This window comes from Canis lupus, chromosome 24 (assembly GCF_011100685.1).
Source record: "Canis lupus familiaris isolate Mischka breed German Shepherd chromosome 24, alternate assembly UU_Cfam_GSD_1.0, whole genome shotgun sequence".
Classification (NCBI taxonomy): Eukaryota; Metazoa; Chordata; class Mammalia; order Carnivora; family Canidae; genus Canis; species Canis lupus.
This window is the reverse complement of record NC_049245.1, coordinates 26236742-26525099: the sequence shown is the minus strand read 5'-3', so window position 1 is coordinate 26525099 and position 288358 is coordinate 26236742. Positions and strand designations below refer to the sequence as shown.

Here is a 288358-nt window from a genome sequence, read left to right as displayed (position 1 = left end):
TTTTGATATCACCCAGCCCGCTGTGCCGCCTAAGCCCTTTGTCAGCCTTGAGAGCTCTTCCCCCGCCTGTGGCAACTCTCCAGGGGCCTGAGGGCCAGGGGTCAGGGGAGGGAAGGGTGACTCACTCTCACCTCTCAGGCTATTCCAAAGCGTACTGGGACTTACTTGGTCAGAGCTGAGGGGGTGCTAGGCACCCGGTGCTCCCTGAGGACTGAGGGCCTAGGAGCCGAGGAGGGCCAGGCCTTGGATGCCAGGACAAGGCAAGTGTCTCCTGGCTGCTGGAGTAAGCACCCTCCAAGCTCAAAAACCAACTGGACACTCTCCCCACTGCATCAGTCCAGAGTGAGGAGACCCCAGCCATGAGCTGAGCCAGCCATCCCCCTGGAGCCTGCTCTGCGGCGCCCCTTCCGTAAGTGTGAAAGCCCAGGATTCCTCGGCTCCTTCAGTCCTGCAAGTGCCCAGGCCCCAGGCCCTGCCATGAGGGGAGGAGAGATCATTCAAGAGGCTGTTTATCATCTTGTTGTACACCCCCTGAGCTCTTGGAGCAAAACATTCCCAAGAAACAGGGTGATTCATTCACAGCACCATTTGCCAGTTCCAGAGAAAAGGCAGACCATAAATACATCCTGCAACTTTTGAGGAGACATAGAAATCTCCAGACGAAATTTCTCTAGTGGACACAGGCTGGGGGAGCATATATATTTTACATATTTATGTATTATAAATATTTCTATATTTCTGTTATATGTTTTTCCTCCCAGAGAGCCAAGCTCTGGGGGAAGGCAGCTGTCATGGTTTCAGCCAAATTCCCCCAAAACACCAGGTAGTGCGCTCTAAGAACACCAAAGACAGCATTGCTTTTAGAACAACTTGATGGGGGCAGCCCCGGTGGCTCAGCGGTTTGGTGCCACCTTCAGCCCAGGGCATGATCCTTGAGACCCGGGATCGAGTCCTATGTCGGGCTCCCTGCATGGAGCCTGCTTCTCCCTCTGCCTGTGTCTCTGCTTCTCTCTCTTTCTCTCTGTGTTTCTCATAAATAAATAAAATCTTAAAAAAAAAAAAAAAAGAAGAACAACAACAACAACTTGATGGGCTGAACTCAATAACAATCACCCTTAACACTGAGTGATTGGATGTGAGTTAAAACCAAATTAGACGGGCTGTTTTTATTCTTGATTCTAATCCCTCTAGAACTCCAGTTGTCAAAGACAGGGTGAGAAACTCATGTGCGCTCCTCTTAAGTAGAGAGAAGCTGGCTGAATGTGTTAGAGACTTTGGACATCTTGCAACCAGGAAGATATGGAGGGAGGTAACAGGTGAGTCTGATGCATGGGGCAGGGGTTGGGGGGGTGGCGCTGCTTGGGGATAGCATGACTGAATTGTGGGCAGAGTGAATGGTGAACCTCCACAACTCACAGAAAACCTCTGGAACTATTCTGGCAATAAAAGACAGATGGAAAATTCAGTCCCTGGTTTTGAAGTCTCATTATCTATGATCTAGGCTTGGGTCTCCTATCTATAATATGAATGTTATACTCAACTCTTTAAAAATTGTACTTTCAGCTCCCAAACTTGAGCTGGGTAGAAGTGAGAGCGAGTGCATTGACCTCTTTGCCCAAGTGAAGATGTGTGATACAGTAAGAAAGCTCCAGAACTCTGGATTCCAGTTCAATTCTGACTCCCAAAAAAGCATAGGTGGCATCGAGCATGTCTCCAGTGCTACTTGAGACACAATTTCCCCAACTGTAAAATCTTAGGGAAGAGAATGGGCTGAGGCAAAAGAGGGAACCTTTGAGGCATGGACTTTAGAATTATACTACCTGAGTTCTAATCTAATTTTTCTAGCTGTGCATCCTGAGACAAGTGGCTTAACCTTTCTGAGCCTTGTCTTTCTCATTTGTAAAGCAGAGACAGTAACATCTACCTCGTGGGATTTGCTGACAAGTTAAATGACATAATGTTTACAAAGCACATAGCTTAGTGCCTGGCCGGCAGGAAGATGTTTTATTAAGGTATAATTGATACATAATGAAATGCCTGATCTTAAGCATTCAATTTTGGCAACTGCATATAACACTTCCATCACCCCAGAAAATTTTTCTCGTGCCCCTTCCTAGTCAATCCTTCTCCTGGGAACCACCACTAATCTGATTTCTATCACTACGGTTTAGTCTATTTTAGAATTCCATATGAATAGAGCAGACAGTGTTTATTATATTTGTGTGTTTTGTGGGTATATTTGGGTTCTTTCATTCAACATAATAGTTTTGACGGTCTTCATATTATTGCATATATGGATCATTTATTTATAGTGTGTAGTAATTTCGCTGTATGATAAGCTACGATTTATCCATTCTACTGAAGATAAGCATCTGGGGTATTTCTGGTCTTTGCCTTTTGTGAATAATGTGGCTATGAAATATTCTAGCTAGAATTTACTGCAAGACTTTCATGGACAAATATTTTATTTTCTTTTGGGTAAAACACCTAGGAGTGGAGTGCTGGGTCATAGAGTAGACAGATGTTGAACTTTTTATTTTTTTAAAAGATTTTATTTATTTATTCATGAGAGACAGAGAGACAGAGAGAGAGAGGCAGAGACATAGGCAGAGGGAGAAGCAGACCCCTCGGAGGGAGCCCGATGAGAGACTTGATCCCCAGACTCCAGGATCACGCGCCATGGGCTGAAGGCGGTGCCAAACTGCAGAGCCACCCATGGATCCCCCTATGTTGAATTTTTTAAAGACACTCCCAATGGTCTTCTAAAGTGGTTGCACTGTTTGACTTGTCCATCAGTGAGGTATGAGAGTTCCAGTCCCTCCACATCCTACTCAACTTTTGATGTGGTCAGTCTTTTCTGTTTTAGTCATTCTGGCATCACTCTGTGGTCTTAATTTGCATTCCCCTGATGACTAATGAACTCCTCTTGTGGGCTTATTTAGAATTTCTTTAAAGATAGCTCTTCCCTAACCCCTTCACTGCCCAGTGTTTTTCAACCTCCATTATTTGAAAAACTGTTGAATAGATGTGCAAGGGAAACACTGATGGCAAAATCTACTAGAAATATAAAGAACTCTGAGTACAAAAGCAAGCACATGCTCAACCTCAGAACCTCTCCCTTAATTTTGGTTTCCCAGGACTGAGCAGCTAAGGACATGCTTGTCTTCAGAAGAAGCTAAGATCATGTCTGACTTGAGATCAGAATGTCTTGGAAAGGTGGTTTATGTTATTTATTTATTTATTTATTTATTTATTTATTTATTTATTTATTTATTTAAAGTAGGCTCCATGCCCAATGTGGGACTCAAACTCACAACCCTGAGATACAAGAGTCATGTGCTCTACAGACTAAGCCAGTCAGGCACTCCAAGGTCAGAATATTTTAATGATACATTTATCTGGTTGAATAATCGTTTTCACTGCTACCATGTATAAGTTACCCACTAGGCTCTAGGAACCTCATATGCACAAGGTGTGTCTAATTTTTTTTAAAATTTTTAACTAATCTCTACATCCAGTGTGGAGCTCAGTCTCACAACCCTGAGATCAAGAGTTGTCCGCTCCACTGACTGAAAGAGCCAGGTGCCCCCAGCATGTCTAATCTTTGTAATTGCCCTGCAAGGTTATTGTGTAATCTCCATTTGGTGGACTCTGAAAATCAGAGATGTAAATTCCTTTGATAACACCACACAGCTACACCTCCATGCGCATGCACACAATGGGATAGCATTCAGCCATAAAGAGGAATGAAGTGCTACATACACTACGCTACAACATAGATGAACCTCAGAAACTCATGTTAAGTGGAAGAAGCCAGACATACTGTGTGGCTCCATTTGTATGAGATATCCAGAATGGGTAACTCTGTATCTATAGACAGCAGACTGATGGTTGCCAGGGGCTGGGGTGAGAGGTGAATGGGGAGAAATTGTTAAACGAGTATGAGATTTTCTTTTGGGGTGACAAAAATGGTTTGGAACTAGATGGAGGGACACCTGCGTGGCTCAGCAGTTGAGCATCTGTCTTTAAAATAAATAGATAAATAAATCTTTTTTCTTTAAGATTTTATTTATTTATTCATGAGAGAAAGAGAGAGAGAGACAGAGACAGAGACACAGGCAGAGGGAGAAGCAGGCTCCATGCAGGGAACCTGATGTGGGACTCAATCCTGGATCTCCAGGATCACGCCCTGGGCTGAAGGCAGGCACCAAACTACTGAGCCACCCAGGGATCCCTAAATAAATCTTTTAAAAAACGAACTAGATGGAGGTGGTGGTTGCACCTCATAAATTTATTTTTTTAATTTAAATTTTTAAGAGATTTATTTATTTGAGAAAGAGTGAGCACAATCCAGGAAAGGAGCAGAAGGAGAAGGACAAGCAGACTCACAGGGGCACAATCTCACGACCCTGAAACCACGACCTGAGCCAAAACTGAGTCGGATGCTTAGTCGACTGAGCCATCCAGGTGCCCTCGTCGTAAATTTAATCAGTGCCACTAAGTTATATACTTTATTATTTATTTATTTTTTTATTTATTTATGATAGTCACAGAGAGAGAGAGAGGCAGAGACACAGGCAGAGGGAGAAGCAGGCTCCATGCACCGGGAGCCCGACGTGGGATTCGATCCCCGGTCTCCAGGATCGCGCCCTGGGCCAAAGGCAGGCGCTAAACCGCTGCGCCACCCAGGGATCCCAAGTTATATACTTTAAAGTGGCTAATTTTATGTTATACGAATGTTGCCTCGGTAAAATGAAAACAGCCACAACTCTACCTTAGAGCCTCTTCCTCACTGGTGAGCATAATTTTGCCATTAGTGATTTAGTCCTCTGGGTTGTGAAGCCTCCAGAACCTGGGCCCAATCTTTTCTCCCCCAGAAAATTTCCCATGAGAATTCCAGAGCAGAAAGGGAGAAAATAGCAACATGGCTTAGCAGGCCAGCACTGGAATCAGGCTGTATGAGTTCAATTCCAGGCACTTCCATACCCTCATCTGTAAAATGGGGATGATAATGTTACCAACCTCATGGGGTTGCTCTGAGAATAGAATGAAATCATTCAGGGAAAGCATATGAGCAGATGTCACATTTACTCATGAGCTGTATTGTTTTGTGGTTTTTTTAATTTATTTATTCATTCAGAGAGAGCGAAGAGAGAGGCAGAGACACAGGCAGAGGGAGAAGCAGGCTCCATGCAGGGAGCCCGATGTGGGACTCGATCCTGAGTCTCCAGGATCACACCCCGGGCTGCAGGCGGCGCTAAACCGCTGCGCCACCGGGGCTGCCCCTAGCTAGAATTTTTTTTTTTTTTTTTTTTTTTTTTTTTTTATGAGCTGTATTGTTAAGACAGGCCACCTTCCCCTACTATCAGTCATATCGTAAATATTTATTGAGCCCAGCACTCTTCTAGGCTCTGGGGATCCAAGTGGGAGCAAGAATAACAATAAAGTTCCTTTCTTCTTGGTGCTCACATTCCAATTGGTGGGTAAGACAATAGACAAAGGAAGTAAAATACCTAGTAGGTTAGCTGGTGGTATATGGTAAGGAGAGAAAAATAAGTGACGAGGGACAGGAAGTTTGGGGTAAAATTTTAAACTAGCTGGCTGGAGAAGGCTTCCCTCTGTGATAACCCCAGGAAAGTGAGGCATATCCATTTCCTACTGCAGTTCTAACAAACCTAATGGCTTACACAACGCAAATGTAATACATGACACAATGTAATACTTCACAGAAATGTAATACAAACACAAATGTAATACTTTATAGTTCTTGAGGTCAGGAGTCCAAAATGGGTCTTGCTGGGCTGAAATCAAGATGTTAGCAGAGCTATGCTTCTTCTGGAGGCTCCAGGGGAGAATCCATCCTCTTGCCTTTTCTGGCTTCTAGAGACCCCACCTTCCTTGGTTTGTGATCCTATATTATTCTATGTTTTCCTTCTGTCGTCATATGGCCTTCTCGGACTTTCCTGCCTCTCTCTTTTCCTTGTAAGGACGTTTGTGATGACACTAGGCCCACCTCAATAATCCAGAAAAATCTTCCCATCTCAAGATCCTTAATTTAACCACATCTACAAAGTCCCTTTGCCACATCAGGTAACATAGCCACAGGTTCCAAGGATTAGGACCTGGAACTCTTTGGGCATCCCATTATTCTGTCCACCATGTAAGACATAGTACCAAGAAGAAGTGGGAACAGCAAGTTCAAAGGCCCTGAGGCAGGGCTCCTCTGGCAAGTTGGAGACCAGTACAAATGCTATGGAGTGGGCTAGGACTGCATGACCTCTCACAAGGCAGAAAGGTGAAGGAGGTGAGTGGCTCTTGCAAGCCTTCATGGGTCCCGGTAGGGACTTTGACCTTTCCTTGAGTGAGATGGAAGAAGGTGAGGGACTGTGGTCCTACAGGTTTTAGCAGGACCCCTCGGGCTGTTGTGTGGACAAAGGACTACCCATGAGGAGGCTGCTGCAAAGGCTGGGGGCTGGGCTGAGGCAGCAGAGCAAAGTGGCAAGACAGGTCTCATTCAGGATTCAGGATTTTGAAAGTCAGATCACAAGGAACCACTTAAGAGTCAGAAGTAGAGAGACATGCTGCAAGAGGGGCATTAGGGATGAGTCCAGGGGTTTTTGGCCTGAGCAAATGGAAGAATTAAGGATGAGGATGACCACAAAAAGTGCAGATTTGGGACTGCCGTGAGAAATCAGGAATTTGCTCCAAGATGTGTGTTGGGAACCCAGATGGAGAGAGGAGCAGTTGGTCAGATGTGGAAGTCTGGAGGTCAGGGTAGGGGTCTGGAGGGATTTGTTTGGGAGATCTCAGCAGATATGTAGGTAGAATTTAACGTCAGAGCCAGGAGATCTCTGAGGAATGTGTGCAGAGATGAGAGGACAGCCTCCAAGGGAGACAACATAAGGGAGCTGGACCTACCAAAGCAGCCCTGTAGCTATGAGCCAGAAGCTGTCTCCCCTGCAGGAGGCTGGGCAAGGTCTGCTCCAGAGGTCTGCCCCCACCCCACCCCCACCTCCCTGCTCTCCCAGCATGATTTCCCTCTGGTCTCACCTCCAGCCAGACTTTAAGACTCAGTTCAGGCAGCCCAGGTGGCTCAGCGGTTTAGCACCGGCTTCAGCCCAGGGTGTGGTCCTGGAGACCCGGGATCGAGTCCCACATCGGGCTCCCTGCATGGAGCCTGCTTCTCCTCTGCCTGTGTCTCTGCCTCTCTCTGTGTGTCTCTCATGAATAAATAAAATCTTTAAAAAAAACAAAACAAAACAAAACAAAACAAAACAGGGATCCCTGGGTGGCGCAGCGGTTTGGCGCCTGCCTTTGGCCCAGGGCGCGATCCTGGAGACCGGGGATCGAATCCCACGTCGGGCTCCCGGTGCATGGAGCCTTCTTCTCCCTCTGCCTGTGTCTCTGCCTCTCTCTCTCTCTCTGTGACTATCATAAATAAATAAAAATTTAAAAAAATATGTTTAAAAGAAAAAAAAAAAGACTCCGTTCATTACCTCCCCTCTGCCAGGTGGCTGTGCTGACCACCCGGACTGAGCTGGATGTCCCTCTGCTCAGCTCCCACAGGATCTGCAGCTCCCACATTAGACAACTCCCCACCCCCAGCCTCTTTCCATGGCTGAGTCTCCCACTGGGCTAGGCAAGCTTCCTCCTTTCTGCATCCAGGGAGCCCAGCTGGTGCGAAGCATCGGAAGGGGCTCTCGTGAAACACCTGGCCACACCTGGTCCTGCTCCGCTGATGCTCCAGCCCCTAGGGTTCCCAGGCCTTAGTGGGGACCCTTAAACGCTGCACCTACTGACACTCATTGAGTATTTCCTAAATACCTAGGAAAGGGGCCATGGACTTGGGTCCAAGCCCGACTTCAGGCTCCCATCTCTAAAGTGGAAGTGATACAGGCCCCTCACTCATTGTGATATTTGGGAAAGTGTTCGGCAAACTGGAAAGCAGCCTGGCAAATCAGAGTTACCGGAGCTTGAGGCTTTTCCTTGGCAGCTGATTCGGGGCACGTGACTGGACCTGCGTGACCCGCCCCACGCCACGTGAGGCCGTCTAGTTGGTTTTTTTTCAAGCTGCTTGGAGAATGAGCAGAGTCCTCCTCTGGCAATGGGAAATGGGGAATGAGTGGGGCCCAGCCTTGGTGGAAACTCTCACACACGCATGGACATTCACGAGTGTTTCCAGTGACTAAGGGCCACATGAAGCAGTTGGCTGGACCCTTCCTGAAACCTGTCCCAGAATGGCTTGGCCTACAGCACTGCTCTGAACCTCCTCAGCCCCACTACCCCACTTCTATGGGGGTGAGCCCCTTCCCTGCACCCAGGGCAAGGGACCCAGGATACCTCTTTTGCTAAGCAGTAGGCAACACACAGGAGGTTCAGCATGTGAGGCAGTTTATTGACATTTACTTGCCCAGATGACTTTTCCTCACTGTTATGGTGTTAAAAGAATTGAGGGGAAAGGGGACGTGTACAGATGAAGCCAAAAGGCACACACTGAATACGCCATGATGGGCTGAAAAGAGGTTGTTCTGAGACTGACAAGCCCCCCATTTCAGAGGCTAAGAAAGTTTGAGCCCAAGAACATGCACTCGTGTAGCCAAATCCCTTCTGTCTGCCAGAGGAGAACCAGGCAAACCCTGGCCGGCCAGCCTGCCTGCTGGCTCTGCCACCAGGCATCCTCAGACCTGGCTGTCATGCTTGTGAGACCACTGATATCGCAGTAGCCATGGCGTCCTGACCTAAACAAACAGGGAAGGCCTGGCCTGACCCCATCTGTATGGCAGAGACAAAGGTGACTGATTAGCAGATCTGTGGTGCACAAGTGATGGGAGGGGCAGTGTGTGTCAGCATGAGATCACGACTCTAAAATGCAATGTAAATCCACAAGGTGTGGGTCTGAAGGTTGGACACAATGATTAAGTATGGAAATGTCACTCGGAGCTGACCCAACTTCTGGACAGACAGACTTCTTGCACAGCCTCTGCACACAGGGTTTAGTCCCTGTGGCTCTAAACTGTCTCGGAAGCAGAAGGAAGGGGAAGTGGTAGGCTGCCCAGCTGGGGCCTGGGGACTGTCATGATTGTCCAGATCTCTGTGGTCAGAGAGTGGCCCAGCCACCTCAGCCCTGATCCTGGGACGTCGGAGGGAACAGGACGTTGAGTCCCAGGAGGGCTCCCCGCCGAGGCCCCTGCCTCGCCCGCCTGGCTCTACAGGCCTCCTCTTCTACCGCTTCTTCTTTGCCTCCTTCTTGGGCCTCTTGCTGGCGGAAAGAGCAGCAGTCTTAGGCTTCCTCGTCACCTCCGCACTTCTGGGCTCAGAGGGCTCTGCCTCCTGCGTAGCAATAGAAAGGAGAGTCCTATTTAGACAAGTCAAGTCTGACACCAGCAAAACAAGGTCATGTCTGAAAGGAGCTTTACAAACTAAAGCACACTGGCCCAGAAACACTGGGGATGGGAACCATCATCGCTGCGACCCAGGAGCCTCAGACCTGAGGGGCTGCCCCAGCCCCCAACCCGGGGAGCAGGGTGGTTCTGCGTGAAGAACAAAAGAAGATGCTCCAGAGCAGGAAGAAGCCTTTGGAGCCTTGGGGGCCTGGGTAGAATTTAGGCTCCTCCACATGCCAGCCAAGTGAACTGTGGACAACTCACTTCCTCTTCTTGTGCCTTGGTTTACCCACCTGTGAAATGGAAATAGTGATGTATGCTATGGAGGGCTGATGCGAGGAGGCCGCCCAGGGGCTGGCTCCTGGCAATGCCTACATCCCCACGTACCAGGGGGTGAGGTGCCAGCTGCGGGGCAGACCCACTGCAGCTCGCTCTCCTTCTGGCCCTGTGGTCCTCTTCCTCCCACTCAACGCAGAGCATGCCAGGGCTCGGAGGGGTAGAGAGCGCTGGCCCGCAGGTGGGCAACCACTACACTGTTCCGTGGGGCCTGGCAGAGGCAGCCGTCGGGGAGGGCAGAGGGCAGCCTTGGGGCAGAACTCCAGACTCTCCCTACAACCCAGGCAGCCCCAGTTTTTATATGTGTCCCGTTCCCTATAAGATTTGGTTTATACAAAGGCTCTACCGCTTTAAAAAAAAAAAAAAAAAAGGTTGAAAACCATAGACCCAGCCCTGGCCTTCACTGCACGGGTGAAGACAGTGGACTCCGGGGAAGGGACTCCGTGTGCCACAGCCACAAAGGCTCATGTCAGAGATGAATCTGGAAGCGACTCAGTCTTGTAGTGCTCCCTCCTCCCTCGGGAGATAAGTCCCAGTGTGCCTTGGTCGGGCAGGATGTTACAGTGAGGTGTGTCTGGCCTGGAGAACACTGACCACAGTCCCCGGGCCTCCTCTGGCCACAGGTGGACTTCACTTGGCTTCCAGCATTTATCTTTAAGAATTTGAGCCAACTGGTAATTTCCCATTCAACCTGGACTCCTAGCTTTTCCGGAAAACATTAAAGGCCTGGCAATGCCAGCCCCTAATCTCCTGGTAGAAGAAATGGACTGGGCGGTGGCTGACCCTTTATTCAAGTGCCCACATTCCCCCACAGCCCCAGCATGACAGAAACACAAAACGTTTCTCAGTACCTGTGTCCTTTTATTAAAAATGGGAAAATATAAAGCAGACTAAGAATACTAAGAAGGAGCACATTTCTGGAAGAGAAAATTATTTCCTCGGTTTAACTGGCCAACTCCTAGCTTCCAGCTTGCTTTGCTCTCTATCCCTCCCTGGCCTGTGCCTCAAGCCTTGGGCTGACCAAGGAGGTGTGGCTGGGGCTGGGAAGGGCGGCCCACACCTTAGTGGGGCCTACTCTAGAGGTCTCAGCTCCCTCTTATCAGCCATCACTGCCTCCACTCCACCCTGCCAGCCGAGACACTAGGGGGAAAGGCCCAGCCCAGTCCCAGTACCCACAGATGATCCTCCCAAGATAACAAGGGGGCCAGCCCCTCCCCAGCCAGCTCCCTAATGGAAGCATTGGGCTCCCCCAGCCTGTCAACTTGCACGGATACTTTAAACTTGGCCAAAGAAGGGAAAGAAAAAAAAAAAAAAGGAAGAGAGAAAAAAAGAAGAAAGCCCATTAGAAAGACAAACAAACAAAACCAAACCTCAGAGGAGCCAGCGTGTCAAGTGCACAGGCTGAGGGCTGCAGAGTGGAGCAGCAAGGCTAGTGTTGAAGGCAAATCATAGGGCACGGTCTCTGGAGACCTTGGGAACTGGAAACTGTCCCCAGCGCACTACCTACGAGGCCGGGGAAACTAACTGGTCAGTCTCCCAGTGCCCTAGACAAACAGGCCCTGATTGGGTGAATGGTTTACGCACAGGGAACTTGCCAAGCCTGCCAGGATCTCCAGAGCTCCCAACCCTCTAAACTCAAAAGCTAGGTGCCCCCTCTGGTTTCAGTAGGCCCCGGTGCAGAATCCACAGGGATGGTGACAACCACCCGCCAGCCACAGTGCTTCCCTCATTCCACCAACCCTTTCTTAGGGGCCTCATTCATTCTGGTCCCTCCCAGACCTCTCTCCTGAGACCTTTTCCTGATCCAGCTGTCAGCTGCCAGGGACTGGCCTCTCCCAGGTACCTCCAACTCCACTATCCCAGACCAAGCATGGCGCCTTCTCTAGTAGGCCAGGTCCTTCTCCCCACTGTCCCAGGACCCCACTACTCTCTCCTCCCAACTGTCCAGTCACCACATCCCGATGATTCGACCCCTTCTACCTCTTGACATGGTCACTCTCTCTAGCACCCACGTCCCAACTTCAGTTCTTCCACTGCTAACCAACCTCCCTGCTCTATGCCATGTCTCGTGCAGATACCCTCACCTTAAACCTTCCAGGGGCTCTCCATCTCCCACAGCCTAATGCCCCACACATGGCATGGCATCTAAGGAGGCCACATTTCCAGCTTCTTCTGGGCTTTTCTCCAGACCACACTGGGTCAGGCGCCAGGGCTTCCACTGGTCACCCCTAACAAGAGAAATACCCTTCTTAACCACCCAGCAAACCCCTCCCTGTGGTTTGGCCCAGCCTAACACACTTCTGCTTGCCACCTAGCCTTCCTTCCCTGCTCCTCTATCTCCAACAGGGCACATCCCTTCCTCCACCCCTACCTCCAGTACTGAGGAACTGCACAGTGCCACATCACACATTACCACAGTTAAATGTTCTTGTGTTGGTCTCCCCTACTAGCTTGTGAGCTCCTTGGGACAGTTTCAATTGTGAATGACGGACGGAAGGAAGGAAGGAAGGAAGGAAAGAAGGAAGGGAGGGAGGGAGGGAGGGAGGGAGGGAGGGAGGGAGGAAATGGAAGACCAAGCAACATCTTGGGATTGAGGTTATGGGAAATTCACTCTTATTTATCGTCATGAAAATAGAATACTTAAGGGCACCTGGCTGGTTTAGTCAGTGAAGCATGTGACTCTTGATCCTGGGGTTGTGAGTTTGAGCCCCACACCGGGTGTGGAGATTACTTAAATAAATAAATATCTACAAATATAAATATATACACATACACATACATATATATGTATGTACATATAAAAAACACTTAGGACTAGGTCTCAGTTTTCCCATGGGCACAGAGGACACAAGAAGATTTCAAACCCAATACACATTCCCTAAAGTATGGCTAGTCATAGTCACCAGTAATAATAACAAGAGCCACAACAGCTGCTACTGTTATTTACAGTGTGCCAGGCCCTGGGCTATGTGGCATGGACACATCTTATTTTAGCCTCGCAAAGTGCCATGACAAGTCCCACTGTACAGATGAACGAAGAAACACTCAGAGAGGTTATGTGACTTGACTAAAGAGTCAGGGGGTGAGCAGCAGAGGCAGGATGAGTCTGTCCTGTGTGTCCTAGGGACCTCAGGGCTGGGGACCAAGAACGAGTTAACTGTGAAGTCCACCCTCTATTTAGCAGCTCCTAGACCCACAGGCTGCACAGTTGACAGGAGAACAACAAGAACAGCTTGTTCTAGATTCTGCTGATGGGTCACTCAGACCCCTAGTTTGTGACTGAATTTCTGACAGGAGTCAGGAGAGTGGGTCAGGGCTCCTCGTGCCGGCTTTGTTCTTTATGGCTGAAAGTAGCTCTCTGTGGGTGTGTGTACATATTACAGCCATCGAGTCATCTGAATGTATTATCGGTCTCCTCCTCACCCCAGAACTCCTCCTCCCTTTCCCACCTCAGTTTTTGGCATCATCATCACTCATCCAGTTACCCAAGCTAGAAACCTCCAAGTCACTTCTGGGTTCTCACCATTCCCTCGTGCCCCCATTTCCAGTGCACCCCCAGGCCCTGCACATTCTACTTTCCCAGGGGCTCTCGACTCGGCCCGGTCCTTCTGGACAGACAGTACTGCACCAGGCCAGACCCCATGGCCTCCCGCCTGCCCCCTCACCGTGTCAGCCCCCAACACGTTCTTCCCACCATCCACCGCGCAGATAGATGTTGGTCTAGTCTAAAACAACAGTCCTGGGATCCCTGGGTGGCGCAGCGGTTTAGCGCCTGCCTTTGGCCCAGGGTGTGGTCCTGGAGTCCCGGGATCGAGTCCCACATTGGGTTCCCTGTATGGAGCCTGCTTCTCCCTCTGCCTGTGTCTCTGCCTCTCTCTCTCTCTCTGTCTCTATGAATAAATAAATAAAATCTTTAAAAAAAAATAAAAAAATAAAAAAATAAAACAACAGTCCTGACCATGTCTGTCTTCTGCCTTAAATGTGTTCCTGGTCCTCCTCTTCGTAGGAGGCAAATTCCAAGAGCTTCCTGGTGGCCTCCAGGGTCACTCCACTCAGTGCTGGCCCTGCCTCCTGGCATGCCCGCTCGTGCAGCCCACTTTGTCACTCCAAGCTACCGGCCCGCCAGTACTGGCCACATGCTTTGTTCCTTTTCCTGCTCTGCCAAGGCTCCCAGAACTCCCCCTACTTACATGTACCCAGTGCGTACAGGTTCTGTGCCAGACACCGCGGGGTAATGAAGAGAACACACGCCTAGCGACGCGCACCAAACACCCACTCACTAAGCTTCCATCACCCTAATGAGCCAACCACTGTAAGTCCATTTTACAAAGCAAGGAAACTGAGGCTAAGTCTCAGTGACTGATCCAGTAGGGTGCAGCCAAGTTCCCCCCAAGCTACAGGGAAGCAAAAGCAGCTCTTAAACACATGATTCAGATGCTGGGTGGGGTCCTAGTCACGAAGAGCTATAGCTCCAAAATTTTAGCTAGCAGGAACGACTGAGTGATGGCTGCCTTTTAATTACTCTTCAAATGCATGTTGTTGGTACAAGCTAGGCAGACTCCTAGTACTAGAGCCCCACCTTTAAATCTGGGAACTCTGAGCCTCATCTGAAGCAAGTTTTAAGTTTCTTCAGCAATCACGCCGTCAGGAGTAAAAGAAAACCTCCCCCCCCCCCCCCCCCCAGGTGGTTCCTGGCTCTGTGGAGGCGCCAGTCCTCTGTGGACACAGGCCTCATTAATAATGAAGTAGTTCCACAGCTGCTTATGAGGCCAGAAAATTGCTGCTATTCATCAGATTCAAATAATCGAATCTGTGCCACAATGCATCAAATCCCTTCCGGCAGGGAAAGCACTCAGAATTTTATGATTTCCACTATACAGTTGAGTGTGGATTTAGTCTGATAAATCAGAACAAAGCACCATTCCATACAGACTGAAACCACTCTTTCCTCTCAAGTGGTCCAGGGAAAGAAAACCACAGTGCTACGTGCATAGATCCTCAGGAACTCTGGGTTGGGTATGCATGCCCTCCTTCTATAGCGCAGGACACAGGCTTAGGGACACGAAAGGTGGGCCACATTCAGACCAGGTGTGCCTTTATCCCAGGCCCTGGGCAGGGTGGGGTCTGAGACCTCGCAGAGGTGGAGCTAGCCCTGACCTTGAGAGGACAGGGCTAGCTGAAACAGGCAGTGGGGGAGGCCCTTCATGTGGGCTCAACAGGCGAATGAAGACACAGTGTCCGGGACGTGCCTGGCAGGCAAGAGAACGGTGATTACAGAGAACAGCCTCGGAGCTTATTCCAGACACAATTCAGCACGACTACAGGCCCTTCCCACTGGCTGGTCTGCGGCTCTTTGTGTGTCCGGCTGTCTCTCCCCTGAGATGGTATACGTCTCAAAACTGTGTTTATACCATCACCCTGCCCACCACACAGCAATCTCTCCAGGAGGGCTCGTTAAGTAAAAAACACCCTGCCACCCAATTCAACTGTGAACTACTCCCAAGGTTAAAAAAATACAGGGCAGAAACTGCAAAGTTAGTTCTACGAGCCTGTCTCCCAAGGTGTTGAGAGTAGGTATAATATACACTTGCCCGAGTTAATTATTTACTCTGGCAGCTTCAGACAGAGTTTTCCAAAAGGGTCCAGAACTTCTAGGCCACTGCTGGGAAGACTCCATCCTTTTCAGGGTTCCAAAAGTGCAGAGCTTTCTGGCTGACAGTGACATCTATGTTGGCATCACACTGAAAGCCACCACTCTTCTATCAATTCTGTGAGTTCTCACTGGATCTCACTGGGCATCAGCTGTCTCTGTCTGGCAGTTCTGCCCTTTCTCTGTCCCATGTAGTTCTAGGGGGGAGTCTCATTCACTGTGGCCACAGGTGTGGCCACTTAAACGTGGCCTGGCCAGAAATGGTACCCACTGCTCCTTCCCACCTGTGGGGCAAGGTGTAAGCATGTGGTCAAGCCAGAGGCCTTCCAGGAGACCTGGAAAGTGAGCATAGGCAGAGAGATGGCTTCTCTTGCTTGTGAATCATGAGCAATGAGGATGCAGCTGGGACTGCTGCAGCCACCTCCTAGACACGTGGCGAGGGCCTACAAAGGAGGCCAACGCTCACAGGAAACCCAGGAGACTGAGACAGAGCCCTGAAGACCTTTTGAGCCTCTGAACCCAGCTGTGCCTTGAAACTCCCAGTTTTAAGAACCAATAGTTTCTTTCTGGAGAAACTGCTGGAGGTGAGTTCAACTTTCAACAGAGAGTCCCCATGACTGCAAAAAAGAGACTGTGATGGTCCACATCGAGACAGCAGGGTGCAAGTGAAGGTACCGGCCTCAGTGCTGACAGCAGTTGGGGAGATGTGACACATACATGTGGAGAGATGGGAACAGTCAGCAATCAAATTCTGTGATTCACTGCCGGATGAACCATTACTATCTGCTTCATGAGTCGCTGAACTGAAAGTCACCCACTTGCTCAGGGTTAACTGGATCAACATTCTGTGTAGAAATGCATCCAAAAGAGACTGGGAGTAAGCTCCAACAGGCCTTTGGGGAAGGGGGAGAGAGGCTCACTACCTATATTTCCTCACCACCCACTCCTGAAACTCCTGGAATTTAGCTCCCACCTCATTAAAGTACCACACCTCACTCTCAGAACAGCTATAGCCTGTCTTCCCAGAAAATATGCCTGAGTGTAAAAACATCACATTTTTGTTCACAGTTTCAGGGAGCTTGCAGACTTCTGAAGCCTATCCAGGGACCCCCTAGGGATCTAGGAACTCTGTTAAAAATTTTGTTCTACTGCAGCCGAACTCTGGAGGGCTGCTTTTCCTTGTCACACCACCTCCGTGGGGACCGGGTTGTACATGTGCTCTCTCAGACGAAGGCAGTTTTCTGAGATACCGCAGTTCTCTCTGCCCACTGCCCTGCCCTGTCTTCTGAATGAGCCACCAGAACAGAGACCCCCAGCTTTGTCTGCACAGCACTACTGCTCCTTTGGGACATGGCCCGCCCTTCCACCCCAAAGAGATCACACCACAGGACCCTCCCCTCCTATCACACCGGCCCTCGCTGTCCCAAGGTGGGTCAGCTACAGTTCCTTCCCTGGACATTCTGGAACTGGGGCCAAGCAAGAAGGCAGCCTCCAGATGCCGCAGCTGAAAGACATAAACTCTAGAAGCTATTTTAGTAGCCATGTTTCATCTCACCGCAGAGACAGTGAGCAGAGGAAACAGGGCCCTGGTATAAGAAGTGAAAGACAGGAGATAGACAGGGAGGGGAGACCAAGGGGATGCAGATGGTGAGTGACAGGGTACCTGGTTCTCACCCCTTCCAGAGGCCCAGCTGCATCCCTGCTCTGGGACAGCATGTACATCTTTTCAGGATATCCACATTGCACAGAAACTTCTTCAAGCAGGTTGGGAATGCCCCAAGCTCAGGCCTTTCTTGAATCCTAATTTCCCTTGAAAAGCTCAGTAATTCACTTTTAAGGTTTCAAGGAGTTAGCCATGTGGATATAATAATCCCCAGGTCTCGGGATCCCTGGGTGGCGCAGTGGTTTGGCGCCTGCCTTTGGCCCAGGGCGTGATCCTGGAGACCCGGGATCGAATCCCACGTTGGGCTCCTGGTGCATGGAGCCTGCTTCTCCCTCTGCCTGTGTCTCTGCCTCTCTCTCTCTCTCTCTCTCTCTCTCTCTCTTTCTCTCTCTCTCTGTGACTATCATAAATAAATTAAAAAAAAAAAATTAAAAAAAAAAAAATAATCCCCAGGTCTCTATCCCCAACTTCTCACTCGTTCTTTCCTTCCCATTCGGATGTCTTGCTATTATTTCAAACTTAATGTAGAACTGAATATCACCTACCCTCCCAAAATTGGTCTGTGCTTCAGGGAAACAGTCTAAAGACTAGACCAGTGGCTGCATAATTGAATCACCTTGGCATTTCAAGAAAATACCAATGCAGGCTAGAGTGAACAACAGAATCAGAATCTCTTTGGGAGCAACCCAGGCCTTTGGAAATCCCCCAGGCAGGTGAAGACAGATGGAGAATCATGGACCAGCTCAAGGACTCCCCAGGCTCTTGCTCACAGCAGACATCAACGATCAATTACTTTGCCTGGAGCCTAGAAGCAGACCCAGAACCCATTCACTGTGGCCACCACACACTCCATCAGACTTGGCATGAGAGATGACATATATCTGCCATCCTAGGCTAGACAGAAATGGTGTAAGGATCTACTATCTCATATTTTAGGATCCAGCCGACAAGAAAATGCTTGGATTAAGTGTGGCTCAGGCCTCAATCAGGCTCACAAAAATGTTTGTTTTCTCAGGTCTTGGTTTAATGAGGTGTTGACAAGAACACGTTCTCCTTTGGCTTAGGACTGGAAGGACTTTAGTTTTGATTTAGGAAACTGGTTCTTGCTCCCACTATGAAAAGAAGGGGGTGGGGTGAGAAGCATTTGTATGTGTTCCTTTTTTCTTCCCTGATTACCCCCAAAAGAGCTTTCAAATAATCTGCTAAGTATTGAAGTACTGAAGTCATAAACTAGTTGCAAAAGAATCGGCTTACTGGAACAACAGGAAAGACATTCTTTTGCTTTTCAAAGGCTTTCCCATCATCTAGAGCCAAAAATATTATCTTCTGACCCAAAAAGCCACTAATAAACCTTGTTCCTATAGGCCAAGCAAAAGGGATGATTTTGCCCTAAGCAAACTGGCAAAGAGAGCAAGATTGTTCTCTGGGTCCTCCCACCCCCATTTCTACCCTCTCCTACCTCCTGGCACCCTCCATTTCCAGTGGCACCTTCCACTTCCCTCCTACCCTCAGGCTGCCCGAGGTTCCCACCAGCTATCCCCACAAGCACCCTTCCTCAAGACCTCCCTGGTCCCAAGTAAAATCCTCTTCTTTTCACCATTGCCATCCAAATTCCAAATCCCAGCTAGCTGCCAGGCTCAACCTCTGAAGTCTCAGCACTCACCCTCTCTCTTCATGAGACTGTGCACAGAATATTGTGTTCCCTTCGGTGAACTGGGAATGTGGGGAGTAAGAGAAGATTGCCTTATGGGGGCATACTGAGGAAAGCCGGCAGTAGAATCCCTGCATAATTGGGGGCCATTTGTTGGCCTGATGTGCCAATAAAAAGCTTAATTACCAGTACTGTAATTTTTGTTATTGATCCATTGAAAAGCGTTTAAAAAAAGTTAAAAACCATAAGCTTCAGTTATGAAGACAATTCACTTATGTGAGCCTTATTCTGCTAAACTGCAAGATAAATTAAAATGAGACGTTACATACTATATTCATATTTCAAAAGATGAGGCTGTTGTCCCAAATTAACCTCTAAATGGCAGAGTGGGAGAGTGGGGGGAACAGGAACAGGCACACAGCTGAGCCCTTTGTCAACTCCCTACCTTAAAATGCCTCAACTCACTGCACCACTAAAAGCCTCAAAGAGATGAGTAAAAGGCACCCCCTTTGCCTTGTTTGCTAAACTGACCCAGGCCTCTGTGCCCAGCCTAGAAGGGTTAAGAACACGACAGGAGGTGAGCAACAGCAATCCAAAAGGCCACACATCTCTGACTCTACATCTCTGCCTATAAAATAAAAACATTCATCACCTCCTTTCCTTGGGACTCTTAGTAGGCTTCATCAGTGGCCAATGACAGTAAAAATGTTTGTTATTTATAATACCCAATAGCATGCCATGACTGTGAGGACAGAGCCCCAGAGCAGAGGGATTACGTTTTTAGAGTGTGATACAATTGTGGGTGGAAAAACTCCAATCATGACCTCCTTCTCAAAGTACCAGAATAAGAAACGGAGATGGACAGAACCTTCAGAAGCCATGGGTTTGTCCATAGTCACCAAGGTTTCCTGGCCCTCACTGGCTGCGCCTCCCCGCCCACCCCATAAATGCTGCAGCTCATACATACATACATACATACATACATACATAAATAAATAAATAAATAAATACTGCAGCTCTTCGTGGCTGCAGCCCACGAAGAGCTGCAGCCCAGGTCTTCTGCTCATCTCATCCCAGATTCTTGCCCCAGAGACCTCAACCTCACTGCTCAGCTTCAATTACATCTCAACTCTCACAGTTGATCAGCATTTAGGCCAGACCCTCCTCCTGCTAGAGACCTGTGGATCCAACCACTTACGTGGCACAACCAACTGGTATCTTAAAGGCACCTATTTAAAACTGAACTCAGGACACCTGGGTGGCTCAGCAGCTGAGCGTCTGCCTTCAGCTCTGGGTGTGATCCTGGAATCCCAAGATCGAGTTCCACATCGGGCTTCCTACATGGAGCCTGCTTGTCCCTCTGCCTAGGTCTCTGCCTCTCTCTTGCTGTGTCTCTCATGAATAAATAAAATCTCTTTAAAAATTAATAAATAAAACAACTCATTAGCATGCTTCTTCCCCAGCTCCACCCCAAGCTGCTCCTTTGCCAAGGCTCCCCATTGCATCAGTAAATCGCTGTAATCCTCCCGGCTACATGAGCAGGATCTCTGGGACACAGTCACCTCCAAGAAAAATGGATCTCCAGAATATACTATATGTTAAGTGAAAAAAGAAACATGGAAAACTGTATTTTTTTTTAAGTTTTATTTATTTATTCACGAGAGACAGAGAGAGAGGCAGAGACACAGGCAGAGGGAGAAGCAGGCTCCATGCAGGGAGCCCAATGCAGGACTCGATCCTGGATCTCCAGGATCATGCCCTGGGCCAAAGGCAGCGCTAAACCACTCACTGAGCCACTTGGGCTGCCCTGGGAAACTGTATTTAATAGTATGCCATCTTTTATGCATCAAAAGGGAGAATGTTTATATATATACATATGTATGTATATCCACACCACACACACAGATATGCATTTGCTCATGTTTTAATAAAAAAATAGAAGAATAAATCAAAATAATAAAAATTATTACCTATGGAGTAAGGAAGGAACTAAGGTGGAGGATATTGAGATTAAAGGAGACTTCTGTTTCTTTTCTTTTTTTTTTTTAAAGATTTTATTTATTTATTCATGAGAGACACAGAGAGAGAGAGAGAGAGAGAGAGTCAGAGACACAGGCAGAAGGAGAAGCAGGCTCCATGCAGGAAGCCCGATGTGGGACTCAATCCTGGATCCCAGGATCACACCCTGAGCCAAAAGCAGACGCTCAACCCCTGAGCCACCCAGGCATCCCGAGACTTCTGTTTCTAAAGACACTTGTATCTTGTATCATTTTGACTTTGGGAAATATTATACATAAATTTCTACATAATTTTTAATTAAATCAAAACGGAAACAAATCCTTAAAAATTCAAAATAAGTTGAAGCAAGTTAGCCTAACTGTATATCACAATGGGAATATAACTATATGAAGAAAAGAATTACTAAACCCAGTATTCTGACCATACATTCCTACTGGGGCATATTTTTAGGCCAGAAAGAACCACAAAGAAACCTTATATTTCATTTTGAGTCTTACTGTCAGTAGTAAAAAACAATGTAGTTATTTTTAAATTATAATATATTTTAAGTGTATGGAGTAGAGTCAACATAAAAAAAAAAAAAAAACCTGCTATCTTTAGGAAAGTCTACTTGCAAGGTTGGCCCTTGGCTGGCACCTGGAAAACTGGATTCTGGGTGGTTCTCACAATTCCTAGAACTGATAAGAGTGACTCACTGCACCTAAACCAAACAATATGGTTTATGCCGAATACCGGCTTTCCTTCTGGAAGCCTGGAGTTCTGGTCCATAAGCAGAGGGTGCTTACCCATCCCTAAGAAAAGTCCTAGGCAATGAGCCTCAAATGAACTTCCCTGGTGACATTATTTCACACAACTTGATGAGGCTCCCATTGAGACCATTTGAGCACAAAAAAATCTAAAAACATATCAAATATATAAAAATATATATTCAAGGGGTACCTGGGTGGCTTAGTCAGTTAAGGGCCTGACACTTGGTTTTGGCTAAGGTCATGATCTCAGGGTGATGAGATCAAGCCCTGCATCTGACTCATGCCCAGCACAGAGTCTGCTAAGACTCTCTCTCCCTCTCCCCCTGCCTCACTCCCCTGTGCCCATGCACACATGCATACTCTTTCTCTCTTAAAAAAATCTTTAAAAAAAAAAAAACAGATATAAGTAAATATATATATATATATGTTCAAAATGATGTGAAAATCAAAGCTTCATTGGTCAAGATTGGAGACTGCTAGAATCCAAGCTCACTGTAAAGGGGGGAAAAACAAGCATTTATCCAGCCTTTACTATGAACAGCATTTCAGAATAACCATATAGGCAATGAGGAAAAAGTCTTCATTGAAGAATTCCAGCTAATAAATGCAGAAGGAAATAATGAAGCCCAGCAATGGACGCTGAAAACACAAGAAAGACTGGTGGGAAATTTTGAATAGAGGGATCATCAGCTCACACCACCTAAACCCACTGATCAATCCCAGCATCTCTAAATGTGTGATAAGCAGACACCACATGCACATTGGTGACACATAGCAGGAAGTCCACAGCGCCAGCTATGAGGTGTTCTCACCAAATAACCTGATCTGAGTTGACTCAAGCAACTAGATTGAATTTCCTATTGACAGGAAATATAGGGAACAGAGAAACATGTTAAATGACACCACACAGAGGCAATCAGCTAAATCCTGGATGTGGATACTATAGATGACAATGACCTGCTTTCCCCAACAAATCAATGTCATGAGAAAAGGGAGGGTAGTGGAAGGAGTATGCTACAGAATAAAAAGACCTACAGAATAAAGTCAAAACAACAAAAAGCCAATCTGATCATGTCAGTCTCTTACTTAAAATCCTATGGGCCCCACTCACTCTTCTAGCTGCAACTCTCATCATGTCCTTCTGTGCTCTGGCCACAGTCCCCTTCATTAAGTTACTTGAAGTAGAGTCCTTGCAAATGCAGTTCAGTTCCCCTGCCCCAAGGTAAGACCAGGTCCTCCCCGCCTTGATATGCACCCTCACAGTGCCCTGGGCTTCTCATGGAAACATGCATATTTGCTTCATATCTGCCCTTCTCTCAAGGACTTGAAGCTGCATGAGGATGGACACTACATCTTGCAATAGACTGACATGTAGTAAGCAGTAAATAAAAATTTGCTTAACGTGTGAACAAATAAAGTGTTGGTCACATAGTTCAATGCCAATAGGCAGGAATTTGGCATAGTCCCAACTGATCTTCTTTGCCATGGCATCTATTTTTAGTACCTAGAACCCAGTCTGAGGAGCAGAGGCTCACAGGGAAGGACTTACCACCTCATGGGACTTGGGAACAGGTACAATGATGGCCAGCACACAGATGAGCTGGAAGATGGCCCCCAGGAAGAGTCCGTACCGCAGCAGGTTCTCTAGGAAAGTGGGCTCAGGCACCTCGGGAGGTGAGAAGTCCAGGTCGGAGGCCATGGCCTCGGCCACCAGCTGCCTGTGGTCTCCTCTGATTCACCACTTTCCAGAGCCAACTTCTAAACACAAAGGTTAAGTGTCATGTTTCTACAACTGGCTTTTAAACTCTTCCACTTGCACAAACATACACATATTTGCAAGAATATATAAAGCAAACGCAGTAAGATATTAACAGTCCTTGAATCAAGTGGACATGGACAGTCATTGGACTATTCTTTCAACTTTTTTTCTATATTTGAAATTTTTCTAAATACAAAGTTAGGGGATCCCTGGGTGGTGCAGCGGTTTGGCGCCTGCCTTTGGCCCAGGGCGCGATCCTGGAGACCCGGGATCAAATCCCACATCGGGCTCCCGGTGCATGGAGCCTGCTTCTCCCTCTGCCTGTGTCTCTGCCTCTCTCTCTCTCTCTCTCTCTCTCTCTCTGTGTGACTATCATAAATAAATAAAAATTTAAAAATAAATAAATAATACATACATACATACATACATACAAAGTTAGGGAAAATAAGTAAAGGCAAACATTTCAACAAAAGTCTCTAATCAACACACATTTGAAGGCCTGCTATGTTTCAGGTTTTCGTTCATTTGTTCATTTATTCACCCAGTTATTCATTCAACAAATACCTGCTGAACAAGCACTGAAGACAGAGCAAAAAAGACAAATGCCTGCTCTCTTGGGGCCTACATCTCAGGGCAGAGGCCGACAACCTCTGCCAGATGTGCTGTGCCAGCTAGTGACAACTGTTTTGAACAAAACTTATGAAGGGCATAGTTTTATTTTGTATAGGGTATCAAGAGGGGCTCTCTGAAGAGATGGGAATTGAGTGGCAGAGGTACGAAGTGTGAGAGTGAGCCACTGGAATATCTGAAACAGGCATATCCAGGCAGAGAGAAAAGAAAGTGTAGAGGCCCTGGGGAATGAGTTCAAAATAGCCATAGAAGAGTGCTCAAGAAGGAGGAAAGATCAGGGAGGAATGTGGGCTGACCCACTAGGTCATTTCTGGATTAACTGAAGCCACTGAGGGGTTCTAAGGAGAGAGATGACATTATCTGACTTACATTTTAAAGGGTGAGGTGAGGGGGTGCAGAGTAGACACTTGGAGGCCGGTGAGGGGGCTACTGACAGTAATCCAAGTAAGAGATGCTGGGCACATGAATGACAGGGGCAGGAGTGGCCAGTGGTAGCAGGTCTAGCTTTAGCCAGCCTCTCCTTTCACCATGGCCCCCACTCCTAATACCCTGGTCGAGCTGAAAGAACTGCCTGTAGTTCTCCAAAAGTATGGGCTCTTTCAAAATCCTGGGCCTCTGCCCAGGCTGCACACTCTGCCAAGAATGCCCTTTTCCATTCTGACTGCTTGGTGAAGCCCCCACTCAACCTCCAAGGCTGAGCTCAAGTGTCACCTCCCCAGCATGCCTTCTTTATTGCTGTCCCCCTGCCCTGGTATGACCAAATTCTTCCCCTCTACCACAGTACCCACAAGTGGCCTCCTCTGCCCACCCCAACAAGAAAAGGGCAAACTGGGGCGCCTGAGTGGCTCAGTCAGTTAAGTGGCTGCCTTCTGCTCAGGGCATGATCCCAGGGTCCTGGGATTGAGCTCTGCATCAGGCTCCCCGCTCAGGAAGTCTGCTTTTCCCTATGCCCCACCCTGCCCCCCACTCATGCTCTCTTTCTCTCAAATAAATAAAATCTTTAAAAAAGGGGGGTGGGGTGGTGGCAAACTGACTTTGGAACCAGGCCCACCTGACTCCAAAGCCCTCTGTTTTTTCAGAGATGTGTGCCACAATTTCCTGCTAAATTTGAGCTGTCCAGGGACACCTGGGTGGCTCAGTGGTTGAACATCTGCCTTTTGGCTTAGGGCGTGATCCCAGAGTCCTGGGATTGAGTCCCACATTGGGCTCCCTGCATGGATTCTGCTTTTCCCTCTACCTATGTCTCTGCCTCTCTCTGTGTGTGTCTCTCATGAATAAATAAATCTTAAAAAAAATTTTTTTTGAGCTGTTCAATATGGTGGCCATGAGCCACATGTGGTTGAGAGTTGAAATACAGCTGGTCCAAACTAAGAAGGTTGTTAAATTAATTATGCACGCAAGTTAGGACATAGGAGGAACATAAAATGTACAATATCTCATTAATGATTTTTTATATTGATTACATGTTGAAATGATATACTGGATTAAGTTGTATTATTAATTTCACCTGATCTTTAAAAACAAAATCGGAAGATTTACTTTCTGATTTCCAAACTTACTAAGAAGCTACAGAAAGCAAAACGGTATTGTACTGAGATAAGGATATAGACTAATGAAATAGAGAACTGAGAAACAAATCCTCACACACACAGTCAACTGATTTTCAAATAAGGGTGCCAGCATCATTCAATGTGGAAGAACAGTCTTTTCAACACATAGTGCTGTGAAAACTGCACATCTACATGCAAAATAATGAGGCTGGAACCTTATACCATATACAAAGATGTACGCAAAAATGAATCAAAGAGCTAAACTTAAGGGACACTTGGGTGGCTCAGCGGTTGAGTGTCTGTCTTTGGCTCAGGTTGTGATCTGAGAGTCCTGGGATCAAGTCCCACATCAGGCTTCCTGCATGGAGACTGCTTCTCCTTCTGCCTATGTCTCTGCCTCTCTCTGTGTCTCTCATGAATAAATAAAATCTTAAAAAAAAAAAATTAAACTTAAGAGCTCAAACTATAAAACTCCCAGAAGAAAACACAGGGAAAAATCTTCATGAAACTGGATTTGGCAATGATTTCTTACATGGGACACCAAAAGTACAGGCAACAAAATAAAAAAGAACAAAAAAAAAGCAACAAAATAAAAAAGAATTGGACTTCATCAGGATGAATTTAAAAATTGGTATACCCAAAGACACTATACGCTATCAAGAGGGTGAAAATACAAACTAGAAAACAATTTGGTCGTTTCTCAAAAAGTTAAACACAGAATTACCATATGATAGGGCAACTGCACTCCTAGGTATATACCCCCAAAGAGCAGAGAGCAGGGGCTTGAACAGATACAAGGTGTACACCAGTGTTCAGAGGTGCATTCACAACAGCCAAAAGATGGAAACAACCAAGAGCCCATCAACAGATGAATGGATCAATAAAATGTGAGGCATATATACAAAGGAATACTATTTGGCTATTAAAAGGAGTGAAATTCTGACACCTGCTAAAACATGGATGAGCCCTGATGATGCTAAGTAAAATAAGCCAGACGCAAAAGGGCAAATGTTGTTTGATGCCACTTGTAAGAGGTACCTAAATAGGCAAAGAAACCAGAAACTAGAAAGAGCCAGAAACTAGGAGATAGGTTAGCAGACTGCTTCTTGGCCTTTTGACTAAGATCAAGTGTGGAGATAGGTTAGCAGAGGCTGGGGGGTGGGAAACAGGACTTAGTTTTTAATGGGGACAGTTTCAGTTTGGGATGCTGCAAGACTTCTGGAGATAGTAATGATGGTTAGACACCCCTGTGAATGCCACTGAATACACTTAAAAATGGTTAAAATGGAAGAAAATGGTTAAAACGGTAAATTTTGTTATATACATTTTACCACAATGAAAAAAAATTACTTTTTCTTTTTTTTTTTTTAAGATTTTATTTATTTATTCATGAGAGACAAAATGAGAGAGAGAAAAAAAAAAAAAAATGAGAGAGAGAGGCAGAGACACAGGCAGAGGGAGAAGCAGGCTCCGTGAAGGGAGCCCGTCCATGGGACTCAATCCCAGGACCCCAGGATCACGCCCTGAGCCGAAGGCAGACGCTCAACTGCTGAGCCACCCAGGCGCCCCTTTTTTCTACTTTTTACATGTGGCTACTAGAAAATGTAAAATTACACACGTGGCCTGCATTGTATTCCCTAGCATAACCCTGGGCTAAAGAGAAGTTTCTAGGATCTTTCACTGCTTTGCACCATTATCAGAATAGTGACTAAAGGATAGTAAAGTGACCTTCTCAGTAAGTAGAGTGGGACTTATGCAAATAAGTACTGTGTCCCTTTTGACCTGGACACTTAGGAAGGTTACATGCCTGTGCCAACAGGGTGGCTACTTTCACATCATTTCTGCTTTCTTTGGGAGCCACCTTCCAAGCCTGAGGGCCCTTTTAAAATCCTCAGAGCTGGCAGATCTTCATCTTCTCAGGAAGGATTTGACTTCTGGAAAGAACCCAACATCATCTGGTTCCAAGTGTGGTGAATCAGGTGGGGCCTCAAGCTCAGGAATACCATTTTTGGTCAAATACAAGGTATGACGCTCAGACACAGGCAGATTGTTTGGGGTGGCTCATGAACTGGCCCTGAAGTGAATTCCAGGGCAGCCACGAGAACAGCTTCTCTGGAGGAAATGTGCAGCCCTGCCAGGGCACCATCATGTGAACACCAAGGTATAAGAAGGCGCTCTCATTTTTTTCAGTTGCAGCTCACAAACTATACATTTTTTGAAAAATTTTTAAAATATTTTATTTATTTGAGACAAAGAGCATGAGCAGGGGAAAGAGCAGAGGGAGAGGGATAAACAGGCTCCTTGCTGAGTGTGGGTCATGCAGGGCTTGATCCCATGGCCCTGAGATCACAACCTGAGCAGAAATCAAGAGTTGGAGGTTTAACCGACTAAGCCACCCAGGAACCCCTAAAGTACGCATTTTCAAAAATGCCCTTGGTCCCAAGCTTCATGCTGTTAACAAGCCTACTGAACTTATCAATACTTAGATTAACTAGTGTTACTAACAACAACACTGTTATGAATATTTGAAATACAAAAAAACTGGGCCTGGGCATGGGGGCAAAAAGCCTGATTCTATCAGCAAGTAGCTACACTTTGGAGTCTTGATATTCTCATGAGCCAAACAATAATATCTATTCAAAGCAATAATGCATTTAAGCTTTTTAGTGGCAATAAGGCCATATATAACAAGAGCCATAAAAGTGATTATATCCTTTGACTGAATAACTCATTTCCTAGAATTTACAGTAAGGAAACAATTCAAAACAAGAAAAAAGGCTTCAGGTACAAAAAAATTCACAGTAGTGCTATTCATGATAGTGAAAAACAGGAAGCAACTGAAGTGTCCAACAATAAAGAGTCAGTTAACCCAATTACCGCACATCATGGCATATTCCCCCTTAAGATGGCAAGTATAAACGATGCATATCAGGTCAGTGGAAAGTCTTGGCGAAATAACATTTGCTGAAGAGACAACAATTACAGGAACACTGTGACTGCAACCATGTATGAACTGATTTTGTTGGCCAAAGATCAAAAAAGGCTAGGAAGATGTGAATCGTCGCTGTTCAAGCAAAGGCTTCTATATAGGATAGCATAGATGTAATGGGAGGGTGACTGTGAAAAAATCTGCTTGACACAGATTATGTATGCTTTAGAACGCTTACCTAGTTTTCTCTACACCCCTGTGCTTGACTTCCCAGCCTTCCTGCCAGTGTTTCTGGGTCTTCAATTCCTAAGTACAGAAGTCACATGAGTCCTACTCATCCTTCAGATCTCAAGTGGGAGGCGGTTGCCCTCAGACTCCCTGTGCCTGTGCCAGGCTGTCACCCCACCGCCCCCCCACCCCCCGCCATGGTTGCAGCAGCAACAAGCAATCGTTTGCCAGATGTGCACCACACCTCGCATCTGGTTCACGTTGCAACCACCTGGGGAGGTGGGTTTTACTAACGAAGACAAGGAAACTGACTGGGAGAGGTTATGTGCCCTGCCCAGGGACCAGGTGGCTGATGAATGGTAAAGTCAAGCTTCAAACTGATTGGCTCCTCCAGAGCTTGAGAGCTTCCCGATTAGGTCGGTGGTTTTCAAAATGCAGGCAGTGACCCATCAGTGAGCCGTGGAAACCACTTAGGGGGCTGCAAGAAGCATTTTTTCCTTAACTTCATTAGCCAACACTTGATTTAAATAAATGACAATAGAAAATATCACATTAGTGGGGCGCCTGGGTGGCTCAGTGGGTTAAGCGCCTGACTCTTCATTTCAGCTCAGGTCATGAGCTCAGGGAAGTGAAATGGAGCCCTGCATGAGGCTCTGCACTGTGAGTACAGAGCCTCCCTAAGGATTCTCTCTCTCCCTCTCTCTGTCCCTGCCCTCACCTCCTTCCACCCACTGGTGTAGGTAGGGGGTAGAGGGAGGAAGGGAGGAAGGAAGGGAGGAAGGGAAGAAGGGAGGGAGGGAGGGGTAGGGAGTTAGAGAGTGAGGTATGTAGGAGAGGATTTATTTTAAGAGATAGATCGGCAGAGAGAGAGAGAGAGCTCCCGACAAGCCAAAAAGCCTCAAGCACGACCGCCATCCAGTAAAGCCAAAGCTCCCTCCCCTAAAGAAAGAAAGAAAGAAAGAAAGATAGATAGATCACATTAGGAAGGAAGGAAAAAAAATCCAATTAGTAAGGATCAGTATTGTATCCTGAAGCTTTTTTTCAGTTACATCTATTTACATCCAAGTATGTGTGTTCTGAGCCAAAATTCAAACATATTTCTTATTATTTGAGAAATAAGGAGTCTGGAGTCTAATGTTTTTTACTTGCTCCACTCTAAGGCCCTGGACAGCAGGGGCCCTGGGCCCACCCCGAGTTTGTTCCAGGGCCTGACTCAGATATTTGGTGAATGATGAAGCCTCTGCCTGTATCCCACCTGGAAAGCAAGAACAGAAGCCTCAACCGCCTCATTTAACAATGAGGAGTAGGAGTGGAGAAGCATGGGGCTTGCCTAGGTTTTCCCAGTGAGTCGAGGCAGAGCTATCCTGCGGTGTCTCTAGCCTACAGCACACCAGACTTGCTTTAAGAGCAGAGGTTTTCTTTTTTTTTTTTTAAAGAGCCTTTATTTTTTTTAAGATTTTTTAAAAATTTATTCAGAGAGAAAGAGAGAGAGAGAGAGGCATAGACACAGGCAGAGGGAGAAGCAGGCTCCATGCAGGGAGCCTGACGTGGGACTTCATCCCAGGTCCCCAGGATTACACCCCGGGCTGCAGGCGGCGCTAAACCGCTGAGCCACCGGGGCTGCCCAAGCAGAGGTTTTCATACACTGGGGAAATCTCATACCCCTGCCAGAATTTAATACAAAATACTTCCTCATCTATTACCAAACATAACAAATAATTTCATAAGGTTATTAAAATCCTTGAGGCTCATCCCTGAATGCCAGACACTAGTGGTCTGAGACATTCATTCATTGGATACATATTTATTGAGCACCTACTGTGTGTCAAGGGTTATTCTAACTTCTGCCACGGAGTTCTCATCCAAATGGGGGTACTCACACACACATACACATGGATTATAATGTCAGAGTTGGGTATTACGGGAAAATATAAAGGAGTATGATTTGGTATGAGGTGGTGAGGGAAGGGCCTCTTTGAGAAGGTAACATTTCAGCAGAGCCAAAAAGAAAGCACAGGAAAAGTCATTTAAATACCCACTGGAGGAACAGTGGGAATAAGGTCCTGAAGCAGTAATGAGCTTTATGATCAAGAAGAACAAGAAAGTAAACAAGCTGTGTAGGGCCAGGAGGCCATACTATAGAGCCTTTTGGTTTCTCCCCTGAGTAAAAGGGAAGAAGACTCTTGAAGGTACTTAGCAAAGAAGATGGCAGGGTCTGACTCATTTTTAAATGGTCCCTCTGGCTACCCTGTTGAGAAAAGACTGCAGGGGTACAAGAGTGGGACCTGGGACAGCGGAGACCAGTCAGGCAGGAGGCTGCTGAAACAGTCAAAAAGACATGCCTGCACCCAGGTGGCAGCAGTGGGGGATGATAAGTTCTGGGGATATGGATATATTTTGCAGAGAGCTAATGGCACTGCTGAAGTAAAATCCGAAAGAAAGAAGTTAAACATAATCCCTGAAGGTCAAAGGGATTGAAGGTCAAAGGGATCATATTCTGTATGATACTGTAATGGTGAATAGAAGATATTAAGGATTTATCAAAACCCACAGAACTTTACAACACAAAGAGTAAAATTTAATGTATGCAAATGTTAAAAAAAAATCATTTCAGAGGTCAAAGTATCCCAGGATGGTACAAAGAATGTGACATTCTGAATCTAAATGTATTACAAATGTATTAAATAACTTCACAGGGCTGGGGTGGGGGCAGGATGTGTGTGGCCCAGCCTCTCAGTTAAGTCTTTGTCTTCAGCTTGGTCAAGATCCCAGGGTCCAGACCAGAGAATCTGCTTCTGCCCCTCCCCCGCTGCTCCCCCTGCTCATGTGCATGTGCTCCCTCCCTTCCTCCCTCTCTCAAATGAGTAAAATCTTTACAAAAATAGTAGTTGAAAGGAGGGGGGAAGGGGCTATCAGGTGCCAACCTAGTTAACTATGAAAATGAGTGGAGTTTGTAGGACTAAAGGTAAAAGGAAGTACACATGTACAATACACTCTACCTGATAGTTACTTCCCACAGGCGACAGAGGTTAACAATTTTGAAACCACTATATATGTATACTGAAATTGAACAACTGAGTAAATGGATGGTAGATGGTGGGAGTTAGATTAGTCACAGATGGAGTAGGAGGTTACAGATAAGCCAGAGGAGGCTAGAATGATCCATGTGGAATTGATGAGAGTTGCAGCTATCTCTAGGAACTCATATTTAGCTTAATATAGATACAGGTGGCAACACAGGGAAGTATTTATAGATATGTGTATATATACAGGTTAGTATACACACATCTGTTCTTGCACTGAGGACCTAGAGGCATGGGCATCCCAGTAGCAATGATCACACCTAACAACCAGGTCTTGGCATTTAATACATTCTCCAACAAAAGGAACCAAGGCGCTGAAGAAATGGTTCATTCTAGGACGGAGGCACGAAATATACAAGATGAGCCTGAGCAGAAAATGTTCAAAAAAAAAAAAAAAAACAAAAAACACCCACAAAACAAAAAACACATTTGCTGGGACATGTCAAAGGGATAGAGTGCCCAATGGCCAAAGCTGGAACAGTGTGAGCAATAAAATACAGTACTACTGGATTATAACCCAAAGTATGAAAATAAATATCTGAGCCCATACTGATCTAAATCATTGAACAGGTAAATAAATAAATGGGGGAGAGTTGACAAATTTCCCATGGAGAATTCCACATAATTTATGTAGATACTCCGCCTTTTAAGTGTGGAGCATGATTCCACATTCTTAAGTGCGGGCTGTATTGAAATGATTTTATTCCAAGAGTACAACATGGGAAAGGGGAGAAAAGGAAGAAATTTTACAGTGGAAAAACTCGACTACCCCAAGCTAGTGATCCAAGGTTAACATCAACAGTGACAATTTATACTAATAGCATATACCCTTGATGTAATGAGAATGGTACTTTACCTCTGTGGTTTTCTACCCCAAAACTCCCAACTCCCAACTAATCATGCGAAAATACATCAGACAAATCTCAACTGAGGATCATTTTACTCAAAACTGCCAAGTTGCTCTAACAAGCAAAGTCTGGGAAACCATCAGAGCCAAGAGGAACCTTAAAGAGATGCGACTAGGGGATCCCTGGGTGGCTCGGCGGTTAGCGCCGCCTGCAGCCCAGGGCGTGATCCTGGAGGCCCGGGATCCAGTCCCACGTCGGATTCCCTGCATGGAGCCTGCTTCTCCCTCCGTCTGTGTCTCTCATGAATAAATAAAATCTTAAAAACAGAGAGAGAGAGACACGCGACTAAATGTAATGTATCCTGGACAGGATCCTGGAGCAGATAAAGGACACTGGGGGAGGGTCCCGAGATGGGAGTTCTGCATGGGGTTCCCAGGGGGGAGCCTGCTTCTCCCTCCATGTTTCTGCCTCTTGAATAAATAAAATCTTTTTATTTTTTTTTAAAGCACACTGGGGACTGGGGGATCCCCGGGTGGCGCAGCGGTTTAGCGCCTGCCTGCAGCCCAGGGCGTGATCCTGGAGTCCCGGGATCGAGTCCCACGTCGGGCTCCCTGCACGGAGCCTGCTTCTCCCTCTGCCTGTGTCTCTGCCTCTCTCTCTGTCTCTCGTGAATAAATAAAGTCTTTAAAAAATAAAAATAAAAGGACATCGGGGGGCGCTGAGCAAAAGCGAATAAAGCACGGACGTTAGCTAAGATTAAGATCAACATTGGCTCATCGCAATAAACATGCACTGTGCACTTCAGCGCTTCGCCTTCACCATCTCATTTAATCCTCACCACAAGCCTATGCGCCCATTTTACAAGGGAGGAAACTGAGAACCGAGGAGACCACCAGGGAAGGCCCACGACGACACAGCACTTGGGAGCCCACTCTGGAGGCCAACTCCGGCCAGACTGACCCCGGGGCGGGGGCGGGGGCGGGGGCTGCCGCTCCGCAGGTGGGAGGGAGCGCCCGGCTCCGGCTCGGGCTCCGAGCGAACGCGCCGGGCTGCACCGGCGAGGCCCTCGCTCCCCACCCCCACCCCCCCCCGGGGCCACCAATTCCCTCGCGCAAGTAACTTCCTGCGAGCGCCCCGGGAAGTTATTCTCGCCGCGCGCACGGCGTCCCCGGGCCCGGCCGAGCCGCGCCGCCGGGGGCAGCCGGGCCGCGGCGCCCGAGCCCGAGCCCGAGCCCAAGCCGGCGTCCGCTCCCGCCGCCCCGCGACCCCGCCCCGCCCCGACGCCCGAGCCCCAGCCCGAGCCCAGCCCGGGCCCCGCCGCCGCCGCCGCCGCCGCCGCCGCGCTGCCGCACTCACCTCCCGCGCCGCCGGGCCGCTCCCCCGGAAGTGGTTCCCGCCGCAGATCCCGGAAGTGACGCAGTAGCAACCCGCGGGTCCAGCTCCTCCCGCGTTGCTAGGGCTCCGGCCTTTGTCCCAACTCGGGGGCTTTGAGCGGGAGGGGCCTGGGGCTGCGGGAACAGACCTCCCCGGAGTTTCAAAGCCCCTTTGTGTCAGAGCCCATTTCAGCAGACGGTTAGTAGACGTCTACAGGCGCTTTAATTCTATGGTAGACCCTGAGCTAGGAGCCTGCAAAGAGGGGACGCAAATAAGAATTCTCAGCGTTCAGACGGAAGCGCATGATTAGAATTCGTTCCAGGCCTTCACCCGGGGCGGGCCGGGGCGGCGGGGGGGGGGGGCTCGGGGTACAGCACGCGGCCCTTGATCTCCGAGTCGTGGGCACAGAACGTACTTGAGAAAAAAACCCAGAAAATTAACAGTGCCGTACTCTGTGCTCTGGGTTAGTTACTGGAGATACAGTGAAACTGTGAAATAATAAACGTTACTGCTTTAAGCCCCTATTTTCAGGGTCCTTTGTCATGCAACATAGAGAACTCTCACTCGGCAGCTCGCAGAGGAGGGGCTGGATGGCAGAGATCCAAAAAAGAATTGAAACCAAATCTTACCCCCAAGGAGCTCACTCTTAGGGGCACCTGGTGGCTCAGTGGTTGAGCATCTGCCTTTGGCTCAGGTCATGACCCTGGGGTCCTGGGATCTAGTCCTACATCGGGCTCCCCTCAGGAAGCCTGCTTCTCCCTCTGCCTATATCTATGCCTCTCTCTGTGTCTCTCATGAATAAAGTCTTTAAAAAAAAAAAAAGCTCCCTCTTAGAGGATTCTAAAATAATTATAATTCAGACAACGTCCACTAACTCCATGCTATGTGAGGTGGAATGGGAGATAGAAAATGTAGCATTCATTTATTCATTCAGATAGTTATGGAGTTTCTGCCCTGGATCATGTACTATGGAACTGGGAAGACCGTGGCTGGCAGGTGGGTCCCCACCCTCACTGTGCTTACAGAGTAGGAATTCATGTCTGACACCTCCATTAGTCAATCACACAGAGAAATGTATATGAATCAGGAGATGTGTTGGGAAGGAGGGGAAACCATGAGAAAATAAGGTAGGGGATACAATCAAGATAGGGTGATCAGGGAAGGCCTCTCTGTGAAGGTAACATTTAAACTAAGAAGAATGAATAGCATTTGCCAGGCAAGGAGAGGGAGGAAACCGCATGGTGGGAGGTGGAAAGGCTGTGGGAAAGGCTTGGGGCATAAGAAGGGAAGAGAAGCTCAAGCCTGAAGGGTACAGGAATGTAGAATAAGAGTTGGTACTTGCCCTTAAAGGGACTCACTGTGGGATGGGGATGAGGAGGGTCATGGGAGACAGACCCTCTCTGTCTTATGTGTTGAATTATATCTCCTCCCAAAAACAGCTATGTTGGAGGGGCCCCTGAGTGGCTTAGTCAGTTAAGCATCTGCCTTCAGCTCAGGTCACGATCTCAGGGTCCTAGGATGGAGCCCTGCATCGAGTTTCCTGCTCAGCGGGGAAACCTGCTTCTCCATCTCCCTCTGCTGCTACTACCCCCTGCTTATGCTCTCTCACTCTCTCTGTTAAATAAGTAAATAAAAATCTTAAAAATAAATAAATAAAATTGGATGGGAATAGAAAGCTACGTCTTCTGCCTTAAAAAAAAAAAAAAAAGGTTATGTTGGAGTCCCAATCCTTAGTAGCTCAAAATATAATCATACATGAAGGTATGATTTTTTTATAGAGGTAATCAAGTTAAAATTAGGTGATTGGGGCAGCCTGGGTGGCTCAGCGGTTTAGCACCGCCTTCTGCTCAGGGCATGATCCTGGAGACCTGGGATCGAGTCCCACGTCAGGCTCCCTGCATGGAGCCTGCTTCTCCCTCTGCTTGTGTCTCTGCCTCTCTCTCTGTCTCTCATGAATAAATAAATAAAATTTTAAAAATAAAAAATAAAATGAGGTGATTAATATGGGCACTAATCTGACTGGTGTCCTTATTTAAAGGGGAAATTTGGGCATAGATCTCCACCCAGGGAGCATGACATGTGAAGATAAAGGTGGAGATCAGCATGATGCTTCTACACACCAAGGAATAACAAAGATTGCCAGCAAACCACTGGAAGCTAGGCGAAAGCCATGAAGCTGATTCTTCCTCACAACCCTCAGCTTTGATTTCAGATTCCTAGTCTCCAGAGCTGTGAAAAAGTAAATATCTGTTGTTTAAGCCACTCAGTTTGTGGTACTTTTTTATGGAGGCCTAGCAAACTACTATAGATGCACAGGTGCTTTGAAACCTGTTACTCTGTGTCCAAATGTAAAAGATCCCCAGTGTGGCTGCTATAAGCATGGCTAACTTTCTCTATCTCTGGAAGCTCCTGGAAGGCTCCAGCTGAGTCTTGCTCATCTCTGTGCCCTACGTGGCTCTATTAGCACCACAGCAAGGCGAAGAGCTCTGTGCCACACTTGCTCCTACCCATGATATCTATGCAAGGCACACTGCTCACAGCATGAAAGAAAAAGTTGAAAATGATATGGTTTCTGCTCTGAAAAAAAATTCTAAACTAGATGAACACATGACAGCGTAAACTGGTTTGTAATTATTAATTATAGCTCCCATTTATTGCGTATTCACTAAGTGCCAAGCACTTTACATACATCAATATTCTCCTGCCAGCAAGCCTACAAGGCAGCTGTAATTATGCTCATTTACAAGTAAAGAAGCCTAGGGCTGGAGAAGTTAAGCAACTTCCCAAAGCCTCCCAGAGGCTACAGGCATAACCAGTGCACTACCCAGCCAACCTGTCCCAGCCAGATGGACGTTCCAGGCATGAGTCCCCCAGGAAGAGAGGAAGGATCCACAGGGACTGAGGTATCTGAGAAGGCTTCATGAGGGAAGCGGTTCAATGTGTGTTCCAGATAAATGGGCTGGATCAAATATGGGAAAAGAACACTTGAGGTGCAAGACTTGCTTTTCTACCTCTGAGCCTTTGCCTTTGTCGGTCTCTGCCTGGAATGCTCTCCCCTCCTGGTTTTTCACAAATCAGGCTCATTTTCATCCCTCAGGGCTCAGCCCAAATACCACCTTTTCAGAAAGGGCCCCCCCGACCCCCCTTTCTAGCTAGTTGTTTTTTCTACAGATGGCTCCAGCAGTATTGCCACCCCAGAAGCTCTTCTGCCCATGGCTGCTTTGACCAGCAGCATACTGTGGAAGGAACTGTGTCAGCCTCAGGCATGGCACTCGCCTGGCCTGGAAGTCAGCCACGTAAGAAGGGTGAGCAGCCTGAGATCAGTGAGCTGTGAGAAGTCCAAACCACACGGAGGAAGGGAATCCAAGGAACATCAGACACCAGATCAGGGAATGAAGAAGCCATCTGGGAGAGGTGGAGCGATGGACAGATCTGAGATAAAGCAATGATGGGAAAATGTTAAGTGTACCATCTAGGTGGTAAGTGTAGCGTTTGCTGTACAATCCTTTTAGCTTTTTTATAAATTTGAATTTTTCCACTACAAAATTTGGGGCAAAAGAGAAGCCATTTTGTTTCTTGTTTTTGTTGTTGTTGTTAAGATTTTATTTATTCATTCATTCATGAGAAACGCAGAGAGGAGAGAAAGAGAGAGAGGCCGAGACACAGGCAGAGGGAGAAGCAGGCTCCATGCAGGGAGCCCGACACGGGACCCGATCCCAGGTCTCCAGGATCCTGCCCTGGGCTAAGGCAGCGCTAAACCGCTCAGCCACCCGGGCTGCCCGAGAAGCCATTTTGGAGGTGGATTCTCCAGCCCCAGACACTTTAGCTGACACTACGTGGAGCAGAGATGAAGCTCCCAGCCCAGCCTTTTCCGGATTCCTGACCCACAAGATCATGAGCTAAATTAATGAGTACTTTAAGCTACTAATTTTGGAGGTATAGATAACAGAAACTCTCTAGGAGACCTCTCTTACTTTCTATCACAGCTCCCTGCCTGCTTCTTTTAGGGCATTACCACGGTCTGTAACTGTCTTATTTGCTTGCGTAATCATTATCTGTCTCTTCCCCAAGAGAGTGTAACTTCTGTTTCCTTTGCTCATGCCTTCTCCCAGCACCTAGTACACTGCCTGGTACCTGGAGGTACAAGTGAATGTTTTTTGAGTGACTAACTGAGCCCAGGAGATGGAGCCCTTCTGAAGGGTAACAGGAGAGAATATAGAGTTTGTGGAGTGGAGGGGGGGACTTGGCATTTGTCAGTTTGGCTGCCCAACTCTCATTTGGGGGAATCTCAAGAAACAGAAACAGGAAGAGGCAGTCTCCTCTCTCCCTATGGATGAAGGCAGATGGATGAAGTGAACACATTCTTACCTCAGTTCCTGCTAGAGCATGAATACTGGACATACCCACCCCAGATTTAATCTGGAAGTAGAAATTCCAGCTGTAAAGGTCAGTCAGAGACCATGGTGAGTCCAGATTTGGGGACCTTGTTCAGAACAGGAGGCTCTAGCGGCAGGATGTTAGCCACTTGGCTTTGGGTGGTTCCTGCCTGAGTCCGGTTCTGCAGTGTTTCATTACCTCCTTCTGCCTTAGGTTCAGCTCTGGTGTGAAACCAAGAATGCTGAGTGAGGCAGATCCGGATAAATCCAAGACGCAGGACCAAAACAAGGGTCCGCTTTCCTTAGGTGATCTGGACATCTTCCTCATGCCAGAAAGGCCAAGGACATGTTTCTCTCAGAGGCAGCAGAGCCCAAATAGCAGTGGAGATTCATCACATCCCAGACTCTTTCTCTGGGCCTCCAAGAGCCTTGTAGCAGGTAACCAACTTTGACAAGACCTGTTCTTCTCTTGCTTTCTACAAGGTATGAACTCAGGACTGGATTCTACTCTCAGAGGTCTAGAAACACAAGGTGCCTGAGTCCTATTCCTGTGCTCTAGGATTTTCCAGGAGCCAGTCTACTACAAGGAGGAGAGGTTCACATTCCAATGCTGGGCTCATTAGAGAGGTCAGCAAACAGAATATCCATCAGAAGAGAAATTACATGTGAACATCAACGTGCATATCCCAGAAAAAAACAGACACTCTCACTTGGTCTTGAGACCCAAGATCTCCCACAGTCCTGAAACCTGAAAAGTTTTATTCAGCAGACATTCATTGAGTACCAACTGCATGTCAGGTAAACACTGGGGACAAGATCTTGGGCTCTGGTAGGGGAGAGAGACATAGACACAAACTAATACAATAGGATATTTTGAGTCCTACAAAGGAGAGCTCATCAGAGAAGTTCTAAAAAGGAGAAGCATCAGACCTTTGACAATCACCAAAGGCATCCCAGAGTAAGTGGCATTCACTCTCCAGAAGGAGATTACAACAGAAGCAAAGACCTAGGCCAGGGCTTGCACTTCCAATTCCCCACAAGGAGTGAGTCCAGAACTTCATCTCTCTGAAATGCTTCATAGAAGCAGCACAAACTTCACATGCATCTAGCATCTGGATGATATTAATTACCTCCGTGTTTATTAAGTGCCCCATTAAACTTGACTCTAACCAACAGCACAGTTGGCTCCCCGGGTTAAATCCACACTAAATATTCAATTACACACAGCACAAGCAGAATCGTATTTGGCAGGGATTAGCTCACTTGTCCTGTGAAGGCACTTTTCCAGCTGAATAATAATGGTGTCTTTTAATTGTGTGGTATCTTCCTCTTGAGGGACTTTAAGCCAGAACATCTCCTCAGAGGGAGACAGAAACTGGGTGTCATCATATCCATTTTGTAGTTGGATGAACTCAGTAAAGAGATCTGGCACTCGCCACAGAAGCTGGAATCTTATTTCTCTTTCAGTGCTCAGCTCAAATGCCCTCCTCTTTGAAGATTTTTCAGTTCCCTCATCACAATTTCCTTGCAGTGCATGACGCTGAAAGAAGCTGAGAGAAACGGCAGAGCCCTCCCTTGTGTACAGGGCCCTGTGATGGATGCTTGGCCTGCATTCACTCACTCCATCCTCCTTCCCCGCAGCACACCCCCCCACCTCCACCCCCAAGGGAGAGTTTCCACTTCACAGCTGAGAAAACTGAGAGAGAAGTTGAGAGATGGGTCTTGGTTTGCACAATTAATAACTATAAGGGTCAGGATTCAAACCCAGGCCTCTGAGCCCAGTGTCTTAACCACGCACAATCCTGGCCCATTTGTTCTTTCATTCAACAAGGATTTATTGAGCACCTAATGTGTACCCGGGGCTTGCTAGGAGTATAGTACTTGCTAGGGGTCCAGGAGTGAGGAAAACATCGCCCTTGTCCTAACAGAGATTATCATCTAAGCAGGGAAGACAGATTTAAAATCCTTCAACAAACAGTTATTTAATTACACATCAATCATCTGGCAATGTTAGCAGAATGTAAGTCAACTGGAAAGACACTTAGCAGGGCAAGAAAACAGGTGCCTAGATGGGTTCTTCTTTTCTGTAATTCAGGAGTCAATCAACTCTTCCTTTTTTACTTTGATTCTGTAGCTGAGCAATGCCTACAGATGCCCACAATTGCTTTGGTAATATCTACAAATCACTTCCTTTTCTGAATCATGGCTTTCCCAGCTGTAAAATGGGAATGAAAATAACAAACCACTGGAAACAACCCAAATACCCATCAACAGGAGACTGTTTACATAAATGATAGTACATTTACACCATGGAATATACAGTTATTAAAAAGCATGAGACAACTGGAAATGCTAGGGAAGGATCACTAAGACATCACTGAGTGAACGAACAAGGTACAGGATGGTGGGTATGGAATGCTGCCAATTGTGTATATTAAAAAAGGAGATAAAAGTATATGCTTATGTGTGCATGGGCTATCCCAGCAAAGATGCACAAGAAACAGGAAATGGGACATGCCCCCCCTCACAGGGAGGGGACCTGGACCCCAGGAGTCTTGGGAGACTCCCTCTTAATGTGTACTATTTTGTACCTTTTTAATTTTGCACTCTGCATGTAACTCCTTGAAAGTTAAGTTAATCAATTTTTAAAAATTAATACAACATTTTGATGGGAACACAAATGCAGTCAAATAGCCCTGCTCACATCCGCCCACCTTGCAGTGTGATTGTTAGTTTCAAAGCCCAGGTCAGATTTGGCAGCCCTTGGAAAATCTAAAACAATTAGAACACATGTTGCTCCTAATGTGAAGAGGTAGGAATAAGGGCCAAGCAGAGAAGAAAAGAGGAGAACAAAGGAGGAAAAGAGGAGAGAAACAAAGAGGCCCTGAATAAAGAGAATGACCCCAGCAGAGAGAAAAATCACAATTACTTTAGTTCCACTGAGACCCCCCAAGGCAGTTGTGCTACCTGCTTCTTTCTAGCCAGCTGCCACGTTGCCATGGTAATGTAATAGCCTGTGAAAAGCTTATTTATGATTCTGAAAACATTAAAAAAAAAAAAAAAAAAAACAGCAAGCTGCGGAAAGGCAGCAAGGAGCAGAGAAGGTTCCTGTGTGAAAAGAGGCACCAGGGTGACCTTCCAGGAGCTTGAGCTCCCCCCTTGAAAACTGGCGAGGTTGGCCTAGAGCAGAGGGTTGCAAACCTGAGCATGCATCGAAATCACCAGGAGGGCTAGTTAAAATACAGATTGCTGTGCCTATCCCCAGAGGTGCTAATTCAACAGGTCTGGGTGGGCATTTCTAACAAGTTCCCAGGAGGTGCGAATACTGTGGTTTGGGGAACTGTACTTAGAGAATCTCTATCCTTTTTTGTAAAGATTTTATTTATTTATTCATGAGAGAGAGAGAGAGAGAGGCAAGGGCACAGGCAGAGGGAGAAGCAGGCTCCATGCAGGGAACCTAACGTGGGACTCAGTCCCAGGTCTCCAGGATCACACCCTGGGCTGAAGGCAGATGCTTAACCGCTGAGCCACCCAGGCTCCCCTAGAACCTCTGTCCTAAAAGATCTCTAAAGATCTCTCCAACTCAAGATTCCATGAGCTGTGGGCTCCAGCTCTCGCTCCCTCTGGAGCACATCCATTCCCTCCATCCCCTCCATCAGCTTCTCTGTTAACTAAGCAGCTATAACATCCCACAGGATGGCCCAACACAGGTTGCAAGGTAGCTCAAAGCACCTAGTGGGCCAAGAGCCTACAGTGGGCGGTTTCCAAGGCAGAGGCCGACACCTCATACAAGCAATTGCATGGAAAGATTGGCTGGCATTCCAGCTGTCTGTGCCAGAACTCTCTCATGGAGCTAATTAACTGGGTGCAATAGCCAACAGGTGCCACTCAAGACTGAGGCTGAGCAAGGGCCAAGGCTGGTTGGAGAGGATTTTAAAATGACAGAAGCCAAATCTTCAGGCACTATAATTTACCATGGTGGGATTCTTATTCTCCACAGAAATGGAGACGGGCAACAAATTCAAACACCCAACCCCAATCCAACACCCGGAGCTTGTTGAGTGAGAGAAAGCTTGTGGCTAGGGTAGAATGCAGCATTGACAAATCCTTCCCAATTTCTTATGCATTCAACAAATATTTGTAGAGCACCAACGATGCGCCAGACGGTATGATAGGGGGTGAGCTCGGGCAGTGAGCCAGAGTAGCCCCTGCCCTCATGGAGTCTACATTTGAGTGGAAAGAGACAGACAGGGGATCCCTGGGTGGCTCAGCAGTTTAGCACTGGCCTTCGGCCCAGGGCATAATCCTGGAGTCCGGGGATCAAGTCCCACATCGGGCTCCCTGCATGGAGCCTGCTTCTTCTCTGCCTGTGTCTCTGCCTCTCTCTCTCTCTCTCTCTCTCTCTGTCTCTCATGAATAAATAAATAAAATCTTAAAAAAAAAGAGACAGACATTACTCAAAGAATCAAAGGATTTAATTGTGCTGTGGTTATGTAAGTGAATAATTTTGTTCTTAGGAAATAATCCTTAAACATTTAGGGGTAAAGGGCAAGATGCCTGCAACTTTTTCTCAAGTAGTTAAAAAAATAATGATCATATATATATTAGCTATACATGTAGTTTGTATATATAACCTATATAATCTATCATACACAGAGAGAGAAAACAGAAAATAATAAAACAAATATGACAAAATGTTAACAGTTGTTGAAGATGGACCAGGGGTATTTGGGAGTTCTTTGTATTATTTCTGCAACTTTTCTGAAAGCTTGAAGTTATTTCAAGAAATTAAAAAAATCACATAACTACTTGGAAATTCTGGCAGTGTTGAGTGCTTTTTTTTTTTTTTAAAGTACATAATGATAGAAATGGTAGAAGGACCTAGAAATGGAGTGCTTTGTCTTAGGTAGGGAGGTCAAGGAGGGCTTCATGAAAGCACAGGTTTGAGCTAAGTTCTGAGCAGAAGCTGACCAGGAGAAGAGAGCTGCCATCCAGGCAGAGGACAGGACTCCAGCAGAAACCCTCTCATGGGAGGGAGAGAACACATTGGAGGAACTGAAGAAATGAAAGGCCACTGGTGGGGTAAGGAGCCAGGCTGGGGGCGGGGGGGTGGGTATGGGGGGGTGCGGGGACTGGGGACTGGGGACCGGGGGCAGGCTTTCTGGAAAGGGCTGCTCTTCTTGTCCAGGGAGGGGTCTGAATTGTTTCTCCCCATGTTTTGGTTCACGTGCTTAGGTGTCTTCCTCTGGCTCCACTCTAACCTGGGTTTTTAGGACTCTGCTCTAATGCAGCTCCCCCAGCCAAAGCCCAGAATGCCAGCAACATATGGCACCATGATCTGACAGCTTTTCAAGACCACTTGCTTGCCTTTAGCTCCATCTCAGCCCCAAATCCCTGGTTGCCATTCATCAGCTCCTTTACCTGCCATCGAAAGAACATGGGGCTGTCCTTTAAACTTATTTCTACCGTTTGCTTCCTGGGCCTCAGGCAGCCAGTTCCATCTGTAGATGGCTCTGGGCGATTTCCATCTGCTCCTTACCCACTGGTTTCTTGTGAGCGCATGAGGAGCCACCTCTTGGTGGCTTGGATTTCCTTCTGGGGTTCAAATACAACCTGGGTGTTTGGGAAGCAAGGACCTGCATAATAAACACGTGGGGTCTTCATGGTATTGCTCAACCAAGTCAGCCAAGCATTTTGCTGATACAGGGTAACATCAAACCAAAGCCCAAACCCTTGGGGATGGGCGACATTTCATTAGGTGTTCATTGGGTCAGAGAATTCAGAGCTTGAAGGGAATTTTGAGATCTTGTGGTCTCACACCCTCATGTTTGTTGCAGATTAGCTCAGGGATGTGAAATAACTTGTCCAAGGTCACAGAGCAACTTTGTAGAGGAGCTGGACCCAGAATCCAGGTTTCCAGATGCGAAGCAGAAGGGCAGAGTCCAGTTCGTAAACCAGTTAATAAACAATATATAGGACCTCCCAGGAGGCTAGCATTCTGAACAGCAACAGAGCAGTTCTTAGCTCACTATGAAGTGATCTGTCAGGAGAATCTTAGTGGGAAATGAGCCCCAGAAGTCTGTATTCTTGCATCTTAACAACTACTCATGTTATTTTTAATCTGTTTGGTTTCACTTTAGACCCGGTTCCTATTTCACATTTCTGACTAAAGGCCTTTGGATGAAGAAAAGGGAAGTCAGAAAGAAGATTCTTTTCTTTTGTACTCTGCAAATCTTCCCAGACTTTTTTTTTTCTCCCCTTTATAACATTTCCTTCCCAGGGCCCTGACAAGCTTCTCAAATCTGCATTTCCAATCCCCTGTTCGCCTTCTCTGTAATTATCTTGGGAAAATTTAAATTCCTTATCATGGCGTTGTGACAATACTGGCTCAAGATAAGCAAGCCCGGCTTCCATTCTGAGGTCTTGTCAAATTGCCCTCAGTAGGTTCACTTAATAGGAATTATTGTTAGGTTTTTTTAAAAGTGTGATAATGGTATTGTGACTATGTTAAAGAAAGAGCCCTTATCTTTTGGAGATTACATACTTAAATATTTATGGGTGCAATGATAAGAGGTCTAGTATTTGCTTCAAAATATGCTAGTGGGGAAAGGTAAAGAAAAATATGGCTCCCTTAATGGAAGATGGTTTCCTACCAGCTTCCCCTCGCCAGTTGTTTTTGCTGCATCTTTTCCAGCCTCCCACCCTGGATCTATGAATTCAATTATTTTGTCTCTGGGGATGGGTTTTGCTTCCTGGAGTCTCAGTAGAGAAGACAATATGGATGCTGAGCCAAAGAGGCTCAGGTTCAAAGTCCTGGATCCATCCCGATGAGCACATTGACCAAAGACATGACATTTATGTCTTAGTCCTGGTTTTCCCATCTGCAACACGGAAGTCATAAATTGATGACAAAACAGTGTCCTTTTCTAATTCTCTTCTTGACCACCGTTTCTGATTCTGCAGCTATCTGCCCTGCAATGTTCCTTCTCTCTGAGATCCCACCCATGTTCCACAGCTTTGGCTCCTTTCTCTGCACTGGCCTCTGGCCCAGATCTAAGCTCCAGACTGGCTTCAACTGCCTGTTACCTGCTCCCTTCTAGAGATCCCTTGAGTCCTAAAAACTTACCTCATGTAAATCAGAGCTCATTGCTCCCCCTCACAACCCCGCAGGCCCCCAGCTAGAAACATCAGCTCATTCTTCACATCTCCCCATCCTTCTGCCTCCTTTGTCCTTTCTACCCCAGGCCCAGTGGTCCCATCTTCCATAGCCCTCTCAAAGCCGGCCCCACATGCTCCCAACGACCTCCTTGCTGTTGGTAGGGGGTGTGGTCTTGGCTCAGGCCCTCAGAACCACAGACCTGGACAGCTGTAAAAGCTTCCTGGCCACGTTCCTTCCCTGTGGCCACTCTGTTTTTCAGTACCCCCTCCGGGCTGCTGGCTTGAAAGCCTCCCACGGGGGCCTCTCCACTGAGAAGAGAAAAGGCCCAAATTCCTAAGCATGGTATTTGACACCCCGCACAGCTGGGCCTTCACACATTGTTCAAGAATCATGTTCTGCAATTCCTGCCAATGAAGCCGGGTTGCTCAGACTGTGGTCTCTCACACCTGCATCAGAATCACCCGGGGCCTTGGTTAAAAATGCAGAACCCATGGGGTGCCTGGGTGGCTCAGTGAGTTAAGTGTCCTACTCTTGATCTCAGCTCAGGTCTTGATCTCATAGTCGTGAACTCGGCCTGAGTTGGCCCATGCCCAGCATGGAGCCTACTTAAAAAAACAAAACTGCAGAACCCTGTGCGCTATCCCCGACAACAGAATGTGGGTGTCCAGGTCCAAAGCACACAAAGGCCTGAGGACCCTCTAGCCACACCAAACAAATTGTCACATGCTGAGCATGCCTCCCAGCTTCTGCTCATGCTGTAGTAAGGTTTCTTCCCTTCTCTTCAGGGTCCAGCTTAAAAGTCATCTCCTTTGCAGCCTTTGCTACACCCTAACAGAGCAGATTCCCCACCCACTCTGCTCCTTTAGCATGTGGCACATACCTCTATTACAGACCGTAGGTATCACACCATATCTAATATATCTGTTTGCCTGCCTGCCTTCCTAGTTAGAAAAATCTCCACCAAGGTAAGTCCACAGAATCCCTGAACCCTCAACACACTGAACAGCAGCACATAGCAAGCACTAGAGAAATATCTATTGATTTGAATTGCGTCTTACCATTTCTTGGTTCCTGGCTACCAAACATAATGCTTAGCACCCAGCAGGCATAATTACATTGATGTTTGATGGGTGACCTGTCAAAAGATGGATGAAAGCCTGAATGAATGATGAAATATGCAAATAAATTAATGATGAATTTTCATCATTGATTAATATTCTGAAAAGCTCGTGCATGCCTGAGTCTATTTCTAACCTGAGGGATATGTGAATTGGGTCAAATGTGAGCCTAGGATTTTTGGTTCCAGGCTCACTGATGAAACCATCAAAGTTCTAATGTGAATAAGAAATGTCACTATCCCCACGACAAGTGCGTGTGAAATATATAGTGCCATCTTTGTCATCGGCCATGGGAAATTTTCACTCATTACACTTATCACTCCATCTCACAGGATCCACAGAGACCCTACTGATGCTGCTCAAAGGGAAATCTGATACCTGTTGTGAGGTGCTGGCAGAAATCAATCCTAAGATGCTGAAGCTGGGGCAGGGGTAGCACTGCTCCAGGGCACTAGGGCTTGTCTGGAGGTAGACAAGTGCCACTTTTAGCCCTGGCTTCCCCATGTACTATCTGAGTGAGAGCCGAGAGTTACCCGGTGGCTCCAACACTCAGCTTCTTCCATCGTGAAATGCAACCGCTTCGTACTCCTAACCCTTAAGGTTATTGGATGAGATCATGTATGTTACATGACTAGCACATAGTAAGCATCTAGAGATAACAGCTATACTGCTGTGATCCAGGACAACTGGATTCCTATAAGAAATTCGGTAAGGACGCATTGGGCTGACCCAGGGGCTGGAGTTAGGCAGGACACCAGGTGTCTGTCATGGATCGGGGGTGGGGGGGGGGGGGGGGGGGGGGGGGGGGGGGGGTGGATTCTGGGATTTAGAGTTCCAGCTCGAAGGGTGGGGCTGGCTGTGGAAGCTGATCCGCATTCCGCTCTGTGGCCTGGGTGTTCAGAAACCAGATGACACGTGATGGGGGAAGGTCAGGAGGATGTGGCCAGACTGGAAACTTCAACTCTGGAGAGAAACCAGTGGCTCTGCCTCTGGTCTTTGGCCCTGACTCTGGAGCTCAGGTTTGCTGCATCTATAGCTAATGGAGATCCATTGACTGCATTACAACCACCAAGGGGAAGTGAAGCCATAAACTGGTCCTAACACTGAGCAGATGGGAAACCAGAAACTGGAGTCCCAGGCAGGCTGTGGAGTTTTCCTGTAGATAGTCAAATAATGGGAACTTCCTCTGGCTGTGTCTGCAGGTCCTGTTGTCCCTAAGATCCTCCAACTCTGCAAATGAGAAGGGGCCTCCCACCGGATAGATGCCCCCTCCTCTGCCTGGCCATGTTGTTGCCTGATGAGCCAGGCTGAAAGAAGGCTCCGCATGGTAGATTTTTTCCTCCGGGCTTTCTCCTGGGGATCCTGGGACAGGGGCTAAGCTTGCAGAACACACAGCCTCCCCTAACTGGAAACATAGTTGAGAACCCAGGGCAGGAAGTGGGCAGAGAAAGATAGATGTCCCCAGGGGGGCTGCGGAGGAGGTGGCCCGACAGACATAGCTGACCTGGACCCCTCGTGCTCCTGGATTTCACAGCAAACAGAACTCGGGGGGCCTCTGGCGTTTGTAGGGAAGCCTGACATCCCCAAAGACTGGGGAACAGCGACACCTCCCGGCTGCCTGTGGTCACGGCCTTTCTCCCTGTTTAGAGAACCAACAGGCTTTCAGAGACTGTCTTAGGTACCTGACACCTTTAGAATCCTGGAACAAAGGGATTTAGGCTCTGATTCAGTCAGTCTGGGGTGGAGCCCGAGACTCTGCATTTCTAACAAGGTCCCAGGAGATACTGATACTGCTGGTCAAGGAACCACACCTTGATTAGAAAGTGTTAATAGATTTCAGTTACATCTCAATAAAGCTGGGAAAAGAAAGTTTTAGGAAGCTCAAAAATTCGTCATATCTGGTTGCAGACATCCCAAGTGTCTCAGGAAAGGAGACATTCCCACATATAAAGTCAGTGAATCACAAGGCCAGGCCAGGAGGGAGGAGCAGGGTGTGGGGACCCTTCTTGGAGAGGTGGGATCCAAGGAGATCTTTGAAGCCTGGACACATCTCCACCAAAGAGAGCTTGCCTCCGGGATCAGCTGGGGACAGCCTTCCTGTGTCAGCGTGCCTGACACCTGCACTGCATCGATCAACCCAGAAAACCAACCTGGTTAACATTCATAACTCCTGCCTTGGGGCAGGCTCAAAGATTCCAAGCAAAGTGAGTGTTTAAAATACTTATGGGAGTAACATTTCCAAGCAACCCAGAATTACTTAATTGATTTGCTAAATACAATCCACTTCACCTCTCTAAAAAAGCTCTCCAAATGACCTTCCCAAATACAGACTTTTTCCAGAAAGAGAAGAACTTCTGATGGTTATCGGATCACCAACCAATCACAGGCACTTCCACCTGGGTAGGGATACAAAATGGGAGAAAAGACCCCATTAGCCCCACTTTTATAGAAGAGGAAACTGAGGCTCAGTGACTTTGCCTGAGGCACCCCCAATAAGGCCAACCACTTGAACCCTGGTCCCTCACCCTGATAAAGCACTCATGAGCACTTCTGTGACATCTGCTGCTGCCAATTCCATAAAAACAGGCCTAGAAGGCATGCTGGGTGTGGAGTGTCAAGGGAATCTGGGAGTCTGGGGTCCAGGCTCCCCTTCCCTGTACACTGGCCTCAGGCTGGGAACGCTGCCACCATCCAGGGAGGGTGATGAAAGCAGCTTTTACAAAGCAGGGTCTGAGGCCCTCAGACAGGCCCCCTTTTGTTGACTTCCTCTGTTCCCTCCCCATGCCCCCCTCCAACCCCCAGGCCCACCGCCTTTAGCATCACCCTCCTTGAATGGCTGGCTCCAGCACACTGGAAATTTGCAACACAAATGCACGGCTTGTCTCTCTCTCCGTGGAGCCTCTCTGTCCCAGCCTTTTGGGGCCTTTTAGAGCCTGCCTTTCTCTGGGGCGCTTTCTTTCCACAGCTCAAGTCCCCAGCTCCTAGTGCAGGCACGATCGCTAATTAACTCTGGGTTAAAACCCGTCCTGGGAAGAAAGCCGGCGGTGAGCAAGGCGTTCCCACCGCCTCTCAGAAGATAAGGATGAGGCGACTGGCTGCCTGCAGGAATTGGTGGAGGGGGCTGGGCTCTTCCTCTCAAGGCTTGTTCTGGCTTCTTCCCTCATCCTCAACCTCAAGGGGTTGGAGAATATACTGCAAATGAAGCCCATCATCCCAGACAGCGCCCAGCTCTCCTCACCACCAGCCTGCCCAGCTTTAGGAGCTCTGATCATTAAAAACTACCCTAAACAGCTGCCTCTTGCCACATGCATCAGACATTTTACAAGCATATTTCTGATCCTCACAACAAGCTGCTGAGGTAAATATTATCATCCCCATTGTACAGATGCGATAGCCGAGGCCCAGAGAGATTAAACCTCTCGCCCAGAATCACACAGTTTGCAAGTGGCAGAGCTGAATTTCAAATCCAAATCCTTTTGCCCCCCAGGTTCATGCTTCTCTCTCCTCCTGTCTGATGCTTTCCGAGCTTTACATGACTTTTCCTTGCTCTCGATTCTGGGAACGGTTAACAGTATGTCTCTGGATCTCCCTGCCTGAGGTAATTGCTCCGCTTCTCACCTGCCTGCCTCCTGCAGCTATTTGAATACAAGTGCCTGCCTTTTAGTACCCAAGAAAATGTGGTGCAGGGGGAAAGGCCCATCTCACTCCTCTGAGGTTAGAAATAGGACCAGGCCTTCAGAAACTGATGAACACCTGGTCCGACAAGCGCTGTGTGGGCCTAATTCAGTGCTTCATAGGTGTTTGTGGAATAAAGAAATGCTCGCTTTAGAATAGCCTGGGGAGTTCTCCATTGCAGCCGGCAGGAATATAAATGGCACTGCCACTTTGAGAAACAGTTTGGCAGTTTCTTAAAAAGCTGACCATTCACTTACCATATGACCCAGCAATTCCACTCCTAGGTAACCACCCAAAAGCAACAAAAGCACATGTTTGTACAAAGTCGTGCACACGAGTGTTCATAACAGCATTTTTCATAATAGCCTCTAAATAAACTGAAATCGACCTAAATGTTCATCATGGTGAATGGGTAAACAAGCTGTCAGACTTCCATACAATGGAATGCTACTCAGCGATAAAGTGGAACAGACTGTGGACACTTGGATCAACACCAAAGAATCTCAAAAGCAAGAGGTGGAGTGAAAGAAGCCTGATGACAAAGAGTACGTATCATGTGACTCCATAATTCATATGAACTTTCTGCCAAAGGAAAAACCTAGAGAGGCAGAAAGCAGATCGGTGGTTGTTGAGGCTGGGGTTGGGGTGGGAATCGATAGCAAATGGGCTAAAGGGAACTTTTGGGTAACAGGTATTCCACACAGGATTGTGTGATAGTGACACAATTTTATAAACTTATGAAAACTCGTTGAACCATAGACTTCAAACAAATGCCTTTTATGGTGTGTGAATTATACTTTAATAAAACTGTTAAAGTTCTTTAAAAAAAAAAAAAAAGAGTAGAAGAGGTGTGCCTGGGTGGCTCAGTTGGTTAAGCATCTGCCTTCAGCTCAGGTCATGATCTTGGGGCCCTGGGATTGAGCCCACATCCAGGTGTGTGACTGTGGATAAGTGGGTCACCTTTCTGTGCCTCTGTTTTCTCGTGTATTACAACTACAATAATAAAAATGGGAAGAGCTAATTCTTGAGACTTGTTCTATAGCAGGCCTGTACATAATGCACTGGTGCATTTAATCCTCACCCTTATGAGTTGAGCCCTATGATTCTTATCTTACAGATGAGAAAACTAAGAACAGGCATGAAGCCCTTAGCATAATGCTTGCCAGGCAAGGGAGCTTCCACTAAGGTTGAATTCTGATCCCCATGGCTTCTCCAGCCTGCTCCACGTGCCCTACATCTGCTCTCTGGCCTGGTGTCTATTCTAGTTTAACTCTATGCAGCTCCCACCTTCCATTCCCTGAAATAACCTCACTTCTCCTGGATGTATGGGGGGGGGGGTTGTCTCCCACCTATCTGCCCACGCTTAGTCCCTGGGGACCTGGCCGACCTGACCACTTTGTGTCCAGGCTGGCACAGTGACATGCCACTCTGTCCCTGCTTCTATGGGAAACATCCTCTGTGTGCTGTGTGGCAAGAACACAGCTCAGTGCAAGCTAAGAAGAAAGATCACAATAAACTGCTGGGAGACTACTTCAGAAACTACTGGTTTCCTTCAGGGGCAGCCAAAGGGAGTCTTCACTTGCCCCACTTCAACCAGAGCAGTCTCATGTTTTAAATCTGCTTTATAGGGACGCCTGGGTGACTCAGAGGTTGAATGTCGGCCTTCACGCCCAGGGCATGATCCTGGAATCCTTGGATCGGATCCAGTCCCTGCAGGGAGCCTGCTTCTCTCTCTGCCTATGTCTCTGCCTCTGTGTCTCTCAGAAATAAATGAATAAAATCTTAAAATAAATAAATAAATAAATCTGCTTTATATACTGCACTTCCATGGAAGATTCCCGAAAAGGGCACATGGTGTGGCTCAGCCAATCAAGCATCTGACTCTGGATTTCGGGTCAGGTCATGGTCTCAGGATCCAGGGCTCCCTTCTCAGTGGGGAGTCTGCTAGTCACCCTCTCCCTCTGCCCATCCCCCACTCGCACCCTGGACTCACTGTCTCTCTCTCTCAAATAAATAAATAACTCTGAAGGAGAGAAGAAGAAGAAGAAGAAAGAAGAAAGAAGAAAGAAGAAAGAAGAAAGAAGAAGGAGGATCCCTGGGTGGCTCAGTGGTTTAGTACCTGCCTTCGGCCCAGGGTGTGATCCTGGGGTCCTGGGATCGAGTCCCACGTCGGGCTCCCTGCATGGAGCCTGCTTCTCCCTCTGCCTGTGTCTCTGCCTCTCTCTCTCTCCCTGTCTCATGAATAAATAAATAAAATCTTTAAAAAATTTTTAAGATAAAAAAAGAAGAAGAAGGAGGAGGGACGCCTGGGTGGCTCAGTGGTTGAGAATCTGCCTTCGGCTCAGGGGGTGCTTCCGGGGTCCAGGGATCCAGTCCCACACTGGGCTCCCTGCATGGAGCCTGCTTCTCCCTCTGCCTATGTCTCTGCCTCTCTCTATGTGTCTCTCATGAGTAAATAAATAAAATCTTAAAAAGAAGAAAGAAGAAAGAAGAAAGAGAAGAAGAAGAAGAAGAAGAAGAAGAAGAAGAAGAAGAAGAAGAGAAGAAGAAGAAGAAGAAGAAGAAGAAGAAGAAGAAGAAGAAGAAGAAGAAGAAGAAGAAGAAGAAGAAGAAGAAGAAGAAGAAGAAGAAGAAGAAGAAGAAGAGGAAGAAAACATTTCCAAAGAAAGATCTATGCCACTTTTTTGGTTGTTGTTTTTTTTTTTTTTTTTTTAAGTTTGAAAGCTGCTATTCGCTGGCAGTCCTCAAGTTTCCAGGCTTAGAAACTGAGGCCTGAGGGTAGAAGTAACTCGCTAAGGGTCAGAGGGGTCATGACTGACAGACACATGCAGGGCAGCGGGGCTCTGGGCTGGAAGCTTAGAGCTCTCTCTACTCTTCCACAACAGCCGCGTGGGAAGCCGGCACTTCTGCCTCACACACTTTTATGCCATTCTCGAGGATTCTTTAGCTCCGGGCTCATAAAGTCTGGAAACACCACAGCCCTCCCAAGGTTTTCCATCTTTCCTCTCACTTCACACATTCTGAGGCCACTCCGCGTGTTCGGCTGCCTCGACACCTGCCAGCGGGTTTTCCCGGGTGAGCTGCCTCCGCTGGCCTGTGGCCCCAGCAGGTGTAGATGGAATAGGGGGAAATGTCGATAATTGGATGAGAGAGATAGCAAGCAACCCTCCTCGCCAAGGAGAGGAGAACACTTATCTGTAATGTTGACTACCCTAAAGTGAAATAAAGTGGTGCGCGGACAAAACAAAATGACATCAAGGTTTGAAAAGGCACATCTAACCCAGAGAGTAAATGAACCCTTTAGTGTTTCATGGTTATGATGCCTCCAATTATTAGAGAAGCGGTATTATACTCTCTATTCACCTCAGAATAATGCCATTACTTTGTGCTCCGTCATTCCCTCCAAGATAAAGGGAAAGTTCCATAAAAGTCTTCATTTGCAAGGGGGAAAACCTCTTTCCCCTATTAAGGTTTGCCAGTGTGATGCTAAAAACGGGCCTTTGGTTCACTTCTGGGTAATTGATTCTCTGACGCTGACAACGCTTAGGAAAATGAAGGTATAAATGATGGGCGCACCACGCAGCTGCCGAGCAGCAAACACTGAGCCTGAGGTCCAGGGAGCAGGAGAAGCGCCTCACAGCAGAGGGACACCTGCCACGTCGGAGGTGAGAGAGGGTGGCCCTGGGGGCTGGGCTGGATGGGGCAAGAAGGTTGACCTTCTCACCAAGTCAGAGACACCAAGTCAAAGAGGCCCACCACCATCTTTTTTGCCTGTGAGCCCCTTCGGGCCCCTGGTTAAGGGATCTGGAACATGCTTTAGATGACTGGCACCATGTTGAGGTTGTCTCGAATACGTGGCACCCCAACCATAGAAAGGTAGCAGGCAGACAGATGAATTTCAAGTGTTTGTTGGGGACGGGTGAGGTCTCAGCTCTCCTTCACGGGTGTGTAGGCAGGCACTGGGACAAGACATGAGCTGGCTAGAGTCACCCGTCGACAGTGGGGTGCTGCCATGGATCAGAAAGGAGCCAAGTGGCTGTGCAAATCAATACCACCCATCTATATCGCTCAGAATCCATTCAACATAATTGCCTGGAAATTGATAACATTTTGCTTTCTTGCTCAACTGCACCTGCGCTCCTTACTCAAGGTTTCAGATGCAATTATCTGCCCTTGGAGTGCTCCATTACCCCCATGCTTGTCTCTTGATCCACGCTTTGACGGTCCAAAGTATTTGTGTCTTTCAACATAAGCCTCCTCAAATGCTTTCTGGAAGGAGGTGGGGCTGTCCCTCTTTTTTTTTTTAAGATTTTATTTATTTGGGGATCCCTGGGTGGCTCAGTGGTTTAGTGCCTGCCTTTGGCCCAGGGCGTGATTCTGGAGATCCGGGATCGAATCCCACGTCGGGCTCCCTGCATGGAGCCTGCTTCTCCCTCTGCCTGTGTCTCTGCCTCTCTCTCTCTCTCTCTCTCTCTCTCTCTGTCGGTCTCTCTCTGTCTCTCATGAATAAATAAATAAAATCTTTAAAAAGATGAGAGACATGGAGAGAGAGAGGCAGAGATACAGGCAGAGGGAGAAGCAGGCTCCACACAGGGAGCCCGATGTGGGACTTGATCCTGGGTCTCCAGGATCATGCCCTGAGCCAGAGGCAGGTGCTAAACAGCTGACCCACCCAGGGATCCCGGGTGTCCCTCTTTTGAATCACAATTCAAGATGTTTCCTCATTAAAAACTTAGATCTCCTTCAATTTGGAAAACTACTGCTGAAACAGTTTATAAACTGGATCAGGATGTCAGTGCTTCAGCATTCTTTTTTTTTTTTTTTTAAGATTTTATTTATTCATGAAAGATACGGACAGAGAGAGAAGCAGAGACACAGGCAGAGGGAGAAGCGGGCTCCATGCAGGGAGCCCTACATGGGACTCGATCCCAGGTCTCCAGGATCAGGCCCTGGGCTGAAAGCAGCGCTAAACCACTGAGCAACCCGGGCTGCCCGCTTCAACATTCTTAAATTACAAAAGCAGTATGTTTAGGAAAAGTAAGAGATTTTCTTCCTTGCTGTTCAAAAGTGGACCCTTGAGACCTGATCTCTGTCATTAGCTGAAGATGCATCTGCAGAATTCTCGTGACATTCTTGGCATAGAGACTGGCAAGAGGTGCCAACCAATGTAGATCAAGTGCCCATTTATCCTGAATCCAGATGACCTCAAATAGATCTAACCACAGAATTCATCTGTAAACACTGCGAAAAGCTAACTAATATTCATAACAGTAGATGATAAACCTTAAAATGCCTTCAGAGCATTCAGGGAGTCGTTGATGATACTCTTGGGTTTATGCTACACTTAATTCACTGGAATGCTGTCTCTGTAGACCACTTGTGTGGAGTATGTCTGTCAGTAGCTATTTTATCCTTGGTGATACATGCTCTATTCTTATCGGGCCATAAGGGATGAAAACTTTTGTTTCCCAACTTTGTCTAGTGAAGTTTTACCACACCATGGATTAGGTTCTAGCCTGGAGATTGCAATGGGGTCTTGACCCATCCCTGGGGCACATGGTTTGCAGCCAGTGTTGTGTTCCTTAGTTGTCCAGACTATATGGTTGCTTAGCCGCATTCCAAATAAGCTGGGGTTTACAGAATTTGCTAGGACTTGACCTCCTATCAGGTTATTTTCAACTCCCTGAAACCACTGGACATACATAGGAAGGGGCCAACCAAGCAGGTGTTCCTGTTTGTCCCCCTTTTTTCTTCCCTAGAGATCTAATGACAAAGAGCAAAAGCTTTCAGTTTTTTTCAGAACTGCTTCTCATGTGCAGGTGATGAATTCTGAAGCGCCCATGAATAGGGAGCGCTGTGAATAGGGTATTGTATCTGGGAGGCTGCCTCAAGGAGCTGGAGGAAGCCTGCTGGCCTGGGAACTGTGAGGCCCATTCTGAAGTGCCCACTCCGAAACTAATTTGATGGAGGACCATGGAAAAAGGCCCTTCTGCTCCCTGGACTCGTTTCCTCGGCTGTAAAATGAAGACTGTGATACCTGCTCCAGAGGGGAGATTGTGAGGTTGGGCTGTGCGGGCTGGCGCAGCGGGGGTGTGTGTGTGTGTGTGTGTGTGTGTGTGTGTGTCTGTGGAACTTGGGGCTGGGGAGCACAGGAGAAGGTGCAGAAGGTGAGGAGAGCTTAAGCCAAGAGCAGGGGTTTGGGGTTTGCTCTGGAGGGGGTGGGCAACCAAGGGCTTCCGAGCAGGGGAATGAAATGATTAGGGGCCTGGATGTGCCCAGGTCTTTAAAAGATCAGCAGCAAAGAAGGCAAGTCCAGGCTGCAGCCAAGAAACAGAAAAAGCAATGTCAAGGGGCCCTCTTCACCTCCAAAGATCTCTCTGCTTAGGAAATTTCGTGGCTCACAAGGAAGGCTGGGCCAGGCTGCGAGAAGGAGAGCCAGACGTGATATGGTGGGAATGAGGAGGATAGAACATGGAGATCCTCCGGCTGGGGAGCAAAGGCCTAAGGCAGATGCAAAACTCATCTAAAGGGCTTTGTCATGTGGATGAAGGTGCAGAAGCTGCGGTAGCCTAGCAGGTGGATGTCAAAGCCTGGGTGAGGGCTGGGGGGAAGGTGGGCAGATGCCATGGTTTCATCCTTTCTCTAGCCCTCATCCTTTCCAGAAGAGTAGAAGCTTAGCACATCTTTGCAGGACAAAGGAGTTTGCACTTGACATGATGAGAAAAACCTCCCAACAAGAAAAGCTGGCTGGAAATAGAATGTGCTGATTTGTAGGTAGTGAGCTCCCCGTCACTCACTGGCAGCTGGCTGGAAATAGAATGTACTGATTTGTAGGTAGTGAGCTCCCCGTCACTCACTGGCAGAGAGCATTTGAGCAGGAGCTGGAGGACTGCCAGTGGCTGGAGGGAGTGGAGGGGTTGCACACCAAACAGGGTTACACACCAGCTCTGGAGGAACAGGGTCTCAGGCTGCACGGAGCTGTCTCTGCAGATCCCGCCCTGGGTCTCCAGGCATGCCTGGGTTAGTCAAGACCTTGGTGTCTGGTAGAAGGGAGGTGACATCCTAAGAAGGCAGGTGAGCCCGGAAAAGGAAAGGTGATTCCGCCCCTGTCTGCTGAAAATCAGTCTTCAATGGGACAGGAGAGAAAATGGAAGACATGGGGTGATGTTGGGAAAGGAGGGGTCCCTGCCTCTATCCCCATGGAGTGGATATCCTGCTGAGGGTGAAGGGGCATGGGAAGTGAGGAGACCCAATTCTAGGTAGCTGAGTCACTCCAGCTTCCATGGAGGGGGGCAGGTCCGACTTACCAGGGGAGGCTTGGCTCCCCGCTAAGGCAGGCACTCCCCTCACCCCACCCCAAGCTGCCTATTCTCCCCCTGATTGCAGAGCACGGTGTCAGTAGGCCCCAATTAAGGGTAATTACATGATCTATTAGATGACTGCCACACTGGCTACTCAGGCTCCCTGGTCTCTTCCAATGCTAAAACCCTTCGGCAAAATCGAAATGTCTGGAGTAAGATATATAGCTTTTCCTTCCCCCTGAGTCCGCATATAACAAAACAGGACAGGAGCCTGCCTGGGTCTGATATGAGGTCACAGCAGCAGGCGTTTCAGAGAATTCCTTCTGTGCCAAGCTACTTTTGTGTCACCTAACACTGACAAGGATCCTATGCAGTCATTATAGTTATCGACTCCATTTTATGGATAGGGAGACTGAGACCCAGAAAGGAGAAGCTACTTGTCTTGGGACACACAGCTAGTGGGACACACAGCTAGAACCCACATATGAGCTGAGATTTGTCTGACTCAGGGCCTGAGCTGTGGGCCCTGCTCACTGGCTGTCAGTGCCACAGTGGGTGGGGGTGACTTAAGCTACCAGGGGAAGGTACTACCCCCTACTCATGGGGCCTGAATTCCACATATAATGCCTTATAGCAAGGGGCAGTTTCCCCAATATCATTAATTTTCCACTCAACCCTATAGGGTCAACAGGGTAGCTTATCGTGCCCATTTTACAGATGCAGAAAATGAGGTCAGAGCTCGTGACTGGCAAAAGCAGGACTTGAACCCAGGTCTGTCTGACTTCCAGAGTCTGGATTTTTTTCCTACGTCACAGCTTCCAAAGGACAAGCACTAAGGATTGCATAGAGCCAAGCCCAGGGCTGGGCCCAGCCAGCAAAGGGCATTCCTCTGGCTATGGCTACCCTTGACCTCCTTCTATCATTTTCTAGGAGCCATTGCAGGGGTGAAAGATGCTGCTCTGGGTGTTCTTCCTGGTGATCCTCACCCTCAGCAGTGGCTCCCACTCTTCCCCGCCATCCCTGCCCATCAGGTAAGCAGTCCTACCACCAGGGCCTAGTTTCCTAACATCTCAAAACCATCTCTGCAACCCACTGGGGGATGATTTAGGGGGTGAAGGATGGAGCCCTAAGCTGCCCCCCACCCATCTCCTCAGCAACTCCCATGGTCCATCTCTGGGAGGGGGGCAGACTCTGAGCTCCAGAGAAGCCTCCCAGCCTGGATCCTACCCTCCCTGGGGATGCACAGGGCAAAGGGCTGAAGGACCTTACAGAGACATGATGAGTACAGCTCCCCTCATTTCCTTGCCTGGCCCTGCCACCCAGCCCTTTGACCTCTGACTCCTTCCATATAGAATCCCTCGGTATGCAGACGCCATCTTCACCAACAGCTACCGGAAGGTGCTGGGCCAGCTGTCCGCCCGCAAGCTCCTGCAGGACATCATGAGCCGGCAGCAGGGGTAAGCAGAAGTCCTGGTGACTTCTTCCCACACTCCGATGCATCAGAGTGTGGAGGGACTTTTGGTCCTTCCCTTTGCACAGCATCTATCACTTCTGGATTTGTCATAGCAGAAGGGCCCTGATGTGAAGCCCCAGCCTACTTCTAACTACCAAAATATCATTGAGCACCAGCTACGCTCTTCTCCCTGTGCGAGGCTCCAGTAGTAGTACTACCGTTATTTGATCATGATTCAGTGCTGGAAACAAAAGCTCTGCCTGGGACATTGTACATGCCCTCAGGACAGTGCTGGGCTCCCAGGAAGCCCTTGGTAGTATGAACCATTACACTTAGTCTCCTACCTGTAACAACGCTACAAAGTAGGTACTGTTTACTCCCATCTGACAGAGAGCAGTTAATAGCTTCTAAAGGACATACCAAAGAGCACCCGGGCTGGGATCCAAAGAGCCTGACACCAAGGCTTGTTGCATTTTTTGTTTTGAAAAAGTAAGACACTTAGAGAAAAATTGCAGCAATAATGCAATGAACTTCTACATCCCTCTTCCCTATCTTCAACAATTCCTACTGTTTTATCATATTTGCTGACATGCACAAACAAGTGCGCACGTTGTTATCATTATGCTGAACCATTTGAGAGTAAACTGCAGTCATCACAACCCTTCACTCATCCTTAAATACTCCTACACGGTGCCTCCTAACGGCTAACAAAAGGACATTCTCTGACATAATCACAGAGTAATCTGCACTCAGTGTGCATATTCACCCTTCATCAGTTCCCCCCAAATGTCCTCTGTAGCAATTTTTAATGTTCTTAATCCAAGATCCAGTCCAGGATCATAGGTTGCATGTAATTATCATGTCTCTTCAGTTTCTTTTAATCTGGACAGTTCTTCAGCCTTTTGTGATTTTGACACTTCTTATTAGTAAAAGCCAACTATTCTTTTTTTTTTAATTTTATTTATTTATTCGTGGAAGACACACAAAGAGAGAGAGGCAGAGACACAGGTAAAGGGAGAAGCAGGCTCCCTGCAAGGAGCCTGACATGGTACTTGATCCTGGGTCTCCAGGATCACATCCTGGGCTGAAGGCGGCGCTAAACTGCTGAGCCATCCAGGCTGCCCAAAGCCAACTATTCTTTATAGAATGTCCCTTGCATTGGATTTGCCTGATGTTTGCTCATGATTAGATTCAGGTTATGTGTCGGTAGCAGTGATATCGTGTCCTTCTTGGTGCACCATATTGGGAGGCACATGAGGTCCATTTGTCCCATTATTGGTGATGGTAATTTTAATCACTTGGTTAACATGTCTACCGGGTCTCTTCTCTATAAAGTTAGTATTTCCCCTTTATAATTAATAACTAATCTGTGGGGAGATATTGGGCAAATATGTATTTCACAGCCTGTACTCTTCACTACTGTGTGAGTGCCTTCCTCAATGTTGCTGCATCTAATTCAGTGGGTAGAAGGGTCCACCCCAGATATTGGAATAGGCATAAGGACACACCTGTTCTGCTTTAACTTACTTGGTTCTGGCCTTTCCCATGCTTCTCCACATCCTACCCAAACAGTAATATCAACTGTTGCTCTGTTTCTAATTGAATAGAGAGAGAAACCGGGAGCAAGGAGCAAAGGTACGACTCGGCCGTCAGGTGGACAGTCTGTGGGCAAGCCAAAAGCAGATGGCATTGGAGAACATCCTGGCATCCCTGTTACAGAAACGCAGGTAGGAGTATGTGTGCATGCACGTGTGTGCGCGTGCATAGTTAGGGAGGACCTCAGAGGCATCCTTCCCCATAGGTTGCCAGGAAATGGAAAGAATTCCCAGCTCTCTAAAGACATGGGGCTGTGCCAAACAAACTGGGAATGAGGTCCCTCCTTACACACATCAAGAACTGGAAGAAGGAAGTAGTTCTGGGATAGGACCCAAGAACCTGAATTTTAACGAATGTCCCAGGGTATTCTGATGTGGATGATCTGACAGGCACACCCAGGACCCCTTGACAAGTTCACAAAACTATACTAGCATAGGCAGCACTCAGGAGAGGAAAAGATGAGGATGACGGATGATGGTCATGCCTCCTAATCGCTGAGCCTCATATTCCCACCATGTGTCAGGGGAGGTCAGGAACGAGTGCTCTTGCCTTATAGAGGAGGGTAACTGAGGCAGAGAAGGGGCAGCAGCTGGTCCCAAGTCAGCAACTAGCAGGCCCAAAGCCTGTTTGCTTCCCTTCTTCACACAGAGCTCCACTTCACAAAGTTTCCTAGCAATGATATGACTGTGAAGAAACTCTGCTGTATTTTTGAGCCTGATTTTTAACTGTGAGCACAAACATGTCCCAGCATGGCTCAGCCAGTCACTTCTGGGCCAACCTATTAAGCAAATCCAGTTCCCAACAGAGCTCTCCCCGTGCTCCCTCACCTTCTTCCCAACCTAATTAGACACCAAGGGCCCAGAAATCTCACCAACTACAGTCCTGTGAAGCCACGAGCAGGAGGCAGATGGGCGGGCTGCAGGAGGGGTAAGAACCAGCCTGGGAGGCACACAGCAAGTTATTTCCCCCCTTTGTGGAGAGAGGAGGAGCTCGAATCACCTCTAAGTTCCCTAAGACTAGAATTCTAAGAATAATGCCTCCCCTAAACTGCTCATGCTGGGATTAGGTCATCGTTCACCTGCTTTATGGCTCCCATCAGGACCCAGTGGGGTAGGGTAGAGTGGCCCCAAGGAGGGCCAAGTCCTAAGAATGCAGGCTTGTTCCTGCAGGTTAAAAGCCAGAGACTTCACAGAGGGAGCTCCTAGCCGCAGTGCAGGTGGGAAGGGGCCTGGAGGCTGCTCCAGCATCGTTCTGCCTCCACTTTAAAGGCTGCAAATCCCAGGAACTCCTGGTGGGCCTAAGGAAACAACAGAAGAATAAGTTCTTATACCTTGAAAGTCAGAGGAAAATGATTTGGAAGATGGCACATTTATATACCTACCACACTTTATGTCCACCTCATGGCCCTGCGAGGAAAAGGAGATTCAGAAGGATCTGTCCTCCCCTCCTTGGAAAAGTGGTCCAAATGCCTAGTACGTGCCAGGCTCTGGGCTGAGGGTCCCGCAATGGATAGGACAATAAGGGTCCCTGCTCCCATGGAATTCCTTGTAACACTGCCACACTGAGGCAGACAGAAATTAAATACTGGACAGTGGGTTATTTCATCTGTGATAATGGTGAGAGATATAAGGGGTGTGGTTGAATGTTTGTGCCGGAGGAAATAACCTAATCCAGCCCTGTCTGGGGATTCGAGGTGGCTTCTTCAAGGGGAAGTAACTGGCCCTAGATCTCAGCAGGGACGGGTTGGCAGAGCTGGGGTTAAGACTGAGGTTCACTATGTGGAAACACATGAGACCCTTCCCTTCATCCCACATTGCTTCTTCTGGAACCCAGACAGTCCCAGTCCTGGAGCACCTATCACCCTAGTTCCAGGTGTCGTGGCCAAACTCACCCCTGTGTCAGTCTCCCCAGTTGAGCTTTATCTTTCTTTCTGCAACAGGAATTCCCAAGGATGAAGATCCCACCTGTGTTTTATGCTACCTGCAGCCAAAACAACTGTATCCAGTTAATCCTAATTTCTGACCTACTTTTTCCATCATAAATACAATAAAATTCCCCCATCCTGGTTTGCATCTCAATTTCCTTTTCTCTTCAGCCTCATTTTTTAAATGTGTTTTACATAGTTACATTTCCCAAAGAGGTGTTACAAGGTATACTCCAAAGACAGCTAACCCTTACCAAATAAGTGCTTGGGAGTGCCAGCCTGGTGGCTTGATGCATGGCATCTCACATGCTCCTCACACAGCCTAATGGGAGGCATTGGTATACTCATTTCACAGACAAAGCACTGAGGCACAGGAAAGGTAAGTGAACTGCCAAGGGCCTTGCTGATAAGTGAGAGAACTGGGATTCAGACCCAGCCAAACTAGCTCAGAACCTGGCTCTTAATTAATTACATCTGTCCACTCTGGGCCAAAGTCAGCCTTCAACTAGTGACTTGTTCATCTACGAGTGATATCATTTATTCATTCAACATTTATTCTAGAGGACCTGCTAGGTGCCAGGCACTGTTCTAGGCACCCAGGATACAACTGTGAGCAAATAGGCAAAGCCTCTGATCTCTTAGACCTTATGTTCCAGTAAGGGGGAAGAATAAGAAAAACAAATAAACATAGAATATGTCAGATGGTGGTGGTTGCAAAAGAGACACATATAAGAAATAGACTGGAGGGGGACACCTGGATGGCTCAGCAGTTTAGCACCTGCCTGTCTTCGGCCTGGGGTGTGATCCTGGGGTCCTGGGATCGAGTCTCACATTGGGGTCCCTGAATGGAGCCTGCTTCTCCCACCCAACACAAAGGTGGTGAGGCAAGAGTGCAGAAGGAGAAAGAGCAAGGAGGACAGGGTGGCTAGCTAGAACATTAAGAGGGTGCAGCAGAAGGAAAGGAGGTTCAGAGGGAGCAGGAGGCCAGCTCATAGGGATCCTCAGAGACCATGGTAAGGACTTAGGATCTCACTCTTGGCAATATGGGAGCTGTCACTGAGCTTAAGCAGAAATGACATGATCTGATTTGCATTTAAAGTCACTCTGAGAAAGGGTAGAATTCTGGATACTTTCTTAGTGGGGAACTAATTTGAAGATGGGGGGTTGGAGTGAAGTCAAGAATGACTCCCAGGTTTTTGGCCTGAGCAACTAGAAGGATGGAGTTGCCATTGAGGAGCTTTGGGGAGGAGAGTTAGGAGTTTGAGTTTGAACCTGTTGAGTCTGAAATGTCTCTTAATAATCCAAGTGAGGATGTTGTGTAATTACCAGGATATACAAGTCTGGACTTAGGAGGGAAGTCCGGGCAGCTGGTTTGGTTGAGCAGCCATTACCATTCAGGTGGTCTTGAAAGTCAGAAGAGTAGGTCACCAAAGAAGAACAGAAAGCATAGAGAAGAAGTCCAAGGACTGACCCCAGGGAACCCCTACATTTAGTTTCACAGAAAGATGAGGAAGCAGCGAAACAGACTAAGAATGATCAGCCAGTTAGATAACAAAAACTACAAAAGAGGAATTCCAGAGGCCAACCGAAGACAGTGTTTCAAGGAGAGTGACCTAGTGTACCAAATGCTACTGATGGGTCAAGGCAGAAGAAAACTGGCCAAGGAAGTGACCATGGAAGCCCTGATGACTTTGGCAAGGACAAATTGGGTAGAGCGGTGGAGACGTAAGCCTGACTACAGTGGATTCAAGAGCAAATGATAGGAACCAGAGGTGGTGGGTATAGATCTGGCTGTCCAATATGGTGGCCACTAGCCATATGGAGCTATTGAACACTTGAAATATGCTAGTACAAGCTGAGATGTGCTTTAAGTGTAAAATAGACACTAATTTTAAAAATAGTATGAAAAGGGCAGCCCCAGTGGCCCAGCGGTTTGGTGCCACCTTCGGCCCAGGGTGTGATCCTGAAGACCCGGGATCGAGTCCCACGTTGGGCTTCCTGCATGGAGCCTGCTTCTCCCTCTGCCTGTGTCTCTGCCTCTCTCTCTCTCTGTGTCTCTCACGAATAAATAAATAAAATCTTAAAAAAAATAGTATGAAAAATTACAAAATACCACAGTGCTTTTTATATTGATTATGTATTAAGATAATATTTTAGCTATATCAGGTTAAATAAAAGATACGAAAATTAATTTTGTTTGGTTTTCTTCTGTGTCTTTCTTTTTATTAAACTAAAAGAAACTTCCATTCCTTTTTTTTTTAATTTTTATTATTTATTCATGAGAGACAGAGAGAGAGAGAGAGAGAGAGGCAGAGGGAGAAGCAGGCTCCATGGAGGGAGCCTGATGTGGGACTTGAACCCGGGTCTCCAGGATCATGCCCTGGGCCGAAGGCAGGCACCGCTGAGCCACCCAGGGATCCCCCATTCCTTATTCATATAAGTAATCCCTATGTCCAACATGGTTGAACTCACAACCCTGAGATCAAGAGTCACATGGTGCACTGAGTGAATGAGCCAGGCACCTTTCTTTTTTAAACTTTTTTATGGTGGTTACTAGAAAAAAAAAATTTTTTTTAAGATTTTATTTTTTCTCTTTATTTTGAAAGAGAGAGAGTGGGTGTAGGGGCAGAAGCACAGGGAGAGAGAAAAATCTCAAGCAGGCTCCACACTGAGCGTGAAGCCCTATGCAGGGCTCCATCTCTCCACCCTGAGATCATGACCTGAGCCAAAATCAAGAGTCAGATGCTTAACCGACTAAGCCACTCAGGCCCCCCTGGTTACTAGAAAATTTAAAATCATCTGTGTGGTTTGCATTACATCTCTATGAGATAGTACCAGTAGAGAATTCTTTTGAGGTTTTGCTGTAAAGGGAAGCAGAAAACCGAAGCCCCTGACCACAGGTGCTGATGTCAGTGATTTCTCAGCTTTTTCTATTCTTAGACCATTTCACTGGGGCCAGGTACCTCCACGCCTCACCTACCTTATGCATGCCTCTTAGAATCCATGAACTTTGAGGGGGGGCGGGTCAAATTGTTCTATTTTTCTTTTCAGTAATGGTTACACCAGCATCATTAGATAGAAAAATTCAGGCAGCCCGGGTGGCTCAGGGGTTTAGCACCACCTTCAGCCCAGGGTGTGATCCTGGAGACCCGGGATCAAGTCCCATGTCGGGCTCTCTATTGGAGCCTGCTTCTCCCTCTGCCTGTGTCTCTGCCTCTCTCTCTCTGTCTCTCATAAATAAATAAAATCTTAAAAAAAAAAAAAAAAAAAAAAAAAAAAAATATATATATATATATATATATATATATATATATATATAAATTCAATGAGGAATGCCTGGGTGGCTCAGTTGGTTAAGTGTCTGCCTTCGGCTCAGGTCATGATCCCAGGGTCCTGGGATGGTGTGTCACATTGCATTGGGCTCCCTGCTCAGGTGGGAGCCTGCTTCTCCCACTCCCTCTGCCATTCCCCCTACTTGTGCACTCATTCTGTGTCTAAACTAAATAAAATCTTTAAAAAAATTCATTGAGCTGTACATTTAAGGTTTGTGTATTTTGCTATAACTAAATTAAAAAACAACAGCTATGTAAAGTCTGGATGAGGCAGCCTGGGTGGCTCAGCGGTTTAGCGCCGCCTTCAGCCCAGGGTATGATCCTGGAGACCCAAGATCGAGTCCCACGTCGGGCTCCCTGCATGGAGACTGCTTCTCCCTCTGCCTCTGTCTCTGCCTCTTTCTCTGTGTGTCTCTCATGAATAAATAAAATCTTTTTAAAAAAAAGTCTGGATGATGAGATGTCTATTTTGATGAAAAGTACAAGAATCGCAGCATTCTGGAGTTGATGAGGACTCAGGGACAGCATTCCCACCCCAGTCATTCTGCAGCCAGGGACACTCAGTTCTGACCTCGGGCCTGGCAGGCAGGTCTCCTGTCTCCCTGCACCAGAACTATAAAGCCAGCTTGATTCTTCACAGGATTTAGACCACCTGCTCTCTCTGGGAGTCCCCAGTTTACCCTCCAAGAAAGAACGTCAAGCGTGGGAAAGGCTCTGCAGGGGGCCACTGTGGGCGCTCTGCTGAGGAGGCCCAACCAACAATGGGAGACAAAAGCCCCCTCCAGAGGAGAAGGCTGGCCATTGAGGGCTGGCAGTCCACTTCAACCAAGGGGGGCGGGCAGGCCGGGGACCTGCCAAGGAGGGAGCACAAAGGAAGAGCTGCTGGATGGTGGACTGGCCGTGACCAGCCCTGAGGCCCCCTCCGACCCCAGACCCACCTGCTCATCTCTTTCCTCCAACCCCGACAAAAGCAAAAGCTGAGGCCTCTCTCAACTTCCAATTAGTTTTTCAGACGAAATAATGACCACTGGGCCCCACTGCTACTTGTGCCTTTTGAAGGGAATGCAATTATAAAGGAAAAAAACCCACCGTGGCGACAATTCCTGTGCTTTATCACCATTAACTACAACACTAATGGTGCTGTAAAAGACTTCACACACACACCCTCCCCCGCAGAGGGGCTGGGGGCTTCACGTTCCCCTGGGGGTCCTACTTAAGACTCAGGGCTATTTTTCTTCCCCTAAAGAAATGCTTTAATCAATGGGGGACTTGTCGCTTTTAATGATAATCCCTTATGTTTGTATTAAGGTTCACAAAGAGGCTTCCCATCCATTGCTTCATTTGCTCCCTCCCACAGCCCTCAGGAGAAGCAGGGCTGGCCTCACAGAGAGGTGGGAGGTCAGAAGCACCCCAGGACCCACCCGCGCACCCAGAGGGAGCAAAGCTGGGAACCAAATCCTGATTCCAGGGCAGTGCTCTGGTGCAGGTTTCAAGACTCCAGGTCCCTCGGGAAATGCAAGCTGGGGAATTGAGTAAATTCAAAAATCAAACAAACAATGTGGACCTGGTACCGACTGCTTACTGCATTGCGCTCCTACTACCACACAGGAAAGGAGGGCCATGGCCGTACCTGTGTGGATCAGAGCAAACGGAGTCCACTCAGAGTGCCAGGCCCCACAGTGTGTGTTCTGGGTATGACCTCATTTCATCCTTATAAGGCTTGTAGAGGTGTTATCTCCATTTTTACTGATGGGAAACCAAGGCCCTGAGGGATAAGAGGGGCAGAGGGTTCATTGGGCAGGTCAGCTGGACTCAAAGCCACCATGGTTAATTCTCCTTCTAGAGAGCCTGGCCCAGCACTGCTGTGGCATCGAGGAAAAGCCAAAGCCACATGGTAGTTAAAGCAGTAAAAACAGATTCCACTCAGGATTACAGCAATAGGGGGAAAGAGACCTCAGTATAAATCTGGGCTCAATTCAGAATGCAGCACAGGCAGGTGGAAATTTACTGCCAAGGGGCAGGGTGGGGCTGGGTGGATGGTGGAAGGGGCTTCTCCCTACCAGGTTAGGTCCTTGCTAAAGCCAGCCAGACCACGGTGATTGGTGATCAGACATTGCCTTGAGGTGATGGGTAGATTCTGGTTAGGCTGACTTAAAAGGGTTCTGGCTTAAACTAGATCTTACCAGCAAGTGCAGAGATGGGTCCAGGAGCAGTTTGAGGAGCCTTACTAAAGTTTGTTTAAACAAAGGATATTTGTCAGTGGTGAATAATTTCAGTGACAAATCCAGTAGATCTTCTGAGTTAAGCCTGTTTGTGGACTTCAGCCTTCCCAGACCCACTAGGCTACAAACAAGCAAATCCTCTGCAGCCCTGCTCCAGAGCTCAGGGCCCTTCAGGAAGCATCGCCCCTAAAAGCTGTCCTCGTTCTGGCTTCCAAGGCTTTTACCCTCTTCCTTACTAACTACACCCTAGTTACACTGGCGGGCTTTCAGGTCAAATATACCAAGCTCTTCTTGCCTTGGAGCCCTTATGTATGTTTTTTGTTGTTGTTGTTTTTTTTTTTTTTTTTTTTTAAATTTTTATTTATTTATGATAGTCACACAGAGAGAGAGAGAGGCAGAGACACAGGCAGAAGGAGAGGCAGAGACACAGGCAGAGGGAGAAGCAGGCTCCATGCACCGGGAGCCCGACGTGGGATTCGATCCCGGGTCTCCAGGATTGCGCCCCGGGCCAAAGGCAGGCGCCAAACCGCTGCGCCACCCAGGGATCCCCTGTTGTTTTGTTTTTTAAAAGGTTTTATTATTTATTCATGAGAGACACACACCAAGAGAGAGAGGCAGAGACACAGGCAGAGAGAGAAGCAGGCTCCTCGTAGGGAGCCCGACGCGGGACTCAATCCCGGGTCTCCAAATCATGACCTGAGCGGAAGGCAGGTGCCAGTATGTTAACCTCAAGCCTAGAGTGCTCTTCCCCAGCTCTGCACAGGCTCCTTCTTGTCCCTCTCATGTCAACTTAGCCTTCCCAACCCCTCTGGGTAAAAAGTGCTTCCTTGGAAGCCCTTCAGACTTGCAATCACTCTGTTCCCTGTTTGCTCCCGTCATAGGTCGACAGAGGGCAGGGGACTGCCCGTCTGGCTCTACACACCACAGAGCCTGGCACTCTGGCACGCAGCGAATGTCTAGTGTGCTTTACTACCCGGCTCCTCTCTGGGTCTGGGGGCCAGCCCTCAAGCAGCCTGGAAGCTCTTTTCTGACCTCCTTTCCTACAGCCACTGTATTTCTGTTCTCAGGCCCTAACCCTTCTCCGCTATACCTCTGTCCAGCAGGCCTCATCTGGGCTGTCTTCCAGAACTGTACAGATCTGGGTATAGGTGTGGAAGTCCCAACTGAGGGGGGCTCCTGCTGCCATCATCCTTCCACCACCACACTGAGCTGTTGTGGGTACCAGCATACCGTACCAAAGTAGGGATACCATGAGCCACCCGAGAAACCAGTATCACCCTTCCCCCACAGGGTGGGATAAGACACGAAAAGTTTTTTTTTTTTTTAAAGATTTTATTTTTATTTATTCATAGAGACGCAGAGAGAGAGAGGCAGATACACAGGCAGAGGGAGAAGCAGGTTCCACGCAGAGAGCCGGATGTGGGACTCGATCCAGGGTCTCCAGGACCACACCCCGGGCTACAGGCAGCGCTAAACCGCTGCGCCACCAGGGCTGCCCAAGACACGAAAAGTTAAAAGCAAGGTTTCCAGTCAGTCTCTAGGAGCCAGGCAGGTGAACTTGGCAGGTGGAATGGCACAGGCGCCATGATGAGCAGAAGTGACCATGGGGGTGGGGCTCTGGCAAACTGGAGAGAGCAGGCCCCATCCACGGGGAGTTAGTTGCTGCTTGTAGGTTCCAGCCGATGGTTGCCATGCAGGAATCAGGTCCAATGTCACAGGCTCAGATTTTTTAAGAGAACCCAAAACTCCAAACAGATTTTTATAACTTTCTCAATTCATAAATGTTAGCAACTTATTCGGTTTCTGAGAAAACACTATGGATCAAATAAAACCTATGTATGGGCCACCTCTGGTTGCAGCCTCTGGGAAAGGTGAGGCCTTCTTCTCATCTTCGGGCACCCCTGTAATCGCCCACATTACCTTCTCACCTACAGAATTCCATCCAGAACTAGTTAAAAGTTCTAGAATCTCCTTTCTCCAGTCAGGATCCCAATTTCCTCACTGTAGTGAAATCCAGCTAAGTTGGAAAGCAATCTGATTCAAATCATTTCTGCAGCCCCCCCATTCAATAAATACTGTTAGGATTACCTGTATTTCCTTTTTTTTTTTTAAGATTTTATTTATTTATTCATGAGAGACACACAGAGAGAGAGAGAGAGAGAGAGAGAGGCAGAGACACAGGCAGAGGAAGAAGCAGGCTCCACGCGGGAGCCTGATGTGGGACTCGATCCCGGTCTCCAGGATCATGCCCTGGGCTGAAGGCAGGCGCCAAATTGCTGAGCCACCGGGGCTGCCCGGATTACCTGTATTTCAAAAGTAATCTAATATATTAATGATGTTTCAACTAATAGAATTAGAGGTGATGAGCTGGAGTATATAACTAAGGGCTAATTATGGAAGGTGCCAAGCACTGAGCCAAGCACTTTAGATGCATGAAGCTCCTTTAGTTATAGGACGCAGGCATGGTTATTATCTGTCTTCCACAGAAGAGGAGGCATACAGAACTGAAGCCACTGGCCCAACTACCCTAATAAGTGGTGATAGCAGGTTTGACTGACATTCAAGTCTATACACTTAACCATGCTATTCACTATTACTTCTCCACATGATGTTATACAATCTCCAGGTGATGGTGGTCCCAGGTACAACTTCAAAAGGGGCATCCTTGAGATATGTGTGTCTCTTTAAGAGCCTAAGACTAGGGCAGCCTGGATGGCTCAGCGGTTTAGCGCTGCCTTCAGCCCAGGGTGTGGTCCTGGAGACCTGGAATTGAGTCCCACATCAGGCTCCCTGCATGGAGCCTGCTTCTCCCTCTGCCTGTGTCTCTGCCTCTCTCTCTCTCTGTGGGTCTCTCATGAATAAATAAATAAAATCTTAAAAAAAAAAGAGCCTAAGACTACTCATGTGGTCAGCCTCCTTTCAAAACAATTCCTCCCCTTCTACACTGCATGCCAAGCCCAAACTCTTAAGGCAGAAGCAGAGGGGCCTTCAGATACCAACAGGGCTCTTTTATAGACAGATGGTGCCCACTGCTGGAGAAGAAAGGATGTCCATTTTCCAGGTAATTCTCAGTCCTATCAGGAATGAAGCAAGAAGGACCAATGTAAGAAAGCCTGGGGAAACACCCTGGCCACAGTGTCAACACTACTTCCCAACGAAGTCCTCATGTTATGTACCCTGGGGATCCCACCAGCCCCAAAGTACCAGAACAAACTCTCAATCAGGCTCCTCTTCCTGTTACTCTCTTTATTCCAAAACAGACTAATTACAAATTTCAACTTTTCAAATGCAACAGCTGGCAGCTAAGTTAGGAATATTCACAGCATCTGGCTAGGACACCATGCCAAAGAAACGGAGTATTGGGCCTCATAGGTATTCACTCTGTGTTGGGGAAATAGAAAAAACAACAAGCAAAAGTGTAACCACAATTCTGACTTTTTTGTTTAAATAAATTTTCGTTTCTCTTTACAAACTGTGAATTGTTCTTGACTCCTTTTCTGGATATTCATATTCATTTTTGGCTTTCATTCATTCCTTCCTCCTTTCTGGCACTAGTGTGCTGTTCTGAAAGAAAATGGGGACAAACAGAATTACTGAAGGTTCCAATTTACTGTTATAGTTCCTAACTGGTAACAACAGAGGGACCAAGTTCCTCTGCCATTTATAAGATCTCACTTACATAAGAATAATAATTTATCTACTAATTCTATTTATTTATGCCCCAACTCATCTCACAAGAAGTTGTGAGACAGCTAGTTCTAACTACAGCTGATGACAACTGAGTTGATGACAACTTAAATAAAAAACAATGACAAAAACCTGACAACTAAGAAAAAAAAGTGGCATATGGAGCTCTGAGATGACGGAATTCCAGGCACACCTCTCACAATACAAGGCCAAAAAGTGTAAATTTCAACTAGGGGAAGAAAAAGGAAAGCTTGAAGAATATTTATCTCCAATCTCCCAGACCCCAGGTCCGCCAAGCAGCCCAGGGCCCTCATGGAGCTTGGAAGACGGCATTCTGGCCTGCACCATATTCCGGCCAGGCAGGACTCCTGTCACAGTCTTGCCAACAGTTAGTCTCAGCATCTAAACCTAAACATGATTCTCAAAAATGGGACTTGGCTCACAGAAAAATTTTAAGAGGGGATAAAAACCTTTCAATCTCTTTATTCCTTCCTTCCCGTCCTTCCCTAGACTCTGAGAACTGATGGGGAAACACAGAACGAAAGTGACAACCGGGACAGCAGCTGTGCAACCAGGAGGGTGAAGCAGGAAATGAGTGATTCTACAACTCCAGCAAGTAGAGGCAGTGACATACATGCCGTCCTGAGCAGGTAGTTATACTCAGTGCTGAGGGCTGATGTGATGGCAACGCAGTCTTACAGAATGGCAGGCTCCAAACCAATTAGTCAATAGTTCTGGGGGGCATACACAGGCACAGAACTAATCCTGAGGGTTGAAGGGAGTGCTGCTAATTCCCTGCTGACACTCAGAGGTTCCCAGGTATGCTAAAATGTGCATGCTCTGAAATGTGCGTGCACAGAGGACAGCATGAGTATAAAGTAAGAAGAGCTGAAAGGGTAGTGGCTCCCAAGCCACCATCTTGGCTAAGAAATCATACCCGTTATCAGACCCAATCAAATCAATGTCTGTCCTTGGATCAAAAGCACTTAGCACTTTCCTTTAAGATACTAGGTCCCAACCTCTGGATGTCCCAAATGTCCATATGATCAAGCATCTTTCCTCTCTCTTAAGCAGTGTGATTTGGGGGTAGCAGCAACGTGAGGGTAGACTATCTAAATAGCAAGAAGAAAAGTCAATCCAGAGTTATTTTAAAGAATTAAAGAGCTCAATATTTAGCAGGAAGGACTAGTTTGAAAGTGAAATTTCAGAGCAACTCTAATTCAGGACAAAATCAATCGGGTATGTTAGGGAATGGGGGTGGAGACTAAGAACTGACTACATAGGGGGAATTTCCAGAGTATGGAAATATAGTCTGTATCTTGACTGAGGTGGTGTTTACATGACTATACAAATTTGTCAAGATTCACAGATTATACACAAAAAGGGTGAATGTTACTGGATATAAATCATACCTCAATTAAACCTGAAAAAACAAAACCAAGACAAATGTAGTTTTCCTGTGTTGAGGATTAGATGTGCTAGCTTATGCTCACACATCAGTGGAAAGGTTCTACATTCTATGCTTTTGTTGATCTCTCCGATTTGCAGATGATTAAAAATTAGATGGCTCTGTTGCTTTGGCAGGAAAAGCTATTTCCAAGGCTAGAGATCAGGGAACATGACTTGAAAATTCAAATACCTCCGTTTTCTCTTTGTTGGCCTAGTACAGGTGTCAGCAAAAGATGTCCCAAGGGCCAAATCCAGCCCACCACCTGTTTCTAAATAAAGTTTTAATGGTGGTGGTGGGGGCCGGCACCCAGGTGGCTCAGTCAGTTAAGTGTTTAATTCTTGGTTTCAGCTCAGGTCATGATTTCAGGGTCCTGGGATCAAGCCTCAAGCATTCCTTGCTCAACATGGAATTTCCTAGTCCCTAGCCCTCTGCCCCTCCCCCCACTTGTGCTCATGCTTTCTCTCTTTCTCAAATAAATATCATCTTTTAAAAAAAACTAAAGTTTTATTGGAACACAGCCACACTTATTTATGTAGCCTACAGCTACTTTTGCCTAACAGTGGCAAAGTTCAGTAGCTATGATAGAGGCCATATGGTCTGCAAAGCCTAAAATACTATCTTTCCAGAAAACTTTTGCTGATCCCTAGTCTAGAGGAGCTGATCAATGAGCCAGACATTCACTCTTCTTCTATCCTTTCACCTTGCCTCCACTTCCATCCTCACCCCAGGATTAATCCCGAGGAGAATGGGTGATATTTCACCCATTTAGCCACACAGGGAGTAGCCCTGAGCTACACCCTGAGCTCTAAGAACCAGAGTTCTGATGCTGGCTTTGAGTTATGGCCAACAGTCCTTCAAATCACACTGTTTGGCCCAAAGATTGGTGTTACAAAAAGGCCTGGAAACAGTGACAAGGTGTGCCAGGATTTGCCATGGGACCATCACTTAATGAATTTAGATGTTCTGAATGGGGTCCCTATTCAAGAAGTCCATGGTGCATCTGTCTTATCCTTAACTCTCCTATAAACATAGAAAGAAGCTGCTGTCTATAAAATACCCATGGAAATAAGAGAGGATGGAGTCTAATGTAAAAGCCAGGTCAAAGTTACCCCATCATTTGGGCTAACTCAGGGACCTTTGGTTTTTGCCCTGGTCCAGTCATACCCTGGTCCAGCATGTTGGAAAATGGCCCCAGAATTCAGCTTTGCCTTGAGGAAGGTGGAGAGGAATGAGTGGGCTGAAAATCAGATAAACAACTGACATGCACGAGGTGGGCAAGATGGGAAAGGAACCCTGCTTCTGGGATGAGTCCACCCTTCATTTTTACCGTAGTGTCCTATATTTTGCCAATCTACTGCTCTGCTCTGCAGCGATCCTGCCAAAGGAAAGATGGTTTGAGAATCAAGAAAGGACAGTGGGAAGAGAAATCAGCTTGAGAAAAGAAAAGGTAAACACCCAACCAGAGCTTCCATTAGTTAATAAGATTTCCCCAGTGGCAGAGTTTGTTCTAGGTCTCACAAAGACAGTAACAGAAAAATGGGCTTTAACTTTCTGTATTAGGGGTGTGTGTGGGGGGACAGTGGGGGTGTGCGCGCGCACACACACACATGCACACGCATGCATGCCTGCTAGAGAAGGGATGAGAACCATTCATGGTCTCTCTCCTCAGAAAATGTACACAATTTTAGGATTCCAGATTAGGAACTCTTGCTAAGCAAGATTTAAATCTACCTCACCTTCCCCTTGATTTTGTTCATCTTGTGTGGGCAACTTCCAGAAAAAACACAGCCTTTTGGCTCCCAGTCACACAGCCTGGACTGGCTGCTGCAAGGAATAGGGCTCTGCTTAGAAAAAACCAGCTGAATCCCTGGCTCTTTCTCAGATGCAATGCACAGCTGCCAAGTTAAGGCTGCTAGAGGGCAGAGAAATAAACCAGCTGCCACTGCTGGTGCTAAGGGAAGCTCTGGTGGAATGTGGATTACGACGGGGAAGTGAGGGAGCGCGTTGGGACCAGTCTCCAAGGCAAGGCACTCAGAAAGCTCACAATGGAGACTCTGGCAGGGATGAGACATGTGGCTCTCCCACCTACTAATGGGTCTCTGAGAAAGCCTCTCTGATCTGACCAACTTAATTGGCAGCCATGCTAGAGGGCACACAATAAAGTTATATTCTTACAGCAAGAGTCTTGGAGAGGAGAAAGCAGGGCACATCTGAAAATGTTAACTTCCAAAGGCAGAAGAAACTCTGACCTTTTCTTATCAACTTTTACGTGGTTGAAATCACCCAAGTTCTAAGAAAGTCAAACCAGTGAGAAACACCTTTGACATTTAAATTTGCCTCTAATCCAGGTTTGAAAGTCAGGCTGCCAGCAAGCTGCTGGTATGTTGAGATCTGACCGTTTGTGTGAACCTAAGGTTGTCTGGGGAGGCGGTGGGACCAGTGGACCTCACTCTTAGGAGGAAAAGCTCCGTGAGTCTGTTAGGGGTTACAGAGGAGTAACTCCCGGGGCCTAAGAGGAGGGCAATCCTAAGATTAGTATTCTCTGTGGCAATAGAGGAAAACAGTTTTATACAGCCAGTGCAGTAAGGACAATCTTCTGTCACACGTGTTCTAATCCATTTTAATCTTCATAAAGCAATTATTTCCTTTTCTTGTTCTAATGTGTCAGGGCATGAATCACTGTGGCTTTAATATACTTAAAGCTGATCACCAAGGCCCTTTTTGGACTTAAAAGGCTGGATTAAGGTGTCGCACTTGACCCTAAGGTTGGGCATCATTCGGCCACATACCCTTGTTCAAAGAGCTGGGTGAGCAGAGCTGACAAAAATATTTCTAATCCCACTCTGAGTCCCTGGCCCATCCCCAGCCTTACCTCTTGATTGCCTGCTGGGCCAGCATCCGATTGCCAGCCAGAAACGTCACACTGCCCAAGATGGCCAGGTACTTCAGGGTCTGGAACATGTTGAGCTGAGTCCAATAGACATACATGAGCCCCAGCATCGCTGCAGGAACAGATGTCATGATAGCCAATTAAATGAAACAGTGACAATGGCCTGGGGCAGAGGACAGTTAGGAACAATAACTACCGGATTCTGAAGTGTCTGTTTCTAGACACTTCTTGTTTTATTCCTTTCATCCAATGCCAGAAAATAAGTAACTCAATATACTTACCTTGGCTACCAAAAAATCCAGAGGTAAAAAAATCAGACCTCAGCTACTTTAACTATCTTGTTAAGATAGTTTCATGTTCCAGCTCACATTGGTCTTACCTAAATTTTATTTTTGTCTTTTGTTTTTTTTTTTTAAAACATGACTGCCCTATTAGATTAAGGATTCATTTTATTTTTCAAATTCTGAATGAAAGCATGAAGGATTCAATAAATGAGTAATTTCCTTTCTATTACAAAAAATGGTTAAGGGCATTTTGTTAATGTGAGCGAGTAGGAAGGAAGCAAGGAACACTGGGGAGGAAGAGCAGGTAACAAGGGCTCGGGTCTGGGCACTGGGAGCTGTGGGTTCTGGTCCAGACTCTGCACATCCTAGCCACTTCCATTTCTCTGAGCCAAGATTCTCTCACTTGTCAAATGGGGTCATAATTCCTGCCTTGGGATTTTATCAGGATTGTGATGAAAATCAAATGAGGGAATGTGCACAAAAAGCAATCTGGCAAGAAAAGTCATGGCTCTAAACAAATTTATATGCAGGTTTTGTTCTCAGCCTGACTCTGGAGGGCTATCACTCAAAGCCAGTAACTGCGCTGGAGAGAAAGGTCAGCCTGTCAATTTTGCCCAGAAGGATGACGGATGAACTACAGCAGGGGTTCTTAACCATTTCTGAGGTCATGGACCACTGTGAGAATCTGATCAAAGTTATGGACTCCCTCCTTCCCCAGAAAAACACAGACACACATTTGCCTAGAATTTTAAGTGATTCATCTGTGTACCCCTACAGACTCTGCATACTATGGACACACAGACAATTACGCCTGAAAGAATAAATGAAATCAGAAAATAATATTGATGTCTCAGTGAAATGCAAGGCATCACAGATCCAACAGGCTCAAACGTCTCTGAAATGCTTAGCTCATTTGTGAATTTACAGTCTTGTTATGTTTAGGTACGGAGTTCCCAAGAAAACAATGCAGAACAGTGTGTCCAATTGTGGAAGAAAGTGTTTTCTTTTTTTTTTTTTTTTTTTTTAAGAAAGTGTTTTCTATTACAGTCCAGACACAGCCGCCAGCAAATGTGAAGATCGATATAGTGGGGAAAGATAACCTTTGGAAACTGCCTTAATGTTCTTCATCCAGGAAGATGGCTCAATGTAAAGATATGATAAGTGAGTAATCTCTGGAAATGAACAGGGCTATTAAGTAGGGGTAAACGGCCAGCCAACAGCAGCCTAACACAATGAAACCCAATATAATGACAGCTGTTCTAAGCCGATGGACCAAACAGGTTTATCATCATATTAACTGTCCTAAAAGGCCAGGAGGAAGAGGGAAATGTTATGCTATTAAGTCATTATACTTAATAGGTTGTGGGTCTACTTAACAGGGCTTTTGCGTGGGCAGGCGAAATGTCAGAGGAGGTTAAATGGAATTAGCAGCCTGGGTGCTTACCAGCATGTCCCAAGTGAAAGATGATAGTGCTTGGAGCAAAAGTGAAGTTAGAGACATTGGCACCAATCCGGATCCACTGAATGATGGGGAGAAATAAATTAAAAAGATATTAGAACTTGAAAGGGAAGGCAACGCATGCCACGTCAATGTTAATCCAATGAACAGCCCCAAGGGCTTAAAAGTTCATGCATACTTGAAGGACAGGAAATTTTTCCAAGTGACAACTACCCTATTATAAGTCCTCAGGAAAAAACTGTTCCCTTTTCTCTTTAGAAAGGCATTCCAACACCTGCTTTCCAATATGCTTTGGTAACTCAAACCTGAACATCCTTTTTAATGACAGCAAACTTTACTATTTTAAAGCAGGTGAAATCACGAAGCTGAAAGGTCAAAGACCACATTTATGAAGTCACTGGCACTTGGCCTAATTCTTCTAAGTACTGGTAAGATAAGCTCCCTGGCAGCCAGCAGGGTGCATACTCTTGCTCTGGGTTCCATGCCTTTTGAAATTCGCACCACTCAAATATGAGAACAGGTGCACCTATCCAACATCTGGTTGCTGAAATATTGTGCCATGACTTTTAGATTTAGACTGACCAGTAACTCCTTTACTAAAATCAATGAATGGGCAGCCTGGGAGGCTCAGTGGTTTAGCGCTGCCTTCAGCCCAGGGTGTGATTCTGGAGTCCCGCAATCGAGTCCCACATCGGGCTCCCTGCATGGAGCCTGCTTCTCCCTCTGCCTGTGTCTCTGCCTCTCTTTCTCTCTGTGTGTCTCATGAATAAAAAAAAAAAAAAAAAAAAAAAAAATCAACGAATGAATTAGGAACACAGGCAACTAACTTTCCAAAAATAAGATTTAATGAGTTTTCCATGCAGGTCTCAAAATTCTCTGCACTTTGAGGATATGCATCTTATAATTTAAAAAGTGAAGCAAAGAAACAAAATCGGTTAAAAAAAAATTCAAACAGTATATTAAAGTATAAAAATTTCCTTTATACTTCCTAAAAGGTTCTCTCCTTAGAGGTGACCAACACTAACAGACAATGCCTTTTTAAGGCTTTTACACAGACATCATTGCAATCTTGTCATACCAGCATATAAATCTATATTCTTTTTTTTTTAAGATTTTATTTATTTATTAATGAGAGACATAGAGAGAGAAACAGAGGCAGAGACACAGGCAGAGGGAGAAGCAGGCTCCATGCAGGGAGCCCGATGTGGGACTCGATCCCGGGTCTCCAGGATCACACCCTGGGCTGAAGGCAGCGCTAAACTGCTGAGCCACCCAGACTGCCCTAAATCTATATTCTTTTAGTAAACTTGCATATTATTCTATCTTATGAGACCATAATTTACTTAACACTAGCTTTTATGAGGACTTTGGTTTGTTTATAGTGTTAGGCTCCAAAAGCTTAAATGTACAGCCTCTGTACCCTGTTTTTATATATGTATCAGCATTGGGCCTTGCTTTTTTCACACTTGACTTCATCTGAACACTCCTACAGAGCATCCTATTCTGTATACTTTTATCATTTTTAGTAGCTATTAGGTACTTTCTCACACCCCTCATTAATGGTTCAGTTTATTTGGCTGTTCCCCTATCATGGGGAATTTTAGTTATTCTACAATTTTTGACCATTGGTTCAGGTCACAGCTGCTGGACCCCTTTGGAGCTGTGCTCAGGCCAAAGCACAAAGCCTCCTTTAGAACAGCTACATCTGCTGAGTCTGGCGCCAGACACACGCTGCCCATGCTAATTACAGCTACTCACCAGAGCAAAGAGCAGGAGCAAGGGCGAGAGGATCAGGGCAGTGAATGTATTGGACACCACTGTGGGGGGCCTCTTCTCAGGCTCTCGGAACAGGTGCTGCCAAAAGAAGACATACCAAGAATGTTTAAGAATGTGCCCTTCCCAGCAGGGGCTGCCATGTATACCAGGGACCAAAATGCCAATGACAGTCAAAAAGAAATGCTTCCCAGAGGCTAAACACTCCAAGCAGTGAGTGGACACTTGGCCTTTTGCTCCTTCTCAAATAGTGGCTTCTAATCCCAGAAGTCTTCTTCTGAAGACACCAGTGCCAGCTCACTACTTGCTCAACTCTCTTTTTCCCCTCAAAGACTCAATGCCATTTAGAGGTTAGAAAATACAACCTATCCAATGGCACTTGCCTAGCGTCAAAGAGGGTGTCTGGGGGCAGGGAGAGCACTTCAGTGGCTCAGTTGGTTAAATGTTTGACTTCAGCTCAGGTCATAATCTCAGGGTCCTGGGATCAAGCCCTGCATCAAGCTCCCTACTCAGTGGGGAGTCTGCTTGTCCCTCTGCCCTTCCCCCTACTTATGATCTCTCTCTCCCTCTCAAATAAATAAATAAAAACCTTAAAAAAAATTAAAATGGTGCCTAGGTATATGGATGGTTTAGGTGATATATATCCAAGGCAGAACTCTGGATTTCATAATGCTTCTGGGTTCCTAAGGTGGCACTATCATATCCTGCTGCCCCATTTCAGTTAGCTAACTGGGGGTAACCTTACTCTCCTTTACCATTTAAAAGAGCCTCACTGTGGATGATTCCAACCATGAACCACCCCTTCTGCATCCAGTCCATGGCTCTAAGGAAGCCCTAAATAAATCTTCTCCCTTCCTTGTTCTGCCTGACTTCTGGAATTGAACCAGAAAGCTGGGCAAGCATTGCTCTGATACTTCTTTGTTTTTTTCTGAGAAACTGTCCAGTGACTCAAACTGCTTAACAAATACTACGTTTATTTTGTAAAACACTTTAGAAACTTTTCAAAGCCTTTCTTTCCTTTTTTGGTTACCTACTTTGATTCTCACAACAGTCCTGTGAGCTGAGCTGGGCAGGGATTGCTAGCTCCGTGCACAGAAGGTGAATCTCTGAAGGGAGATTTACCTGGGGGAGAAAAGCCCTGTCCTGCTGAGGTGAGCTTTCCACCTAGAGGCTCCAACAGCCCTGATCTGTGCAGAAGCAGAGAGCAAGGAAGCCAAACCACCCATGCTATAGCTCTCAAGCAGCCACTGTAAGGCTGAATCTCCTGGGTGCTTAGGAAAAATAGCCTCTGATTTTGTGTTCACCTATCAGCTTTCAGGGAGCTGGTTGCTGGGCTCTGAGCCTGTTTTTCCAAGCTCTAAGATGGGACTGATATTGGTTCTGTGTAATTTACAGGGTGGCGAAGCCCACTATAAAATAGCGTATGGATAGACTAAAGAAGCAGCCAGACTAAAGCCACCACCCAGGTGTTTACTGCCCGTTTCATGTTTCCCCTCCACGTTAGTACAGGAGCCATTAGGCATCTTATACCTGAATTTCCTGTTTGGGAGTGAAAAGGTTTTTGGACAGGACAGTCGATGGAGCATCTTCTTCAGGGAACTTGATGACCACATCAGCCTAAAAAAATAAGGGCAGTTTTTACAGGTACAGGGCAGAGAAGCACTGAAACTCGTCAGCAGGGTAGCATCTTCTAACTCACATCCAGGACCATAACTGAAAATAGCTCGAAGCAGTCCAATCACTTCTGATCCATTAGCTGACAAATTGAGGCAGTAAAACTTTCAGGAACAAAACAAGTATTTGTTGAAAATGCTTTTTAGAGCATGAGTTCCAATTTTCTACTGGTCTGGTGAGCCCCACAGAGCTGCTTAATACAAAAATCCCAGCTGGTATTCAGGCTGTTACAGTTGCAATCAGAAACTGCTCAGTGCCCCTGGGAAGTGTGATTTAGTCACAGGAAAAAAAAAAAAAAAGAAAAAGAAAAGAAATGAAAATGTGCTCTTGTACAAAAAACAGCCCAAGTCCAGGAGAAGAAAAAAATGCTTTGACTATAATGCAAAGAAACGCAGCTGCCCCTTTGTCTGGTAGAGGGAGTGACCAGCATTCAAGGCCTGCGGTTTGGCCTCTGCTACCTTTCCAACCTCAGTGCCTCTTGCTCTTGACCAGACTTAGGTACACCATCAAAATGGACCCACTCAGGTTTCACTGAAAGCATACTCTGCAGGCCGTTCCCCAATGATCATTTCATAGCCCCCAGATACTATCCTGATAAACCCTTGCAATTCTTCAACCCCTAGCTTAAATGCAGTCTTTCAAAAAGTTTTTCTCTCATCACACCAATCAAGTGTGAGATATGTAGGCGAGGAGAAGTACGGAAACTATAACACAGTATGCAAACGTTGGTTAGTAGTTTATGAACATCTTGCATATTCCACAACTATCGTAAACCATCCTGAATTATTATCAAAATTTAAATCTTACCCTCTCCCAACCCTTTCTGAGGCTATACCATATCTCAAAGAGCTGGGGCCTTTATCTCTTACATCTATGTATTCCCCCATAGCATTTTACTATAAAATGAGAACCACCCTCAAGTATATCTTTTACAGAAATTCACTAGGACCCACAAGGGCAAATTTAGGTTTCATTCACACTCTCTGAGTCACTATTTCTTAAACACCTACTATGTGCCAGGCCATGTGCATACCCCTAAAACTCCTAGTGGAAGACAACACAAGGCCCCTCACCTCATCAGGCTTATTTATTGCCTTGCAAAGGCAAGGCTAGGGGAAAGCACCCATGCCCCTGAGTTGGTGGCACAGCCACTCTTGCCTAGGTCAAGGTGCATTTAGGCACATACCACATTCCAAAGGATCGGGTTCTTCAAAGTGGCATCTCCGATGATCAGATAGAGAGTGTAGGTGCCAGACGCAGAGTCAAATTCAATCTTCCTCTCAGAGGTATCCAGTTCAAACTTGTATACATTCTTGCTGTCCGGCTCAGCAACAAACACCACTTCCTGGCCAGTCTTCTGATTATGGAGTCGGACAAATGTCTGGATGGAACAATACTACAATCTCTAATCTGATCGTTTCAAAACTCTCTCTGTGTCCAACACTGAATCAACAAAGCAACAGACTGTTGGCTTTTTTGTCACAGTGGGAGCTCTAGGATCTTCCAGACCTGCCCAAGTGAGAGGAAGGAGTGGCCATCCCACTCTGGTTACCAGCTCAGAGATCAGAACTCACTTTTTTTTTTTTCCCCTCACTTTGTTAGTACAAGAAATTTAACTTAAGGGCCCATCCAATTCTCGACTACTTGGAGGCTGAATGCCCAGTTTGTGGATGATTTAAGCCCTTCGCTGCTGTTGCAATTTCTTCTTCCTGCCAGTCTTTTGGCCACTTTGCTGCCCAATTAACTTCTTCACCAGAGGGTGAAAAGAAGGGAAATGAGGTGGAACTGTAAGAGGCCCATTTTCAATTTCCTAGTGCCTCCAGCTAAAGATTTAGTAGAAGAGGTTTGGGGATTGATAGCAAGGCAGAGTTCTAACTGAGCAGAGCAGCCTGGTGTCACAGAGAGCGCCCAGGCTCTGAAGACAGACAGATTTGGCTCCACTGCTTATCAGGGGAGCACGTTACTTAACCTCCTTGGGCCTTGAGTTCTTCACCTTTACATAAGAAAGATGGTGGTGTTTCGGTGTGAAGAGTCACAGTGATGAATGCAAAGCATGTAGTGCCGGGCCTGGTATGTGCTAGCTAGTCAACAAACAGTAGAGGATATTCTCGTCAATGCAATGGGACAAGTCTAATCACCTTATCCTGCCAGGGGTATGAGAAACTAAGGCTTCTGCATATTAGAACTGCAGCAAAACTTAACATCCACTCAGATATTTTCCCTCAGGTGTTTCAAAATGAAGAATTGAACAAGACACATAGATTGATTCCATTTTACAGATCATAAGGCGTGAGGGTTACGAGTTGCCATGGCCACACAATTCAGGGCTGGATCCACGGAAATCCCATTGGTTACTGGTTACATCTGGGCAACAAAGAATGATCATCAAAGTATTTAGGGAAAGGCCCAGAGATGTGAAGCATTCTGACTATGGCAGTCTTAGCCAAGAATGGGATTTAGGAGCCCGGATAGCTGATCTTTCTCCTGCTATAGCCAAGGGCAGGAGGCAGCCAGGCTCACCTGCAGAATGCCAGCTCTACCTGGGAGGTCTCTATGCCATGGTTCCAAAAGTGGAATCTTGGCTGGGACAAGAGTTCAGTTAAAGTTACCCTTTCTTACTAACTCTCCCTGCCCTTGCCTTATTCCACCAATTTAGTCTTGTCCTTTCTTCTCTTTACATTCTCTCTTCCCTTGTGCCATTTTGCTGGCAAATGGTCATTCAGAAAAGGAGCTGCAAATGCTAAGAGGCTGAAGCTCTTAGAGTCAGTGAGCCATGGCTAAGTGCCCTGATGGAACTCTCTGGAGCTCTCTGGAGCTGAGGGTGGAGAGGAGAAAGGAGACAAGTGCAAGGGCACTGATCCTGAGGCCAGCCACTATGAGGCCTGGACACATGTGTAGCAGTTATAGCTACAAGAAACAGAAAGCAAAAAGGTTTCCAAGTAAATTCACTCACCTCAGTCATCTGCTTTAAAGCTATTTCTCAGGATGAACTTAAGTCCACCAGAGCTTGTGAAAGTATTCCTACAAAGCACCTAAACCAAGACTATTAGGTCTCATGCTCTTTCCCATCTTTCAGCTAAGTATTTATCTGAATTTCCCCTTATAATACTGCCATTGATGGGGAAGGGCTGAGAGCAGTTAATCTCAGTGACAAAGGTGGGGGAAAAGGTGTCTGAGAAAACAAGGGGCCATATCAGATGCTCCAAATTATACCCTTATAATTTGAAAATCTTTTACATGATAACTATCATTATTTTATATATGGAAAACCAAAGTGAAAGCTATTGGTTTCATAATACAAGGTAGGCACAAGTTAAAAAGGACTCTTCTTCAGATTCTCACAAACTCTGCGGTGGTCAGAACAAAATACTTTGGGCCTACTGCCTAGGTTTTCCTTTTTCAAAGTAATTTCAATCTGTTTTTTTTCCCCCTCAGAAAGAAAAAAAGCCTCAATTAAGTGCTAATCTGCCTTAAATATATCTTCCTAATGCCAGCTGATCTTTTAAAAAGAACTGTGTCTTCCATGTGCAGGGTTACAACTAGTAATGCAAGGGAATAATGTCATATGGGAGGAAGTGATGGACCTTAAGAGTCCAGAGTGAAGACCCAAAGGCAGGAATCACGACTGTATACACCACACCAATCACTCTGGCTAATGTTAATGTTGCAGGCAAAGAGAAGTGCCCGGGCTTTTTCCTGACCTGGTGAGGAGTAAGTTCAGCACCAGTGTTCACATCTACCAGCTGGAAGAACAAAGCAAAGTTCTGGTGGCTGTCTGCGATGAATGTGCCTTTGGCTTTCGCTGGGTACGTCACCCTGAAAGAGACATGTATACAGCAAGTCTTCAGAGGGGATCTGCAGAGCTCTGAGAAAAGAATAAAGACAAACTGCACTTCATTGCCTAATCCTCCCTCTCCCACTGGAACACTTCCCTGCTGTGGACAGATAGGAGGAGAGAAGCTGTCTTCGGCTGGAGGGCAAACTACACTGAGAGAGCCAGGACTTGAGGAAAGCAGAATAAACTCTCACTGGGGTCTGGGGAAATGCTCCATACAGATACTCTAGGCATTCGACTTAAGGATGTCCATTCAACCACATCTGGCACCGGGGGGGGGGGGGGGGGGGGGGGGGGGGGGGGGGGGGGGGGGGGCACATGTCCCTCTGCAGGCACCCATGCAAGTGGAGTGGAGAGGTGGGCGAGTAAGACTAATAGGAGAAATCATCACCATGTTGATGCTGGCAGCATGCGTGAGCAAGGTCAGGAGATGAGGGGGTTTGAGACACAAAGCAAAAAAGGGCATTTATTCCTTTTTATTTTTTTATTCTTAATTTATTTTTTAAAAAGATTTTTAAAAATTTATTTATTCATGAGAGACACAGAGATAGAGAGAGGCAGACACACAGGCAGAGGGAGAAGCAGGCTCCACACAGGGAGCCTGATGCGGAACTCGATCCCAGGTCTCCAGGACCACGCCCTGGGCTGAAGGCAGCGCTAAACCACTAAGCCACCTGGGCTGCCCGCCCCCCTTTTTTTTAATGCTGCATTTTTTTCCTGGACACGGTTTCAATGCATTTTTTCTGCCTGAAATTGGATTTTAAAGTCATTTTCTCAAAAGATAGACTTGATGAAAAAACTGTTCTTTTCACAACTATCTCAGGATGGCAAGGTAAGATGGTCAGGGGATAAAACAAGCCAAATGGTTATAGAGCTCACATCTGGCTATATATTATATATTATACGTAAGCTTTTTTTTTTTTTTTTTTAAAAGACCACTTTTTTAAATTTTAATTTTTATTTATTTATGATAGTCACACAGAGAGAGAGAGAGAAAGAGAGAGGCGCAGAGACATAGGCAGAGGGAGAAGCAGGCTCCATGCACCAGGAGCCCGACGTGGGATTCGATCCCGGGTCTCCAGGATCGCGCCCTGGGCCAAAGGCAGGCACTAAACTGCTGTGCCACCCAGGGATCCCTATACTTAAGCTTTATATTTACTTATAAGTAATACCAACTCTTCATCCATATAGTGGACTAAACTTTGCAAAACACTCTCACAGACGTTACTTCGGTGGATTCTCCACAGTGCTCTCATCTCCAATGTCACTGAAATAACTAAGCCAGAGGCAGAAAGCCCAGCCCTTTCACATGACTTCAAAGGAGCTAGGAGCTTAGCTTCTAGGCTCTGGCTAACATTTCCTGTCTTCATAATGGCTTTGAGGGTTCATCTCCTTTCTCTGGAAGCTGTAGCCACCTAGCTGAGTAAAGTTGGGGTCAGAACTATACCCAGACGTCTAGATGGGCCCTTCCAAAAACAAGGATCTGGGAGAGAGCAGACAAACAGACTTCATACAGTGCTCCAGCCCCCTCTGATCAACTGCCAATGGTCACCTAGAAGTCTGTGCTAAAAAGGATTCCAAAAACAAAACAAAACAAAAACAAAACAACAATAACAACAAAATTCCTAGTTCAGCAGAAACAAATGCTGACTGATTAGCATGAACTTGAGAAAGGAATTCACAGTCCTAGTACTAGGTATCTGCCATCTCAGCTCTAAGGACCTCCAGCCAATTTCAGACCCACCGTGGACCAAAGAGAGTTGTCATGAGGCCACTAAAAGCAGACTCAAGACTGATGATAAGGAGATTATACCAAAATATAAACACACTGCTTCCTTCATTGACAGTCCTGTCTTTAAAAAAAAAGAAAAGAAAAGAAAAGAAAAGAAAAGAAAGGAAAGGAAAGGAAAGGAAAGGAAAGGAAAGGAAAGGAAAGGAAAGGAAAGGAAAGGAAAGGAAAGGAAAGGAAAAGAAAAGAAAAGAAAAGAAAAGAAAAGAAAAGAAAAGAAAAGAAAAGAAAAGAAAAGAAAAGAAAAGAAAAGAAAAGAAAAGAAAGTTACCTGAACTCAATACTGTATGTGGTGGCATAGCTGATTTGGACTCAGATGCTCCCTATTCCATTGTGGACTTAACCACCAGTACAGATAACCCCCTAATCTGCTCGGCACAGTGCCAGCAAACTAGAGCTTCTTTAATTGAGGATGGAGGCTGGGTCACTGCTCACATAGAAACAGCATCGGGAGAGGCTCAGTGTCTGGGCATGTTCCTTTCAGTGCAAACCTTGGCTCCCCCTGTGCCGAGAAGGCACCCCACCTACCGAGTGGTTTTGGGTGCAATGCTCTGATCCTTATCCACAGTGGAGAGATCAACATTTGTGATGCCAACTTCAGTGGAGATCTTGACTCTGAGCTAGAGTGGGACAGATAAGAAAATCACCAGGAATTAACAGGCATATCCAAATTTTCCTCACAAAGGTGATTCTATAATAGGAGTCTTCAATGATTTTAGTAAAACTGACTCAGCCAGGCAGGATTTCCACCTCTCCTATCACAAGGCTTAAAAGCAACTCCCTGATTCTAACCCTTCTTCTCTTCTTTGGCTTTGGTTGGATCTTATATACTGAAAGAGGAAAACAAAACAGATTTTTTTCATGTGCCCTTTAAAATAAATAAGGGGGAAACCTGTGAGCGGTGACCTTCCAATAATTCAAATTGACAAGTACTCAATTCTAAGGACAGAAATTGTTTGCTATGTGAGAGACATGGGCTTTATAACGATGATTTCATTTAATCCTCACAACCCTCTAAGGTAGTGCTATTTCAGATGAGGAAATTAAAGATTAAAAAGATAAAGACTCGCTCAGGTTTAGATGGCTAGTAAACTCAGGCACTCTGAGTCAGGACCTGTACTCTCGGGCACCTTGCTCTCCAGCTGCCCAGCAACACTTAGTCTGTGCCAAGCAGTACTGTAGATTTGCCCGTGAAGGCCTCAGAAGCCACGGTGTCATTCACACAGTTCACCAGGTACATCTGGTTTACCCTCTGAAAACGTGCTAGGGTCGTACCTCCTTGTCCCCCTAGAGTCTGGTGTGGCTCCGTGACTCGCTTTGGCCAAAGAAATGTAAGCAATCCCCCCACCCCACCCCACCCCCACAATGGAAACTTCAAGAGTCAGCAGGTGATTCTCTCCTTTCCTCTGACATGGACATAGACAATGCGCAGAGAGAAGCTCAATCCTTCAGCTCCAGTCCTGGAGTAAGGATGGCATGAAGCTGAGCCTCTTATTGATAAACTAAGATACCTGGCATGGGCAAAAAAAGGAACTTCTGCTGTCCTAAGCTACTGAGACTTGGGAGTTTGACAAAAGCACAAACTAGGGGATCCCTGGGTGGCTCAGCAGTTTAGCGCCTGCCTTCGGCCCAGGGCGTGATCCTGGAGTCCTGGGATCGAGTCCCACGTCAGGCTCCCTGCATGGAGCCTGCTTCTCCCTCTACCTGTGTCTCCACCTCTCTCTCTCTATGTGTCTATCATGAATAAATAAATAAATCTTCAAAAAAAAAAAAAAAAAGCACAAACTAGTCCATCTTGACATTTGGTGTTTGAATTCTATGCATGCCTTATAAATATTTTCACAAAAAGGAGCTTGCCAACACAATAAACAAGAACTTTTTAAAAATTATATTAAATAAGTGTTGGGAACCCTGCCTAGGTGGCGCAGCGGTTTAGCCCCTGCCTTTGGCCCAGGGCGCGATCCTGGAGACCCGGGATCGAATCCCACGTCAGGCTCCTGGTGCATGGAGCCTGCTTCTCCTTCTGCCTATGTCTCTGCCTCTCTCTCTCTCTGTGACTATCATAAATAAAAAAATATTTAAAAAAATAAAATAAATAAAATAAAATAAGTGTAAAATTCCAAGAGGAAGAAAACATTCTGAAAGTTTATTCATGGGAAATTTCTTATCTAAAATCTTAGTTTTAACAAGCAAATTACAAAAACCCAAGGCACTTTTTATGTGCAAACATATCCATAAGACTTGCAAATATTTGATAAGCTTGTATGTAATGCTTAAGGAAATCCTTACCAAATCCTTATTGGTTTATAGCCTAAGTCAGGATCAAGGAATAGAGATAGAAGACTGGGCAAGTAATTGAAGGATGGCTTTGGCATTTTGCTAAAATGCACTACCAAGGTGTGTGACAGCCCCAAATCAAGGGCCAAGGAGAAAAATTAAAAAGGGATAAAGATAGCTATTAAGTAATTTCTTTTAACAGCTATCTCCCCTACCTCCATAATAACTATTTTGTGACAATAGCCTCAATTACCAGATTGAATAGGGATATTCTATTTTACTTAAAAAGCAAACAAAAAAACTGAATGTAAAAGATTTATCACCAGAGGCTGTATGGGTATTATTGCCATCTACTTTTGAATATACAGCCACCTATTGGCAGAATTCAGCAGCACTGCCTGTCACCGAGTCTAAACTACTGGGTGAATCATGGTGGTAGACAAGGGAAATAGATGACCATCCAGTTGAATAAATCCATAAGGTAAGAGCTGGGAGCCTCTCCTTCAGCTCTTTGGGTTCTGTGCTGAGCAAACAGCTTCACAACTCAAAAAGGGCTCAGAACCAGTGAACTCTGCTGTATAAAATCCAATGTGGGAAGCACTTGATGCCATTGAAAGAAAACTAGAGTGGAAGGCTCAAGCAAAGAAACAGCCAAAGAGCTGTGATTAGGCTACTGATGTTTATCAAGACACCCCACTAAGGTCACTTTCTCTACATCCCCCTACATCATCTAGAGCATGTAGGTGCAGGGAATATACAGAAATGGCAAGACACACAATCTCGTCCTAAAGGGAAGTATATATGCAAAGCTAAATTTTAACAAACCAGGCTGCCACTTTAATGGAGGGATATTCAAAATGCTACAAAAGCACCTGAGAAGGAACTGGGACCTAAGTCGGCCTGGGGGTAGCCCTTGGTCAGGGAGCAAGAGATTAGTAGTAGGAGGGCTTGGCAGTCCTTCATTTTGGGGAGAGGTAGGAGTTTCACAGTATCCCACACTATAGAAACAATCTGTCTTCATAGTTAACTACTCTGCAATCTTTATCAACATTAACCAAATAACTCCTTCTTCACCTCTTTGACTCATTCTCTTATTGGCTCACTACTCATTTAGTCTGTAAATGTGGGATGCCTGGGTGGCTCAGTGGTTGAATGTCTGCCTTTGGCTCAGAGTGTGACCCCAGGTCCGAGGATAGTGTCCCATATCAGGCTCCCTGTGGACAGTCTGCTTCTCCCTCTGCCTATGTCTCTGCCTCTCTCTCTCTGTGTCTCTCATGAATAAATAAAATCTTGAAAAAAAATATATAAATGTGGTCTGAAAATCACTGTCCCATCTAAATGTCCATAAACAGGAGACTAGTTACATGAATACACTATGAAATACCATGGAATAATTCAAAAGGACAAGGCCAATGTCTACAGACAGATACAGAAATATGATCACCTACTTTTGAATACACAACCATCCACTGACAGAATTATATTTAACAGCACTGTCTGTCATGGAATCTAGGCAACCGGGTGAATTATGGCAGAGGAGTGGCAGAGGATTGGTGTAAGCCATCAAGTTGAGAAGACCCCTAAGGGAAAAGCTGGGAGCCTCTACTCTGTGACAAGAGCAAGAATATAGCTGTTCATTGAATAATCCCTTTTAGGTAAACAAGAAAGGATATACATTTATCAACATACACATCCTTCTTTTTCTTAAAATGTACAGTTAACTGTTAGAAATGGATTCCTCTGAGAGAAGCTGGATTGAAGGGAGGAGAGAAGGCTCTTACATTTCATTATAAGCCTTTTTATCCTTTGAATTTTTAAAAACTACATGCATATTTTACTCCTTTTTTTGAAAAACCAGGGATTATCTGAGCAATGAGGCTGAGGGCCATACACTTTCTTCTTTACACATTTTGTATTTAAAAAATAGGAGATCCCAATAGGAGATCCCTGGGTGCCTCAGTGGTTTAGTGCCTGCCTTCAGCCCAGGGTGTGATCCTGAGGTCCTGGGATCAAGCCCCACATTGGGCTTCCTGCATGGAGCCTGCTTCTCCCTCTGCCTGTGTCTGTCTCTTTCTCTCAGTCTGTGTCTCTCATGAATAAATAAATAAAATCGTTGATAAATAAATAAATAAATACATACATACATACATACAATCACTGTTCCTTCAATAGATGGGTACATAAAGACAGGTGTTTAAAGATTTGTGTAAAGCTCCTCAGTGTATCCTAATCATAATGATAGAAAAGCCATCAACTTTCTGGGTTTTTTTTTTTTTTTTTCTTTCTTTCTGGGTTTTTAATCAGAATCCTGACTATAAACTTTCAACAATAACATGGTCGCTAAAGCCGCTAATCAAGATGCAACTGTGTGTTTGTTCTAGAGACATTATAAGCATTCTCAGACAATACAGACACCTAAATGACAAAAGGGCAAATTGCAGTAAACTCAAGTCATTTGGGTTTGCTCTCAGCCTTAATCCTAAAAGGCTCCCTAAGTTAAAGTTTTCTTTGTTGCAGAGAAACACTGTAGGGCTGTTCTTGAATGGGGAACAGTTTAAAATAAGTCCTTCTGCTCCTAAAATCTTACTACAAATGGGTCTCTGGAAACACTGAAAAGAAAAGCATTTTTATGCTACTCTTTTAAAGCAAATTAAGAAATAAAAATTATTGTAACTTTTTTCAAAGCTGTGTTGTAAAGAATTCAAAGTAGGATCCCCATGGGTTAGCTGCTTCTTCCTTCATACTAACACTTCAGGATTAGTTTTTATAACAGGAAAGGGACTTATTTAGCCACTTTAAATGCAGCTAAGCCTGATTTACACCGAATCATACTAGTCCTTTCTCTGCCTGTGCTGCGTGCCACATACACTTCAAAAAATGTTTTAACACCAGGAAATGCAGTCTTTCTGCTGAGAGTAATAACCCCCCTGTTTAGCTCATTACTGTCAAAAACGATGGTGCATTAGGGGCAATTAATGCTAATGACAGCTTCAAAAACCCATGTTTCCCCTGACAACAAGTCCAATGTCAATGAGTGCTATTACAGGCCTTCCACACCAAACCACCGTTAATGCACTCTGACCAATGTCAAAGCATCTCTCAGGAGAGTAAACAGGACCTGCTGACCTCCTCTGAGGCTCTAAGTGTGACTATTACTGAAATTACAAAATAAAGTTGCATATGTGACAGAGGTCAGAACACAGACACACACACCCCTGCGTGCATAAAGCTATAACATAATGAAGGAGAGATTTTGTAACGCTTACTTCATCACTGGAAAAAAGGACAGCAATGGCCTCAGTTGGGGGCTTATTATCATTGCGTAACAGCTATTAGTCATTTCTGCTATATTGCAGTTAGATGATTTTTCCAAAAATCACAGAAACACTTGGGACAAACACCAGATTTAATGTTACAAAAAGCCAAGTTGGGGGATCCCTGGGTGGCTCAGCAGTTTGGTGCCTGCCTTCGGCCCGGGGTGTGATCCTGGAGTCCTGAGATCGAGTCCCACATCGGGCTCCCTGCATGGAGCCTGCTTCTCCCTCTGCCTGTGTCTCTGCCTCTCTCTCTCTCATGAATAAATAAAATCTTAAAAAACAGCAACAACAACAAAAAGCCAAGTTGTTACAGTAACCAAGACAGCATAGCATTGGTATAAGGATAAAAATATAGATTAATGGAATATAACTGCAAGTCTAGAAATTAACCCTTGTCTTTATGGTCAACTGTTTTTTGATGTCAAGACAATTCAATAGGGAAAGAATGGTCTTTAACAAAAGATGCTGGGATGGCCACATGCAACAATTGGATTTCCACAGGCATAAGAAGGAAGCTGGAACCCTTCCTCACACTACATACAAAAACTAACTCAAGGGGCATGCACCTGGGTGACTCAGTTGCTTATTGCCTTCGGCTCAGGTCATGATCCCAGAGTCCCAGGATTGAGCCCTGGGTTGGGCTCCCTGCTCAGCAAGGAGTCTATCTCTCCTTCTGCCTCCCCCTTCTGCTCTCTTACTCTCTCTCTCAAATAGATAAATAAAATCTTAAAAAACAAAAACAAAAAAAAAAAAACACCGAATAAATCAGAAACCTAAATGTTAGAACTAAAGCTATAAAAGGAGTAAATTTTAATAACAGATTAGATAATGGTTTCCTAGATATGACACTTAAAGCAGAAGCAATGAAAGAAAAATAAACAGACTGAACCTCATCAAAATTAAAATCCTTTGCATTTCAACAAAGGAAAAAGACAACCTACAAGACTGTGAGAAAATATATGCTAATCATGTATCTGATTAAGGGACTTGTATCCAGAATATATAAAGAACTCTTAAAACTCAAGAATATAAAATGACAATAAACACATGGAAAGATGTTCAATATCATTAGCCATCAGGGAAATGCAAATCAAAATCTCAATGAGAGACCACTTCATTCCCACTCAGGATGGCCAGAGTAAAAAGACAGATAACAAGTGTTGATTAGGATGTAGAGAAATTGGAACCCTTATTAGTTTACTAGTAGAAATGTAAAATGGTGCAGCTCCTTTGCAACAGTTTGTCAGTTCCTCAAAAAGTTAAACAGAATTTGTCATATGACCCAGCATTTCATTCCTAGGCATACACCTCAAATAACGGAAAACTATGTTCAAACAAAAATGTGTACATGAATGTTCACAGCAGCATTATGTATATATAACAGCCAAAAGAATGGAAAAACTCCAAATGTCCATCAACTGATGAACTGATAAACAAAATGTGGTATACCCACACAATGGAATATTAGCCATAAAAGGAATAAAGTACTCAAACATGCTACAACATGAATTAACCTGAAACACACACACACACACACACACACACACTAATTAAAAGGGCCAGGGCCAGACACAAAATGTTACATATTATATGATCCTATTTATATGAAATATCCCAAATAGGCAAACTATAGAAACAAAAAGTAGATTAGTAATTGTCAGGACCAGAAAGAGGATATATTCCTATAGAATGTCTAGTATAGAAATAGGATTGTTTTCTGGGGTGATAAAAGTGCTCTGAAATTTGATTGTGGTGATGGTTACACAACTCTGTAAATATACTGAAAACACTGGGGCCCCTGGGTAGCTCAACTGGTTAAGTGGCCAACTCTTGGTTTTGGCTCAGGTCATAATCTCAGGGTGCTGGGATTGAGCCCTGTGTTGGGCTTTGCACTCAGCATGGAGTCTGCTTGAGATTCGCTCTCTCTCCTGCTCCCTCTGCCCCGCCTCCCATATGAGCATGCACATGCTCTCTCTCTCTCTAAAATAAATATATAAATCTTTAAAAATATATATATTAAAAACACTGTAATATATGTACTTTAATGGGTATATAAATTATATCCTCAATAAAGCTATTATTAAAAAAAAAAAAAGCCAAGATATTTTGTGTAGGATACAAAGCTCACCCTTCAAAGATGAGCTATGATAGTTCTAACAGCTCAGGAATGTACGGAAACATCTTTTTTTTTTTTTTTTTCCAGAAACATCTTTATACCACTCCATCCTTTTCTTCTAAAATGAAAAAATAAGGTTTGGTCTCTACTCACAGGGAGTCCCCAGTCTAATGAAAAAGCAAACTATGGTAATACAATGCAATAACAATTATGGACAGGATATAAAATACTATAGCAACAAAAATAAACTTTAAAGTACACTGAAGCCCTAAATATAAAGGAAAAAAGCCTTAAAAATCATTAGAAGAAAATACTAGAGATTATCTTTAAAAAGTCCTACGCTACTCCAAGGTGATAAAGACACAAGAAGATGCTCAATCTCACTAGTAACCAAGGAAAAACATTAAAACAAGACACCATTTTGGAGTGCCCAGCTGGCTCAATTGGTGGGACTCTTGATCTCAGGGTCATGAGTTCAAGCCCCACATTGGGTGCAGACATTACTAAAAACATAAATAAAACTTAAAAAGAAAAAACAACACCATCTCATATCCATCAAATTATCAAAAATTCATAATACTAAATACTGATAAGAATATGAAGAGAAGAGCAATTTGGCAATACCTAATAAAGGTGGAAGATAAATACAACTAATGATCCCACAACTTCACACTAGATAAACAAAATGTACACAGGGAAACATGTACTAAGATGTTCACATCCACCTTGTTTGTAATAGTGGAAATCTAAATGTCCAACAACAGGAAAATGAATTAATAAACTCTGATTCACTCATAAAAGGAAGATAATTTCATGACAATTATCCACAGTATGCATATAGTTTTAATTATACAGGCCTAAGTGGGGCTATTATAAGATTAAAATTGAATGAGAACAAGCAAATTGCAATAGGATGCATATAGCATAATATACAAATTTTGAGAAGATGCCAATCAATGCATTATATTTTTTAAAAATATGTATATGAAATAAATAAGTAAATTATAAAAATATGTATATGTGTAGCAGAAATATAGAAATATTTTTTTTTACCAGAAAAGGGGGGTATAGAAAAATATATCAAAATGTTGGGGTTTGAAGGAGATAAAGAATGGCTTGTAGGTACATTTGGATTCATTAAATTATTTTCTGTTCTTTTCTGTATATTTGAAATACTAAAAACTTTTCAGTCCATACTAAAAAATAAAGTTCTATGGGAGCACAGATGAAGGAGAAACATTTGAACAGACCTTACAGGATGAGTAGTTGAGGATATGAACAAGAGAGGGGAAAAGCCTTTCTTATGAAGGGGAGCAAGAGTTGAAAACCAAAGACATGTGCACGTAAAGCACATTTGAGGACCAGGATGCAGTCCGGAGCAGCTAGCACTGAGGGGATGGGGACAGACCCACACTAAAACATGTGCCTGTGCCTTGTGGAGGACCTTCTAAGCCATTCTCAGGAAGTGAGACTCACTTACAGGCAACAGGGAATCAAAGAAATGTTTAACTGAGGAACGATGTAATTTTATCATTCTAGTGACACTTAGGGAAAATTAAATGGAAGGGGCAGAAATTGAAGACAATGAAATTACAGGTGACTCTTGAACAATGGGAGGTGAGAAGCACGGACTCCCACTTAGTGCAGTCAAAAATCCATGTATACTTTTGACTCGCCTAAACCTTAACTACTAATAGCCTACTGTTGACCAGAAGCTTTACTGACAACATAGTCGATAAACAATTTTGTATGTTATTCATATCATATGCTATATTCTAATAAAGCCAGAAACAAGATAACATCATTAAGAAAATCATAAGAAAGAAAAAACACATTTAAAGTACTGTACTTTGCCAGAAAAATCTCCATCTAAGTGGACCTGTGCAGTTTAAACCCATTTAGATCAAGGGCCACCTGTAGTTAGAAACTCCCTTACAAGTCTAGATAGAGAACACACAGCTTTAGCCAACTCAGAACACAGGGAATGCAGAACAAAGAGTCATGCAAAAGCCATTCAAAGGTGGAATCAACAGGACTTGGTGACTGACTGGAAGTCAGAAGTGGAAAGAAGAGGTTAAGAATGACTGTGGTGTGGGGGGGCCTGCATGGCTCAGTTGGTCAAGCATTTGCATTTGGCTCAGGTCATGATCACAGGGTCCTGGAACTGAGTCCTGCATTGGACTCTCTGCATAGCAGGGAGTCATCTTCTCCCTCTGCCCTTCCCCACACTTGTATACGCACATGAGTGCTCCATCTTTCTCTAATAAATAAATTAAATCTTAAAAAAAAAAAAAAAAAAGAGGATCTCTGGGTGGCTCAGTGGTTTAGTGCCTGCCTTCAGCCGAGGGTGTGATCCTGGAGTCCTGGGATGGAGTCCCACGTCAGGCTCCCTGCATGGAGCCTGCCTCTCCCCTCTGCCTGTGTCTCTCTGCCAACCCCCTCTGTCTCTCATGAATAAATAAATAAAATCTTTAAAAAAAAATGTGTTTTATGGGTATGGCACTTAAACTGGATATGTTGTTATTAAGACTAATGGTAGAAGAAAAGGTTTTCAGGCAAAAAAAAAAAATTTTTAAAGAAATAATGAAAGAAACATTTGCCATTTAACGTGTTCAGTTGCAAATAAGGACCCTTAATGAGGGAAGCTAAAATTCAAATATAGATTTTAAAGGTTCAAGGTGCATACTACAATAGTTTCTATCCAAATTTTGTGTTAGTGAATGGACTAGGATTAGATGTCTCATGCCCAAAAAGGTCAGACATGAGGTAGAGAAAAGGCAGAGATGAGAGTTCCAGAAAATATCTTCCTTTATGACAAACTTTAAATATAAGTGTTTAATCTACCTATGTTAAATAATGCCCCACTTTTGAAAAGGTCAAACTTTCTAGCTGCCTTGTCCTTTTTAAAAAAAAAGTGAGTGTCATAGGAGCCAACTTGAGGAGCTTTCTAAAGGTCAAATCTGGGATAATGTGAGCAACAAAATAAATGATAGTAAAGGATCATAACCTACAGAGTAAAATAAATTTCCACGAACCCAAAGTGTTATAAATAATTGAATAAATAAATAAATGAAGACAGGGTCGGGAAGGGAATAGCTTTTTCTTACAGAATTCTAATTAATCAATGTAGAAAGAATGAAAGAAAGAGAAAACCACCTTTTGGCAGTCAACCTATTAATAACAGCGGCAGGCAAGATCATGAGGGTATTTGCAGACTAAATTACAAAGCAGAAAACAGCAACTTTACAGTGGATAAACCTAGCAGACATCACCTTAACCGAGTGCTCAAGGTTAACATCACCAGCAGGGAGACACATCAATGTCATCATCTACTTCCTAAGAAAGTGCACGAAGAGGGACAGAGCATCACTTTTGGAGTATTCTTGCAAACAAACAAACAAAACAAGCATGGACTGATTTTGATTTTGAGGAAACTCAGACAAAACCAGAGTGAGGGACGTTCTACAAACTAACCAGAGAGTACTTCAAAAGTGTCAAGGTCATGAAAGAAACTATCCTAAATTAGAGGAGGCTAGAGGGACATGTGACCCTAGATTGAATCCTGGATCAGAATAGGGATATTAGTAGGATGACAAGTGGAATTTGAAGTAAAGTCTATAAATTAGTTAATAGTATTGCATCAGTGTTAATTTCCTGGGTCTGGTAATTATATAAGACATTTACATTTGGGGAAGCTCTGGGTAAAAAGCATTCTTCATACTATTATACTTGGCTAAGTCCATTACCACAAAGCATCAGATAAATGAGGCATAGTTTTCTATCCTTAAAACCTAAAAACTTGGGGCATCTGGCTGGTTCAGTTGGTTAAGTGTCTGCCTTCAACTCAGGTCATGGTCTCAGGAGTCCTGGGATGGAGCCCTGTGTTGGGCTCTTTGTTCACCGTGGGGATTCTGTGTCTCCCCCTCTGTGCGCTCTCTCTTAAAAATAAATAAATGAAAAATCTTTTTTTTTTTTTTTTGAAAAATCTTTTCTAAAAAAGTTAAAAACATATACTGAAAAAAACCTAAAACCCTCATACTTTTTTTTTTTAAAGATTTTATTTATTTATTCATGAGAGACACAGAGAGAAAGAGAGAGAGAGAGAGAGAGAGGTAGAGACACAGGCAGAGGGAGAAGCAGGCTCCACGCGGGGAGCCTGACACGGGACTCGATTCCAGGTCTCCAGGATCACACCCTGGGGCTGAAGGCAGCGCTAAACCACTGAGCAAACTGGGCTGCCCAAAAACCTTCATACTTAATACGAAAACTCTTCATACCATATTTGTAATTTAAGATCAAAATTATTTCAAAATGAGAAAGGTTAATTTTTAAAAAACAAGGGGTGCCTGGCTGGCTGTCAGTGGAGCACGTGATTCTTGATCTCAGGGCCATGAGTCTGAGCCCCATGTTGGGCAATAGATTTACTTAAAAAAATAAAAATTGAAATAAACTTAAAAAAAAAAAAAAAAAAAAGCAAACTGAATGGAAAATGACACCTGAATAGTGAAGAAAAGTTTCCCAAAAAGCATATATCTAATTATTCAGGAAAGGAATGGGACCACTCCATGTTCCCTCATCCAACAGAATGCATGACAATTAATTAAGTAAATATAGCAAAGACACAGTGGCAAAAGCACTGAGAAATGACAGCTGAAAAGAGAAAATATCATAAAAAGGCTAGCTGGTGGAGCTGAACACAACTCTGCAGCCTCTATGCTAGCTGTATATGCACCAGTGCCAACTTGCTAACATGCTAACTAAACTGATATTGGGCAGGGAATCCACCCAAGCATAGGCTAGATGACGTTGGACAAGTTACTCTTTCCCTTTGAGTCTCATCTGTGCAATGAAGATGGCTCCATTCATATCTTAGGGTTGTTGTAATACAAAAATAATGTATGCAAAAGCGCAAAGAACTAGGCTTCTCATGTCATAGACCTTCAGGAAAGGGTTTGTGCTAATGATTCTAATTTAGAATAAGAAATGGCTAAATCATATCCCAGAGTTTAAGAAAGTAGGAAAACATGTAATTCATCTTAAATAAATTTCTTTTTTTTTATTTTTTTATTTTTATTTATTTATGATAGTCACACACACAGAGAGAGAGAGAGAGAGAGGCAGAGACACAGGCAGAGGGAGAAGCAGGCTCCATGCACCGGGAGCCCGACGTGGGATTCGATCCCGGGTCTCCAGGATCGCGCCCTGGGCCAAAGGCAGGCGCTAAACCGCTGCGCCACCCAGGGATCCCTTAAATAAATTTCTATGAAAAAGATTAAAATGAAAGCCATAGGGGTATACTTCAATTAGCTGGGAAAACCAGTACTGTGAAATATCTCACATCCCAAGTATCAGATAAATGAGGTATAGTTTTCCATCCTTAAAACCATTTTGGATCTTCAACACAACTAGAGGTAGCTGAACATCTGAAACACAATTCATTATGAAACTTACTGATACTCTTTTGTACTTTACCCAGAGAGCCTCACTACATTATGTCACTGGATACTAATTAGCATTAAGCACTTTTCTACATCTATCAAGATCTATCACACAAGACATCATAATAAGAATACTGATGTCTTGGTGAAATTATAGATGATTTCTTATTTTTTCTACTTCCTAAATTTTATGTAAGATAGTAATACTAAATCATAAAATGAATAACTTACAAATGAAACACACTACAATCAAGTTCTTGGTGAAGCACAGTTTAAACCTACACTTCTCTTAACATATTCACATTAACTTGGTTGTAAAGTGAAGTCAGTATACCAGAAGATTAATTCTGTGTGCCTACTTGATCATTTCCTTGGGTTTAATGGTGATGACAAGAAAAGCACTTACCTCTACACTATTTGCAATGTAACGGTTGTCACCTTCCACTTTGACAGAGAAGTCATAATAACCACTGGAAAATTTGACATTCATGAAGTTTAGTTCAAAAACATCCCTGTTAAAAAGGACAGCAGGGTTAGCAAGAACTCATGTAGGTAAGTCATGAATGTAACAAATGGGCTACACATGTCCATCCTTGAGACAGTCCCAGGCTATGCCACATAGTCACTTTTCAACTCTCCACCCAGGTGGGCAACCTCCTGCTCAACCACAGATTACGGTGTGGGTAAAACTTTAGAGAGATCTGAAGGACCTCCTCTTTCAAGTCTCTAAAGTATTTTCTCCTTTGTTTTCTTCTCTCAGCTCCTAAAATCCCACCTGCCCCTGGTAGACTTCCATAATTAAATGCTTAACAGTCTACAGTATGATCCCTATTATGTTTAAAAAAAAGAGAGAGAGTAGAAATGTTCAAAAAGGTTGATGTAGAGCAGTATAATTGTAGGTAATTTTTTGTATTATTCCTAGTTTCCTGTGTTTTGTGAATTTCCTAAAAATGTCATATCTTACTTTTATAAAAATATCAATAACTTTTATTTTAAAGGAGAAAAAAGGTAGAGAATTAATTCTAAGTACATAGCAAAATCCCAAATGTCTTTTACCATTCCACTCATTGTTCCTAAAGATGATTTTGCTTTTTATTTGCACATACTGCCTGTGTATCTTTATCATTGTCTAGGAAATGCATATTCTCAGGGCATCTGGCTGGCTCAATCAGTACAACATGAGACTCTGGAACTCATAGCCTGGAGTTCAAGCCCCATGTTGCACCTAGAGCTTACTTAAAATAAAGAAAAAAGAAAGAAATGTATATTCACTCTAAAACTCAGAGTTCCTGGTCTCATTAGCTTACCAATTTAACACTTAACAAAGTCTCATATAAAAATTGATCCTTAATTTTTCTAAAATTTATATAATAATACGCAACCATTAAAAATAAGACTGAAGGGAGCCTGGATTAAGCATCTGCCTTAGGCTCAGGTTTTGATCCTGGGGTAATGGGATCAAGCTCCACTAACATCAGGCTCTCTCTCTGCCCTCCCTTCCCCTCCTGGCCCTGCTTGTGCTTGCTCACTTTTTTCTCTCATGCTCCCTTTCTCAAATAAATAAATAAAAATCTTAAAAAAAAAAAAAAAAAAAAAAAAAGACCTCCTATTTAATCCTATGGGGGAAATAAACATTCATGACATTTTATAGACATAATTCTAATTCAATCAAAATATTATTTATTTGCATAGAACAAAGGCTGACATAAAAGATAACAAAATATAAACAGAAGTTATCTCTAGGTGGTAGAGTTATGGGTGATTCATATTTTATTTTTTGGGTTTCTCTGTAGTTTTGTATTTTTTCCACAATAAACGTGGACTACTCATACATCAGAAGAATACAGTTTTAAATTTAAAACTGGCTACTTACACCACCATGACAAGACAGAGACAACTAGAAATAGATAGGGAAGGTAACAGTAAAACTAAAAATTCTTTTAGTTTTATTGTTTTTAAGTTTATTATTTTTTTTAGTCATCCCTGTAACCCAACATTGGGCTTGAACTCATGACCCTGAAATCAAGACTAAGCCAGCCAGGGGCCTCTTTCAGCTTTAAAAATCCTTTTCTTGGGCAGCCCAGGTGGCTCAGAGGTTTAGCGCCGCCTTCAGCCCAGGGCGTGATCCTGGAGACCCGGGATCGAGTCCCACGTCAGGCTCCTTGCATGGAGCCTGCTTCTCCTGCCTGTGTCTCTGCCTCTCTCTCTCCTCTCTGTGTATTCTCATAAATAAATAAATAAAAATCTTAAAAAAAAAAATCCTTTTCTTATATAACTATAGAATTTTGATATTAGTAAGTCAAATTTACCTAACCAAAGTTTAGGTAAATTTGGTTTGGGTATATTTCATAATGCCCATATTAATTTGGGTTATATTAATTTGCTGAAGGCAAAACAAGTCTATTGGCACCCTTCAAAAATAAGCTCAAGGCAGCCCGGGTGGCTTAGCAGTTTAGCGCCACCTTCAGCCCAGGGCCTGATTCTGGAGACCTGGGATCGAGTACCACATCAGGCTCCCTGCATGGAGCCTGCTTCTCCCTCTGCCTGTCTCTCTCTCTCTCTCTCTGTGTGTGTGTCTCTTATGAATAAATGAATAAATAAATGAATTAAATCTTTTTAAAAAAATAAAAATAAGCTCAAGACTTACCCTACAGGGGTAAAAGACGTCTTCTGGAGGACAGTGGCTCTGGAAGCAACAGATTTAGCATGTTCTAGTTTAACAGTGGCCTGAGTCAGAGGCTGAGATAGAACATTGGTGACCTGCAACTAGAAATAAAATTTAAAATTATCTGTAGGAACAAAGGCTGAAGGAGTACAAAATTTTGTTTCTGGGGTGCTTTATCCACAGGGAGCCAGCCAGCTCTGCAGGGGAAGAAACACCTTATTTCAGGACATCATCACTGGTTTTGGCTTAAGATCTCTCAGGAATCAGACACAAAATACAAGGAGATTGGTACTGGGATAGATTATAGAACGTTAGAGGTAGGAAGGACCTTAAAGATGATCTTGTCCAACACTTATTCTTCAGATGAGGATGGGCCCTTTAATATACATCCTCCTTTATCAATCATCTGAGATAGATGGCATAATCTCTACAGATGAAGAAACTGAGGTCACATGGTCAGTTAAGTAGTTGGTCTAGGACTCAAACTCCAGCCTATCTAGCTACAAAGCAAATACTTCTACTTTGCTCTCTTAGCTGCCCTCTTCAGACTCACAGTGAACTATGTTAATCAGGTTATTTCCCACCCCAGCCTTTGCTGATAGGGTATGACTGTAAGCAAGGAGAGGAGAGGCAATAGCACTTTTTCAGGAGAATATCTGAAGAGGCCATCAAAATAGAACCGATGGAACTGTCTTCTGTGGAACCCCAATGTTTAGACATAAATAAAATGCTAATTTCTTATGAAGGTGTTAGCTTCATAAGATTCCAAACAATGGCAACAAATGACCCACTTGAGATGAAAACTCTATGTGTATTTAAGATCTGTACATTTTGGGCAGCCCCGGTGGCACAGCGGTTTAGCACCGCCTGCAGCCCAGGGCGTGATCCTGGAGACCCTGGATCGAGTCCCACGTCAGGCTCTCTGTATGATGCCTGCTTCTCCCTCTGCCTGTGTCTCTGCCTCTCTCTCTCTCTCTGTCTCTATGAATAAATAAATAAAATCTTTTAAAAAAAAGAAAAAAAAAGATCTGTACATTTCTTCTTTCCAGAGAGTCACCATAAAAAAGCAGTCTCTGCTTCCTGCTGAGTGAGCGGGAGGTATGTGCTACGAAAAGGCAGAAAGAAATACTGCCAACAGCAGGAGAAAGAGACCTGGTGTTAACAACTGTAAGCAAAGAATTACTAGGGAATTTGAAAAGCGGTTTTTAAACAACATATTTAGAAAGTTCTGGTACTGGAAAATGCCTTTTAAAAGCAAGACTATCTATACATCTGGTGTTATGACCCTGGAAATACAATTTTCTGGCATTTAATTTCTTGCAAGCCTTACAATAAAAAAATCTTCTAGAAAAAAAACCCTTTTCAAAGATAGATTTGAAGGGTTCTGTGACCAGTTCAGCCAGGGGTCATATCCCCAGTTCTAGGCTATGGGAAATGAGCCTTGCTCTACATTTAATGGGGAAGTCCTCAGAGGGTTACAATCAGGTTTCCACCAGCCCTTAGATTTCTTAAAGCCTCAAACTGGAAACCGCGATCAGAGCCGCCCAGTTTCAACAGGGACTTACCCGAAGGATAGCCTGTTCATGAGTGTCGGAAGGAGTCCCTTCAGGCACAACTACAACTGGCACATGATAGCGATTTTGAGAGAGCGCAGCTGCAGCTGAGGCCACACTGAAGGCTTCTGAGAGTGATTCAAAGTTCTTCTTGCTGAAGATTGCATTCATTAGTTGGATGACCTGATCCTGAAAGAAAAGGGAAATGAAGCTTGAGATTCTCCTCTGGTAAGAAGATGGGAGAGCCACCTCTCACTCCCCACTAGCTCAAGTCATTCCTTATCTGTTTCTTGGTGTTCGCACGGAGGATCTTTTCACCATAAATCTGAATTGGTAGAGGGGGTGAAAACCAAATATTCTGCATTTAAGATTAAAATCTGGACTTTGTTATTTTTTCCATCCTCTAGTTCAAACTGAAATTCATGCATTTATCTGTCAACGGTTTATTGAATGCTTCCTGTACCAATACAAGGTACTTTTGGAGGACTACTGAGATATAAAAGTGTATCACAAAATACATACAACAGTAACCTTATGTCCCAGGTTACTCTATATGCCACACACTGTGACAGGTGCTTTACACGCATGAACTCAAATCTTGACAAAAACCTGGAAAAGATTGATATAATCAATGTTTTCCAAATGAGGAAACTGAGGTTAAAAGGTTAAGTAACTCCTACAAGTTATAACGGGGGGAAAAAAAACAAGATCAAAATTCACACATATATTTATTTGTCTCCAAAGTCTTTCCAGAATAAATCTTATTCTTTCCAGATTCCTCTTACCCTCCCAGCTAAGCTAACTTCCCTCCCAACCCCTCTTCGAGCAGTATATTGGGGCTGAGTTTGAATTCAGAAGACCAAACCTTATAGAAAAAACGTGCATTAGAAAGAAACTAAAATAACTTTCCATTAAGAACTAATGGGCTGTTTAGAAAAGAAAACTAAAAGCAGTTTTTTTAAAAAGTGGAACCTAAAAGGCATTATTAACATTCTGGAGGTTGTTTGCTTAAGAGGAAACATTTTCCACTTCAATCAGTTTTGTTTTTTTAAAATTCCCAATCTAACAAAAGAGCTCTCTTGTTCCCGACGGTGTTATTCACAGCCGACATGAAATAATTTTCTTTAATTGTACCAATTACATTTTTCCATCACTTAGGCTGTTGACATGTTAAAATGGGTGACTGTTCACTAGAATGGTTATGTCAAAAGCAGTGACAGCAAAATTACACCAGCCAAATACCTGGTTAGTAGAAGCTTGGGAATAAAGCAAGAAAAAGTTTAAGTTGTGTATGTAGAATATTGCAAATTCATCTACTGTGCTACTTATAGGAAAGTTCCTAAATGATTTTTGCCCTAAGACCCACATTCCTGTGCTTTCACTCATAACAGAAATTAAGAGAGTATGGTATCTCCAGATCTTCTACATTTAGGATGAACCAAAGACAACAGAAGAATGCTAATACATGAATATATTATAAGGTCATATCCTCTAGAGAAAAATCTAAAATTAATTCAAATTACCCAAGACAGATAATTGTTTACTATTTACTTGAAGAAACTCAGCACAGAACTCAAAATGCATAAAAGAAATGAAAGTTGTTTTTTTTTTTTTTTTTAAGATTTATTTATTTATTCATGAGAGACACAGAGAGGAAGAGGCAGAGACATAGGCAGAGGGAGAAGCAGGCTCCCTGTGGGGACTCCGAACAGGACTCAATCCCACTGGGATCATGACCTGAGCCAAAGGCAGACGCTCAACCACTGAGCCACCCAGGTGCCCCAAGAAACCAGAGTTCTAACTTACGGGGTATCTGGGAGGCTCAGTCAGTTAAACATCTACCTTTGGCTCTGGTCACATCCAGCAGGGTCGCAGAGGCGAGCTCCCATAGCAAGGGGCTTTGGCTTCTTTCTCTGCTTCTGTCCCTCCCCTGCACATGCTTTCTCTCTCTCTCTAAAAAATAAATAAATACAGGGTGGCCCTGTAATTGTATTTTAAATAAAATCTAAAAATAAATAAATAAATAGATACATACATACAATCTTAAAAAAAAAAAAAGTAAGTTCTAATTTGGAATCCAAATCTCTCCTAAAAAACTAAAAAAAAAAAAAAGATTTTATTTATTTATTCATGAGAGACACAGAGAGAGAGAGGCACAGACACAGGCAGAGGGAGAAACATCTCCATGCAGGGAGCCCAATGTGGAACTCAATCCTGGAACCCCAGGATCATGCCTTGAGCCGAAGACAGAGGCTTAACTGCTGAGGCACCCAGGCATCCCTAAATCTCTCCTAAAATCAAAGCAACAGCAGCTTGTATTTTAAATCCTTTAGCTCAAGGGTGGGTAACCTCATAAACAAGGGGTACAAAGAGGGTCCGACTTAAAAAGACTTCCCACACACATTCCAACCAGAGGTTCTTTCAGGTTAACAAGCTCTTCTTAGGGGGAAAAGAAAAAAGAAAAGATAAAAAAAGAATTAACTCTTGAGAGATGTCTAGTAGACACACATGCCTCTCAGAGAACTATGTCAATCAGCAAAGATTAACTAAGATTTAGTCATTGCCAAGGATGAGGTGGAAGGGAGGCGAGCAAGCAGTTTGAAGTGCAGGGCACTTCTCAAGAGAAGGAGGGTTTGCATGGGCCACCAACATGGAAATCACTCAAGAGACAAGTAGTAAAGAGTACCAGGAAGAAAAGAGAAGGGAAACAAAGTAATACATGTGGCCTTCTTGTCACTCAGTAAAGAGTACCAGGAAGAAAAGAGAAGGGAAACAAGAGTAATACATGTGGCCTTCTTGTCACCACCTCATGACATACCCTCCCCTACTTAAAGCAACAACGCCTTCAGGTTTCACATCTGAGAATGGTCAGGTACCTCCTTAATGGATGGCTCAGTCCCCACGTGGTCCATGAGCTTGTAGGTGGCAGCCACAAATAATGCTGTTATTTCCAGTCCTTCTTCAAACTGGAGATACACACCTCCCAGTTCATCGAGGCGAGCAACAAGATCCTGTTAGAACAAAGTCAAGTGATAACAGAAATGAGATACGTAAACCACTGTACCCTATGCAGACAGTTCTAAGAAATCTCACTCTAAATCTGGAGAACCCCTCAGTCATTTAGCACTTTGTCAAATAAGATGCTGAGGCAGAGAATAAAGTATATCACACAGGCATCTGAAGAGAACAGTATCTTCTGCAGCTCTGGGAGTGCTCCTTCCCTGACCCCTGGTACTGAAGTCTAAGCGCTGGAGTCATGGCACTGAAGACTCCAGGCTGCAGGGCACCTAGGAAGCATCGTGACACAGATGGATTCCATGGCCACCCGTCTGGGTACAACCCACAGAGCGCAACATTTCTCTTTCTTACTCAGTGTTCTAAAGGATGAAGAAACATACACTCCGCTGCTGGGTAACATGATAAAACAGTGCATGTGCCTGTGCGGCACCCAATGAAGACACTGGGGGCGGGGAGACTGCCTGTCATTACTGACTATGCAGAGTCCATGAGGGTGGTCTCTGCATAACAGTAGGTCCTGGGCAAAGGAAAGGATAAAGTAATCCTAAAAACACAGCGACCAAAAAAAAACCAAAAAAACAAAACAACAACAAAAAAAAACACAGCAACCACTTGCTGAGCACTTATTATGTATCAAGTACTTTAGAACCTTACCTGTTCCTATACCACCATACAAGGAATCAAGGCTCAGACACTAAATAATTTGCCTGAGATTACAAAGTAGTAAATAGCCAAAAAAAAAAAATAATAATAATAATCTGACTTTCAGGTTTGTTAGGCCTAAAATCTGTGACTGTGAGCCTATACTACAAAAGGCTAGGAAAGTAATTTGTTACCTAATTGGTGGTGTAACTATCCTACCCTAAAGAATATTCCCCAGGACATACTGCTCTGATACAAAGAATGTAATGTGCCATGGATATGAGAAGAAATTTAACTGGCCAAAATAAACCATGCTTGTCTAACTGCAAGACTCTTCTAAAGGGTTTCAAAGACAGGAGCTGGGGAATTCATTTGGCAAAATAAATTCACACCTCAATCTCCTCCACGATGCTCCTCAAATCTGCCTGCTGGGACAGGTGGGATGCCGTCTGCAGAGCCTGGACCGTTCTGGAAGATAAAGAGTAGAGGTGACTGGCAAATGTCGTCTCCTTTCATCTGCTCACTCCTTCCTGTATTGGAACACTTTCAGGAATATCCCTCTCTTGTTCTTTTTTTTTTTAATATATTTTTTAATTTATTTATTCATGAGAGACAGAGAGAGAGAGAGAGAAAGGCAGAGGCACAGGAAGAGGAAGAAGCAGGCTCCATGCAGGGAGCCCGATGTGGGACTTGATCCCGGGTCTCCAGGATCAGGCCCTGGGCTGAAGGCGGAGCTAAACTGCTGAGCCACCCTGGCTGCCCCGCCCTCTCTTTTCTTTAGAAGTACGAGGCAGTCTCAGCCATTAAGGAGCTTAATTACAATCCAGGTGGAAAAGGCTGTTGCATTGCAAAGATCCTGAGCAAGAGGAGGCAGTCCAGGCACCCTGACCTGAAGTAAGTACTGTGAGCACAGAGAAGACAGGGAGCACAAGTTCACGCTCCTCTGGAAACATGTTTTGTTCCTGTGGCATCACATAGAGAATACTGAGTAAGACTTACTTAGGTTTAGAAGAGAGATGCTCTTCAGGAGAACAGAATCCCACTAAGCCGAGGCATATGTTGTACAGGGTACTGTGCTAGGCAGAACTCAGCTGCTTGTTCACTTTCTACTTTTCTTACTCCATGACCAAAGAAATACTATGCAAGCTACAAATACAGACTCTTGGGTAAGAACTTGGAGCAACTTTTCTGAAACCAGATTCGTGTGCTATAAACACTTGCTAATTGTTCAATGCTTGTGCTATCCTGGCCCTACTGAGAGACCTAAAAAAAAGCCACTCCTACCCATTCAGGTATGAAAGAACATAAAAGGAATTTGGTCCTGAAACCAGAATTTATTCTCTTTCTTCTTTCCCTACCATTTATTTCTGATCATAAAAGCACGTATTTGTCAAAAATTCAAGCAACACGTTACTAAAGAGCAAAGTTTAAATTCCTGGAACACCTACCCCTAAAATATAATTGTTATCCAACTTCTTAATAACATAATGTATACATCTTTCCATATGAGTACATATAAATGTACTTTACTCTTATTAACTGTGACGTAGTACCATATGGCTTAGATATACCACAATTTACTCACTGAATCTCCAGTGGATACACATTACGTCACGCCAGGCCATGCTGTGGTGTAACAGACAAGCCTCATTCATTGCTCTCTTTCTATTTTTAAATTGAAGTAAAATTTACGTAAGAAAATTAACCATTTGAAAAGTGAACAATTCAGTGGTATTTAGTATTTATCTCACAACCTCTATGTGGTTCCAAAACGTTCCCATTAGTCCCTGTAGCCACTGAGCAGCTTCTTCCCTGCTTCCTGGCAAACCCCAATCTGCATCTGTGTCTGTGGATGTACCTATTTTGGATATTTCTTATAAATGGAATCATACACTATGTAACCTGTGTTTGGTTCCTTTCAGTTCACATCATGTTTTCAAGGTTCACTTATGCTATGGCATGTCTCAGTACTTCATTCTCTCTATGGCTTGCTCATGTAGTTTCATCCACTGATGAATATATTTTTTTTTGATAAATATTTTTCTATACGATAAACTTTGAAAGTAGAATGTGGTAGGTATGCACACCTAAGATTTTTTTTATTAGATTCTATTTTCTTAGTGCAGATAACTTGGAAAATATACGTAGTGCTTTTCCGGAGAAAGCAGAGGACCCCTGGTGGTTAAGCAACTGCTGCTTAATCCCAGAAAGGTCCCTTATTTCCCAAGAGGTGATCAGGCCTTCGTGTAAAACCACTTGTCCATCAGTCGACATGTGGGGGAGTGGAGAGAGAATTTGTCTGCTTTCGTTAAGATCATAACCATTTAGGTTCCCTCTATGGAAAACCAATCCTGCTAAGATGACAAGCTAGAAAACAGAGCAGTTACAGTTCATGGGCAGGGAAGCTCCAAGCATTCAAAGACTCCTATGGGATGCTTGTCGTTAAAATGCACCAGAGAAAATGAAGCCTGAATTTCCAAACAAGACAAAAATCCCACATCTGCCTGTGATAAATGCTGAGCCCAGAAAAGGCTGCTAAGATAGCCGAGAAAGAACTTTTCAATTAAGATATCATTTTTCTCTTTAGAACGAGTGAATGTCATGCTGGTAACAACTTCAGAAGTTTTTAAGAATGAAATTAATCCACTTAGCTTTTGAAAAGTTTTGTCACTGGCTTTAATTACTTATTTCCCAGTTGGCAATTTCTTTGCCTCTGGAGTACTTTATTCAAACACTAAGAAAGCCGATCTTGTCTTGCTAATATACAGCAGATGATTCAAAGAAATTGGGTTATGAGAGACCATAACGGCATCTTTTCAGATGGTTCATTCAAACCTACAAATTTTTTCTCCATTCTAGACAAGTTTATGGACATTCATATCCTAGAATAAGTCTACTTAAATGTAGAAGGCCCATTTAGAAGTCCTAATTTATATTAGATTTCCTTAAATAGGGCAAGTTGGTAGTAATGTTATACAAGGCATTCTGCTAGTTTGATCTTCACAATAACCCTAGGAGACAAATATCATCGTCCCTGTTTTACATATGAAAACACTGAGGTGTAAGGGGACTAAAGAGCCTGTTTATGGTCATAGATATATCAAATAGAAGGGTCTGGATTTGAACACAGTTCTATCCGATCCCAAGCATGTGCTCTTTCTACCTGCAAGCTTTCTACAAGAGAATAGAAACATCAAAGTATAATTTCAGCCTTCATTAACTCTTTGTGGGGCACCTACCATGCACCACACTTTGTATCACAAATAAAGAAGCTTACAACCTAAAATAGAAATAACCACAGTACAACCAAGAAAATAACTTCCTAAGAAAGGGACCTAGGAAGGAAGTGCTCTAGAGGAGGAATAGCTTTTGTTGCATGCCCACTAAGATCCACACACTGCACTCGGTTCTTCACATGCATTATCTCATTTAATTTAATCCTGACATTTGTTCTATGAGGTAAGGATTATGGGTCTCATTTTACAGATGCGGCTCAGGGAGGCTCAAGGTCACACAGCAAGGAAGGAATAGAGCTGGTGTTTAAATCCAAATTTAATTTACTCCAAATGGATGTCCTTTCTTCGTACTTTTTCCCATTCTGGGATTTTTGAGGGAGGTATTTTGCTTGGACGGAAATGGAAAGAATTTGCTGTAGAAGGTGGCATCAGATTGAGGCACTGACAGTGATATCATGACATGAGACTTGGGATCTCACTGGGGATCCTTGGGGATCTCCTCCAAGAGATTATGAGAGGGGATCAAAATAATATGACCTAAAACCAAAGGACCCCAGGACCAAGTACTGGGCCATGCGTACACGAAACATCAGCCCTGGGAAAAGTAGCCGCAAAGTCACTGATGACTGACCATGTGAAAATGATTAGGGTGTAAGTGGCAGAGAGAATGCAATGGGTTGTGAGTCCTGCCCTTAACAAAGCATCCAGTTAAGAAACCTGGGAAACAAGTGAACTATTTATTCTGCAACAGGGCATTGGTGTCACCAATCTCTTGCTCAACAACTAACAGGAGGTCAGGTGCTCTCCCCTCTTCAGGGGTTGCAACCAAATGGGGGACACAAAACAAAAAAATACATACACCATTTTAAATGAGGAGTTTCCGTGCTAAAGACAAAGAACAAAATATAGTATCACTTTTAAGGTTAGTCATCCTCAAGTCAGCTACAACATTTAAATTTATAACCAAGAGGAAAGTTGCTCAAGTTCCTTCCCTGTGAGGTGCTTCAAGCCTTTTGTGTAGTCGAGTCTGATTCCTAGCATGCTCTCTCCCCTCTGAGCACCCACTTCTCCCACTGGATGCTGTCTCTCACAACTCCAGGGGACCCTGTAAGCCCTCCTCTGGTGCAGAGCCACCACTGCTAACAGCTCACCGTGCCCTGGCCAAGCCTCAATGGAAGATGCACATGGTGCGCTGGTTTTACTTTCCCTTGGTCATCTCCCACCCTTGCTTCAGCCTCTCACCTCAAAAGCAATTCTGTCTTTATGGGGCAGTGTGTTTATGTTCTGACTCAGTGTCTTGAGGAACACGGTGTCCGGGTGAGCCCAACAGGACAGGGACCTCACCTGCCTTGGTTCAACAGGGGGTCCACACCGCCTGGCAGAGCATACGGCACACAGCAGGCACCCAGAAAAAATTTGCTGAACTGGTGAACGAACTCTTTCAGGACAGTCTCTGACACAAATGAAGCCTGAGAAGCGCTCGGCATGATGACTTACGCTAACACAGTCTCTTCCTTGCTGAGGCGGGCAGTAAGGGCACTGAGAGCTTCTTGGGAAGCCAAGGGAAGGCCAAAGCCACTGAGGGCTGCCACGGCATGGTAGATCTGGGTAACAGATGAGTCTTCACTGACAGCCGCTAGAAGCAGATCTTTGGTTTCATTTGAAATAGAGATCTAAGAAAGGATTGGCAGACACAGGGTTTTAGGACAGGTGCCGGCAGTTTGTGGCAAACAACATGCAGAGTAACTGCCAAAGCCACCCCTCTCCCCGTCCCACTGAGGGGCACATGATCGTTCCCCCTCAACTCCTCAGACACCAGAATTCGGTGTCTGTAGGAATGGAAAGCAACACCTTTGGAAAAATTCTGGCAAGTCACTTGTCTACTTATATGGCTCCCCTATGTTCAATTAAATGGATTTCCAGAAATCTGGTATGAGGGGTATTCTTCCTTTACTTTGAACATTTTTAAATGTTAAATGGAGATGGAAAAAAAAATTCAAGGCTTCCCAGAAAAGAGAGGCAACTCTAGGGAAAAGTTATGCAAAAGCCACGAAAAGTGAAAACTCAGGAAAAAAATAAACTCCATTTTCTTAAAAATAAAATAGTAAGAATGGAATTTCCACCCACACTAATGGATTCTCATTGTTAAAAAAAAAAAAAAAAAAAAAAAGTTAATTTGACATGATTCTCCCTCTTTAAAGCTACACTTTATAGTTTAAAACAAATATACACGTAGAAGCTGGACTCACCTCACACCCTGAGAGGGCCTGGCTGGACTGGGCAGCGTAGAAAAGGGAGTCCACATTGCCGGGATCAAGATTTGATTTAATGAAAGCGCACGCTTTCTAAGTAGGGATAGAAAGTCAGTGATCAGTGGTGATATACACAGAGACTGGGAAAGTGTACATGCTTTTTGATGATAAAATTCTAAGCAATCTATGATGGCTTAAAGTATGAGCTACACAAGATTTCATGTTTTAAGCAGACATTTTCCATAGAACACTATATTACACAAAATTGCTGAGTTCATGCCAAGAGCAACAAACCTCAAATACTTCAGTCCTGAACCCTAGGAAAAAAGGAAAGAAATTACTCCCATTGACCACCTGCTCTGGCCATAACCTGTGCTAGGTGTTTATGATGCTCTTCCTTTTAATGAACGCCTAAGGACCCTGTGGTAGATATTATCATTCTCATTCAACAGAAAAAGAAATGGAGGCTAGAAGTAGTAAGTTACTTGGTGAAGGTGACAAATCTACATAACAGTAGTGTCTCCTCTGATTCTAATTGCACTGGGGTCTCCACTGAAGATGTGTCTCCCCAACACATCTAAAATAAGCTTGAAACCTATTTCTTCATCTGGACTTTCCAGCTCATGTATAGATAGTCATCACCATGTACCCAACTACCTCAAGCAGAAACCTAGGAATCATTCTGAACTTTTCCTTTACCCTACAGACCTAGTGAACTTATTTCCCTTCTTGTTTTTCAAACCCAATCCCCATCCCCTGGCTTCTCTCAGTGCCTTATTTCTCACTTAGATCGATACAATCACCTCCTAACTGGTCTCAAGCCACAGAGTCCATTCTGCATACTGACTACTCAAGGGTGATCTTTACAAAATACAAAAGCAACCATGTTTCTTTGCTATCAAAACCCTTGGGTAGTTTCTTATTATTCTCAGAACAAGATCCCAGTTTCTGATAGAGCATAAAATGCCCTCATGAGTGACATTTACTTCAGTGCCAGCTTTATCACACCACCTCCAACTCCCAAATCTTACCCTCCATCGTCCTGTAGCAACACAAAGACACCATGATCTCGTCTTGGTATATATGTGATCCTACTATTCCCGATGCGAGGAGCATCCTTCCCTTGTCCTTCCTCTCTGCCCAACCAGCTCCTATCTTTATCTCTGCTCAGATGTCACTTCTCCCAAAAAGCCTTCACTGACATTCATCCCAGTTTAGGCCAGAAGTCTTCCTTCCCTCCAGAGTGCTCCCCCAAAGTGCTTACAATACTGTACTAACTACAGTGGAGCCAGGCTGCTTGGGTTTGAATTCCAGCTCCCCCAGTGACCAGTTACCTAAGAGCAAAGACTCTGATGAACTTCAGTCACAGTGCCTGTCACAAAGTAGGCACATAATAAAACCCATGCTATTCTTACTGTAACAAACCCCAAGAAATATTACTTAACTGTTATATCACTAAATACTTTGATTGAGGTGACATAAAATTCGGCTATTCAAAATTAAATGGCACTAAAACAGTTAAAAGTAGGTGCTTCTGAAGAGGATAGGGTGTAGGGCAAGGTGGGCCACAAAACGGGTTGCTACTTTCCACTAACAGCTGTGCTGTGTTATCTGATATTTTTCTGTGCACACGTGCTACTTTAACCAAAAATCTATTTTTTAATTTTATGAATAAAATTTAAGTAAGTCTCAAAACGTAAATGAAACTCAAAATGAGTTTCAACCAGAACTGAGAGCCTGCTTGCTTGAACTTCAAAAGAGACCAAAGAAAGAAATACTTCATACTGAACAAATTAGGGATCTGAAGAAGAAAACAATCTAGTCATGAAATCCCTTCGTAGAATGTGGGTAAGCGTAAGACGTGCTTTGTCGCCATCTGGTGCTTTAACAATAGAACGACAGCATCCAAGACCCCAAAATGAAAATTATGGTCCTCGCTACCACTTTTTGAGCACTTAAATGTGTCAACACTGTTGTAAGCGCTTTACATGCATTTCTCATTTTGCATTAGGTCCTCCTGTTATCTTAAGTTTACAGACAAGAAAACTGAGGCATCAGAGAGGCAAAGTGACTTGTCCAAGGCCACTCAGCTCTTCATGGAGGAGCTACAATTCAAACCCAGGCAGCCCAGCTCCAGTCTGAGCTGTACAACCTGTAATTTGTCCTAGAAGAAAACTAGCAACGTGCCAATTCTAATTCTTTGGACAGCCAAATCAAGGTAAACAATACCAGCCGTCAGTGGCTTTGAAGCTCCCAGTGACAACTTGGCTTTAACAGCGGCAGTGAAAGTGAGAGGAGGCCTTGGGAAACACACCCTGGACTCTCAGTCAACCCACCCAATGCTGGGCCTCCACTGGCCACTTCCAGGGGTTTGTTACTCTGACCTCAGCTGTCCTCATTCCAGACTCAACTTGCCAATTGAAGCCTGCAAATCACCCCCTAAATGTCCATTCCCTATCTGCTCCTCCCTAATTTTTCGTGCCCTATATTAATATTCCAATTATCTAAGCATCCTCTTGAGTGGAGAACATCAGTGCTTTTCTCTATCCATTCTTCCCTACAGTTCCCTGAACAGAATCAGGAGTCAAGAAAAGATGGCTCAATCTCTCTCCTCTGCCTTTACCCCTCCCTTATTTCCTCTATTAACGTCTCCCAACTCCTCTTAACTCCTCTCAGGCCACACTGTAATCTCACCAGACTTTGTAACAGCATTGTACTATCAAGGCATAATCCTGGCAAGAGCCCTGGCACCAGATCCTTTGTAACTGGGCCCACCTTTTTCATATGCACTTCACCCCACGCCTCTGCTCCAGCTGTCCTGGACAAGTGACTCTCCACCAACACCTTTAAGCCACCAGGCTTAGTAGGGGCTGTTCTCTCCATTTGGAAGCCCATCCACCTTGTCAGTTCAACTTCTCCCTCTCAACTGGTAACTCCTGACACAGTAACAAAACTTACCATGACACAGTTAACAAAACTCAATCAAGACTTCCTTTAAAATAAACTTTCCTTGATCTTTCTCCCCACCTCACCTCCATCTATTACCTTCTTTCTCTTTCTACCAGTGAATCTCAGAATTGGAAAAGCCAAAGGATACTTTCTAATGCTCCCTCCCCAACCCTGGATAGAACTGATCATTTCTTCATTCTGAAATATTCGCTCCCTTTGCCCCGAGGACTCCCCTATACTTGCCTAGCTCTTGTCCTACTCTCAGCTGCTCCTTAGTTTCATCCTTGTCTACCTGATGGTTCAACCCTAGAGTTTATCAACTCCTGGGCCCACTTCTCAACCCTCCTCTCTCTCCCCGAGCCATTTCATTCACACCGATGGCTTCATCCAGAGCCTCTATGCAGACAGTCTCAGGTCTGTAGCCCCAGCCCCAATTTCTCTCAATCAATGGCCATTTACATGACACAAAGGCACTTCAAGCTCACCATGTTTAAGACCAAATTCATGATCTTGCCCAAGCAAACGTAATTCTCTTTCTGTGTTCCTGTCTTATTGAGTGGCCCAATCATCCACCTGTGCAGCAAAAGCTGGAAGTCTTTTGTATGCCTCCTGTGTTTAGTCCTGCCCCAAATTCTCCTGCCAATCTGTCCTCTACAGAACAGGAAAGAAACCTTTCAAAAATGAAAATGGATCCTAATACTTGCTACTTAAAATCAACCGTTCTTCAGGGAAAAAGCAAACATTTTCCTGTCGCTGCCAAGGCACTGAGACTTAGCCCCCACCTTCCTCTCTGGCCCCACTCTTCTCTCTCCTATTGTCTGCTCAACATGCAGCCCATCCCCTCTCAGTCTCTCAAATGTAACCTGCTTCCTACCCGCACAGGAACCTTGCACCTGCCATTCCCTCTGCCTGAAGTTCCTTCTCTTTCCTGTCTTCCAGTTAACTCTTACTTCCTTTTAGAATTCAGATCAATCATACCTTCCTTCACTTATTTTTTAAAACCTTTAAAAAGGTTTTATTTATTCATTCATGAGAGACAGAGAGAGAGAGGCAGAGACACACAGGCAGAGGAAGAAGCAGGCTCCATGCAAGGAACCTGATGCGGGACCCAATCCTGGACCCCAGGATCACACCCTGAGCCGAAGGCAGACGCCAAACCACTAAGCCACCCAGGCATCCCTCTTTCTTCACTTAATAAACAGCTATTGAGTGCCTACCACATGCCAGGTGCTACTCTAGGCACTGGAGCTGCATAACAAATAAAACAAACAAAGTCCCTGCCCTCAAGAAGCTATAATTTAGGAAGATATAGAGTGAGATTTAAATTCAGAGATTTCCTTGGGAAAGCCTTCCCTGAACCAGGTCAAAGTCCCCTATTTATAATACCATAACTCACCTTCATAAAACTTACCATTGTTAAAAATATTCATATATCTATTTGATTATATAACTAATGCCTATCTCCACTATTAGAGTATACATTCCAAGAGGGCAGAGGTTCTCTCTCACTGTTCGACACTAAATCCCCAGTGCCTAACACACAGCAGAAACTCACTAAGTATCTGTTGAATGACTGACTAAATCGTGCAGCAGCCAGTACAAATAGCAACCACTCTGCACAAGGTAGGGTCTTATAGAAAGCTTTCTCAGCAAGAGAGTGAGCAAGCTGCTCCCTCTACTGGACTCACACACCACACATCTGGGACTTTTTACACACTAGGTATCCCTTTGTACTCAACACCTGGTCTCACTATCAGGGTACCTTCCACTAGAGAATGAGCTGTTGTATTCTCTGCACTTAGTATAAACCTTGGCACACAGCAGATGCTCCATAAATAACTGCTGCCTGAAGGAATGTCTGACTGTCTGCTATGCCTAGCAACTAGCTGAGTACTCGGCTCTCAGCAAAGACTCACCACTTGTTGAATGGTACAAATATACTGACCTTCAAAAGCACTCACCATGTACCAGACACTGAGCTAAGCACTTTATATTTACTATCTCCCTTAATCCCCATAACAACCCTGTAAGATAGTCATCACTATTCCCTTTTACAGACGGGAAAGTGTGTGATTGTCTGACAACCTATACACACTGCCTAGTGTTCATTGATTCCAGTCATTCAAATACTACATTACAACTTTTGCCATAGTATATATCCGTCATATTTTTATATTTTCTTCATATTTTCATGACAATAAATATAAAACTCCCCCTCACTGTTCTTAAATCTTACAGAAAGCTGAGCAATATCTATAAAATCACCATTCTCATTCCATACTCTGCTGTACCTAAAACTGCTTTGTAGTCTCATATTCTCATTAAGCCCTATTCCTCTCAGTTTCGCTGCTAAAATCTCCTGGGACAAAATAACCACAATCTCCCTTAAGGATCTTTGACATCAACCAGTTCGGTGCATCTAGGAGGACCAAAGGATTTCTCTCTGCTCAGCTGAAAACAACAATGGAGCAGGGCACATCTCACCACATGGAAGTGGCAGTAATGGAGACTATCCTCAATAGATCTATTTAGCGTGCACATCTAATAAGGCAATTTGACAGCTTGAAACGTCCATACAACTCTCTTCCTTCCATTGCTTATAATACACACATCATACAATCACCACAGCACACTCCAAAAATGACTCAAAAAGTGAAGTATATGATAAACTCATTTATTTTCTGATCAACAGACATTTTTGAGACCTTCCATTTCTAATAAGCTAACATTTACAATTCATTCAACAACTATCTGTTGAACACTCTGTGTTAATTAGACATCAAGCAATAGGGATGTCACTTTGAGAAAAAATGTCAATGTACACTAACCCTTCTACTATATAATAAAGCTAACTGAACACTAATACTTAGTACATAACTCGCTACATGCCAGCACCATGCTAACTACCCTAACATACATCACCCATGAGCTGACTATTGCAATTATCTCTATCTTACAGATGAGAAAACAGACTCTGAAAGGTTCAGTAACTGCGCAGGTCACTTGGTTGTTTAGTTCTGAAGTCAAGATCTTAAAGCCAAGCAGTCTTTTTTTTTTTTTTTTTTTTTTAATTTTTTTTAGCAGTCTGACTTTAGAGAATGTTTTATAAACATAAAGCCATAGCTGGCCCAATCATGCAATTACTCCAAATCATACTACACGGCAGTTATCTGGATGGCTTTAATCTACATCTTAAGCCTTGACCAATGTCCCCTCAAACTCAGGACATCAGCAGAGAACACCTCTGGGGCTATGTGCTCAATCTAAATCCATATGGAACTCCAAATCATGAGACAGAAAAAGGTACCTTTCTGGCTAACAGGAGAGCTGCTCAATCCTCCATGATCCTCTCTTAGACTGAATCGTACAGTTCCACATAACTTTGAAAATGACCAGTAGATACCACTCTTCCTGCATTCTAATCTACCAAAATTCAACATTTACCTAATATCCCAATTTTACCTCCTGTACCTCACAATACAAAACCTCTACTAGTCAAGACTACTCCACTGTATCTCCCCATTTGCTCTCTCTCATCCCCAGGCATCCCCTTCTCTACAGATACTGCAGCCTTCTATACACTGCAGTATCTGCACTAAGCAATGTCTGAATTTGCCTGAGTAGATTATAAATAGTTTTAACATATTGATGATGATGAGATGATAACTACCACTTGAAGGGGCTTTTATGGGCCACTCACTTGGCATAATATGATTTCACTTCACCGTTAATAAAGATCCTGTGAGGAAGGCATCATAACTCCCCTTTCACAGAGAGGTAGAACCAGAATCAAAAACTTGGGCTAACTAGCCCCAATGCCTGCCCTCTTTCTTTTGAGTGGAACTAATTTTACCAGGAGGTACATTCACCTACAGGATTTATAACATGGGAATCACAAGGAAAAGTCTGTTTCCTCAATGCAGTCATGCACAGGAAGGAAATACTAGGCAGAAGCAAGAGACAGCTGTCAGGAAAAGAAACCTGAATGAGTGTGGACCTTATATAGCAGGGATTAGCAAACTTTCTGCCAAGGACCACAGAATAAATATTTTAGGCTTTTTGGGCCAGATAGTCTCTTTAATAACTACTTAACTCTACTGCTAAAGTGAAAAGCAGCCATAGTCAATATATAAATGAGTGGGTGTGGCTGTGTTCCAATAAAACTTTATTTACAAAAACAGGCTTCAAGCCAGATTTGACTCTGGGGGCCATAGTCTGTCAAGACTTCTGCTATATGTATTCAGATGATGGCTGGCAGACATCACACAAATTACTTAACCTCTCAACTTCCATTTCCTCCTCTATTATAGAATAGTATTTCTGACTATATAGAATTAAGACAATTAGCTCAAGATAATATATCCAGTGTACCCAGCACATATGAGGCATTCAATAAATCAATAGCAATTACTGATTCTAGTCTGGGGCAGGAAACGTAAAAGCAAGCCTACGACCTTAGAAACTCTGACTACTGGGGGCAGCCCTGGTGGTGCAGCAGTTTAGCGCCACCTGCAGCCTGGGGTGTGATCCTGGAGACCCGGGATCGAGTCCCACGTCAGGCTTCCTGTATGGAGCCTGCTCCTCCCTCTGCCTGTGTCTCTGCCCCTCTCTCCCTCTGTCTCTATGAATAAATAAAATCTTAAAAAAAAAAAGAAAGAAAGAAACTCTGACTACTGGATCACATAAAAACATCCAAAAAATACACACAGAAAGACATTTTGGCCCACTGGCTAAAATGGGACATTCACAGCATTAAAAAGAATAACAACTGTTATTGTATATCAATTATACTTCAAAAAAAGAAAAGGAAAAAAAGATAATTGCCATGGATTACAAAATATAAACTGGGATTCCAATTCTGGCCATGGCAGAGTTAAAGGTATTAAACTTACCCTCCTGCCATAAGTAATTATAAAACTGAAAAATTATATGAAGTTGAAACACTGGACTATAGATTGTGATGCTTAAAAGAAAGTAAAAAGTGGGGCAGCCCAGGTGGCTCAGTGGTTTAGCGCCGCCTTCAGCCCAGGGCCTGATCCTGGAGACCCAGGATCGAGTCCCACATCAGGCCCCCTGCATGGAGCCTGCTTCTCCCTCTGCCTGTGTCTCTGCCTCTCTCTCTCTCTGTGTATGTCTCTCATGAATAAATAAATAAAAATCTTTAAGAAAGTAAAAAGTGTGAAAACAATAGTACAAATGATGGGAGTTTAAATGTAAATACATTGTTATATGGTTCTTTCGTTATTTGTAACATACTGAAGTAATATTTCAAAGTATATTATGATTGCATGTTACAATCTCTAGAATATGAAAAAAGTAGAGCTAAAAAGTCAACAGAAGAGGTAAAATGGAATAATCAAAATTATTCAATTTAAGACAGGAAAGAAGGAGGAAAAAGCAAGGCAAATAAATAATAAGATGGTAGACTTAAATCCAACTGTAGAGTTACATTAAATATAAACAGACTAAACTCCCCAATTAAAAGACAGAGATCGTCAGACTGGATTAAGAAAACAAGTCCTGGGATGCCTGGATGGCTCAGTGGTTGAGTGTCTGCTTTGGCTCGGGGCCTGATCCTGGGATCGTGGGATCAAGTCCTGCATCAGGTTCCCCATGGGGAGCCTGCTTCTCCCTCTCCCTCTGCCTATGTCTCTGCCTCTCTCTCTGTCTCTCATAAATAAGTAAATAAAATCTTAAAAAATAGTTTAAAAGCAGAGAGTTTTCACCAACTGGTAGTAGAAGTCAGAGAGATTTAAGAGAAAGAAGAACTCAACATGTCATTTCTGATTTAAATGGGACAACATAAGAAAAAATGTGGGTGGCCCTGGGGAACAGAGAACAGCCCTTGGCTGACAGCCCACAAGAAAACAGGGATTTCAGTCTTAGAACCACAAGGAATTGCACGCACTCTGTCAACCACCTAAAGGAGAATGAAGCAGATTCTTCCCCAGAGCCGCCAGATAAGAGCCTAACCTGGCCAACACTCTCATTTTGATCTTGTGAGACCCTAAGTAGAGAGCCCTGCCAAACCTGCCTGGACTTCTGACCACAGAACTATTAGCTAATCAATGAATGCTATTTTAAATAATCGAATTTATCGTCATTTGTTATACAGCCATAGAAAACTAATACACAGGGGTGCCTGGGTGGTTCAATTGGTTAAGTAGCCAGTTTGTGATTTTGGCTCAGGTCATGAGATTGAGCCCCAAGTTGAACTCCATGCTTAGCAGGGAATCTGCTTAAGATTCTCTCCCTCTGCCTCTTACCCCACTCCACATGCACACTTCCTCTCTATCAAATAAATAAATAAATCTTAAAAAGAAGAAAGAAAGAACGAAAGAAAGAAAGAAAATACAAGATTTGTATGAGAAACCTGGCCTTAAATTCTTTACCCTAGCTGTCCATGCTACAATAATGAATAAAATATAAATTCACTTAAGACTGAATCTTTTCCTAAATCCAGGAAAAGTTTTAGTTGTGATGCATTTTCTTCATCAAAGATCCAAGAAAGATATCAAAACTACTTGATGCGGGGCACCTGGGTGGCTCAGTGGTCAAACTGAACCTTTGGCTCAGGTTGTGATTCTGGGGTCCTGGGATCAAATCCTGCACAGGGCTCCCCATGGGGAGCCTGCTTTTCCCTCTGCCTTTGTCACTGCCTCTCTCTGTGTGTCTATCATGAATAAATAAAAACATAAAAAAGAAAAAAACTGCTTAATGTGGTGACTATCAGTGTTTAATATATATGAATGTCCCCATCTTGAATTCCTTTATTATTTATAAGTCACATATACAGGGCACTTAACAAGTACATGTGGTATTGTACAGTCTCTCTCAGAACTATAGCAATAGTTTCTAGAGGCAATATTAAAGCTTAAAGTAAAAAGTAAAGTTTCTAAGACTTGTTCTTTATATCCTACAAAAACACCTGGTCCTAAACATACATTAAGCATTAAAAAAAAAAAAGATCTGTCAGATTGAAATTAGTATTTATTATATTAGCCGTGGTCATCCTTAAATGAACAAAAGTTGGTTCTGAAGTACACAAAAGTAACATAGTGAAGGGATGAGGCCAAGATAAAAAAAGGCCTTACCTTTACATCTGGCACTTGGACACCAAGGCTGCTGAGTCCCACGATGGAGTAGAAAGCTGATTCCAAACTCGTGAAAGGGCGGTCCAGTGAGGCTCTCAGTCTCTCCACATCAGGCTTGGTGAGGTAGTGAGTGGGCGTCAGAGCTTGGGTACCGGCTAGGATTGTCAGGGCCAACAGGAAGACAGTGCTTGCACCTGGGGGAAAGGACTATTAAGTACATTCCAAAACAATTCCGAAGTTTTATATATAGTTCCAATGATGGTGTGTACCAAGGTCCAGGAACCTTGGTACATGTGAAGAAGCGGGAGAGAACTGGGAGGTTTTAACTTGGAGAGAAGTCCTGGGGACAGCCCGGGTGGCTTAGTGGTTTAGCACCACCTTTGGCCCAGCGTGTAATCCTGGAGATCCAGATCGAGTCCCACATCAGGCTCCCTGCATGGAGCCTGCTTCTCCCTCTACCTGTGTGTCTCTCTCTCTGTGTCTCTCATGAATAAATAAAATATTAAAGAAAAAAAAAAAGAATTCCTGGGTAAGTGGGGGGCATGGTCTTCATCCATGTGAAGGACGGTCCTCCAGGTAGGACCCATGACACCATTGCTATCTCAAGCATGTTTGTTAACTCCTATGCCTCCGTGACAGGCCCAATCCGGATTCCTCACCAGGGCCACACCTGCCTCTCACTCGACCTTTTCCCTCACTTTGCCTGCCCTCCATCTCTGGCTGTTGCTGTAAATCGTGTTCTTCCCTACCCAGCACTTTTTTGTGCTTTCCCTTACTTCAACTTTCAAGTTTTTCTTCTCAGATTTTAGTTCAAGTAATCTCTTCATTAAGAAGCCTCCCCAGCAGCCCTTCCTTGGGTTAGGTCCCCCATACCATAAAGTAGTGAAGAATGGGACCTCTGTGGCCAGGTTTTTTTTTAATTTTTTTTAAGACTTAATTTATTTGGGGCAGCCCAGGTGGCTCAGCAGTTTAGCGCCACCCTCAGCCCAGGGCCTGATCCTGGAGACCCGGGATTAAGTCCCATTTTGGGCTCCCTACATGGAACCTGCTTCTCCCTCTGCCCGTGTCTCAGCCTCTCTCTCTCTCTGTCTCTCATGAATAAATAAATAAAAAAAAATTTAATTTATTCATGAGAGATAGAGAGAGGCAGAGATACGGGCAGAGGAGAAGCAGGCTCCCTGTGGGGAGCCTGATGTGGGACTCGATCCCAGGACTCCAGGATCACACACTGAGCCACCCAGGTGTCCTGCACACTTTCTCTAAATAATAAAATCCTTAAAAATAAATAAATAAATAAATCCTAGCTCTGCCATTTATTAGCCATGTGGCTGTGTCAGTTACAATGTGGCCAGTCCATTCCTCAGTTTCCTCAAGTGTAAAGTAGGACAATAACAGTACCTACACCTCAGAAGTGTAATGAGGAGTACATGGGTTAACATAGAAAAATCTTACAACAGTGACTGGCATATAACAAAAACTACATAAACATTAGCTATTTCTATTACCGTCACTATTGTTGCTATATCCATGCATAGCAACCTGTACTCTATGTAGTCTTTTTCACAACTATAATACTGTAATGTCTAATTCCTCTGCTAAACTCTGGACAGATAGTTTCTTCTGAATATACCAGTATTTCCAAGGACTACACATTTCTTGGCACACAGAAGTATATTAATATTTGCTAAATAAATGAAAAGAAAAATTAATCTTTGTCTATTATGCTCCAGGAGACAGGAAGCAATTACGAGTGGTACATTGTATGACTGCTCATGAATTGTTGGCTATCCAATTAACAGCACAGTATCCACCCCCACCACCTTATCCATACTTCCCATGGTTTCAGCTACCCACACTCAACCACGGTCTGGTATTGTTAGGTCAGCAGTAGCCTACTGCTACATCACAATCACTTCATCTCATCATGGTGACATTTTATTATGTAGGCATCTATATCAAGAAGAGTGAGTACAGGACAAGATATTGAGAGGAGAGACCACATTCTCATAACTTTTATTATACTGTATTATTATAATTGTTCTTCTATTATTAGTTAGCATTGTTAATCTCTTACTATGCCTAATTTATAAATTCAATTTTATGGGGATCCCTGGGTGGCTCAGCGGTTTCATGCCTGCCTTTGGCCCAGGGCGCGATCCTGGAGTCCCGGGATCGAGTCCCGCGTCGGGCTCCCGGCATGGAGCCTGCTTCTCCCTCTGCCTGTGTCTCTGATTCTCTCTCTATCTCGAATAAATAAAAATAAATCTTAAAAAAAAAGTTTAAAAAATAAATTCAATTTTATCATAGGTATGTATGTGTAGAAAAAAACATAGTATATAAGGGTTCAGTACTATTTGCACTTTTAAGCATCCACTGGGAATCTTGGAAAGTATGCTCTGCAGAAGAGGGAGGGAGCACTACTGTAATCATAAGGTAATGGTCTAAAGCCTCTGCCTATAGTTTCAAATTTAGTTTCAACTAGAATCCCATAAGAAAGGCATTATTAGGTGGCACCTGGCTGGTTCAGTCAGTGGAGCATTGACTCTTGATATCGGGATGTGAATTCGAGTCCCATGTTGGGTGGAGAGATTACTTTTTAAAAAAGGCATCAAGGGAGGCCTGGGTGGCTCAGCAATTGAGCGTCTGCCTTTGGCTCAGGGCACGGTCATGGGGTTCCTGGATGGAGTCCCACATCAGGCTCCCTGCATGGAGCCTAATTCTCCCTCTGCCTATGTCTCTGCCTCTCTCTGTGTCTCTCATGAATAAACGAAATCCTTAAAAAATTTTTAAAAGGCATCGTTATTATCTATTTGACAAATAAGAAAACTGAGAACAAGGGGCGCTTGGGTAGCTCTGTCAGTTAAACATCTGCCTTTGGCTCAGGTCATGATCTCAGGGTCCTGGGATCAAGCCCTGAATTGGGCTCCCTGGGGCTCTCTGCTCAGCAAAGAGTCTGCTTCTCCCACTTCCTCTCTGTTCTCTCCCTCTCTCAAGCAAATAAATAAAATCTTAAAAACAAAAAGAAAAAAAAAGAAAAGAAAACTGAGAACGAGAGTAGTCTGCAGACAATCTTGGACTCAAACTCAAATCTAACTATAGAGTTTACACTCCACTATTTTTTGGAGAATGTTTTAGAAACAATGCCTACATTAGCAGTAACTCAGAATCGTTCTACGAATGCTAGTTCTATTTAAATCCCTGTGCATATGTTAAATAATCTAAAGAATTTGGAAGATCTTTTTAAAACACTACAAAGGGAAATATATTGTGGAGTATTCATTAATAAATATTTATTGAATGCCTACCAAGCACTATTTTTGGTATATACTTCTGCAGGAATCAGAAACACACACGCGTGTGCACACACACACACGCACACCCCAAGCCTCATGAAGTCTACATTCCAGTGGGAAAAGAAAGATATCACACAACACACCTAAGGAAACATTTATCACATCAGAAGGTGAAAAGTGCTATGGAGAAAACTAAAGCCTGGAAGAGTTATCTGAGAAGAGCTACGATTTTAAATATGGTAGTCTATGAAGGTCTGAGAAATAAAGCTACTGTGTATAGACTTGAAGGAAAAGGAGCGTCACAAAGATATTTTGGGGGAAACTATCTCAAGATGCAAAGACCCTGAATCAACAATATATATAGCATTTTTGACATTAGCAAAGAGGAAAGTATAGCTACCCAGTAGTAGTAGTATAGCATAAGTGAAGGGTGAAAGGTATGGAAGAGATGACAGAGGTAGCAGAGGCCAAATCTCCTGGGCCTTTTAAAACTTTCTAGGGACTCGGGCTTTTACTGAGTGAGATAGGAGCCAGCAGAAGTCCAGTGATTTGACCTATTATATTGTAGGTCAAATCACTCCTACTTCGAGAAGAGGAGTGATTTGACCTACAATTTAATAGGATCACTGTGTTGAGAATACACAAAACTTGAGACTAGGCAGGAGAAAGGACCTAAAGAGGGACGCCAGTTAGTAATAATCCAAGTAAAAAGATGATGGTGGTCACAGCCAGGGTGACATCAGTAGAGGTGAGAAGCCGTCAGAGTCTGGCTGGAATTCAAGGTCAAAGCCAGAACTGCTTAAGAATAGAGCAATGTAAGAAAAAGAGGAGTCAAGACACTAATGTGGAGTCCCCAGTGCCTTGTGTATGTGCATGTACTAAATATAATAAGATCTAGGAAATGAGGACTTGCATTTTCCCAGCTAGACTATAAATTTCCCTAACACGGCGTCTGTGTCAGAATCCTCATCTTCCCACCTCGAATTAACAACAACAACATTTTTGGCTAAAATCTGAGCACTTAGCATGTGTGGGGTATGCCCATACTACGCTTAGTACTTGGCATGTACTGAGTCATTCAATCTTCACAACATCCAAGTGAGTGTGCTTTTACAGATCAAGAAATGGAGACTCATTAGGAATTAACTGCCCTAAGACACGAAACCGAGAACCCCAAATGCGGGCAGTGTGGATCCAAAGTTTAACTACTCTGTTAACCCTCAACTTTTCAAAAAATGGGGCAATGACCCACTCTCTTATTCACGGTCATCTTGGGCAAGTTACTTCTCTGAAATTGCGTCTTCCTCTTTGTCAAATATAAATAGTAGTACACCTCCCCCCACGCCGCTGTGGGACTACGTGAGAGTCCATCGTGCACAGGGTCCGCTCAGCAGCAATGCAGTTAGCTTTATTGATGCTTGCTCAGGGCCGTGCACGCTTCTACACTATGCACGAGGATCAGCTCACTGAGGACAGCAATTTATTCGGCAGATGATGTGACTAATAACCTAGTCCACAGATCAGAAACTGAGATGAAGAGGGTTAAGGAACTTGGACTGGAGCATACAACGGACACTTGGCCGACTCCCAAGTTTGCAGCAGGAGAATCCAATTTAAGAATTTATACCCTAAGCCCCCAGAGAGGTGAGTGATTTCCTTTTGCTCCTTTTTTTTTTTTTTTTTTTTAAACTGAACTGGAAACCACGGTCCAAAGAAGGACGACCTGGCCAAAAGCTTACTCTCAGGTCACCCCGCCCGGGAGCCGCCGCGAGTGAAACGGATGGGCGAAGCCAGACGTAAGAGTTGACCGCGGGCCGCGGGTGGGCCTCGGGGGCACCCGTAGCTCCCCGCCGCACTGGCCCCCACCCCACCGCCGCCCGCCCGCAGTCCCACCCGCTCCGCCCGCCCTCCGTCACGCACTCGACCCCGAAAGAGCCCGAGCCGAGCCCGAGCCCGAGCCCGAGCCCATGCCCCTGCCCTACAGGGGGAGAGGCTCCCGCCTGGCAAGCTCCCGAGTGGCGAGCACCAGCGTCCACTCGCCAAGGCGTGCCGGCCGCGGGGCCCCGTGGTCGAGCCATGCACTACGCCTCACCCGGCGACGCCATTCCTCCGAGCAGGTCCCACCAGGGCCGGAGCCGCAGGCTGACTTCCGCTCGGGAAAGTGGCTCCAAGAGCACGCCGGAGGGGACGCCAGGGACTCGCAGCAGACTGCGCGTGCTGGAATGGGATCTCGGCACAGGTCAGCCCCCGCCGTCCCGCAGGCTAGGGCTGGTCCCAGGAACCGCGGCCCCAGTTCCAGTCCCCGCGCGCAAAGGGCGCCGCGGTCCTCGCGTACAGGCCCGCTTCCCTCCCCCCGCGACCTGGCTCACTTGGAACCAGCCGTCTCGCAACGGTCCTAATCCGGACGCTACCAGCGCGCGATTGGACGAGGCGTCGGGGCGGGCCCGAAACGGGGCTTCCGCTGATTGGCCAGTCGCGTTGATTGGCCAATTGCGCCGTCACTCAGTCGGCTCTCTGCAGCCCGGCCAATTTTAAAGGAATGGAAAGGGTCCAGTAAGGAAGAGCCGGTAGTGTTCTAGGGCTGGGGTTTTCTTTTTTCTTTTTTCTTTTCTTTTCTTTTCTTTTCTTTTCTTTTCTTTTCTTTTCTTTTCTTTTCTTTTCTTTTCTTTTTTCTTTTCTTCTTTCTTTTCTTTCTTTTCTTTCTTTTCTCTTTCCTTTTTCTTTTCTTTCTCCCTTTCCCTCTTCCTCTTTTCGATTTTTTCTTTTCTTCTTTTCTTTCTCCCTTCCCTCTTTTTCTCCTTTTCTTTTCTCCTCTCTTTTCTTTTCTTCTCTTTTTCTTCCTTCTGTCTTCCTGTCTTGTCTTTGTCTTTTTGTCTTTCTTTCCTGTCTTTCTTCTTCTTTCTGCCTTCCTTCTGCCTGCCTGCCTGCCTTCCCTCCTTACCCCCTTCCTTCCCTCCCCTCCTCTTTTGTTTCTCTTTAGGAAATTATGGCAGTTGCTTCCAAAGATTGTTTCGCTTGTTAATAACTTAGCTACGAGTGATGTTTTCTTTGATTTGCAAAGCATCTCTGCGGACTTAGTACTCCTTAGTACAGTGACTTTGAGGAACATAGTAGCCCAATTTTACAGAAGTAACAGGATCAAAATAGAAGTGACCAAAAAAAAAAAAAAAGTGACTTATGAGAGCAAAACAACCTGCTTGTTTTAAAATAAGAATCACTCAGTAATTTAAAAAAAAAATGGAAGTGACTTAACTACAATTATCGAGCATTTACAGGATAGTCCAACAAGTGTACTAAGTGCTCTACGTACATTATTTACTCCTTATTGCTGTTCTGTGAGGTTTGGACTGTTTGTACTGTTATTCTCATTTTATAGAGAAAAGAACTAAAAGGTATGAAGCCAGGCAGCCTGACTCCATCATAATCTCTGCTTTTTAACTATTGTGAACATATAAAGTATGCATAACGTAGTAAGTCTTATTATTAGTGTTCCAGATATTATTATCCCAAATAGAGGATACTATTCTGTACTACTGTGCTATTCAGTAAACTAGATTCTAGCTCTGTGCGGATATTTGAGTTTAAATTAATTAGAATGAAAAACTCAGTTCCTCAGTTGTGCTAGCCACATTTCAAATGCTCAATAGCCACATGTGGCTACTGGATATCATTTTTGGCAGTGCAGAATTACAGAACATTTCCAATATCACAGAAAGTTCTATTGAATGGTGCTGATACAGAATATATAAAAAAAAACCTTCCAAGGCTCCTGAGTTGTACAGTGGGTTGAGCCTCAGACTTTTGGTTTCAGCTCCGGTTGTGATCTCAGTCCTGATTTCAGGGTCCTGATCTCAGGGTCCCTGCTCAGCTCCGACTCTGCTCGAGACTCTCTCTCCCTCTGACTCTTGCCCCCCTCCCTCCCTCAAATAAATCTTAAACACACACAAATGCACGCACGTGTGTATGCGTGCACACACACACACACACACACACACCTCTTCCAACTCAATAATAAGACCGCCAGTGTTGTGCTGGAGCCATCTCATACTGGCTTGCAAGAGTCACTTATGAAATTTAGGAAGAGGGGCACCTGGGTGGATCAATTTGTTGAGTATCTTGGTTTTGGCTCAGGTCATGATCTCGGGGTTGTGAGATCAAGTCCTGCATGTGGGATCAAGTCTTGCATCGGCCTCAGAGTGGAGCCTGCATGGGATTCTTCTCCTCTTCTTCTTGCTCCCCCTCTGCCTCTCCTCCTGCTCACACACTCCCTCTCTAAAAATAAATAAATAAAACCTTTACATTTAGCAAGAATTTTACAAAATTGTTGTTAAATACAGCTATTTAGAAAAATTAAATTATACAAACTTACAATGAAATAAAGTCTATTGAAAACCAAAGTTATCATTTTGTTATTATTTTATCACTTTCTATGCTTTTGTGGTTGCTTATATCTATTGCATCTATATGGTGGAAAAATTATATGGTGGTGTGCTACTGTACATCTCTTTCTAAAGTAACATTGGTAGCTTGACTTTGTCCACAATGGGAATATTTACACCATAGAATCAATGAATGCTATACACCAAGGCTTGATTTTTTGCTTTGTTATGTCTAAACTTAATGATGGAGAAATGTTAATAAAGATTAAATTCAGGGGCGCCTGGGTGACTCAGCCAGTTAAATGTCTACCTTTGGCTCAGGTCATGATCCTGGGGTCCTGGGATTGAGCCCCACATGAAGTTCCCTGCTCAGTGGGAAGCCTGCTTCTCCCTCTCCCCTCTGCTTGTGCTCTCTCTTGCTCTCTCTCAAATAAATTAAAATATTTTAAAAGAGTGAGAGAGATTAAAGTTAGATGTGTGTCATGTTTATAAGCTTCACATTGCAAATAGCCCAAAAACTTGAGGCAATATTGTTCTAGGGTTTGAAAACTATTATCCAACTCAGAGAAGTCACTTCTGAAGTTTCAGTTACATCTTACTCATTGATGTAAATGAAAATACCAACCAGCATTCACTTAAAAACTACACTTAAAGAGTCTGTTTTAAACATTTTATTTATCAGCATACCACTCACTGCAAGCAACCCAGTAAAAAAACACAAACAAAAGATCTGAATAAACACTTCATCAAGATATACATAAGCACATAAAAAGATAATCAACATCATTACATATTAACTGCATTGTATATTAAGTTGAAATGAGGTATTGCTGCAGGTCCACTGAAATAGTTAATATAAAAAGACCAACCATACCAAATACAGGCAAGGATGCGGAGCATCTGGAACTTACATATACTGCTGGTGGAAATATAAAATGGTACAACAGATTTGTAGCTTTTTTAAAAAAATCAGTTCTATGACCTACTGTATGACAGAGCCATTTTACTCTTAGAGGGTTTGTGTGTTTTTAATTAACTAGTTTTTCTTAATTATTAAAGATATATAAGTACATAGGAAGAAGCTCAAACTTTATCAGTTTGGGGTTTTTTCCCCCAAAATTGTTTTATTTACTATTGACTAAGTGAAAAAACAATATTTATAATACATAAATGAAGAAAAAAGAATGATACAGTGAAATTATGTACTTGCTATCCTATTAAAGAAAGCACAGGAGTTCCTGGGGGACTTAGTCACTTAAGCATCCAACTCTTGATTTCAGCTCAGATCCTTCTCTCAAGAGTCGTGAATTCAAGCCCTGCGTGGGGCTTCACACTGGGATTGGAGCCTACTTTAAAAAAAAGAAGAAGAAGAAGAACATAACCATTTTTTAAGTCCCTTTTCTAGTCTTACCCATTCTATCACCTTCTCCCCCCACTCAAAGACCCCTATCCTGAAGTTTATAGATTATATTGTTTCCTTGCTTTTCTTTATAGTTTTACTGTGTTTATAACTTCAAATAGTATTTGTTTACTTTTACATTTTCTTAACTTTATATAAATGGAATTTACTGCGTATTTTTTCTGTGACTTTCTTTTTTCTCTCAGCATTGTAAGATTTATCTGTATCGCTGTGGATAGCTAGGACTCATTCATTTGCACTACTGTATGGCACTTTATTGGATGAATCACCACAGTTTATTCTACTGTTGGTAAGCCATTGTGTGTCTCTAGTTTTTTGCTATGATGACTACTGCTGTGAAGTTTCTTGTATATATTCCTAATGCATATGGGTAACAGTTTTACTGGACTACATCCCTTGGAGTAAAATAGTGAGTCATGATATAGGCACATTTGCAACTTTACTAGATAATGCCAAATTATTTCCAAAATGGTTGCACCAGTTTACACTGTGATTTATAAGAGTTCTTTGCTCCACATCTTTGTCAATATTTACTACTCACGCCAGTGTTAAAAAAAAAAAATCAGGTAGTATAAAAGTTTAAAAAAATTCCACTCCACGGACATTTGGTTTGAATACCAAAAGAGGGACGCCTGAGTGGCTCAGCAGTTGAGCATCTTCCTTTGGCTCAGGGTGTGATCCTGGAGTCCCGGGATTGAGTCCCACATCAGGCTCCCTGCATGGAGCCTGCTTCTCCATCTGTCTCTGCCTCTTTCTCTGCGTCGCTCATGAATAAATAAATAAAATCTTTTTTAAAAATGAATACCAAAAGATTTTCTACATGTATCCCAACACTTATGTGTATCTGTGTGTCTGTATGTACTCACACACCGTTTACATACATTGTTTGACAACTTGCTTCTTTCATTCATTAATATATGCTAAACATTCAGCAAATAAAGATCTATTCACTCACTCAACCAATATTTATTGAGGATTACCATATGCCAGGCATTCTGGTCTCTTAGAATATATTCATGAACAAAGTAGCCACAGATCTTTGCCTTCATGGAGCTTGCATTTTAGCAGGAAGAAACAGACGATAAACAATAATCAAAAATAGGTAAATGATATATTAGAAAGTATTGTGTGCTATAGAAACAAGAAAAAGGGGATCCCTGGGTGGCTCAGCAGTTTAGCGCCTGCCTTTGGCCCAGGGCGCGATCCTGGAGTCCCGGGATCGAGTCCCACATTGGGCTCCCGGCGTGGAGCCTGCTTCTCCCTCCTCCTGTGTCTCTGCCTCTCTCTCTCTCTATGTCTATCATAAATAAATAAATCTTAAAAAAAATAAATGTTTAAAAAAAAAGAAACAAGAAAAAGTAGGAAAGGGTAAGGGAAGTTAGGGGAAGGGGGTATTCTACCTTAGTTTATTTTAACAGCAACATAGTATTTCTTACCAATCCATTCATGTCCCATGAGACTGACAGTATGCTAGGTGCTGGGAATTCAACCATTACCATGTAGACAAGGTTTCTCCCCTCATGGAGATTATAATCTGATGAAAGATAGTCAACAAATACAAATGAACTTGATAACTATAGATAATGGTTAAATACTATGAAAAAAAAAATAAGAAAACAACTGTAGAACTGGGGTAGAGAAAGGCTACCTAACCTAGACTGATGATCAATAAATGCTTCTCTGAAAAGGTGACATTTAAGCTTTCTCTTGAGCGACGAGACAGAAGCAATCCTAAAATACTAATATTTCTTGACAAACCATAAGAGATTTTTTTAAAGATTTTATTTATTTATGAGAGACACACAGAGAGGAGAGAGAGAAGCAGAGGGAGAAGCAGGCTCCATGCAGGGAGCCTGATGCAGGACCCGATCCTGGGTCTCCAGGATCAGGCCCTGGACTGAAGACAGTGCTAAACCGCTGAGCCACCCAGGCTGCCCACCATAGAGATTCTTAACTATAGGTCACAAACTAAGGGTTGATGGAGGAGAGAGAGGTGGAGGGTAGGGTAACTGGGTGATGGGCACTAAGGAGGGCACTCGATGTAATTAATGAGCACTGGGTGTTATATGCAACTGATGAATCACTAGATTCTACCTCTGAAAATAATAACACACTATATGTTAATTGATTTTAAATTAAATAAATAAGTAAAATTAAGAAAATAAAATACTAATATTTCTAATCCCCTCTTCATTCCTAGGATCTGTAGTCAGGAAGAAGTAGTGATCCCTTGTGATTCTGACAATGACTCAGGAAGTGTGGATTTGCAGCTGAGCAACTTAGAGGATATTAAAAAAGATCCAAGTAGCCTTGAACTTACAGGTAAAAAGGAGAAAGGATTCTTTTTTTTAAGGAGGGAGGTGGGGAAAAGGGAATCTCTGATCAAGTCAAGTTGCTGGATGAGAGAGAGCCCTCAACTAGACTTTGACGGTAAATTTGGTCCCTGAGTATAAGACCTTGGAATATGATTGGCACAGTGAGATAAAATATATTTATCTAGACATATAGGAAACTGAGATAGATAATCCTGCAGACTTGCACAGAGCCTAAGTACTAGGATACCAGAAGCAAAAGGTGGCTGTGGGTGGACCCTTGATTGGGCTACAGAATATCTCTCATTCATTCAACAAACATTTACTGAGTACCGGTGACTGCATATACAGCAATGAACAAGACCAACATGGTCCCTGCCCTTAGAATTTGCTGAAAAGGACCAAAATAAGTAAAGAAATCACGAATTGTACTTAATACTGTGAATGAATTATACAAGGAGCTAAGACAAAAAATAAGGGAGATGGGAACCTATTTTAAGTCGTGGTTGCCAGAGAACACCTGTTTAAGATGGTGCTGTTTAAACCTAAAGGAGGCCTCAGGGATATGAAAAAGCAACCCATGGGAGAAGCAGAGGAAAGAACATTCCAGGTAGATATAAGAGCATACACATGAGACAGGAAAGACTATTTAAGGAACTACATTTATCCATTTCTCTACTCATTCAACAAATATTTATCAAAGCCTACTATGCCATAAACACTAACTGCTACAGATTTAGTAATAACAGAACAGATACAATGTACTTGTAGATAAATGATTGGAACTTATTTTAATATGGGTGATTGGGAATGGGGATAGGGAGCAAATATAAAGATATAAAGAGGTTTTTTTTAAAAAAAATTTTATTTATTCATGAGAGACACAGAGAGGGAGAAGCAGGCTCCATGCAGGGAGCCTGATGTGGGACTCGATCCTGGAACTCCAGGATCATGCCCTGAGCCAAAGGCAGATGCTTAACTCCTGAGCCACCCAGGTGTCCCTAAAGAAGTTTTTTAGCAGCCAAGAGGATACTTGGTCAAAATAGACAAAGAGGGGATTCAAGAAAGGCATCCTGGAGCAAAGTCCTGAAGGATGAGTAGGAGCTACCTAGGCAAAGGAGGTAGGAAGAAGGGAAGGTGGGGAAGAAGGAGAAACATGCAAGGAGAAGCATGAGAGGTGAATGAGAACAAGGCTTCTAGTGCATGAGAAGAATGTGACAATGCAGAATAGGCCATAATTCAGAAGACCAAAAAGGGTACAAAAGTGGAGTGGTAAAAACCCTCAGACGATGGGTGTGTTAAGGGGAAAATAGTAAGACTGTTTCCCCAATAAGAGTAAAGGATTTGGTTTGGGGAAGCAGAGGAGGTAAAGATGTAAAGCTATATGAAGGGGAAAACGATGCCACCATAATTATTGTCACTCAACGAAAGAACAATATTTACTAACACTTCCTTGGTGCTAGCTCTGTATCAACCAAATGAAGTAGGTTCTGTTATCATCCTATTTTAGAAATGAAGAAATAGGCCAAGAAAAAGTAAGATCACACAAGGTCAGAATGCTAGAAAGAAGCAGAGCAAGGATCCAAGACTAGGCAGACCAACTCCAGAACCTGTGCTCTTAAACAAAGTATATCCTAGGTCTGGAAGGAGATACCTCAAGTACCTACTGCAGGGAAGAGATCAGCAAAGGGCTGCTACTAGATTTTAAGCTCTTGTCACTACAGAGTCCTTGAGTTTTGTATTTAATAATATCTCTCATGTAAGTGCTTACTCTGGACCACATACTGAGATGTCTTTTTATTCATTACCTCACTTAATCCTTGTGATAACCTTGTTTTACAGGTGAAGAAACTAAGGTTCTAAGAGGCAAACTAACTTGATAAAGGTCATACAACTGATAAAGGGTAAAGCCAGGATTCACATTAGTCTCAGATTGAGATGTCCATGCTCTTCACCACTCTACTATAGCTCAGTATTAAAGATATTTGTAGTTTAGGAGGCCCTAAGAGTACACTGAATTTGTCATTGGGAAGACAGACTTGGAGTGTGGAAGGGACTTGGTCAAGGTTGCAGAGCAGATAGTAAAGATAAGACCAGGGCACGTCTATCCTGACATCTGGTGGATCCCTGCACTAGACTATAAAACTCTGTGTAGTACGTAGGTGTCATCTGCTGTGTTTCTTTTGGTATTAGACTCCGACATCTTTGACATCACTGGACTCTCTCAAGAATCGTTCATAGATAGCTTCAGACACCTGACCCAACAGGGCCCCGTCAGTGAGGCCAATGTTGAGAGGCTGATCCAGTCTATCCAGGAGGTTTTTAATGGTGAGCTACAGGTATGTACAAGGAGTCTTACTGAGTCAGCCAACATATTCCTCCATTTTAACAAATATTTAAACATTTGATATTGCTTTATCATATAACTAACTGGTATTATAGACTATAATATAAATTTGTTTATATTTTTATAATAAACATTTATATATACTTATATAGTGTATTTATATTTATAAAAACTATAGAGGAAAAAAAAAAACTATAGGGGAATCCCTGGGTGGCTCAGTGGTTTAGCGCCTGCCTTCAGCCCAGGGGCTGATCCTGGAGACCCAGGATCAAGTCCCACATCGGGCTTCCTACATGGAGCCTGCTTCTCCCTCTGCCTATGTCTCTGCCTCCTCCCCACCCCCCCCTTTCTCTCATGAATAAATAAATAAAATCTTTAAAAAGTGCTTAAAAACTATAAAACTCCTATTAAAATAAGGAAAAGAAAAAGAAAAATGAATCTTCTCATATTCACTCTCCTGAGATAACTAATGTTAACATTTTGGCATATATTTTTTCAGACTTTTTCTTCTGTACATACAAATGCATGTAATTATAGAAAAATAAACATCAGAGATGGTAGGAGGAAAAAAGTTTTCTAGGTGAATAGGTATAGATCTATATTACCCTACTTTAAACATTTTATTTATTTATTTGTAGAGACACAGAGAGAGAGGCAGAGACACAGGCAGAGGGAGAAGCAGGCTCCAGGCAGGGAGCTCGATGTGGGACTCGATCCTGTGTCTCCGGGATCATGCCCCGTGCTGGAGGCAGCGCCAAACCCGCTGAGCCACCAGGGCTGCCCTATATTATCCTACTTTAATACAATATTTTGTTTAGCAAAACATTCATTCATTCATTTACTCTGTGAAAGCAAGTAACAGAAGAATTTATCTTAGCCTGGGGGCAAGGGAAGCATTTCTGAGGAAGGAACGCTTGATATCAGATCTGAGGAATGGATAGGAGAAACTAAGAGAAGTTAGAACTAGAGAAACTATTCCAAAAATAGGACATGTTATGTTTAACAACCTTGAGGCAGAAAGGAGCAGAGCTATTTGATGAACTCACAGAAGCCTGGTATGTTTAAATGATAGTGTCAGAGATGTCTGTCCTTTGTCAACCGACACTTGGGTTGTTTCCATATCTTGGTTATTGTGAATAATGTTGCAGTGAATATGAGAGTGCACAGATCTCTTTGAGATCCAGATTTCATTTCCTTTGGATATATATACACAGATGTTTATAGTTTGGGGGAAATTCATGAAGCCTTACATTTTCTCTATGTATAATGGTAATACTTTTTTTTTTTTTTCAAAAAACACCTAAAGCCAGAATGTTAGTCTATCACTTTTGACTCAGACTTTTCTTTACACTTCACATCAGCAGGGCTTTATAAAGCATTTCTTTGTAAGTAATAAAGGGCTGGGATTGCTGCAGTGAATTGAAAAAAAGAAAATCCATTCCCTGCCTTGACCTGAATCCACCATCAGGCAGGAAAAAAGAAGGTAGTTTTGTCAGAGTATCACAAATACTATGTTAGCAATATACACATGTGCTTTGTGGATACTCTTAGGAAGGGTACCCGTTGCTGCTTCAGGAGAAAATGCATTTTCCTAGTCTTAAAGAATGCGTAGAGTTTAGTCAGTAAACAAAATAAGTATAGAAAATTCAGAAGGTAAAAAGGCCCAGAACCGAGAAAGGGCAGTATAAAAGTTAATATGTCTAAGGCTCAAAATGTTGCAGGGCAAGGCAGGAGATGAATTTAAAGAGGTTAGCTGGAGTCACATTGAGAGGGCCTTGACCTCCATGGGTGCAACTGCAATATATTTTGATAGAGAGTTACCTGATCAAGTTTGCACTAAATAAAGATGAATCTGGTGATAGCCGGAGGAATAGATTGGAGGGGGTCAAAACTGGAGCAGGGAAACTCCATGTTGGATTATTATAGTAATGTAGAGAAAGAATTAGGGTATGAAGTCAGCTTCTGGCTGTATGTATTGCTACTTGCTGTCCAGAGAGCTTATACCTGTTTATACTAGATACAGGCTGGCGGAGAAAGATGAGAAGAAATTTTCTCGAGATTGTGGAATTATTATTATTTTTTAAAGATTTTATTTATTTATTCATGAGAGACACAGAGAGAGGCAGAGACACAGGCAGAGGGAGAAGCAGGCTCCATGCAGGGAGCCCGATGTGGGACTCGATCCTGGATCCCAGGATCACGCCCTGGGCCAAATGCAGACGCTCAAGTGCTGAGCCACCCAGGTGTCCCAAGATTGTGGAATTATTGATGTCTTTTATTGTCTTCATATGTTTTTTTCAGTTTCTATGATAAATAGATATTGTTTTTATAATCAGAAAAAGAGTAATACAAAAGATTTCATTCTTCAAATAAAAACTTGCATTTTATTTTATTTTGTTTTATTTTATTTTATTTTAAAGATTTTATTTATTCATGAGAGACACAGAGAGAGAGAAGCGGAGACACAGGCAAAGGGAGAAACAGGCTCCATGCAGGAAGCCTGATATGGGACTCCATCCTGGGACCCTGGGATCACATCCTGAGCCAAAGGCAGACACTCAACCGCTGAGCCACCCAGGCATCCCAAGAACTTGCATTTTAATAGGGAACCTTAAAGACTCAAAATAATCTTTAATGATATCAAGAGACCTAGAATGACCATATCAAAGCTCATCTTTAGGAAGTTTAATCAGACAGCAGTATATAAATAGGATGGGTAGTGGGGGAAGCAAAGACTAAAGGTGGGAGAGCCATCATGGAGCAGTTAGTAACCTAGCATTTAATCTAGCTGAAAGGAAAAACAAAGTTGCAAACAGGCAGGTCAAGTAGATGAGGAATTCCATTCCCCTGTAATTTATTCATTCCTTTTAATAAAAAACTGATACCAGATTGAATGAGATGTCAGATGTTTGTAATATTACAGGAAAGTTCTTAAAAGCTCTCTAAATTATCAAATGAGATTATAATATATAATTGTGTTTTTTCATTTTTCCACAAATTCAGAGTGAATTTGAGAAGCTGACATTCCTAAGATCTTTGTCCTCTCTCAGCCAAACCTTACCTTACGATGAAACCACAGAATCATTCATTCACAGCCACATAACAGACATTGTGCATGTGCTAAATGTAAGTATTGTGACCTTATCACAAATGATCAGGACCACACAAACTCAATGACTTGACTAACAAATGTTTTAGTGGCTTCCTATATATTATCAGTTCCTTTGGCCTCTTCTCCTATCAGTATCTGTGCATGGAGGAGAAATATGCAGGAGTACTCCACAAATATAATCACCTTTGAAAAAAAACTAAAAGATAAGTAGAAAGGAAGAGAAATAGCATTTAAATTTCTCAGTAAGAACAATGCTGCATTCTCATTAATGAAGCCATAGTTGTGAGGCAAACTATATAATCCAGTGCCTGAATTCAGGTGCCAGTTCTGCCTCTTTCCAGCTGTGTGACTTTGGGAAGCTATGTAACTTCTCAGTGCCTCTGCTTCCTCATCTACAAAATAAGAATATCTGTATCCTTCACAGAGCTATTGAGATAAGATATAAATGTAATAACAATAAGTAATAATAAAAAGAAATAAGAAATAAACGTAAGCCATGGAGCATGATACCTGACACATATTTTACATAAAGGAACATGGTTATATTCTGTTTTTTTTTTAAGATTTTATTTATTCATGAGAGACACAGAGAGAGAGAGAGGGAGAGAGAGAGAGGCAGAGACACAGGCAGAGGGAGAAGCAGGTTCCACGCAGGGAGCCTGATGTGGGACTCGATCCCAGGACTCCAGGATCACACACTGAGCCAAAGGCAGACACCTAACTGCTGAGCCACCTGTTTATATTCTTTTTATTGTTATGTTTGTACTTAACTCCAGCCCCACTCTGCCATTATCTCATTCATTCATTGTCTTATTAAGTGCCTGACTGTTCCAGGCAGTGTCTGGGAATTGGGCCTACAAAGATAAGACAGGATCCCTGTTCCTGAAGCCAGGCAAGATGTAGTCAAGGGTCACAGAGACTATGACAAGTTTAAACAGCTGTAGTGAAAGTACAGAGGAGTGAGTGAGAAGTTGATTCCATGTCAAAAGATCCAGAAGGGCTTTAAAAAGGATGTGATACATTTAAGCAGTGTTTAATTTTTTGATGCTTTCATTTTCTCATCTGTAAAATATCCCCTTCAGTCTCTCTGAAGCTCTAAAATCCTGAATCTAAGATTTCATAGACACTCCAAGAAAATGAACAGTTTTTTTCAGCCCACAGGTCCATAAGACTGATTAGACTGATGATTAGTTTTCACAATTGAAGGCTAACCAGCTAACAGATTTGTTAAGCAATAGGCAATTATTAAGGATCTTCTCTATCTAGAACACTGTGGGGCTTCAATAAAGAATACAAATTTCATGGAAGTGTTAATGCTTGCCCTCTCAAGAGTTTATAATCCATTTGGAAGTGACCCTACCTCATAAATAGGTTGAGAACTGATCCAAATAATATATCAAGAAGAACAGGATGATGTGCAGATTTAAGGACAAATACAGCTCTCTACTTGGCTACACTCCATGGAAAGAGGGATATAGGCAGCCATAGGACCCAACCAAATGTTGTGACTCCAAAATCTCACTTCCACAATAATTGGCAGCAGTGGGTTGCCACCTGGTTCAACCAGCCAGCTCAGAGGATCCACAAATACAAGTCCCAAACACCAAATGTACACTGAATTTACCCATACTCTGCATTTAAATCTGTCCAGCCAGGAGTAAAATACCCACTGTCTGGTAGCAACCAAAACTGGAGCTAGCAAGAGTTACAGCCTAGAAGAGTTAAAGGTAGTTGGTGTCCATCAGAGAATTGCACAGATCGTTACATCACTGGACAAGTCTACAAAATCCCCGTGAGCCCACGTATAGAGAGTATAGCTCCCAACAACCAAGAGAAGAGGCACTTCTTCTGAGTAACCTACAAGGAGGGGAAAGCAGGGCAATTATAAGGAAAGAAGAATTATAAGGCATTTGCCTGTCTTCTCATGACCTATGCCAACACATGCCTCCTTAGTATCCAAATTTAAAGAACCAAAAAAGCTATGAACAGAATATGGAAAGGAAGGGGAAAAGATCTGTTATGACACTCCACCAAAGAAGATTTATAAATAAGAGTATGAAAGATGCTCCATGATAGTGATTAGGGAATGCAAATTAAAACCACAATGAGATTCAACTATACACCCACTAGAACGTTCATTAAACACTTTCCATATAATCCAGCAATTCTATTCATAGGTAAAATGAAGCATATGTCAAATAAAACATGTATACAAATGTCTATAGAAACTCCATATAATAGCTAAACATTGGAAACAACCTAGATGTCCATCAACAGCTGAATGGATAAACAAATTGTATCTCCTTACAACAGAATACTACCCAGCAATGAAAAGGAATGAACAGGGACACCTGGGTGGCTCAGTCAATTAAGTGTCTGACTCCTGATTTTAGCTCACGTCATGATCTCAGAGTCATGAGATCGAGCCCCTACATGAGGCTCTGCACTGAGCATGGAGCCTGCTTAAGATTCTCTCCCTCTCCCTCTCCCTCTCCCTCTGCATCCCCCTCCTTGCTTACGTGTGCATGTGCACACATGCACACACTCCCTCTCTCTTAAAAAAAACAAAAAGGAATGAACTAGGGACTCTTGGGTGGCTGTCAGTTTAGCATCTGCCTTCAGCTCAGGTCACAGTCCCAGCATCCTTGCATCAGGCTTCCTGCTCAGCAAATAGCCTACTTTACCCTCTCCCTCTGCTTCTCCCCTTGCCCCCACCCCACCGCTGGCTCATAGGCTCATATTCTCACTCTGTCAAATAAGTATAATCTTTAAAAAAAAAAAAAAAAGGAATCGGGCACCTGGGTGGCTCAGTTGGTTAAGCATCTGCCCTGAACTCAGGTCATGGTCCCAGGATCCTGGGATTTGTCCACATTGGACTCCCTGCTCAGCGGGGAGTCTGCTTCTCTCTCTGCCCTTCCCCCCGCTTGTGATCTCTCTCTCAAATAAATAAAATCTTTTTAAAAAAGAGTTAAAAAAATAAAGAAAAAGGGATGAACTATTGACACATGCTACAACTTGAATCTCAATGCTGTGTGAAAGAAACCAGACAAAGATATATGTCATATGATTCTATTTATATAAAATTCTGGAAAATGCAAACTTATCTAAAGTGACATCAGATCAGTAGTTACCTGAAAATAGGGGTAGAATGGGGAGGAACAGGGGTGAGAAATTACAAAGTTCGCACAAAAAAACTTTTGGGAGTATGTTCATTATCTTGGTTGTGGTGATGGTGTTTCATGGACATATACGTAAGTCAAAAATCATCATACCATACACTTTAAAATATGTGCGGTTTATCTTGTGTCTTTTACCTCAAAGTCAAAAAAGCTGTAAAAATTCCATTGAGAACTTTAATAAGAAAAAAATGCAACGGCAACTAGGATACAGAGTAAAGATGACAAGATTAGCATGAAATTAATACAGATAGATCTCCTGATCTAAGCCTCGAAAGATGTGAGGGATAGGGAAGATAGAAGGGACAAGTGGGTAGGGCTGATTGGCAGATTACTACGTGGCCAGGTCAAGGCAGAATGACAGTGGAGGTGCTTTTTAGAGGCTTTTGGGGTCCAACAGCAGACAGGGGCCTTAAAATCTGCTATACTAGAATTCTAACAGAGTCAGACATGTGCTTTAGTACCTGTTAATTCTCCTCTGCCAGCTTGGGGGCCCACCCTAATTCTGTACGTGGGGTCCTCCACAAAATCCTACTACTATGTTGTTGTTTGGTAAATAAAGGTACACTTAGCATGGAACAGGCATTGGGTTATTTATGCAGCGAGGCAGGCAATGGATAAGAATGATGTTTCCAAAAGATTCTTCAGTGGTGTAGATAATAAATGCTGAAGGATTTCAAAGGATGGACAGTTCACAGTAGACTGAACTAACATGAAAAGACTGCCCAGTTGTGGTGTTGAGAGTTTGAGCTCCCTGAAGCAGAACGATGAAGAAGAAAGGGAGCTATTTTAGTAATTAGAAGACACAATTTCTAGTTCCAGTGCAGTCAAGCCCGACCTGTGTGATCTTAGACAAATCACTTAGCTTTTCTAAACCTCTAAGTCCACCTGGAAAATGGAGATAGTAATCTATGTCTGGCTTTCATTAAGGCCTTTGAGACAAAATGTCTTTTTGTTAATATTGGTTAAGATTATTCTTGGAGAAAACAAAAAAATCAACTCTGGCTTACCTAAGCTTTAAAAAAGGGCAGGGGGAATATCTCCCTTAGAATCTAAGAAGAGGGCAGCCCCAGTGCCTCAGCGGTTTAGCGCCTGCCTTCAGCCCAGGGCGTGATCTCTGGAGACGCGGGATCGAGTCCCATGTCAGGGTCCCTGCATGGAGCCTGCTTCTCCCTCTGCCTGTGTCTCTGCCTCTCTCTCTCTCTCTCTCTCTCTGTGTGTGTGTGTGTCTCTCATGAATAAATAAATAAAATCTTCAAGAAAAAAAAAAAAGAATCTAAGGAAGAGGTTTAACAATCAAGCCTCCAGAAGAGTATGTTCTAGGACAACTCCTGGGGTTTCGAAAGCAAGGGTAGCTCTCCTATCATGCTGACTCAAACCTCTAACAGCTCCCCATCTGTGTCCGTCACTCAGAAATTCCAGGTTCTGGAAGAAAGAATCTGATTGGCCCAGACTGGGTCTGTTCCCCACTCTTTCATCAATTGGGCATGTTTGAGGGCAGCATCAGATAGTAAGGACATGACTTCTGGGCATCCCTCTCTGTATATCCAAGGCCATTCCCAGAGGAGGGATAATTGCTGTGTTCTGGATAGTCATCCCAAGAGGTTCCTACCGCACAAATACTTTACAAACAAAAAATAGCCTCTCACTTCTAAATTCCCCAGAGTTATTAGCATACTTGTGAACAAATAATAAGTCTTTCATACCCAATTGATTGAAAAAGGGGATTGCAGGCCTGGCCTGGTGGCTTAGCTAGGAGGCACTGCTTTCATGCACATGTGAGGCCTGTTGCTGTAGGGATGGAGAGTCAGAAACTGCACAGAGCAGGCAGTAGCTATCATCATGATTGACTGGATGTAGGAAATGAATAAAGGAGAAAAAGAAATCATAAGTCCTCTCTTTCATGAGGCCTGGGAAAGAGCACTATTGGCAGGAAGGTTGGGAAGGTATGTCCTTTGGAAGGGGAAGGGAATGAACTCACATTTAAGAGCAAATGAGGTTATAGCTATGCTCTTAGTGATAATGTTCATGAGATAACTAGATTTGAGTGAGTAGCCCTGGGAGACTGAAGGCAGAGTGTTATGCTTTCTCCCTTCCAGACTAAAAAGCCATAAGATTAAGTGAGCTCTTTGAGGAAATAAGAAAAAACATCAGGGTACCAGCAAGATCTAACCAGGGTTGGAACGTGAGAAGGGAAAGAGAAAAGTTGGAAGGGGCAAGAAAGAGAACACCATACTGTTTACTGAGCACTGCCTCCTGGACAGTAAGTTCCTGATGAGTCTTTTTGGTGGCAGGTAACAGAAATTCACTAGAGGCAGCTAAAACACAAAAGGGGAGATTTGTTGTTAGGATGAGTGAGTGTTCCCAGAATCTTGTGCAGGAAGAGCCACATGCTCCAAGAAAAAAATGAAACCAGAAAAAAACATTAAAAAAACAAAAAAAGCTTTCACATACTCAGAACTTTATCTCCATCTCTCATTTTTGCTCCTTTGTATACATTTTCATTTTTCTCTCTCTCCTTCACCTCTCTTCCCAAAATTAGCTCTATTACCTTGTCCACAGGGCACAGTGCTCCCAAATTTTAAATTTTCTGTTTTTAGTAGGCCAGCCAGACTGAGATTGAAGCTCTTGGTCTCTATTCCAGAGTGCTGAGAAAAAAATCTTTCGGCCTTGATGCCTACTCCTGTCTGTATAAGCTGTGGTTAATGGGACAGAATGACTTAACAGAAACATGGCTGTGAAGTGCTCATTCCTGTGACCCACAGGCATTTTCCAGAGAGACTGGGTAGACAATCCAGTAGGGCTTCCACTACAACCATTAACGTTTGCTATTTGTATCAACTCCCTGAGATTTATCTCTTTTCCCCCCATACAGATCAGGGAACTCAGGCACAGGGAAGTAAAATAATATATTCAGGGTCACACAGAGAGTGAGTGGCAGAGCCAGTGCCCCACCCCAGGTGCTGTCTAGCTCCAAAGCCTCTGATTTTTCCTCTCTGTCACTCTGCAGATTTTCTCAGCAAAGCAAGGCAGTTTTCCCTCTGCCACTTTGGAATTTAGACAGCTATTCCTTTCCTAGGACAAGTAGCATAATATTAAGCACTGCAGTAGACATTACTGCTTAGTCGAGGGAAGAGTTAGGATGCCTAAATTGAAAATAATCCCAGGTAATAAAAATAAGGAGTAACAGACATTAACAGGACTACTAGGAATCATGAAATTAGCTCATTAGTATTCACAACTACCCTATGATGGCAAATAGTACTGTTACCTCATTTTACAGATGAGGAAACTGAAGTACAGGGAGGGCAAATAGGTAAATAACTTGTGTCCATTCAAACAGCTAGTAAGAGGCAGAAGTGGCCTCAGACTCTGGTCCAGAGAATAAACTCCTAGCCCGGCCACTGTCCTGCTGCTGGTCCTGGGAAGCCAAGGAGCAGGATCTGATCAAGTCCCTACAGTGGTTCTTATAGGCCCCCTACCTCTCTGATCATCTGGTCCAAGGACTTGGCACATTCTTGACTCTTTTAAACTTTTTGCCCTTTCATTGCAGATGCTGATAGAAGAGGAGCCTCTGCATTCTCTCTTCAGCTCTGTGCGCCAAGAGGTTTTTATCACCATTGCTAACCTCAGGTGATGCCCACATGCTCCCTGCCCCCTACACATGTCCTGGTTTCTCATTCAGGGCCAATACCAGAGCCAACTGACATGTTCCATATTTTTAACTTTTGCAAATTATTTATATAGTTAGAAGGGGAAGCCAAATCCATGTTTATGTGTAAGAAGTTTGATTTCATATACACTGCCATCCACATCTGAAAGACCTTATTGGAACCTCTTTGGAGTTAAGTTTTGTTCAAAATATATTCAGTGGAAAGTTACTCTCATGTATGCTTCATGACAGTAGAGTTCCACAGTCCAAAAAATTGGGAAGGGCTCCCTGCTGTTTATCTTTCTTGGAGCTTTGTATTGCACACTAACTTACTAAAGGTCCCAAGAAATCCTGTAGTTAAAAACTTTTTTAACATAGTTCAACCCACCATTTCCCAAATTAACAAACGCTCAGTAGAATATCCTTTGGAAAATCATGGTTTACTGTATTAGACGGTAGCAGGCTTTCCTCCATGGTCGAACTGGAGGAAACCCTGGATGTCACTGCGGTAACCTCTGGGGAAGGCGGGAAAGGAACAGGGGAGAAGGATAGAGGCTCTGAGCCCTGAAACTCTTCCTCCAGCCTTTTGTGAGATTTGTCTAAAAAGGCTAACAAGCATGCCCTTTGTCTCTTCCATCAGAATTATATACCAGTTAGACCACGCTTTCCTCTTGGGTAACTTTGATCCCTGCTTACCAATGTCAAATCAAACTCTTCCCAGCTTACTATTCCCAAACTGTCTTTTTTTAGTTACCAAGATATCCATTTGCTATTTGGCTCTGAAGATCGAGCTGATTTGTTCAGTCTTATCACAAAAAGTATAATCACTCTGCCCTCTGTAGAGACTCTTATCCAGCTGCAGGAAATCATGCCAAGTGGGTCCTACAACACAGAGGTAACTCCTGCTTTGGTTTAATAACTTCCTGTCGGGCAGCCCGGTGGCACAGCGGTTTAGCACCGCCTGCAGCCCGGGGTGTGATCCTGGAGACCCAGGATCGAGTCCCACATCAGGCTTCCTGCATGGAGCCTGCTTCTCCCTCTGCCTGTGTCTCTGCCTCTCTCTTTGCTCTCTCTGAATGAATAAATAAATAAATCTTTAAAAAATAATAATAACTTCCTGTCATCCACAGGGTCAGCTGTTCATGGCCCTTTTGAAGAGTGCATTTGATTTTTTGGAACTAGCCAAAAATAATTTCAGCCAACTCTGGTGAATAAAATAAGCAGTTAAATTAAATAGCTTTTATCCTCCTCTTTATTTTTTCTTTTCTTTTTTTAAATTAATTAATTTGTTTTAGGGAGAGAGCCAGTGAGTCTCGATTTCACTACCATGAGATCATGACCTCAGCTGAAACCAAGAGTTGGATGCCCACCCAGGCACCCCTCTCTCTCTGTATTTTTTTTTATTTTTTATTTTTATTTATTTATTTTTAAATTTTATTTATTTATTCATGATAGACAAAGAGACAGAGAGGCAGAGACACAGGCAGAGGGAGAAGCAGGCTCCATGCAGGGAGCCCGACGTGGGACTCAATCTCAATCTCCAGGATCAGGCCCTGGGCTGAAGGTGGCGCTAAACCACTGAGCCACCAGGGCTGCCCTTATTTTTATTTTTTAAAGATTATTTATTTACTTATTTGGCAGAGAGAGAAAGAGAGAGAGAGCACAAGCAGGTGGAGCAGCAGGCAGAGGGGGATAGAGAGAAGCCGACTCTCCACTGAGCAGAGAGCCAGTGACAGAGCTTGATCCCAGGACAATGGAATATTACTCAGTCATAAAAAAGAATACAATGTTGCCACTTGCAAAGATGGGGATGGAGCTAGATTATGCAAAGTGAAATAAATCCGAGATTATTTCACTCAGATGTGAAATTTAAGAAATAAAACAAATGAAAATGGTGGGGCAAGAGAGGAAAACCAAGAAACAGATGCTTAACTATAGGGAACAAACTGATGGTTACCTGAGGGGAAGTGGGTCACAGGATGGGTTAAATGGATGATGGGTATTAAGGAGGGCACTTGTGAGAAACACCAGGTATTGTACGTAAGTGATGAATCACTAAATTCTACACCTGAGACTAATATATTTTTTAAAGATTTTATTTATTTATTTATGAGAGACACAGAGAGGGAGAGAGTCAGAAACACAGGCAGAAAGAAGCAGACTCCATGCAGGGAGCCCAATGTGGGACTCAATCCCCAGACTCTGGGATCACGCTCTGGGCCTAAGGCAAGCACTCAACTGCTGAGCCACCCAGGCATCCCCACCTGAGACTAATATTACACTCTGTTAACTAACAGGAATTTAAATAAAAACTTGGAAATAAGAAAAAATAAACTGTGTAGAAGCAAAAAAAAAAAAATGCATACAGTGTTGGGAACTTTATGGTGGGGGGGCATCACTAATCCTGTGCCTTTTCAAGTGTCTCTACAGGCAGACGTTTCAAGCATTCTCTGAGATGCTCCAGAGTTTGGTAGTAAAAGACCCACATTTGGAAAATCTTGACACCATTTTTAAGGTAAATAGGATATCAGAGAGAAGGGGAAATTATTTCTATTAATTGGTGAGAGTGGAAGAAGAAGTGTAGAAGAATTAAGTTTTAAGAGATAGCATAGGGGCACCTGGGTGGCACAGTCTGTTAAGCATCTGACTCTTGATTTCAGCTCAGGTCATGACCTCTGGATCATGAGAACGAGCCCTGTGTTGGGCACCACGTTTAGTGGGAAGTCTGCTTGAGAATCTCTCCCTCTGTCCCTCCCCTACTGTGTGCACTCGCTTGCTCTCACTTTAAAATAAATATATCTTAAAAAAAAAAAAAAGAGCATAGCAGTTAAGATGATCAACTATCAGGTTTTGAGCCAGACTTGGCTTCAAAGGCTGACTCTGTGACATTCATGGGTTATAAATTCAGCAAAGAATGTGACCTTTCAGAGTCTCATTTCTTCACTTTGAAATTGAGATTATAATTATGGTGAGTATTGAATAAATGGCCTTCAGTAAGTGGCTTAATGGTTCCTAGAATTATTCCTTAAATTCCTATTGCTTACTGCCATAAAAAGGTTTCAACCAGAGAACAGAGTCAGCCTCATGAGTGAGTAAATAGGCAAGTGTCTATCAGGCAGGATTCAAGGGTCATTAACAACCCTCGATCCCCACCTGTACCCACTTCGACACCTGCCATTCTGTCATTAGGGATTTGGTCATTGGAGCGCATTTGCTGCAGTTCAAGTGTCTTGCTCTCTTGCCCCTTTTAAAGGTGCAGATATCCCAGAAAGGAATAACCCTTTAAATTATTATTAATCATCTGTGCCTAAGTGTAAATGAACATTTATCTTTGCCACAACTGCCCTTAACATTTCTCATTCCTCTTCTATTTGTACATCAACACTCCAGCCAGATTGATTTCTCTCCTTTATCCAGTTGTGCCTTGTACTTTTCTGTATTGGTAGCTTAATTCAAGCTGTTTCTTCTGCCTAAAATGCCACCTGGGTTTTGTTTGTTTTTTTGCCACATGGGGCCATGAAATGTCACCTTTTTTGTAAAGCTTCTACTCATGAATGTTACCTTCTCCAGGAATCCTTCCCTATTACAGGCAGATGCAACTTCTCCATCCTCAGAATTCTTTAATAGCACATCATTGATTTTCTTTCCTTCCAAAGCAGATTTCAGAAGGCTGAAAACATACAGGAGAATGGAATAAATAATTGAAGAAAGTGGGGTAAAGGGAAAATAAGTGCAGAAAATAAGCTTCTGTAGAAGCCAGCCCACCTGACCGCAAATCTTATACCTTGTTTGCCTTCCTACCACTTGCATTTCCAACCCAAACTGGCATATCATTTAGGAGGACATTTTCAGATATAGTAGTGACCTGTAGACCTTTTGTCTCCATATTATCTTCAAAGCAGAATAAAGGTGTTATCCAAAATCTTCCTGGTAAGCCATTTAGGTCCCCCCCCATTTTTTTCCACAGCAAATGGACCCCTGGTTACAATCAACCAAAGATCATGAGCGGGAACGGGCCACAGCCAGCATGGCTCAAGTTCTAAAGTGCTTATCCAGACATCTCAGCTTGAAGGTAAGCAGCCCTTCAGTCACAGAGTGAGAAGGATCCAAAGCCATCCTATTACTGCCTATTTCCCCTCCTATTTTTTCCCCTCCTATTTATGATTCCCCAAACTGGTAACTCAGTTATGCCCCCATGTAATATCATAGCACTTAGCATCATTCACATATCTGCCCCTCTAAAATTTGAGCAGTTTGAGGTCAGGTACTACGTTTATTAGTCTTGCATCCCTGTTGCTTAACACAAGAGCTGGATCATAACAATATAGTAAATATCCTTGAATGAATGAATAAATAAATGTGACCTAAAAATGTCTGAGGGTCCACAGTGGCCTAGACTCTGTGCAGTTTTGTATTTGAAGTAATAAAGTCCAACAGCAAATGGAAGGAATTCAATTTAAAGACCTCCCAGCATCTCACAGAGAAAGGTTCTGAGGCTCTTCTTTTTAATCCTCTCATTTGTCTCTTTCCTCTCTCTCACTTCTCAGTTCTTCAGAATACTTCCCATACCTCCTGAAAAGAGTTCCTCAAAACTAAGATCCTCCTTCCTGGATCCACTCCTTTCTTTCTTTCTTTCTTTTTTTTTTAATTATTTTATTTATTTATTCATGAGAAACACAGAGAGAGAGAGAGAGAGAGAGAGAGGCAGAGAGAGAAGCAGGCTCCATGCAGGGATCCTGACATGGGACTTGATCCTGGGTCCCCAGGATCACACCCTGAGCTGAAGGCAGCACTAAACCGCTGAGCCACCAGGGCTGCCCCCATTCCTTTCTTCATCTGTGAATCTTTCCTCTCTCCTAGTGGGTCTTCTGGGCACTAGAGCCTCTCCTGTTCTCCAGCCATCATTTCTCCAAGTGTGTAAGAAGAGCCCAGGAAGGGGCACCTGGGGGGTTCAGTCAGTTAAGCACCTGCCTTTGGCTCAGGTCATGATCTCAGGCTCCTGGGATTGAGGGCCACATCAGGCTCCTGTTCAGTGGGGAGTCTGCTTCTCCCTCTCCCTCTGCCTGCTGTTCCCCTTACTTGCATTCTCTTTCTTTCTGTCAAATAAATAAGATCTTTAAAGAAGGCCCAGGAATTGGAAGAGAAGTTGGTGAGGTAGGAATACTAGGTCCTAATGCTAATTTTCCTTAGAGAATTTGCCCTTGATATAAATATTCTAACAGTCATGCTTATTAAAAGGATGGCATCCCACTAACTTTCTTATTTCTCATGTTGGAAATACATCCCAATTTTCCACCTCCTTACTGAAGGAAGTTTGGTCCCTCAAACTGTGCTACTTCCTCTTTTCTCTCTTTAGTCAATGAAAATGAGTCACTGCTAGCCCTCACTGACCTCCCTGTGATTCTGTCATCACATTGTTTTCCTTCTACATTCCTCCACCTCTAGTTTTGGCTGCAGACTAAAGAAGAGTTTCAAATGACTCCCTCTTACTCATAATCTGTCTCGGGCCTGAAGATCTTCCTTAATGTTTTCTTCCTGTAGGAAGAACTGCTAACCTAAGGCTGTTGAACCCAGGTGCCATTGGAGTCTCTGAACATCTGGAAAGCTGTAGGCAGAATTTTGCACAGTGTAGTCTTCTGGAGTTTTCTGCGGAAGGTCCATAGCTTTTCTTAAATCAACTTAATTGAGTTGTTGTCTTGCAGAGATAGCCAGTGTTAACAATTCTGTTTATTCCTTCGGAGAACATTTGTGCATGAGTGTGCACTTTAGTCCCTCTGCATGTAAGCCAGAGTTATCATCTTGAAACTCCTGTCACTCTTGATGCAATGATTTCCAGCTATTCCTAAAATACAGGGTGTTGTATGATCTAGTTCCTGCCTGCCTCCTTGCACTCCCTGACTTACTCCAGCCGTACTGGCCCTCCTTTATGTTCCTTATTATATAAAGCTCTTCCTGCCTCATGGCCTTTGCACTTACTACTTCCTCTGCTTGGAATGACCTTCCCCAGCTCTTCATAAAGTAATTCCTCCTCATTCTTTAGTGCTTATTTCAAATGCTTCCACCTCAAAAAGGTCTTTGCTTACAAACAGATCTATGCTTAGACTCTGTCTCATTGCTTTCTTTTCTTCTTAGGGCTTCTTAGGATCAGAGATGATCGTGTTTGTTTATTGATTTATTGTCTGTTTTTTTTCCTCAGGCAGTGTAAATTCCATTGCTTATGCCTGTCTTTTTCACCAGAGCATGCCCAGCGCCTAATACAGAATATGTTACATAGTAGATGCTCAATTAAATATGCATTCAGTAAATGTGAATCAGTTCGTGTTCCTTCTCTGTTCAGAACTCTCCAATGGCTTCCCATCTCATACAGGAAAAAAACAAAAATCCTTACAGTAGTCTCTAAGTTGCTATACCACCTACCTCATCTACCTCCTATCTCTTTTGCTCTTGTTAACTCCAGCCAACCTCACTACTTGTTCCTCAGAAACACCAAACACACTCCTTTCTCTCTGCACTTGCTATTCTCTCTGCCTGGAATGCTTGTCTCCCAGATATCTATGTGGCTCAATCCCTCATCTCAACATAAGTGAGGTCTTCCCTCATCACTCTAAAACAGCAGTTCCTGTCTTTTTTCCGTGCTTTTTTTTTCACCACAGCATTTATCACCATTTAATACATAATAAATTTTCCTTCTTTGTTATTTTGTTTTCCTCTAAGTAGAATGTCACCTCCATGAACAAGGATGTTATCTTTTTGTTCACAGCTTGTATCCCCAGTGGCAGTCATAGTACCCTAGCCATAAATGTCATACTCATAACCAATTCCTGGTACATAAGTGACACTCAGTATTTGTTGACTGGATGAGTAGTTATATCAGTAAACAAAAGACATTCCACAGCTGTCTTTGTTAATTTACTTTTTTCACTATTTATTTTGAAATATATTATTTCTCTGGTATGGTTTTTGCCACCTATTTTTTATAATAAGGCAAAATATCAATAAACAAGTTTTTAAAATTGTATTTAATGGTGCAGCCAACTTTGCATCCAACTTTCTCACTTAGCAGACCAGCACATTTTCCCACCTTATCACAAATTCCTACAATACTTGATTCCTAATGGTTATATTCATAGAGTGGTTGTACCATAGTTCTCTTTACTATTGGGCAATTATTTCCAACATGTGGTTTTTAAAAATAGTACTAGAATGAATATCTTTATATATAAAGCTTTTTCATTTTTCAGATTGCTGATTTAGGTTAGGATTTGTCCTATTTAATACCATCTGATGGACATAGTATAACTACACATGTTAAATGTTTAACCTAAAGAGATCCAAGGGCTAGGGGCACCTGGGTGGCTCAGTCAGTTAAGTGTCTGCTTTCAGCCCAGGTCCTTATCCCATGGTCCTGGGATCGAGTCCCACATTGGGCACCCTGCTCCATGGGGAATCTGGCTCTCCTTCTCCCCCCAACCCCCCCCCCCCCCGCTCATGCTCTTTCTCACTCTCTCTCAAATATATAAATAAAATCTTAAAAAAAATAAATTTCTTCATTAAAAAAAAAGAGAGATCCAAGGGCTGAATGTGACTCTTGCACTTTCCTGAGTAGGGGATAGAAGTGGAATTACTTCTCAATAACTCTAAGGCATAAAATGTACCTGTTATGCTAATGGTATTTTTCTTTTTCTTCCTAACCAGCTTCCACTGAGATTCCAAAGGCTTGGGCACTTCGTGGCTCTGATGGCACTGCTGTGTGGGGACTCAGTGACAGAGGTAGCTGAGGAGGCCGCAGAGGGCATGCACTGCCTGCTGCATGTCACCTTGAGGCTGAAGTGTAAGGCGCTGCTGAAGGCAGCCACTCCCTGAATCAATCCTCCAGCACAGTGCAAGCACCAATCCTCTTTGTGCCCTCATTCCATACACTCCAGAAAAACTTTTTACGGTAGTTTAGCAACAGAGAGGTACATAGTCCACAGACGGAGATGAAGCAACATTGACTTAATCATCAGAATCAGAACACTGGATCAGACCCATCAGTGTCAGCCATCTGCATGGCTGTCGAGTTGAAGGAGCTAAACATGTGGTCCTGTGGACAAACTGGATTAGTTTGGCCAGAAGTGGAGGAAGCTCTTGACATCATATGGGCCTTCACTTACATATTTATCCCACATATATTTTCTGAGTGCTTACTCGGGATCTGACAGTAACCAGAACACAAGAGGTCCAGTCCTTACATAGCACGTAGTCTAGTGGGAGAATCAAACAAAGAATCAATAAAAAAACTGTTATTATAAACAAAGATAAGTGCTAAAGGAGAATTGCAGGGGCCATGAGAAAGAATCGCATCTAGCGGTGAGGTTCAGAAAGGGCCTCTCTGAAGATAAACTGAAAAATAAGAAACATTAGCCAGGTGAAGATGTAAGAAGAGCATATTGGGCAGAGGAAACAGGAGGTATAGACTTAAGGAGTTTGAAAAATAGAAAAGGGGCCATTGTGATCAAAGAATGGATCATTGGCCTCCCAGGTACAAGAGGCTTTAGAAGAATATCTAGCTCTATGTCCTCCTCACCAAGCCTTTGAGTCTCAGTCTACTCTACCTCCACCAAGTAGTTGCCCTGTCTGGGCTTTTTCATCCCAAGGGTAAGGAAGCTCTATGGTTCCCAAAACTATAATCACATCTCTGGGTAGCTCTGAGTATGAGGAATGTCTACCAAGACATATAGCCAAGGAAATACAACTGATTATTCATTAAACAAGTATCTATGAAGCACTTCCTGATCTAGGGGTACATTGGTAAACAAGACAAGTACCTTCCCCAAAGAATTTATTTGCCAGTTGGAGAGACAGTGTCCTCAACCAAGCACTCAAGGACTTCCCATAAATAAATCTCCAACAAACATGAGTCACAATGCAACATAGAAACAAAGCACTATGAGGGAGTATTGGCAGACTCAATAATCAGCAAAACTAGACACAGAAAGAGTTCTGGTATCGGCATTATCAGATACTGCATAATTGTATGATTTTTTATGGGGACCTAAGCTTCATAAGGAGACCCCTTAAAAGTCCTCACCAGTAGTAAATGGTTTGGGATAGTTGTCTCCCAAATCACTCAAAAGCTCTGCTCTTACAAAAAGCTCTTTTCTTTTTCTTTCAGCCTTTTTAATATATTGTCTGACAACAGAAGGGAAACAAATCAGCCTTCAGATTAACACACTCTCCACCCCCCAGACACTTTGATCTAAGTGAGAAAGATAAGAAGGATGAGTTCTTAGGATTCACTTCAACCTGGGGATTGATCAGACTTGCAAAATCAAGAAAAAGAAAATAAGCCAGAAAGTATTAATATTTCATGTTTTCTTCTCAGGTACCATTTATGACAAGAAAAATCACCCAAACTTGAGAAGAGCAATGAAAAAGTGTCAAGAGCTCCTAGAACTCTACAGTATTAAACAGTTCTATAGTTGTCCCTTCAAAATTGCCCAGGTAATCAGAATGGCTAAAATTATAAAGACAACTTGAAATGTTGGAGAGGATAGGAAATAACCAGAAGTCTCATACATATTGTCATGACAAAGTAAAATGGTAAAACTACTTTGGGAAAAGTTCTTAAAATTTCTTATAAAACTAAACATACAAGATTGCCCAGAGAATTTGCTCTCTAAACTTTCCATAGTTTGGAGATGAGGCACTGTGGTTGTGACTCTTAGACACCTTGCCCTATTAGTTAAGTGGCTTAGGTCAACCTGGCAGTGGGACCAGTATCACTGGTCTTCAGATAAGCTCTGTTCCCATTGATTGCTCTGCTAACCTTAGCCAGCCTCTTGCAAATGTAAACTCTTGTCCAAAACAGAGCTGCCAGAGGCTGTAGTTGACCCAACAGGCCATACGCTTTTAAATTAATATATGTATTCATTATGCAACAACTATTTAAGATTCAACTAGGTATGCAGTACTCTGTTAGGGGATAGAGGAAAAAAGAAAACCCACAGGGGTCTAAAGTGTCAGGCAGTTTAAATTCTCTATGCATCTGTTTCCTCATCTGTACAGAGCATCTGTAAAAATTGGGTTGTAAGAGTTAAATGAGATATTGTATGAAAAATGTTCTGCTTAGTGCCTGTCATATAGTAAGTGCCCAGTGAATTATACCTGTTATAATCATGTGAAAGACTTTATACGCTGCCGAGTACAATGAGAAGCAAAATGAAACATGCTTTTATTCTTATATTTTTATTATTTTTTAAATTTTTATTTAAATTCAATTAAATAAAATATAATGTGTTATTGGTTTCAGAGGTAGAGGTCAGTGATTCATTAGTCTTATATAATACCCAGTCCTAATCATATCACATGCCCTCCTTAATGTTTATCACCCAGTTACCCCATTCCTCCACCCTCTTCCCCTCTAGCAACCCTCAGTTTGTTTCCTATGATTAAGAGTCTATTATGGTTTGTCTCCCTCTCTGATTTTGTCTTGTTTTATTTTTTCCTCTCTTCCCCTATGGTCCTTTGTTTTGTTTCTTAAATTCCACATATGAGTGAGACCATATAATTGTCTCTTTCTGATTGGCTCATTTTGCTTAGCATAATACACTCTAGTTCCATCGACATGGTTGCAAATGGCAAGATTTCATTTTTTTGATGGCTGAGTAGTATTCTGTTGGATATATACCACATTTTCTTTATCCATTCATTTGTTGATGGACATCTGGACTCTTTCCATAGTTTGTCTATATTTGGCATTGTTGCTATAAACATTGGGGTGCAGGTGCCCCATAAGATCACTACATTTGTATCTGTAGGATAAATACCCAGTAGTGCAGTTGCTAGGTTGTAGGGTAGCTCTATTTTCAAGTTTTTGAGAAACCTCCATACTGTTTTCCAGAGTGGCTGTACTAGCTTGCATTCCTACCAACAGTGTAAGATGGTTCCCCTTTCTCTGCATCCTCACCAACATCTATCATTTCCTGACTTGTTAATTTTAGCCATTCTGACTGGTGTGAGGTGGTATCTCATTGTGGTTTTGATTTGTTGTTGTTGTTGTTTAAAAATTTTATCTGTCTATTCATGAGAAACACAGAAAGAGAGGCAGACACACAAGCAGAGGGAGAAGCAGGCTCCACACAGGGAGCCTGATGCAGGACTCGATCCCAGGACCCAGGATCACTCCCTGAGCCAAAGGCAGACACCCAACTGCTGAGCCACCCAGGCGTCCCGTCCCATGTGGTTTTGATTTGTATTTCCCTAATGCTAAGTGATATGGAGCACTTTTTCATGTATCTGTTGGCCATTTGTGTGTCTTCTTTGAAGAAATGTCTGCTCGTGTTTTCTGCCCATTTCTTGATTGGATTATTTGTTCTTTGGGTTTTGAGTTTAATAAGTTCTTTATAGATTTTGGGTACTAGCTCTTTATCTGGTATGTCATTTGCAAATATCTTCTCCCATTCTGTAGGTTGCATTTTGGTTTTGTCGACTGTTTCCTTTGCTGTGCAGGAGCTTTTTATCTTGATAAAGTCCCAGTAGTTCATTTTTGCCCTTGTTTCCCTTGCCTTTGGAGATGTGATTAGCAAGAAGTTGCTTGGCCAAGGTCACACAGGTTGCTGCCTGTGATCGTCCTCTAGGATTGTGATGGATTCCTATCTCACATTTAGGTCTTTCATCCATTTTGAGTCTATTTTTGTGTATGGTTTGAAAAAATGGTCCAGTTTCATTCTTCTGCATGTGGTTATCCAATTTTCCCAACCTCATTTGTGGAAGAGATTGTCTTTTTTCCATTGGACATTCTTTCCTGCTCGGTCGAAGATTAGCTGACCACAGAGTTGAGGGTCCATTTCTGAGTTCTCTGTTCTATTCCATTGATCTATATGTCCGTTTTTGTGCCAGCTGATGATTTCAGCTTTGTGATAAAGCTTGACATCTAGAATTGTGATGCCACCAGTTTTGGTTTTCTTTTTCAGCATTCCTTTGGCTATTCAGGGTCTTTTCTGGTTCCATATAAATTTTAGGATTATTTGTTCCAGCTCTGTGAAATAAGTTGTTGGTATTTTGATAGGGATTGCATTGAATGTATAAATTGCTCTAGGTAGCATAATTCTTTTAATATATTGTCGCCAGCCAAAGTAATTTAGCTATGCCTGGGACCCTTTGAGCTGTATAGCACTAAAGCCTTTCCTTTAGTTCTGTTCCTATAAAAGTGTGACTCTTTCTGAGGATCTCAGTAAAAAAACAAACAAACAAACAAACAAAAAAAAACAACTCTTTCTAAAAATCAGAACTGTAAAAAGCCACACAAAGACTGTAGTGGACATTTGGGTTGCTTCTAGCTTTTCACTTTTGTAAAGAAGACTGAAAAAACAGCCTTGTACATATTTGTAGGTCTCTCTGATTAACATAAAATTGAAATAATATTCCTTATTCAAGGTTCTATCATACTAAGTCTCTTGAAAATTCATCTTCCCTGAATCATTTCAGATCTTCGAAGCTTTTCTCAATTCAAATGAGCTCTTCCAGTTCGTAATGACTACATTGGATGGCCTGGAAAATCTGAAACATCCCTGCACCCAGAAATCAGCAGGAGAATTGCTGATAACGATGGTGAAAAATGCAGAGTCCCGATTTGAGAAGGTAAAAGGCTCAGTTTCCTGGGTTTGAAATATCAGCAAAACCCCTCCCCTCCTGTACCTGCTGCGGTGTCTTCTGCTGCTCCCGTTCAGCAGAGAGTAACAACTGAAGGGGCCCCGAGCCCATGAGTCTGTGAGACTTCCATTCAATAAGCATGTAATAAACAGTCATCGATGGGGATCCCTGGGTGGCTCAGTGGTTTAGCGCCTGCCTTCGGCCCAGGGCATGATCCTGGAGTCCCGGGATCAAGTCCCACGTCAGGCTTCCGACATGGAGCCTGCTTCTCCCTCCACCTGTGTCTCTACCTCTCTCTCTCTATGTCTATCATTAAATAAATAAATGAATAAATCTTTAAAAAATAAAAAACTTTAAAAAAATAAACAGTCATTGAATATGCAACTAGAGATGGATAGTTTTAAAATCCAAGGTGTGCTCCATATTTTCCAAAACAGTATAGTTTGGAAGGAAGATATAATTAGCACCTATGAGAATGGTAACTTCAATTTAGATCCCCATCCAGGTTAATTAAAGATATAAAACTTTAAAAAAATCAAGCCATAAGCAATCTTTGAAGGAGGCCAACTTAACTTAGTAAGCTTAAAATCAACAGATTTTATTTAAATGTTTCTAAAGTTGACACATCAAGAAATAACAATATAATTGTATCACCTAGAAATATTATAGGACATACTGAAAGAGATAAAAGGGCTGAAAATAGTAGTCCCTGGAGAGCATATTTGGAGACTATGCAGGAGAGAGCTTGGAATACCACTGGACTTTTTAAATTGATACATACTGTACTTTGATAAAAATAAAAATTAATTTTATTTATTTATTTTAAAGATTTTATTTATTTATTCATGAGAGACACAGAGAGAGAGGCAGAGACATAAGCAATGAGAGAAGCAGGCTCCATGCTGGGAGCCGAATGCGGGACTCGATCCCGGGACCCCAAGATCCCACCCCGGGCTGAAGTCAGGTGCTCAACCGCTGAGCTATGCAGGCATCTCAAAATTTAATTTTAAAATGATGAAAACCCACCTGTAACTTACTAAAATAACAAAGATGGAAAAAAAAAAAAACAACAATGTGATGAGAACATAGTGAGATGGGCCCTTCTATCAGTTGGATGATTTCAGCTGTAAAAACCACCACTCTGAGAAGCTTATGCATAATTTAAGTTTAAAGTGCTATCTTTGGGGTGCCTCGGTGGTGCAAGTAGGTTAAGCATCAGACTCTTAGTTTCAGCTCAGGTTGTGATCTCAGGGTCATGAGATTGAGCCCCACATCAGGCTCTGTGCTCAGCATGAAGTCTACTTGAGATTCTCTCCCTGTTCCTCTGCTCCTTTCCCACCTCTGCACATGCGCCACCCCCTCCATCTCAAATAAATAAATCTTTATAAATTAAGAGTTTCTCTTCTAGTTTAAGAAGTCTGGAAGCAACATATTCTCTAGGATTGGTTCAGCAACTCCACAGTGTTATGAAAGAGCCAGGGGCTTTTCCATCTGCCACTGTACCTGTTCATGTAGTCATAAGGTACTCACAGCAGTTTCAGACTTGATGAGCAAATAAGATTATATCCAGCAAAGAAGAAATGTTGCCTTCCTTTTTGTCCCTTGAATCGGGGGGAAAGTGTTTCCCAAAAGCCTCCAGTACATTTTACCCCCATGTTTCATAATGCTAAAATTACATCACATGCCAGCTTAAGCCAGCTTCTGGCAACTGGGCATAATGACCATTTTGTTACAACGGTGTTGAGGACTGCCTCTCTGAGAAGATGACCTTTCCACAGAGACTTAAAGCCCTGAGTCTATGAGTGGGCTTAATGGGCCAAGCAGAAAAATGGACCAAAGCCCAATTGTCCCTGTTTCCTTTACCTGAGTATGGAAGGCAAAGGAAACTTTGGGTGGAAGGCAAGTATGAACTCTAGCATTCTCAGAGTCAGAGTAGAACAAAATCCCAACTTCTTTGTAACACTTTTACTAGTTTGGTTATTATAAAATCAATACATAGGAGCACCTGAGTAGCTCAGTTGGTTAAGCGTCTGACTTTGGCTCAGATCATATGATCCTGGGGTCCTGGGATCAAGCCCCAGCATTGGGCTCCCTGCCTAGCAGGGAGTCTGCTTCTCCTTCTGCCTCTGCCTTTGTCCCTCCCCTCTGATCTGTCTCTTGCTCTCTCTCAAATAAAATCTTTAAATAAAAATCAATACATAGTCATCGAGAAGTTTTACCTTATTTTATTTAAATTCAATTTGCCAACATATAGTATGACACCCAATGCTCATCTCATCATGTGTGCTCCTTAATGCCCATCACCCACTTACCCCATCCCTCTACCCACTTCCCCTTCTGCAACCCTTTGTTTCCCAGAGTTAGGAGTCTCTAATTTTTTGTCACTCAGTTCCCCTCCTTCCCTTATGGTCCCTTTCATTATTTCTTATATTCCACATATGAGTGAAACTATATGATAATTGTCTTTCTCTGACTGACTTATTTCACGCAGCATAATACCCTCCAGTTCCATCCACATCGATGTAAATGGTAGGTATTTATCATTTTTGAAGGCTGAGTAATATTCCAGTGTGTGTGTGTGTGTACGTGTACACACACCGCATCTTCTTTATGCATTCATCTGTTGAAGGGCATCGTGGATCCTTCCACAGTTTGGCTATTATGAACATTGCTGCTATGAACATTGGGATGCAGGTGTCCTGTCGTTTCCCTACATCTGTATCTGTGAGGTAAATACCCAGTAATGCAATTGCTGGGTCATAGGGTAGCTCTATTTTCAAGTTTTTGAGGAACCTCCACACTGTTTTCCAGAGTGGCTGCACCAGCTTGCATTCCTACCAACAGCGCAATAGGGTTCCCCTTTCAGGAGAAATTTTTTAAATATGTAAGGAAAAATTAATATTCTATAATTCAAGTTCACATTATTAATATCTTTGTATTAAGTTCTTCTGAATAATTTTATATACACCTACATACACTCAGATATATTTTAAGTAGGTTTTTTTTGTTTGAGAGAAAAAGAGACTGGAGGGAGGAGCAAAGGGAGAGAGTCTTTTTTGTTTTTAAAGATTTTATTTATTTATTCATGACAGACAGAGAAACGCAGAGACACAGGCAGAGGAAGAAGCAGGTTCCCCGCAGGGAGTCCAATATGGGACTCGATCCAGGACCCCGGGATCACAACCTGAGCCAAAGGTAGATACTCAACCCTTGAGCCACCCACGTGCCCCTGGGAGAGAGAATCTGAAGCAGACTCCATGATGAGCATGAAGCCCAATGTGGGGCTTGATCTCACTACCCATGAGATCATGACCCAAGCCAAAACCAAGAGCGGGACACTCAACCAACCCAGGTGCCCCTTAAATAGTTATGATAAACTTTTTCTAAATACTAAGCATTCTTGTCGTCCCCAGGACCTTTCAGAAATAGCCACAGTATCCTCAGTAACCATCTTTGTCCCACAGGATTAAGGTCTTAATGATTTGTTTTCCTTCTTCAGGTGCCAGAAATTATGGGAGTTATCTGTGCCCGCCTATCCATAATCAGCCAGCCTAGAGTCCGACGACAAATCATAAATACTGTGAGTCTGTTTATCTCCAGGCCTAAGTACACAGATATAGTGATTGGCCACCTTCTGTGTCATCCAGTACCATATGACAGGTAACAGAACCTGGTACAGCCTCTGAATTAAACTGGGGTATGTGACACAGCCCCCCATATTGTGGAACATGATTGTTCTCAAAAATCTAATGATATTCTTGTAGAATAGATAAGATATAGTCAGATACTTGCAATATAAGTCAGAATATAATACATAAACATAAGGAAACAATCCAACAAATCCAGAATAAAAAACATTTTATAAGTCAGTTGGACTGAACTCTTCAAAAAAGCTAATGTCAAAAAAAAAAAAAAAAAAAGCTAATGTCATGAAAGAAAAAATGTGCTGGCACATTATTCTAAGTAAAAAGACACTGAAGAGATTTAACCAAATGCAATATGTGAACCTGATTGGATTCTGGATGAAAATAAAATGTATAAAAGAAAATTTTAAGAAAATATAGGGTTGTCTGAGTGGCTCATCCACCATGCTTTTTTTAGATTTGTGGCTTTTAGAGTTGGAGGCACCCTGGAAGTTCCAGGAAATCTCTTGTGAGGAAGGCAGTGAGGCACTAGGAGAAGGTTCTAGGCCTCTACTCCCTTCAATCAGATTGACATCTTTCTTTTTTTCTTTTTTTAATGTAAGCTGTACTCCCAACATGGAGCTCAAACTCATGATCCCAAGATTGAGTTGCAACTGAGACAACCAGATGCTCCAGAGTGGCATGTCTTTTTGTCTGCTTTATATGTTGTGATTCTGGGTAGTTATTGTATCTTAGCCTTAAACTGTTTGAAAACTGCTTTCAGTGAATGGTTCTCACAGTGTCTTGGTGTAGTGCTGAAATTTTATTTTATTTTATTTTATTTTTGCTGATTTTGATTGGTTTAAGTTGAATTTAGATGCTCTACCACTAAATCAAATAAAGATTTTTACTCATCCAAAGAAAAAAATGAGTTTATATATACATATATATGTGTGTGTATATAAATATATATATATATATCTTTTTTCTTTTTAAATATTCTTTTGGGGGATCCCTGGGTGGTGCAGCAGTTTAGCGCCTGCCTTTGGCTCAGGGCCCGATCCTGGAGACCTGGGATCGAATCCCACGTCGGGCTCCCGGTGCATGGAGCCTGCTTCTCCCTCTGCCTGTGTCTCTGCCTCTCTCTCTCTCTCTCTCTCTGTGACTATCATAAATAAATAAACAAATAAATAAATAGATAGATAGATAAATAAATAAATAAAAATACCTTTAAAAATAAATAAATAAATATTCTTTTGGGCATCTTACTGACTCAGTCGGTAGAGTATGCAACTCTTGATCTCAGGGTTGTAAGTTCAAGCTTCACATTGGGTGTAGAGATTACCTAAAGATAAAATATTTAAAATAAGTTAATTACAATAAAATAAAATATTCTTTTTTATGTTTCTCTAATATGTTACTGTTGATCTTTACTACTTGCTTCAGCTTATCTATACTAGATCCTTATATGAAATATATGATTTAGTACAAAATATTAAATATACTTAGAAATATACTCAGTTATTTTAAAGTATAACTTTAGCATTATTTATTGTTTGTATTTGTTCTAACTCTTGGATGACTTTGAGAGCCTACTGCTTTAGATCATATGAGAATTGTGGAATCTCCTAGAAATGGAAATGGCATAGTCAGGAGACTTCATTTTTATTATATTTTTGGTCATTTACCTGAAGTCTGTTAGCTGGTTTACATGCCAGTTGGGGTGATTGTTCTTAGGAGTCTCTCAAAGCATCTGCCATTTGCAAGGTGCTGTTTGCCTGGGGAAATAAGGGACAGGACATGGACCCTCCCCTGGAGCAGCACACATTCTGGAAGCAGATACAGGTATATAATAAGATTCCAAAGCAAAATAAGAGAGTTGTATGGAAGCTCGTAGAAGGTGACTTAATTAGATGAAAGATTGGGGAAGGATTTCTAAAAGAAGGGCTGTCCCAAGCTGAGTATTTAGTGTCAGTTAGCCAAGTAGAAGATGAGACAGTGAAAAGGGCATTCTAGACAAAAGTAATAGTAAAACAAAACACAAGGAAGATATGAAACAGGTTGATGAATACCCATTCCCAAAGGGATAATGGACAAACAAAAACCATGTCACACCTACAGAATCTGTATCACTGGAGGTAGAACCTGTTCCATATTTTTAACAAACTCTCCACATGATTTTTTTCACACTAAATTTTTTAAACCAGGGATGCCTGGGTGGCTCAGTGGTTAAGCACTGGCCTTCAGCTCAGGGTGTAATCCTGGAGTCCCAGGATTGAGTCCCACATCGGGCTCCCTGCATAGAGCCTGCTTCTCCCTCTGCCTTTGTCTCTGCCTCTCTCTCTCTCTGTCTCTCATAAATAAATAAGTAAAATCTTTAAAAAAAAGTTTTCTAAACCATTGGCTTATAGGCTAACGTGTATGTTTTCCTAATTCAAATGCATTCCCAGCACAATTACAACTGTGTTCTTTCCAGAAATAATTTTCTACAATCCACTTCCGCAGCTATGAGCCTTTTCAGCATTTCACATTATGTTTCTGACCTTCCCTTTAGGAGTCCTTGAAGACCTTACTTTGTTTTATTCACAGATTAGAATTATTAGAGTTGAGAGTGAAATGTTGGAATAGTCCTTAAGCTTCTCATTTTTTAGAGTGATTCTGATATAGACAGTTGGAAGACCACATTTGCTCTAGTAAGGATACCTAGGTAGATCCTGAAAATAAGAAAATGGATTAAAACCATGAGTAACTCCCATTCTTCCCCCCATAGTACTCCTCTACAGGGTTTATATAACACTCAGGCCCTACCTTTGAGTCAATGATAGAAGAAAAGTTATTACACACTGTCTTTCTTCAAGAAGAGATCTCTTCTAAGGAGAATCAAAGCTTTATTTCTGGGCTTGGACTTGTCCAAAATTTGAGGACCGTAGACTGGATTGAATAAATCTGTCTCTGAATGCCTTCTGTGAGCCTGGCATTGTGCTAGACCTTGAGGGATTCATGAAAGAAAAGCCACCCATCACATACAGAAAACTGAAAGTAGTACATTTAAGATTGAGGCAACCTCTATCCAGGAAAACTCTGAAAAAAATATAATAAAAAAAGAAACTTTGAAAGTGTTATGAGAATTCTCATGAGAGACATGGTAAAGCAGCAGCAAAAGCTTCACAGAAGAGATAACATTGGAGCCAGACCTGGAAGAGTGTTGATGGGCATGGGAGCGGACAGTTGGAAAGGGCCTTCCAGGTTCAGGAAATAAGGAAAGGTATAGAGCTGTCAGAGTCCATTGTTAGGGGTGCCTGGGTGGCTCGGTCGATTAAATATCTGCCTTTGGCTCGGGTCATGATCCCGGGGTCCTGGGATTGAGTCCCACATCTGGCTCCCTACCCAGCGGGGAGTTTGCTTCTCCCTTTACCTGTAGCTCCTCCTGCTTATGCCCCACCCCTCTCTCAAATAAATAAAACCTTCTTTTTTTTAAAAAAAAAAGTCCATTTTTAGTTTGGTAAAGGCAAATGGTCTCAGGTAGCCAAAGCACAGGCATGTGACAGGGAAGTTGTGAGACTAAAAAGGTAAATTAGGACTAATTTTTCCTGAAGTCCACGATGAAGCATAGAACTTGAGATTATAAAACCCTGAGAGTAATTGTAATGAAATTAGATAGTAAGTCTTTTGATACCCTGAAGAACTGAACAGAGAGGAAAACCACTTACAGATTGGGTTTCAGATTCAATTTTTTTTTTTTTTATTTATGTATGATAGTCACAGAAAGAGAGAGAGGCAGAGACACAGGCAGAGGGAGAAGCAGGCTCCATGCGCCGGGAGCCCGATGTGGGATTCGATCCCGGGTCTCCAAGATCGCGCCCTGGGCCAAAGGCAGGCGCTAAACCGCTGCACCACCCAGGGATCCCCGGGTTTCAGATTCTAGAAAGGTTGTGGTTGGTGTGGGCTTAGGATAAGCCATTCTCCTGAACCCTTCTGTTCTTTGGGATTTCTAGGCATCTGGCTGAGTTGTGGAGAACTCTGGAAGTGGAACTGCCCAGCACCACCTGGATTCTGTGGAGACTCCTGAGGAAGCTGCAGAAATGCCATAATGAGCCCACCCATGAGAAGATGGCCTATGTGGCTGTTGCTGTAAGCCATTGAGCTTTGTCCCTCCAACTTCAGCACAATATGCTGCTTTTCTTGGTGTGACTCATCCAACACCCCTTCTGGAGAGTGTCTCTTTTTTATCTCTCTCAAAGTTTGCTTCTTTCACCCATTTATAAATCCATAATGTCTCTACCAAGGGACTGACATGGAGTGGCTTGGGAGAGTGAAGGAATCCCTATGATTTAATGAGTTTGGTTTAATCGATGTGGTTAAATGTTCCCTTATCCTTTAAAAAATATGTATCAAAAAAATAAAAAATAAAAAATAAAAAAAAATAAAAAATATGTATCATCTGGGGTGCCCGAGTGACTCAGTCGATTAACTGTCCAACTCTTGATCTCAGCTCAGGTCTTACCTCAGAGTTGTGAATTCAAGTCCCACATTGGTCTCCACTTCAGGCATGGAACCTACTTAAAATAAAGTAAAAGTAGGGACACCTGGGTGGCTCAGCGGTTAAGCATCTGCCTTCAGTTCAGGTCGTGATCTCGAGGTCCTGGGATTGAGTCCTGAATCAGGCTCCCTGCAGGGGAAAAAAGAAGTCGCATAATACAGAAGAATAAGACATAAAAAAGAAAAGGTCCTCCTTGAGCCGAGATTGGCAAACTTTTTCTATAAATATTTCAGGTTTTCGGGCCACATGGTAGTCTCCATAACATGTTCAGTTGAGGGTCTACTGTCAGCTCAGGTCATGATCTCAGGGGTCATGAGATGGAACCCCGAAGCAGGCTCCCTGCCTCTGCCTCTTCCCCCTGCTCGTGCATGCACTCACTCTCTCGCATGCGCTCTCTCTCTCTCTGCAAATAAATATAATCTTAAAAAGAAAAACAAGACTTAAAAAAAAAATCTAAAGACCATTCTTAGCCTAGCTATATCATCTCCCTAAAAATGAACATTCTAGAAGTGTTTATACATATATAAATATTTTGTATATGTATTTATTTGGTATACTTTTTCCTCCCATTTTTTTCTTTTTAAGTAGCCTTTTGTTTTTTTTGTTTTTTTGTTTTTTTTTTTTTTAAAGAGAGCGAGCGAGCAGGGGATAGGGCAGAGGGAGAAACAGACACCCCCCTGAGCAGGGAGCCTGACCTGGGGCATGATCCCAGGACCCTGAGATCATGACCTGAGCCAAAGGCACTTAACCAAATGTGCCACCCAGACACCCCTAGATTTTATTTTTAGAGTAATTTTAGGTTTACACTAAAACTGAACAGAAAGTACAAAGTTTCTGTATACTTTCTATCCCCTACATGCACAGCCTCCCCCACTATCAATATATACTTTTTACTTTATTTTCTTCCCTACCAGTTTATGGTTCAGCTTTCTCTGACCCAAGTTATTATCGTACAGGTTTTTTTTAGCTTCCAAAGTTATTCTGACATCTCTAATCTGCCATTGTGTCCTCTCCTATTCTCTCTTTTCTTGTGGATTTGCACCTTTTTTAAAATCCCTATAATGTTATCTTAGTTTTAGGAGTCAGGACAGATAAAGGTATATGTTTAATCATGTTAGTGTATGAAATTGTATGTATATATTAGTAGGATCAAATTAGATATATTATTTAGTGACCTGCTTTTTAAATTTAGCAATATATTAACTACTTTTCATATCAAAATATAAGACTCTGTTATTCTTTTCATAGCTGTATAGTAATTTTTTTATTAACTTCTTAAAAACAGACAATATGTAACATGGTATAAAACCATTCGTTTCATTTCCAAGTTTCCTTTTAGTGAACATTTTAACAATTTTCAAACTATGGCCATAAAAACAGTGCTACAGTGCTACAATAAATTTAATCATGCATATATAGATTTTGTTATACATATCCAATTATTATTACTTTTATTTTTTATTTTTTTTAAATAAAGATTTTATTTATTTAGAGGGAGAGAGAGAACACAGCAGGGAGGGGCAGAAGGAGAGGAAGAGAGAGTCTTAAGGAGACTCTGTGCTGAGACCCCCAACACAGGGCTCAATCTCACAACCTGGGCTGAAACCAAGAGTCAGACTCTTAACTGACTATGCCAGCCAGGCACTCCAAGCATCCAACTCTTGATCTCAGATCAGGTCTTTTTTTTTTTTTTTTTTTTTAAATTTATGATAGTCAGAGAGAGAGAGAGGCAGAGACATAGGCAGAGGGAGAAGCAGGCTCCATGCACCAGGAGCCCGACATGGGATTTGATCCCGGGTCTCCAGGATCGCGCCCTGGGCCAAAGGCAGGCGCCAAACCGCTGCGCAACCCAGGGATCCCCTCAGATCAGGTCTTGATCACAGGATCGTGGGTTCAAGCCCCACATTAGGTTGCACACTGGGCATGGAGCCTCATTTTAAAAGTAATTGGGATGCCTGGGTGGCTCAGTGGTTGAGCGTCTGCCTTTAGCTCAGGGCGTGATCCCGGAGTCCTGGGATCGATCCCACATGGGGCTCCCTGTGGGGAGCCTGCTTCTCCCTCTGCCTATGTGTCTGCCTCTCTCTCTGTGTCTCTTATAAATAAATAAAATCTTTAATATATATACATATATATACATATACATATGTGTGTGTATATATAAAACTCATCCATGAAAAATCACTCTCTCTTCCTCTCCCTCTGCCCCTCCCTGCTGTGTTCTCTCTCTCTCCCTCTAAATAAATAAATAAATCTTAAAAAAAAAAAGAATTAGACACTCAACCAGCTGAGCCACCCAGGTGCCCCTACATCTGAATTTAGATGCCCCTCTCTCTTTGGTAACCTGAAATGACTACTTCATTCCTATTTCTTTTCCTCCTCACTTTCATGTCCCTGCACTGATTACCACTACTGTTCTTCCCATCGAATAGTAGAACCAGAAAGCATGATCTGGCACAAGCAGACATAAAGCAAAAGTAAGGTTTAATGCTAGCAGCTGTTCAGCTCTATGGTGTACCTTTTCTACCACAGGCAACAGATGCCCTTTATGAGGTGTTTGTGGGAAACAGGCTCCAAGCAGCTACATTCCGACTCTTTCCTCAGCTTCTCATGACACTGCTCATCCAGATACACCACAGCATCGGTCTCACCATGTCTGATGTCGCCGTTCCAAGTGGCCTGTACACAGGACAGGAAATGTCATCAGAGGTCACCCCTTTGTGGTACTGCCTGTTATGATTTTGTTACCCATAACTTACACTAAGCTCTAGGCACTGTGGTAGACACAGGATAGCCAAGATGTGGTCCCAACCATGGGACAGCTTACAGTCTGCCCTCATGGGACATCAGGATGAAATGCCCAGGAATCACTCTGGGCTCTCACTGGTTGGTTGTCTGATTGTTTTATTGGTGCCAAGATAAACTCAATAGAAATTTAATAGTGCATGACTTTCTTTTACAGATAATGCTGTAATGTGGATTATTTAAGAACACCTGACTAAAAGTCAGGAGAACTGAGTTCTAATTCTCATTCATTTAACTAGCTATGTACTCTGGGCAAATCTTCCATTGTTCTGTGCCTTGGTTTTCCTGTCTGTAAATTAGGCCAGACTAGGTACTCTTTGAAAACCTTCTAATTTTAGGATTATCTGGTGTTATATCCAGCATACTAGTTCAGTAAGTAGTAGGGATAGTTTATTTTAAGTAATCTCTCCACCCCCTGTGGGGCTCAAACTCATGAACTGGAGATCAAGAGTTACATGCTCTACTGAGCCAGCCAGGTACCCCAGTAGTGGAGGTAGTTTACAAAGCACTGTGGGGGCACCTGGATGGCTTAGTTGATTAATCATCTGACTCTTTTTTTTTAAAAAATTACTTTATTTATTTATTCATAGAGACACAGAGAGAGAGAGGGAGGCAGAGACACAGGCAGAGGGAGAAGCAGGCACCATGCAGAGAGCTTGATGTGGGACTTGATCCAGGGTCTCCAGGATCACGCCCTGGGCTGCAGGTGGCGCTAAACCGCTGTGCCACCGGGACTGCCCAATCATCTGACTCTTGATCTCAGCTCAGGTCTTGATCTCAGGGTTATGAGTTCAATCCCCACATTGAACTCATGCTGGTGTGGAGCTCACTTTGAAAATAAATAAGTAAAATAAAAAATAAAATAAAAAGTAGTATGGGTAAACTTTATGGGGGTGTTTTTAAAAGTGGTTTTAAAAAAGCAGTGCATATGGGTTTAGCATCCCATATCATTTGTTTTATTGCAGATTTCAAACTCCCAGGGAAACACAATCTATTTAGATTTCTTTATGCTAAAGATTTGTGTGAAGGGCCTTTCAAGTTATTAGAGCATTAAGAGTCTTTGGGGAAATCTAGAAAGAAGAGAATTACCATCCAGAGCTAGCAATGCATGGCCCTACTCAGTGAGAGCAGGGTAATTGTGTACTGATAAGTTGGAGGGACCTGTTCTATTCACTTGTTCTGGTTTTATTCAATTTAGCTTCGCCATACAAGCTACAAAGAGTCTCCTCCTCAGAACATTGTGCTGGCAGGAATTCAACATCATGGAAAAGAATAAAGGATGGACCCTCCTGGAAGGAAAAGAATGCCATCTTCAGGGAGTATCTCTCCTTGCTAAGTAAGATTACCTTTCCATGCACACCTGCTCTAAATCAGCATTGCGTTAGGTATTTTTCTCCTTTTTTGTTAAAACAGCAACCAAAGTTGGATAATATCACAGTTTAGGGAAATATCCATAATGCCAGGCAGATTTTTCAGAGTCCTGCCACTACCATACCATCCTATGCACCTAAAGCTGGGCAAAATCCTCAGAGGGCCCGCAGCCCCAGGAAAAATGCAGTCTGGATAGGAGCATTTCTAAGAGGTGCCCTGTTGGGTGTTCTGTTTTGCAGTGCATTGCTGGAAAGAAATCACCTCCTTGCACAAAAAGTCATGTACTTGTTGGTCCCTCTTCTTAACCGAGGGAATGATAAACATAAACTCACATCTGCAGGATTTTTTGTGGAGGTAAGATTTGTTAGATTGAGGAAGTCTGTAAAGCAGCAATACCTGCCTTCCTGGGCCCTATCCAACTGGGATCCATTTCAGATGTGGGATAGAAATAGTTTCAGATTCAAGCCTACTGAAATTCTTCTAGTCATATATTCATTATTTAGGCTTCCTTATGTATCTATAGCATAAGCATCACCCCACTTTTGGGTAAGGTGGTTCCCCTCATGAAAAAGGGTTGAAAGATAACTTTTTTGGCTGATTTCTGGGTTCTTTCAGCTTCTCCAGAGTCCAGTGGCTAGGAGACTGCCCAGCATATACTCCATTGTCCGCTTGAAAGACTGGCTACATCATGGAAATAGAGTCTTCAAATTTCTTGCCCTAAGGGGACTGTGCTATCTTATTAAACACCAGGATATGGTAGGAGGGGCCCCCAGACCACTGATTTGTAAGTCACAAATCAAACATACCCCAGAAAGATCCCCAAGCAACTGGTAACAGCCAAGAAGGAAATTGGGTAGCCTAGGAATAGGAACAAGTAGGAGTACATCCCTTTGTATCTTTTAAATTTTATGCCTAGGAAATATGTAAGTACTGACTTAAGTATTTCATGAAATCACAAGAAATAAGTCCAAGTCGCATATATTCATAATATTTGAAACCTACAAATTTTTTTCTTTTTTTAAGATTTTATTTATTTATTCATGAGAGACAGAGAGAGAGAGAGGCAGACACAGGCAGAGAGAGAAGCAGGCTCCATGCAGGGAGCCTGATATGGGACTCAATCCTGGGACTCCAGGACACCCTGGACCGAAGGCAGGCACTAAACCGCTGAACCACCAGGGATCCCCCTAAAACCTATAATTTGTATAAGGAAGTACCCTCACTGTCATCACACTATCACAGCCTGGGTGACATTCAGGTGTCCTTTTATGTCTTGTACCATGTTGCCCTAAGGAGTACATTGGATAGGCCATTATATCTTCTCCTAAGATGTGTATCATCTAAACAAAGATTATTGACATTCATGTTGAAGTAAAGTTCATTTTCTACCAGCCTAGCTAGAAACTAGGCCTGGGGCAGAAGGAAAGATGAATCCCTGGGCCTTCAATTTTTTCACTTGAGTTCAATTTTTTTAATATTTATTTATTTATTTTTAAGATTTTATTTATTTAGGCCAGCCCAGGTGGCTCAGTGGTTTAGCGCCACCTTCAGCCCAGGGCGTGATCCTGGAAACCTGGGATTGAGTCTCACCTCAGGCTCCCTGCATGGAGCCTGCTTCTCCCTCTGCCTGTGTCTCTGCTTCTCTCTCTCTCTCTCTCTCTCTCTCTCTCTCTCTGTCTCTCATGAATAAATAAATCTTATAAATAAATAAGTATATATTTGAAACAAAGATGACAGTTGTTAGCATGATAATTCTGGTTGTTTGGATATACAAATATTTGCTGCCATATTCTACTTACTTTTTACATGTATGTTTTAAACTTTAAAACTCTGAGATTGTTTCCTTTTGGAAGTTTCAGAAAAATAGAATCCCAATTCAGAACGGGAAGGACCCTGCAGGGTCCTCAGTCAATTTCTACTTGATTTCCTGCAAGGAATCTTAACTGTCTCTGGATACATTCCATGTTAGAGAACTCACTAGGACCTGAGCTAGCCATCTTATATTTCTCTTGTTGTAAGCAATTCTTTACACTGACCCTAAATCTCTGTTACTTGACCATCCCCACCTGGTCCCGTTGCTGCCCAAATGAAGCAACTTAAAACAGCTCTGCCCCCTTCTCTACGATCAGTCTTGCCAATACTGAGAGGGCAGTCATGCCCTCTTCTCTGTTCTTAACTAGCCAGTGCTACCAAACATTGAACAAGCACCACGTACTGGATAAAGGTGGGGAGCCCTACTTTGGTACCAGATAAAGTGCTATCAAGAGGGTGATGGTGCACTCCCTTTGGGCACACAGAGGGAAGACATCAGGAGCCTGTTGCCATGCATCTTAGACCTCTTATGTGAAACCGACGAGAAGATCGTTTTGTTGGCCATCCAGATACTCCTGCAACTCGTGGGGACAATGGATTTCACTACCCTGACGGCCATGATGAAGACCCTGTTCACCCTATTTGGTGATGTAAGACAATGAGAGAGGAGAAACTTTCCTAGGGGAGGGTAATTGGCATAACAGAAAATAGAAATTGGGATAGTAATAAATATACTCTATTTTATTTGTTTTTAAGATTTTTATTTATTCATGAGAGACACACACACACAGAGTGAGAGAGGGGCAGAGACATAGGCAGAGGGAGAAGCAGGCTCTATGCAGGGAGCCTGACGTGGGACTCAATCCCGGGTCTCCAGGATCACGCCATGGGCTGAAGGCGGCACTAAACCGCTGAGCCACCCAGGATGCCCAATACGCTCTATTTTATATAGTACTTTTTATGTTCACAACACTTTCAAATCTCCTCTCTGAAGACCCTTCCAGGTAACTTGTGATGTTAGTAGGACTGGTGTTATTGTTTGCCAGACTAAATAAAAAACAGTTGTAGAGACTTGCCAATGTACCACCCTGATCATGGGATGAGGAAGAAGTTTGTATAAGAAAAGACATCTTTCAAGGAACACTCAGGACTGGGTCCCCATCCCAAATCCCAAAGATTAAAAACAAACAAACATGGAGCACAATGAACCATATCCTTGAAAGAGTCAAGTATGGCAAGGCTGGGATTCTGAATCTCAGCAAAACAGCTTGTGTGAATGGTTAATACTAGTATCAGGCACAAGCTGTGCTGACTACATTTCTCATTTGCAGAGCGAGAGAAGAACCAGTACTACAAAGCACCAGGTCTTGCCATCTTTATATATATTTGGCTTCTTGTCCTCAGCTACCTACAGCTAACTAGCCTCATGTTAGGACTGATGTTTCAACCAACAAGTTCAGCATGAACACTTTCAGTGACTTGCTTCCCTTTGGATACTCCCTTTGTAGGTGAGATCTGATGTTCATCGTCTCTCCATGACCCTGTTTGGAGCGTCCATAAAGTCTGTGAAATACACAGATAAGAAGGGTGTAGAGAATCAAGTCCTGGACAGCTTGGTCCCACTACTTCTGTATTCTCAGGATGAAAATGATGCAGTAGCTGAGGTAATGCCTTTGTCAAGTTCTTTCAGACCTGAATAACTTCTAGTCCAGAGCCAAATCTGCAAATAAGCATTCATATCTTTGAAGGCAGGGACTTTGTGGTACCATCTTTTTTTTTTAAGATTTTATTTATTTATTCATAGAGACAGAGAGAGAGGCAGAGACACAGGCAGAGGGAGAAGCAGGCTCCATGCAGGGAGCCTGATGTGGGACTTGATCCGGGGTCTCCAAGATTACGCCCCGGGCTGCAGGTGGCGCTAAACCACTGCGCCACCAGGGCTGCCCTGTGGTACCATCTTTATTTACTATTTCCTCTAGCACAAGCTATCTTTCAAATATTTTGCCTAAGTGAATTGTGTGAAAAATCTTACTCCTTATTTCTGTATAGCAAATTATGGCCCTTTGTGGGTAAGAACAATATATTAAACCTTTTTGCAGCCCCACCCCAATATTTAGCCTAGCACAGAGCCTAAATACAGTGCCAAATGCATCAAACTCTTTTTGTTGATGACAGTGACAGTATTTCATTATCTGTCTTCTTGTATTCAATAACTGCCTTCTGGCCTTTAGACAAATAGACTTGTATTGAGGGCTAAGTCATAAATAGCTTCTCTGACAATCTAGGGAAGCTTCTATATCTCCTTAATATTCTGGGAGTTTCTGCCATAGAGCTGTGCATGGGATGTCATCATCTTGAGAACTGTCCCATACCTCAGGAGCCTGTCCATTCCAATGTGTTATGACCACTAGTTACAGCAGACCAGAGGAATGTTTAGACCACAGTGATTCTGGAAAAATGCTAGAGCTTTCCTCTACTTAAGTTCCCCATTACAGAAATGAAAGCAGGATCGATAACAAGATTTAAGATTATGGTTGGCGGGGATCCCTGGATGGCTCAGCGGTTTAGCGCCACCTTCAGCCCAGGGCCTGATCCTGGAGTCACGGGATCAAGTCCCATGTCCGGCTCCCTGTGTGGAGCCTGCTTCTCCCTCTGCCTGTGTCTCTGCCCCCGCCCCCACCTGTGTCTCTCATGAATAAATAAATAAAATCTTAAAAAAAAAAAAAGATTATGGTTGGCCCTGGTATCTTAATGTAGGGGAAGTATTATGGTCTTGTAACCAAAACTATGAAATATGTCAGCATAGAGTAGAGCTTCCAACCAAGAGATGGAAAATAATGCCCTATAGGGGTCACAGATATTTGGATGCATTGATACCCATCTCACCCCCTCGACCTGTCAGCCCTTATCATCAAGTAAGGCATAGAGCAGCCAAGGCTCTGCACTTACTTTCTTTCAAACCTTGAATGATTCCTAACTTGGTCTTCAAAGCTCTTCAGAGAGTATTCTAAGCAGAGAGGTGAAATCTAACATTGAACAGGTTAGGAATCACTAACACAGGCAGCCCGGGTGGCTCAGCGGTTTAGCACCGCCTTCAGCCCAGGGCATGATCCTGGACCCAGGATCGAGTCCCATGTCAGGCTCCCTGCATGGAGCCTGCTTCTCCCTCTGCCTGTGTCTCTGCCTCTCTCTCTCTCTCTGTCTCTCATGAATAAACAAAATCTTAAAAAAAAAAAAAAAAAAAAAGGAATCACTAACACAGAGAACCTAATCTACCACCCATGTAAGAAATAAAACAGGAATAAATCATGTACCTATCCTCAGTTGAATTCCCCCAATAACTATCATCCTGAATTTTGTTATCACTTCTGCGGTAATATTTGTTCATGTTTTACAACTTTATATGTAGAAAAAAAAACTTTGTATCTTGTATCATTTATAAATCTCTTAGCAACTTGCTCGAGCTTTTTTTGCTTATTTAGCATTGTAAGATTTGCCCACGTTGTGGGCTCCAGTTCATTTCTTCTAACTGCTGTATAGAATTCTATCTTGAAGATATCCTCACACTTCTCCCATGCTCCTATTCTTGAACATTTAATTGTCTCTAGTTCTTGATTGTTACAGTGCTGCAGTGAACATTCTTTACGTATTCCTTTGTGGACCTATGTGAGAGTTTCTTGAGGGAATAAACCCAGAAGTAAACTATCTGGGTATCTTTAACTTTACTAGATATTTACAAATAAACAAAGTAGCTGAACTAACTTGTATTCCCATCAGTTCCCAAAGGAATTTTAATGGCCCAAATCTAGTGAACCTGGGATAAGATACTTGCTTGAATTGAATACTCTTAAGTGGTGGTGTGTGGTACATGGGAGGCATTCTGAGAGCCGTGGATAGAGAAGCCCACTTACTAAATTTTGCTCAAGCATCTGGATTGGGAAGGGATCAGTACTGTCCAGAATTCCTTCCAAGCCAGAGATTCCACAAGGACTATGAGAAGAGGAGCTACACTTCCCTGTGTGAAGTGACAGAAGAATGAAATGGGAGCAAAAAGTATTTGGAGGAGCTTTGCCTCTTAGCGCAAGGAGTAGTGGGAACCCCTGCCCCAATCTCTGTTCTGGTATTACACTTTTACCTTAGACCAGTGGTTTCTACATCCTCCCCACAGCTCTGCAGGCTTCATGGGTCCCTTTCAGAGGGATTGTTTAGGGAAATTGAAGGAGTGCAGGACTCTGGTTTCTCTCTATCCCTGCCCTCACTTTAGCCAGTTCTTTTTGAAGGAAGGTTACCTCAGCTAAAAAATGTTTGAAAACGCTGATCTCTGATAATCCTTTTCCTAGGAAAGCAGGCAAGTCCTAACTATATGTGCCCAGTTCCTGAAGTGGAAGCTGCCCCAAGAAGTGTACTGCAAAGATCCCTGGTACATCAGCCCTAGTGAAGCTGGAACAGTCTGCAAATTCTTTGTATGTGAGCGATACTGGCTTTGTTAACTCTCATATGCTTGCATGCTTAGTTTTTCTGATGTAGTTTTTAATGGAGGAACACGACATAAAGGAAATATTTACCATCCCTTTTGACATCAGCAGCTGATATCCATGAACCATCTTGTATTGGGAACCTATTTCTCTAGTTTCCTCCCAACTGAGTCACACACTTACTTTCTATTACCGCCTTTCTTCATAAAAAAAAGACTCTCTCTTAGATTCTTGGGAGCCCCACTAACCTGAGTCAGAGGCTATGGAGTCAGGCTGATAGTATATGCTCAAAAAACTATTTATGAAGTGAATTTAAATGGAGTTGTGTATTGCCTTTACAATGCCTACTATGGAAGAGCCTAGGACTGGCTATTCCCATGGGTCTTCCGTATGGGTAACCTGCTTAGGACCCAATGTGGGCTCCTCTGATCAAACTTAACGGGGCTAGGAAGCCCCACTATACCACTGTGTCAGGTTTTCCACTAAGAATTATCTCTCTGACATGTACCCAAGTGTTTATCTGAGGCATTGATGACAGTATTTACTGCAAAAATTCAGTGCTCTCAATGTATAAGATTTTAGATTGTCCATGTAACATCATAAGAGCTATGGGAATAGATCCCGACTGTCCTCCTCCTATCTTCAAGCAGCCTATCTTTGTAACAGAATCACTGAGAGGTACATTTATTCATCCAGTAAGCCCAATACATCCGGTGTGCAACAGGCAGTGGAGAACCCAGAAACATGCCAAAGATAAGAACTTCCTAAGGGAGCTTGCTAGCTAGTAAGGGAGATAAAACCTCTGTGGAAAATGAAATAGAAACTCAAGGTGGAAAATGGTATGTGCCAAGAGAGGGGTACCTGCAGAAATGCTCAGAGCAGAGTGAAGGCAATAGTAGGGGTGCGTGGGTGGCTCCGTTGGCTAAGTGTCTGCCTTGGGCTCAGGTCATGATCCCAGGGATCGAACTCCACATTGGGCTCCCTGCTCAACAGAGAGTCTGCTTCTCCTGCACCCTCTTGCCTTTCCCCCCACTTGTGCTCTTTGGTTCTCTCTCCCTGTCAAATAAATAAATAAAATCTTCAAAAAAAAAAAAAAAAAAGAAGTCAAGAGTGACCTGGGAAGAGCCGATAGGCGATAGGGAGGCAGAGTTCAAGGCAGAGCTGAGTGAACGGAGAAAACTTAGATCAGAGAAGTGGAGATGGACTTAGAGGCACACCAGGGACAATCTGCAGCATGAGTGGGTGTGAACATGGTGCATCCAGAGGACGTAACTTTGTCTAAGGACTTGTTATTGTGGTGTAACATTCATTAAGCAACTGCAGTTATTAATTCAAGCACCATATTCTATGCGTCCGATGTCTAACATCGTCCCTGGCTCTGGAAACTAAGTGAGGCTGACAAAAACAGTGGTGTACTTCACTCCTTTCTACTCTTACTTTTTTCCCCACTTAGGGAAAAAAATGCCAGGGGAAAGTTAACCTCCTAGCCCAAACATTGATGTTCTCCAAGAATGCAAAACTTCCTATCAGAAGAGCAGCAGTCTTATTTGTAGGTATAAACAATCCTTTCATTTCTACAGTCACTTTATCCTATATTTTCACAAATTGTGTTGTTGAGTATCCCCGTTCTTTATGAAGATGACCTTGAAAACACTCTTTTGGAGAAAAGGGCTGTTATCTATAGGTAACTATCAGGCACTTGGAAGGCAAGTTTTTAGAATCTGTCTAATCATCAAAAGGCCAGTTCTACCAACTGCTCAGAGTCAAAGCCAGACCACAGCCTTACTGACTTTATCCTGCACTTAGGACTCTTGTTAAAGTATGTGGATTACAGCGAGCTCAGGACGAAGGGCACTGACTGGATAGAGAATGGTAAGTAATAACACATTTGGATTTGGTTTGGGGTAGGATCTGAGGCAGTGCCTGGGGGCAGGCTCTCTGACAGAGGTTAGACCTTGGGAACCAGAGAGCCTGACTTTTGCAGTAATAAAGACCTTGGAGACAGTGAATGACAGTCTCCTCCCAGTTCAATTCCCCTTATTAGGAAAGGACATGACACTTTTTGTTTGGAAACCAGCTTTGCTGAGTGTCTCAGGAACAAGTCCTGATTTTACCTAGAAATACCATCTTAGTAAGTTCTGATGATAGCTCACGAGTACCTCAGAGATGACTGCAACACTCTTTTCTATAAGCAGTTGTCCTGTGAAGTGGCAGGACTTGGCACTACAGAGGTTTATAGTCCTATAAGGTAGCCATCATGCAAATGGTTTTCTGGATTGTCAGTGAGTCGAAGTTTCTATAACTATACAGCTTTGAGGATTTAGCACTCAAAGAATTATTTATTCCCACTTGAAAAGTAGTCATACAATTAGAAAATGCTGTAAAACGCCAAGCCTCACAACCCAAAAGTATGTACTATGAGAACCAAATTAAAATCCTGGGGGCCCCTGGCTGGCTCAGTTGGTAGAGCATGAGACTCTTAATCTCAGATTGTGAGTTCAAGCTCCATGTTGGGTATAAAGATTACTTAAAAATAAAATCCTTAAGCGGTGCCTGCATGGCTCAGTTGGTTAAGCAACTGACTTGGTTTCAGTTCAGGTTGTGACCTCATGGTTGTGATCTCATGGGATCATAACTATGAGATTGAGTCCTGCTGCAGGCTCCATGCTCAGTGGAGAGTCCACTTTCCTTCTCTCTCTGCTGCTCCTCCCATGTGTGCGGCTCTCTCTCTCTCTCTCTCAAATAAACAAATTAAAAAAAAAAAACTTATCCTGAAAAGTTCACTGCTTTTATTTACTTATTTTAAAGATTTTATTTATTTATTCATGAGAGACACACAGAGAGAGGCAGAGACACAGGCATTAGGAGAAGCAGGCTCCATGCAGGGAGCCCAACAGAGAACTCGATCCCGGGTCCCCAGGATCACACCCTAGGCTGAAGGCGGCGCTAAACTGCTGAGCTACCCGGGCTGCCCCGGTTCACTGCTTTTAAAATAAAAGTATGTAACTGATAAAATGGCCAGAAGCTGGACCTATTTAAGAAAGATTATGAGAGGGGTACCTGAGGCTCAGTTAAGCATCTGCCTTTGGCTCAGGTCATGATCTCGGGGTCTTGCAATCGAGCCCAGCACTGGGCTCCCTGCTCGTGGGAGTCTACTTCTCCTTCTCCCTCTGCCCCTCCTCCACTCATGCTCTCTTGCTATCTCTCTCCCTCTCTCTCTCTCTCAAATAAATAAATAAATATTTTTTTTTTAAAAAGTTTAAAGAAAGATTATAAGAGGGGTGCCTCACTGGCTCTGTCGCTGGAGTATGCAATTCTTGACCTTGGAGTTGTAGGCTTGAGCCCCACATCGGGTGCAGAGATTACTTAAAAATGAAATCTTTTGGCAGCCCCAGTGGCCCAGAGGTTTAGCGCCACCTTCGGCCCCAGGTGTGATCCCAGAGACCGGGGATCAAGTCCCACATCAGGCTCCCTGCATGGAGCCTGCTTCTCCCTCTGCCTGTGTGTCTGCCTCTCTCTGTGTGTGTGTCTGTCATTAATAAATAAATAAAACATTTTTTTAAAAATGAAATCTTTGGGATGCCTACATGGCTCAGCAGTTGAGCGTGCCTGCCTTCAGCCCAGGGCATGATCCTGGAGTCCCGGGATCGAGTCCCACATCGAGCTCCCTGCATGGAGCCTCCTTCTCTCTCTGCCTGTGTCTCTGCTTCTTTCTCTCTCTCTCTCTCTCTGTCTCTCATGAATAAATAAAGTCTTAAAAAAAAAAAAAGAAATCTTAAAGAAAAAAAAGATTATGCAAGAGACGCCTAGCTAGCTCAGTCAGTACAGCATGCAACTCCTGGTCTCAAGGTCATAAGTTTGAGTACCACATCAGGGGTAGAGTTCACTTAAAATATTAATTAAATTAAAAAAAGAGAGAGACCTGGGTGGCTCAGTGATTGAGTGTCTGCCTTTGGCTCAGGTCATGATCCTGGGGTCCCGGGATCGAGTCCTGCATCAGGCTCCCTGTAGGGGACCCTGCTTCTCCCTCTGCCTATGTCTCTGCCTCTCTCTGTGTGTCTCTCATGAATAAATAAATAATTTTTTAAAAGAAAAAAAAAAAAGAAAAAATTATTTATGTAAAAAAATTATAAGAGGTATTAACGAGATTTGTGGTGATCATTCTGCAGTATATACAAATATCAAATTATACTTAATAAAAAATTTTTTCAATCATATGATCCTATAACATGGATATGCTATACTTTATTAAACTAATTTCTTAGTATTTCTAATCTTGGATGTTTTCCATTACTTTTTAAAGATTTATTTATTTATTTCTTCATGAGAGACACACACAGAGAGGCAGAGACATAGGCATAGGGAGAAGCAGGCTCCCTGCAGGGAGCCTGATGTGGGACTCCATCCCAGGATCCTCATGTGGGACTCAATCCCAGTACCCCAGATCACACCGCAAACCACTGAGCTACCCAGGTGCCCCCAGTTTTGTTATTTTTAAGTAACACTGGAATGAACATTCCTGTACCTGTTTCTCCTTATTTTCATAGGTTAAATTCCTAGCAGTGAGATTGATAAGACAAAGTATATATTTACTTAAAGGGTTTGATACACATTGCCAAACTTCCCTATAAAAAAGGGATATCTGGCAGCCCCGGTGGCGCAGCGGTTTAGTGCCGCCTGCAGCCCGGGGTGTGATCCTGGAGACCCGGGATCAAGTCCCACATCGGGCTTCCTGCATGGAGCCTGCTTCTCCCTCTCCCTGTGTCTCTGCCTCTCTCTTCGCTCTCTCTGAATGAATCTTAAAAAAAGGGGGGGAGGGGATATCAATCTATGCTCATACCAGCACAGTGTATGATAATGTCAATTTTCAGGTGCCTGGCTGGCTCTGTCAGAAAAGCAACTCTTCAAGAGCAACTCTTGATCCCAGGGTCATGAATTCAAGCCCCATATTGGGTATAGAGATTACTAAAAAACAAAAAGACTTTTATTTTTTAATAATAAATAAACTAAAAAAAAGTCATCTTTCCCTTCACATATCTATGTTTGAATATTAATTTATTAATTAGTAGTTTGCCATTTTGACAGAAAAAGTCATACTGGTATCTCATTATTGTTTTGGCTATGCCCAATGTGGGGCTTGAACTCACAACCCTGAGATGAAGAGTTATGCACTCTACCAACTGAGCCAGCCAAGTGCCCCAAAGTTATGAAAAATATTACAGAAAAAAAATGTTAATGGCTTGGATAAGAGATGATGCAATATTAAATAAAACAAGCAATTGTTAGATAATATGTATAATTTAGTTTCATTTGAACAAAAAGGCACACCTGTAACTGAATAGAAAAAAGAAACAAACATAACAGAGGTTTTCTCTGTTGGTCCAATTATAAGTAACTGATTTTCTTCTAATGCTTACATGTTATCTAAATTTTCTACACAATGAACATATTTATTTTGCAAGAAGAAACAAAAACTAACAAATTTTTTAAAATAATAAATTTATCTTTTTATTGGTGTTCAGTTTGAAAAACAAATTTTTAAGAAAAAACTTAAAAAGAATAATTTAAGAGTAGCCTCTAGGACCAACACAGGAACTTAGAAATTAGCAGTCTTAGACATGGCTCGACAGGTACAGATAATTTAACTTTAGGTGGACTGCTTGACAGTGTGGTTATTGTAAAGGAGTATACTATTGGGCAATTCAAAAATGAATAAATTTTTTAGGTCAAAATTGGAATTGGTTTACAAATGTATAACTGTCAGACAGAGTCTTAGAAAAAGTCCTTCATCTCAGCTGCTATAGACTTATTGGCTGTTTGGTGTGTGGACCAGAGATCATTTCCATAGATCTTCACCTCCAACCTGGGTTTTGTGGCCACTTAGATCTGAAAGCTCTGCTACATGATCCTGAGCCCTCTCTGTGCATCATCGCCTCTCAAGCTCTCTTCAGAGTGCAGAAGGTGGGGGCTGAGCCAGATTCCAGGCAGTCCATTCCAGGCTGAGGAAGCTCATGGGCTGTCTTCCTACTTAGAAATGCAAGGCAAGTAACTTCCGGTAAAAAGTAATTCTTTCAGAAACCACAAAAGTAATAGTCCCCCCTTTTTATTTTCAGACTTAAAGCAATGCTAGCCTGAAGCTACCTCCACCCATTTAATTACCTCAGAACATATTTTTTGCTGTCAAAATCTTTAAGGAATTAGGATATGTAAGGGAAGCTAGCTCTTAGCTTAAATTTGTGAAAATAGTGAAATTCTGCTGAGTTTTTGAGGCATGCCAGAACTTCTATAAAGTTCTGGTCTTGATAAACAGATCTAGCATAGCTTCAAACGATATTCTAAATAAATGTTAATATTGCAATGTTAGTATTGTTGGGTCTCTTATCAAAGCCCACTCTACTTATCAACAATCTGAAGAATAACAACCAATTCTTATAGTTTGATATTATTGGTGTATTTTTACAAAATCCCTGTGGTTTTTTTCTTCTCCTTTCTGTTTCCCTTAAAAACCTTCAAGCAGGAAAAAATTTCTGAAGTGGTAAATTCTAAATCTACCCCAGTTATGTAAGATTTCCACTCTGTCCTTCCCCTTTTCATTTTCCTGATTCCCTCTCCTATAACTACTGTCAGATCCTCAGTTGGCTTTTGGATGGGAACCATTGTTTGTTGAGCACCCACTGTCTGCTTTAAGCATAGATGGAGAAAGTTTTCAAGTAGAAGTTTCCCAAGAAAGAGATTAGTTTGTGTTGGGTGAATACTTTGATAAGCTGCATATAGAACGGTGGGAATCCCCAAGAGGCATACCAGATTAATTAGAAATGGTCCCTATTGGTCTATTTCCCAGGCTTTTGTCTGGTTAAGTAGAGAGCCACAGCTGAGTTGTCTAGGGCGATGGAGAGGCCTCTGGGAGATGGTATGAGAAAAGAGAGGCAATGAGTCAACTGGCATGTGAAAAAGACACATCCAATGGTGAATTGCATTAAGTTTTTGTTGTAAAGTGGGCAACATGAATCCTTACCACCCTGTACCCCAGATTTTCACCTTTCACCCCCAGCCCTCTGCCAAGACATCTTTATAACTTTCTTTGCGATTAATGGTAAGTTGGGTTTGTTTCAGGGGTTGCCAACAGCATGCAGAGTGTGACTGCAAGAGAGTCCCTGCCCAAGAGAGGTCTTCATAGTTGAGACTAGCAGACAGGAGTTTTGAGCTAATTGCAGACCCCACCTGTCTGCTGAATTAAATCTTCACCTTTGAGCAGAGCCAAGAAGACACCTTGAGGATGGCTGCTGGATGTTAAACTTCAGTGCACTGAGCACATTTGAGTTACACGTTATCTCTTGCTGCCCTCTCCTTGGTCTCACTGCATTAAATCACCTTCACTCTCCACTTTTGAACTGTCCGTTTTGTGGATTATCCAGTGAAAATGACTAACACTTAGAGTGTTTTCAATGGGCCAGGCTCTAAGTACATTATATGATTAACTCTTTCAATCCTCAACCACTCCATGTATGATCCTCTGTTTATGAGGGACAGAATATGAAAGTGACTTGCACACAGTCACATAAATAGTAAATGCCAGGATTCAAACTCAAGAGTCTGGCTGCAAAGTCCACATTCTTGGCTGTTCTGCTCTACCCTTTTCTAATCTGCTCTGTCCCTCTCCTGTCAATAAATGCAGATCCACTCTACCATTAATCTCAGTTGCTGAACTCATACCCCAAATTTATGTAACCAAAAAGATGTTATAAAGTGATATTCAACCTCAAATAATAAAAACAAAGTTAGCAATACCTAATTTATTTAATAGGATAGAATGTGCACCAAACACTGTAGAGTAGTGGACTTAGAACAAAAGGTGGTGATTGTGCTTGAGGAATATTGTTTGAATCCTGGAATTGATCTCATGTACTAGCTTGTCTCACAGCCATGAACAGAGTTTGGAATGTGGTTTTGATCCCCACAGACATGTAAGAGTTGGAAAGAATCCTTTCTCTTCACTCATATTCATGCCAGAGTCCCTTTCCCTCCAGGCAGATTTTTATTTATTTTTTTTAAGATTTATTTATTTATGATAGACATAGAGAGAGAGAGAGGCAGAGACACAGGAGGAGGGAGAAGCAGGCCCATGCCGGGAGCCTGATGTGGGACTCGATCCCGGGACTCCAGGATCGCGCCCCGGGCCAAAGGCAGACGCTAAACCGCTGAGCCACCCAGGGATCTGCAGATTTTTATTTTCTAACTAATACCACCAACAGGGAGGGGCAAGTACCATACTTATTTTATTTATGTTTCATTGTGTTAAAATTCACAGAAGGAAGCATCTATTAATAAGAAGTCTGGGACACCTAACTGCAACACTTGGTGGAACACACAACTCTATCTTGGAGTCATGAGTTCAAGCCCAATGTTGGAAATAAAGATTACTTTTTAAAAAAGAAGCAGCAGGGAGCACCTGGGTGGCTTAGTTGGCTAAGCATCTGCCTTTGGCTCAGGTCATGATCCCGGGATTGAGTCCCGCATCAGGCTCCCTATACGGAGTCTGCTTCTCCCTCTGCCTGTGTCTCTGCCTCTCTCTCTGTCTCTATGAATAAATAAATAAAATCTTTAAAAAAAATAATGCAAGTTTTAATGAGCTTAAGTCTTCTAGGGATGTTTGCTTTTAACAAGGTAGAGCCTCTTAAGCCAAAGGCATGGATCTCTAATTGAGAAAGGGTAAGCACTACTGAGCCGGATGGAGAGAGGAGGTATTTGGAATTGAGGCCGGAGGTAGGTAATGATAGGGAACAGAGATTTTCCTATCATCCCAGAACTATATCCTATCAGTCGCTTTCCCTACCTCTTCCCAAACCCTTGTCAGAACACACCAGAAGCAAAGGATTAGAAAGGATAATTAACAACTGCCTTTTGTTATGCAAAACACACACAGAGAGGAAAGTGATGGATTCTGTTCTTCCTGAACAATGGTGATACTTCCCACGATAGAGGATGACTGACTGCCAGTAACTGAATGATTTAGTGATGTCTTCTCTACTTTCTCTCTCTCTGTAGTTTATAGTCTCATGTCCAAGGGAGATGGCATTGGTTTGAAATGGTTCCTACAGGGACGCCTGGGTGGCTCAGTGGTTGAGCATCTGCCTTCGGCTCAGGACGTGATCCTGGAGTCCTGGGATCCAGTCCCACATCGGGCTCCCTGCATGGATGGAGCCTGCTTCTCCCTCTGCCTGTGTCTCTGTGCCTCTCTCGGTGTCTCTCATGAATAAATAAATAAAATCTTTAAAAAAATAAATAAAATGGTTCCTATAGATATCAGAGAATCTTTATGAGGGAGCTGTCACTCCCCCCTCCCCTTTTGTCTTAATATAAATGGCAGTGTGAATATAGCAAAGGACATTTTTCAAGGGAGTAGAGATATGGGGAGAGGTTACAAAGGAGATGGAGCTGAGAATCTAAAAGGGATGCTCACCTGTGAATGAGATAAAAGGTAGAAAGTTGAGACAGTATAGAAGATATATCAAACATCAAACATGGAGTCCAGCCTTATTGGCCCCTTGGACACTAGTTTTCAGTGAAATCTTACCCCCAAACTACTTCAGAAAACCACAAAGAATCTGCCTTTCTAGTCACTCAAATATTTACAAGAGATTGGGACACCTGGGTGGCTCAGTGGTAGAGCGTCTGCCTCTGGCCTAGGACGTGATTCTGGAGTCCTGGGATCAAGTCCCACTTCAGGCTCCCTGCATGGAGCCTGCTTCTCCCTCTGCCTGTTGTCTCTGCCTCTCTCTCTCTCTCTCTGTGTGTCTCTCATGAATAAATAAAATCTTAAAAAAAAAACAAAAGTATTTACAAGAGGTCACAGTCCTACTTACTCCATACAAGGGTGTACCTCCCAAACATTTGTCTTTCAACTACCCACCAACCAAATCAAACCTACTAAATCCTGCTGACTTAAACTCTTGGTTATACATCTTAGGAAATCACTTTTGCGACAAAAAAAAAAAAAAAGGGAGGAGGGAGCAGGACACTAAAAAAGGAAAATAATTTGTAGGCAGTTCAAGTATTCTGACCTTAAAATTAAAGAAAATTGATTTTTCTAGGAAACACAAACTTTCCCCTATAAGAGCCTCAGTGATTTCTAAAGAGTTTTTGTGTTCTATTACTGCCTAGTTTATCTTTTCTGTTTAAGAGCCCAAAGAATTAAAAAAAAAGAGAGACATCCAAAGAATTATAAAATCTGGTAGTTTCATATGAAATAATTTTTGTTTTCAAATAGGCTTTAAGCCAAACACATTTCTACAACTTCCTTTGTGGTATCCTGCTTTAGAGCTTTAAATAATCTTGTCAGAGTATCTTTCATTTTCAGCTTTTTTTTTAAAAGATTTATTTATTTATTTATGATAGACAGAGAAAGAGATAGAGAGAGGCAGAGACACAGGAGGAGGGATAAGCAGGCTCCATGCTGGGAGCCCGACGTGGGACTCCTCCGATCCGGGACTCCAGGATTGCGCCCTGGGCCAAAGGCAGGCGCTAAACCACTGAGCCACCCAGGGATCCCCTCTTTTTTCAGATTTCTAAGTCAAAAGTCCTTTGCAAAAAAAAAAAAAAAAATTATTTTCATCACCTGAATTATTAAAGTAATTGAAAATGGCATTTAAAAAAAAAGTGTCTTCTAATTCAGACCTTCAGAACTTTTTGCTGTTAACTTGGGATTTGGGGGTTTTCTGTTAATTAATGAAATTGTTATGGCATTCTGGTTTTTGAAAGAACCTTTTAAAATGTTTGAAATATTAATATCATAACACAACCCAGGCCTCGTCACCACCAAAACTGAAATAAAAACATGAAATAGATTGGGGTCCCTGGCTGGTTCAGTCTGTAGAGTATCTGACTCTTGATCTGAGTGTCATGAGTTCAAGCCCCATGTTGGGCTTGGAGCCTACATCCCCTGCCTCCCACCCCTACATGAAATAGAAATTAGTTAAGTAGTTTTGCCTTGAAACAAAATCAGTAAGTGACCACATTTGAAAATAATCTCAAGAGACTCATTTCTGCATCGGATTCCTTATGTGAAGACCCTGTACATCAACACTTTAATCAGAATATTTAATCAGAATTTATTTGAACTTAAAATACAGTATGTACAAAGAGAGGAGATCAGAAAACAATTTTTTCTTGATTCATTATAGATTTATTATTACTATTTTTTAAAGATTTTATTTATTGGGCAGCCCGGGTGGCTCAGCGGTTTAGCGCTGCCTTCCACCCAGGGCCTGATCTGGAAGACCCGGGATCGAGTCCTGTGTCGGGCTCCCTGCGTGGAGCCTGCCTGTTGTGTCTCTGCCTCTCTCTCTCTCTCTCTCTCTCTCTCTCTCTCTCTCTCTCTGTGTCTCATGAAAAAAATAAAATCTTGAAAAAAAAATATTTTATTTATTTATTCGTCAGAGACACAGAGAGACAGAGACATAGGCAGAGAGAGAAGCAGGTTCCATGCAGGAGCCCGATGTTTGACTTGATCCCGGGACTCCAGGATCATGGCCTGGGCCAAAGGCAGATGCTCAACCACTGAGCCACCCAGACATCCCTATTATAGATTAAAGTGGTAATGGATATGTGTTCAAAATTCAAGTTATAAAATATTCCTGGCCACCTATCTACTTCACCTCCCTGAGGTACCTGAAGGTACCATGCTACCTGAAGGTACCATGCTACAAGTTTCTTATATCTCCAAGGTACAATTATGCATTTATGAGTAAATATGTGTATTCTCTTCCCCACTTTTTCTCCAAATTATAGTATTCTATACATACTTTTCTGTACCTAGCACTTTCTCTCATTAATAATTGAGATTTTTCTATATTACTCCAAAAAGTTGCCTCATTCTTTATTCCTGCCCAGTATTTCATTGTACTTATTATAATAATGGACACTTAGGTAATTTCCAATCTTTGGCACAAACAATACTACAGTAATTATAGACCTATGTATTTCACACACAGTCAAATGTGTTCTTAGAAGAAAATCCTAAAAGTGGAATTGCCAGGTTGAAGGATATGTCCTTTGTCAATTCAAATTAAAATACCGGGAACAGTTACCCTCCAATGATATAAGAGCATGCTTTTCTCCCCACATCCTTGACAGCACAATATTCTATTTACTCTACAAATTTTTATTTAATTCTTGGTATGGGGGCAGCCCCGGTGGCTCGCTCAGCGGTTTAGCGCCATCTTCAGCCCAGGGCCGGATTCCGGAGACCCAGGATCGAGTCCCACATCAGGCTCCCTGCATGGAGCCTTCAGAATTCTCCCTCTGCCTGTGTCTCTGCCTCTATCTCTGTGTGTCTCTTGTGAATAAATAAAATCTTAAAAAAAAAAAAAAAGGAACATTTGGGTGGTTCAGTGGTTGAGTGTCTGCCTTTGGCTCAGGGCATAATCCCAGGACTCTGGGATCGAGTCCCACATCAGACTTCCTGCATGAAGTCTGCTTCTCCCTCTGCCTGTGTCTCTGCCTCTCTGTATCTTGTGAATAAATAAAATTAAAAAAAAATAATTCTTGGTATGGGTTCAGACACTGTTCCAGGTGATCAGAACACATCAATGAATAAAATAGACCAAAATCCCTGCCCTAGTGGGGTTTATATTCTAAGGCCAGGATGACTGGGGGGGTGGGGGCGGTGAGAAAGGAGAGAGTCACAAATGAAGGAAGAGGGAAATGAAGTTATATAAGGGACCAGATCCAAATTCCCAGTAGGCCATGACAAAAAGTTTGGCTTAATTCTGAAATGGATAGTCACTGAAGCATTTTCAAACTTTTGGATTTTTGACAATAGGTTTAAAAAATGTTTTCAGTGGTTTAAGTTTGCATATTCTTTTTTTTTTTTTAATTTTTTTTTTAAATTTTTATTTATTTATGATAGTCACACAGAGAGAAAGAGAGAGAGGCAGAGACACAGGCAGAGGGAGAAGCAGGCTCCACGCACCAGGAGCCCGATGTGGGATTCGATCCCGGGTCTCCAGGATCGCGCCCTGGGCCAAAGGCAGGCGCCAAACCGCTGCGCCACCCAGGGATCCCAAGTTTGCATATTCTTATTAGAAGGGTTGAGGGGTACCTGGGTGGCTCAGTGGGTTGAGCACCTGCCTTTGGCTCAGGTCATATTCCCAGGTTCCTGGGATTGAGTCCCACATTGGGCTCCCCACAGGGTGTCTGCTTCTCCCTCTGCCTATGTCTCTGCCTCTGTGTGTCTCGTGAATAAATAAAATCTTTAAAAAAAAAAAAAAAAAAGGTTTGAGCACCTTTTCATGTCTTAAATGCTAAATTATTTCCTTTTTTAAGTATTCAAATCCTTTCCTCATTTTAAGGATGTTTGTTAGTCTTTTCATGTTGATCCACAGGAATTTTTGTATGTTGAGGAATAGCCTTTGGTTTGTTACTTTAGTTACAAAGTTAGTTAACATCTGAAATGGTCTAGCTACATGGATTTTTGCTTTTGGCTGTTGCATTTCAAACTTCAGGGCCATAGTAATAAGTGTGCTTTGCTTGTATATGGAAATTAATTCATGATTCTCTATTCCTGCATCTTATGTATATGTTTTAATTTTGAAATCAAATATAGAGAAAAAAATCATTTCTGAAATGACAAAATGCCTAGAAGTTCTTAGGTGCATTTTTTTAATTAACAGCTAATCAATAAAAACAGGTAATAAATATCAAGTATCATAGCATACGTACAGGACAGCCTTTTTCCTTTATTTTATTTTATAGCATACATATTTAATAGGTTAATTTTTGGAGTAAGTACAAAGTTCAAAAGATCCCAAAGACACAGAGTAAAAAGTAAATTTCCTTGTTCCTATCTCACTACTATTGCATTCCTTTTCCCTCAAGCAACTACGGTTCCCAGTTTATTTATCCTTCCAGGGATACCTTATATGGATGCATGTGTATGTATAATCTTCAATATGTTTGCTCTAAGTGGACCCATTCCTAATCTCAATTATTCAATGTAAATTCATGCATTAAAAATCAGCTATACTGGGACGTATGGGTGGCTCAGTAGGTTAAGTGTCTGCCTTTGGCTCAGGTCCTAGGATCAAGCCCCACATCAGGCTCTCCACTCAGTAAGGAGTCTGATTCTTCCTCTGACCCTACCCCCTCTCATGCTCTTTCTCTCTCAAATAAATAAATAAAATCTTTTAAAAAAAATCAGCTATACTGACAGGGATAACATGTTTTAAGGTGTAGAAATAAAGATTAGCTTCAGTTGTTTCTGGTGCAGTAAGAAACTGGAAAGAAAATAGTTAAGTTATGATTGTCATTTGTATGGAAGTGTCACATAATTTTTTCCTTTGTATTAGTTGTATAATTTAGACATTGTTACTGCCATTTTACAGATGAGGAAATAGGCTCAGAGAGGTTTAAAAATGTGCTAAAGAACACAAAATCAGTTAGGACTTAAACTCATATGTCTTGATTCTACTTCTCTACTTTCTTTAGAGTAGAGGGTACAGCCATGGAGAAAAATCTTAGCTATTTCAAAGGAGGAAAATATCCATCTCTCTATACTGAATGTGGAAATTGAAATGAGGAATAATCAGGAATAATCTAAGACTGCTACTGCCGTCTTTGAGTATTACATGCATACTTCTTATATGGTTTGACTTTTTTTTTTTTTTTAATTTTTATTTATTTATGATAGTCACAGAGAGAGAGAGAGAGAGGCAGAGACACAGGCAGAGGGAGAAGCAGGCTCCATGCACCGGGAGCCCGATGTGGGATTCGATCCTGGGTCTCCAGGATCGCGCCCTGGGCCAAAGGCAGGCGCCAAACCGCTGCGCTACCCAGGGATCCCCTGGTTTGACTTTTCAACCAGGATCTTCTGCTTAGGGATATCTGGGGTGGTTTTTAGCTAACAAAGTTCAGGTTTCCGGCTCTCCTGGGATTAAGGGGGAGCAGGAGTTTTTTTCAAGAGGTGGATGACAACTTTATTTAGGAATGTTTTGTAGGGTAGCCTGAGTGGCTCAGTGGTTTAGCGCCACCTTCAGCCCAGGGCCTGATCCTGGAATCCCGGGACTGAGTCCACGTCGGGCTCCGTGCATGGAGCCTGCTTCTCCCTCTGCCTGTGTCTCTGCCTCTCTCTTGCTTGCTCATGAATAAATAAAATAAAAAATCTTTAAAAAGAAAAAAAAGAATGTCATTTGTAGACCATTTTAATTTTTTCCTTCTTTTTTTTTTTAACATACAGTGCAGTATTGGTTTCATATAGTTAACACATAGTGCAATATTGGTCTCTGGAGTAAAATTTAATGATTCATCACTTACATGAAACGCCCAGTGCTCATCACAACAAGTGTCCTCTTTAATACCCATCATCCATCTAGCCCTTGTCCTGCCTATCTCCCTCCATTAACCCTCAGGTTGTTCTCTAACATTAAGAGTCACTTAGGGCTTGTTTCCCGCTCTCGTTTTTTTAAGGGGAAGCAGGATTAATCCAGGTATGTATGGATTCAGGAAACAAAAATGATCATAATTTTTGGTCCTAGGTAGAATTACGTCTGTGCCAGTACAATCTCTTAAAGGAAAACTTAAAAAAAATGCTATCCTTGGGATGCCTGGGTGGCTCAGTGGTGAGCATCTGCCTTCGGCTCAGGGAGTGATCCTGGGTACAAGGATTAAGTCCCGCATCAGGCTCCCTGTGAGGAGCCTGCTTCTCCCTGTGTCTATATCTCGACTCTGTATTCTCATGAATAAATAAATAAAATCTTAAAAAATGCGTTCTTGAAATATCTTCCTTTGACTAAATTGAGTGCAGTAGGCATAGATTTTGATAAAGTCCTTAAAATTACATTTTTAAGTTAAATTGGGCTCTTCAGTTTCTGATTTCCCCAATGTATAAAGGAAGAGGAACAAAAATCACTTAATTGTCCTTGTGGTGGACTGGCACTATTTTCCTGGTAGGCACCGAGTTCAAGGATCACCACTTTAGTTTTTCTTGGAGGACCAAGAGCAGTAAGAATGGTGAGGTCAGGTCTAGCCCCTCCCCCACCACTATCAACTGTTTTTTTTGACAGAAGGTTAGGTGAGTAGTTAGTCTTTCATTATAGGAACATGTGCATGCCAAGTACCTGCTTAGGTATAGTAAAGCTGAGGGATAAAAAAAATTTTTTTGAAATAATTTCAAAATGAAATAGCTAGGAAAAACAATCAGAACTTTGTTTCACTTTCTTACATGTAATCTGTGTTTTAGAATTGCTTATATTTTCAATTACATTTGGGAGGGTATGTACTATAATCATTTTAGTTTTGGAGCCTGGAGCCTCTAAAGACCCTAATCAGGCTCTGAACTTATGCTCTGGGGAACTCTGAAATATTAAACCACAATAGGGAGGCTAATCATAGGGCCTATTACACAATGGAATCAAAATAGAAACAACCTTCATGATGTAGCTGGATCAGAAATGAAAGGCAGAGTAAATGCTTCACTACCCATAGTTCATTTTGTACTCAGAATTCAGTTTAGAAAAAAAAAAAAAAAAAGAATTCAGTTTAGTATTAAATGAGCATATTGCTAGATAGTAGGAAAAAAAAAAAACAGCATGAACCCTGATGAAAAGTAGGGAAAGCATACCAATGAAAGACAAAGATAAAGCATGCAGGTGAGGCTGGATTTGACAGATGTGTCTTTGATGGTGAACTGCCTAAATCTGATTCAATTGTAATACTGTGAACCCCTGAAAAGTTTTAAGAGAGTGACATGATGTATATGTTCCTTGAGAAAAATTAGTAACTAAATGTAAGATGGTTTGGAAAACAAAACATAAAATGTTGAGAGATAACTAGAAACCTGGTAGAGAGAGGAATCCACAAGATTTAGTGACTAGGTGTAGGGGATAAAGGAGTTGAGGAGTTAATGATTAAGAGGAAAGCATTGGCTGGTTTTTTAGAGGGGAGGTTGATGACTATGGCAGTATTTATTGAAAAACAAGGACATAGTTTAGTTACAGTCCAAAGGGTGGGGGGAGTACTGTTTAAAAAATGCTTTATTTCATAAGGGAAATAAGGGAACATAAGAGCATTTTCCTTTTATCTTGGCCTCAATACCAAGGCCTGTACTTCCTAATAATTCAATTCAGGAGAATCTGAGAATTACAACATGGCAAAAGAAAAAAGAAAAAAAAAGTCACTGATTTGATGTAAAAGGTTACAGATCAGGTGAATCAAAAGGAGATGAGAGTGGAAGGCCTTACACAGACCAGATATGACTAACTGAAAATCCAAAGTTAGGGCCTGAATCCAGTCCTTAAGAGAAGGAAAAATGTATAATGTTTCTCAGTTTTTGTTTGCTGGATGGCATTTGAGAGGGGCTTCTTTTGTTCTTGGATCATTTTTAAGCCAGCCATCCTCCTTATTAGTTCAAGTCTAGATGATCTGAAAATCACAGCAAAGGAAGAATCCGTATCTTGCACATAGCAAGCATTCATTAAACATTTGTGGAATGAAGAAATGAAGAATTTTCATAGTATGCATGAAGTGTGAAAAGAGGAGAATCAAATCTAGTAGCAAAGAAGAAATGGGCTTGAGTCCATATACTGCAACTCACTGAAAGCCAAACTACTATAGAAATGAAAAATGGGGCATTGAGTCTCTGGTTTGGGTTGGTTTATAATTCCTGAGACCTCTTTCCTTTTATCTTGGTTTCTTTTCAAGGTCAGAATCACCCTCTCTGTAGTTCAGATCTGAATAAAAAAAGAAATCAATTAGTTATGGCAAAGGCAGAAGACTTGAGGATTCTTATCTCTTGTGATCTTGTCCAGGACCAGCTATGAAAGCCAGGATCCCATGGGGCCAACTTAGTTTTACTCCATTTCTCCTCAAAAAATTCTGACCATAATATTTGCATTTGACAGACCAAGTGGTATTTCTCAACAGTTGTTCCAAACCTTTACCACTCTCAACCCCCTACTACATGTTGCTCTATTTTGCACTCAGCAGAGTACCTAGCAGTTCTGTTTAATCTAGATGTAAGGTGATATTCCAGACAGGAGCTACCAAGAGGAAGGCCAGACTCTGGATTCCTAGCTTAGCCACCTTTTCCAGGGCCTAGGTAAATCAGTGATCTCTTTATCTTTAGTCTCTCTCTGTCTGCTCCTGGCCCTAATTATTCACATACGTTTTCTTCTATGCTAGACAATTCCCTTCCTTCTGCCTCTCCACCACCAAACTTCTTAGAAGCTTTAACTTCCTACTTCCAACTTTCTGACTTTACTCCCTCCCATTAGCCCCTCAGCTACAGTAATCTGGCTCTCATTCCCACCATGCTAAAGAAAACTGCTCTGGCAAATGTCATTAAAAACATATGAACGATAATTTACAAGGTCTTTCTTTGAACTCTATTTGGATTCTCTGCAATGTTGGGCTCTATGGAGTACTTCTTTCCTAGCCTTCGAGATACTACTCCTCTATTTTTATACCTGTGTGGACAGATTCATTCATTCCTCAAATTGTGCCCATCTCTGAAATGTAGGTGTTCCTAAAGGTTCTATCCTTGAGTCTCTTCTTATGCTAACACACTCCTTACCCTTAGCCTCAGGTATTGCCTGAATATTCCCAAATCCTGATGTCCAGACTGTCCCTACTCCTGAAGCTCTCTCTCAAATAAGCTCAGGTTAATTAGAAAACAAATGAGCCACTACAAGAGGGACTTCACCCATGGTTTACCTCCACTAATCCTGACCTTTGGTAAGAGGACAAAAGTTAGAAGGATGTTAAATCTTGATATAGATCTCTTGGAACTGAATATAGACCTCCCCTCAATTATCCATACCCATCCTCTAAGTAAATAAAAACTATTGGGAGGAAAGTCTCTGTGCAGACACTATGTGCCAACATTTCTAGACAATAATGAGACGGTCCTAAAGTCAGCTGCAGTAGTAGCTTCTAGAAGGAAGAAGAGTTGGAAGTGCCACATGGGTGTTTCAGTTTGATTTTGAGTTTGGAGGGTGAGAGGAGATCGAGTCTTTACTCATTTGAGATCCAGCTTGCAGCTGGTTCCCAATTCCAACCCTCTGGAAGCGTAGACAATCTAGAATAGACTGGGAAATTGCTAGGAGAGAGGTGAGAGGGGCTACCTTGCAGGATCCATCAGCCTCCTCTTAAACTTCCTGCAGGCATCCCAAACACAGCGGCTCTATAACTGATGTCATCCCTCTGCTTGTACTCCTATTCTAGTTGACAGCAGCATCACCTTTCACCCTCTTGATCTAGATGGAAACTTCTGTTAATGGGGACTCTTCCTTGTTTAGCAGTGCCCCATTCAGTTCTAAGAGACCTCTCTCCAGACTGGCTCCTTTCAATGCTGGACAACCCCCACCATCTCCACACCTCTAGTCTCTACTCCATCTGATCTATGTGTCCCACTGTAGCCAGAGAGACATTCCCAGAATGCTATGGGTCATTTATCACCTCTTTTCATTAAAACCTCCACTGATAACGTCTAGGCTTTTAGTAGGGTATATGAGGTCCTTTGTAACCTACCTTGACCTATCTTCCATTTTCATCTCTGGTGACTCCTTCCCTCATCCGGGCATCTTTGTAATTTTTCAAACACACTTTGTGAAGTACTGAGTGCCAACTATGAGCCAGGCGCTAATCTAAACTTCGTAATACAGTGAACATGAAAAATAGGTCCCTGCTCTCATGCGATTCACATTTTAGTAGGAAGAGCCAGTGAATAAACAAGATAATTTCAGATAGTTATAATGGTGCTATGAAAACCATGAAATGGGATGTTAGGGGGGTGGGTCAGCTAATTTTAGATAGTGCTCTGGAAGGGCCTGGGAAGGTAATACTTAGTTGAACTTGATGACAAGGAGCCGGACAAGCAAAGACCTGCTATAGAGTATTTTGGGACCGACTGATCAGCATGTGAGAAAGGCCTTGAGGCAAGAACTAGCTTGGCTGCTTGGCATTTTCAAGGTTCCAAAACTAAGCAGTGAGGCTGCACCTTGTTATATACTTGGGTGGGGGCAATGAGGTGAGGCCAGATCACAGGGGCCCTGTGGGCCACTGAGTTTGGATACGATTTTAAGGGCAAGAGGAATCTACTGAAAGATTTTGAGCTAAGGAGTGACAAGGTCTGGGCTCTTCCAGTGAAGGGTTTCAGTGGAGCCGAAGTATAAGCTTGGGAGACCAGTTGCATGCCTTCAGCCATGCGCTCAGGCCATTCCCAAGCCTGGAATGACGGCCCTTCGGGGAGCTGATTACTGCAAGTCTCTCAGCCCAGGTCAAGCCTAGTTTGCCTCGCCAGCCCTTCAACCATTCAACAGATCACTCACGGAGCACAGGAAAGCGTCCCGAAGCCTCCCGCCGTCACAGAACCACTTTTTTCTGTTCCTGCCTCCGTCTCCTAACTCAAGGGGCAAGGCTCAGTCAGACTATGTTTGGCGGGACGGTGACAAACCCAGGCCCGAGGGTTAGTGGTACAGAGAAGGCTTCTCGGTAAGACGATGGAGGCCCAAACCAAAGAGCCGGTTAGACCAGGGCGGCGCAGCGGGCGTCAGGACAGGCCACGGACTACAATTCCCAGCAGACTGCGCGCGCCGGCCGATCCCTCCGCACCAACTTACTCCGCCGGCTGGGCTCACCGCTGCCCGCCAAGGACCAAACTCAGGGCTTTTTTTCTGGAACTGAGGTCCATCTTCTTATCACAGTTCCAGAGCGAGACCACCGAGTGCCTTGCAGGAGAAACGGACTTTTTTGAGGAGAACTGCGGATGCAGACTGCCGGAGAGACGTCGCTCTGAAGCCGCCGAGTTTCGCGCGCTTTGGCGCGGGGGGTTGTGGGTAGCGCGCCCAGGAGGGAGAAAGGAGCCGGGGGGCTGTGACCGCGCCGCCCGCGGGGCCGGAGGGGATGTTCGAAGACGACCCGCACGCCGAGGGGGCGGCGGTAGTCGCCGCGGCCGGGGAGGCGCTGCAGGCCCTGTGCCAGGAGCTGAACCTGGACGAGGGGAGCGCGGCCGAAGCCCTGGACGACTTCACCGCCATCCGGGGCAACTACAGTCTAGAGGTGAGCGGCGGCAGGTGGGCGGCCGGACCCGACCCCCGCCAGGCCCCACCCCCGCCCCGCCCCTGCCCCACCCTGTGGGGCGGTGGGAGTTTACCCACCGGGAAGGGTCGCGGCCCCGCCGGGCGCCGCAGAGTGCGGAGGGGGACGGGCGCGCGTAGACACCGACTATCCATTTTCTTTCTGAGGCGGGAAACCGAAGTCCGGAAGAGGAGCGGCTAGTCCGAGGTCGCACGCCCCCTCGGCGGGGGAGGGGTGGGGGTTCCCTAGACTCCGACCAGCTTCGCTTCGCCCAGCCGAGCGCCGCGGACATCACGATAGCGCCTGTAAATCTATTAAAAAAACAAAAAACAAAAAACAAAACAAAACAAAAAAACCAAAGAACCAAATGCGGGAATGCTAAGAGCTGAAGTGAGCTATAGTGCTGACATCACCGCCCAAGCCCTTTAAACACGTCATCTCGGTTCTCGCCACAACCCGGAGAGCCCGACCCGTGACCCCCATCCCACGGGAGCGCCTAAGCTACGTGGCCAGGGGCGCGCGGCTGCTGGTGGAGCCGCGCGGGGAGTCGGAGCCTTCGGACCGCTCCCTCACCCCGCCCCGCGGCCTCGACGGGAGGGCGGAGGTGTGCGGTGCTGGCCTGCCCGAGAGCGTTCAGCAGGTGGGGCCCAGCCCTCAGCCCGCGCCTGGTCCCGCCTCAGGGCCCTGAGGCTTAGCGCAGCGCCTGGCTCTGAATAAGGTTAGTGTGGCCGGTCACTACCGGATTCCTCACCCCACGCCCACGCCCCAGCCCCGCCCTCGCCCTCGCGGGAGTCCTCACAGCCGCCCCGTGAACGTGGTAGCGCAGTATTGTACCTGCTCTCCGGGTAGAGGACTGGCCTGCCTGTCCAGGGCCATTCTGCTGTTTGTTATAGGAAGCCAGTGTAGACGTAGGAATGGGATTTATTTCAGCACTTCACTCTAAAATTCAGAGGCTTTCCCGCACAATCTGACTCACCGGGTAAAATAAGTAATTCCTGGGTTCAGAGGCATGTAGGTGGGTACGTGGAGTTGAGCGTGTACGTGTGTCTGTTACACGAGGCGGGAAAATACCTAAGAGAGACACTCTTACATGTCTCTGGGATAGGACCGGGTAAACTGGATACAGGACAGCGACCATCCATGGGTGGCACGGCTCAAGAAAGAATAAGAAAGTAAGGGGGGGATTATGGATTATGCCTACTCAATGAAAACAAACTAATTTTTAAATGCCTGAGAAGGTGTTTCTGACTTCCCAAGTCCTCTGTCATTGAATAAACATTTACTGAGTGAAAACTGTAGTCCAGGCATTAAACTAGGCACTCTTTCAAATTCTTTTTTTTTTTTTTTAATATTTATTTTAGAGAGCACGCAATGGGGAGGGATAGAGGGAGGGGGGCAGCCGACTCCGTGCTGAGCGGGAGCCCAATACAGGACTTGATTCTAGGACTCTGAGATCGTGACATCAGCAGAAACCAAGAGTCGGAGGCTCAACCAACTCGAGGCCACCCAGGTGCCCCTCAAATTCTTGAATATACCAAGTTTCTTCCCACCTGTGTGTTTTCTCCATGCCATTTGCTCTGCCTGGAAACTTCCCTCATCCCCTACAACAGGCTATTTGAAGAACTAAGTCTCAAGAAATAAGTCAGCTAGGTGGAGTTGATCAGGACATCTTAAATGTTTGATTTAGAAAACAGACGTGTGAGGGACGCCTGGGTAGCTCAGTGGTTGAGCATCTGCCTTTGGCTCAGGCGGTAATCCCAGAGTCCTGGGATCAAGTCCCACATCAGGCTTCCTGCAGGGAGCCTGCTTCTCCCTCTGCCTGTGTCTCTGCCTCTGTGTCTCTCATGAATGAATGAATAAATAAATAAATAAAATAAATAAAACACAGATGTGTGAATTAAGATTTGGTGACCATTTATTCTATCCTATGTCTTTTGTTCTCCTCCTCCTCTTTTTTTTTTTTCCTTTTGATTGTTTTTGGTGAAATGCTCTTGAAGTAGGTATTTTCATGTATCTACTGTTTCTTAAGCCCTCTCCCCAGCTCCTACCCCTTTCAGTATATTAGTATATCCCACTTACCCCCTTGTTTATCCCTCTCACCCTCTTAGATTTTGGTGATTCTCCACTCAACCATTTTAAGTCTCCCTCTGAATCCTCCTCTGACCTCTACTCAAAATCAGTTACTATATTCTCATACTTTATCTTCAATTCTTACAACATATATCTCACCAATTATAGATAACCGTTATCTATTCCTTTTCTTAACTCTAGATTTGGAATTACAGAGGTCAGAAACCATCTTTGTATTCTAAGGTCTAGTATCAAAGAATTAAGATAATATAGTTGTTTTTTTCTAGGACAAAAAGCAAAAATATCAATATTAATTTTTTTTCTATCTTAATGGTGTTTTCATCTAGTAACCTGTACCCAGAAGCTAATACTTGGATGTACTTCCCCAACAATTATTAATCAAGGTATCTAAAAATATGCAACCATAAGCTTACATGTCTCATTTAATACCTTGAGCATGTAAGACTTCTCACTACATTAGGATAGTATCACTGGATTTTAACTATTGGTGGGGCCACCCATTTCTGCCCTTCCCTTTTGGATTATTACAAGTCTTCCAGGGTTTTATTCTTTTGGAGACTGGTCTTAGGATCTGCAGAACAGTGAATAGGAACACAGGTGTGTTATAAAATGTGTGTCTGTAGTTCACATATGTATAGTTCTTTGTGATTATATATATATAGTCCAGTGGTAAAGTCATGAAGTGATTCTAGCTTGGAGATATCTTAAGTCTAAAGCAGACAATTAAAAAAAAATTAAAAAAAAATAATAAAGCAGACAATTGGGACGCCAGGGTGGCTCAGTGGTTGAGCATCTGCCTTCTGCTCAGGGCATGATCCCGGAATCCTGGGATTGAGTCCAGCATGAGGCTCCCTGTATGGAGCCTGCTTCTCCCCCTGCCTATGTCTCTGCCTCTTTCATTCTCTGTGTCTCATGAATAAATAAATAAAATATTTTAAAAATCAATAAAAAAAATAAAGCAATTAAGTGTTGAATTCCCAAACATCACTTTTTTTTTTTCTTTTTAAAGATTTTATTTATTCATGAAAGACACAGAGAGGCAGAGACACAGGCAGAGGGAGAAGCAGGCCCCATGCAGGGAGCCCGATGTCGGACTTGATCCCCAGACTCCAGGATCATGCCCTGGGCCGAAGGGAGGAGCTCAACCGCTGAGCGACCCAGGTGTCCCCCAAACATCACCTTTTTATAGCATTGTAAATTGAGATATCTGCTATAATAGAGAGACTTACTATTTTAAAGATTGAGTAAATAATTCCCAAATTTTACCTCACAAAAATGACAGCCTTCTCTGTTATACATGAAAGATACGAACCTTTTTTTTTTTTTTTTTTTTAAGATTTTATTTACTTATTTGACAGCACAAACAGGAGGAGCTGTAGGCTCCTCACTGACGAGGAAGCCTGATGCAGGGCTCTATCCTAGGACCTCAGGATCATGACCTGAGCTGAAAGCAGACACTTAACCGACTGAGCCATGCAGGTGTCCCAGATGTGAACTTTTTATGTGTGACTCCCTTGTCCTCTTTATACTCTGTTCTTTCCTTTCTCTGCCAAACTTTCTTCATGTTAAAAAAGAAACATAAAACAAATAGTGGAAAGGAACTTAAGCATCATCAAGGCCATGACTGGTGTTTTCAAAGCAAGAAAGCTAATGCTGAGAAATTTTAAGAGGACTCTCAATAGTATTAGATTTGGTATGTGGGTGAGAGATCTATGTTTAGACTAATGCTGTTGGAGAATCTTATGTGGGACTGAGAATAAGGAGTTTTATATTCATTCCTGCAAAACGAAGCTTTGTGACCTTGGGCAAATATCTTCACCACTCTGGCCTGTTACATACATAATGAAAATGAGACCAGATAGTTCTAAGATCTTTTCTAGTTCTAGAACTCAAGCATTTTAACATAATATATTCATTTTGCTGTTTGTCTTTTGCTTGCCAGGGAGAAGTTATACACTGGTTGGCATGTTCATTATATGTTGCCTGCCGCAAAAGCATTATTCCCACTGTTGGGAAGGGTATCATGGAAGGAAATTGTGTTTCACTTACCAGAATACTGCGTTCAGCTAAACTAAGGTAAAGCACTTTGATTTTTCAAACACTGTTAACCATATAAAAAAATGTCTTAAAGATTTTATTTATTTATTCATGTGAGACACAGAGAGAAACAGAGAGAGAGGCAGAGACACAGGCAGAGGGAGAAGCAGGCTCCATACAGGGAGCCTGATGTGGGACTCGATCCTGGGACTCCAGGATCCTCCCTGAGCCGAAGGCAGGCGCTAAACTGCTGAGCTGCCCAGGGATCCCCACAATTTTTAATTTAATAAAGAAATTGTCTGCATCTCATTGTTTTAAGTATTGAGAAGTAATTTTTCCACATTTTCCACAAGTTTTCCAGTAACTTATGATTTAAATCAAGATGACAGGGCAGCCCCAGTGGCGCAGCGGTTTAGCGCCGCCTGCAGCTCAGGGTGTGATCCTGGAGACTCGGGATCGAGTCCCACATTGGGCTCCCTGCATGGAGCCTGCTTCTCCCTCTGCCTGTGTCTCTGCCTCTGTGTGTGTGTGTGTGTCTCTCATAAATAAATAAATAAAATATTTTTATAAATAAATAAATCAAGATGACATTCATTCATTTTTTTCTTTTTTTTAATATTTTATTTATTTATTCATGGGAAACAGAAGAGAGGCAGAGACACAGGCAGAGGGCAAAGCAGGCTCCACGCAGGGAACCCGATGTGGGACTCGATCCCAGGTCTCCAGGATCACGTCCTGGGCTGAAGGCAGACGCTAAACCGCTGAGCCACCCGGGCTGCCCCATTTTTTTTACTTTCATATTATAAAAGAACCTGAATAAATATTTTGTTCATGAAAATTTATTTTTCATACATTTTAATTACAACATTGGTTATATTAAATTTTTACAAAATAATTTTTTCTTTTGAATGCCATTAAAATTCAGTATTATGCTGCTATTGGGACATATGCCCTGTATTTACCATCCTTACTCTATATTTGTTTTAGGAGTGTGTGTATGGTAAAATATACATAAAATAGGGGCATGCAGGTGGCATAGTTGGTTGGGTATCCAACTCTTCATTTTGGCTCAGGTCATGATACCGGAATTATGGGATCTGGCCCTGTGTCAGGCTCCCAGTTCATCAGTGACTCTGCTTCTCTCCTTCTGCCTATGTATATGTGTGTGTGTGTGTGTAATATATATATATATAAATGAATAAGTGAATCCTTTAAAAATACATATGCATAAAAATTTACCTTTTAACCAATTTTAAGTGTACAGTTCAGTGGCATTAAATACGTTTACATTGTTGTACAACTATCATACATCTCCAGAATTTTTTCAGCTTCCCAAATTGAAACTTCATAACAATTAAACAGTAGCTTCCTCCTCCCTCCTCCTAGCCCTTGGCATGTATCAGTACTTCATTCCTCTTTATGGTTAAATAATAATACATTGCATGGATATACCACAATTTGTTTATCCACTTATTAGTTGATGGATACTTGAGTTGTTTCCATCTTTTGGCTATTATGAGTAATGCTACTATGAACATTTGTGTACAAGTTTTTGTGTAGACATATATTGTCATTTCTCTTGGTAATATGTACAAATGGAACTGTTGGGTCATATGGGAACTCTGTTTAACCTTCTGAGGCACTGTCAGATTGTTTTCCAAAGTGACTACAGGAGTTTACATTCCTACCACCAGAGTTTGAGGGTTCCATTTACCCATATCCTTGCCAATACTTATAATCTTTATTATATGGCTATTCTAGTGAGCATGAAATGGTATTTTGTAAAAAAAAAAAAAAAAAAAAGTGGTATTTTGTATTTCCCCAATGGCCAATGATGTGGAACATCTTTTAGGTACTTACTGGAGTAATGTATTCTTTACAACAATTCCAACAAATGCAATTGTTTTGAAAGCTGTGAAATTTATAAAACTTCTTATTTTACTTTAAAAATCCGTAATCAGGGATCCCTGGGTGGCTCAGTGGTTTAGTGCCTGCCTTCATCCCAGGGTGTGATCCTGGGGCCCTGGGATCGAGTCCCGCGTCAGGCTTCCTGCATGAAGCCTGCTTCTCCCTCTGCCTGTGTCTCTGCCTCTCTCTCTCTCTCTCTCTCTCTGTGTCTCTCATGAATAAATAAATAAAATTTAAATAAATAAATAAATAGTCGTAATCAGGGATGCCTGGATGACTCAATGGTTGAGCGTCTGCCTTTGGCTCAGGTCTTAATCCGGGGGTCCTGGGATTGAGTCCCACATCGGGCTCCCCACAGGGAGCCTGCTTCTCCCTGTGCCTGTGTCTCTGCCTCTCTCTCTGTCTCTCATGAATAAATAAATAAAATATTTTTTAAAAATCATAATCATAGTTTAGGTAATAATAATGCTATAAGTTTTTTTGTTTCCAAACATTCTGATGTACTTTGTTCTTGTTTAGAATAGCCATTTTTGAAATAGCAATAAATACAATGGATTTATATGAGGATGTATTAGTCAAACCTTTTGTTTATAAAAAACAGATACCAATTATGGACTTTGGCTGACTTAAAGAGAAAAGAAATTTACTGAAAGGATATTGAATAGCTGACAGAGTCTTTAGGATGACCTGAGAAAATAGACTTGGAAAACACCCAGGAACAAAAGGAGGCTGGCTAGAACCAAAATGCATTTCACAAGAATTCATCTAACAAGGGCATGACTTGCATGGCCAGCAGTGCCATCCCTGGACATTGCCACTGTATTTGTCCCTAATAGCTGAATATTGCTGTTGATCCTACTATAAGAATTTATCACTCAGTTCTCTGTACTGCCAGCTCCAGATTCAAAATCCCAGACCTGTATCAAGAACCTCAGGTTTTATGCCTTCACCCAAACTTCAGTGAAGCTGATCTATCTAGTAGGCAGCAAGACACAAAATTGGGGAATTCCCCACAAAGGAAAGAATTTCACATGTTTAGCATCCCTGCCTCCAAATCAGTCTCCTATAAGGGACTCTTAATTTGTCAGCCAAATTAAGTATTTAGTAATCTGGCAAAAAAAAATTTTTTTTTGCTGTTATTGATAATCTTTTAAAGAGGGATGCCTGGGTGGCTCAGCGGTTGAGCATCTGCCTTCTGCTCAGGATGTGATCCTAGAGTTTTGAGATCGAGACTTGCATCGGGCTCTTGCGTGGAGCTGCCTTCTCCCTCTGCCTATGTCTCTGCCTCTCTTTCTCTGTGTCATGAATAAATAAATAAGATCTTAAAAAAAAATCTTTTAAAGAGACTCTTAGATTCTCAGATTTTAATCAGCATATTTGGAGTTTGAATACCTGTGGACAATTAGCTGATGATGTCTTCCATCACCTTTTTAAAAAAAGTATTATTGCTGGGCAGCCCTGGTGGCGCAGCGGTTTAACGCCGCCTGCAGCCCGGGGCCTGATCCTGGAGACACGGGATCAAGTCCCACGTCAGGCTCCCTGTGTGGAGCCCGCTTCTCCCTCTGCCTGTGTCTCTGCCTCCCTCTCTCTCTCTGTCTCTATGAATGAATAAATAAAATCTTAAAAATATATATATATTATTCCAGGATGCCTGAGTGGCTCAGTGGTTGAGCATCTGCCTTCCACTCAGGGTGTGTTCCTGGGGTCTGGGGATCAAGTCCCATATCAGGCTCCCTGTGGGGAGCCTGTTTCTCCCTCTGCCTGTGTCTCTGCCTATCTCTCTGTGTCTCTCATGAATAAATAATAAAATCTTTTTAAAGAATAAATAAAAACTATTATTCTGAGGCACCTGGCTGTTTCGGCCAGTAAAGCATGTAACTCTTGATCTCAGGGTTGTAAATTCAAGGCCCAGGTTGGATGTAGAGATTATTTAAAAATAAAATCTTTTTTTTTTTAATTTATTTATGATAGTCACACACACAGAGAGAGAGAGAGGCAGAGACACAGGCAGAGGGAGAAGCAAGCTCCATGCACCGGGAGCCCGACGTGGGATTCGATCCCGGGTCTCCAGGATCGTGCCCTGGGCCAAAGGCAGGCGCTAAACTGCTGCGCCACCCAGGGATCCCCTAAAAATAAAATCTTAACAAAAAATCAAATCAAATCAAATCTTAAAACTATCATTTTGGAGACACCTGGGTAGCTCAGTGGTTGAGCATCTGTGTTTGGCTCAGGTCATGATCCCGGGGTCCTGGGATCAAGTCCTACATCAGGCTCCCCACAGGGAGCCTGCTTTTCCCTCTGCCTATGTCTCTGCCTCTCTCTCTGTCTCATGAATAAATAAATAAAATCTTCTTTTAAAAATCATTCTGTATATAGCATTAAATGTATATCGCACTTAAGTGAACTTTAACACTACAGATTTTCAATCTAAGACCATAGTAACACGGGGACATAAAAAATTGAACAAGCCAGTGATGCCTCGGTGGCTCAGTGGTAGAGTGTCGGCTTTCCACCCAGGGCATGATCCCGAAGTCCTAGGATCAATTCCCACATCGGGCTCCCTGCATGGAGCCTGCTTCTCTCTCTGCTTATGTCTGCCTCTCTCTCTCTGTCTCTCATGAATAAATAAAATTTTTTTAAAAAATTGAATAAGCCAGAAAGGTGGAGTAATAAGTGATTTTCTGGGTATATGCTATCTTCTTCATTTATATTTGATGGTGGAACAACATACTGGAACACAAACACTTGAATTTTATCCCTGAACTGTCTGATGCTTTGTAAGCAACTTCCAGAATCAACCTATTGGGGAGATACTGTCTGTCCTCAAACTAATTTTGTGAACTCAACAATCTATTAACATTTACCTTGTAATGAATATACAAATTATTGTGTAGATGATGTATGGAACAAAAGAAGTAGGTAGGTAGGTACCATCACTTCTTGCATAGGAGAAGACATTTATGAAATGAGCACTAATTCAAAATCTTTATTCCCATAGTGATTCTGAAAGCCAGAGTAATTTCATAGCACTTGGGAGTGAGGTTTTTCGGTTGCCTTTTATTTTTTATTATTATTTTTTTAATTTAGGCTTTTGGGGCACCTGGGTGGCTTAATCAGTTAAGCATCTGCCTTTGGCTCAGGTCATGATCCCCAGGGTCATGAGATCAAGCCTTGCATCAGGCTTCCCACTCGGCAGGGAGTCTCCTCCTTCTGCCCCTCTCCCTGCTCATGTTTGCGCTCGCTGTCTCTCTCTCCCTCTCTCTCTCCCTCTCTCTCTCCCTCTCTCTCTCTCTCGGAAATAAATAAAATCTTTAAAAAAGAAATATAGGCTTTAAAGTAAAGATTCTTTAAAAAAAAGATTCTTAAGATTCGTAGGCATAAATAAAATGTTAACTTATCTATTATATATGGACTCACTTTAAAGTTGCTTTTTTTTTTTTTAGCTTAATACAGTTTTTTAGTAAAATGAAGAAGTGGATGGACATGTCAAACCTGCCGCAAGAATTTCGTGAACGTGTAGAAAGGCTAGAAAGAAATTTTGAGGTGTCTACTGTAATTTTCAAAAAATTTGAGCCAATTTTTTTAGATATATTTCAAAATCCATATGAAGAGCAACCAAAGTTCCCACGAAGCAGGAAACAGAGGTAAGACCCCTGAAAAGTTACATAAAAATTATGCTATAAACTTAGGAAATTTGCATTTTTAAAAGTCTGTTTTTTACCAGAATATCCATTTGCAAAAAAATTAAATTTTTAAAAAATCCATTTAGAATTCTCATACCTGGAAATTCAGGGTAGTACTTTCACATCTTTTTATGTTCTAATTATTTTATGCAAACTAGAAAGATTTAAGTCCATTTAATGAACCATAATTTGTCCTTTGTGAATGGAATTTTACGTGTAACTTTACTGTTATTTGTATTTGCTGTTTCAATTAAATAACAATGTTGAGTGATATTTAGCATGTTAGTCAATTAAAACGTATATTTTTTCCTTTCTAGAAGGATTCCTTGCAGCGTTAAGGATCTCTTTAATTTCTGCTGGACGCTCTTTGTTTATACTAAGGGTAAGGTGATACTTTCAGTGGTTTTACATTCTGCTGTAGGAACTTGGTATTATTTGACATGAGAGGTTTCTGGTCTTTGTGTCTTTTTTTATTCCCCTATAAAGGTAATTTTCGTATGATTGGAGATGATTTAGTAAACTCTTACCATTTACTTCTGTGCTGCTTGGATCTGATTTTTGCCAATGCCATTATATGCCCAAATAGACGTGACTTGCTGAATCCAACATTTAAAGGTAAGACCTTATTTATTTTTGAAAAGTGGTCATCAGTATTTAGAAAAAGTTTTAAAAGTTGACCATATTCTTCTATTTTCTTTTGCTGTTCATACCCTATCAAACTAGGTTTACCATCTGATTTCCATACTGCTGACTTTAAGGCTTCCGAAGAGCCTCCCTGCATCATTGCTGTACTGTGTGAACTGCATGATGGACTTCTAGTAGAAGCAAAAGGAATAAAGGAGCACTATTTTAAGCCATATATTTCAAAACTCTTTGATAGAAAGGTACTATAACTGTACTTAGAAGTGAATGGCAAAAGAAAAAAAAAGTAAATGGCTAAGGCTTTCAAGGGTCAGCAATAAAATCTCAAAGGAAAAAACAGTGTTTTAAACAAGTTCTCAGAGGTATAGGACCCAGTCAAGATTTCCAGGTTTCAGTCTCTGCTCTGATGCAGAATGCTATATGCAGAATTGGCCTATGATCTTTTGTGATGTGCAAAACTGAGCTGTTAAAGATTGTGACCAACTATATGTACTGCCAATAAATGCACTGGAAGAAATAGCTGTAAGAGGTTTTAATAAAAGAATTATGAAGAACAGGGATCCCTGGGTGGCGCAGCGGTTTAGCGCCTGCCTTTGGCCCAGGGCGCGATCCTGGAGACCCGGGATCGAATCCCACGTCGGGCTCCCGGTGCATGGAGCCTCCTTCTCCCTCTGCCTGTGTCTCTGCCTCTCTCTCTCTGTGTGTGTGTGACTATCATAAATAAATTAAAAAAAAATTTTTAAAAAAAAAATTATGAAGAACAGATTAGAGTAAGCCTAATAAAGAATTATGAAAAGCGGGAAATCAAGGTAAATTAATTTATTGCCACAATTTGAATAACTGCTGACTATTTACTAAAGCTGGGATGATATATAAAAACTATAGCTTTAATTCCATATAAATAGAGCAGAAAATCTGTTACAGTTTTGTAGCCACTTTTACAGGTTACCTGTATGCATTCTGGATTTTTTTCTCAGTAATTAACTATTTCTATATTTATGAAATAGCTTATTCTTCTTGGTCTCAATTTCTAACCTCCCCAATATTGAGCCATTTAATCCAGCTAGTCCTTGAGTATTCTCTTTGGTTAAAAAAAAAAAAAAGAAAAAGGAGGGGGGGCTTGGATTAGATCATCACTGTGGTTCTCCTCTTTGTAGATAATATGAGGTTTTTCCTCAAGCATAGAGTCTTCCCTAACTAGATGGTTCTTCTTGTTACATAGACTTTTGTATTTAGTTTTACTTCTTTCTCTGTATGTGTGTGTGTGTGTGTGAGAGAGAGAGAGAGAGAGAGAGAGAGAGAGGAAAAAAAGATAGCTCATCTGTACATTAAATATGTCTAGCAAGGTAAACTTTGAAGGGAACTCAAGGATTATCTTTTGTGCTCTGCAGAAGCAGCACACTAGTGGTTCTGGGATATAATGACCATACATCTTGGTTTGCCTAGATTATCTAGTTTTTTATTGTTATCTTGGCATAATTATTATAGCATCTCCTTTAACTCCAAAAGTATCCTAATTTGGACAGTCATCCTCCTACTCATAGGCCACAGATGTTTTATTTGGCCTGTGTAGGGTGTTCTTTTGTTTTATTTCATTCCATTTTAATTTACATGTAAAGACTTTTAATATAAAAATCTCTTTCGGGTAGCCCCGAAAAGAGCCACCGGTGGCTCAGTGGTTTAGCGCCACCTTCAGCCCAGGGTGTGATCCTGGAGACCCAGGATCGAGTACATCAGGCTCTCTGCATGGAGCCTGCTTCTCCCTCTGCCTGTGTCTCTGCCTCTCTCTCTCTGTCTCTGTCTCTCATGAATAAATAAATAAAATCTTAAAAATATGTATATATCTTTCAAGAGCCACCCAGGTGCCTCAGTCAGTTAAGTGTCTGACTCTTGATCTCAGCACAGGTCTTGATCTCGGGGTCATGAGTTCAAGCTCCATATTGTGCTCCCCACTAGGCGTGGAGCCTACTTAAAAAGGCGGGGGGGGATGTTGGAGAAATCACTTTCAAGAATCAGAAGCTGGGCACCTGGGTGGTTTAGTGGTTGCATGTCTGCCTTTGGCTCAGGTTGTGATCCCAGGGTTCTGGGATCAAGTCCTGAATCGGGCTCCCCACAGGGAGCTTGCTTCTCCCTCTGCCTATGTCTCTGCCTCTCTTTCTCTGTGTCTCTCATGAATAAATAAATAAAATCTTTTTAAAAAATCAAAAGCTATGACAATACAGTATTGGAATTTTTTTTTTCTTTTTTAAGATTTTATTTATTTATTCATGATAGAGAGAGAGAGAGGCAGGCAGAGGGAGAAGCAGGCTCCATGCAGGGAGCCCGATGTGGGACTCAATCCCTGGTCTCCAGGATCGCACCCTGGGCCAAAGGCAGGCGCTAAACCACTGCACCACCCAGGGATCCCCCAGTATTGGAATGTCTAAATGGGTAACTGTTGTCAAGCTAAATGATAGCCATCTCTTTTCAGATGGGAAGTATGCTTTCTGTCCTCTTAATTTATGTATGTTGAACCCTGATCCCTGAAGGTATTTGAGTTTGCAAACCTGATGTGTAGTAATCTAAGAATAGTGTGGATGCATAACAAATATCATAAACAGGGACAGTGGGTGGCTCAGTTGTTGGAGCATCCAAATCTTTAATTCTAGTCATGACCTCAGAGTTTAGGCCTAGCGTTGGGCGTGGAGCCTACTTAAAAAATAAAAAAGAAAGAAAATATTTTAAACAGTATAGTTTTCTTCTCTCACCAGCAACAGTATCTGTGTTCCCTTTGAATCTTTTTCTTGCCTGGACATACTATTTATCATTCAATAAATGTTGGTTTCCCTTCTCCATAGACCAATGTGTAAAATTGGACAGCTTTTGTCAGAATCACTTAGGGAATTTATATAAAATGCTGCCTCTGCTCAGGATTTGAGGTCCATTAATCTGTATTTTTTTTAACAGTTCCCCTAAGTGAGTGCCTGAGTGACTCAGTTGAGCAACTGACTCAGTTTTGACTCATGATCTCAGGGTCGTGAGATCGAGCCCCACATTGAGTTCCACACTCAGCCTGCTTGAGATTCTCTCTCCCTTTGCCCCTCCCTGCTGTGCACTTGTGCGCGCTCTCTCTCTCTCAAATAAATAACTCTTAAAAAATTTCTCTAAGTGATGCTTTAGTCACTAGAATTTAGAAACTATTGGTATAGACTAATTTAAAAGTGTTTTCATTGACTTCAGATTTTTCAAATAGATATTTGTATGCTAAGTAGGTTTTCCTGGTTTAAAAGAAATTTTCAGTAATTCTGTTTGTCTATATTATTTATAACAACTGCCAGTGTGGGGGGACCTGGGTGGCTCAGTCAATTAAACATCTGTCTTAAGCTTAGGCCATAGTCCCAGGGTCCTGGGATTGAGCACCTCCATTGGGCTCCCTGCTCAGTGGGGAGCCTGCTTCTCCTCCTTTCTCTGCTGCTCCTCTGCTTGTACTCTCTCTCCTTCTGCAAATAAATGAATAAATAAAATCCTTTTTAAAAAATATTTTATTTATTTATTTATTTATGATAGACATAGAGAAAGAGAGAGGCAGAGACACAGGCAGAGGGAGAAGCCGGCTCCATGACGGGAGCCCGATGCGGGACTCGATCCCGGGACTCAAGGATGATGCCCTGGGCCAAAGGCAGGCGCTGAACCGCTGAGCCACCCAGGGATCCCCAGAATAAATAAAATCTTAAAAAAAAAAACACCCTACCAATGTGAAAACTTAGATAAATGTCATGTTTTTGTATGTATGGTATTGTGCTTAATTACATGTCACAAATGGCTTTTTCTTCCTAGGTTTTAAAAGGAGAATGCCTCCTGGACCTTTCTAGTTTTACTGATAATAGGTAAGTATCTAGCGCTAATGCTATTTGCCACATTATAGGCTGTCAATGATGATTTATTGCAATTTGATAAGTGGAACATTAACGTAACTCCTCCAAACTCAAGTTCCTTCTGCATTAGTGGCAAGACTGATGTTGTCACTAATCCTTCTTGTCTTTAGGTACACTTATTTTAGGAAACCTTTGGTACTTAAAGAAAAGAAACCTTTGGCACTTAAAAGAGCTCCTTCCAGAGAAACCCATAAATAGACCCAGTGATTTCTATATTTGAATATATGTTCTTTTATTAATCAAATATTGGCAAATTCAGAATATACTTTAATTTCAAAGCCATTATTGTTTTCTCAGTGATCAGATCTTAATTAGGTTCAGCTAGTTTTCAGATTAAGTTTATACTCTCTTTTTGCTTATCTTTCAAAGTAATTTATTATTGCCATGTACGTGAATGTGAAGCATGTCCATAATCAGATAGGAACATCTGAGATTATTAGCTGGGCAGAGTTAAAAACTGAAAAGTCATCAGCCTTTACAGGCCCTGGAGTTTTTGTTTTTGTTTATGTTTTTTTTCTTTAAGATTTTATTTATCTATTTGAGAGAGCGTGAGAGCCAGAGAGATCACAGAGGGAAAAGCAGACTCGCTGCTGAGCAAAGAGCCTGATGCAAGGCTTGATCCTAGGACCTTGAGATCATGACCTCATGGAAGGCAGACACTTAACCAACTGAGCCACCCAGGTGCCCCACAGGCCCTGGAGTGTAAAATCTATCTTACGTCCAAATAAATCCATTGTGGAGGTACCTGGCTCATTCATTTTGGTAGTCTGTGCGACTCTTGATTTCGGGGTCATGAGTTTGAGCCCCAAACAGGCTGTAGAGGTTACTTAAATAATTAAAAAAAAAAAAAAGATAAATCCATTGTATAACCTAGTTTTATTCTAGCAGCTTAAAAAAATTCTTGGAGCATCTCGCTGGCCCAGTCAGAAGAGCATGCAGCTCTTGATCTTGGGCTTGTGAGTTAGAGCCCCACGTTGAGTGTAGAGATTACTTAAAAATAAAATCTTCAGACCCACTAAAATCTTTAAAAAAAAAAAAAAAAAAAGACTTTATTTATTCATGACAGACACAGAGAGAGAGGCACAGACACAGTTAGAGAGAGAAGCAGGCTCCATGCAGGGAGCCTGACGTGATACTCAATACCGGGTCTCCAGGATCACGCCCCTGGGCTGAGGGCAGTGCTAAACCGCTGAGCCATCTGGGTTGAGTTCATTGAAGTTTGTCACTGACCTTTGTTCCTGAACAAAAAAAAAAACAAAACAAAAACAAATTTATTGATAAATAACTAACAAAAAGAAAAAAAGAAATGAGCAGAAGATATGAATAGATACTTTCCTAAAGAAGACATCTGGCTGGCTAACAGACACATGAGAAAATGCTCAGCATCACTCATCAGCAGGGAAATACAAATCAAAACCACAATGAGGAGCACTTGGATGGCTCAGTGATTGAACATCTGTCTTTAGCTCATGTCATGATCCTGGGGTCCTGGGATCGAGTCCTGAATCAGATTCCCTGCAGGGAGCCTGCTTCTCCCTCTGCCTATGTCTCTGCCTCTCTCTCTGTAGCTCTCATGAATAAATAAATAAATGAAATCTTTAAAAAAAACACACAATGAGTAACCACATCACCTGTTACATCACCTGACACCACCTGTCAGGATGGCTAAAATTAACATGGGAAGCAACAGATGTTGATGAGGATGCAGATAAAGGGGAACCCTCTCTGCACTGTTGGTGGGAATGCAAACTAGTTCAGCCACTCTGGGAAAACAGTATGAAGGTTCCTCAAAAAGTTAAAAATAGAACTACGCTTCAGTCCTACAATTACCCTACTAGGTATTTCCCCATATCATGCAAAAATACAGACTCAAGGGCAGCCCCGGTGGCCCAGCTGTTTAGTGCCGCCTTCAGCCCGGGGCGTGATCCCGGAGACCTGGGATCGAGTCCCACATCGGGCTCCCAGCATGGAGCCTGCTTCTCCCTCTGCCTGTGTCTCTGCCTTTCTCTCTCTCTGACTGTCATGAATAAATAAAATAAAATCTTAAAAAAAAAAAAAAAAAACAGACTCAAAGAGGGTACATACACCTCAGTGTTCATAGTAGTGTGATCAACAATAGCCAAACTATGTAGATAGACCAAATGTCCATCAATTGATGAATGGATAAAGAAAATGTGGTGTAGGGGATCCCTGGGTGGCTCAGCGGTTTCGCACCTGCCTTTGGCCCAGGGCGTGATCCTGGAGCCCCGGAATCGAGTCCCGCATCAGGCTCCCGGCCTGGAGCCTGCTTCTCCCTCTGCCTGTGTCTCTGCCTCTCTCTCTCTCTCTGTCTATCATAAATAAATAAAAATAAATCTTTAAAAAAAATATGGTGTATATACATATACAATGGAATATTACTTAGGCATCAAAGAGTGAAATCTTGTCATTTGCAATGATATGGTTGGAGCTAGCATGTATTATGCTAAGCGAAATAGGCAAAGAAAAATAAATACCATATGATTTCACTTAAGAGTGGAATTTAAGAAACAAAATAGATGAACATATGGGAGGGGGGGTAAAGAGAGGGAAACCATAAGAGACTTAGAAAACAAACTGAGAAGTGATGCAGAGAGGTTGGTGGGAGATAGGCTAGATGGGTGATGTGTATTAAGGAGGGCACTTGTTATGAGCACTGAGTATTCTATATAAGTGATGAATCACTGAATTCTGCTCCTGAAACCAACATAGCACTGTATATTAACTAACTCAAATTTAGGGACATCTGGGTGGCTCGGTAGTTGAATATCTGCCTTTGGCTCAGGATGTGATCCCAGAGTCACGGGATCGAGTCCCACATCGGGTTCCCTGCATGTCTGCTTCTGTCTCTGCCTATGTCTCTGCCTGTCTCTCTCTGTGTATTTTAGGTATAAATGAATAAATCTTTAAAAAAAAAACTAACTCGAACTTAAAAATTTGAAAAGTAAAAATAAAATCTTTAAAAAATAAAATCTCTTTTCAGCAAAGCAGTGAACAAGGAGTATGAAGAATATGTTTTAACTGTTGGTGACTTTGATGAGAGGATCTTTTTGGGAGCAGATGCAGAAGAGGAAATTGGAACTCCTCGAAAGTTCACTGGTGAAACCCCATTAGGGAAACTGACAGCACAAGCTAATGTGGACTGTAGTCTTCAACAGCACTTTGAAAAAGTAATATAACTTAGCCTGGCCTCAGTCTAGAATGATCTTTTTCTCTCTGTGTGTGATTCCACTAACAACAGAAGCATCTTTCAAGTTAAATCTTGAGTTTCTTCTACTAATTTATATTTCCCATGAAAGCCTTAAAAGGTAATTTTTAAAACTATGGCATTTAGTATTTTTATCTCATTTCTCTTTTTTTTTTGTATTTTTTTTTATTGGAGTTCGATTTGCCAATATATAGTATAACACCCAGTGCTCATCCCTGTCATTTACCTCATTTCTTGATGTTTTTCATATTTTTGATATATTTTCCCAGAACACCTGGACTTTTCAGTAGGGTATGTATCTTTTGACATGAAGAAGGATTTATGTGGGGCGCCTGGATGGCTCAGTCAGTTAAGCTTCTGACCTCAACCCAGGTCATGATCTCAGGAGTCCTGGGATCAAGCACCACATCAGGCTCCTGCTCAATGAGGAGTCTACTTGTCTCTCTCCCGCTGCCTCTCCCTCCCCTGTACATGAGCGCTGTCTCTCTCAAAATCTTTATTTAAAAAAAAAAAAATTATGCTTTCCTATCCTTTCTTTATATCACTTTAACCACTGTTCTGTTGTTTTAAAATGTAGTTTTTTCTCCTACCCATGAGAATCTATGTGCTTTCCCTGAACTTCAGCCCTATAACTCTAGATTGTTAATGGCAGCAAAGTCTTAGTTCTGTATTTATGTGTAAAATGGGTTGGAGGATGAAGTCTATTGGAAAATTCACTGGTCTAGAGTAGAAAACGAAGTTTCAATCCAAACTCTGCCATTACCCTTGTCAGTTTAAACAGTATTTTTACCTTCTCTGTGCCTGTTTCATATGTAAAGTCAAAATATGTATATTTCAAATTAATATTATGATAAAATGAGATTATAGATAGTACTTTGAAAAGTGTTACTTAAATGTAAAGATGTTATTAGCATAATGTTGGTAAAAATTTGGTGGTTAACCAGAGGAAGGAAGAAAAAAGTAGTACTAAATGTGAGTAGAGAAGGTGGTATATATACTGAATTAAACACATAATGAGGGCAAGGTAACTTTTTAATCTCACAGATTTTTCTTTTTTGACAGAAAACATCATTTGCACCTTCTACCCCACTGACAGGACGGCGATATTTACGAGAAAAAGAAGCAGTCATTACTCCTGTTGCTTCAGCTACTCAAAGTGTGAGCCGATTACAGAGTATTGTGGCTGGACTGAAAAATGCACCAAGTGAACAACTTATAAATATTTTTGAGTAAGACTTAAATATTTCTGTACAGCTAAGGGAGAAAAAGCTGATGGAAACGAATTAGAATGGTTGCCAGGGTTGCAAGGAGAGGAAATGAGTTCCATGGGTATAGAGTTGCAGTCATATAAGATGAATTCTAGAGATCTATTGTATAACAGTATGCACACGGTAAAAAATACTGTAATGTACTCATAAAAATTAAGGTAAATTGGGCACCTGGGTGGCTCAGTCGGTTAAGTGTCTGCCTTCTCCGTTCGTGATCCAAGGGTCTCAGAATAGAGCCCTGCATAAGGGCTCCCTGCTCATCAGGGAGCCTGCTTCTCTCTCTGTGCTCCTCACTCCACTTGTGGTCTCTCTCACTGGCTCTCAAATGGATAAATAAAATCTTTAACAATAAATAAATAAGAAAACAAGTAAATGAATGTTAAGGTAAATTTATTATGTGGTTTTTGTTATGTTTTTTAGTACATAATTTAAAAAAGAGAACTTAAATAGAAAGAAATAACTCAAAGAGTCACAGCTTGCGTTAGAAGTACTTGATAAGGGATGGTTGGATGGCTCAGCAGTTGAGCATCTGCCTTTACTCAGGACGTGATCCTGTGGTCCAGGGATTGAGTCCCACATGAGGTTCCCTGCATGGAGCCTGCTTCTTCCTCTGCCTCTGTCTCTGCCTCTCTCTGTACCTCATGAATAAATAAATAAGAAAAAGTACTTGATAAGTACCAAAAAAGTATTTTTGCCATATGTGCTGCCTACCTCTTCTTATATATGATTCTGGTCTGTTTGAACATAGAGTTGGGAGTCCTGAACCCTCCACTAATTATCTGGCTTTGTACAAATCACTTTCTTTCTCATAGTCTTGGATTTATTTGTCATTTCTGAATTAAGATTGTTTGAATGACAGAAAAGTAGCACTTAATATAAAGGTAATGAGTATTTCTTGCCAAGTGCCTTCCTTTTTAGTACTATCTTTTTTTATTTGTTATTCTTAGGCTTTCATAAGTATCGTTCCAGTAACATACACAGTTGATAGATATATGTTTTGAATGTTACGTGTATTATGTTCTGTATTCCTAGGATAAATTAAGCTAATGAAAGGAAAAATGTTATTAAAAGTATCATAAAAAAGAAAAAATACACTTATAATACTGTACTGTATTTATCCAAAAAATCCACTTATAAATGGACCTGCACAGTTCAAACCCATCTTGTTCAAGGGTCAGCTGCATCTATATACATGAATACTGCCATATCAACGTGTTTTTTTGTTTGTTTGTTTGTTTGTTTTTTGAGTAGGTTCCTGTGCACAATGTGGAGTCCCAACACAGGGCTTGAACTCACAACCCTGAGATCAAGACCTGAGCTGATATCAAGAGTCAGACACTTAACCAACTGAGCCACCCAGGTGGCCCCATATTTTCCTTAAATCAGATTTATTAAAGTATAATTTACACAATGAGAGTCATCCTTTTAACTGCACAGTTGTATGAGATTTGACAAGTGCATGAAATTATATAACCAGTACCACCACAATCAAGATGTAGAACAATTCCACTAGCGCCCCAAATTTATGCCCCTTTTAGTCAACCCCTGTGTCATCCTCAGCCTCTGGCAACTACTGATATATTTTCTGTCCCTTTAGTTTTGCCTTTTCAAGAATGTCATATAAATAGAAGCATAAAAGAGATGATATTGACTCTGCTAATGTTGAAATTCCAAAACAGTATGACAAATGATTTTGTTTAAAAGCTGTCCGTTTATTTGAAATATGCTGATTATGTATTGAGGCTTACAGTTGGGACCAGAACTGGAATAAACGTTGGTAGTCTGGAGTTTTTCCCCCGGTAATTAGGTTCTTGTATTTTATAGATCTTGTATTCGTAATCCAATGGAAAACATCATGAAAATAGTGAAAGGAATAGGGGAGACTTTCTGCCAACACTATACTCAATCAACAGATGAACAGCCAGGATCACACATAGGTAAGAAGACAAAACTAAGGTTAACACAGCATTGAAAGTAGACAAATTGCCCCTAAAAAAAGCAGAAATTATTTTTTTTTTCCTTTTCAGCTATTCTTAATGTGTAAGATTTAAGTTTATATAAGTTTGTTCTTTGGTCCTTAACAGCTATGTTTCATTTCATTAACACATATTTTCCCTTTTATTCCCCTCCCTAGATTTTGCTATAAACAGACTAAAGCTTGCAGAAATTTTGTATTATAAAATATTAGAGACTGTAATGGTTCAGGAAACACGAAGACTTCATGGAATGGACATGTCAGTAAGTAAATCCACTCTCCCAGCCCCTAGCAAGGTCCAAAAATCCTAAGCCTGGAACCAGTGTGTTGAGAAGCTCTATAATGTGTCACGGGAATTAGCAGTTACTAGCAAACTTAGCCAGTATGATTTGCTAGTTGGCCTTAATGGTCTTTTGCACATCCAGAGCTAGCCACCTCTAGGTAGAAATATGAAATATTTGAAATTCATCTCTGATAGACCATCAGTATCCTTTCCCTTCAGGTCCTTTTTTTGTCCTTTATTCCCAGCTAGCCAATAATGAGACCCTTCCCAACATTAACCTAATCAATAATTAGGATATTTGCCCATACCTCCCAAGAATTTTGGAGGAATAAAACGCTTGTTAAAAAATTGCTTTGTAGGGATCCCTGGGTGACGCAGTGGTTTGGCACCTGCCTTTGGCCCAGGGCGCAATCCTGGAGACCCAGGATCGAATCCCACATCGGGCTCCCGGTGCATGGAGCCTGCTTCTCCCTCTGCCTGTGTCTCTGCGCCTCTCTCTCTCTGTGACTATCATAAATAAATAAAAATTTAAAAAAAAATTAAAAAGAAGAAAAATTGCTTTGTAGGGTGCCTGAGTGGATCAGTTGGTTAAGCGTCAGACTTGATTTCAGCTCAGGTCATGATTTCAGGGTCATGAAATTGAGCCCCACATCAGGCTTTGTGCTGAGCATGGAGCCTACTTGGGATTCTCTTTCCTTGTTCCCCCATCACCCCATCATTGTTCACCCTCTCTCTGTGTGTCTCTCAAAAATGAAAAAAATTTCTTTTTTTCTTTGAACATTTGATAACTCTAGCCACTCTCTCCAATAGCTTATAAAGGAATTTTTCTAAAAAGTCAATGCAGGGGCACCTGGCTGGATCAGTTGGTAGAGAATGCATCTCTTAATCTCAGGGTTATGAGTTTGAGCCCCACATTTGGTGTAGAGATTACTTAAAAAATAAAATATTTATAAATAAATAATCAGAGCTGTGGGGTATCTACCTCAGTTGATTGAGCATGTGACTCTTGATCTTAAGGTCATGAGTTCAAGCCTGCTGGGAATAGAGCTTACTATAAATAAGTAAATATATATGTACACGCACATACAGTTCATAAAAACTCAAAGATCTTACATGGTTTTTCAGTTTCCTCCTCCTCCTCCTCCTCGTCTTCCTTGTTACCACTCTAGGTGTTATCTGAATTTTTTTTTTTTAAGATTTTATTTATTCATGAGAGACACAGAGCGAGGCAGAGACGTAGGTAGAAGGAGAAGCAGGCTCCACGCAAGGGAGTCTGATGTGGGACTCAATCCTGGGACCGCGGGATCATGACCTGAGCCAAAGGCAGACACTCACCACTGAGCTATCCAGGTGCCCCTCTTTTTGGAGCTCTTATTCCAATGAGGAACCTTCTGGATTTATCCTTTTTTCTTATTTTCCATTTCTTTGTTATTTTATTCTACTTCTAAGGATATTTACTCAACTTTTCATCATCTGGTTCTAGTGAATTTTTTTATTTTAGCTGTATTTTCATTTCTAAGATCTCTTTCTTGTTCTTTGAGGTTATTAATTTAGATTTCTTTGACATTTTCTTGTATATACTGCAATGCCTCTTCCCTCTGAGTTTAAAAAAAAATTTTTTTTAAGATTTTATTTGTTTATTCATGAGAGACACAGAGAGAGAGAGAGAGATAGGCAGAGAGAAAGAGAGAGGCAGAGACACAGGCAGGCTCCATGCAGGAAGCCCAACATGGGACTCGATCCCAGGTTTCCAGGATCCAGGATCATGCCCTGGGCTGAAGGTGGCACTAAACCTCTGAGCCACCTGGGCTGCCCTAAAATTTTTTTAATTTTTAAGAATTTTTTTTACAATTTTAAGTAGGCTCCATGTCCTGTGTGGGGCTTGAACTCACAACCCTGAAATCAAGAATCACCTGATCTACCAACTGAACCAGCCAAGCACCCCTTTAAGATTTTATTTTTAAATAATCTCTTCTACCCAGCATGGGGCTCGAACTTACAACCCCAAGGTCAAGAGTTGGATGCTCTGCCAACTAAGCCAGCCAAGCGCCCTTTTTTTCTGTTTTAATCTTTGTCTTTTAGTTGGAGGATTTCCTCATTTGTTGGATTATTCTTAGATATACCTTATGGTGACTAAGCAGTTTGCTTCAAAGTTTTATAGGCAAGAGTAGGAATGTAAGTCTTGTGCGACCATGTAATATTAGGGACCCTCAACTATTGGTGTCTTTAAGGTTCTTCTGAAATATTTCAGTTTCTGTAGAGAAGTATCTGCTAATCTCTTACCTAAATGTTGGTGTTGTGGATCAGAGCAAGGAAGGGAAACTTGGTTTCACAATGCAATCTGTAGACTTTCACCTAAAACCAGTCTCTTATGCTTGATGTTCTCAAGCTCTGAGCCTCCCAAGAGTTCAGTCTTAGAATAATTCTCCAGGTCCCTGTTGGGATAGACTAGAAGCCTATCATCTAACTCATTAGAGTGGGGATTAGATAGAGTAATTCTAAATACTACAGACTTTCAGATCATCCATTCATGTCAGCCCCTGCCTAATCCCTACTTTCCATTCCATCTGTTCCCCCAGTTGCTGTGTTTTTCCTAGGTTGCATGGAGCAAATTCGTTAATTCCAAATGTCACTCTTCAGGCCCTTGTTTAACCATCCCACTTTCTACTAAGTAACTTGTCATGTATTGTAGTTTGCAGTTATAGCCGACTTCTCATTTTATCCAAGTTAGTTTCTGTTTCTTATTCTTTTTGTTGATTTGGAATGATACTTGAAAGGATGGCGGGACACCTGAGTGGCTCAGTGGTTGAGCGTCTTCCTTTGGCTCAGAGTGTGATCCAGGGATTGAGTGGGTCCAGGGATTGAGTCCCACATTGGGCCTCCTGCGAGGAGCCTGCTTCTCCCTCTACATATGTCTCTGCCTCTCTCTCTTTGTCTCTCATGAATAAATAAAATCTTAAAAGAAAGAATTATAGTGACACACTTTATAGAACTGAAAACTTATGTTAAATCTTTTCTTTTAAAAAAAATATTTACTTTAAAAAACATGTGCTTATTTATTTATTTATTTATTTGAGAGCGAGAGCGCACACACAGAAGGAGAGGGAGCCTGATGCAGGGCTTAATCCCAGGACCCTGGGATCATGACCTGAAGGCAGACAGTTAACTGACTGAGCCACCCAGGCACCCCAAATCTTTTTTTTTTTTTTCTTAAGATTTATTTATTTTTAGAGAGCGCCCATGAGCAGGGGGTAAGGATAGGGGGTGGGAGGAGCAGAGGGAGAGGGAAGGAGATGATTGCAAGCCGACTACCGACTGAGCATAGAGCCCAACTCAGGATTTGATCTCAGGACTCTCAGATCATGACCTGAGCCGAAGCCAAAAGTAGTATGCTGAACATACTGAGCCACCCAGGCACCCCAGCTTATGTTAAATCTTAAACTCAGTGGTAAACAGGACTTTTATCTTCTTAATAAAATACTTCTCTGGGGACACCTGGGTGGTTCAGCAGTTAAGCTCCTGCCTTTGGCCCAGGGCGTGATCCTAGAGTCCCAGGATCGAATCCTGCATCGGGCTCCCTGCATGGAGCCTGCTTCTCTCTCTGCCTCTGTCTCTCTCTGTGTGTCTCTCATGAATAAATAAAATCTTTAAACGAAAAGACTTCTCTGAACTTTTTAGTCTTAGCTGTGATATTATAATATCTTTGATTTTAGTGTTTAACAAATCTGTATGTTGATAAGATAGTTGTGATAAAACTGGTATTTAAACAAATGGAACCCAAAAAAAAGGAACTAATCCTAATGCTTCCTCTTGGTGGGAATATTAACTATTTTATTATTTCAAAGCTGATTGTTGTATATGCCTCATTTAATTATAAGATCTGGGGATCCCTGGGTGGCGCAGCGGTTTGGCGCCTGCCTTTGGCCCAGGGCGCGATCCTGGAGACCCGGGATCGAATCCCACGTCGGGCTCTCGGTGCATGGAGCCTGCTTCTCCCTCTGCCTGTGTCTCTGCCTCTCTCTCTCTCTCTGTGTGTGACTATCATAAATAAATAAAAATTAAAAAAAAAAAAAAAAATTTAATTATAAGATCTACCATTAAGCAAAATTATATATGTTATAAGAAAACTATCAGTTTGAGAACTCAAATTTTTATCTTTGATAATCTGGTGTAATATAATACACAGATTATTTTATCTTGTTTCTATACTCATCTTTATAAAATGGCAAAGGCTGAAATTGCTGAGAAATACTAAACTATGGTTTTTCTGTTCTCCAAGGTTCTTTTAGAGCAGGATATATTTCATCGTTCCTTGATGGCTTGTTGTTTGGAAATTGTGCTCTTTGCCTATAGCTCACCTCGTACTTTCCCCTGGATTATTGAAGTTCTCAATTTACGACCATTTTATTTTTATAAGGTGAGATGAGAGTTACAATAACATTTAATGTTACCTAGTGTCTGAATTTAGACCGATGCCAATATTATACTTATTGGCATGATTTAGTTAATATTTTGTCATCTGTGCTACTTTCAAGGTAGTGATAGAAAAGTTAGTTTGAAGAGTTAAATCTTTATACCTAAAATATGCCTTAAGTTACGAAAAATGTAGATCATTGGAAAGCTTATCCATATGAATTGCTGACTGAGTGGGGTTTGAATTTTTTTTTCATGACTTAAGGAAAATTGCTTCTGTATATTTACTTGAATGTTGCTGTGTGTTTTCAGATTTTCTCTTAAGAAATATAGGTAATTTTATTCAAGGACAGTGTTGTTTTTGGCCTTATCTGATAGCAGTTCATTTTTATTTGTAACATGCTTTTTTCATTCAAGAAGTTAAATGCCTTTGTTTTTTTAGCCACATAAATAATATATTCTCCTTGAAGAAAAACAAGTAATACATATAAATGTAAATATTAAAATTATACATTATAATCCTAATTATAAATAATAATCACTTAATACTTTTGTGCATATACTTTCAGACTTTGTTGTAGGATTTACTCTTATTTAAATGGAATTACGTAATATAAGCAGAATTCCTTTTAAATACATTATTTTTTCTGTTCTTTTTGAGCTACTGGAAAGAATAGTCTGAGAAGGGACAGTAAATTCAAAATAGCTCTGGACTTGGAACCCATGACCTAAGTTTTACCACTGTTGGGCTTCTGGCCAGTTTCCACGTATCATTTCCTCATTTTTCTGTGTATACAAAAACCAGAAATGTATGTGAACGTATTATGAAGATCTTAAAAACTCCTTCATAAAATATATTAATAAGACATTGAAACATGGTTCAAGAATATCATTGGTTCTGTGTCATCATAAGACCAAAGGTAGTCATACATGCAAGCCTAGTACAGAAATGATTATTTGATACTACATAAGCTTTTCAATTTTCTTTTTATCAGGTTATTGAGGTGGTGATCCGCTCAGAGGAAGGGCTTTCCAGGGACATGGTGAAACACCTGAACAGCATTGAAGAACAAATTTTAGAGAGTTTAGCGTGGAGTCACGATTCTGCATTGTGGGAGGCTCTCCAGGCTTCAGCAAACAAAGTTCCTACTTGTGAAGAAGTGAGTATATTTTCTTTGGAGTAATATCTGTATATTTGCTGAACATACTGAGCCACCCAGGCACCCCAGCCTGGAGTAATATTTTCTTTGGAGTAATATCTGTTCTAATCCATTGCCCATTTTTTAATCAGGTTGTTTTTTATTATTGAATTATAGGAGTTCTTTATATATTGTAGATACAACTCTGTTATCCAATATGATTTGCAAAACTTTCCTTCCATTCTTTGGGTTGTCGTTTTACTTTTTTTTTTTTTTTTAACATTTTATTTTTAAGTAATCTTTACACCCAAGCTGGGGCTCAAACTTAAAATCCTGAGATCAAGAGCAGCATGCTCCCCCAACTGAGCCAGCTAGGTGCCCCCTTGATAAAGTCTTTTGGAACATAGAGTTTTTAATTTTGATGATGTCCTATTTATCTGTTTTTTTCTTTTATTATTTGTCCTTTTGAAGTTTTATCTTAGAAGCCCATTAATTTTATTTATCTTTTTTTAAAGATTTTATTTATTTATTCATGAGAGACAGAGAGAGAGAGGCAGAGACACAGGCAGAGGGAGTAGTAGCAGGCTCCATGCTGGGAGCCCGATGTGGGACTCCATCCCGGGTCTCCAGGATGACGCCCTGGGCTGAAGGTGGCGCTAAACCGCTGAGCCACCCGGGGATCCCCCCCCCCCCAGAAGCCCATTAATTTTAGCATTTTTAGTTTTCAAATGTCTATGTAAAAAATTAAATATTTTTCGTTAATGGTAGTAAAAATTGAAAAAAATCAGAGAAGTTTGTGCCTAATACAAGTGACACATTTCACAGTTTAGTATCAGGTAAGAAGTTGAGTTTTTTCCCCTTTACCTCTGTATTGTTCTTTTGTAACTCCTGTCTTTTCATCCTTATTTGCTTTTCTCCTTACACTTCATGAAACCTGATGAATTTTTCTGTAATCCCAAACTACTGGAAAGACTATCCAAGACCAGAAAGAACTAAAAAGATGATTTCTTGAAATCTCTCTTCCATGCATCTTTGGACTTTTTTTTTTTTTTAAGATTTTATTTATTTATTCACGATAAGCAGAGACCTAGGCAGAGGGAGAAGCAAGCTTCCTGCAGGGAGCCTAATGTAGGACTCGATCCCAGGATCCTAGGATCACTCAACCACTGAGCCACCCAGGTGCCCCGCATCTTTGGAATTCTGCCGCAAACTGTGATTAACTAGACAATCTTTAGTATTCATCAATATTTCCATTGTAGAATCCCTTGAGAAAGAAAAAAAGCTATGGACTTGAATAAGAGGATTTGGGGGGAAGCCCTTGCTGTATCACTTACTTGTACGTCCTTGGGCAAATTTCATATTTTGAGCCTCTATTTTCTCATCCTTAAGAGGAAATAGATAGTGCCTACCTAATCAGTTTATTTCTAAAAGTAGTCAATAAACTTAAGGAGATAAATTATAAGATTAAGTGAGATATATTTAACAATATTGACTATTGAGCACTTTATACAAGTTTTATTTTGTGAACAAGAAAGAGGGAAAGAGGGCAGCCCGGGTGGCTCAGCGGTTTGGCATCTGCCTTAGATCCTGGAGACCCAGGATCGAGTCCCACGTCGGAGTCCCTGCATGGAGCCTGCTTCTCCCTCTGCCTCTCTCTCTCTCTCTGTGTCTCTCTCATGAATAAATAAAGAAAATCTTAAAAAAAAAAAAAAGAAAGAAAGAAAGAGGGAAAGAGAAAACATTTAAAGTAGTTAAAAAAAAAACTTTTTTCTCAATTTTCGGTTACAAGTGTTCATTAGTGGGTTTATCTATATGTAAAGCAAAAGGTTTTTGTATTTTACAGGTTATATTCCCAAATAACTTTGAAACAGGAAATGGGGGAAATGTACAGGGACATCTTCCCATGATGCCGATGTCTCCTCTAATGCATCCAAGGGTCAAAGAAGTTCGGACTGACAGTGGGAGTCTTCGAAGGGGTAGGTTCAACATGGGTAAAACAATGAACAAAATAACAAAGATAAGTTTCTCAAAGAAAATACCAACTCTTGCTAATACAGTATTATGAAATCTAATTTCTTCATCAGGATTTAAAAGGGGGCTTATAAAAAATAATAGAAATGTAAAGGGGCAGTTAGGTGGCTCAGTCAGTTGAGCATCCAATTCTTGGTTTCAGCTCAGGTCTTTTTTTTTTTTTTTAAGGTTTTATTTATTCATGAGAGGCACAGAGAGAGGGGCAGAGACACAGGCAGAGAGAGAAGCAGGTTTCCTACAGGGAATCAAATGCGGTACTGGATCTTAGGACTCCAGGATCACACCCTGTGCCAAAGGCAGATACTCAACCACTGAGATACCCAGGCGTCCCTCAGCTCAGGTCTTGATCTTGGGGTCCTGGGATTGAGCCCTGCATTGGGCTCCATGCTCAGGGCACAGTCTGCTTGTTCTTTTCCCTCTGCTCTTCCCCCCCACTCATGCTCTCTCTTCTCTCTCAAATAAATAAAGAAATCCTCAAAAAAAATTTTTTTAATTAAAAAATGAAGAGGGGCTTATACCAATACCTTTATGTAGCCCATTGTATAGTTTCTTTACCAAAGTAATAAGATTTTTGCTCTGATTTTTTTTTCATTTTTTAGAGAAAGAGTGGGGGAGGGGAGAGGAAAAAAATCTTAAGCAGGCTCCACACCCAGTGCAGAGCCAAATTGGGGGGCTCCATCTCACAGACCTGTTGCTCTGATTTTTAATATCTCTTTTTTAAATTGCCATGTCAGTTGTAGAAAGAGTATTTTAGCATTTTAATAAACCCACAACTTTTCTAAGATTTTATTTATTTAAAGAGCACAGGGTGAGGGGCAGAGGGAGAGAGAGAATCTCAAGCAGACTCCACACTAAGCATGGAGCCCAATATGAGACTTGATTTCATGATATTGAGATCATGACCTGAGCTGAAATCAAGAGTGGGATGCTCAACCAACTGAGCTACCTAGGTGCCCCAACATACAGCTTTTCTAAATGCTAATGGAAAATTCTGTGAATAAGCAAAATACCTACTTTTCAGATGTGACAAAAGTTATGTTCTTTTTCCATGTATGTCTCTGTAGAAAGATAAATATTTGAAGCAGAGGGGCACCTGAGTGGCTCAGTTGGTTGAGCATCCACCTCTTTTTTTTTTTAAGATTTTTTTTTTTAAGATTTTATTTACTTATTCATAAGAGACACAGAGAGAGAAAGGCAGAGATAAAAGATATAGGCAGAGAGAGAAGCAGGCTCCATGCAGGGAGCCCAATGTGGGACTCAGTCCCGGGACTCCAGGATCACACCCTGGGCTGAAGGCAGGTGCTAAACTGCTGAGCCACCCTGGCACCCCTAATCTTTTGATCACATATCCCTGAACTAACTTTAGATGAACAAGTATTCATTTTTCACATAGCTCTTGATCCTTTTTTGGACCATAATTGTGTGTGCGTGCAGGCACATGCATAGTCTTTGCTTTACATCTAGTGCTAGATTATAAAAATGTGCAAGCTCTGCATACAAAACAATCTTCATAAGCAATGGAAATGATTAGGATTATTTTATGATCTTTAAGAAATTTTACTGGGTGCCTGGGTGGCTCAAGTTGAGTGTCTGCCTTTGGAGAGGTTCATGATCCCAGGGTCCTAAGATCAAGCCCCACATTGGGCTCCCTGCTCAGCAGGGAGTCTGCTTCTTCTTCTCCCTTTGCGCCTCTGCCCTGTTTTTGCTCTCTCTTGCACACGCTTTCTCTCTCTTCCTCAAATAAATAAGTTAAATCTCAGGGCACCTATGTGGCTTAGTGGTTGAGCTTGTGCCTTTGGCTCAGGTTGTGATCCTGGGGTCCTGGGCTCAAGTCCCACATCTGGCTCCCTGTAGGGAGCCTGCTTTTCCCTCAACTTATGTCTCTGCCTCTTTATGTGTCTCATGAATACATAAAGTCTTTAACAAAAAAATAAGTAAGTAAAAAAAAAAAAAAAAAAAATAAGTAAGTAAATACGTAAATGTAAAGTGTTTTTTTTTTTGTTTTGTTTTTTTGTTTTTTAAGATTTTATTTATTCATGAGAGGCAGAGACACAGGGAGAAGCAGGCTCCATGCTGGGAGCCTGACCTGGGACTCAATCTGGTTCTCCAGGATCACGCCCCGGGCTGAAGGTGGCGCTAAACCGCTAAGCCCCTGGGGCTGCCCCTAAAGTCTTTTTTAAAAATGCAACCAAGAGAATCAAATAATGAAAAAATCCTTAGAAAACAATTAATATTGAGCCTTGACTCTGGGCAGAAGAAGACAATTAATTAATTTGTATATTTATTAGTTGTTCACTGTAGCTTTTCCACAACTGGGCTAGGAAAAGATAATTTGAAGGGGTTTACAGCTAACTTCATGGCTATAATGTGAATCCTCTATTGAAATGTCAGCTTTTAACATTTCTAGTCAGATTCAACAGCTGCCTTAGATTTCTTGTGTGTAAGGATCCAGGTTGGGACGCCTGGGTGGCTCAGCCGTTGAGTGTCTGCCTTTGGCTCAGGGCTTGATCCCAGTCCAGGGGTCAAGTCCCACATCGGGCTCCCACTTGGGAGCCTGCTTCTCCCTCTGCCTGTGCCTCTGCCTCTCTCTGTGTGTCTCTCATGAATAAATAAATGAAATCTTTAAAAAGAATAAGAAAAAGGATCCAGATAGACTCCCATTAGTAATGGGAGCTACAATAAAACTTAATACTTTCTACTGAGGTTGGGAAATCAGAGCCGCTTTCATAAGCCCCAGAATTACAGAGAGATTTTTGTTAAACCATGACTATTTGTCCACTTACCTCATTAATACAGAGAGCTGTCAAATCATTGCCAGAAGTAATCTTTATACCTCGTAAGCATGTTTTGAAAATATATTATATGGCTGTCTAGTTATCTAGTGAATGTAAAAATAAATAGTGAAATGTTTTTTATTTTCTTTAACATTTACTTATTTAAGTGATCTCTTCCATTCTGGGGCTCAAACCCAAGACTCCCAAGATCAAGAGGCCCATGTACCACCGACTGAGCCAGCGAGGTGCCCTGAAATGCTTTCACTTAAAAAGCATAGTATATGAGTGCCTGGCTGGCTCAGTCAGTGGTTTGGGGACCTCTTGATCTCAATTGTGAGTTTGAGCCTCATGATGGGTATAAAAATTACTTTTAAAAAGTTTTAAAATAGGGACGCCTGAGTGACTCAGTGGTTGAGCATCTGCCTTCAGCTCGGCGTGATCCTGGGATCCTGGGATTGGGGTCCTGGATTGGACTCCCTGCAAGGAACCTGATTCTCCCTCTGCCTGCCTGTGTGTGTCTCATGAATGAATGAATGAATGAATGAATAAATAAATAAATAAAATCCTTTTAAAAATTAAAAAAATAAAAAGTTTTAAAATAGGGAGGCTCAGTGGCTCATTTGGTTGAGCATCTGCCTTGGGCTCAGGTCATCATCCCGGAGTCCAGGATGGAGCCCAGTGGCATTGGGTTCCCTTCTCAGTGGGGAGTCTGCTTCTCTGTCTGCCCCTCCCCCCACTTGTGTACTCTCTTTTTCTCTCTCAAATAAGTAAAATCTTTTCCAAAATAAAAAGTAGGGGCGCTCAGGTGGCTCAGTGGTTGAGTGTCTGCCTTTGGCTCAGGTCGTGGTCCCAGAGTCCTGGGATGGAGTCCCACATCAGGTACCCCCCGGGGAGCCTGCTTCTTCCTCTGCCAATGTCACTGCCCCTCTCTCTGCGTCTTTCATGAATAAATAAATAAATTTTTTTTAATAAAAATAAAGAATAAAGGGGCGTCTGGAGGGCTCAGTTGGTTAAGCATCTGACTCTTGATTTTGGCCCAGCTCATGATCTCAGGATCATGAGATTGAGCCCTGCTTCTGCTCTGCACTGGACTTAGAGCCTGCTTAGGGTTCTTATTCTCCCTCTCCTGCTCCTCCTCCTGCCCCACGTGTGCGTGCATGCGCGCTCAAATAAATCAATCAATAAATAAATAAAACTTAAAGAATAAAAAAAAATTTAAAGAATAAAGCATATCATATTCCTGTAAAGAAACAATGGATTGGGGAAGGTAAGGAAGGATTAAAGATGTAGGATTGTAAGGGGCTAGGGGAACCTTTGCATTTGGTAGAGAGGGAAAGCTGCTCCTATGGAAGGATAGCATTGAAAATAGATATAATCTATAACCTAACTTTATTTTTGATCAACACACTGCCAACCCTCAGATTAAGGCAAGTTAATCATATCACCTTTATGTATCTTTATCTTCTAATGGGCTTATAAAAGATGATTCTGTACCTACTAAGTGAGAAAGCCATAGTACCTTAAACTGCTTATGTGTGGGCATATTGGAAGAAGCAAAACTGTGAACCAAATCACTGATTTTCCTTATTTACTAGATAAAATTGAGGGACAGAAGCTAATTGGACTACTTCAATTTAGTGGTCACTTCATTCTACCTCTCAACCTCTACTTTACCCTTAATGTTTTGCTCCTTTTTTCCTTTTTAAAGATTTTATGTGGGCAGCCCCGGTGGCGCAGCAGTTTAGCACTGCCTGCAGCCCGGGGTGTAATCCTGGGGACCCGGGATTGAGTCCCACATTGGGCTCCCTGAGTGGAGCCTGCTTCTCCCTCTGCCTGTGTCTCTGCCTCTCTCTCTCTCTCTGTGTCTCTCATGGATAAATAAATAAAATCATTAAAAAATAATAAAGATTTTATATATTTATCCATGAGAGACACAGAGAAAAGGCAGAGACATAGGCAGAGGGAGAAGCAAACTCCTCGCAGGAGCCCAATGTGGGACTCGATCCCGGAACTCCAGGATCATGCCCTGAGCCACCCAGGTGTCCCTTGTTTTGCTCCTTTCGTAGTAGGCAGGAGTTTGGGAAACCAAGAAGATGAGTTATCATAATTTTCACATGTAATGACTTTTCATTCTTTCACTAGATTTTCTTATATTTCATGAAGACAGAAGCCATGTTATTTACTGCTAAATCCCTAGTGCTTAACATAGTAGCTCAATATCTATTTTTTGAATGAATGAGTATGATGCATTATTTGGGAATATGATCAAACTGTTTTAAATTTATTTTTCTGGGATCCCTGGGTGGCACAGCGGTTTGGCGCCTGCCTTTGGCCCAGGGCGCGATCCTGGAGACCCGGGATCAAATCCCACATCGGGCTCCCGGTGCATGGAGCCTGCTTCTCCCTCTGCCTGTGTCTCTGCCTCTCTCTCTCTCTCTCTCTCTCTGTGACTATCATAAATAAATAAAAATTAAAAATAAATAAATAAATAAATAAATTTATTTTTCTTTCTATTAGATATGCAACCATTGTCTCCAATTTCTGTCCATGAACGCTACAGTTCTCCTACTGCAGGGAGTGCTAAGAGAAGACTTTTTGGGGAAGACCCCCCAAAGGAAATGCTTGTGGACAGGATCATAACAGAAGGAACAAAATTGAAAATTGCCCCTTCTTCAAGCATTACTGCTGAAAATATATCAATTTCACCTGGGCAGAGTCTTCTAACTATGGCCACAGCCATAGTCACAGGGACAACAGGACATAAAGTTACAATCCCATTGCACGGTAACATTTTAATGCCTTTATCTTATATTTTTTCTGAATTGGTTAATTAAGATTTGTCTTGCTGGATTGGATCACGTGGCCTTTTTAACCCAGTTTCTTTTGAACCTATACTATTTTTTTTTAATTTATTATTTTAGAGCAGTTTTGGGTTCACAGCAAATTGAGTAGAAGGTACAGGGGTTTCCCATATACCCACTGCCACACATACACAGCTTCCATCACCATCAGCATCCTGCACCAGAATAGCATATTTGTTAACAATGGATGAACCTACATTGACACATCATTATTATCCCAAGTCTATAGTTTACATTAGGGTTCACTCTTGGTATTGTACATTGTATAGATTTTGACTAAAGTTTAATGACACATATCCACCATTATAGTATTATACAGAATAGTGTCATTGCCATAAAAATCCTGTTTCCATCTTTTGTTTTTGTTTTGTTTTGAACTTACACGGTTTTTTGAATTTTCACATTTTAAAAATTTACCATTCTTTTTGTTAAGACTATTTTACTTTTTTATCTGAGCTTTATGAATGAGTTGCAAAAATCTTGTTTCTTGATTAAAAACATCTCCTTTAGAGTTCAAAAGAAAACAGTATTTTTTCAGAGCAGAAATAGAAAACAAGGGTGTTATAACCTAGAATTAAAAAAAAAAATCTAGAATTAATATTTTTGTGGATTTCTTCTCCTTTTCTCACCTATTCCTATGTTTATACATAGATAGTTAAAGATAATTGACAACCTTTCTGGAACACATGCAGCTTATTTCTAAAACTGAAAACTCTTGTTTATATGTTTAGGTATTGCAAATGATGCTGGAGAAATCACACTGATACCAATTTCCATGAACACAGCTCAGGAGTCCAAAGTCGAGAGTCCTATATCACTTACTGCTCAGTCATTAATTGGTGCTTCTCCGAAACAGACTCATCTGACTAAAGCGCAAGAGGCACATCCAACTGGAATAAGCAAACCAAAGAGAACTGGTTCTTTAGCACTGTTTTATAGAAAGGTATGTGATTTTATGGCATCCAAAAGATCTCATTTGGGGTGCCTGGCTGGCTCAGTCAGTAGAGCATGTGACTCAATCATAGGGTTGTAAGTTCGAGCCCTATATTGGGTATAGAGATTATTTAAAAATAAAATGATCTCATTTAATCAGTGCATCTATTGAGTAATAGAGCACCTTTAGCATTCTCTTTTGTGTGTATGGTAAAATATACATAATATAAAATTTATCATTTTAACCATTTTTAAGTGTACAGTAAAGTTTCATTAAGTACATTCACATTGATACACAGTTTTCACCATCATCCATCCCAGAACATTGTCATCTTCCTAAACTGAAACTCTGTTCCAATTACAATAATTCCCCATTCCTCTTCCCACCACCAGCTCCCGGCAGCCACCATTCTTCTTTCTGTCTCTATGCATTTAACTATTCCAGGTACCTCATATAAGTACAAATATGCATCCTTTTGTAACAGGGTTTGTTTCACTTAGCATAAGTCTTCAAGATTCATCCATATTATAGCATCATTCAGAATTTCCTTTTTAAGTCTGAATAATATCCCACTGTATTTATATATCACATTTTGTTTTTCAATTCATCCATACATGAACATTTAGGTTGTTTCTACCATTTGGTTATTGTGAATAATGCTGCTATGAACATTAGTGTACAAATATCTACTCAAGTCTCTGTTTTCAGTTTTCTTGTATATATACCCAGAAGTGGAATAGTAATTCTGAATTTAATTTTTTGAGGAACTGTCATACCATTTTCCACAGTGTCAGCCCCATTTTATATTCCTGCTATAGAGACGCCTGGGTGGCTCAGGGGTTGAGTGTCTCTGCCATCAGCTCAGGGCATGATCCTGGAGTCCCGTGATGGAGTCCTGCATTGGGCTCCCTGCATGGAGTCTGCTTCTGAATCTGCCTGTGTCTTTGCCCCCCTCCTTCTCATGAATAAATAAATTCTTTTAAAAAAACAGTTTTATATTTCTGCTACCATACATGAGGTTCCAAGTTCTCCACATTCTTGTCAACTCTGTTTTCTGTTATTTTTTAAGATTTTATTTATTTATTGATGAGAGACACAGAGAGAGAGGCAGAGACATAAGGCAGAGGGAGAAGCAGGCTCCATGCAGGAAGCCTGATGTAGGACTCCATCCCAGGACCCCAGGATCACACCCTGAATCAAAGGAATACAGATGCTCAACCACTGAGCAACCCACATGTCCCATGTTATTTTTGATAGTAGCCATTTTAATGAGACTGAAGAGTGGGGAGGGCACGTTCGTGGCTCAGTCGGTTAAGTCTCTGCCAGATCATGATGGCAGGGTCCTGGCATTGAGCCCCGCATCAGGCTCCCTGCTTAGCAAGGAGTCTGCTTCTCCCTCTCTCTCTTCCCTCCCTGCTCATGCTCGCTCTCGCTTGCTCTTTCTCAAATAAATAAAATCTTAAAAAAAAAAAAAAGAAAAACAGAATGAAGTGGTATCTCATAGTTTTGATTTGCATTTCCCTAATTATTAGTGGTGTTGAGCATCCATCATGTGTTTATTGGCCATCTGTTTTCCTTGGAGAAATATTTATTAAAGTCTTTTGCCCATTTTGTATTTGAGTTTTGTCATTGAGCTGTAGTTCTTTATATATTCAGGATAAGAATCCTTATCAGGTTTATAATCTGCAAGTATTTTCTCCCATTCCAGGAGTTTCCTTTTCTCTGTGTTGATAGTCATTTTGACTTTGAAGAAGTTCAGTTTGTCTATGTTTTATTTTACTGTCTTTTCCTTTTTGTGTCATATCCAAGAAATCATGGAGCATTCCAATGTCATGAAGCTTTTCCCCCTGTTTTTTTGTAGGAGTTTTATATTTTCAGCAATTGTGTTTAATTCTTTGATTCACTTTGAGTTAATTTTGTATATGGTAGAAGATGAGGATCTATCCTCATTCTTTTGCATCTGTTTTCTCAACACTATTTGTTGAAAAGACTCTTTCCCCTTGAATGGTCTTGGCACCATTTTCCAAAGCCATTGAACCATATGTGTGACAGCTTATTTCTGGGCTCTTTTCTAAGCATTGTCCTCGTAATTTCTTTTTTTTCTTTTTAGGATTTTATTTATTTATCCATGAGAGAGACACGGGGCAGGGGTGGGGTACAGAGACACAGGTGGAGGGAGAAACAGGTTCCATGCAGGGAGCCCAATGTGTGGGACTCAACCCTGGGACCCCAGGGCTCACGCTCTGAGCCAAGGCAGACACTCACCACTGAGCCACCCAGGCATCCCTGTCCTCTTAATCTCTGTGTTTATGGTAGTCCTATACTGTTTTGATTACTAGAACTTTGTAGTGTGTTTTAAAATTGGGAAATGTGAGCCTTCCAACTTTGTTCTTCTTTTTCGAGATTATTTTGGCAATCCAGAGCCCCTTGAGATTCCACATGAGTTTTAGGATGGATTTTTCTTAAGATGGATTTTTCTATTTCTGTAAAAAAACATCATGGGGATTTTGATAGGGATTGCACTGAATCTAAATTGCTTTGACTAGTATTGACATCTTATTACTGTTATTAAGCCTTCAAGTCCACAAATATGGGATATCTTTCCATTTATTTGTGTTTTGGGTATTTTGTTTTTTAGTTAACATACAGTGTTTTATTATTTTAGTTTCTTTCAGCAGCATTTTGCAGTTTTCAGTATATACTCTTTTACCTCCTTGGTTGATTCCTAACTATTATTCATGATATTATAAATGCATTTGCTTTCTTTATTTTATTTTGGGGTTATTCATTATTGGTGGTATAGGAAAAGAGATATTTTATTTTATTTTAAGATTTTATGTATTTACTCATGAGAGACACAGGCAGAGGGAGAAACAGGCTCCACACAAGGAGCCCAACATGGGACTCGATCCCAGGTCTCCAGGATCACACCCTGGGCTGAAGGCAGTGCTAAACCGCTGCACCACCGGGGCTGCCCTTCATCATTAATTCTTGAAAGACTTGCCCTTTTCTCTACTCCCATTGCCTCCTCTACTCTGACTCCCCAAATCCTACCTCCACTTTGTGCCTTTCTAGGCTTGTTTTATTTATTTATTTTTTATTTTTATTTTTATTTATGATAGTCACACACACACACACAGAGAGAGAGAGGCAGAGACACAGGCAGAGGGAGAAGCAGGCTCCATGCACCGGGAGTCTGACGTGGGATTCGATCCCGGGTCTCCAGGATCGCGCCCTGGGCCAAAGGCAGGCACCAAACCGCTGTGCCACCCAGGGATCCCTCTAGGCTTGTTTTAAAAACAGAGATTGAAAATGCAGCTTTTCCCCCATTCCCTATTTTTAATTTTCAAAATGGCAGATTTCTGCCTTTGATAATGAATCTAAGATTGACAGAAATAAAACTTTAGTTTTGAATTTTTAATTCTGAATCTATTTCAGAATCTGGTTTTTTTAGCATATTGATATAGATTAGGAGATAGAAAAATTTATCCTCAAAGAGAATAGTATGTCTTTATCTATAAGGAGCATAAGTGTCCAGGTCTATAGTGAATTCAAAATAACCATTCCTTGAATAAATTACAGCTATTAATTATGTTGAACTCCATGTGATACTGGTGTTCTGTGCCTGAATGGAATTTTCTATGAATTTTTTGTTAAAATCAGAAGACTTTCAGAATATGTTTCTGTAATGCATTGGATCAACTCTGTAAAAGATACTTAACAAGTATTATTTAATTACATATTTCTTGTAATCTTTTAAGTTAGGACTGTATCTTTTATTTTCTATCACAAATACAAAGTTTTAGCATCTTTCCCACTTGTCTGACCGAAATGGATTCCGTTTATCTCTTGGCCATCTCAACCAGAAATAAGGTGATAGGATGCAGAAAATTAGTTTGCTATAAAATGAATCACTTGTGAAAAAAAAAATGAATCACTTGTGGCTTTGGAGTCAACCACCTCTCTTTTTTTCAGATTAGTGTGTTGGATAGGTTACATTTGTTTTTAAACTCTAATTTGTGGATTATTTTCCTGCCAAAGATACTTTTATATAAGGGATATTTGACTCTTTTTCATTATTTTTCCCTGAACATTTAAATTTAAAGGCTTAAAACAGTAAAACATAATGCTTCTTGGATGACTGGAAACCATTTTAGACTCTTGTATGGACCTTCTGGTCATTTGCATTACTATCAGTTCATACAAAGATTATAAAAATGAGGGACACCTGGGTGGCTCAGCAGTTGAGCATCTGCCTTTGGTTCAGGGCGTGATCCTATAGTCCCAGGATCGAGTCCCACATCAGGTTTTCTGCATGGAGCCTGCCTCTCCCTCTGCCTATGTCTCTGCCTCTCTCTCTGTGTGTGTCTCTCATGAATAAATAAATAAATTAAATATTTTTAAAATAATAGTAAATAATTTTAAAAATAAAAAAATTACAAAAATGAAAGGCTTCAAGGCATTGAACTGAATTTAATATTCCATTTATGTGCTTGTGGAAACAATGTAGAACATAGGGGAAGCCTTTTATTTATTTTTTTTATTTTTATTTATTTATTTATTTTTATTTATGATAGAGAGAGAGAGAGAGAGGCAGAGACATAGGCAGAGGGAGAAGCAGGCTCCATGCACCGGGAGCCCAACATGGGATTCGGTCCCGGGTTTCCAGGATCGTGCCCTGGGCCAAAGGCAGGCGCCAAACCGCTGCGCCAACCAGGGATCCCAGGGGAAGCCTTTTAAATTGTTTAGCTTTCTGACTTATTCTTGAAGTCAAACATTTTAGCTCTTTATTATATGACTTTTCTTTTTGAGATTTTATTTTTAAGTAATCTCTACATGCAACCTGGAGCTTGAACCCACAACCCCGAGATCAAGAATTGTATGCTCCACCAACTCAGTCAGCCAGGCACCCCTACTATCTGACATTTTAGACTTTGTGGCAGTTTTATCTGAACAAAAAAAATGGTGGGAATTTCTGAACACTTGAAAAATTATGTATTCATAATGGTTATGATGCAAGTAAATCCTGCAGTTAGTGTTTCTTTATTTACATAGGTGACAGCACAGAGGACATCTTTTTCAAAATAATTTTTTAAGATATTTATTTACTTATTTGTTTATTAGAGCATATGACAGAGATCACGGGCAGGGGGGAGGAGTAGAGGGAGGAGCAGATTCACCACTAAACAGGGAGCCCAACACGGGGCTGAATCCTTGGAATCTAGATCATGACCTGAGCCCAAGGCAGATGCTCAACCAACTTAGCCACCTAGGTACCTCTTTAAGATGGTTTTCTAAAGAGAATTTTGCTTCAATCTGTGGTCTCCTGCTGTAGGACAGAAATTTTATGTAATTTTACATAATATTTATCAACAGCCTAGGTGTTTGTCAGTCTTGGCCCAAATCCCATGTTCATGGTAAGAGGTAAATTAGAGAAATTACTTGTTTTTTTTGTTGTTGTTTTTTGTTTTGTTTTTGTCTTAATGTACTACCTTCCATCTTAGGTCTATCATTTGGCAAGTGTCCGCTTACGTGATTTATGTTTAAAACTGGATGTTTCAAATGAGTTACGAAGGAAGATATGGACATGTTTTGAATTTACTTTAGTTCACTGCCCTGATCTTATGAAAGACAGACATTTGGATCAGCTGCTCCTTTGTGCCTTTTACATCATGGCAAAGGTAATATATAAACTAGGGGAAGCTCTTGGTCCTAGTTTCCCATTCTTTTATTCTTCACAGGAAGAAAAAGCTCAGATATTTGAAGTTGCTTTTATTTGAAGCACGAAGTGAAGAGAAAAATCTGTTGCACTTACTAGTTTGCCTTAAATGCTATTTGCTGGGCAGCTCAGGTGGCTTAGTGGTTTAGCGCCACCTTCAGCCCAGGGCCTGATCCTGGAGACCCAGGATGGAGTCCCATGTCAGACTTCCTGCATGGAGCCTGCTTCTCCCTCTGCCTGTGTCTCTGCTTCTGTGTGTGTGTGTGTGTGTGTGTGTGTGTGTGTGTGTGTGTGTCTCATGAATAAATAAACAAAATCTTTTTTTTTTAATAAACAAAACCTTTAAAAAAAAATGCTGTTTGCCAGCACTGCCCACCACTGTTAATTAAGTTAAATTCCAGCTACTGTATCTATTCTCTAGACTCCATTTCTTTAGCTTTCCCATATCATAAGACTACATTGGTTGTAAAGAAATTGGAATAGATCTTAGAGACCATTTGTAGTATATGGCTCTCCATATTATTAATGTGAACGGCACCATTGCCACCCCCATCCCTGTGACACCTCTCATCTGATACTTCACAGTAAAATGATCATTATGTTGTAGGCTGATAACTAAGGCCCAGAGCTGCAAGTAACTTGTCAAAGTTATACAATTAATAAATGGCAACCTAGGATTTCCTATTTCATAATTTAATGAATTCATAATTCATAAAATAGCTTGTATAACATTGCTCTCTAGTGATTTGTTGCACCACCTTACAAGAGCATTTTATTTTGTAGTTGCTACAACATTGTATGTTTTTATCATAAAATAATATCTTACTTGTTTTTTAAAATTCTGATATATCTGAGACAATCACCTATAACTTTGGTCTGAACCATATGACCACACTGGCAGTCCTAGTAAGTGTACATAGTTATCTAAATTTTAAGCTTTTTGAGACAGAGAACATGTTTTTAGACTTATTTTTGATTATCCTCTCACAGGGCTTTTTTTAAATCTCTGTACAAAATAAATACTAATAAATGTTATTAACTAATCATTTGTGTTTTCCAGAGAACTATCAGAGTTCAGGCTTTGCCATTTCTAGCTCATCATTATAGAGAAAAGGTTTAGTGGTAATGGACTTTGATTGAAGTAGACGGAAGGAGTAAATTAAGTAAACTTTATAATAAATAAGCCAGAAAAGATACCTTTATAGATGAAAATCCATTTTCTTCCTTTTGGCCACCACTGTAAATTTTCTGGCTAAGCATTAGAAACCCTATAATCAAAAAAAAAGAAAGAAAGAAAGAAAGAAAGAAAGAAAGAAAGAAAGAAAGAAAGAAAGAAAGAAAGAAAGAAAGAAAGGAAAGAAAGAAAGAAAGAAAGAAAGAAAGAAAGAAAGAAAGAAAGAAAGAAAGGAAAGAAAGAAAGAAGAAAGAAAGAAAGAAAGAAAGAAAGAAAGAAAGAAAGAAAGAAAGAAAGAAAGAAAGAAAGAAAGAAAGAAACCCTATAATCTGTCCTAAAATATTAAAAGCTTCATCGTGGGCAGCCCGGTGGCTCAGCGGTTTAGTGCTGCCTTCAGTCCAGGGCGTGATCCTGGAGACTGGGGATTGAGTCCCATGTCGGGCTCCCTGAATAGAGCCTGCTTCTCCTTCTGCCTGTGTCTCTGTCTGTTTCTCTCTCTCTCTCTGTCTCTCTCTCTCTCATGAATAAATAAATAAAATCTTTAAAAATAAATAAAATAAATAAAAGTTTCATTGTATAGTAACTGCTCAATTTTCTTGTGAATCACAAGAAATTTTCTGTCCTTTAGTATGTGGTTAATTTACTTTTAAATAAGTACTTCAAAAGCTAATAAAATCAGAGACTGCAGGGGATGCACAGATCTGAGTTTTCTTGTATCATTCTTTTTATAAAAAAATACATTTTCAGTAGAGTTATACCATAGCAATATCAGTGCTTTTGATTAATGAAACTATTAGCTGAGTTCCCAGAGGCCACAAAGCCTGAACTTTAAAGGTAGTAAATATCATAAATGGTAATGGTTTTTAGTCATGGACTGGCCTGGGGTTAATGGCTTTCTGCAAGACTGCTCTCAATGACAACTTATAATTGAAGTTTTGTTCAGAGCCTTTTTCTTTTAAGAGTAATTGATAAATACAGTTTTTATTTTCCTTAGGTAACAAAAGAAGAAAGAACTTTTCAAGAAATAATGAAAAGTTACAGGAATCAGCCCCAGGCTAATAGTCATGTGAGTTGCATTATTTTTCCTCCTGTCCAAAAATAGGTTTGTACTGTTTCTCTGTTGACAAGTCATATAGAAGGTAAATTTCTTTTACAGTTTTACTCTACTTTAGAGGGTTTTTGTTTGTTTGTTTTTAAGATTTTATTCATTTACTCATGTGAGACACACAGAGAGAGAGAGAGGTAGAGACACAGGCAGAGGGAGGAGCAGGCTCCACGCAGGGAGCCCGATGTGGGACTCAATCCCAGGACTCCAGGATCACACCCTGGGCCAAAGGCAGGTGCTAAACCGCTGAGCCACCCAGGGATCTCCCTAGAGTTTTTGGTTTAATGCATACTATTAAACTTTAAAGACAGTTTCAGAAAAGCCAGGAAGTTGGCTGCTTCTCACTCATCCATATATTTGCATATACTTGTTAACATATTCTCCTATTTCATTTGTTCATTTGTTGAATGGGGACATCTGTCACAAAAAATATGGGCTAGTTCAATCAGTAGAGCACGTGAGTCACAGGGTCATGAGTTCAAACCCCACCATAGGGCATGGAGCCTACTTTATAAAAAAATCAAATGAAAAATATGTATGATAATAATATTCTTTAACTGTATGAGACTTGATTCTCTAATGATATTTGAATCCAGTGAAATTTGAGGATTTATTAACTTAAGTCAAGCTTCTTTTGCCATCTATTTTCTTTTTTTTTTTTAATATTTTATTTATTTGCTCATGAGAGACACAGAGAGAGAGAGAGAGAGAGAGGTAGAGACACAGGCAGAGGGACAAGCAGGCCCCACCCACGCAGGAAACCCGAAACGGGGCTCGATCCTGGGTCTCCAGGATCACGCCCTGGGGTAAAGGCAGGCACTAGACGCTGAGCCACCCGGGCTGCCCTGCCATCTATTTTCTATTAAGAATCTTAATGTTTGCATCTTTAAATAGATATCAAGCATTTTTGATAATGTTGTTTTATAGTAGTGATGGTGAGAATCCTACAATCCTATACAACTTTTCAGCTATGGAAATATAAAATATTAACCTAGTGATGGCCTGGCACATAGTAAGTATTTAATGACTGTTGCCTCCATAATATTACTATTACTGTAGCTGAAGAACACAAGATTAAGCTACCTTAAAGCTTTGACCACTAAAGAGCCTGGTTGCTGTGCTCTAGGGAGCATAATAGCCTCCTTTTTGACCTTTGTGATCTGCCATCTCAGGAACAGATAACTGCTCAGATATCCCATGTTCAAGTACTGGTAGTCACACCCCCTTCTAAGAGAGCCCTACATATAATTTTACTTCCTTATCTAAGCTTCAAAACACAGTGATAGTAATACAGACATTAGAAGAGCCAAGTACAGGCATTTGTTATATCCTATGACAGGCTAAGAGTTTCTGGACCCTTCAGAAAAATCCCTCAGGAACAGAGCCTAGAGAGGTCCAGATTATCCCCAAAGATCATTAAGGTGAAGTTAGTGTGGTCTAAAATGGACCAACCCAGAGCTTCCTAAAAATCCTCTCAACACCAATACTCATAGGATGACAGGGAATCAGTCATGCTTTTCAGCTATATTGGAGGTAGGAAAGAATTTAGGGCAAAGAAGGGAAACAGATTTTCCTGTGCCACCTGAAAGGAGGTGGAAGTGAGATGGGAGCAGGAAAACAAGCCTTCATGAGATCAAATAATTCTCATGTAAGGAATTAAAAAAGGAAGAATAATAAGCTCAGATATTTGAAGTTGCTTTTATTTGACAAAACCTGCTCATTACTGTTTAGTTGCTATCTGCTACCTCAAGTCTTCTGTTTTGTAAACTCCTACAATGGTATGGTTTAGGTGATAGGCTCTGCTTCCATATGCCATCTACTAAGATGTTTGCCGTAATCTGCATTTGCCAGGCTAACAACCCCTTGCCCTTGATTATCACCCATACAGACAAATACCCTTTCACTGGTAACCTATTTTGTTCTTATTTTGGTTTTGCTTAACTTGTGCCTCTCTGACATAGCAGTCCTTTTTTTCTACTCTGACCTATAGGTCTATAGAAGTGTACTATTGAAAAGTATTCCAAGAGAAGTTGTGGCATACAATAAAAACATAAATGGTGATTTTGAAATGACAGATTGTGGTAAGTTGCCCAATTTAATAATCTATATATAGCATAACTTTGATTACATTGTACATAACACAGTGGGTGTCAGACAACATGGAGGCAATGATGTAGGTGGGATGGGTAATGCATATGTGAATGCATTAGGGAAAAAACAAGTTTGAGATAAATATGGGTCAGGTGCTTCCCTCCCCAGAGATGGTATAAATTGAAACCATTAACGTGTTCACCTGTTGTGTTTTAGAAGCTATTCCACATTTAAGTTACATATGTTAGTAAAACACATAAAAGGCTTCCCAGAACTTTTAAATAAATAGGTAAATACTCCTAATTTCCCCAACATGTGCCTATTTTAAGCATTAGGCATTTATAATAAATGATTTTCATCAATAAAAACTCATTTCTGATATTGACTATGTTAATTAGCAGAGCATTGGCCTTTGATTGAGATATGCCTAACAGAAACCCTTATAGTAGCCATCTATTGGGAATGAGCTTCCTGATTAAAACAGTGATTTACTCATGGACTATGCATTCTTCATTATTATGTTAATGGACTACGCAGACTGGTATTATTGATTAGAAAATGTCAGGGGCTCCTACGTGGTTCAGTTGATTGAGTGGCCAATTCTTGATTTAGGCTCAGGTCATGATGTCAGGGTCTTGGAGTTGTGGGGTTGAGCCCACATGGGGCTCCTTGATTAGTGTGGAGTCTGCTTATCCTCCCCCTCCCTTTTTGCCCCTCCCCTACATAGTTTGCGCTCGCTCTCTCTGATAAATAAAATCTTAAACCAAGAGAGAAAGAAAATTTAAGAGACCCAGATTATAGGTTAATCTAAGTAACACAAATGTAATACACCAGTGTATTATATCAGCATGTTGAAAACTACAATACTTCTTCCTCAGTGCCTTGTTTTAAGGATTACAAAGAATGATATGTGTGTGCTGTTTAACACAGATCTGTTTAAAGTAAGGCCTTAGTAACAGCTATTATTTATTATTTTTTAAGCAATATAAAATTTATTGTATCTTATTAGTATTTCATTTTAAATGTCTTTTTTCTTTTTTTTTTTCTTCAGAAGCTAATTTCTCTAAGGCCTTTTTTTTTTTTTTTTTAAGAATTTATGTATTTACTCATGAGACACAGAGAGAGAGGCAGAGACAGAAGCAGGCTCCATGCAGGAGCCCGACATGGGACTCGACACCCGGTCCTCAGGATCACGCCCTGGGCTGAAGGTGGCGCTAAACCGCTGAGCCACCGGGGCTGCCCCATATTCTTTTTTTAAAAGTACTTTGTAGGGCAGCCCCAGTGGCGCAGCGGTTTAGCGCCGCCTGCAGCCCAGGGCATGATCTTGGAGACCCTGGATCAAGTCCCACGTCAGGCTCTCTGCATGGAGCCTGCTTCTCCCTCTGCCAGTGTCTCTCTCTCTCTCTCTCTCTGTCTCTATGAATAAATAAATAATCTTTTAAAAAAAAATAAAAGTACTTTGTTAAAAAAAAAAAAAAAGTACTTTGTAGGGGGCACCAAAGTGGCCCAGTCAGTTAAGCAGTTAAACATCCAACTCTTGATTTCAGCTCACGTCATGATCTCGGGATTCTGAGATTGAGCCCTACCTCAGGCTCCACACTGAGTATGGAACCTGCTAAAGATTTTCTCTCCCTCTGCCCCTCCCCACCTTTCTCTCTCTCTCTCTCTCTCTACCTCTCTCAAAAATAAATAAATACTTTAGGGGTGCCTCGCTGGCTCAGTTGGAGGAATGTGTGACTCTTAAGGTTGTAAGTTTGAGCTCCATGTTGGGTGTAGAGATTAGTTAAATAAAACTTTCAGGGGTGCCTGGGTGGCTCAGTCAGGCCTGTGCATTCAGCTCAGTTCATGATCCCAGGGTCCTGGGATTGAGCCCCCACATCAGGCTCTCTGCTCAGAAGGGAGACTGCTTCTGCCTCTGCCTGCTACTTTCCCTACATGTGCTGTCTCTGTCAAACAAATAAAATCTTAAAAAATAAAATTGAAAAATAAAATACTTGAAATGTTGAAGACTAGGTCATACATTAAAAAAAAAAAAAAAAAAACCTGAAAAGTAGATTCTCTCATGAGACAAAAATTCTGTTTTCTTTTTTTTTTTAATATTTATTTATTTATTTTATGATAGACATAGAGAGAGAGAAGCAGAGACACAGGAGGAGGGAGAAGCAGGCTCCATGCCGGGAGCCCGACGTGGGGCTCGATCCCAGGACTCCAGGATCAGGCCCTGGGCCAAAGGCAGGCGCCAAACTGCCAAGCCACCCAGGGATCCCCAAAATTCTGTTTTCCTATGAAATATATAACATTGGTAAATGCAAATTGATAATCAGGTGATTTTATTTCACATTATATACCCATTTAACAATCACCAGACAATAAAGATATAAATAGAGCATGTTTTTACTTGTTTTTGGGAGTATATTGATACCTTTTAGAAATCCCAGCAAACTGCCAAAATATCACTGACGTGGATAAAACAACTAAAGTTTTAAATTGGCTCATGATCAGTAGCTTTTGCATAACTGGAGCTAAACAGCAATGCTCTCTCAGTCAGAAAGCCAGTCATAAATATTTATTGCCCACTGTTATTCCTGGCAATAAAAAAGGATGAATGGGGATATGGTAGGAGAAATATAAAACAAATATTAAATGCTTATTCCAGGGAAGTGCTGCTGTGCTGGTCAAGCCCATCATATCACCCTTTGATTTATAAATAAATTCTGATCTTCTTTCTTATTTTTATCTTAAAATAATTTTACTTCTTTCTCCATTTTTAAGTGTTAAGAATCACAATATATGCCTCTTCTCAATCTGAAGACTCATAACAGTATGTGCAAAGAAACCATCATCAGTCAATTGAGCAGCTCCTTTAGGGGTGATGGATGAGGGTTTCATCACTGTGTGCTTCCCAAATAATTTGGATATGTATGCCCAAGCTCTGAAACCAGTTCCCTGAGAAATGAATATCTACTGTTTTCTTAGTGTCGTTTTCCTTAGATGAAATGTGTTATCCTGGGATATAAAACCACATGCATGATGGTTGTAATTGGTGGCCACCTGCAACTCTGGGATAATTACCTTCTTCCATTCTACTTTCACTTTACATCTTTAGAAAATTCTGAAGCCAAAGATCCAGGCTGAACAATTTAGCATGTCTCTCCAGAGCTCTGCAGATAATTACTCTATTCTCCTAAAGATTTGTCTCATTCACTGATAATTTATGTAAATATGGTTATAAAATCACATTTTAATTGCTTTTTAATTACATTTAATTGACAGTGATTATATGGTAATCCAAAAGACATTCTTCTTATTCATGAGAGCAGTAGGGAAAATTATAAGACCATAATAGTTCACTGATTCATTTAAAAAATATTTATCAGGGTCAGGGCACCCAGGTGACTCAGTTGGTTGAGCCTCTGACTCTTGGTTTCAGCTCAGGTTGTGATCTCAGGTTGTGAGATCGAGCCCTGTGCCAAGCTCCACGCTTGGTGTAGAGTCTACATGAGATTCTTTTTCTCTCTGCTCCTCCCTCAGCTCACAGGGGAGCTCACTGGCTCTCTCTCACACGCAAAATAAATTTTAAAAATCTTTTAAAATTTATTTATTTATTTATTTATTTATTTATTTATTTATTTATTTATTTATTTATCAGGGTCACCTAGCTGGCTCAGAAGAACATGCAACTCTTGATCTCACAGTCATGAGTTCAAGCCCCATGATGAGTATGGAGATTACTTAAATAAATTTTAAAACTTTTAAAAATTTTTAAAAATACTTATCAAACATGTACCTCAAATTATATCAGATAGAGATCCCTTCTACCCTCTGGAGAAAACATATTTTTAACAGTTATAGCGGCAGGCAAGCAAAACTTTGATCCCCATCTCTCTTGCAGTCTTTCATAAGTTCCATCTCCTAATTAAGACTTTAATTTAAGGGTACCCGGGTGGCTCAGCCATTGAGCATCTGCCTTTGGCTCAGGGCGTGATCCTAGGGTCCTGGGATCGAGTCCTGTATCAGACTCCCTTCAGGGAGCTTGCATCTCTCTCTGTGTCTCTCATAAATAAATAAAATCTTTAAAAAAAATGATTTTAGAGATGCCTGAGTGGCGTTTGAGCATCTGACTTTGGCTCAGGGCATAATCCCAGGGTCCAGATCGAGTCCCACATTGGGTTCCTTACAGGGGACCTGCTTCTGTCTCTGCCTATGTCTCTCTGCCTCTCTCTGTGTGTCTCTAATGAAGAAATAAATTTAAAATCTTTAAAAATAAATGGTTTTTCCAGCTGCAAGACTTCTCAGAGCCTTTAATATTCTAACATGGATTCTGAATTTCCAAGAGGAGGATATAATATGCAACATTTCCTGAACTTATTTGACCATATAGCCCTTTCCTAGCTATTGAGATCCTTCAAAATAGCAAGAGGGGCACCTAGCTGGCTTAGTTGGTAGAGCATGTGATTCTTAATCTTGGGGTCATGAGTTCAAGCCCTATGTTGGACATAGAGCTTACTTTAAAAATAATAATAATAAAATTTGAATTTTAAAAAATAGCAAAAGGGCTGCCTGACTGGTTCAGTAGAAGAGCATGTGAGTCTTGGTCTCAGAGTTGTGAGTTCCAGCCCCACACTGGGCATAGAGATTGCTAAAAATAAATAAACTTAAAAAAAAAAGTCAAGGGGTGCCCAGGTGGCTTGGTCAGTTAAGCATCTAATTTCTGATTTCAGCTTAGGTTGTGATCTTAGGTTACAGGATCAAGCCCCATGTTGGGTTCCTCAGCAGAGGGTTTGCTTGAGATTGTCTCCCTCTCCTGCGGCTCGTGCATGTGTCCTCTGTCTCTCAAATAAATCTTTTTAAAAATTAATTTAAAAAAATACAAGAGTGAAAAAGGTATCCAAATTGTGACTGCGATTTCTGATTCCATGGGGCTGCTTGGCCCTTGGACCATGCTTGAGTTTTCTAGTTTTCCTAAGATGCCTTTGGCTCTTTGGCTTTTTTAAAAGTACTTTGTAGTGCTTTTATCTATGTCTGCAGTGTTTGCAGTCTAGTGTATTGAGAATAAAAATTTACTCGCTTCGGCAGCACATATACTAAAATGAGAATGAAAACTTTTCTTCAGGGAATCCTGGGTGGCTCAGGAGTTCAGCATCTGCTTTTGGTTCAGGGCCTGATCCCGGAGTCCCAGGATCAAGTCCAGCATCAGGCTGGGCTCCCTGCATGAAGCCTGCTTCTCCCTCTGCCTATGTCTCTGCGCGCCTCCCTCTCTCTCTCTCTCTCTCTCTCTGTCTCTCATTAATAAATAAAGTCTTAAAAAAAAGAAAAAAAACTTTTCTTCATATACTCAATTATTTTTATTTTTTTAGTCTTTATTTATTTGAGACAGAGCACAAGTAGGGAGGGAGAGGATATAGGGGAGGCAGACTCCCGGCTTAGCAAGGAGCCCTAAGCTGCTGATCCCAGGACTCTGAGATCATGACCTGAGCCAAAGGCGGACACTCAACTGACTGAGCCACCCAGGTGTCCCTTTGCTGAATTATCTTCAATTTTCAGTGGTTTTCTTAGCTCCCATAAGCAGATGATTCTTACATGTTCAAGTAGAATGATTTGTAATTGTCTTGTAATGGTTTGTAATACTCTTGCAAAGAAAGAGTAGGGTAAATTTCTGCATGGTATCATAAGCTGTCCCAGAGTTACACAATAAATAGTAAAGCACCGGGATCCCTGGGTGGCGCAGCGGTTTGGCGCCTGCCTTTGGCCCGGGGCGCGATCCTGGAGACCCGGGATCGAATCCCACATCAGGCTCCCGGTGCATGGAGCCTGCTTCTCCCTCTGCCTGTGTCTCTGCCTCTCTCTCTCTCTCTGTGACGATCATAAATAAATAAAGATTAAAAAAAAAAAATAGTAAAGCACCTCAAGATAAGCTATCATTTTATAACCTAGGAAACTAACTATAAACTGAGCACCAAGGTTCCTGTTGTGCTTGGGGAAAATAAGGCTCTTAGAACACTTCTTACCTGCCATGTATTACAGAAAAATAAATACAGGCAATTCATCTTGCTTCTTTCTTCATCTATAAGGATATGCTTTACCTTTTAGTCTTTCCACCTTTCTCAAAGAGCCATTATGACTATCTGCAGGCCTTTTGTTACCCAGAGCTCATGATTTGCCACTGCCACCCATACGTTGGAGCTCAATTTAGCTAAACCCTCACCCAGGGCTGGTGCCCTCTGGCAACCAGTGACCATGAGCTCAAAAGGTATGGTTGTAAAAACATTCTTGCTGAAGTAATATTTATAGAAAAAGAGTAGTAGCCTAAGTTTACATACTTGCATTTCTCAAGATTCCAATTTAATTTATACATAATTTAGATAGATTTCTGAACCCTTTCTAAAAACATTAATTGGGCAGCCCGGGTGGATAGCAGTATAGCACCGCCTTCAGCCCAGGGCGTGATCCTGGAGACCCGGGATCGAGTCCCACATCGGGCTCCCTACATGGAGCCTGCTTCTCCCTCTGCCTGTCTCTCTGCGCCTCTCTCTCTCTCTGTGTGTGTGTGTGTGTGTGTGTGTGTGTCTTTCATGAATAAATAAATAAAATATTTAAAAAAATAAAAACATGAATTGCTTTACATAGAGATTTGTGTTTACTTTTTTGTTGTAGAGAGAGTTGTAATTCAGATCTATATACATATTAAAGTGCATCTGTTTGAACTGGAGGGTATTATGCTGAGTGAAATAAATCAATCGGAGAAGGACAAACATTATATGATCTCATTCATTTGGGGAATATAAAAAATAGTGAAAGGAAATAAAGGGGAAAGGAGAAAAAAATGAGTGGGAAATATCAGAGAGGGAGACAGAACATGAGAGACTCCTAACTCTGGGAAACGAACAAGGGATGGTGGAAAGGGAGGTGGGCGGGGGGTGGGGGTGACTGGGTGACAGGCACTGAGGGGAGCACTTGATGGGATGAGCACTGGGTGTTATGCTATATGTTGGCAAATTGAACTCCAACAAAAAAAATAAATAAATAAAGTGCATCTGTTCTAACACTGAATTCTTTTAACAGACTTGGAAGATGCTACAAAAACACCTGACTGTTCCAGTGGACCAGTGAAAGAGGAAAGAGGTGATCTTATCAAATTTTACAATACAATATATGTAGCAAGAGTGAAGTCATTTGCACTGAAATACGATTTGTCAAATCAGGACCATGTGGTACGTTCTATATTTTACTACTATATGAATATTTGTAGTCATAGTTGGATTACTGTGAGTTTACTAGATAAGCATTTCCACTGATATATAGGAGGGAAAAAAATGCTAGTAATTAATCAAAGAGTGATTAAGACAGTGATACAATACAGACCAGAGGAAATCATGGAAATTTTATCCATACTATGATTATGTTGCTGGGAATTACGTTAACATACAGGCAAGTACTAGATGAGAATATGGAAAAATGAAAACAATTCTGGTAATTTTTTTCTCTTGTTTTTGATTTCTGTTGTTATATTTATATACGAGATAACTATTTTGCTCAAGATAAAGAGAAAAGGACATAAATAGGCCTGAATCATTAATAGAGGCAACACTAAGATATTTTTGTGCAGATTTGGAAGTACAAGAATGCCTGTAAAAGTATTACCAATGTTGGGACGCCTGGGTATCTCAGCAGTTGAGCATCTGCCTTGGGCTCAGGGAGTAATCCTAGGGTCCCAGGATCGAGTCCCACATTGGGCTCCCTGCGTGGAGCCTGCTTCTCCCTCTGCCTGTGTCTCTGCCTCTCTCTGTGTCTCTCATGAATAAATAAATCTTTAAAAAACAAAAAAACTTTCTCCCTCTGCCTGTGTCTCTGCCTCTCTCTCTCTCTCTCTGTGACTATCATAAATAAAAATTTAAAAATAAAAATAAAAAATAAAAAACTATTACCAGCATATAAGCTGAGGTTGTTTCCCAAGAGAGTGGACATTAGTTGTAGAGGGACGTAGTCGAAACTGCATCTAGCCAGTAGCCATATATGTGTATTTGTATCTCTCTTTACATTTCTGTCTTTGTCCCTTTTAAGGAATGTGGCCTGTGACTATTCTCAGAGGCTATGACTGTTCATTCAGTTCCATCAGTTTCACCTCCCCCTATCATGAGTATGTCTGTCACTAGTCAATTGAAACTAGTTTTATTAGGGGTGCCTGGGTGGCTCATTTAAGTGTCTGACTCCTAATTTCAACTCAGATCTTGATCTCAGGGTTGTGAGTCCAAGTCCCATGTTGGACTCAACACTGCGCATGGGGCCTACTTTAAAAAAATTAGTTTATTAGCTTCAAGTGAAGATGATGAACGAAATTATTAATTAAGGAGCCATCTCCAGGGTCACCTGGGTGGCTCAGTGATTGAGTGTCTGCCTTTGCTCAGGCTATGATCCCAGGGTCTTGGGATCGAGTCCCACATCAGGCTCAAGGAGCCTGCTTCTCCCTCTGCCTATGTCTTTGCCTCTCTGTGTGTGTCTCATGAATGAATGAATAAAATCTTAAAAAAAAAAAAAAAGTGTAGTACCTGCTCCCCTAATTCTATTTCTAAGTCATTCACATTTCAATATAAAATCTTAACCAGGGCAGCCCTGGTGGCCCAGTGGTTTAGCACCGGCCTTCAGCCCGGGGCGTGATCCTGGAGTCCCAGGATCAAGTCCCGCATCGGGCTCCCTGCATGGAGCCTGCTTCTCCCTCGGCCTGTGTCTCTGCCTCTCTCTCTCTCTCTGTGTCTCTCATGAATAAACAAATAAAATTTTAAAAAATAAAATAAAATAAAATCTTAACCGTTTCAGTAACAGATTTGTTCCATGTTGGACTTATCCTGCTGGTTCATAGATTGCTGTCTCTTTTTTTTTCCCCCTCTGCTACTGCTTTGGTTATAGGGTGTGTATGTCTGTGTGTATGTGTGTGTATGTGTGTGTAGAGACAGAGGGAGATTGTTATTGTGTTAGGACATTGATTACTTTGCTTCTACTTTCTTTGCATGGACAAGAGGTTCCTATGCTGCTGACTTACCACTTCTGGGTGTCTCAGAATTCTTCAGGAGTTCCTAAAAGAGGGATCCCTGGGTGGCGCAGCGGTTTAGCGCCTGCCTTTGGCCCAGGGCGCGATCCTGGAGACCCGGGATCGAATCCCACGTCGGGCTCCCGGTGCATGGAGCCTGCTTCTCCCTCTCCCTGTGTCTCTGCCTCTCTCTCTCTTTCTCTTGTGACTATCATAAATAAATAAAAATTAAAAAAAAAAAAAGGAGTTCCTAAAAGATACGTGGAAATAAACGTTAGTTTATTTGTTAGTAATTGTTGAAAAACAAAGAAGTAATTGACCATGTCTTTACTTTTTTCAGCCATAAACTCTTATAGTATAGCTGACACCTAACTAAGAAATGTCAATAAGAATAAAACTATGAGAGTGCTTGGCTGGCTCATTTGGTAGAGGATGCAAGTCTTGATTTTGGGTTTGTGAGTTCAAGCCCCATGTTGGGAATGAAGCCTACTTATAAAAAATAAAAAAAAGAATAAAAATATGGTGGGATTCACAAAAAGAAACTTAAACTTACAAAAATTTACTTTTGATTATTTCAGATGGAAGCTCCACCTCTCTCTCCTTTTCCACATATTAAGCAACAACCAGGCTCACCACGCCGCATTTCCCAGCAACACTCCATTTATGTTTCCCCACATAAGAATGGGTCAGGCCTTACACCAAGGAGTGCTCTGCTATATAAGTTCAATGGCAGCCCTTCTAAGGTAAGGTGCACACAAACTTACTCCAAAACAACCTATGTGCATGTGTTAAAAACTGGATTTCAGATTAATAGTTAGTAATCTTTAATCTTGGGCAGCCCCCGTAGCTCAGTGGTTTAGCACCGCCTTCAGTCCAGGGCATGATCTTGGAGACCCAGGATCAAGTCCCAAGTCAGGCTCCCTTCCCTGCATGGAGCCTGCTTCTTCCTCTGCCTGTGTCTCTGCCTCTCTCTGTGTCTCTCATGAATAAATAAATAAAATCTTAAAAAAAAAAAAAAAAAAAAGTAATCTTTTATCTTGCTCTTTGCCTGCAAAGTTACTACCAATAAATATGAACTGTTACTGTGGCAGGTTTCCTGTGATCAAGAGCAGTATGTTCAATTGAGACAGTTTGATACATTACTATCAATATACTGGAGAAGTCACTGCAAGACTCCAGTGTCTTAAGCATGATCTGCTTAAGCATGATCTTGAGAAAGGACATATAAGGCAGCAGTTGTAACTGGTCAGACACAAGGAATATTAACTTTAAAGAAAGGCTTTGGAAGTAAAAGTTCATTTGATGAATGGGATAGCGAAAAGTCTGAAAATAGAGGCCTTCTCATATTTATACAGACAGTTCTGTGGTTATTCCCATCTTAACTTCCATGCAGTGATGAAGATGTCATAGTTACATGATTGTTGTTTTCAGACATTTGAAAAGCTATCAAGCAGATATGTTTAGTATGTCTCCAGAAGCCAACCTGACTAAAATACAATACTTCACAGACCTGCATTTCCTCTTCATAGAAGTTGGTTTTCCTGAAAGGATTTTTAGAAGAGATTCTTGCATGAAATCAAAGATGGGACCAATTGACTTCTCAGGCAGTGATATCAGTACCATAGATCAGAATCACCAGGGGTGCTTCTTGAACACAGCTGTCTGATAGACCTGCTGAAACCCAAAGCTCTGGCAGGATGGTTCACTTGACAGTTATGATCCACAGCATTCAGGAACCACTTCTCTAAGACCTTGCTCTCAGAATGTAGTTTATAGATCAACAACATCAACATCTCCTGGGAGCATGTTTAAAAAAAAGGCAGGAACCCAGGGGTGCGTAGGTGGCTCATTCGTCCTCTGCCTTTGGCTCTATGATTAAGCCCTGTGTCATACTTCCTGCTAAGCAGGGAACCTGCTTTTCCCTCTCCCTCTGCTGCTCCCTCTGCTTATGCTCTTTATCTCTCTGTCAAATAAATAAATAAAATCTTTAAAAAAAAACAAAAACAAAAACAGGATCTCAAGCTTCAAGCCACCCCTACTGATTCTGAATCTGCATTTTAAACAGGATCCACAGATGATTAATAAGCACATTAAAGCTTAAAAAGCATTGCTCTAGGAGGAGGATTTCAAACTTTAAGGGAGTTTAGAATCACCTGAAGGGCTTGATTAAACATAGATTCCTGGAACCTGTCCCCAGAGTATCTGATTCAGTAGGTTTTAGGGTAAGGCTTGAGAGTTGCATTCCTAATAGGGCAAATCCAGTTTTTAAAGCCACTAGATGTGTTCTAATCATCCTTTTTAGGTTGGCCTAGATTAAAAAAAATAATCTCTGGGGAGCCTGCCTGGCTGGCTCAGTCAGTGGAGCATGCAACTCTTATTAATCTCAAGTTGTGAGTTCAAGTTCCATGTTGGGTGTAGAGATTACTTAAAAATTTTTTAAAAATAAATCTCGGGGTACCGGGGTGGCTCAGTCAGTTAAGTGGCTGACTTCGACTCAGGTCATGATCCTGGAGTCCAGGGATCGAGCCCCACATTGGGCTCCCTGCTCAGCGGGAGCCTGCTTTTCCCTTCCCTCTGCTCTTCTCCCTCAGCTCCTCCCCCACTCATGCTCACATGCTCAGTCTCTCTCAAATAAATAAAAATCTTAAAAAAATAAATTCTCTACCCTACTGTTTAGCTTTGGATAAAGTGCAGGAAGAAACAGCTTAGTGCTTTGCTGCTGTTTCCTCTTTTTTCCCCTTTTACTCACATGTGTCCTCTATTTTTGCAGAGTTTGAAAGATATCAACAATATGATACGGCAGGGTGAACAAAGAACCAAGAAGCGAGCAATAACCATCGATGGTGATGCGGAATCACCTGCCAAACGCCTCTGTCAAGAAAATGATGATGTTTTGCTTAAACGACTACAGGATGTTGTCAGTGAAAGAGCAAATCATTGAATGCCCTTCCTGTTTCTATGATAAAAAGCACTTTGAGATGGCAGAAAGTTGGGGCTCTGTCCTTCAAAACTTTCAGCCCTGTAGATGGAAAGTATCACTGAGTTAAAAGAAAAATTGCACCAAAATTATGTGCTTATTTTTTTTTTTTTTTTACAATTTTCCAAAATGTAGTTGACAGTGTATTTTGAGTTGGATTGGAAAGCAATTATTTCAAGTGCCTTTTAAACATTTTAATAGTTATAGAATTTTTTAAATATCTATTTCTTGGCTTAGTTTTTAAGATGAAGTAAGGAGATACCTCATAATTTTTTAGCTCACTTTTGAAAATAATCACATGTTTCCTCCTGTGCTTTGTAACATGAAGGTAAATCATCTGTTTTTGGTAAACATGCTTTGAGATATCTCTGTTCTCCATTTAATACTGAGTAGGGGAGCACCTGGCTGATAGAATGTGAGACTCTTGATCTCAAAGTCATGAGTTCGAGCCCCGTGTTGGGCATAGAAATTACTTAAAAAATAATATACGTATATTGAATAGGGATTGGCTCCCTTAACACCTGGGCCAAAGGATGATACACTAGCTTGTCTCTGACCCATTTGGGCAACCTCACATACAGGTGCTGTTACCATTCTGGCTTGTCTAGCTCCCTTCTCATGCCCTTTCTCCTTGAGCATAAGCAGATTTGTACCTCAGCCCATGCATTACTAAACTCCTTGCTTTCCAACCATAAGCACTCTTAGCTGATGTCACAATCTAATAAAAGGGGTACTTGGGTGCAGCTTTCCAAAGAATCAGCTGTTCAATATTCACTTTTTCTAATGTGTTTCCAGAATCTGGAAGGACATGGATAAACCATTCTTAATTAATTTTGAGAAAGCTATGAAATGTATGTTTTTTAAACTACAAACCTTATTTTTTTTAATACAAAATGTTTAACTTATGTTTAACATGTTTAACCCTGGCTAATTCGATTTAGTCTAAGATTTGGCTGTAAATTTGTAATTGTCAGGAATTTTATTTTTAAATTTTAAGAAAAGTGATTTTGGTCACATTTTACTTTTCTGAAAATTACATCCTCATTTTTTTGTGTAGTATCTACACATGTTGTAAACCAAATAACATCAAACTTGTCTGAAGTCCTTGTATATATTTTTATGTAGCTCTAACTATTGTGTCATTTTCATCTTCGTTATTAATGTGGAAAACATACATGAGCAGTTATACATTGACTATATAAGAAGCTCTGCATATGTTTTTTCAGCTTTTAAGACATGATATCAGTGTACATAAAATAGCTAATAAAACATTAGAGTTTTTGAGATATTGAAAGAAACTGTATTTGTGCTCTTTTCTGCATTACTATAAGCAATTGTGCAGCCACCTAGAACCTATACCTTCTCAAATACCTGCTTTTTTTATTTTAAGATTTTATTTATTTATTCGTGAGAGACACAGAGAGAGAGGCAGAGACATAGGCAGAGGGAAAAGCAGGTTCCATGCAGGGAGCCTGTTGTGAGAGACTCTATCCAGCACTCCTGGATCATGCCCTGAGCTAAAGGCAGACGCTCAACCACTGAGCCATCCAGGCGTCCCTCAAATACCTGCTTCTTATATTTAAAATACTTAGTGTAACTTAAAAGCTAGGAAGAGAATGGGGAATGACCAACTGCTTGAATAGTGTTTTCTTTTGAGTTGATGAAAACATTTTAGAACTTGATCTAGGGATCCCTGGGTGGCGCAGCGGTTTGGCGCCTGACTCTGGCCCGGGGCGCGATCCTGGAGACCCGGGATCAAATCCCACGTCGGGCTCCCTGCATGGAGCCTGCTTCTCCCTCTGCCTGTGTCTCTGCCTCTCTGTCTCTCTCTGTGTGACTATCATGAATAAATAAATAAAAATCTTTAAAAAAAAAAAAAAGAACTTGATCTAGATGGTGGTTGTAGCGCCTGCCTTTGGCGGGGGGCGTGATCCTGGAGTCCCAGGATTGAGTCTCACATCAGGCTCCCTGCGTGGAGCCTGCCTCTCCCTCTCCCTCTGCCTGTCTCTCTCTCTCTCTCTGTGTCTTTCATGAATAAATAAATAAAATCTTTAAAAAATTAAAATAAAAAATATTTTTTTTTATATTTGAAGAGTTTCACCTCAATTCAAAAAATGCCTTAGACACATTAAAGACACAGGATGACTTCAAGGTTTCTGAATGAATTTGTGAAGCAAACTATGATACTGAATTAAGGAAAGGGCTTATTTCTCTTAGGGGGCAGCCCGGGTGGCTCAGCGGTTTAGCACCTGCCTTCATCCCAGGGCGTGACCCTGGAGACCCTGGATCGAGTCCCACATCAGGCTCCCTGCATGGAGCCCTGCTTCCCCCTCCTCCTGTGCCTCTGCCTCTCTGTCTCCTCTCTGTGTATTCTCAGGAATAAATAATAAAAATAAATAAATAAAGGAAAGGACTTATTTCTCTCTTAGGAGTGCTTTCAGGCATATTTCTCCAGATGAGACTCACAGCTTAAAGTTCTTTCCTGGGCGGCCCCGGTGGCGCAGCGGTTTAGTGCCGCCTGCAGCCTAGGGCATGATCCTGGAGACCCTGGATTGAGTCCCACATCAGGCTCTCTGTATGATGCCTGCTTCTCCCTGTGCTTCTGTCTCTATGAATAAATAAATAAAATCTTTAAAAAATAAATAAAAATAAAGTTCTTTCCTAATTAAGATTTTTATGTAGGGACACGTGGGTGGCCCAGTTAAGTGTCTGCCTTCGGCTCAGGTTATGATCCCAGCGTCCTGGGATTGAGCCCCACTCAGGCTCCCTGCTCAGTAGGGAGTCTGCTTCTCCCTCTGCCCTTCCCTCTGCTTGTGTGCTGTCTCATATGCTCTCTCTCTCTCTCAAATAAATAAATTCTTAAAAAAAAAAAAAAGGTTTTGGGATGCCTGGGTGGCTCAGTGTTTGAGCATCTGCCTTTGGCACAGGGCATGATCCTGGGGTCCAGGGATCAAGTCCCTGTGAGGAGGCTGCTTCTCTCTCTGCCTCTGTCTCTGCCTCTCTCTCTGTCTATCATGAATAAATCAATCAATCAATCAATCTTTTTTTTTAAAAAAAAGGTTATATTAAATCAGATTTTTTTAAGATGGTAATATGCTTGTTTTTTTTTTCTTTTTATTTTCTTCTTTTATAGTACTTTTACTAAGTCAAAAACATTACTAGCTGCCTACTATATTCTCCTGGCCCTTAGCTAAGTGCTAGGGCTATAAAAATAAACCAGCCATAGTTCCTATCCTCAGGATATGATAATTATAGCCCATTACTATAGTTGTTCCTTGAACACCAGGGATTAGGGACACCAGCATCTCCACACACATACCTCACACCCCGCTGTCAAGCCATGTATAATTTTTAACTCCGCCAAAAACTTAATTACTAATAGCCTCCTATTGACTAGAACCCTTACCAATACCCTAAACAGTTAACACATACTTTGTATATGTATTATACACTACGTTCTTACAATTAAGTTAATCTTTTTAAAATGTTAAAATCATGGGCAGCACTGGTGGCCTAGGGGTTTAGTGCCGCCTTCAGCCCAGGGTGTGATTCTGGAGTCCCAGGGTCGAGTCCCACGTCGGGCTCCCTGCATGGGGCCTGCTTCTCCCTCTGCCTGTGTCTCTGCCTCTCTCTCTCTGTGTCTCTCATGAATAAATAAATAAAATCTTAAAAAAAAAAAACATTTAAATAAAAAATAAATAAATAAAATAAAATGTTAAAATCATAAGGAATATATATTTACAGTTAGTGTACTGTATCAAAAAAAAATCTGCTTTACGTGGACCCACACAGTCCCAAACCTATGTTGTTCAAGAATCAACTGTAGAAAAAAAAAAAAAAAAAAAGAATCAACTGTAGAATACTTATAGAGCTCTACGCAGAAGGATGGTGTTGGGGCACCTGGGTAGCTCATTTGGTTAAGTGTCGGATTCTTCATTTCTGTTCAGGTCATGATCTTGGAGTCATGAGATCCAGTCCCACATAGGGCTCCGTGCTAAGGGGGGAGTCTCCTTGAGAGTTTCCATCCCCCTCTGGCGTGCGCGCACTCTCTCACTCTTTCTCTCAAAGCTTCAAAGAGGAATGATGTTAGCATACAGAAGGGAATGAGCAAGTCAGGGAATTCTAAAATCACTTTTTTTTTTTTTTAGGATTTTATTCATTCATGAGATTGAGAAAGGCAGAAACATAGGCGGAGGGAGGATCAGGCTCCATGCAGGGAGCCTGATGCTGGACTCCATCCAGGACTCCAGGATCACAGACCTGAGCCAAAGTCAGATGCTTAACTGCTGAGCCACCCAGGCATCCCTAAAATCACTCTAAAGGGGAAGCTAAGTGGTAATTTAGTCCTTAGGGATGAATAACTATTTGCCATTCAGAGAGCACAGCCTGTAGAAAGGCCCAGAGGCATGAGTGTATCACAGATTTGGGATTTGCAGTGAAGGATTAGTGAGGCTGGAGTATAGTGTACATATGCAAAAATACAACACAAAGTAAGCTTAGGAAGCAGGGCTTTTAATAGTTGGGTTTTCTAGTCCAGGTTAAGATCAGGCTTGATCATTCCCAGATATTAGCCATAACTGGGGAGCTTTGAAAAACTCCAATAGATGGGTCCCTCTCCTAGAGTTTTTAATGGGTTTGGGGAACAGTCTAGCATCAAGATTTCTAAATACTTGCTAGGAAAGCACCTAAGGTTGAGAATCACTACTATAGACCATGAAGAGTCCTCAAAGAGATTTTAATTTTAGGTGGACAATGGCAAAATCTGATGTTTTTGGTTTTTTTTTAAGATTTTATTTATTCATGAGAGTCAGAGAGAGAGAGGCAAAGACACAGGCAGAGGGAGAAGCAGGCTCCACGCAAGAAGCCCGATACGGGACTTGATTCCCGGACCCCAGGATCATGCCCTGGGCCAAAGGCAGGCACTAAACCACTGAGCCACCCAGGGATCCCTGATGTTTATTTCAGAGTTGCAGTTCCCAAGCTTGCCCAAGGATAAGGATTACCCGAGACATACGTTAACAATACAGATTCCTAGGTCCTGCCCTTGACCATGGAATAATAATCTCTCCAGGGGAGAGACCTAGGGATTTTGTTTACCTCTGTTCCAAGTGATATTTACCCTCAAGCAAATTAGAGACCCGGTAGTGCTTCTCAAAAAAATTTTTTTAAGATTTTATTTATGTATTCATGAGAGATACAGAGAGAGAGGCAGAGACACAGGCAGAGGGAGAAGCAGGCTCCATGCAGGGAGCCTAACGTGGAACTCTATCCCGGGTCTCCAAGATCATGCCCTGGGCTGAAGGCGGCGCTAAACCGCTGAGCCACCGGGCTGCCCAGTGCTTTTCAAATTTAATGAGCATAGGAATCACCAAGGATTGTTAATCCTGTTAAAACTCAGATTCTAATTCAGTAAATCTGAGATTGGACCTAACAATTTGCTTTTCTAACAAGCTGCCTTAATGTCAATGTTGCTAGTCCAAGGACTATACTTGGAATAGCAAGGTTCAGAAATTTGGAAGCTGTGCAAAGGATGGATTAGAGGATGGTTAGACTGGTCTGAGAGACAATTAGGTTAGTAGTTTTAAAGTTGGAGTAATTTTGTCACCTTAAGTGACATTTGGCAATGACTGGAGGCATTTTTGTTTTCATTTTTGGTTGTCATAATTTGGGGACAGGCATGCTACCTAGTATGTAGTGAGTAGAATGGGAATGCTACTAAACATCTTGCAGTGCACAGGACAGCTCCCCATAACAATGATCCAGCCCAAAATGTCACTAGTGCCAATCCCTGAATTAAGTAAACACTTAAGAAGAGCTGTACACTTTAAGATACTGGTGGTGGGGATAGAAGAGGAACCACCGAGAGTCACATAACTCGGTATGTATGGGGTCTCAGTCAGGGATGACTTTCCAGAAAGGATTAATGATAATAGATTCAAGGTGGGGTAGCTCATACATCTGTGAGGTTATTTGGCATCAGTGACAGACTCTTAATATATTAAGAAAATGGGGACGCCTGGGTGGCTCAGTGGATGAGCATCTGCCTTTGACTCATGGCGTGATCCTGGAGTCCCGGGATTGAGTCCCACATTGGGCTTCCTCCATGGAGCCTGATTCTCCCTCTGCCTATGTCTCTCTGCCTCTCTGTGTGTGTATCTCTCATGAATAAATAAATAGAATCTTAAAAAAAAAAAAAAAAAAGAGGAATGCCTGTGTGCCTCCAGAGTTAAGCACTTCTGCTTTCAGCCCGGGGCATGATCCTGGAGACCCAGGATCGGGTCCCATGTTGGCCTCCCTGCATGGAGCCTGCTTCTCCCTCTGCCTGTGCCTCTGCCTTTCTCTCTCTGTGTCTCTCATGAATAAGTAAATAAAATCTCAAAAAAAAAAAAAAAAAAAGAATCACTGTTGAGGATTTATTAACTATACAGATTCAATACTGTGGTGCACAGTTTTGTGAAGCTTCCCAGACCGTTCTTAACCAAAGAGGTTCAGGCCCGCAGAAGAGGATAAAGGCCAAGAGTATGGAGTTCCGGGTTCAAATAACTTCCCTGACACTGTGCCACTAAACCAAATTGAACTTCACTGTTTACTGACTTCATCATCACTTCAGGAAATAATTATAGAAAATAACATTGTGCAGAAATTAGAAGATACATAAATGAAACAAAAGCAAAAAGAGGGATCCCTGGGTGGCGCAGCGGTTTGGCGCCTGCCTTTGGCCCAGGGCGCGATCCTGGAGACCCGGGATCGAATCCCACATCGGGCTCCCTGCATGGAGCCTGCTTCTCCCTCTGCCTGTGTCTCTGCCTCTCTCTCTCTCTCTCTGTGACTATCATAAATAAATTTTAAAAAAATAAAAAATTAAAAAAAAAAGCAAGAAGACAAAAACACTACAGTTCCACCACTCAGAAGTCTTCTTTTTTTTAAAGATTTTATTTGAGAGAGAGAGTGCACATAAGCTGGGGTGGGGGGGTGCGGCAGAGAGAGAGGCAGAGGGAGAAGCAGACTCCCTGCTGAGCAGAGACCCTGACCCTGGGCTGGATCCAGGACACCAGGATCATGACCTGTGCCAAAGGCAGTCAGATGTCTTTTTAAAGATTTTATTTTTTTCTCTTTAAAGATTTTATTTATTTATTTATGAGAGACACAGAGAGAGAGAGGCAGAGACATAGGCAGAGAGAGAAGCAGGCTCCATGCAGGGAGCCCGACGTGGGACTCAATCACAGGACTCCAGGATCACACCCTAGGCCAAAGGCAGACACTCAACCGCTGAGCCACCCAGGCATCCCTTAAAAGATTTTATTTTATTTTTTTAAATTTATGATAGTCACACAGAGAGAGAGAGAGAGAGAGAGGCAGAGACATAGGCAGAGGGAGAAGCAGGCTCCATGCACCGGGAGCCTGATGTGGGATTCGATCTCAGGTCTCCAGGATCATGCCCTGGGCCAAAGGCAGGCACTAAACTGCTGCGCCACCCAGGGATCCCAAAAGATTTTATTTTTAAGTAAACTCTATGCCCCACATGGGGCTCAAACTCACAACCCTGAGACCAACAGTTGCACATTCCACCAACTGAGCCAGCTAGTGACTATTGATCTGAAGGTTGTGAGTTCCAGTCCCATGTTGAGTGTAGAGATTATTTAAAAATAAAATCTTTAAAAAAAAATTTATTAGTTATTTTTCACATGAAGGAAAATGTTTAAGTCTTAAGTTATATATGTTATGATGAATTTTTCCAGCTTTACTGAAGTATAACTTACATAGAGTAAGATGTACCCATTTTCAATATACAATTTGATGAATTTTAGTACTTGTATATAGTTGTATAACTACCACTATAATCCATATATAGAACATTTCCACCACTTCAAAACAACTTCTTGTGCTCTCTGATCTCTGCCCTCCCCACATCCTCCCCACCACACACTCTCATCAGTCAGTTTCTGATCTTTTTGTCACTGTACTTTTGCCTTTTCTAGAATTTCATATAAAATGTATGTGTGCACAGTATATAACCTTTAATATTTGAGTTCTGTCAGCATAATGTTTCTGAGATTCATTCATGTTGTGTGTGTAAAGAATTTCTATTGCTGAGCAATTTGTTGTACTATGGATTGTTTTAAAAAAAGAAAGAAAGAAAAAAAAAAAAGAAAGAAAGAAAGAAAAAGGAAACACAGGCCCCAAATGATGTTACTTAGATTGAGTTCCCAAACCAGTGCTTAATTAATACATAATCTAACTGCAGTTTCAACCTCCCCTAGAAATGTAGTCTTAACTGGTCAGGAGGGACGTCCGGGTGGCTCAGCGGTTGGGCAGCTTACCTTTGGCTCAGGTCGTGATCCTGGGATCCTGGGATCCAGGATCAAGTCCCGCATCAGGCTCCCGCGAGGAGCCTGCTTCTCCTTCTGCCTGTGTCTCTGCCTCTCTCTGGGTCTCTCTTGAATAAATAAATCTTTTTTTTTTTTAAGATTTTATTTATTTATTCATGAGAGACCCAGAAAGAGAGAGAGGCAGAGACACAGGCAGAGGGAGAAGCAGGCTCCATGCAGGGAACCTGACGTGGGACTTGATCCCGGGGCTCCAGGATCACGCCCTGGGCCGAAGGCGGCACTAAACCACTGAGCCACCCGGGCCGCCCTAAATAAATCTTTTAAAAAAGAAAATAACTGGTCAGGAAATTTTCAATTTTTCAATTTCCACCAGTGAGCCTGCCACCTGTGTCCTCTCTGCCCCCAAAGAGAAATAAGGTAATCCGCATAAGACACTTTCCTCTTTCTCCTAAAAAGCAGCCTTGCCAGGAACAATCCTTTTCTTCTACTAATAACTTTCTTCCCCCCACCCTCCTATAAAAACTTTTGATTTTGAAGCAAAAAAAAACCTTTCCATTTTGTACTAATCCTTGGAACACCTCTCTACTTGCTAGATAGAGTATGCCTGATACATGAATCATTTAATAAAGCCAGTTAGATCTTCAAATTTACTTGGTTGATTTTGTCATTTAACAGATTATACCACAATTTGTTTATCTATTCACCTGTTGATGGACATTTGGGTGTTTTCCAGTTTTGTGCTCTTAATAATTATGAATATCTGCATGCAAGTCTTTTTACAGAAATATTTTTATGTCTTTTTTTTTATTTCTCATTTATTCTTTTATGAGTTGGATTGCTGAGCCAAATGGCAAGTATATGTTTAACTTCATAAGACAATGCCATGTACTTTTTAAAAGGGGACCATTTTGGAATCCCACCAGCAGCATATAGGAGTTCCTTTTGTGGGGTGCTTGGCTGGCTCAGTCTGCAAAGTATGCAACTCTTGATCTTGGGGTTGTGGGTTTGAGCCCACATAGGGTATAGAGATTACTTTGAAGAAGAAAAAGAACCTTAAAAAAAAAGTTACATTTGCCCCACATTGTGGCCACCTCTTGCTGTAAATCTTGCTAGACATTTTCAGTGCATATATCATGTATTTTCAAGTAAAAAATGGATCATATATATCACTATATCAGATTTATCATTGTAGTGTCTAAATTATACTTCTATGACTATTCTAATGGTTGTGTTCCAATATATGAATGTGTCATTATGTTATTTTATCACCAAAGAAGGAAAGATTAAATAGGGCGTTTTGTGGGTTTTTTTGGTTGAATGTGTTTCAGATATTAGAATTTGGTATAAATTTTGCAGAGTTAGTCTAATGTTTGCAAAATTGATCAAGCATTATTTATAACATTATGATAAAAGGTGGTTAAAAATACTAAAAATACCACAGTACCACATAGTGCCCCTTGTTTCATTTGGGTCTCTTTTCAAGTGTCAGGTCACAGCACTTCCTAGACCAACCAGTCTTTCCTATACTCTTAGTTTGTTTTATTTTTCTTCTCAGAACTTATGATCTACTTGTGTATTATCTGAATCAACAATGAATAATTTACTAAATGTATATATTCAAATATATACTTGAAGTATATATAAGCTCCATATAGGTAGTACTTTTTTTTTCCCTGTGGTTTTTCCCAGAGTGTAGAATGATGCATTAAAGAAGATAGAGGGGGATCTCTGGGTGGCTCAGTGGTTTAGCACCTGCCTTCGGCCCGGGGCGTGATCCTGGAGTCCCAGGATGGAGTCCCACATAGGGGTCCCTGCATGGAGCCTGCTTCTCCCTCTGCCTGTGTCTCTGCCTCTCTCTCTCTTTCTCTCTCTCTCTCTCCCTCTCTCTCTCTGTCTCTCATGAATAAATAAATAAAATATTTTTTAAAAAATATTTTAAAGAAGATAGAAAATTGACATTTGTTAAATTAATGAAGAAAGAGGCTTAGGGATGCTTTTTATAATAATTATACCTCATATGTATAGAGCATTTTCTACGTGCCAGATTCAAGTCTCATGAAACCCTGTAATAAAACTGTTATATAGGGCAGCCCTGGTGGCGCAGCGGTTTAGCGCCGCCTGCAGCCCGGGGTGTGATCCTGGAGACCCAGGATCGAGTCCCACATAGGGCTTCCTGCATGGAGCCTGCTTCTCCCTCTGCCTGTGTCTCTGCCTCTCTCACGCTCTCTCTGAATGAATAAATAAATAAATCTTTAAAAAAAAAAAAAAAAAAGGACTCCCTTCTCTGATATCTCCTACTTTCCATAACAGAGGAAGGTTCCTTTAAAAAAAAAAAAAAAAAACTGTTATATATAAAAAATAAAAAATAAAAATAAATAAATAAGTAATAAAAAATAAAAAAATAATAAATAAATAAAATAAATAAAATAAAAATTAAAAATTAAAAATCAAAAAATAAAAAATAAAAATAAAATAAAATAAATAATAAATAAATAAATAAATAAAATAAAAATAAAACTGTTATAGAGGGATGCCTGGGTAGCTCAGCAGTTATCTGTCTTTGGCTCAGGTTGTGATCCTTGGTCTTGGGATAGAGTCCTGCATCGGGCTCCCCACGGGGATCCTGCTTCTCAGTCTGTCTCTGCCTCTTTCTCTCTCTGTCTCTCATGAATAAATAAAATCTTTTTTTTTTTTTTTTTTTTTTTAATAAATAAAATCTTAAAAAAAAAAAAACTTATACTAAATTGGAAATTTCTTTTTTTTAAAGTTTTATTTATTCATGAAAGACACAGAGAGAGGCAGAGGGCAAAGCAGGTTCCATGCAGGAAGCCAGATGTGGGAGTCGATTCCAGGACTCCTGGGATCACACCCTGAGCCAAAGGCAGATGCTCAACCGCTGAGCCACCCAGACATCCCTAAATTGGAAATTAAAGAGTGGTTAGTTGGCTCAATCAAGAGAGCTTGTGACTCTTGATCTCTGGGTTATGTGTTTAAGCCCCATGTTGGATGTAGAGTTTACTTTAAAAAAACAGAAATACATTCCCATTGTTGTGCAATCTTCAAAATGTTTTTCATCTTGCAAAACTGAAACTCTCTACCCATTAAATAACTTTCCTTTTCTCCTTCTGCCCTATTCCTGGCAACCACCACTCTAATTTTTGAGTTAGACTACTCTAGACACCTCACATAAATAGAATCATAAAATATTTGTCTTTTTGTGACTGGATTATTTCACTTGACATAATGTCCTCAAGGTTCATTCATGTTGTTTCATGTCAGAATTTACTTTTGTTTTTTTAAACAGGCAGTGGTAAATCAGTTTATTCTTTTTTTTTTTTAAGATTTTATTTATTGGGGATCCCTGGGTGGCTCAGTGGTTTGGCGCCTGCCCAGGGTGTGATCCTAGAGTCCCGGGATCGGGTCCCGCATCGAGCTCCCTGCATGGAGCCTGCTTCTCCCTCTGCCTGTGTCTCTGCCTCTCTGTGTGTGTGTGTCTCTCATGAATAAATAAATAAAATCTTTTTACAAAATAAAGATTTTATTTATTTAGGGGCGCCTGGGTGATCGGTTTGTTAAGTGTCTGCCTTTGGCTCAGGTCATGATCTCAGGGTCCTGGCTGGGATCATGTCCCACATCAGGCTCCCTGCTTGATCTGCTTGATGGGGAGTCTGATTCCCTCTCTGCCCCTCTCCCCACTCACGCTCTTTCTCTCTCTCAAATAAATAAAAATATTTTATTTCTTTATTTTAGAGAGAGCATAAGCCGAGGCTCAATGCTAGACTGGATCCTAGTGTTGTGCCCAAGATTGCGAATCCGAGAAACCACCAAGGAGACGACACCGATGCAAACACACGAGGGTTTATTTACAAGCTCGAGCTTGGGTCCAAGCGTACCTGACACAGCGGAGCAGGGACTTGGACCCCGAGACTAAGAGGCGTAGCAGCTTTATAGGGGCCAGTGGCCAATGGGATACACAGAATGTTGCACAGTCATGTCGGTCCACACGCAGGTGGCCAGTTAAATTACACCTTACCCTATAGTATCCATTTGAGCTGGCCTATTACTTTGGTCAGAATTGGTGTGCAGTTTTGGTGGGCACAAAGCAGGGTTACATTGTTATGAGCCCATTTCCGATTAGGGTGTGCCCAGTGGCTTGACTAGGGTGGGGCAGCGCCTTAAGCAATAAGCAGGTTATGTGGGGGTCATACAGGAGGTGGCTGGTGTAGCACAAAATGGAGTTAGTTCTGCTCTGCTTGTCCAGGGGTAGGGGATTTTTGTTAAATTTCCTGGGTCCCACACGAGGGCCCTGAGATCATGACCTGAGCCAAAGTCAGCCACTTAATGAACTGAACTACCCAGGCACCCCCAAATTTCCTTCTTTTTAAGGTTCAGTAATATTCCATTCTTTGTGTATACATTTTCTTTATCCATTCATCTGTCCTTGGACTGTAGTCTAATTTTTTAAAAGATTTTATTCATTTATTTGAAAGAGAGAGAGCATGAGCAGGGGGGAGTAGCAGAGAGAGAAGGAGAAGCAGGCTCCACAATGAACGGGGAGCCCAAAGCAGGGCTTGATCCCAGGACCCTGAGATCATACCTGAGCCGAAGACAGATGCTTAACTGACTGAGTCACCCAGGTGCCCCTGCAGCCCAAGTTTTAATCTGTAAAATATACCATATCTTTCGATACTAGTCTTGACACATTTATTTGAATAACCCTGTATTCCGGGAAGTCCCTACCAATAATCCTTCTTAAGTTTTGTTTTCTTTGGTTGCCTTGGGAAAGCATCATTAGTTTCTATTTTGAAGCAGATCCTCCCACCACCATTTCCCACAGAAGGAACTCAGACTGTGGGAAAATTTCCAAACAAATGTGGTGAGGGTGGGGGAGGTGTTAATGTGTTCCAATGACAATCTTCTTTTCTTAATCATCTTCTAAACCTTCCCTCCCAGTTGCCTCCTTCAAACCCCAAATGCCTCCCCTTTACTGTGCCTTCCTTACCTTTGAAGCCTTAGCACCACCACCAGCTTCCACCAACACCCTGAAGCCTCAGTGCCACCCTAACTACTTTCCTAAGGAAAAGGGTCTTTTTCCCAAGGAACACTGCTCTCCTCAGAATCTGGCACCAGTTCTCCTCCCCTGCTCCCCAGACACACACACCAGACTCAGCACTAGGAAAGTTCACTTTCCTGCAGCCACTTGATGGGGGAACAGAGGACTAGCTGAGGACAAAGCTCCAATGTGGGGACAGCACATTGACAAGTCCTTGAAACAGGCAAAGGGACATTCCTCTATAAACCCAACTGCCTCGATGTTCATACTTTGCAAAGGGCAATCTTAGCCTGCCCCCTAGGATCCTGTAAGTCTACTTTAACATATAAAAATTCCTTTAGAAATTTCCCTGTATCTCTAACCGCCCCCCCCCCCCCACAAGATACGTGCTGGCAATCATCCCCCAAGCACCTGGCCCACCGATATACATCCAAAAGATCTCATTAACTCCGGGTTTATTAACGGTAACAAGTGACCTTTTCCCAACAATAGCTAGCCCCCTCAAGGTCCTGGGAATCTGCCTTCCAAAATTCCTTACAGAGTATGCTATCCTCAAACCCCTCCAACTCCCAGGTATGGAATCAGCCTCCCCTCACAAGCCCAGGGCAGCAGCTCTTCCAGCCCACAGGTCCTGTCCCCATGCTTTAATAAAACCACCATTTTGCAGCAAAGACGTCTCAAGAATTCTTTGTTGGTCGTCGGCTCCGGACCTCACCCCACCAAAACTTATATTCCAAAAGTTCATCAACTTCACTTTTTTAAAGTAGGCGCCATGCCCAATATGCAGTTTGAACTCATTACCTGAGATCAAGAGTTGCACACTCTGTCCAGCCAGGTGCCCCTCCCGCAGCTACTTCAAATATAAAGGGTACTTATCTTTCCTAGGGATAGAGGTTTTTCTCGGTCCTGTAAAGAAATGAGTAAGAGCATCTTACACACTGTTTAGTGGTCTACTTTAACTCACAATATAGGTAAATTCGATGTTTGTCATGCAGATGTAACTCCAAAGACAAAACCTCCAATCTCATGCCAGTTACAAGCTTCAGCCCTACCTTAGTAGAGATCCTAAAACTCCTCCTTATTAATAACAGTGGTTAACAAGTTCCAAGCATATGTGCACCTTCTGACACTCTCTTTGAGATAAGGGTCAAGTTTTTGTTTTTTTAAAAGATTTTATTTATTCATGAGAGACAGAGAGGCAGAGACACACGCAGAGAGAGAAGCAGGCTCCATGCAGGGACCCGGGTGTGGGACTCGATCCCTTGATCCTGGGATCATGACCTGAGCCAAAGGCAGACGCTCAACTGCTGAGCCACTCAGGTGTCCCAAAACTGTGGTTTTATTTAAGCATGAGGACAAGACCCCAATGCAGGAAAAGCTGCTGCCCTAGACTTGTGAGAGGAGGCTATTATATACTTGGAGTTGGGGGAGGTAAGAAAAAGGGAGGTTTCAAAAAGATTTTCATATGCTAAAGAGGACTCACAGGATACTGGAGACCTTGCCTTAGTCAAGTTAAGGTTGTTTTTCCCTCTAGGAAGGCATTAACATTAAGACAGATGGGAACTTCCTGGAGGAATGAATGTCCCACTTATCCTACCCACTGAGGGGAAGGGGTTTGCAGCGTGTGAGCTTGTGCTTTGTCCTCAGCTAGCCTTCTGTTCCCTCATCACCAAGCACAATTGGTTTCTGGTAAGACCTCTCCTCCTGGCTTCCAGATAGCCACATTCTTGCTGTGCTCTCATATGGCCTTTCTGCCCTGTGTGCACAGGGAAGGACATGGCCCCTTTCAGGCAGCAGGCTTGAGTCATAGAATGTAGAAAGGGCCCACAGCCACCCTCTGGCTGAATATAGGCAGACCCATTGGGTGACCCACCTCAAAAAATTCGTAGGCTTTAATTAACCAATAAGCCAAGTTACCAAAAAAGGGAAAATTTCATACGTTGCCATACCTCTTTATCTTCCCCCTTTAAAAATAGCCCGCACCCACTGTCTCATTACAGACAGTCTCTCCTTTGCTACCCTGCCACCAGATCATTGCCCCAAGTCTGGGGGCCCCCAAACAATGGAGAGAGAGATACCACAGTTTTAAAGCAAAGACAACCTTTATTATCAGAAGAGCAGCCAAACAAATAGTAGGTTCTTCCCAAAGCTGCCTTGCTTAGTTGAGCCTAAGAACAGTGTGTTTATGGGGAAGGAGGCCAATACAAGTGATGAGGTTTTGGAATATAGGTGAGGTTTGGGGGGGATGAGGTCCGGAGCCAATGACCAACAAAGAATTCTTGAGACGTCTTTGCTGCAAAATGGTGGTTTTATTAAAGCATGGGGACAGGACCTGTGGGCTGGAAGAGCTGCTGCCCTGGGCTTGTGAGGGGAGGCTGATTCCATACCTGGGAGTTGGAGGGGTTTGAGGATAGCATACTCTGTAAGGAATTTTGGAAGGCAGATTCCCAGGACCTTGAGGGGGCTAGCTATTGTTGGGAAAAGGTCACTTGTTACCGTTAATAAACCCGGAGTTAATGAGATCTTTTGGATGTATATCGGTGGGCCAGGTGCTTGGGGGATGATTACCAGCACGTATCTTGGCGGGGGGGGGGGGGGGGGGGGGGGGGTGTTAAGGGAAATTTCTAAAGGAATTTTTATATGTTAAATATATGTTGTTGTTGTTTTTTTTTTATTTTTTTATGATAGTCACAGAGAGAGAGAGGCAGAGACACAGGCAGAGGGAGAAGCAGGCTCCGTGCACCAGGAGCCCGATATGGGATTCGATCCCGGGTCTCCAGGATCGCGCCCTGGGCCAAAGGCAGGCGCTAAACCGCTTGCGCCACCCAGGGATCCCTGTTAAATATATGTTAAAGTAGACTTAGAGGATCCTAGGGGTTAAGCTAAGATTGCCCTTTGCCCTTAGCAAAGTATGAACATCGAGGCAGTTGGGTCTATAGAGGAATGTCCCTTTGCCTATTTCAAGGACTTGTCAATGTGCTTTGTCCTGAGCTAGTCCTGCGTTCCCCCTCAAAAGAACAAGATAGGGGGATCCCTGGGTGGCGCAGCGGTTTAGCGCCTGCCTTTGGCCCAGGGCGCGATCCTAGAGACCCGGGATCGAATCCCACGTGGGGCTCCCGGTGCATGGAGCCTGCTTCTCCCTCTGCCTGTGTCTCTGCCTCTCTCTCTCTCTGTGACTATCATAAATTAAAAAAATAAAAAATAAATAAAATAAAATAAAATAAAGAACAAGATAGGGAAATGGAAGGGAGTCCATTTTAGAAAGGCTCCATTTCTGCTGTTTCTCTGCTAATTGCCATTTACTCATGCTCTATATTGTGCATCTGAGTAAACCAAATGTCCAGGGGATCCCTGGGTGGCTCAGTGGTTTAGCGCCGCCTTCAGCCCAGGGCACGATCCTGGAGTCCCGGGATTGAGTCCCACGTCGGGCTCCCTGCATGGAGCCTGCTTCTCCCTCTGCCTCTCTCTGTGTCTCTCATGAATAAATTAAAAAATATATTTTTTAAAAAGAAATAAATAAACCAAATGTCCAACCATAGGCCAAACCAAAGAAGCCACTCGAGAAAAAGAATAGAAAGTTAATCATTCTCTAAGTCTCCTCCTAGGCTTCCAAACATCTGATAAAATTTAAGAAGACTGGATCCCAAATGTGTTCTAGGATGATAGCTTCGAACAAACCTCCATCAACACTGTGATCAGTACCCCTACCTTTGGTGATTTATGGAATAACACATATTGTTTATCTGACACTCACCTTTGATGGGAACCTACCTTGATTTCTGAAGGAACAGGTACTCTAGACCCCTTTCCAATATAAACCTCTAACCCCAAGCAACAGAGAGGCTCACTTTTTCAAGTCTCTCCAACAATGCATATGCTATACCCTATTACTTATACTATTCAATAAACTCTGTTCTCATTTCCTCCTGGCTTGCATTTGGTTTCCATCTTGCACAAAGCCAAGGACCTTCTTGTCTAGTCCTGAAGGGGCCACCTCTGGGTCCTCAGACCAGGCCTGCCTACATCAGTATGTTGATGGGTTTCTTGAAATCTCAGCCAGGAAGTCTTGAAACAATCTGAATGAAAAAAAAAGAAAAGAAACAATCTGAATCTATGCATTCTTCCAGACAGTAAGACACCACCCAGGATGTGGTACAAGGATACATCAGATATTTTCAAAACAAATGTCATCATCTGCTTACCATCAGGTTTCTATAATCAATGTGCAAATAGGGAGCAAGGAGTGAAAAAGGCTCAGTTAATGATTAATTGTCCATGAGAGGAACATAAAACACAATTAAGTGAGGAACAGAACAACAACAAAAACAGAATGTAAAGCTAAATTAATATAACTAATATAATGCTGCTTATGCTTCCAAAATAGGTCCAGAAACCACGCATCCAACCTCAGAGATCTCTGGTACCACTTCCTCTTCTTATAAGGACATTAGTTCTGTTGGATTAGGACCCTACTTATATGACTGCTTTTAACCCTAATTACTTCCTTAAAAAGGACAGGGGTACCTGGCTGTTTCAGTCAGTAGAGCATTCAACGTTTGATTTTGGGTTCAAGCTGCACATTAAGAGTAGAGCTTACTAAAATCAGTCAATCAATCCCTGTCACACTGGGGAATAGGGATTCTGGGGGGGGGGGGGCGGACACAATTCAGTTCATAACAAGTGGGCCCAATTCAATGAGTGACAAGAAATTTCTTTTTTTTTTTAAATAATAAATTTATTTTTTATTGATGTTCAATTTGCCAACATACAGAATGACAAGAAATTTCTTAAAGGCAAAGATCTTTGTGGGTTTTTTGTTTGTTTTGTTTTGTTTTTAAAGATTTTATTTATTTATTCATGAGAGACCAGAGAGAGAGACCAGACGTAGGCAGAGGGAGAAGCAAGCCCCTTGGCGGGGAGTCCGATGCAGGACTGGATCCCGGACTTCGGGATCATGACCTGAGCCAAAGGCAAATGCTCAACCTCTGAGCCACCCAGGCATCCCGAGGCAAAGATCTGGGCAGCCTGGTGGCTCAGTGGTTTAGCGCCGCCATCAGCCTGGGGCATGATCCTGGAGACCCGGGTTTGAGTCCCATATCAGGCTCCCTGCATGGAGCCTGCTTCTCCCTCAGCCTGTGTCTCTGCCTCTCTCTCTTCTGTCGCTCATGAATAAATAAATAAAATATATTTTTTTAAAATCTTTGTGAACTTGGCTAACAGACATGATATTCACTGGGGATCATAGGACATGAGTGATGAAGAATCAGACTAAATTAGCCTAGGTACAAATGTCACAACAAAGAAAAACATCAGCCCTGTCAGATGTTAAAGCTATGAAGTATATCATGGATGCGTTCAGCTACAAATGAGAGAACATCCAAAAATTCAAATCACACACACACACACACACACACAAAAGAGAAAATCCAACTTACACTTGTCTAAGAACTAAGGAAGTTTAGTGGCTCATGAAGTTGGAAGTACAAAAATAGTGATTAAATGGCTGAGTATTCTTATCAAAGATCCAAGATCTGGGTGGCCTGGCTGACTCATTTGGTAGAGTGTGAAACTCTTGATCTTAGGATTGTGGGTTCAAGCCCTGGGTTGGGTGTGGAGATTATTTTATTATTTTATTTTTAAACTTTTTTTTTAAGACTTTATTTATTCATGAGAGGCAGAGAGAGAAAGAGAGAGGCAGAGACACAGGCAGGGGGAGAAGCAGGCTCCATCCAGGGAGCCTGATGTGGGGACTCGATCCTGGGTCTCCAGGATCACGCCCTGGGCCAAAGGCGGGCACTAAACTGCTGGGCCACTGGGGCTGCCCCATGGAGATTATTTTAAAAAATAAAATCTTAAAAAGAGAAAAGAAAAAACTTTAAAAAATAAAAATAAATAAATAAAAGGATACATGAGATGAGTTGGGGCACCTAGCTGTCTCAGTCAATAGAGCATGTGACTCATGATCTTGGAGTCATGAGTTTGAGCCCCACATTAGACATAGAATTTACTTTTATTTTATTTTATTTTAAGATTTTATTTATTTATTCATGAGAGGCACAAAGAGAGAGAGAGAGAGGCAGAGACACAGGCAGAGGGAGAAGCAGGCTCCCTACAGGGAGCCTGATGTGGGACTCGATCCCGGGACTCCAGGATCACACCCTGGGCCAAAGGCAGGCACTTAACCACTGAGCCACCCAGGGATCCCCAGAATTTACTTTAAAGAAAAAAAAAAGGATCCATGGGTTGTTTACCTAGTAGTACCCCAGTCCCTGAAGTCTGGCCACTCCTTTAGGTGTTTGAGCATCCCAACCACCACATACATGTTCATATCACCCCAAACATTGTGTTAGTTACAGGGAGTCACAATAAGCTAAACTCTAGAATGGGATGGCCCATTTCTGTCAATGCCTAAAAGCAATAGAACTTGTACCCAGCTCAAGTTACAGAAAAGAACAATATTGTTTTTGTTTTAAGATTTATTTATTTATTTGAGGCAGGGAGAGGCAGATGGAGAGGGAGAGGTAGAGAGAGTCTCAAGCAGACTCCAAGCTGAGTGCAGAACCTGATGCAGGGCTCGATCTCATGACCCTGAAAACCAGACCTGAGCAGAAACCAAGAATTGCCTGATCAACTGACCTTGCCACCCAGGTACCCCAAGAATAATGGTTCTTAAGGCAGAATTGAGTTCAAATCCCAAAGCATTTAATACCTATGCGTGACCCTGGGCAAGTCATTTCACCCCTCTGACCTTCAATTCCTTCCATATTAAATGAGTACAACAACACCTAGGGTCTTTGTTCAGAACCAATTCTCTTCTTCCTAGACCTTGACTTCTCACCCACAGGGTAACATGTGACCTGACTGGGTCAATTATTTTAAAACACAGCAATTGCTCCAGAAATGAACATAATCCAGGCTTGTTGAAGTCATTCTGTTGGAACTGGAGAAGCAGAAGCTATCTTTCATCTCTAGATGTGGAGCTGTAAAGACAGAATCTCAGATCTGCTTACAGCTTGCAGCCCTTCCTATCTTCCCACATGGCTTAATTCATCTTTTAATAATTCCCCTTTTTCACTTTTCCCATCCACACTGGCCTCCTTGCTGTTTCTCAACTCCAGACATGATTTTGCTTCAAAGCTTTTGCAACTATTGCTCTTTTTGTCTGAAATGCTTTTACTCCAGATGCCTGCATGGCTGACTCCTTCATCTCTTTCAAGTCTCTGCTTAAATGGCATTTTCCAAAATTGTGAATTTGTCCCTCTTCACTCCTCTTAAAATTTTTTCCATATCACTAACTTCTAACATATGTTTACTATTTTTTTTAATTTATTTATTCATGAGAAACACAGAGAGAGAGAGAGAGAGAGAGGCAGAGACACAGGCAGAGGGAGAAGCAGGCTCCATGCAAGGAGCCCAATGTGGGACTCGATCCCCGGTCTCCAGGACCACACCCTGGGCTGCAGGTGGCACCAGACCGCTGCGCCACCGGGGCTGCCCTGTTTACTATTTTTTAAGAGAGAGAGAGAATGAGCTTGGGGGGAGGGGCAGAGGGAGACGGAGAAGAGACTCCCTACTGACCAGGGAGCCCCCTGTGAGACTCCATCCCAGGACCCTGAGATTATGACCTGAGCCAAAGGCAGATACTTAATGACTGAGCCACCCAGGCACCCTTGTTTACTATTGTTAATTATATTATTATTCACTGCCAGTCTCTCCCCAATAGAATATAGGTTTCACTAGGGCAGGGATTTCTGTTTCTTTTGTTCACTGATATGTCTGAGGTGCCAGGCAAATTCGTAAGTACCCAGTAAATATTAATATTTCTTCGAGTAACTGGGTGGCTCAGTTAGTTAGGCATCCAACTCTTGATTTTGGCTCAGGTCATGAACTCAGGGCCCTGGGATGCTCAGTGGGGAATCTGCTTGAGGATTCTCTCTCCCTCTCTCTCTGGCCTCTCCTCTGCTCTCTCACTCTCTCTCTTTCTCAAATAAATAAATCTTAAAAAATATATATTTCTTGAATGAATGGATGAATGTATTTATAACCAAATAAATCTAACTAGTCTAATATGTATCGACTGAGGTTGTTATAAGGATTAGAAGTTATAGAGGGAACCCTGGGTGGCTCAGTGGTTGAACATCTGCTCAGGGCGTGATCCCGGGTCTGGGGATCGAGTCCCATATTGGGCTCCCCATGGGGAGCCTGCTTCTCCCTCTGCCTATGTCTTTGCACCCCCCCTCATGAATAAATAAATAAAATCTTTTAAAAAGTAAAAGAAATTATGAATAGAAAGTAAAGCACAAGTAGGATGTCTGACTTATAGCAGGTACTCTAATATGGTGACTATTGACCTTATGCAAGGTCTCTTTTTTCAATGAACTCCCAGATCCGGAGATAAGTTTCTTTAAAAAGAAAGAAAAAAGGGCAGCCTGGGTGGCTCAGTGGTTTAGCGCCTGCCTTCAGCCCAGGGTGTGATCCTGGAGACCCAGGATCGAGTCCCACATCAGCCTCCCTGCATGGAGCCTGCTTCTCTCTCTGCCTGTGTCTCTGCCTCTCTCTCTCTCTCTCTTGTGTCTCCCATGAATAAATAAATAAAATCTTTAAAAAAAAAAAGAAAGAAAAACGATGTTATTTATTTGAGAGAGAGAGAGAGAGAGGGAGAGAAAGAGAGAGAAAACAAGGTGGGGCAGAGGGAGAAGCAGATTCCCCTGTTTAGCAGGGAACTTGATTCAGAGCTTGATCCCAGGACCCTGGGAGCATAATGTGAGCCAAAGGCAGACACTTATTTTTTTAATATTTTATTCATTTATTCATGAGAGACACAGAGAGAGAGAGAGAGAGAGAGAGAGAGAGAGAGAGAGAGAGGCAGAGACACAGGCAGAGGGAGAAGTGGGCTCCATGCTAGAAGCCCGATGTGGGACTCGATCCCAGGACTCTGAGATCATGCCCTGAGCCAAAGGCAGATGCTTAACTGCTGAGCCACCCAGGTGTCCCTAAAGGCAGACACTTAATCAACTGAGCCACCCAGGTGCCCCCTGGAGATAAGTTTCTACATTTATGAACAGAAAAAGACTTACGGAGCACCTACTAGTGATCTTAGTATCTGTAGGTGCATATATACACATTTTGCCTCTAAGTTTTCCTCCTTGAGCATCATTTTTATCAGATGAGAAAATCAACTATTATTGTTGTTGTTGTTTTTAAGAATTTTGGCTTGGAGGAGTTTGGCTGGCTGGCTCAGTCAGTAGAGTGTATGACTCTTGATCTTGGGGTTGTGAGTTCAAGCCCCACAGCATGCTTACTGAGAAATAAAAAAATTTTAAAATATTTTATTTATTTATTCATGAGAGACACAAACTGAGAGAGAGAGAGGCAGAGACACAGGCAGAGGGAGAAGCAGGCTCCACGCAGGGAGCCTGATTCGGGACTCGATTCCGGGACTCCAGGATCACACCCTGGATCGAAGGCAGGCACTAAACCGCTGAGCCACCCAGGGATCCCCACTGAGAAATAAAATCTTAAAAAAAATTTTTTTGGCTTGGCTTTGGGACTTGGGGCAGATATTTAAAAAAAAAGAGAAAAGAATGTCTTGAGGAGGCTAGGTTCAGTGAAGGGTGAAGGGGAAGTGAAAGAGAGTGATGACAGCTGGCATTGAGAAGCAGCAGCACTGGTTGAAGAGGAAGCTGTGGAGAGATATAAAACCACAAGGTTAGTGCTGATGGAAATAAAATTGCCGAGCTCAGCTGGGTGGGTGAAAGGGTAGCTAGATAAGGGTAGGTAAAAAAAAAATTGCTGGGTATATTCAAGATTATTAAGCAATGGGCTTTAAAATAATTGAAATTAGTTTTTTTTTTTTTTTTTCTAGTCTGAACGATGGCAAGTTTGACATCAAAGGAGAGGCTGAGCAGTCATTTCCCTCAACATGACCAGAGCACAGGGCCAAAGTTAAGTAGGTAACTCTTCCAATGTTGTGGAAAGACTAAATGGAGCAAGATCACCAGGACTATAACTGAACTGGCAAACTGGAAAGCTGGAAGTGGTGGAGTCAGCTTTGAATCTCCATTCTGTCACTTACCAGCCATGTGATCTTGAGCAAGTAACCAACCACCTTGTGCAAGATCTAGGGCCCCTAGAAAGTAGGGGGTTAGGAGGAAAATAATAAATATGGCATTAAGTGACACTCTTTAACACAAACAAATAGAAAATTAAAGTTCTCAAAAGCAACTGCTTCGAACAAACCAATCTGATTAAATTTAAAACCTTGCTTTTATCACCTACTGCCAAAGAAATCTTGCAGCCAGGGCAGCTTTTCCCACAATACTGAAAAATATGTTTTCAAGCCAACTATTTCCAAATTGAAATAAGCTTTCATTCATATGCTATTGATTGTCTCTTTTACCCCTTTGTTTGGGCTTCCTGAGTCTTGGAAACTCTGTTCTTTTCTCAAATTATTCTGAAGCTTAAGGGCATGTTTTGCTGAACCTGGCCCTTCTGTGCAGATGAAAGGCAAGTGGGTCTATGGGACAAGGGAGCAATTGAAAATTTTTAGTAAACTAATATAAAATAATTTTATATCAAAATTTCCATAACAAGCAATAGTTAGAAAGTGATTAAGAGCATGGACTTTGAAGCCATGCTAGATTGTTGTGTTTTTTTTTTTTTTTTAAGATTTTATTTATTTATTTGAGAGAGAGAGCAGGAGCCAGGGAAGGGCAGAGGAAGAAAGAGAAGCAGTCTCCCTGCTGATCAGGGAGCCCAAAAAGGCGCTCTATCTCAGGATCCCAATACCATGACCTAAGCTGAAGGAAGACACCTTACTGACTGAGCCACTCAGGCACCCCAAGATTGTCTGGGTTTGAATCTAGGCTTCATCATTTACTAGCTGTGTGACCAGGAGAAAATGATTTACTTATTTCTTTGTATCTCAGTTCCTTATATCCTAGGGTTATTGTGATACATTAATTAATATTTGTAAAACCCTTAGAACAGTGCCTGGCATCAGAGTAAAGCTCTAAGTGTATGCTAAGAATATTTTATGGAGGACCCAGCTGCCTTAGCTAGTAGAGCATGCAACTCTTGATCTCGGGGTTTTAAGTTTGAACACCACATTGGGTGGAGAGATTGCTTAAAAAAGAAAAAAAAGGATATTTTGCTCTCCACAAGATCAGTAATGTTCATATGCACAATGATAATCTGCCTTATTCATCCTTTTTTTCAATTACTTATTATTTTGTTTTGCTTTTTAAAGTAATCTCTATGCCCAACGTGGGCCTCAAACTCATGATATCTCCAGGATCAAATGTCACTTCCTCTACTAACTGAGCCAGCTAGGTGCCCCTGTCTTACTCATCCTTTATCCCTAGATGGATCTATGGCTGAGTTGATGGGACAGTGTATTGGCTGTAGTGGTGGTAGCAGTAGTCCTATTACCAGTTAATCGCACACACTAATATCTTTTTTTTTTTTAAGATTTTATTTATTTATTCATGAGAGACACACAGAGAGAGAGAGGGAGGCAGAGACACAGGCAGAGGGAGAAGCAGGCTCCACACAGGGAGCCCGACGTGGGACTCAATCCCAGGTCTCCAGGATCACACCCTGGGCTGAAGGCAGCGCTAAACCGCTGAGCCACCTGGGCTGCCCCACACACTAACATCTATAGGGAAATTTGGTTCTGCCTCTGAGTGATTAACATGATGGGGGACATGCCTCCCATTTTTAAAGATTTTTTTAAAAATTTATTTATTCATGAGAAACACACACACATACACATGGAGACAGAGAGGCAGAGGGAGAAGCAGGCTCCATGTAGGGAGCCTGACATGGGACTTGATCCTGGGTCTCCAGGATCAGGCCCTAGGCTGAAGGCCGCGCTAAACAGCTGGGCCACTAGGGCTGCCCCTATGCCTCCCATTTTTTTTTTTTAATTTTTTTTTATTTATTTATGATAGTCACAGAGAGAGAGAGAGAGAGAGGCAGAGACACAGGCAGAGGGAGAAGCAGGCTCCATGCACCAGGAGCCTGATGTGGGATTCGATCCTGGGTCTCCAGGATCACGCCCTGGGCCAAAGGCAGGCGCCAAACTGCTGCGCCACCCAGGGATCCCCTGCCTCCCATTTTTATAGGCTGTTACCACCAGGCGGTAAAAGCCCTTGAGGATAAGTTTTTAAGTAATGTTGAAAAAAAAAAAAAAAAAGGCCGCAAATGAAGTCACCTGCTAAGCTCCGCATCAGCAAACCAATACTTAATATCTAATCTAACCGCAATTTCAGCCTTTCCCAGGACTGTGACCTTTAACCACTCAGTCTGGAATATCCTGGCCTGCACTGGCAAGCCAGAAGCCTGGTGACCCCTGTCTTTTAAAGTTGGGTGATGCCTAAAATAATCCTTTCTTTTGCTATGACTTTCTTGTCTTACCTCCTGCCTTTAAAAGCCTTCCATTTTGTACAGCTCCTTTCTCTTCAGTAGATAGGATGCTGCCCTATTCGTGAATCATTGAATAGAGCCAATTAAATCTTTAAATCTACTCAGGTGAATTTTGGTTAACAGTAATCAGATTGGCTGCTTCCTTTCCTCTGGGTAAAGAGTTAGGATGGAGGAGGGGGGTTGAGGATTCTTTTTTTTTTTTTTAATTTTTTTTATTAATGATAGTCACACAGAGAGAGAGGCAGAGACACAGGCAGAGGGAGAGGGAGAAGCAGGCTCCATGCACCGGGAGCCCGACGTGGGATTCGATCCCTGGTCTCCAGGATCGCGCCCTGGGCCAAAGGCAGGCGCCAAACCGCTGCACCACCCAGGGATCCCGTTGAGGATTCTTTTTGAGAGAAGTTTGAAGTGTACTTCTTCTTCTTCTTCTTCTTCTTCTTCTTTTTTTTTTTTTTTTTAAGATTTTTATTTATTTATTCATGGGACGCAGAGAGAGAGGTAGAGACAGGCAGAGAAGCAGGCTCCATGCAGGGAGCCTGACATGGGACTCAATCCCTGGTCTCCAGGATCACACCCTGGGCTGCAGGCGGCGCCAAACCGCTGAGTCACCCGGGCTGCCCGAAGTGTGCTTCTGTTTGGAAACCTGAAGATAACAGTTCATGGACAGGCATCCCCAGGGCCCTCTAACTGCCTGGCAACACTGTAGAACTTGAGAAATGCAAGATTACCTTCATATCAGATTTGACATCATTCCAGGGTCTTCCAGATCAGCTTCTTTCCCATTTTTCTCTAATTGGGAAGCTGCTGGCAGCCTGGTGGCCTTTTAGGTTTCTTCTAAGTTTGGGGGGCATCTACGGAGCACCTGGGTGGCTCAGTGGTTGAGTGTCTGCCTTGATCTCCTGTCCTGATCCCGGGGTGCTGGCACGGAGCCTGCCTCTCCCTCTGCCTATGCCTCTGCCTCTCTGTGTCTCTCTCATGAATAAATAAAACCTTTAAAAAAAAAAAAAGTTTGGGGCATCTAAAACACAGCCAAAGGTATATCCAGGATGCTCATTTGGAGGAAGGCACTCTCAATTCACCCGAAGAGCCCCTGCTCGGGACTGTGACGGGACTTCTCCGGGTCCTAGGTACAGTCTTGCCACGTCGCGCTTATTAGCACGGCCTTGTCTCGGCTTCTGCTCGCTCGCTCCCAGTAAACTCTCGGGCCGGTGGAGGGCCATTGGGCTGCCATTGCGCCTGCGCACGGGGTCGCGGTGGCTGAAGTGGCTGGGCTGCCGGCCCCAAGGGCTGAGCCGTCAGTGCGCCTGCGCGGGAGGCCAGTAGGCAGGCAGCGCGGAGCGGACTCGTCCTTGCGGCCGGCCGACCGCCTGTGCGCCTGCGCGCGGTCCAAGCGCCGCGGTTCTTGACTGTGCTGTGCCGGGCGCGGGTTGTAGCCATGCAGGGAGCTGACTCGGACCAGCCCTTCAAGCGGCCCCGGTGCGATGGCAGTCCGAGAACCCCGCCAAACACCCGTTCCGCGGCGGCGGGGAGGTCCTCGGGCCGCGAACTCCGCCCCGACCACCAGAGCTGGGGCCCGGAGCAGGTGTGCTGCTTCCTAAAGCGCAGCGGCTTCGGTGATCCCCGACTACTGGAACGCTTCCGAGGTAGCAGGGCTAGAGGGCTGAGGGGCCGGGACGCGGCCACCGAGGCGGGGACCGCGGGCCTGAGGACAGGGCGCCCCGGGGCAGTGACCTGGCGGCCTCCGAGAGGACCCGGAGCGGGGAAGCAAGACCTGCTCGGGGAGGTACCAAAGGTCCGGACCGGAGGCGGAGAGCGCTCCCGAGCCGGGGCCCCGAGGCGGGGAGGGGAGACTCGCGCGGGAGGCACCAGCAGGGGTGGCCTGAGGCGGGGGGCGCCGCGGGCGGAGTGACCTGCGGCGGGGAGGGGAGCGGAGGCACGCGGAGGTGCCAGAAGGGGCGCGGGCGGGAGCGGGGATGGAGAGAGGAGGAACGAGGCGTCTGGGGTGGGGGACATGGGGGACTGTGAGCCTGGGCGGGGCCCTTGGGCTGACGCTGGTGGGTTTCTTCTGGAACTTCCCACAGCAGCGCCGGACTGGTGAGACCCGGTTCCTTTTTTTTTTTTAAAGTTAGAAGAATATTTTTCCCAGACCTGTCATTCAGGCGCACTGGGCTCGGAAACCCTCTGTGCTACTACTGCAGCTGCTTGCACCCTTGTGTTCCTGCTTTTAAGTTTCTGTTATCACCCCCCCCCCCCATCATTGCTCTACTCGGGGTTTTCCTGAGGGAGGAGGAACATGTTTTGTTGACCCCTGAATCCCCATTGCATCCCAGTAGAGCTCAATGTGTTTGTTGACTGCATTTGTAGAGCTTGGTAATGATTATGTTTTGCTTTCTAAAATCAGTTTCCTTAGCTAAATCTGAACCCAGATTGTTCACCTGACCACTGAACTCCCAGCAGTCCACAACTTGGCCACATCACAGGGGGAGATGTGCGGGTCGTGAGTTGTAAGCAACTGGCTCAAGTCCAAGCATCCATCCGCATGAAATCTTCTCAACTTCCCCTAATGGGTGTAAAGCTTACCCTCTCTCTGTCTTATCCTCTGAAGTGTTCTATAGGAAGGTAGTGCCATTTACAAATATAGTAAACTTTTTTGCAATTATGGGTGGACTCTTGTTTGTCTAGGGTGGGAAGAACTTTAACTGTTTCAGGACTTAAAAAATAGCTTGACGGTGTCAGAAACCGTACTTCTCTCTTGTCTCCGCCTGTGGTTTTCCTCCAGGCTGAATGGAAGTTTTCTCTGAATAGCAATAGATGGGGATGAAGTAGTTTTATATTTTCTATCTCCAAAATATGATTGTGTTGTTGGCCCTCTGTTCAGTGGTGTTCTAAAGATTAATTCATCAACCTGCAGAGTTATCTGTTCTCTTGAACCCACAGTCTCATGCTATCAGAACTCACTACATGTGAAGATTTTATTTGGGCAGCCCAGGTGGCTCAGTGGTTTAGCGCCACCTTCAGTCCAGGGCGTGATCCCGGAGAGCCGGGACGAGTCCCATGTCAGGCTCCCTGCATGGAGCCTGCTTCTCCCTCTGCCTGTGTCTCTGCCCCCACCCCCCCGCCTCCCCGCCTCTCTCTGTGTCTCTCATAAATAAATAAATAAATAATCTTTTAAAAAAAGATTTTATTTAATGGGACACCTGGGTGGCTCAGTGGTTGAGCATCTGATCCCAGGGCCCTGGGGTTGAGTCTCACATCAGACTCCCCGCAGGAAGCCTGCTTCTCCTCCTCCTGCTTATGTCTCTGCCTCTCTGTGTGTCTCTCATGAATAAATAAATAAAATTTTCTTTAAAAATTTATTTTTATTTTATTTTTAAAAATATTTTATTTATTCATGAGAGACAGAGTGTGTGTGTGTGTGTGTGTGTGAGAGAGAGAGAGAGAGAGAGCGAGCGCGTGTGCGCAAGTGCATGAGCATGAGCAGGGGGAAAGGGTAGAGGAAGAAGCTGACTCCTTTCTGAACAGAGCCCGATAGGGAACTCCGTCCCAGGACCCAGAGATCTTGACCTGAGCTGAAGGCAGATGCTTAGTGTAGCTGACTGAGTCACCCAGGGGGCTCAGACTTTTTTTTATCTGTCTGTCTGTCTGTCTGTCTGCCTATCTATCTATGAGAGCATGAGTGGGAAAGAGAGAGTATGAGCTGGGGGGTGGGGGGAGGGGATTCCTCTGCTGAGCAGGGACTCAGACCTGGGGCTCCATTCCAGGACCCTGGGATCATGACTTGAGCTGAAGGCAGATGCTTAGACTAGACGACTGAGCCACCCAGGTGCCTCTTACTACATGCTTTTAATTGGTAAAAACTGACCACGTGGTTAGAATTGGTCATTTCTTTCTTCTCTTTTTTTTTAAAAAATTTTTTAATTTATTTATGATAGTCACAGAGAGAGAGAGGGGGGGGGGGGCAGAGACACAGGCAGAGGGAGAAGCAGGCTCCATGCACCGGGAGCCCGATGTGGGATTCGATCCCGGGTCTCCAGGATTGCGCCCTGGGCCAAAGGCAGGCGCCAAACCGCTGCACCACCCAGGGATCCCCATTTCTTTCTTCTCTTAAAGATCTTTATTTTTATATTTTAATTTTTAAAAGATGTATTGATTTGTAGAGAGAAAGCACATGAGTGCATGTAGGGCTGGGACAGGAAGAGGGAGAGAATGAATCCCATGCAGACTCCCCATCAAGGTTAGAGCCCAACTTGGGGCTGGATCTCACTATCTTGACCAGAGAAATCAAAAGCTGGACTCTCAACTGACTGTGCCATCTAGGTACCCCAAGATTTTTTATTTTTAAGTCATCTGTGCACCAGCAGGGGGCTCAAAAGTCCCATTTTCCACTGGCTGAGACAGCCAGATACCCCTACAACTGCTCATTTCTTAACTGTTTGGTCTTTTTTTTGTTTTTTTTAAAGATTTTATTTATTTATTCATGAGAGACACAGAGGCAGAGTCATAGATAGAGGGAGAAGCAGGCTTCTCACAGGGAGCCTGATGTGGGACTCCATCTCCGGACCCAGGATCATGCCCTGAGCTGAAGACAGCCACTCAACCGCTGAGCCAAACAAACCGTCCCTGTTTGTTTGGTCTTGACTAAACTTTAGTCAGGCTTCTCTCTCCTAGAGGGTCCTAAACTGGAGCAAGAACTAAAAAGTGGAATGCTCCATGATCAGCTTTTCTTGGAACTGGCTGAGCATAGCAGGATACTGTCCTGTCAGACCCTAGTGGGGTCACTTCCCTCCTAAAGAGTCTGCTAACCCTTCTCTTACCTTATGAAAAACAACTACACCTTTTTGTTTGATTTTGGAGATTTCTGAGATCACAACATTCTCCCTATTGAAATAGTCTTTCTAATCCTTAGTCTGGATTTGTTTTTATTTGACAAAACGAAGTATAAGGTGTTGGAGCCCTTTCCTCATTATGGAACACAATCTCACAAGAACCCTGAAATTTAGAGGCTGTAATTCATAATATATATAATAATTATAATAATATATATAATATATAATTTATTATACATATAATATTTTAATATTATATATAATATATATATTTTTTACAGATGATTTTTTTTGAAGATTTTATTTATTTATTCATGAGAGAGACACAGGCAGAGGGAGAAGCAGGCTTCATGCAGGAAACCCGACATGGGACTCGATTCCCAGTCTCCAGGATCATGCCCTGAGCTGAAGGCAGCACTAAACCGCTGAGCCACCCAGGCTGCCCAAACAAACCAATTTTAAAAAAATCATTGGAGAATATAACCAAAGTTATAAAACTAATAAAGAGCAGGGAGAAAAAGTAGAACAATGAGCAGAACACAAGAATAGATTATTGACAACCAGCCAGCAAACATAGAAAAAGACATTCAATCTCTGCAGTAATTTTTAAAATAATCAAATTTTTATTTAGATAGGAAAATATTTAAAGATCAACAATAGGAGAAATGGCTGATCCAGTAAAGTTGATGGAAGTGTCTATTGGCTCAATCATGGACAGTTTGTTAATTCTTTTTTACTTAGGAAATTTCATTTGTAGGAATTTACAGATAGAATTGTACAGGTGTCCAAAGAAACATATTCAAGATCAATCTTTCAACCGTTGGTTATAAATAGCAAGAAAGTATAGAAATAATCTATCCATTGATAATAGTTGTACCTAACAGTGAGAGCTAATATTAGCATTTACTTTGTGTGAAGTACTATTCTCTGCACTTCTCATACTTTGTCTTGTAAAATCTTCATAATTATCACATCGGTTTAGTATACTCATGTTAAGGCATACTTATTTGGATATAATTTCTTAGCTTAAG

At 42.6% G+C, this 288358-nt stretch overlaps 6 protein-coding genes and 3 long non-coding RNA genes across 44 annotated transcripts in view; 5 read left to right on the top strand and 4 right to left on the bottom strand.

Moving 5' to 3' along the window:
• Positions 1–8374: 8374 nt before the first annotated feature.
• On the bottom strand, positions 8375–33989 carry MANBAL (mannosidase beta like). 3 transcript variants are annotated; one of them, XM_038572268.1, is made up of 4 exons: positions 33835–33853; positions 28558–28625; positions 23001–23209; positions 8375–9330 (listed from the first exon to the last, which is right to left on the bottom strand). In XM_038572268.1, exons 3-4 carry the CDS (start codon positions 23148–23150, stop codon positions 9223–9225), a joined length of 258 nt encoding a protein of 85 aa, XP_038428196.1. In that variant the 5' UTR covers positions 23151–23209; positions 28558–28625; positions 33835–33853; the 3' UTR covers positions 8375–9222. The 3 variants fall into 3 exon arrangements, with proteins under 3 accessions (XP_038428196.1, XP_038428195.1, XP_038428197.1); XM_038572267.1 differs by lacking the exon at positions 28558–28625 and having other exon boundaries at positions 33835–33989; XM_038572269.1 differs by lacking the exon at positions 28558–28625 and having other exon boundaries at positions 23001–23206; positions 33835–33966.
• On the top strand, positions 33860–40586 carry LOC111092065. The gene is made up of 3 exons (XR_005377827.1): positions 33860–34050; positions 37024–37331; positions 38443–40586. It is a non-coding gene; the product is annotated as an uncharacterized LOC111092065 (long non-coding RNA).
• Positions 40587–58432: 17846 nt separating this feature from the next.
• On the top strand, positions 58433–62607 carry GHRH (growth hormone releasing hormone). The gene is made up of 4 exons (NM_001290112.1): positions 58433–58512; positions 58834–58938; positions 60542–60661; positions 62470–62607. The coding sequence occupies exons 1-4, from the start codon at positions 58433–58435 to the stop codon at positions 62483–62485; spliced, it is 321 nt and encodes a 106-aa protein (NP_001277041.1). The 3' UTR covers positions 62486–62607.
• An 8627-nt stretch (positions 62608–71234) lies between these two features.
• Positions 71235–129100, bottom strand: RPN2 (ribophorin II). 3 transcript variants are annotated; one of them, XM_038572265.1, is made up of 18 exons: positions 128792–129100; positions 123407–123600; positions 113361–113456; positions 112609–112784; positions 108268–108343; positions 107092–107226; positions 104228–104404; positions 102645–102763; positions 100404–100509; positions 87378–87469; positions 84927–85041; positions 82412–82606; positions 81082–81168; positions 79537–79632; positions 77764–77839; positions 76018–76147; positions 74473–74520; positions 71235–71572 (listed from the first exon to the last, which is right to left on the bottom strand). In XM_038572265.1, the coding sequence occupies exons 1-18, from the start codon at positions 128802–128804 to the stop codon at positions 71560–71562; spliced, it is 1944 nt and encodes a 647-aa protein (XP_038428193.1). In that variant the 5' UTR covers positions 128805–129100; the 3' UTR covers positions 71235–71559. The 3 variants fall into 3 exon arrangements, with proteins under 3 accessions (XP_038428193.1, XP_038428194.1, XP_038428192.1); XM_038572266.1 differs by lacking the exon at positions 74473–74520; XM_038572264.1 differs by lacking the exons at positions 71235–71572; positions 74473–74520 and adding an exon at positions 74858–74969.
• On the top strand, positions 128618–187562 carry MROH8 (maestro heat like repeat family member 8). Of its 18 annotated transcripts, XM_038572260.1 has the most exons (25): positions 128634–128938; positions 132684–132787; positions 134699–134820; positions 137004–137149; positions 140161–140283; positions 146999–147078; positions 147848–147992; positions 149517–149612; positions 151065–151169; positions 154793–154928; positions 156462–156580; positions 159566–159718; positions 163230–163390; positions 167349–167484; positions 170423–170613; positions 171894–172031; positions 172306–172420; positions 172682–172822; positions 174364–174528; positions 175387–175542; positions 178219–178341; positions 179807–179906; positions 180160–180225; positions 184187–184394; positions 185467–185736. In XM_038572260.1, the coding sequence occupies exons 2-24, from the start codon at positions 132744–132746 to the stop codon at positions 184354–184356; spliced, it is 2931 nt and encodes a 976-aa protein (XP_038428188.1). In that variant the 5' UTR covers positions 128634–128938; positions 132684–132743; the 3' UTR covers positions 184357–184394; positions 185467–185736. The 18 variants fall into 18 exon arrangements, 16 of the variants coding, with proteins under 16 accessions (XP_038428186.1, XP_038428190.1, XP_038428177.1 ...); XM_038572249.1 differs by lacking the exons at positions 132684–132787; positions 185467–185736 and adding an exon at positions 187399–187562 and having other exon boundaries at positions 128619–128938; XM_038572251.1 differs by lacking the exon at positions 132684–132787 and having other exon boundaries at positions 128619–128938; positions 170495–170613.
• Positions 133820–155964, bottom strand: LOC111092070. Of its 2 annotated transcripts, none has more exons than XR_005377826.1 (3): positions 155905–155964; positions 150659–150767; positions 133820–134032 (listed from the first exon to the last, which is right to left on the bottom strand). It is a non-coding gene; the product is annotated as an uncharacterized LOC111092070 (long non-coding RNA). The 2 variants fall into 2 exon arrangements; XR_005377825.1 differs by lacking the exon at positions 155905–155964 and adding an exon at positions 154753–155330.
• A 5972-nt stretch (positions 187563–193534) lies between the features above and the next one.
• LOC111092069 lies at positions 193535–200395 on the bottom strand. Of its 7 annotated transcripts, none has more exons than XR_005377820.1 (4): positions 200257–200395; positions 199503–199733; positions 198966–199073; positions 193535–197600 (listed from the first exon to the last, which is right to left on the bottom strand). It is a non-coding gene; the product is annotated as an uncharacterized LOC111092069 (long non-coding RNA). The 7 variants fall into 7 exon arrangements; XR_005377821.1 differs by lacking the exon at positions 200257–200395 and adding an exon at positions 199996–200153; XR_005377819.1 differs by lacking the exon at positions 200257–200395 and having other exon boundaries at positions 193535–196076; positions 197469–197600; positions 199503–200150.
• On the top strand, positions 199161–257990 carry RBL1 (RB transcriptional corepressor like 1). Of its 7 annotated transcripts, none has more exons than XM_038572242.1 (22): positions 199165–199404; positions 203456–203589; positions 208902–209102; positions 209459–209523; positions 209628–209756; positions 209865–210025; positions 213600–213649; positions 216699–216885; positions 217986–218152; positions 220016–220128; positions 220326–220429; positions 224729–224866; positions 225858–226022; positions 227845–227977; positions 233324–233590; positions 234399–234610; positions 240106–240282; positions 242489–242560; positions 244590–244680; positions 251753–251901; positions 254294–254458; positions 256486–257990. In XM_038572242.1, the coding sequence occupies exons 1-22, from the start codon at positions 199249–199251 to the stop codon at positions 256654–256656; spliced, it is 3207 nt and encodes a 1068-aa protein (XP_038428170.1). In that variant the 5' UTR covers positions 199165–199248; the 3' UTR covers positions 256657–257990. The 7 variants fall into 7 exon arrangements, 6 of the variants coding, with proteins under 6 accessions (XP_038428174.1, XP_038428171.1, XP_038428170.1 ...); XM_038572244.1 differs by lacking the exon at positions 199165–199404 and adding an exon at positions 199997–200140; XM_038572243.1 differs by lacking the exon at positions 240106–240282 and having other exon boundaries at positions 199164–199404.
• A 21950-nt stretch (positions 257991–279940) lies between these two features.
• The window catches only part of SAMHD1 (SAM and HD domain containing deoxynucleoside triphosphate triphosphohydrolase 1), a 56139-nt gene continuing 47721 nt past the window's right edge, over positions 279941–288358 (top strand). Inside the window, exon 1 of one of the 2 annotated variants that reach the window (XM_038572241.1) lies at positions 279941–280024. In XM_038572241.1, the coding sequence (XP_038428169.1) occupies positions 279949–280024 (76 nt within the window). In that variant the 5' untranslated portion in view covers positions 279941–279948. Of the gene's footprint in view, positions 280025–283790; positions 284145–288358 lie in introns of those variants that run through there. The other variant, XM_038572240.1, reaches the window with a different exon arrangement.

Bases quoted from the DNA above. Each gene is read 5' to 3' on its own strand.
- MROH8 (XM_038572249.1), top strand. From the start codon at position 128,667: ATGCCCCTGCCCTACAGGGGGAGAGGCTCCCGCCTGGCAAGCTCCCGA. The intron at 151,170-154,792 runs GTAAGCAGCCCT...CTTCCTAACCAG, and splicing joins CCAGACATCTCAGCTTGAAG to CTTCCACTGAGATTCCAAAG. The intron at 172,032-172,305 runs GTAAGATTACCT...TCTGTTTTGCAG, and splicing joins GGAGTATCTCTCCTTGCTAA to TGCATTGCTGGAAAGAAATC.
- MANBAL (XM_038572267.1), bottom strand. From the start codon at position 23,150: ATGGCCTCCGACCTGGACTTCTCACCTCCCGAGGTGCCTGAGCCCACT. The intron at 9,331-23,000 runs GTAAGTCCTTCC...ATTGCTACGCAG, and splicing joins TTCCCAAGTCCCATGAGGTG to GAGGCAGAGCCCTCTGAGCC.
- GHRH (NM_001290112.1), top strand. From the start codon at position 58,433: ATGCTGCTCTGGGTGTTCTTCCTGGTGATCCTCACCCTCAGCAGTGGC. The intron at 58,513-58,833 runs GTAAGCAGTCCT...CCTTCCATATAG, and splicing joins CCGCCATCCCTGCCCATCAG to AATCCCTCGGTATGCAGACG. The intron at 58,939-60,541 runs GTAAGCAGAAGT...CTAATTGAATAG, and splicing joins ATCATGAGCCGGCAGCAGGG to AGAGAGAAACCGGGAGCAAG.
- RBL1 (XM_038572242.1), top strand. From the start codon at position 199,249: ATGTTCGAAGACGACCCGCACGCCGAGGGGGCGGCGGTAGTCGCCGCG. The intron at 209,524-209,627 runs GTAAGGTGATAC...TCCCCTATAAAG, and splicing joins GCTCTTTGTTTATACTAAGG to GTAATTTTCGTATGATTGGA. The intron at 218,153-220,015 runs GTAAGACTTAAA...TGTATTTTATAG, and splicing joins CAACTTATAAATATTTTTGA to ATCTTGTATTCGTAATCCAA.
- RPN2 (XM_038572264.1), bottom strand. The intron at 102,764-104,227 runs GTAAGTCCCTGT...TTTTATTTCTAG, and splicing joins ATGAACAGGCTATCCTTCGG to TTGCAGGTCACCAATGTTCT. The intron at 76,148-77,763 runs GTAAGCACCCAG...CTGTTCCTGCAG, and splicing joins CTTTCACTTGGGACATGCTG to CGATGCTGGGGCTCATGTAT.